We start from the raw sequence: 288358 nt of genomic DNA, 5'->3' as shown, positions 1-288358 counted from the left end.
TAGTTAATATTGTTAACAAGTTAAAGGTGTTTAAAGATAATACAAGCATGTTTAACACATATAGTTAATATTGTTAACAAGTTAAAGGTGTTTCAAGATAATACAAGCATCTTTAACACATATAGTTAATATTTTTAATAAGTTAAAGGTGTTTAAAGATGATACAAGCATGTTTAACACATATAGATTCCTTTCTTTCATGAAGACAAGAATAAAAGTTGGTGTGTTACCTGATTCTGATGACTTGCATTTATTGGAATCAGACAGTGGTGATGATAATATCCGCATTTTCGAATGGAGGAGAAAAAAAGTCCTCCTTTCTGTCCAATACCACATGAAAGTGGTTGGTTTTTGGCATCTTATTTGTCCAGCTTCCGTACTCCTTTGTATACACTTTACAAGAAATACATTGTCGGCAAACTCCGTAGCTTGCTAGCTTGTGCACGCCAGCTTTCTGAGACTCTTATTTTGGTAGCGCAGCTGTGCAACTGTGCAGTCGGTCTTTGGAGTTTTGACGACAGGTACGGCGCCAGAGTCTGTTGAAATAAAGTGTTTCTCGCCTTCCAGTCGGTAATTTTAATGAGCTGGCAGCAGCCAGCGTCATCTCAGAAGACCCTCGGGTTCCGTGAATGTCAATCAAGTGACGAAAGTGACGTCATAGTGAAGATTTATGATCGCTCATTTTTAGGACTATTTTTTTAATGCCTGGCTGGTGATCGACTGACACACCCTCCGAGATCGACCGGTAGCTCGCGATCGACGTAATGAGCACCCCTGCTCTAGACAAATTCAAGTGTTTGTTTCAAAAAAGTCCTATACGTCCTGTACTATATACTCTTCTAAAGATTCACAAAAGTATTGTTGAGCCTGTACCTGGACGTCCTATTGTTGCTGGCACACACTCTCTTACTGAACCCATCTCTAAATACATTGACTTGCATATAAAAGAGTCGGTTTTCCTCCTTCCATCATTTGTTAAAGATACTACTGATTTTCTTAACAAAATTGATTCTTTAAAAGACGTACATGATGGGGTGTTTTTATGTACAATGGATGTCACGAGTTTGTACACAAATGTACCACATACTGAGGGTTTAGAAGCGTTGAAGCATTTTTTGGATCGCAGAGAATCCCTTAATCCTCCAACTGATTTTTTGGTTAAAATGACTGAACTAATCCTTAGGAGAGACTATTTTAGATTTAAAGACTCTTACTATTTACAAACTCAGGGAGTTCCTATGGGCTCAGCTAGTTCACCTAACCTAAGCAATTTAATTATGGGTAAATTTGAGGAGGATTTTGTCTATATTAATAATCAGTTTCTCCTTTTTCTTCTGTGTTGGTTTTGTTATATTGATGATATGTTTTAAATTGTTTCGGGTACTTCAGCTCAACTTGAATAATTTAATATATATATATCAACTCGAGAATGCCATCTATTAAGTTTTCACTTGATATAAGCCAGGACAAGATTTATTTTCTTAATGCGAATGTAGTTAAAAATGAACACTTGAACACAAGCGTGTACAGAAAGAAGACTGACACTGACAGTTTTTTAGACTATTCTAGTTTTCACCCACCTGCTCTGAAGAAAGGTCTCCCTTATAGTCAGTTATTAACAGTGTTGGGCTAGTTACTGAAAACAAGTAACTAGTTACAGTTACTAGTTACTTTATTGCAAAAGTAACTCAGTTACTAACTCAGTTACTTACACCAAAACATAATGCATTACTGTGAAAAGTAACTATTTAGTTACTTTAAAAAAAAAATTGTTTTAAGGCTCCCATTAATGCCCTTGTAGCCTTCATTTCAGTACTGTTATTGCATTGGAGAATAATACAATCTGTTGATCAACTTGACATGCATTTGCATCACTGAACTCTGCTAAGCAATGTGGTCTACATACAACACACAAAGACAAAGATATGTTTCAAAGGGCCAATTTATTTTGGGCCAGAACAAATTTACAAAACTATTTTAAATAGCTGCAACATAACATTCATAAGTAACAAACCGCATAATGACAACATGTCACAACAAAGCTATAAATCTGGCTTCACCCAAGGAAGGCACACATGACATGATTATATGTCACGTCACTATATACAGCACACATACTGCTATACACAAAGCCTAACCAGGCTTTTTTTCTCGCTCAAGGAATTGTGAAATAAAATCATGTCTTCAGGAGATCAACACTGTCCTGAAGCCCAGAACACACTATACGCATTTCCCCAGTTTTAGTTTAGAGATAAGGAAAGATTGGCCTGGCCCACTAAGATCCCTCTTTATGTTTGTGAACGTTATAGTCTATACATTTAGAGTGATGTGATAATCAAACACTCTAAAAGTCTAGAATGAAAGAGTATATAAGAGAATTCACAGTGTGTGTACCTTAAGTGATGAATGATGAGCAGAGGCAGAGTTTGGAGTGTCTTCTTTGGCTCGCTTTCCATTTTTATGTGCTCACTGTCCACTGTGTCCAGGAACTTGGAAAATGTTTTCGTGCCATTTGCCGTTTGACGCCCGCTATCATGCTAATTAGCTGCCTGAAAGCGGGTGACCCCACTGTAGAAATCTATAATGGTGTTCTATGAAGTTGTCTATATGCATATCTTGTACGTTGTCATTGATTTTTTGTGGCTTGATGTACGGCTTCAGGTTGGTGCTTCATTTTGATACTTTATAAGTAATATATTATATATAGAGGGAGCTATAGCTATTCTAGCGCTTTTATTTTTTTTTTTCACTGTGCTGATGTCTCCTTTTATTATAATGGTTGTCCACACATTTTTTAAACGTGTTATGACTTTATTTACTTATGATACTGTACTGAGTCTTTGATTTATTTTGTACAATTTTCTATTTTGTCTATTTGTACACTTTAATTTTTGAAGTTTTTCTTGATTTATTATATCAATAGATTAACCACAGGTGTGACTATTTAAGTGCATCACTTCCTGTTAGAAAATTGCACACTGTCGAAGACTTTGTCGAAACCAGTTCGTGTTTGGTAGCACCTGTGCAGTTTATGTTAAAATTATAAGGACACAAGTGTTGCTGGCTTTGCTTTTTCTTTTTTTTAAAGTACATTTTGGGAAATAACTTGTTTAAAGGTGTTGAAAAGTGCTTGAAGTCATTCTCATTTGACAAATTACATTTGGAAAAACTGTATTGTAAAACCTTAATTGGCACTGCCACATTTTAATTGAATGCATAACAAAACACAATAATGCAAAAATACACGTTCATCAAGTTACCATTGCAGTGGACATGCTGTATGTTGTCATGATCTGACATGGCAGTTATCTATAGTCATTTATTTTGTATTATTTCCTGTCCTGTCTTATTTTTCTTTCCACTTCTGGCTTTCTTTCCTCGGGTCTGAGCGCTGGCTCCTTTCACTGTCCCTGATTGGCAGTCAGGACATACCTGTTCGTAGTTGCTAAAAAGGATTGCTTCTTCGGTTGCTTCTACACTAAGACGGCTAAGGTTATACAGGATATAACCCGCCTAACCTTATCCCTGTCCACAATGTTTAAGCTTTGGTTTAAGACCCGCTGCCTCCCCCGCCCACCGGCACAACGCGACCTAGTAGGAATGTGCGGAAAATGGCAGACGCGCATATATTACGTCATAGTCACCATAGAAGTGTATCCTTACCCGGCCTATAAACATTAAAGCTGTTAGACTACCCCTATTGTAGTGAATCACACCTGAGCCATCATAAATGAATCAAATCTTTAATGGACGTGTGAAAGTAAACAATGTGATAAAGAACATTTTACAACAATCAATCTAGGGATCTAGATAAACTATATAGCCAAAAGTATTTGGCCACCTGCCTTTACTCACATATGAACTTGAAGTACCATCTCATGGAATTGTCCAAAATGTTTTGGTATCCTGGAACATTCAAAGTTCCTTTCACTGGAACTAAGGGGCCTAGCCCAACTCCTGAAAAACAACCCCACACCATAATTCCTCCTCCACCAAATTTCACACTCGGCACAATGCAGTCCGAAATGTAGCGTTCTCCTGGCAACCTCCAAACCCACACTCGTCCATCAGATTGCCAGATGGAAAAGCGTGATTAATCAGTCCAGAGAAGGCGTCGCCACTGGACTCTAGAGCAGTGGAGACTGCTTTACACCACTGCATCCGACGCTTTGCATTGGACTTGGTGATGTATGGCTTAGATGCAGCTGCTTGGCCAAGGAAACCCATTCCATGAGGCTCTCTGCGTACTGTACGTAGGCTAATTGGAAGGTCACATGACGTTTGGAGCTCTGTAGCAACTGACTGTGCAGAAAATCTTTGCACTATGCGCTTTAGCATCGGCTGACCCCTCTCTGTCAGTTTACGTGGCCTACCACTTGGTGGCTGAGTTGCTGTTGTTCCCAAACTCTTCACTTTTCTTATAATAAAGTTGACTTTGGAATATTTAGGAGCGATGACAAATCACAACTGGATTTGTTGCACAGATGGCATCCTATAACAGTTCTACGCTGGAAATCACAGAGCGGCCCATTCTTTCACAAATGTTTGTTATGGTTGGACAAAGGGGAGGTGACGGCTCAGACACCAGGGGGAAGTATGTACAATGATTTATTATATATATATATGTATATATATATATATATATATATATGTATATATATATATATATATATATATATATATATATATATATATATATATATATATATATATATATATACATATATATATATATATATATATATATATATATATATATATATATATATACAGGTAAAAGCCAGTAAATTAGAATATTTTGAAAAACTTGATTTATTTCAGTAATTGCATTCAAAAGGTGTAACTTGTACATTATATTTATTCATTGCACACAGACTGATGCATTCAAATGTTTATTTCATTTAATTTTGATGATTTGAAGTGGCAACAAATGAAAATCCAAAATTCCGTGTGTCACAAAATTAGAATATTACTTAAGGCTAATACAAAAAAGGGATTTTTAGAAATGTTGGCCAACTGAAAAGTATGAAAATGAAAAAATATGAGCATGTACAATACTCAATACTTGGTTGGAGCTCCTTTTGCCTCAATTACTGCGTTAATGCGGCGTGGCATGGAGTCGATGAGTTTCTGGCACTGCTCAGGTGTTATGAGAGCCCAGGTTGCTCTGATAGTGGCCTTCAACTCTTCTGCGTTTTTGGGTCTGGCATTCTGCATCTTCCTTTTCACAATACCCCACAGATTTTCTATGGGGCTAAGGTCAGGGGAGTTGGCGGGCCAATTTAGAACAGAAATACCATGGTCCGTAAACCAGGCACGGGTAGATTTTGCGCTGTGTGCAGGCGCCAAGTCCTGTTGGAACTTGAAATCTCCATCTCCATAGAGCAGGTCAGCAGCAGGAAGCATGAAGTGCTATAAAACTTGCTGGTAGACGGCTGCGTTGACCCTGGATCTCAGGAAACAGAGTGGACCGACACCAGCAGATGACATGGCACCCCAAACCATCACTGATGGTGGAAACTTTACACTAGACTTCAGGCAACGTGGATCCTGTGCCTCTCCTGTCTTCCTCCAGACTCTGGGACCTCGGTTTCCAAAGGAAATGCAAAATTTGCATGGTTGGGTGATGGTTTGGGGTGCCATGTCATCTGCTGGTGTCGGTCCACTCTGTTTCCTGCGATCCAGGGTCAACGCAGCCGTCTACCAGCAAGTTTTAGAGCACTTCATGCTTCCTGCTGCTGACCTGCTCTATGGAGATGGAGATTTCAAGTTCCAACAGGACTTGGCGCCTGCACACAGCGCAAAATCTACCCGTGCCTGGTTTACGGACCATGGTATTTCTGTTCTAAATTGGCCCGCCAACTCCCCTGACCTTAGCCCCATAGAAAATCTGTGGGGTATTGTGAAAAGGAAGATGCAGAATGCCAGACCCAAAAACGCAGAAGAGTTGAAGGCCACTATCAGAGCAACCTGGGCTCTCATAACACCTGAGCAGTGCCAGAAACTCATCGACTCCATGCCACGCCGCATTAACGCAGTAATTGAGGCAAAAGGAGCTCCAACCAAGTATTGAGTATTGTACATGCTCATATTTTTCATTTTCATACTTTTCAGTTGGCCAACATTTCTAAAAATCCCTTTTTTGTATTAGCCTTAAGTAATATTCTAATTTTGTGACACACGGAATTTTGGATTTTCATTTGTTGCCACTTCAAATCATCAAAATTAAATGAAATAAACATTTGAATGCATCAGTCTGTGTGCAATGAATAAATATAATGTACAAGTTACACCTTTTGAATGCAATTACTGAAATAAATCAAGTTTTTCAAAATATTCTAATTTACTGGCTTTTACCTGTATATATATATGTATATATATATATATATATATATATATATATATATAATAATCAAACAATACAAATAAACAATAGAATGGAGTGTGAACTAGATCCAAAAGTGTATGTGGTGTAAGGCTATGTGTGTAGTTAGCTGAAGTGTGTGTTACCAAGTGTTGAACGAGAGATGAGGAAGTCCAGGGGAAGAGGGGAATCCGTGTCCTAGGGAGGGAAGTCAAGGATCGAGGGAGGCAGTCAGAGTCCAGAGGGAGATCCAGGGAAAAGTGAGACGCACAGCTCACTTTCAAGGTGACGGAGGGTATGAACGCCAACAGAAGACTATATTCCAGTGCCTGATGGCAGGTTCAGCAGGCTTATGAAGGCAGCTTCCTCATTACCGACAGGTGCGCCGATTGCCAGTGAATGATTGCAGCTGGCGGTTGCTGCAGAGCGGAGACGGGCCGCGGCGCACATCCAGGGACGCGCCGTGGGCGTGTCCCGAGGTGCGCTCGTCAGGACGAACATATGAGGGCGCATTGGAATGCGCCCTGGCCGTGACAATGTTTGTAGAAACAGTCTCCATGCCTAAGTGCTTGATTTTATACACCGGGCCAAGTGATTAGGACACCTGATTCTCATCATTTGGATGAGTGGCCAAATACTTTTGGCAATATAGTGTATCTGGTCAGGACACTCCTCACTCTTTTGCCTTCACCTTCATTGTCCATTCTTGCAATTCTGCCTGTGCCTGGAGGCTGAAATCGGTGGTCGTACTCGACGGCCAAAACCACTGACTTTGTTTAGCGGCTCCTTCATGGCTTCACAGTAGTTATTGAGTACAAAACAAGCATACGCAAGTCTCGTCGGCCAAGTCATACAAAGCACACGCTACCTTTTTTATCACATCCACGGGAGCCCGCATTCTCGTTGTCTCCCCTTCGACAAATGGATGAAGTTTTTCGCTAAGTATTATCGCAGCTGACCTAGACATTCAAAAGTTCTCTTGCCATTCCTCTGGCACAACACACTCGTTGACAAACATATCCCACCAGGCTGCCATTCTTCCAGGCCTTATCGAAAACCATCGCTCAAAATTGCTATGTTGCCGTCTGAGATGTGTTGTATCCAAAATAGCTGCAATCGCATGTTACCTTCTCTTAAGGTTTTCATGTGTGATTTCCACAAGCACCTGTACATGTAGAAGAAGGAGAAACACAGGCATGTCTGGATGACTCGCCTCCATCTTTCTAGTGGTTACCTACGAGCGGAAACCGGTTGTTATGAAGCTCGCTGTGGCGCGTTCTTTCTGACGTCACTTCCTCTCCGAACTACTGTTTATAAACGATCAATGAGTCCACACAGAGTTAAGAGCCGAAGATTTACCCGTGTAAAAAAATATCAAAGGAGGGGAACCTTAAACAATGTGTAGTGTGGCTGACACTGGGTCTGGGTTAATAGTTATTCGTTTAAGGAGTTATCCGGCGTAATATAGACAGGGCCTTATACCAGCATTGTCCTCTCAATGGGGCTGGATCATTTGATTTGTGCTTCATACGCCTATTTTTACTCTTTGTGCACTTCCCAGCTGCACATACTTGTGTTATCTGCATTTGACCTAATACAGAGAGCTTTTTCATGCATTTGCCTGCAGTCTCTGCATCCTGGGGTCCAGACAAACACCATTGGACAATTGTACAGTTCAGTAGAAAAGTAGAGTGAGATAAAGTAAAAAAAAACACGTTTTATCATACCCTCCACTGGAAGTATTTTGCAAGATGAGGGGGACAATGTGAACTTCTTCAAATTCTCTTTTTCTCTGGGATGAGACATCCCTTTGAATAGCTTATTTTTTTGTCCGAAGACATGCTTTGTCTTTTTACCACAAATTTGAATAACATGAGAAACAGAAAATGGTTTCCCTATTCTCTTTTTACCTGTTCCAGGAAAAGTCCCAGTGTCTTTCTGTCATATTCAAGAAATTACACAATGTGACTGTTTGACACTGGCCGAGACGTTTGTGTCCAACATGTATTTTTGGAAGCTACAGCAGACTTGCTAATTTGACACTGTGCACACATGGTGTCCTAATGTTGAAAAGACTGTGTACCATTAGAGGTAGTCAGACAGTGAGAGTGACAATGTGGATGAGAGGACAGAAAAACTCCAGAACTATATACAGTGCATGATAGTTGAAGCAAGGCACATTGACATGTTATTAATTTTGGACAAACTTCAAATTTGCCATTGCAATGAAGTGAAAATAATCCCTTCCTGACATTATTGACCAATGCGTATAATGACAGTAGCTATTTGCACATGGAAACAGTTTTTCGAATTAAAAGCCTAATTAGAATAAAAATGCCATTCGGAATATTCTGACTTGATCGCACACGTTCTGATCAAAATTTAATTCCGATTGAGACGGGTTGTTTAGATTTTAGATTTAGTTTTATTGGTCCCCTTGGGGACATTCATTTTCACTGCCGTACATTTAAACAATAGACATTACACATCACAAAACAAAAATAACAAAAAGACATCCTACCATACTTGCCAACCCTCCCGGATTTTCCGGGAGACTCCCGAAATTCAGCGCCTCTCCCGAAAACCTCCCGGGACAAATTATCTCCCGAAAATCTCCCGAAATTCAGGCGGACTCAGGTCCGCCCACAATATAAACGGTGTGCCTGCCCAATGACGTTATAACTGTAGAATGATCGAGGGCGAGTTCATAGTTCCTTATGTGGGTTTATTGTTAGGCAGTTTCATTAAGGTCCTCCCAGCGCGGTAACAACACACAACAACAGCAGTCATGTTTTGGTCTGCCGTAAAGCAGTTCGTCTGCCGTAAACAGCAATGTTGTGACACTCTTAAACAGGACAATACTGCCATCTAGTGCATTTGATGAAAGCACTTTTGTGCGTGCCACACAGCAATGCATAATCAGAGAGGGTGTTCAGCATGGTTAGAAAAATAGTGACAGAGAATAGAACAAGGATGGACAATTCAACCCTTAACTCAACAAGTATATGTGTGAATAAATGAACACTGAAATTCAAGTATTTCTTTTATATATATATATATATATATATATATATATATATATATATATATATATATATATATATATATATATATATATATATATATACAATAAAATAAATATATATTTATAGCCAGAATTCACTGAAAGTCAAGTATTTCTTTTATATATATATATATATATATATATATATATATATATATATATATATATATATATATATATATATATATATATATATATATATTTATGTATAAGTCAAGCATTTCATATATATATATATATATATATATATATATATATATATATATATATATATGGTATATTTCATATATATATATATATATATATATATATATATATATATATATATATATATATATATATATATATATATATATATGAAATACTTGACTTGGTGAATTCTAGCTGTAAATATACTCCTCCCCTCTTAGCCACGCCCCCAACCACGCCCCCCCCACCTCCCGAAATCGGAGGTCTCAAGGTTGGCAAGTATGCATCCTACATGACCAACACCCATTTACAGGCTTGTCAGACAGGTCGGCCGGGCTTTGTTAAGGGCGGCAATAGCTGCAGGGATAAGGCTTTTCCTGAGGCGGGCCATCCGGAATTTGATAGTTCTGTACCTGCGCCCTGATGGTAGTGGGATGATGTATTAGTGTAGTGGGTGAGTGATATCCTGGACTATTGTTTATGCCAATACTCATTGGGATTGTAGCACATCTTCCGAAATTCGGGTTGAAATTATCCTCACTGCACATGTCTGTGACGTCAGCTATACTTTGGTGGTGGAGCGGGGACTAAATGTAATAGTCTTGGAATGAAGCGATTGCCTTGCTGCTGTCTCCCTCCATTCCAACATGTACACAAGTAGCGTTATCTACTGTTGAGTCTGTTGCTCTAAAACCGAGACTAGCACAAACAAAAGTGTGTTCTTGAGTGTCATGTGTCGATGTAACAATAAAAGAATGATCCAGTTGTCGTCTTAATGAGCTGTTTTATTCACGACCCTGTAGCTACTCCAAGTGCTGACTGCTCGCACAAACACAGAATGTTGTAACATGAAGACGCGTGGCAACCTGTACATTAGGGCTGGACCATTATGGCAAAAATAATAATCACTATTATTTTGATTGATATTGTAATCACGATTAATTACATGATTATTCATTAATTTGAAAACAAGTATTTATTGTACTACCAAAATTCAACTTTAGATATAGTTTAGAAAAAAAACCCAGATATAATTTAGTAATGAATAAACCACAAGTTAAATAATAATAATAATAGCAATAACTGTCACGGCTGTTTACGCCAAGCTGTGCCCTTTTGTTGGTATTCTGCGGTGTTTTGGGTTAGTTCCTGTCCTGCGCTTTTAGTTTGGTGACTTTTCCTGTTGTGTTGGTGTTTTTTTGTGACCGCTTCACACATCTTTGTCTGATTTGATTTTTGATTTTTTGATTTTGATTTTTATTAAGGATCCCTATTAGCTGGTTGCCTCAACAACCCACTAGTCTTCCTGGGGTCCACAATTCAATACACTTACAAGTAAAAGTATATAATTATAACTACACAATACAGAAAAAAATAAAATAAAAAAATAAAAGCATCAATAAGAAAACAAGCAAACCATTTACAGTCACAGAATAATAATTACCATATAAATATAACTACACAATATAAAACCAAACAAATCATCAACGAGCAGACTAATTTAAGCACTGTTTACCCTCACCTGCGGCTGATTGGCAGCCAGGCCACACCTGGTGTCAATCAGCCGGCTACTATTTATGCCTGCCTCGTCCTCAAGTCACTGCTTGAGTATTGTTAGATGTTAGCTGTCTCGAGTTCTCCTGTATCCTGTTTGCCTGTTTCCTGGTTTCTGTTTGCTGTCTCCTGTGTTCCTGTTATCCTGGTTCCTAATTCCTGTTTTTCTGCCTGATTGCTTTGGACATTAATGTCATGTTTTCCTCCATCTCGCCTGCCATTTCTGCATCTTGGGGTTCGTCACCTGCAAATCCTGACAAATAACAATACATTAAAGTAACAAAACGAATATAAAAAAACAATACGATTAAGTTTTTGCGTTTTATTATTTGTTTTATTCTTTTTTTTTTTTTTTTACTTCTTTCACTTATTTTACATCACACAGTGTGTGCTTTTTGTGTCAAATAAAATGTAAAAACATGTTTGTTAATTAAATGCAAAAATCTTCACATTGTTGGGTGCAATACATCTTTAAACAATTTTGACCGAATTTTAGGTCAAAGCATAGTAACTTTGTAAAAGTATCAAAAACGGCTTTAAGCGCTTTATGAAGTGAATTGTGAAGTGAATGATATTTACATAGCGCTTTTCTCTAGTGACTCAAAGCGCTTTACATAGTGAAACCCAATATCTAAGTTACATTTAAACCAGTGTGGGTGGCACTGGGAGCAGGTAGGTAAAGGGTCTTGCCCAAGGACACAACGCAAGTGACTGGGACCTGGAACCAGGCCCGGCCCTAACAAATCTGGCGCCCTAGGCAAGATTTTAGGTGGCGCCCCCCCCACATCGGCAGTGAAGTGTATATACTCACAAGAAACCGAATAGCTTTGTCTTTGACCTTTTTTTTTTACTTAAAGAAAGCAAATTAACAATCAGAATAGTTAACAAGATAAAAAAATATGAATAAATAAATGAATACAAAAAATAAATACAATATTGTATATTATTATTATTATACAATAAATACAATATTTTTTACATACATAAACACACAATAAAATGTGTCAACAATATAAATAAGGCACTGCACAAAACAAGATATCAAACCAGTATGACTTTAACAACTATATTACAAAAAAAGGGGATCCTACAGAGTTCTCTATTTGTGCTTTTTAATATTGCATTAACTAGAATGACTTACAAATTACTGTACACCACCCCCTCATCAACCTCACATCACCTGCTACAGCCTTACTCTCCTAGTCTTTCTTGCAGCAAAGTCATCTAGAACATCATCATATGACAACTGATTTGAGACCACATGATTTATGCTTATGATGGAAAGTCCACTGAGACGTTCTTGCATCATAGTAGATCTCAGGTAGGTTTTAATGAGTTTAAGCTTAGAGAAGATTCTTTCAGCAGCAGCCACAGTAACAGGAAGAGTGGCAGAGATTCTCAGAGCAACCCACATGTTGGGGTAAATTTCTGCCAGCTTCTTCTCATGCAGGAAGGTCAAGAGTTCCATGTTTGTCATGTTCTTTGATGGCAATGGTGGGAAATTCTGCATTTCCATTGCAAGTTCTGTGCCATTAATGTCCAGCTGGCTGTCATGGGTCAGAGTAGTACTCAGGGTTTGGCACTGCTGTAGCAGCTCTTCTTTTTGTAAGTTTTGGAAATTGAGGAGTACTCCAAACTTGTCATTCACCTCTCCAAGGCTCTGAAATCTCTCATCAAGTGAAGAGATGGCTGTATCCACTACCACATTAAAAAATGTGGTTTCCATTTTTTTAAGTGCATCTTGTATGGGCTCATCTGGAGACTCATAACCGAAGTGACTTTTGGTGGTTCTCAATCGCTTTTGTTTGAGTTCAGCCTCCATATTCATTTCTTCACACATCTCCTTTGCCGTTGTCTGTGCATCAGAAAATCCAGTGTTTCTGTAGCTGGTGAGGGAATCTTTGGTTTTCTTCAGCAAGTCGACAGCCACATCGAGCTGCATGGAGGGCGACTGCATGAGTTTACTCACATACTGGATCTTGCTGAGAATGTCATACCAGATGGCTGTACAAATGCAAAAACGATAGGATCCAATCTCCTCAGCCAAAGACTGGGCTTCAACTCTCACCACAGGGTCTGTAGTTGTTTCCCTCGCCTCCAGAAGAGCCTCTCTGACTTGCCGAGCCTGATATCTGACTGCCTCAATGCTTTTTATCCTGCTTTCCCATCTGGTCTCAGCCCATGATTTCAAAGTGGTTTTAACATGTTTCAGTAGAACACCCCACCTATGGGTGGAGGCTGAGAAGAACTTGAATAACTTTGCTAAATGCCCAAAGTAGCCAAGGGCATCTGGTGAGCTTTTTGCAGCATCAGCTACTACCAAATTTAAAGTGTGGGCACCACATGGGACAAAAAAAGCTCTTGAGTTTAGCTGAAGCAACCTTGCCTGAACACCTTTAATTTTTCCCTTCATGTTGGCCCCATTGTCATAAGACTGTCCTCTGCAGTCTTCAAAAGGAATGTTAAACTCCTCTAACCGTTTTAGGATGAGAGTTGACAAATGATCTCCTGTTGATTCCTCTGCAACAAGAAAGCCCAGGAAATGCTCTTTAACTTGTGGTGTGTCTTCTTGTGACACTATCCTGACTATGACAGAGAGCTGTTCCTTATGACTCAGATCAGGTGTGCAATCTAAAATGATGGAGAAATACTTTGATGTTTTGATCTCTTCCACAATGCGTTTTATTATTCTTGAACTGATGGAGTCAATCAGTTCATTTTGGATTGTTTTTCCCAGATAATGTACGTGACTGCCAGCTCCACTTTCTACTCTACTGACATGCTGCTTCATCACTGGATCAAATTTGGCCATAAGCTCCACTTCTTTCAGAAAATTGCCATTGTCTGGTTTATGTAATGTGTCTGTGGACCCCCTGAAAGCCATGTTTCTTTCAGCTAAGGACTGAATTATTGCCACCAAACGATGTAGAACTTCACGCCATCTTTTTCTCTCAGCCTCAGCAAGTGCCATCTCTTGTTTATCTATTGTGAGTCCTTTCGCAAAACGGACCTCCAAGTTCTTCCATGTTGCCATGTGAGCATTATGCTCCTGGCTATTCTCATGGACCTTGAGCAAGTGGCTTGCATTTTTCCAGTCCTTCAGACCTTCCCTACTCAGTTTGTAATCTCTCTTTGAAAATATTTTGCAGCAGAAGCAGTGCAAGATATCCTCTTTTTTCGAGTATATAAGCCAGGTTCTTCTCACCTTTTCCCCATTGATTAAGAGTCTGTTAAAATAATCATGCTGACACCTTCGTCCGTCTTTCTGTTTCGGGAATGTGAAGTCACTATCAATTACAAATGGACCTCTGTGAACTAACTCTGTTCGTACCTTTTCAGTTAAAACAGAAGGTCAGTCAGCAGGGTCTATTGGTGCAGCAGGAGGACCGCTTGATGCGGCTGCATCACTGCTGAGTTGTGCTGTCGAGGTAGAGGAAACAGGAGGAGCGCTTGATGCTGCTGCAAAACTGGTGGGTTGTGCTGCTAATGCTGCATCACTGGTGGGTTGTGCTGCTGAGGTGGAGGCAACAGGAAGACCGCTTGATGCTGCTGCATCACTGCTGGGTTGTGCTGCTAATGCTGCATCACTGGTGGGTTGTGCTGCTGAGGTGGAGGCAACAGGAAGACCGCTTGATGCTGCTGCATCATGGCTGGGTTGTGCTGCTGAAGTGGAGGCAGCAGCGGTAGATGTGGTAGATGGCCCAGGGATGGGATTTAGAAACTTCAACAGTGCATCTGAAGAGAGGAGTATGTGACACCATTGAGTATTACAGTCTAATAATAAAAACATATGATTCCAGGAATAAAATGAAATGATATAATATAGATGAAAAACCAAAGAGGTATGTGTATGATGTTAACTGATATGCAAATTAGATTAGATTCAATTTATTGTCATTATTACAGTTAAATGCTGAATAGCAGAATGCAAAGTAACAGTATAATATATTATATGAGAATGTTATGCTATGATTATCTTTAACCAAATCACAGCAGTGCTCAAATTAAAAAAACAACATTCCCTCTCATGTGATATTGCTTAATTAACATTAATGATGTGCACTTTAACAACTAGGCTTACAACTATACCTAATGTATAAAGGGGTGGACAAGTGACTATTACCTGCAGGGCAAACATTAGCTAACCAGAAGGCAATAACAATGTAAACAAAAAACACCTGCTTAAAAGATCTAATACAAATGTCCCTGAGGAATGTAAGGTGGGAGTACTGTAATTACCTAACGTTACATTATTATTTTCAATAACAATTTAGCCCCCTCCACAATATTAACCCAACGTTAAAACAGAACTAGCTATTTATTGATTAGCAATTGCCAAATCATGTAACATTAGCTTAATGCTAAAAAGCCAGGTTACTATCACATTCTGTAACAGACAAATAATTTCATGTAGGCTACCTCTGTCTTTTTCTCGTTTCCCCTCCTCTTCTTTTTTCTTTTTTCTTCCCTGGGCACCTGACAGTTTTGGCCGTTTTGACATCTTGTGTTGATTTTTTGATGTGGTGACGTCCAAAAAGAGTCATGATACGGGAAGAGAGGGGGCGCACCTTGCGGGGGGGGGGGCGTAATGTTGTAACAAATAATATTTCTATTAAATAGGCTGTACTTTGTATTTTAATGAACGTGGGATTATTTTTTTGTATTTAGAAATAATGGCACCAACTTTTTTTTATTTTTTTTATTTTTTTCTCCAACATTTGTGGCACTGGCGTGGCGCCCCCTGATGGACGGCGCCCTTAGCATTTGTCTATATGGCCTATGCCACGGGCCGGCCCTGCCTGGAACCCTCAAGTTGCTGGCACGGCCACTCTACCAACCGAGCTATGCCGCCCCGTAAGGTCTGTAAAGTACTTTTTGAAACCTTTATTTTTTTTTGTTATTTCGTCAGACTGGATGTGGTGCACTAGGCTATTATTGTGAAGGGCTGTTTAAAGAAAAGAAAGCCTCTCAAGATGCAACTGCTGTTTTGTTTGCACATCAATGGTACATTGATGGTGTTGTTCACAAAAACACAAGCAGATGAGATGTGTTGTAGGTGTATGAATTGTTCGTGTTCGCTTTAGCTTTGTAGTTTAGTCACTGATTCAAGCATAGGCGCCGATCTACATTTCTGCCAGTGGGTGCTCGGACGGGCGGTAAATCTGACGCTACTTTTCTGAGCATGCGCAGTTTTTGCTTGGTGGTGACTGGTGAGAAATGATTTGCCATCAATCCCACATCGGTGCTCTGCATTGTTGGATCGGCGCCTATGGTTTCAAGTGACCGTCTCCACATTGTTTAGTTTAGGGCAGGGCGACTGAGTGTATCAGGGATAAATGAGCGCTACGAGACGCATTATTTTCCCAAACAAATGTTCCTTCTCCCCACAATAATTTCCCTCCCATTTATACCAATGTCCCTGATATTCTTAACAGCGGTTCCTGTTTTATTGTCCAATTATGTAACTCCGTTCGCAGTTAAATAAATGCGGAAATCAAATGGCCTTGTTGAGTTTAGTGATTATTGATTAGGCATACTAGCGCTGTGTCAAATAAAAAATAGCAACCATGGTGACATCCCAATCTTCTAGTAGAGGTGCACTTTTTTTCACTCATTCGCTCCTCATACGTTTCACCGTTACAAGCTCAGGACTTTGCGTGCACGTTGCGCGGCCCATTAATAATTTTCGTTCGATTATTATATTTTCATATACGTCAGAAGTCATAATCAAAATCTAAACAAAAATGTGATTAATTGTCCAGCCCTACTGTACTTATCGCAACGTAAATGGAACAGAACAGATCCATTTCAAAAAGAAGTAAAACAAAAGTACCGAACAGAAGCAAAAATGTATAAATAAATACTGTTACGTCGGACAAGCAGAAATGCACAAAGCCAAGTTTGTTTACAGTGGAGGTCGCTGCTTTTTCAGCACCTACAGTGAGCAAACTCATCAAAAAGATGGCGCAATAGCACAATAACACACCTTTCCCATTGCGGAATATGTTGCGCATGTCAAAGTTCCAATTTAAAGTGTGATGCATGAAAATTCACGTCATAATCGGATCATTTTTTTCAGGGTCCATGTACACAGGAACATTGTAATCCAAATTATGATCAGATTAAATACATTTTGCCCATTTACACGTGGCTACAGTGGGAGGACGATGCAATTCAAATTCAGCCATCAGTGTGTAGTAAGGTAAAATAAGTCTTCTTCTTCTGTCGTGTGTCTTTAGACTTGCAGCTTCGTTGAGGCAAGCCAGGTCAACGCGTCATCGTCCAGGTCAATCAGACCTTGTTCGCCATTCGGTGGCCGGTGTTTGGGGCAACTAGTGACTATGTGCTCTACCGTCTGGACTGGGTCCCCACACTCGCAGGAGGCAATATCCGCAAGTCCCCACCTCTTCATCGCTGGAGGATGCCGGTCCTCAAGCGGTTGAGGGTTGTCCACTGCTTCCGGGGCAGTTCCTGGCCAGAGACGTCTGTTGGGTCATCGATGTAGTGGTGCAGCCTAGATGGTTCTGCTAACTTCCACTGTTCTCTCCATCTCGTCTTGACCCAGGTGGCCTTGGAAGTATCAGCTGATGTTGTGCTGAGCAGCTTGTGGGCTTGCATGGCAAAGAGGCGCCGTGACTTAAGGTGCACGCGTCGTGGTGTTTCTGTGACGATCTTATGGAGGAGGTGGGATTCGCTGGTCTGTACCTTTTGGGAGAGGGCCAGTGTGGCTGCTTCTCGTCTGATGTTTGCCGGGGCGATGCCAGCGAGGACGGGCAGTTGGTTTACTGGGGTCCCTCACAGGCACCCGGAAAAGATCCGCAGGGCGCTGTTGAGGGCGACATCCAACTTCTTTACATGGGGGCTACGGCATCAAGCCGGGTCACGTACTCGACGGCTGAGAACACCAGGGCCAGCGTGGACATGTGCAGTGTCTTCGTCGTGGCTCCCCATGTGGTGCCGGCTAGGCGGCGTAATAGGGCGGCACGGGCACTTTTCTTTGCCTTGGAACTGTCCAGGTGTTTGAATGTCAGTGTTCTGTCAAGCTTCACACCGAGGTACGTGGGAACGGGCTGGGACTGTAACCGGGCATTATCCACCATGATGTTCATCTCACGGGCTGCTTCCATGTTGTTGAGGTGGAACATTGAAGATGTTGTCTTACCCATGCTGAGCTTGAGACGCCAGTTCCTCAGGTAGGAGGACAGGGTGTTCATGTCCTCAGAGAGGCCCTGTTCTGCTGCTTCCCAGGATGTCTTACTAAGTAGGATTGCCAGATCATCTGCATAGCCATACTTCGTTGACTGAGTTGCAGGCAGGTCATGGATATAGATGTTGAACAGCATTGGTGCCAGCACTGAGCCCTGTGGGACGCCATTCTTAAGTTTCCTCATCCTGCTACATTGGCCATTGCTGGTGTGCAGCCGAAAGCTGCGGTTGCTCATCATCTCCATGATGAAGCTCACCATATGTTTGTCTGGGATGGTTTCCAGAAGTTTCATATGTAGCCCACGCATCCAGACAGTATCGTATGCAGCTGTGAGGTCCAAGAAGACAGCGCCAGCCTTCTCTCTTGCCTGGAAGCTGTCCTTCATGTCTTCACACAGAAGGGTCACCTGGTCCGCCGTGGACCTACCACTTCAGAAGCCAACCTGTTCTTTAGGCAGCATGGAGGTCGATCACCTGGTTGAGACGTGCATCGAGGAGGCATTCCAAGATCTTATTTGGAACATACAGCAGTGAGATGGGTCTGTATCCCTTGGGGTCATTACTAGGCTTGTTTGGCTTCGGCAGAGCGATCACCTTGGCAGCTTCAAACATCGGAGACAAATGGAGAGGAAGGAGCACAGCCAGACGTTTGGCTTCTTGCTTTGATGTTTTATGTATTCCGGATGGATGCTGTTGATGCCTGGTGCCTTACCTGTTTTCAGCCATTGAATGGCCTGCCCGATTTCTTGTGTTGTGAAATCGTAGGATAGGTTGAGATCACAGCCCAGTGCCCTGTGCAGCTCATGGACTTTTGCTGATGTTCTTCTGGTGAAGTCCTTGTCTGCATTGGGGAAACGGCCGTTGATCAGCAATACTGACGCAATGGAATTTGCAGTGATGGGACACCGTGCTGGGGTTGTCGACCTGCCCATCAGCTTGCTCATGGTATGCCATGCCCGACGGCTAGAGTGTGTGAAGTCGATTGATTCCACTGTCTCCGTCCATCTTTGCCTGCGTTTCTCATTTAGTCTGCAGATTAAGTTGTTCGCTGCTATATCCCTGTTGTCGCTAGTTTGTGATTCTGTGTGGGCGCAAAGTAAATCGTCACATTCGTCATCCCAGCAGGGTACATAGGCTTTGCCTACTCCGCGGGGGATGTTCTTTTTGGCGAAAGCCAGCATCATCTTGTAGTATGAGTCATAGGCGATGTCCAAGTTGGTGGGGCGCGGGTGTGAGAGACCAGCAACTGCCTTGTTCACTTGCTGTGTGAAGTCTACCCAGTTTGCTTTCCGGAAGTTCCACCTCCTCACATCCTTACCTTCCACAGGCTGGACCAAAGATGCAATGGTTATGAGTGATGGTCGGTGGTGTGATCGAGGGAATCTGTCCAGAATGCGTCTTACTGGTAGAGGTTCGTTGTCGCGACATTTTGCAAAGACCAGGTCTGGGTTGGTGGTGCTGTTCCAACGTGCAGAATAGAAAGTGCGTGGCTCCTTTGGGTCGTATAGGAGTGTTGCATCGGCGGCCGAGGCCTATTCTGCCAGGAATTCACCATCAGCTTTGGATTTGCTGTAGCCCCAGTCAGTGTGCTGGCTGTTGAAATCACCAGCACACATGGCGGGGGCTAGGACATCTGGCAGAGATGTTGGGACAAACCGACTCGGAGGTGGCTTGTAGATGTTGACGATGGCAGTGTCTTGCACTTTAGTTGTAATCCATTCTACCTCTGCATCGTTTGCAGACTGTGGTATGGCTGACCAAGCCATGTCGTTACAAACAAATGTAGCTACGCCGTGATGTTTGTCGGCGGTGTGACCAGCCGGGGTGTACCCAGGGATCTTCAGGAAGTTCTTGTTTTCAATGTGAATCTCCTGCAATAGAACTATAGTCGCCTTGTTTTTAATGGCGATCTGTTCGATGACGTTGAGTTTAGCGGTGGTAAGGCCTTCAACGTTGAGCTGCAGTAACGCTAAACCAACTAGGCTTTTTGCGATCTGCAGATGTGGTAAAGACATTAGTTTCGCTTTTGTAGGCTTTTTGAACCTGTAAGCTACTTGTGGGGGAGGCCGTGTAGAGGCTGTCTTTTTTCCCCCGTAAAAGAAGTGCAAGTGATTAATGTGTGAAGTTATCTTACTGTAAAAGAAGTGCAAGTGATTAATGTGTGAAGTTATCTTACTGTAAATGAAGTGCAAGTGATCAATGTGTGAAATTATCTTACTGCAGTTCTACCACATGAAAATAAAAGGACGCGTGGGAGGGTTAATTAAGTAAAAAAGATACAAAACTGATTAATTCATTTTAGCACACTTTGAAGAATTATAAAATCTTTGACAAGGTCCATGCATTAGTTCAGCAGTGCCCAAACTTTTTGACTTGGGGGCTGTTGGCCAAAAACGACTGCATGTAAAGTAACTATACATACATACATACATACATAAATTGAAGAGGGAAGTTTGCCAAACATCTAAGAATACAGTACAACTTGCGGTTAAGCCCTATTTTTAGCGTAATAACAATCATTTATACAAAAATAATGAAAGTAGGATTTACAATATTTGGAAATGATCAGAGACACTTTAGTTTGCTTTAATTCAAGCAAGCTAGACTGAACTAAAACACATTACTAACTGTTAACAACCCCTGTCCCTATACATCAGACCCTGAAAACACTGCAATATGAAGTATAAACGATAAAACATTAAATATTAGGAGTACATGAAAGTTTAACTCCTACCTTGTTTACTTTAGTGATCCTTAAAGTTTTGTAATCAATTAGAAATACAAAGCAACTAAAATGTGTAAAACATGGCAAACTATGGAGCATACTTGCCAACCCTCCCGGATTTTCCGGGAGACTCCCGAAATTCAGGGCCTCTCCCGAAAACCTCCCGGGACAAATTTTCTCCCGAAAATCTCCTGAAATTCAGACCTGTTTTCACGTCCGCTTTCCCACAATATAAACAGCGTGCCTGCCCAATCATGTTATAACTATAGAATGATCGAGGGCGAGTTCTTGGTTTCTTATGTGGGTTTATTGTTAGGCAGTTTCATTAACGTCCTCCCAGCGCGGCAACAACACACAACAACAGCAGTCACGTTTTCGTCTACCGTAAAGCAGTTTGTCTGCCGTAAACAGCAATGTTGTGACACTCTTAAACAGGACAATACTGCCATCTACCGTACATGCATATGTGACAATAACATCTACGGCTTTTGGAGAGTGCAGTGCACAACTGCACACACAACAAGGAGACAAAACAGAAGAAGGAGGAAGATACAGCCATGGCGACGCCGATGACGAGTAAGATGAAGAAATACGCTTGTAAGTTCCAAGCCGCAGCTGCGATTGGACCTGGATAGCCTCCGGGAAGAAGTAGTGGACTACCAAGTGCTTGGCAGTGAAGATCTTCCTCAGGAAGCAAAGATTGACCGGTTTTGGGCCATGCTAGGGAGAGATGGAAGATTCCAGACTCTAGCGCATTTGATGAAAGTACTTTTGTGCGTGCCACACAGCAATGCATCATCAGAGAGGGTGTTCAGCATGGTTAGAAAAATAGTGACAGAGAATAGAACAATGATGGACAATTCAACCCTTAACTCAACAATGAGTAGATGAGTGTTATGTGTGTGTATATGTGTTTATGTATATATATATATACATATATATATATATATATATATATATATATATATATATATATATATATATATATATATATATATATAAAATAAAATAAATATATATATAGCTAGAATTCACTGAAAGTCAAGTATTTCATATATATATATATATATATATATATATACATATATGTATGTGTGGGAAAAAAATCACAAGACTACTTCATCTCTACAGGCCTGTTTCATGAGGGGGTTCCCTCAATCATCAGGAGATGGAAAAAAAAAATCTCCTGATGATTGAGGGAACCCCCTCATGAAACAGGCCTGTAGAGATGAAGTAGTCTTGTGATTTTTTTTCCCACACATACATATATTGCGCTCTACTACGGTATCGAGCACTATTTTTTGGATAACCTTATTAAGACATATATATATATATATATATATATATATATATATATATATATATATATGAAATACTTCACTGTAAATATACTACTCCCCTCTTAACCACTCCCCGCCCACAACCACGCCCCCCACCCCCCACATCCCAAAATCAGAGGTCTCAAGGTTGGCAAGTATGGTATGGAGAGGAATTGTTTTGTAAGTTACCCATTATGCCTTGAAATTGATTTATCTGGGTGTAATTCTAAATTGTGTATGGTGCCTAGACACTTTTTATAATGACCACAAAGTTTAGTGAAAATGTTGTATGTTATGTGCGATCATGTGTGTTGACTTTCTGTGTTGGTTGTAGCGGGAAAAGGTTGTTTGAAATGGGTCATAAAAATTGATTCTATGCTCATGGTTCTTCAATATAAAACTCATGGTCGTTGACCAAAATTACCAACAATATCGAGAAAATGGTAGCATTTTTGCAACATCAGACAGTAAATTAATCAAAATTTAATTTGAGATATGGCCCCCGGCTAGACTTGATAACAAATTTTGGGACGTCTCGCAAGCCAGACTGAAGATGCCAGCGGGCCGCATTTGTCCAAAGGGCCATAGTTTGGATACCACCGCATTAGTCATTCGGAAGGACTTTTGTAGGACTTCCATAGCCAACCAATTGTGATCTAAATAAGAATATAGAATGGACGGCAGTGGCAATTGTCCAAATATATTTCTTCATAACCAGATTTGAAAATCAAATATAATTCTATTGTAATTAGTTGCTGATACATACAATACTTGGAACAACTCTTGGAATGCACCAGTAACTTTTGGAGACTGTATTGATATTTGTCGTACGTGTTCTGGAGTTAACTCCAAAGACGCAAAGATAACCCCAACAAAGACTTTCCCCTTTTCAGAGATGAGTGGGTTATTAATCATACTCCATGGACACATTGGTGATTGCTTTACAGAAAAAGTGTCCCTGCAAGTGGCCCATCCCTCTCCTACATGCTTTTAGAAGTACACACATGCACATACACACACACTCACACCCAAGGCTCTTTGCAATGACAATGAAATGTACAGTATTTGCATTTGGCATATTCATTCAGTGTTTCCTTGAACTTCGAGAATGAACCTTTTATATTATGTTTCTCACAAATTTCAAGGCTTTTAGCGACAGTATATTTAAACCATAGATGACTACATCCAGGTGTCTTACAAGAATTACCTGAAACTGAAAACACATTTCTGTGCTCAGCCTTTATGTTATTTTTGATTTTTCTGCTGTATTTAATAAAAGGGTGTTCTTGGCTCATGGTGCCCAGATGCATCCATTTTGATGACACTTGTATGGGAAAAGGCCATTTGTTTTCTTCTCACAATAACACACTGTTAAAAAAGTGGCCTCATTGCAGACAATTACAATACAGAACAAAAAGACCCCAAATGCAAACAAAGCAGGCTGTGGAAATTCTGGTAGATCATTCAAATGTAGCTGCAATCCATTACTCAATGTGAAACCACTGGTTCATTGCGCCTAGATTCTTTAATCCAGGTTTGAGTCAATAGTGTTTTGTCCGCTGTTTTTTTCCCTACGATCACATGCCATTCAAGTTATTTATTTTGTTTATTTGCTCATTTCTCTGTGGATGCTTGTCCCAGCAGGGCTTTAGTCGAAGGAGACTGGGAGTGTATCCATCACACAACTTGTACAGATAAACAATCACTCACATTTATGACATTGTGTCAATATGGAAACGCTTGTCATATAAATCCTCCGTCACCATAAACTGTATTTATACACTAGACTAAGTTGTATGACTAGTATTATAAATGCATTTGTACACTAGCCTAAATTGAACCACAGTAAACAATTGAACAATATCTGCTGTTTAAAGCATACTTTCCAACCCTCCCGAATTTTCCGGGAGACTCCCAAATTTCAGTGCCTCTCCCAAAAATCTCCCGGGACAACCATTCTCCCGAATTTCTCCCGATTTCCAGCCGGACCTGAGTGAGAACAGCCTGTCGTCACGTCCACTTTTCCTCCATATAAACAGCGTGCCGTCCCAGTCAGGTTGTAACATCTATGGCTTTTGGAGCTCAGTGCGCAACTGCACACACAACAAGAAGGAGACTATTATATATGTCTCCGTTATCCATAGGTTTTTCTATAACACATAAAGTAGGCAGGCAGGGAGCTATTGCTCAGCGTGTGTTTATTCCAGCCGGCACGTTAATACACTGACACAAAACATCCGGATTCCCATCATGCATTGCTTCAAAAATATGGCAAGTAGTAGAGAGGAGTGTTATGTGTGTGTATATGTGTAAATAAATGAACACTGAAATTGAAGTATTTATTTTATATATATATATATATATATATATATATATATATATATATATATATATATATATATATATATATATATATATATATATACATACACGTATATATATGTATATATATATACGTATATATATATATATATATATATATACACGTATATATATATATATGTATCTATATATATATATATATATATATATATATATATATATATATATATATATATATATATATATATATATATATATATATATATATATATCCATTCATCCATCTTCTTCCGCTTATCCGAGGTCGGGTCGCGGGGGCAGCAGCCTAAGCAGGGAAGCCCAGACTTCCCTCTCCCCAGCCACTTCGTCCAGCTCTTCCTGTGGGACCCCGAGGCGTTCCCAGGCCAGCCGGGAGACATAGTCTTCCCAACGTGTCCTGGGTCTTCCCCGCGGCCTCCTACCGGTCGGACGTGCCCTAAACACCTCCCTAGGGAGGCGTTCGGGTGGCATCCTGACCAGATGCCCGAACCACCTCATCTGGCTCCTCTCGATGTGGAGGAGCAGCGGCTTTACTTTGAGCTCCTCCCGGATGGCAGAGCTTCTCACCCTATCTCTAAGGGAGAGCCCCGCCACCCGGCGGAGGAAACTCATTTCGGCCGCTTGTACCTGTGATCTTGTCCTTTCGGTCATAACCCAAAGCTCATGACCATTGGTGAGGATGGGAACGTAGCTCGACCGGTAAATTGAGAGCTTTGCCTTCCGGCTCAGCTCCTTCTTCACCACAACGGATCGATACAGCGTCCGCATTACTGAAGACGCCGCACCGATCCGCCTGTCGATCTCACGATCCACTCTTCCCTCACTCGTGAACAAGACTCCGAGGTACTTGAACTCCTCCACTTGGGGCAAGATCTCCTCCCCAACCCGGAGATGGCACTCCACCCTTTTCCGGGCGAGAACCATGGACTCGGACTTGGAGGTGCTGATTCTCATCCCAGTCGCTTCACACTCAGCTGCGAACCGATCCAATGAGAGCTGAAGATCCAGGCCAGATGAAGCCATCAGGACCACATCATCTGCAAAAAGCAGAGACCTAATCCTGCAGCCACCAACCAGATCCCCTCAACGCCTTGACTGCGCCTAGAAATTCTGTCCATAAAAGTTATGAACAGAATCGGTGACAAAGGGCAGCCTTGGCGGGGTCCAACCCTCACTGGAAACGTGTCCGACTTACTACCGGCAATGCGGACCAAGCTCTGGCACTGATCATACAGGGAGCGGACTGCCACAATCAGACAGTCCGATACCCCATACTCTCTGAGCACTCCCCACAGGACTTCCCGAGGGACACGGTCGAATGCCTTCTCCAAGTCCACAAAACACATGTAGACTGGTTGGGCAAACTCCCATGCACCCTCAAGGACCCTGCCGAGAGTATAGAGCTGGTCCACAGTTCCACTACCAGGACGAAAACCACACTGTTCCTCCTGAATCCGAGGTTCGACTATCCGGCGTAGCCTCCTCTCCAGTACACCTGAATAGACCTTACCGGGAAGGCTGAGGAGTGTGATCCCACGATAGTTAGAACACACCCTCCAGTTCCCCTTCTTAAAGAGAGGAACCACCACCCTGGTCTGCCAATCCAGTGGTACCGCCCCCGATGTCCACGCGATGCTGCAGAGTCTTGTCAACCAAGACAGCCCCACAGCATCCAGAGCCTTAAGGAACTCCGGACGGATCTCATCTATCCCCGGGTCCTTGCCACCGAGGAGCTTTTTAACTACCTCAGCAACCTCAGCCCCAGAAATAGGAGAGCCCACCACAGACTCCCCAGGCACTGCTTCCTCATAGGAAGACGTGTTGGTGGGATTGAGGAGGTCTTCGAAGTATTCCCTCCACCGATCCACAACATCCGCAGTCGAGGTCAGCAGAACACCATCCTCGCCATACACGGTGTTGATAGTGCACTGCTTCCCCTTCCTGAGGCGGCGGATGGTGGTCCAGAATTGCTTCGAAGCCGTCCGGAAGTCGTTTTCCATGGCCTCACCAAACTCCTCCCATGTCCGTGTTTTTGCCTCTGCGACCGCTGAAGCCGTACACCGCTTGGCCTGTCGGTACCTGTCCGCTGCCTCAGTAGTCCTATGAGCCAAAATAACCCGATAGGACTCCCTCTTCAGCTTGACGGCATCCCTCACCGCCGGTGTCTACCAACGGGTTCTAGGATTACCGCCACGACAGGCACCAACTACCTTGCGGCCACAGCTCCAATCAGCCGCCTCGACAATAGAGGCGCGGAACATGGTCCATTCGGACTCAATGTCCAGCACCTCCCTCGTGACATGTTCAAAGTTCTTCCGGAGGTGGGAATTGAAACTCTCTCTGACAGGAGACTCTGCCAGACGCTCCCAGCAAATATATATATATATATATATATATATATAAATAAAACAAATACTTGAATTTCAGTGAATTCTAGCTATAAATATACTCCTCCCCCCTTAACCCCGCCCCCCGTTCCCCCCATCTCCCGAATTCGGAGGTCTCAAGGTTGGCAAGTATGGTTTAAAGTGCTGAATACGCCAACCCATACTTGCAAACCCTCCCGAATTTTCCGGGAGACTCCCGAATTTCAGTGCCTCTCCCGAAAACCTCCAGGGACAACCATTCTCCCGAATTTCTCCCGATTTCCAGCCGGACTTAAGGCACGCCCCCTCTAGGTCCGTGCGGACCTGAGTGAGGACAGCCTGTCGTCACATCCGCTTTTCCTTCATATAAATAGGTGCCGGCCCAGTCACGTTATAACATCTACGGCTTTTGGAGAGTGCACAACTGCACACACAACAAGAAGGAGACAAAGAAGAGAGTCAGGGCGACGACGAGTGACAGAGAATACAACGAGGATGGACAATTCAACACAAGTCAAGTATTTATTTTATATGTATATGTATATATATATATATATATATATATATATAAATATATATATATATATATAAGAAATACTTAAATTTCAGTGAATTCTAGCTATAAATATACTCCTTCCCCCCTTAACCCCTCCCCTCGGCCCCGCCCACCTCAACACCCCCCCAAAATATCCCGAATTCGGAGGTCTCAAGGTTGGCAAGTATGTGCCAACCTGGAAAAATGCACTTAATACATAAGACAACTGAAGCAGTTAAAAGTCATTACTTTTAATCACAAGTTAATGTCTCCCAAACCCAGATTGGCTGGTTGACCCTTATTTGATGCGAAAGGTAATATCAGTGTCACAATGCTATTAAATGCAGCAGAGAGGAACCCAAGGATGCAGACAGACATTGAGTAAAACAGTTATTTTGCTTATGGAAAAGTACTCACAACAATGATCCAAACAGGAGATAACAAAAGGCGACGGTGCAAAAAAGAGAAAACAAAATGAGCACCGTAGAAAAAAGAACAAAAGCTAATATACAAAAATAACTAGACTTGGGTTGGAGTTGCAAGACGTGCAAACTACCACTCAACACTAAGATGTATGGCACTGGGAAAAACCAAAAAGGTAAGCATCAAAAAACTCGGGAATCATAGGAAACTTCTGACGTGGAGAGTCGAGGAGTGGAATCGCCGAGTGCCTTTCAGCTGTCAAGACGCTGCTTGAGAGGTATCGGGTAGTTTGGAAACAGCTGTGCATGTCTCACAACTCCGCCCACATGGGGAACGCAGGATCTCTAGGGGGAAGGAGAAATGTAAGAACCAGGTCTACTGCACCAACAAAGAAAAACTGATAATACAAACCACAAAGTGGCAGCAGACAGTAACAATCAGGGGTATCAGATGGGTTGTGGATGTTGTTGGCGGATTTGTGCAAACACTATTATGAAATGCACAAGGACAAAGGAAGACAAAAATGTCAGAGTTAACACATTTAGGGATGCAAATAATCACACAAGATGATTGCATTAATCATGTATTTGTGCCTTAAAGCCGTCCCTGCGACCCCAACAGGGACAATCAGTAGAAAATGGATGAATAGATGGACATGCTCCTATAGTTAGCTGAAAGGTGTTGCAAGTTGTTATACAGGTGATCAGGTCAATGTACAAAACCCAAAACCAGTGAAGTTGGCTCGTTGTGTAAATCGTAAATAAAAAAAAAGAATACAATGATTTGCAAATCCCTTTCAACTTATATATTAAACTGAATACACTGCATTGACAAGATATTCAATGTTCGAACTGAGAAACGTACATTTGTTTTGCAAATAATGATTAACTTAGAATTTAATAGCAGCAACACATTGCAAAAACGTTGGCACAGGGTTTTAACAGCACTCAAACGTTTGGGAACTGAGGAGACCAATGTTTGAAGCTTTTCAGGTGCAATTCTTTCCCATTCTTGCTTGATGTACAGCTTAAGTCTCCGTTGTCGTATTTTACTCTTAATAATGCGCCACACGTTTTCAATGGGAGACAGGTCTGGACTATTGGCTGGCCAGTCTAGTACCCGCACTCTTTTACTACGAAGCCACGCTGTTGTAACACGTGCAGAATGAGGCTTGACATTGTCTTGCTGAAATAAACAGGGGCGTCCATGAAAAAGACTTTGCTTGGATGGCAAGATATGTTGCTCCAAAACCTGTATGTATCTTTCAGCATTAATGGTGCCTTCACTAATGTGTAAGTTACCAATGCCTTGGGCACTAATACACCCCCATACCATCACAGATGCTAGCTTTTGAACTTTGCGCCTTTAACAGTCCAGATGGTTCTTTTCCTCTTTGGTCCAGAGGAAACAACGTCCACAGTTTCCAAAAACAATTTGAACAACAATGTGGACTCGTAAGACCACAGAACACTTTTCCACTTTGCATCAGTCCATCCTGGATGATCTCGGGCCCAGCGAAGCCGGCGGTGTTTCTGGGTGTTGTTGATAAATGGCTTTCGCTTTGCATAGTAGAGTTTTAACTTGCACTTACAGATATAGCGACAAACTGTAGTAACTGACAGTGTTTTTCTGAAATTTTCCTGAGCCCATGTGGTGGTTTCCTTTACACACTGAAGTCAGTTTTTGATGCAGTATCGCCTGAGGGATCGAACGTCACGGGCATTTAATGTTGGTTTTCGGCCTTGCCGCTTATGTGCAGTGATTTGTCCAGATTCTCTGAACCTTTTGATGATATTACAGACCGTAGATGGTGAAATCCTCAAATTCCTTGTAATTGCTTGTTGATGATAAATGTTATTCTTAAACTGTTCGACAATTTGGTCACGCATTTGTTCACAAAGTGGTGACCCTCGCCCCATCCTTGTAACTAACCATTTCAGGGAAGCAGCTTTTATACCAAATCATCGCACCCACCTGTTCCCAATTAGCCTGTTCACCTGTGGGATGTTCCAAATATGTTTTTGATAAGCATTCCTCAACATTCTCAGTCTTTTTCGCCACTTGTGCCAGCTTTTTTGAAACATGTTGCAGGCATCAAATTCCAAATGTGTCAAGGCGGGGACTATGGTTTGTTTGTTTTCCCGAGATGCAAGTAAAGCTGGACTGGACATGGCGTGAAGGTAAATACATATTCATTTAAACACTATACAAAAAAAAGAAGCAAAAAAAGGCGCACACAATGGCAGAGAACAAACTTGACTAATGAAACCAAAAGACTAGCACAAAGGCAATTAACTATGAACACGAAACAAGAACACTTACTGTGGCAGCATGAAGCATGAACTATAGTACCAGGAATATCATGGGTAGCAGAGGTAGTATGGATGATGTCACCAGGCCGACTGCCTGGCAACAACAAGCTTAAATACTGGTGACATGATTAGTGAAAACAGGTGTGTGACTCAAAATGTGAAAACGTGAGACAGGTGCATGACATGAGGATGTGAACCAGGTGAAACTAATGGTTACTATGGCGACAAAGCAAGGGAGTGAAGACAAGAACTAAAAAGTGTCCAAAAACCAAGCAAAACATAACTAAACAAAACATGATCACAGACATGACAAAATGATCAAATGTTTTCAAAAAATAACAAAGTTTACCAGTTTGAATGTTAAGTATCTTGTCTTTGCAGTCGATTCAATTGAATATAGGTAGAAAAGGATTTGCAAATTATTGTATTCTGTTTTTATTTACGATTTACACAACGTGCCAACTTCACTGGTTTTGAGTTTTGTATACATCTGTGCAAAGATGAGTTAGGAGTCTCATACTAATGCACGTACTTGCTGGAAAATTCCACTCAAGCAGTCTTAAATAAGACTTCCTGGGGTCTGCCGAGGTACTGCAAAGGGGTTGTAAAATGTTTGGTTGATTAGATAATAAAATAATAATTAAAAAAAAAAATATATATAAATAAAAAAAAAATTATATATATATATATATATATATATATATATATATATATATATATATATATATATATATATATATATATATGCATATAAATAAATATATATATATATATATATATATATATATATATATATATGCATATAAATAAATATATATATATATATATATATATACATCAAATCAAATCAAATCAAATCAACTTTATTTATAGATATATATATATATACTCCTTAGGTCAGGGAAAAAATCATGGAGGCTATTTTATCCCTACAGGCCTGTTTCGCGGGCAGCACGGTGGAGGAGGGGTTAGTGCGTCTGCCTCACAATACGAAGGTCCTGAGTAGTCGTGAGTTCAATCCCGACCTCGGGATCTTTCTGTGTGGAGTTTGCATGTTCTCCCCGTGACTGCGTGGGTTCCCTCCGGATACTCCGGCTTCCTCCCACCTCCAAAAACATGCACCTGGGGATAAGTTGATTGGCAACACTAAATTGGCCCTAGTGTGTGACTGTGAGTGTGATTGTTGTCTGTCTATCTGTGTTGGCCCTGTGATGAGGTTGCGACTTGTCCAGGGTGTACCCCGCCTTCCGCCCGATTGTAGCTGAGATAGGCTCCAGCGCCCCCCGTGACCCCGAAGGGAATAAGCGGTAGCAAATGGATGGATGGAGGCCTGTTTCGCAGGTTTCCCTGCTCCTCAGGGGTGTTTATTGATGTGTCTGTGGCTGAATTGAATGAATTGATTAACGTGGATCCCGACTTAAACAACTTGAAAAACTTATTCGGGTGTTACCATTTAGTGGTCAATTGTACGGAATATGTACTGTACTGTGCAATCTACTAATAAAAGTTTCAATCAACCAATCAAAAGTCACATATATATAGGGTAAATTACATGGAGGCGTGGCAATTATTACACAGTAGTGCCTTGCCTCTTTGCCGGCATGATGAGACCAGTTCGTTGCGTTTGTTTAATGTGGACATGCTGGGGTGATATATAGTAAACATTTTTTTCTTTCAAGCAAAAGTTACATCTTTTAGTTGAACTGTTGTATGGTAAGCAAGATGCGACAATTCGCCAAGTAATAGAGTAATATATTTTTATTGTCTTTAAGAGTCCATATGCATTTACTCAGCTTTGTGGAGTTCCTGAGTTGGGGCCTATGGAATAATGCTGTGTGATTGTTATAACGGGTTTTGAAGGTATTTTCTTTGAGCCCGATATATGTCTCTGTGTTTGAGGTGTCCTTGCGGATGACAGTAGCTTGATAGACAACTGATGCTTTCAAACAGTCTACGTTAAGTGGGCAGTTAAGCCTTTGTCTGCAAATGCATTTACCTGTGGAGTTGGGGTCGTTCGTGGTGCCGGCTGTCTGTCTGAGTGTGCTCAGTGTCTTTTTGTTGTGTCAATGGGTTGTTTGATATTCATCATGCAGCTGTAACCAAGGCCCCGTTTACACTAAGGTTACATTAAGGTTATCCAGGGTAAATCACACTCAAACTCATCCGTGTCCACACACAACACTGCCACCGTTTAAGACCCCCGCCCCCGTTACATCCTCCCCGAACTCACTTTGTAAACAATCAATGAGTCCATACAAAGCTAAGAGCCAGAGATTCAAGAATTACACAGCTGACTTACCCGTGTAAAAAATTGTCCGAGGAGGGGGACCTTATACGATAGTTTAACGTGGCTGAAACAGGGCTTTGGCTAAATAATTATTTGTTTAAGGGGTTAAATGACTTAGAGTAGACATAGCCAGATAAAACTGTTCCTGTTGAATGTCTTCCTGAGTACATGTTTTTTGGGAAAGTGCCTGTCAATGAGTATCAGAAATGTATGTCCAATATTCGTGCTGAAATTTTTGTTGAATGAGGGATGTACCAAAGTATGTTGTCCCGTTTCCTAGTTTTTCTTGTTTTAGTTGCTGGTGGGTCGTACTGGAGAGTGTATTGGTATCCACTTTCGTTGAGTGCTTTTTGGTATGGAGGTGTTGCTTGGTTGAATGATTCCCTGTCTGATGACAGGGCTGACAGCTTCTTGTTGATGCCGACTGGGATGTTCCTGGTTGTGACAGGCGGGTGCGTTGCTGTCAAAGTGTACATATTGTAATGTGGTGTCGGGTTTTGTGAATGGCCGGTATGTGTTATTGCTCAGGCTGAGTGTTACATTCAGGAAGTTTACAGTGTGTTTGTTTGCCTGAGTTGTGATCCTTAGTTTGTTATTTTTGAAAATGCGGCATATTTATTTTTTGATGTTTTCCAAAGCTCTCGGTCTGGCATTGGAAAAGGCCAGTCTGTCGTCTCTTTAGAGCCCAATGTTTATTCATAATTTTGTGAGCTGAGAGTAGGAAGCTTCCTACTAGTTTGCATGTTTCGCCCCGTCATAACTTCCCATTGTCACCTCGAATTGTCCAGTGATCTTTTGCCAAGGTTGCTTTTGGTGTTTGAGTATTGAGTTCTTTGCGTGGATTATGATATTCCTTTCGTCCATGGTGATGCTGTCGTATTTAGAGGCAACGTCCAGGGCTTTATTCAGTAGTTCCATGCTGATTGAGGGATAAAATTCCTTAATTTCGAAGAGATGAATCTGTGTTGCTCCTTGTCGTTTATCAATTTGTGCACAATTTACATCAATTAATTCTAAATACAATAGTAACATTTCTCTTCATAAACAGTTAAGTCAGTTATGATTCACTAAATGAGATTAATGATGTATCATTTTCAATAAATTCAAGATATGTATCATAATTATTCTTCTTTGTATTTTGTAAACACTTGTAGTCTGATCAGTTTCTGGATTATATTAGTACATTGTTCGATTTATTTGCTTAATCCATTCCATAATTTGATTCCGCATACTGATTTGCTAAAGGTTTAAAGTGCTGTATGCACATACAACTGTTTTGAGTTAGACTTTTCTCAAAGGTTATATTTCTCCTCTTTTGTTGAGAACAATTGTGGTACATTTTTGAGTAGCAGGTTATAGTTTGCTTTGTACATAATTTTAGCTGTTTGCAAATGCACTAAGCCCTTGAATTTCAATATTTTTGATTTAATAAATAAAGGGTTTGTATGTTCTCTATATCCAACATTATGTATTATTCTTATTGATCTTTTTTGTAACACTGTTAGTGAACAAAGTGTGCTTTTGTAATTGTTTCCCCATATTTCTTCACAATAATATGGTAACACTAGTGAGCAGTAGAGAATATGGAGTGATTTTTGGTCCAGAACATATTTGGTTTGATTCATTGTAGAAATATTTCTTGCCATCTTATTTTGTATATATGTATACAGTTCATTTTATCATATATTATTACACCCAAACATTTGATGTATTTTACTCATTCAATGTCTACTCTATTTGTATTTGTGTTTGACTTTCTCGAATAGCATTATTTTAGTTTTACTAAGATTCAAAATAGTCTGTTTTTGTCAAACCATCTTTTTAATATATTAATTTCTTCTGTATGGGCAGCGCAGTAGACAGGGGTTAGTGTGTTGCACCACGAAAAATCATCTTTAAATAGAGTTAAAAAACAGGATATAAATTAGTGCTAAATAAACCACAGCAAGTAAAATGGCAATAATAATAGGAGTAACAATACATTTAAATAGCAATAGTAATATAAAATAAAATAAAAATCAGTTATTCCATTTTAATTTTTTTTTTCCCCAATTTTTTTTTTTTTTTTTTACCATTTTACCACCATATAGTGTGTGTTATTTGTGTAAAATAATATTAATATAATGTTGGTTAATTAAATGCAAACACCCTCATATTTATTGGTGCAATACATCTTTGGACAATTTTGACTAGTATTTTAGGTCAAAGCATAATAATTTTGTAAATGTTTTAATATGTGCTGTAAGTGCATCATGTTTGTGCCAAGTAATAACAATAATAATAATAATAATGGAATAGATTTTATATAGCACTTTTCTATTATTAGATACTTAAAGCGCTCACAGAGAAGTGAGAACCTATCATTCATTCACACCTGGTGGTGGTAAGCTACATTTGTTGCCACAGCTGCCCTGACTTTATGCATTTATTTAATAAGAAAATTGAACTCATTAGAAAGGAGATTAAAGACAACGCATCCCAGCTACAACTGGGTTCTATTAACACAGATATGACTGTATATACGATGGATACTGCCCTCTCTTTTTGATGAAATAACATTAGAGGAACTATTACGGTGTGTAAATGTGATAAAACAAACAATATGTTTACTTGACCCACTTCCTGGGAAACTTATCAAGGAGCTTTTTGTATTATTAGGTCCATCAGTGCTAAATATCACAAACTTATCACTTTCCCCTGGCACTGTTCCCCAGCATTAAAAAAAGCGGGTATTCATCCTCTGCTCAAAAGACCTAAACTCAATCCTGACCTCATGGTAAACTACCGGCCGGTGTCCCACCTTTCGTTTATTTAAAAATCCTCGAAAAGATTTTTGCACAGCAGCTAAATGAACACTTAGCGTTTAACAATCTCTGTGAACCCTTTCAATCCAGTTTTAGGGCAAATCACTCAACGGAGACAGCCCTCGCAAAAATGACTAATGATCTATTGCTAACGATGGATTCTGATGCGTCATCTATGTTGCTGCTTCTTGATCTTAGCGCTGCTTTCGATACCGTCGATCATAACATTTTATTAGAGCGTATCAAAACACGTATTGGTATGTCAGACTTAGCCTTGTCTTGGTTTAACTCCTATTTTACTGACAGGATGCAGTACGTCTCCCATAACAATGTGACATTGGACTATGTTAAGGTAACGTGTGGAGTTCCCCAGGGTTCGGTTCTTGGCCCTGCACTCTCCAGGATTTACATGCTGCCGCTAGGCGACATCATACGCAAATACGGTGTTAGCTTTCACGGTTATGCTGATGACACCCAACTCTAGATGCCCCATTTTGTCCACTAGCGACGCTAAGATCATTATTCATGCGTTCGTTACGTCTCGTCTCGATTACTATAACGTATTATTTTCGGGTCTCCTTATGTCTAGCAATAAAAGATTACAGTTGGTACAAAATTCCTCTGCTAGACTTTTGACAAGAACAAGAAAGTTTGATCATATTACGCCTATACTGGCTCACCTGCACTGGCTTCCTGTGCACTTAAGATGTGACTTTAAGGTTTTACTACTTACGTATAAAATACTACACGGTCTAGCTCCATCCTATCTTGCCGATTGTAGTGTACCATATGTCCCGGCAAGAAATCTACGTTCAAAGAACTCCGGCTTTTTAGTGATTCCCAGAGCCCAAAAAAAGTCTGCGGGCTATAGAGCATTTTCTATTCGGACTCCAGTACTATGGAATGCCCTCCCGGTAACAGTTAGAGATGCTACCTCAGTAGAAGCATTTAATCCCATTTTAAAACTAATTTGTATACTCTAGCCTGTAAATAAACCCCCTTTTTAGACCAGTTGATCTGCCGTTTCTTTTATTTTCTCCTCTGCCCCCCTCTCCCTTGTGGAGGGGGGGGGACACAGGTCCGGTTGCCATGGATGAAGTGCTGGCTGTCCAGAGTCGGGACCCGGGGTGGACCGACCGCCTGTGCATCAGTTGGGGACATCTCTGCGCTGCTGACCCGTCTCCGCTTGAGATGGTCTCCTGCTGGCCCCACTATGGACTGGACTCTCACTATTATGTTAGATCCACTATGGACTGGACTTTCACAATATTATGTCAGACCCACTCGACATCCATTGCATCTGGTCACCCATAGAGGGGGGGGTGGGGGGTGGTCACCCACATATGCGGTTCTCTCCAAGGTTTCTCATAGTCATTCACATCGACGTCCCACTGTATTGTGAGTTTTTCCTTGCCCTTTTGTGGGCTTTGTACCGCGGATGTCGTTGTGGCTTGCGCAGCCCTTTGAGACACTTGTGATTTAGGGCTATATAAATAAACATTGATTGATGATTGATGATTTTTATCGTGTTCTGTTTGTGTTGTGTTGTGTTTGCTCGGTACTCGTTTTATCTTTTAACCTGCTCATTGTACAGCACTTTGGCTACCCCTGTGGTAAATTTTAAATGTGCTCTATAAATAAAGTTGATTTGATTTGATTTGATTTGATGATTGATACCCTGGGGTAGACTGACGGAAGCGAGGATACCAGTTTGCGCCTACGGCCCATCCGACCACCACCTATCATTCATTCATCATTCATTCACCAGTGTGAGCGGCACCAGGGGCAAGGGTGAAGTGTCCTGCCCAAGGACACAACGGCAGAGATTTGGCTGTCAAGAGGCGGGGAGCGAACCTGCAACCCTCAGGTTTCTGGCACGGCAGCTCTACCCACTACGCCATGCTGCCTCTTACTTACTTACTTACAAACCCTGTTTCCATATGAGCAAGGAAATTGTGTTAGATGTAAATATAAACGGAATACAATGATTTGCAAATCATTATCACCCCATATTCAATTGAATGCACTACAAAGACAAGATATTTGATGTTCAAACTCATAAACTTTATTTATTTTTTGCAAATAATAATTAACTTAGAATTTCATGGCTGCAACACGTGCCAAAGTAGTTGGGAAAGGGCATGTTCACCACTGTGTTACATCACCTTTTCTTTTAACAACACTCAATAAACGATTGGAAACTGAGGAAACTAACAGTTGAAGCTTTGAAAGTGGAATTATTTCCCATTCTTGTTTTATGTAGAGCTTCAGTCGTTCAACAGTCCGGAGTCTCCGCTGTCGTATTTTACGCTTCATAATGTGCCACACGTTTTTGATGGAAGACAGGTCTGGACTGCCAGCGAGCCAGGAAAGTACCCGCACTCTTTTTTTAAGAAGACACGCTGTTGTAACACGTGCTGAATGTGGCTTGGCATTGTCTTGCTTAAATAAGCAGGGGCGTCCATGAAAAAGACGGTGCTTGGATGGCAGCATATGTTGTTCTAAAACCTGTATGTACCTTTCAGCATTAATGGTGCCTTCACAGATGTGTAAGTTACCCATGCCTTGGGCACTAATGCACCTCCATACCATCACAGATGCTGGCTTTTCAACTTTGCGTCGATAACAGTCTGGATAGTTCGCTTCCCCTTTGGTCCGGATGACACGATGTCGAATATTTCCAAAAACAATTTGAAATGTGGACTCGTCATACCACAGAACACTTTTCCACTTTGCATCAGTCCATCTTAGATGATCTCGGGCCCAGAAAAGCCGGCACCGTTTCTGGATGTTGTTGATAAATGGCTTTCGCTTTGCATAGTAGAGCTTTAACTTGCACTTACAGATTTAGCGACAAACTGTATTTAGTGATATTGGTTTTCTGAAGTGTTCCTGAGCCCATGTGGTGATATTCTTTAGAGATTGATGTCGGTTTTTGATACAGTGTCGTCTGAGGGATCGAAGGTCACGGTCATTCAATGTTGGTTTCCGGCCATGCCGCTTACGTGGAGTGATTTCTCCAGATTCTCTGAACCTTTTGATGATATTATGGACCGTAGATGTTGAAATCCCTAAATTTCTTGCAATTGCACTTTGAGAAACGTTGTTCTTAAACTGTTTGACTATTTGCTCACGCAGTTGTGGACAAAGGGGTGTACCTCGCCCCATCCTTTCTTGTGAAAGACTGAGCATTCGAGAGGCTTTGCTCTATCGTGACTCCAAGGACTCTAAAGTGGCATCAGCGGGTATCGTGGTGCGAACTGGCAGGAAGTGGAGGGTTCAGGAAAGCCTGGAGGTTGCTGAGTCTCGGCTGAGACATAGGGCCCTGGTGGGCACGGTGGCAACAGGCCGTGCTGGGCTGGGAGCATTCCCCCAACCTCACTATGAGAAGGCACGTAGTAAAGACAAACGCCAGCTAGTCGTGAAGGAGGTGCGTGTAGAGGTTGAGGAGGAACGAACCAGCAGGATGGTGGGTATGCAGCAGCAGGGAGCATGGACAAGGTGGGAGGGTGCACTAAAGAGGAGGGTGACCTGGTCTGAGATCAGGCTGGCTGAACCCCAGCGCATTAAGTTCATGGTTCAAGTTGTCTACGACGTCCTACCCAGCCCGGCCAATCTCCATCTCTGGGGCATGATTGACTCTCCAGCCTGTGTGCTGTGCTCCAGGAAAGGCTCGCTGGAGCACATCTTAAGCAGCTGCTCTAAAGCTCTGGGGGAGAGCAGCTACCGCTGGTGGCACGACCAAGTGCTGAAAACCGTTGCTTAAGCCATTGCTAAAGCCGTGGCCAAAAACAACAGCAGCAAGCAACAACTTGGCAAGAGGAGAATTGCCTATGCCAGGGCTGGAGAGCAGCCACAGTCACAGCCCAAACCAGCAGCCGGGCTCCTCACCTCAGCATTGGACTGGGATCTTCGAGTGGACTTGGGCAAGCAGCTCAAGTTTCCAGACTACGTTACAACAACTTCGTTAAGGCCAGACATCTTGCTTACATCAGGATCTTCACGGCAGGTGCTACTGATAGAGCTGACAGTTCCTTGGGAAGATCGCATAGAGGAGGCAAACGAGCGGAAGCGGTCAAAGTACCAGGAGCTAGTTGAGCAATGCCGCAGAGGAAGCTGGAAGGCACGCTGTGAGCCCATTGAAGTGGGGTGTAGAGGCTTTGCTGGCCGCTCACTGTGCAAGGTGTTCACACTACTTGGCATCACAGGTGATGCGAAAAGGAAGGCCATCAAGACCACAATGGAGGCAGCAGAGAGAGCCTCTAGATGGCTTTGGATCAGGAGGAGCGAACTGTGGGCCAATGCTACTGGGACACAAGCTGGGGTCTGATCAACCCTGGCTGGGTCACCTGAGGGAGGGGGTATGATGTTGAAAGACCCAAAACCCCCGGTGATCTCAGGCACATCACTGAGGATGTGTCCCAGTGCATCTGAGGATGTATCTTACAATCGACTATAGATGTTGAAATCCCTAATTTTCTTGCAATTATACTTTGAGAAATCTTGTTCTTAAACTGTTTGACTATTTGCTCACGCAGTTGTGGACAAAGGGGTGTACCTCGCCCCATCCTTTCTTGTGAAAGACTGAGCATTTTTTGGGAAGCTGTTTTTATACCCAATCATGGCACCCACCTGTTCCCAATTAGTCTGCACACCTGTGGGGTGTTCCAAATAAGTGTTTGATGAGCATTCCTCAACTTTATCAGTATTTATTTCCACCTTTCCCAACTTCTTTGTCACGTGTTGCTGGCATCAAATTCTAAAGTTAATGATTATTTGCAAAAAAAAAAAATGTTTATCAGTTTGAACATCAAATATGTTGTCTTTGTAGCATATTCAACTGAATATGGGTTGAAAATGATTTGCAAATCATTGTATTCCGTTTATATTTACATCTAACACAATTTCCCAACTCATATGAAAACGGGGTTTGTACGTAACACCGCCCAGCTGCTCATCTTCTTACGTGGAATAACTGCATACTTTCAAATCACGGAGGAGCTGTTAGCCATGCGGTCAATTAAAGAGACAACCACAGGTAATGACTTGTTCACATAGGTAAATGCATGTTTGGACATGTTAGGACTGAAATGGGACAAGCTGGCAGGTGTGACAACAGATGTCCAAATCTGACGGGAAAAAATGTTGGACTTTTAAAGAGGATGCAGGATAAAGTGACAGAAATTGACATTTTTGCATTGAATTATACATCAGGAAGTGTTGTGTAAGACAGTGTTAAAAATAAAACCATCAAAAGCAATCTGCTTTTGTATAATGTTAAGTTAGGTTAAATTAAATTATTATTATTATTATTACTTATCTTACTGTGTATCAAAAATAATTTGAGCACAATTTAATTGAAATATTGTCGGTGTGGCCCTCCAGCAGTACTCAGGTTGCTCATGCGGCCCCCGGTAAAAATTAATTGCCCACCCCTGTCTTAGATGAAGAGAGCAGTTATGATTTTGGTTGACAGAGTAAACAACTAAAAACTAATGTTTGGGGCATTGTTTTCTCTAAACGTGTAATGGTTGGACTAAGGGGAGGTGACGGCGACAGACACTAGATGGCAGTATGTACAATGATTTATTATATTTATATATATATATAATAATCAAACAATACAAATATAAACTAAGGAAAATGGAGTGTGAACTAGATCCAAAAGTATATGTGGTGTGTGGCTATGTGTGTGATTAGCTGTAGTGTGTGTTACCAAGTGTTGTGTTGGGCGAGAGGAGGAACAAGACAGGAAGACAGTCCGTTGGGCAGGCAGATGATCCAGGGCAGGAGAGAAGAGGCAAGATCCGTGTCCAAGCGGGAGGTCGTGAATCCAAAAGGGCAGTCCGGGAGGTAAGGGAAACAACAGGGGATCACGGAAGAACACGGGAAGCGCTGCAGGAAGACAACAGGAACATCAGAACACAACGGAAACACGGAAGTCACAGTGGAGGCTCGAGTTCGCGGGATGAAAGCCAGACACGGGATGCTTACAAGGGTAAGAAGACTATACTCCGGCGAGCGACGGCAGGTTGTCCAGGCTTAAGAAGACGGCTTGATCATCACAGGCAGGTGTGCCGATTGTCTGTAAATGATTGCAGCTGGCGGCTTCTGCTGGGCGGAGACGCGCGCGGCGCGTCCCTGGCTGGGCGCGGCCATGGGCGTGTCCCGAGGTGCACTCACTGGAGCGCACAGATGAATGAACGGCGTTGGCAGGAGTCTGAGCCGTAACAGTACCCCCCTCCTTATGGACAGCTCCCAGATGTCCTACAGGTGGAACCACAAAAAGCACAGGAACAAACATCAAGGGTGGGCGGAGGGGCGAACTGGTGGTGGGTCGCCGGCCCAAATGTCTCCGAATCCACCGGGGACGAGTCTGGTGGCGGCGGCGAGTAGAACTCCGCTGAAGATGGCGAGGCGGGCGACCAAGGAATGACCACCATCTTGGCCGTCGGAAAGGCGAACGCGAGTGGCACCATGGTGCGTCTCGCCGGAAACGAGAAGGAGACGTCGGAGGTGAAGAGGATGACGTCGTAGGCGTGGAAGCAGCAGACGTCAAAGCCAGAGACGAGGAGGGCAGCTGAGGAGCTGGCCGAGGTGCTGAAACCAGTGCTGCTGGACAAGGTGCAGAGGTCGGCGGAGCAGGCCGAGGTGCTGAAGTCGGCGCTGCTGGCCGAGGTGCTGAAGTCGGCGCTGCTGGCCGAGGTGCAGAGGTCGGCGCTGCTGGCCGAGGTGCAGAGGACAGGGCCAGCCTGGGAGCTGGTGGGGACGCGGGGGCCAGCCTGGGAGCTGGTGGGGACGCGGGGGCCAGCCTGGGAGCTGGTGGAGACGCGGGGGCCAGCCTGGGAGCTGGTGGAGACGCGGGGGCCAGCCTGGGAGCTGGTGGAGACGCGAGGGCCAGCCTGGGGACTTCTGCTAGCTCAGACGCTAGCCTGGGGACTTCTGCTAGCTCGGACGCTAGCCTGGGTACTTCTGCTTGCTCGGACGCTAGCCTGGGGACTTCTGCTAGCTCGGACGCTAGCCTGGGGACTTCTGCTAGCTCGGACGCTAGCCTGGGGACTTCTGCTAGCTCGGACGCTAGCCTGGGGACTTCTGCTAGCTCGGACGCTAGCCTGGGGACTTCTGCTAGCTCGGACGCTAGCCTGGGGACTTCTGCTAGCTCGGACGCTAGCGTGGGGACTTCTGCTAGCTCGGACGCTAGCCTGGGGACTTCTGCTAGCTCGGACGCTAGCAAGTGACTGGTGGCTGCGGCTGGGAAAAGCAGAAGACAGGGGGTATTTGTCTGGCAGGTGGTAGCCTGCCTGGGTGCAGCTGTGCTACCACATCAGCACAGCCACCAGTGCTAAAATGGAAAAGACTTGTACTATCCCCCCCCCTCCGATGCCAGACGCTTCCAGCTGACTGAGGGACAGTCACCAAGGGTGGGAGGTGGGTGGCCAGGCGGCGGGTAAATTCTTCCATCCCTACATCACTGCTAAACAGTCCAAGATTTTGCTGAGGTGGGCTAGAAAAATTGTCCAGGGTGGATTGAAAAGAAAAAGCCATCATGAGAGGGGGGAAAAAAAATAAATAATATATATATATATATATATATATATATATATATATTTTTTTCTTTTTAAATAAATTGTCACTGGGGGCGGAGCTAAAGTCACTGGGGGCGAGGCTAAGGCACTGTGCCGTCAGGTCCCTAATCAATTGGCCGGAGTATACTGTAATGGTTGGACTAAGGGGAGGTGACGGCGACAGACACTAGATGGCAGTATGTACAATGATTTATTATATATATATATATATATATATATATATATATAATAATCAAACAATACAAATATAAACTAAGGAAAATGGAGTGTGAACTAGATAGTATATGTGGTGTGTGGCTATGTGTGTGATTAGCTGTAGTGTGTGTTACCAAGTGTTGTGTTGGGCGAGAGGAGGAACAAGACAGGAAGACAGTCCGTTGGGCAGGCAGATGATCCAGGGCAGGAGAGAAGAGGCAAGATCCGTTTCCAAGAGGGAGGTCGTGAATCCAAAAGGGCAGTCCGGGAGGTAAGGGAAACAACAGGGGATCACGGAAGAACACGGGAAGCGCTGCAGGAAGACAACAGGAACATCAGAACACAACGGAAACACGGAAGTCACAGTGGAGGCTCGAGTTCGCGGGATGAAAGCCAGACACGGGATGCTTACAAGGGTAAGAAGACTATACTCCGGCGAGCGACGGCAGGTTGTCCAGGCTTAAGAAGACCGCTTGATCATCACAGGCAGGTGTGCCGATTGTCTCTAAATGATTGCAGCTGGCGGCTTCTGCTGGGCGGAGACGCGCGCGGCGCATCCCTGGCTGGGCGCGGCCGTGGGCTTGTCCCGAGGTGCACTCACTGGAGCGCACAGATGAATGAACGGCGTTGGCAGGAGTCTGAGCCGTAACAAAACGCATATATTTGTTTAAATATGGCCAAGCACCCACATTATTGTGTGATTCCTGCACGTCATCTTTATCAGGAGAGGAACAGTCTAATCTGTGAGAGAGAATTCCTCTGACATTTTCAAGTATGTTTCTTTTTTTTTTGAGTGGTCAGCTTGAAGCGTTCCTCTGTCTCCGACTTCCTTGTCGTCATGTGACATGAGTGCGTGACTGTTATGAGTTTGCTTCCTGGTTTCGATGACCCGCCTTATCTTGCCTGTGATTTTCCAGTCCATAATGTTTCGCCCGAACCTTAGACTCGCCATACAAACACCAACCAATCAGCATGGATTTTCACCGTATGTATGGATGTTGTCATTCATCCAGGTCATTGTATTTTCTCCATATTTGTTTTTGGGCTGGATTCCCGGTCCATTTTCTCTCTTTGTAGCTTGTAACGTTGATGTAAGCTACCTCGCTGCATGGGTCTAAAACAATGACGTGCGGTGATGTTCATGGCTGGTGAGGCACTGACTTCATCACAGTCAGATTTACAAACATATGAACCTTAAAGAGTATCTTATTCACCATTTGATTGGCAGCAGTTAACGGGTTATGTTTAAAAGCTCATACCAGCATTCTTCCATGCTTGGCACTCAGCATCAAGGGTTAGAATTGGGGGTTAAATCACCAAAAATGATTCCCGGGCGCGGCACCGCTGCTGCCCACTGCTCCCTCATCTCCCAGGGGGTGAGCAAGGGGATGGGTCAAATGCAGAGGACAAATTTCACCACACCTAGTGTGTGTGACAATCATTGGTACTTTAACTTAACTTTAACTTTACACATACAAACTGTAACACACAAAAAAGCACATTTAATTAAAAAAAACATTATTATGGTCTTACCTTTACTTATAAATGAAGTCCAGGCGCCGCTCCTTCTAAACAAAAGCATCGATAACTTGTTTATAGAAGTCTTCCTTATCTTTCTTCAATTTTAAAAGTCTCTCTGTCTAGATGGAGATCTTCCTTTAAGTATTACCTCCTGCTTCGATTGAAAGTCCAGTTTAGAAAACTGTGTTATTTTAGATATGTAATCCTCCATGTTAATAGTCCAGGCGAGAGGAAAAAATAAACGATCGCTGCTAACTGTTGCTGCTTGTTGTCACTTCTTCTGCAGCCGAGTAGTCGCAGAAATGCTCCCTGGGATCACTACCGCCCTCTACCACCATGAGGCGGGATTATTGCGAGCCTCACACAGTGTGTCTTCGCAGCAGTTTTATGACTGCTCAGCACAAGAATTATGTTACACACATGCAGTTGTTGACAAAATACACTGTACTTTATATACCTCAGCTAACTAAACTATGGAAATGTATAATATAATTCATATAGCAATACGGTCTCACTGCACAGCAGGCAAGCAGTTAGCCGAGTCATTGCGCAATCCATGGTGAGGCTCAACTCAGTGACGTGCCTCAACTGACTCACCGCAAGTCTCTTCTCAGTATTTGACCGACAAATGTGAAAATTCTGCGATTTTGAATAAAAAATAATCTAAAACTAGTGGAGTTAAATGGAAAATATTTTTATAGTATAATCACTGCATACATAAAACAATATAATTTTTTTTTTTTCTTTTTTTCTTTTTTTTCTTTCCATGATGGCACGTGAGGCCCTGCCTCACCTGCCTCCCCTGACTCCACGTCACTGGTCTAAAAGTATCTAAGTTACAGGATAAGCTACTGACAAATGTATTTAAGCTATGTATCTTAGCTACATGCAGCTTGTTACTCCCCATCACTGCACGTTGCGCGATCCATAATCGTCTATTTTTATTACTGTATTTTCATAATCATGAGAAACCATAATCAAAATCGAAATTAACATTTGATTGTTTAGCTCTTGTCCTTTGTAATTTTACAAATGCCGTTTATACAAAGATTAGGGCTGTCAAGTGACTTTAAAAAAAAAAATCAAATTAATCACACTCTTGAGCTGTAATTAATCACAGATTATTACTCGCTGGCATATTTAATTAAAATTTGCTTCAGAAAGTACCCCAATATTTGGACACAAATGCAATTTTGTTGTCAGAATGTACAAAATGCAGGAATGCTTTTAAACGTTTTACAACTGCAAGTTAGTACAGTAGATAGCAAGTTATGTATAAAGTGTCAGGCAGTGTAGAATTTTGCTATTGCCTTTTTCCTCCCTATGGAGTGATTTTCCGTTTATTGCTTTATGCCCTATGCTATAAATCTTTTGTTACACTTTTGTAGCCATTTTGTTTAAATCACTCTGTCCAAAGAGATTTCAAAGGAACTGCTGAAATAAAGCCTGTGTCAATCGTCCCCCTTCTGCACCTGAGTCCTCATTCTCGCCAAGGCATAACAAAAGTGGGTTTGGAGGGGGGACCGTGTTGTTCTGGCAGCTCTGCTGCTGCTTGTCTTTTGGTTGGGGCGTAGCCACCTATGTGCACACCTGATACTCATTTCTCCTTAACTACTTAAGCTCTCCAGTACATTCACTCGGCAACAGTTGATTCCTGATGATTCACCCTCCCAGTTGTATTAATCTCTCCTGCTTTGGCTCCACTCACGCTACTTGTTTCATGTGGTTTTGCCCGTGTCGTGTTAACTGTTACCTCTCCACACCTTTTATGTGCAATTTCTCTTTCTCCACACCTTTTGTGTACATGCTTTGTTATTTTCCCTCACTATTTTTTGAGTGCACTTTTTGTTATTGTTGGTATTTCTTTTTTGCGCTGCGTTGGGGTCATACTCAGGCTAAGCAATTCTAGATTTCCTAGATAACAAAAAGAGTCAAATGTCAACTTTGGATATTGAAAACAAATACAGGAGACAAGTAGCAACATAAAAAAATCAAAAGTGTTTTTTTTTTACGTAAAAGTGATTGTTTTTGAAAAAGGGTCAGTTGGCAGGCATCTAGATTATTCCTCCACCTACATCAAATACTGTTGCTTCTCTTAGTTAGCATTCAATATACCCAATATATGGTATCAATAAGTTTTCTAACGATAGTCAAAAAAACAACAGTGACAAATACAGTATATGCATGATGTATCATGGTTGTTCTTAATTAAACTAACATGTTGGGCCTTTAATTAGTTCCTGCAAAGTGAAACACCTTAAACACATTATTAATCAGTAATGAAAATATTGATCATGATTTGATCTGGTTTAGCAAATAAACAGCTACATTTATAACCAAAGAGACAGGCAACATTATAGACATACAGTTTGTATTTTTGTTTTAAATCACCACGTCTACAGTAGATGCATGTATTGGTTCCAAATTATGCCAGTAAATACCTAGATTTTCTATCTTCTCAATAATCCAAGCTATTCCTGGGTTTGCGTGGGCATATGAGGCTAAAACAAAAAGTATAAGAACATAAGCAAGAACGGGAACGACTGAAAGGCATGTCTGGATAAGCCAGCAATCGGATGACAACATGTTTAGAGGAAATATGGAAGATGAGGATGCAGACTGAGGAACAAGGAATGTGCTGAATAATCAAATTATACGTAGCTTATACAGTATATGGTGCATTGTTACTCTTATACTGGTTGAGCTGTGGTATTTTAGTACAGTAGCTCTTGATTTGCATCTCATCACATGCAGTACTTGTTATGAAACTTGAGAGGCTTTATGTCAGTGGTTCTCAATTAGTTTTCCTTGTCATGCCGCCCACACAGGCAACAGAAATGTTTTAACCCCTCCCCCCAATTGAAATTCTATTGAGAACCTGGTAATATGTTTGTATTTCTCTGTACAAACTACAGCACGAGTGCAACAATAGCTGCTCTTCCTGTTGCTGCCATTTGGCCAAACAATTACCGGATTATCAAGAGAGTAATAAAACGAAGAAAGAGCTACAACAACTTCAAAACATTTCCAAGTTAATTGCATTCAATATTGTAACACGACTGCTATAGTCTGATTCTAAAAAAAGGGAAAAAGAGCAAACATGTGCATGATTATGCTGATACTAACACTATACGAACCTCTGGTAACCTCCCAATGGACTGGACTCTGACATTATGAATAGTTCAATAACTGCACCCACTTGGCGTCCATTGGGAGGTTCACCTAGGAAGACCCAGGAGGGGGTCCCCACATATGCGGCCTCTTCCCAGAGTTTCTGCTTTTTCCTATTTTGGGTTATGAGTTTTTTCTTGCCTGGATGTAGGTTCAGATCAGGGGATGTCATTGTGGCTTATGCAGCCCTTTGAGGATACTTGTAATTAAGGGCAGTATAAATAAACTTTGATTGATGCTTTGATTGATAGTACGGAAATGCCTGTCTCTGGTGCTTTTTCGAATGACACTTTTGAATTTTGAAAATCATCCACAATCCTTATGTGAGGCAAGACCAAATATGTCTTTCTATTCTCTGTGCATTCTAAATAGTAAAAAACTGCTAGTCTGAGGTGGCTAAAAATGCAGGTAATGGTGATACGATCTATTACACTTTTAAAGCGCTCTAAATACACATTTATAAGACTCCAACAACGCTCCAGCTACATGCTTTGACCTGCATATTAACCAAGCTGCAGCGACATTGTTATGGATGGATCTTTATTGTCAGTGCACAAGTACAACAGAATGATGTTATTATTATGTTATTGTAGGAGGAACCAAGGAACTAGACATAACTAGACAGTTACTAGCTAATTGCTAGCTTGAGCTGCTAATAACATTGATTGTGACCCGCCATATGTTAAAGAAGGAGCCTGAACTGCTTCTGCTTTATTACTTTTGTGTTCGCAAAAGTGAATCATGCATCTCACCTGTATAGTCGAAGTGTTACGTACGGTGGGGGAAGGAGACGGCACAGAGGCAGAAAGACAAGTATAGCACAAGGAGTATTTGTTGACCTTGATGATGGGGTGGAGTGTGTATGCTACCATGTGTGTTTGCAGGACAATGTGAAGCATTTACAAAGAATATTACCAGGGGTTGAGTTGATTTTGAAGTGTAACTGTTAATATTGTCCGACTGGAAACGGCGCCCAGTGAAGGATGGTGTAGCGATATCGTTTTCCTGGTAGAAATTGGTAGAAATTTGTGAGAATAATGTCCCTGGGAGATTTTCAGCAGGAGAACTGAAATTCGGGAGTCTCACAGAAAAATCGGGAGTTTTGGCAAGTATGGCTGTGGCTATGACCTCAAAATTTTGGGAGTGGAATGAAAGTGTTCCTATTTATTTTTGTTTATCTCAATAGACTTTAGTTTTGTCTCATGTGTGTCAAATGTCGCCACTCACCATATGTTGACAATTTCTAACATCACTGCTTTGGCTATGAAAGATGATTTTTATAATCTCCACTTCACCCAAAAGCACCTTAATTTCTGTGTTTGTCTTTTGGTCTTTTGTTGCTTGCTGTTTTTTCATGGTGAAGTGTCATGTATCAGTCAGCTGTTCTTCATTCATTAGGTGCGTTGCGTTGACCCTTCGTGGTTAAAAGTGGGTGTGTAGAGGGTGGGGATGTAAGAGAAACCCTGTGGTGTGTTTTTCCAGGTAACGAATGTGATTTTTTTTTTTAAATTAACATAGCGAAAAAGATGCATGCAGCGAGTCTGAGTATGTTTGTGTGTGCATTTTTTGTGTGACAAAAGACAACCAACCAATAAAAAATGGTGATCTTCTAAGATAAATCATACGTTGTCTTGATGTGATTGACTTGTATATGTGTCTTGACATGTTAATTCAATTTTATAAAGCCATACTTGCCTTTTCCAAACAGTTTATGTACAGTATGCACAAGTATTTTGTGAAACACTACACACTGTGAGAATGTAACGTTGTGAAAATGTAACAATTAAAAAATAAAATAAACTGTAATTAAATAAAATATCATTAAAGACAAACTTGCAGCTCCTGCACAGTACACAGTTCGCAATGCAATGTAGTTGCATACAAAATATTTTTGAAATGACAATACTCAAATTACCCAGATATATCGTAGATATTGATCTTCTGGTTCCCAATTCAAGGACAGTTCAAGCCATTTGATTGGTATGTCCCATTAAACCTGCTCGGCAAAGCCTTTTGCAATAAATTGTGGATAAGTGATTTTTGAGGCTTTGCAAAGAAATCCATCACCCAGATGAAGAAGTAAGGCAAGGTCACCCTTCGAAGGAATTGAACCTTTTTTAAACAGGTGAATTGTTTTACTGTGGAGATTTGTAGCAAATGAAGTGTTGCATAATGCATGGGCGTGCAAATATGCTTGCAAGCCCTTCTTGCTCTGTGGTTACATGTCAAATTGTTGGAGAAGACAGAGGAAGTATTCAATGGTTGGGTGATGATTCTGTCTCATGCAGACTCTCGGGAAAAAATAAATAAAAATACTTTCATGTTCATCTCCTTGGAACTCAGCAGGCATGAATAACATTTCACACACTTTGCTGGGGCGCCAAAACATCACCGGACAAAAGGTTTGGTTTTGAAGCTGCACCTTTAACTCAAATTTAAATGACATGTAAAACGTGCACAAAATATGCACATACTGTGATTACTTTGGGTGAAATTTGTTGAAAAAAGATTTGAGGGTTCAGGTGCATGTGGTGACATTTTGAAATATAATAGCAGGAGGGTAGAGGGGTGCATCTACAAGTCAGCTTACTAAAGAGGTTGCGGGCTTTATGGCCTTCAAAGTGCTGACCTTGTTCGGTCACCTGTCAAAAGATCCTATGCATTAACAATTGGAGCTGTTGGAACTTCAAGGATGTCATACGATATTAGACATATTTCATGCATACATGCATAGACAGCTCCTTGGAAGACAATAATCTTATGGAGAAGAGGTTCATTTGCCCTACTGATAATAGATGTATGTAAACAAGCCTGAATAGTACAATTGTTTGTACCTGACAAGTTTTGGCTACCTTGCCTCTGCAGCCTTAATATTGTGTGATGTTGTTGTGATGTCGTCTGTGATGAGTTATGTGGGTTGTGCCCCCACTACCTTGGGGTGGGATGACCCTGGGGAACTATGTCCCAGGTGTGGGAAGGCTAGGAAACTCCTCCATCCCGGTTTACAGTCTTTCTGGCCAGCTTCCAGATTTCAACCACCTCGTTGACCATGGTTAGTCCTAAGACCTTAGTCTTCGTGGACTAATGTTTTCCTGCGTTGCTTTCTTTCTCGTTGCAAGCGTAAGCATTTTGGAAAAAAAGTGTGATGTGACATATGAGAACCCGTAACTAACCTGCAATAAAACATAGATAGGAGAGGCAGCCACGTTCAGCACATGAGAAAAAAGGGAACCAGAAAGAATGTGACAAGGAAACAGCTGGAATGCTCATGCATGCAACTAATAAGGAGATAATGCAGGAAAACATGAAATCAGTCATTTTAGACCACCACAAGAGAGAGAACCACCTTATGGACTGGAACGTGGCCAAATTCGTCAGAAGAGAAAGCAACAAGTTCCACCGATAGATCAAAGAGGCGGTTGAAATCAGGAAGTGGGACCCAAAGACTGTAAACCGTGATAAAGGAGCCAACAACTTTCCCACACCTGGGACGCTGTCTGACAAACCGACACGGGCCATCACACGACCTTGTGTGGGATGGTACAACCCATATAACTCATCACAGACGACATCACTACAACATCGCGTGCCATCTTTGATCAAGACTGCATAGACAATGTAGTCAAAACTGGTCAGGTACAAACAATTGTACTATTCAAGCTTTTGTAGACGAACCTTGTTTATTGACACTATCGTATTTTTCGGACTATAAGGCGCACTTAAAATCCTTTTTTTTCTCAAAAATCGACTGTGCGTCTTATAACCGGTGCGCCTAAAATACGTAATTATTCTGGTTGTGCTTACCAACTTCGAAGCTATTTTATTTGGTACATGGTCTAATCATAAGTGTAGTTGGCAGTGAGAGATTGAGAAGTTTATTGACATCTGAAATAATTTAATCCATGTAATGTTTTATAAAAAGACAAATGGATAGCACAGAAAGCCAAAAGGCTTGTTTCCATTGTGGTCCATTAGAAACAAGCCAGTCACACATTAGAGATATGTGTAGACTGCAAGATGACACCAGTAAACAACACCAAAACTTTAAATGTTCTATTGAGAATATAGAACATTACACACGACGCTTTAAAATCTGTCAATATGTTTTAGTACCAATTTGGTAAGCTATGAAGCCGTACCGCTTGATGGATTGTTGGTGCATTATGGCTACCGTAGTCAGACGTACTCTAATTCAACATACGGGTATTACTATGGTGTGTGTATAAGAAAAGTAAAATGGCACCTATTAGCAGACATATTATGTGGCGTTTTGTTTCGCAATATAATGCGAAACCAACTTTTCTTACCGTCTTGTACCTGCTGATGTGTATTTGGGATCTGCATAAGTCCTAAAAATGTGCACGCATCCTCCATTGTAGTCTGCCGTATAACATAAAGAATGGCTTGTGAACAGCTTTAAAATCAGTGCTGACTTACATGGAGCTTAGGAGACATTGTGGATACTTTATTTATCGTCCATGTGCATTATTAGTTGCACAAAATGAAACCAGAAACCATAAGTCAAAAACTACAACTCAATTAGTCGTGTTCTGTTGTTAATTAAGATTTAAAGCATGTCATGGTGTAGCACACTTCTCATGACACACACCTAAAATGTAACTTTTACCCCTCCATGAGTGTAAAGGAGGCCATAGTGTGGTTGTGGATGTAAGATGTGTAACCTATACATTCCACTGAGAGTGTGTTTGGTGCGGCTGCTGAGTCGCTACCCTGAGAGTTTCTACTCCATACTTAGACTTAGACTTAGACTTCCTTTTTATTGTCATTCAAATTTGAACTTTACAGCACAGATAAGAACGAAATTTCGTTACATAAGCTCATGGTAGTGCAGGATAAAAAAGCAATAAGGTGAATAATATAAATAAATAAATATATATAAATAATGTATAAATATATGTATAAAATAAATAATATATATAAATAATTGCGAGCTTAAACGCTCCATTCGCAAGGCTTTTATTTTTAACAAATGTCGACGCAAAGCCAGACCAATTTCGCATAGACAATGGTAGAGCAGGACAGGAAGTACAACAAATAAATCTGGTTGTTTTTCAGAATAAAACACCCAATGTCTAAAAATAGGTTACTTTCCCATGTTAAAAGCACAAAAATCAGGACAAAAATACAAATCTAATGAAGTCCACACCTCTTCTCGTTTTCCAGTTGGAGAAGGGGTTTGTTGTGGAATTTACCCCACATACCAATTGTCACATGCAATTTCATTGCAAGAATGAAGCAGAGCTGTGCCTCTCTCTTCAGGCAGCTCAGGAGTGTTGTCGGACCATTGTAGCATGCAGCAAACTTGCAGCACAGCCACAATGCAATGCAAATGTACCCAGCAAAATCCTGGGGCACACTTCACTCTCTGACATCTTAAGAGCTGCGCTGGACAATGAGCTGACAGCCAGGGGTCTTATAAAGCTTGCATATGCATTCTAATGTATTCATTGGAATGAATGGCGATTGATTTGTTTTATTTGTATACTGTTAGTCAGATATCCACGCTCAGTTTTATTAACGAGTCTCAAGGCTTTCAGTTCATTTGCTCGCGCTGCTCGACTTAACTCTCAATCAGTGTGAATTATTTGGATGCCGATTGGAGCCCAACATTTGCAGGGTTGCACTGTTTCACACATACACAAGCTGAAGTAGGAGTTTTTGAAAATATTTTTCCATACATCTTCCAAAAGCTTTGTTTATAAGGACTAAAATATTTGTGTGTGGACTAACACAGAACAATAAAATTTTTTATGAATATCTGTGTTCTTGCGAAGTCATGAGAATGAATTCATATATTACAGGGGTGTGAAACTCATTTTCATTGAGGGTCAGCCACATTGCAGTTATGGAGGCCTTCAACGAGTCGTTTGTACCTGTGAATATATGAATATAAATGTATAATCGCCTCATGACATTATTGCTCAATCACCTATGCATTTGGTTATTAGATTTTAGTTTTTTTACAATTTGATGAATAACGTGCTTCCGAACGCCTCCCTAGGGAGGTGTTTAGGGCACGTCCGACCGGTAGGAGGCCGCGGGGAAGACCCAGGACACGTTGGGAAGACTATGTCTCCCGGCTGGCCTGGGAACGCCTCTGGGTCCCACAGGAAGAGCTGGACGAAGTGGCTGGGGAGAGGGAAGTCTGGGCTTCCCTGCTTAAGCTGCTGCCCCCGCGACCCGACCTCGGATAAGCGGAAGAAGATGGATGGATGGATGGATGAACGTGCTTCGCAATCATAAGTCAAGGAGACAAGCATATATTTGTCATGATCTGTTGCCGGGAACATGTTTTGTTTAGTTTTGTTCTATTAGTTCCACTACCTCTGTTCTGTTTTCAGCACCCGTGGGTTTGTGTTTTGGTTACCATGGGTGCTGATTAGTTTCACCTGCCTTTGATTAGTGTTTGGCACGCTCACCTGCTGCCGGGCACTAATCAGAGAGCTACTTATTCACGTTGTGTTCCGCACTCGGTCTGGCTTCCTTATTTGCTATAAGCAACAGTTATGTTGGATGAATTGTCGTTTCTATGCTTTTGATTCTTGTGCTAAGTTTTGCCTTTGGCACGCGTCTCTTTGTTTTTTTCCTGTACGTTTGTACTTTGTATGATTTATGGACATTAAATTATATTCTTAGCTGCACGCTTTGTCCGGAGTTCTGTCCCACGCAGTAACATGTGACCCAATCGTGACATATATTAAAGTATTTGTTTTTATATCAACATGGATTTAATTTATACAGTATACAATATTATAGTATTTGTTGCATGGTCAGGTGATATTAAAGGGGAACATTTTCACCAGACCTATGTAAGCGTCAATATATATCTTGATGTTGCAGAAAAAAGACTATATATTTTTTTAACCGATTTCCGAACTCTAAATGGGTGAATTTTGGCGAATTAAACGCCTTTCTATTATTCGCTCTCGGAGCGATGACGTCACAACGTGACGTCACATCGGGAAGCAAGCCGCCATTTTCTCAAACACATTACAAACACCGAGTCAAATCAGCTCTGTTATTTTCCGTTTTTTTGACTGTTTTCCGTACCTTGGAGACATCATGCCTCGTCGGTGTGTTGTCGGAGGGTGTAACAACACGAACAGGGACGGATTCAAGTTGCACCAGTGGCCCAAAGATGCGAAAGTGCCAAGAAATTGGACGTTTGTTCCGCACACTTTACCGACGAAAGCTATGCTACGACAGAGATGGCAAGAATGTGTGGATATCCTGCGACACTCAAAGCAGATGCATTTCCAACTGGACTGGACAGATCAGCTTTCAGGAAAAGAGAGCGGATGAGGGTATGTCTACAGAATATATCAATTGATGAAAACTGGGCTGTCTGCACTCTCAAAGTGCATGTTGTTGCCAAATGTATTTCATATGCTGTAAACCTAGTTCATAGTTGTTAGTTTCCTTTAATGCCAAACAAACACATACCAATCGTTGGTTAGAAGGCGATCGCCGAATTTGTCCTCGCTTTCTCCCGTGTCGCTGGCTGTCGTGTCGTTTTCGTCGGTTTCGCTTGCATACGGTTCAAACCGATATGGCTCAATAGCTTCAGTTTCTTCTTCAATTTCGTTTTCGCTACCTGCCTCCACACTACAACCATCCGTTTCAATACATGCGTAATCTGTTGAATCGCTTAAACCGCTGAAATCCGAGTCTGAATCCGAGCTAATGTCGCTATACCTTGCTGTTCTATGCGCCATGTTTGTTTGTATTGGAATCACTGTGTGACGTCACAGGAAAATGGACGGGTGTATATAACGATGGTTAAAATCAGGCACTTTGAAGCTTTTTTTAGGGATATTGCGTGATGGGTAAAATTTTGAAAAAAACTTCGAAAAATAAAATAAGCCACTGGGAACTGATTTTGAATGGTTTTAACCCTTCTGAAATTGTGATAATGTTCCCCTTTAACGTTTCAAAAATTGCAGTGGATACAGTTTCTTCTGTCAAAATGGAAAGAACAAATATCTTTAGTAAGAAAGATGAAGTACTTCATTGACGCATATTATTTCCAACTTTTACGGGTCACATAAAATTATGTGGCAGGCCTGATCTGGCCCCTGGGCCTTCAATTTGACACAGTGATCTATAAAGACTGTTGACCCGTGAGTTTAAAAATGTTAAGTAACTATTTGGCAACATAATAATGCCATATGCTAATGCACTAGTGTACGTGCAAGACCAAGAAGGGAACATAATCACATTATGTCATTATTCTAAAATGCCATGTTCATTCCAATGGTCACGAAGCATCAAGCAAATTTCTGACAAAATGTAAAGAGGAAATTACATTTATTTTCAAGAGTGACAATGGTGTGTAAAAGTGTTGCCAAATTACTAGTCCAAAATACAAGTAAGGATGTTATTATATATTCATGTTATGTGCGACCAGTGTGCGCACATTTGACCTTTCACAGTTTTGTGTTCCTAAAGGCAACTTAGAATGCTAATGAACAGAAGAGGCGAAGGGTTAAATTAACCTTATTACCTCGGCCATGTAATCATTGCCTTTGGCACGTCAGTTAGTTAGTTAGCAACATACCTCAAAAAGTTATGAGCGGATTTTCATGAAACTTTCAGACAATGTCCAGAATGGGATAAGGAACAATTCATTACATTTTAGTGCTGATATGGATAATTTCTACAATGTTACCATATGTTTACATTTGTGTGTGTGTGGCCCTGCAATGAGGTGGAGACTTGTCCAGGGTGTACCCCGTCTTCCGCCCAAATGCAGCTAAGATAGGCTCCAGCACCCCCCGCGATCCCGAACGGGACAAGCAGTAGAAAATGGATGGATGGATGGATTGTGTGTGTGTGTGTGTGTGTGTGTGTGTGTGTGTGTGTGTGTGTGTGTGTGTGTGTGTGTGTGTGTTCTTGTATTTCTACCCTTCTTGAGACATCAGCAAGGAAAAGTACCTTCCATATGAGTTAGGACCGAAATCATGGTCCCAATACGGAAAACCATTGCATCAAATAGAGAATGTCTCATTTGCACCCCTGGTGGTGAAATCTATCAAAATTAGGGTGGTCCCAAAAAGGAGGGATTTTTCAAATTGACTGTGTGTCGGTTTTAAAAGTGCTCCCCCTATGATGAGTGTGTGGGAGGTGTATGCTACTCTATGTGTTTGGTGCAAAACGATGTGTAGAATTAACAATGTTTATGTTACCAGGGTTTGTTGTAAGTGTGTGTTGGATGAATCTTTCGTCAGACCAGAGGTGCAAAGCAAGAAGGCAGTCCGTGGGCAAGCAAGCGGTTGGGGTATAGAGAGAAGCAACGAGGTCCGTGTCCAAGCATGGGGTCGAGGATCAAAAGAGGCACTCCAAAATCCAGAGAGGAGTCGAGGCACACAGCTCCATCACGGGGAACAGGAAAAACACTGCCAGGAACACAAAGGACATAAGACACGGGAACTGGGAAGTCACAGAGAGAGAGCAAGTACGCAGGAGGGAAGCCAGATGCATACTACGAGGAGTGAACTACGTTCTGGCACTGGATCTACGGGTCTGCTGGTCTTTATGCTGCCTGCCCTCATTAGTTCCAGGTGCGCAGATTCCTGATCGCCTGCAGCTTTGCCGGCTCGTGGCTGCACTGCGTGCTTCAAGCGGAGGTGTCAGCGGAGCTTGCAGGAGAAAGCATGAAGGATTGCGCAAGCGCTGTGACAAATTATCAAATAATATTTACTTGTGCAAAAAAACTAATTAAACATTACCAATAAGTTTACATATCTTCCTGACATATCATCGGCCAGGATTACATTTCAGTAAAAATGTTCACCATGCACAATGCTGCGCACCACCGGACGCAATCAAAAATGATAGTGGACATTTGTATTCTTATCGGTAACGAAGTGAGGGGCGCTCGACGTATGTATGTGGTAACATTTCCTATGAAACACCTTTGTCGTATATAATTTGTCATTTTACAGGGTTTTTCATTTCCAGCATTGCCCTTTGTCAAGCGCTACCCTGCTTTGATTATCTTCCCTCTTCCCCGCTTTCCCCATTTGGGTCAAAGGTCAGGGGTCACCTAGAAAGCAGCATCCCTGGAGGAGTACGTTGTACATGCTGCTTGTGAACACGCTTGCACTGTGGGCCAACAAAGGAGCATGCCCCCTCTCCTGAATGAATGGTGGCAGTTGCACTTTCGCTGCCTTGTCAACCAACAGCTAAAGCACAGGGGAGCTAACAAAGGAGCAGTGGATGACCCCGACCGCGGGCATTTTGTTCTCTACACACGCAAAACAGTGAGGTTATGAGAGGGTTTGGCACACCCTTACTCCTACATTTAATTCAGTTGCTTTTTTATTAAAGCAGACCGTGCTTAATGTGGTCGATTAGAAAGCATAATAGCTGCAGGTGCTGCTTCCAAGCGTTAAATTTGAGCTGACAGGATTATTGTCACTTGATTTCTTCAAAGCGCCTAAAAAGACACAGTGTGCATGTTGTGTGCCGAGATACCCATTCCATTTAGGCTACAATCATTTTCATGTTGCTGATGGGAATCCCTGCAGAGTGGATGCAACTCATATTTGTATTGTTCATATGTGTCACACTGAGTAGAAGCATATAAATATTTGCATACATTTTCATTGTTATAGGAATGGTTTTAACCACGCACCATGAGGTGACACAGCTGTCACTTTATGTCATATGTCCAAGACATTCATCATTTTGTGACGGATTCTACATCAGCTGCAAGCCCACGCGCGCGTCATTGCGCAGGAGCGCGCCCATCCCACAGCGGTTCGTGGAAATCTGCTGACTGAGCACAATCGTTTCTGTTGACGTTCTTATGCGAGCGCAAATTCAGCAAGTGTTGTCTTTACAAGAACCTTTGCAGCAGGACGGACGCGCACAAGAGGAGCGGTCTTCTCTTACGGATTGCGCACATTTGGTCTCGAGGATGCGCTGATATGTGAGACCTTTAACGTCGGCAGCTTCAGGTAAAATGTCGTTTTTGAACCTCACTTTGAATTGCAGCATATTTTTCATTTTCCACCGTTCTTTTTTATCCTTTTTTTTTTGACAAAAATTTTATTTTTATTTTGTAGTGTTCTGTCTTTATGTGCAACGTTTCTCTTCAGCGTGCCGCGTGCATGCAAAGGCACGTTTGAAGTCTGCAAAAGGGGTTCGAACTTTGAAGGATGCGAGTTCTAACCCATGCAGAAATATGTCAAAAAGCCAGTGTGGAATCACCATCACACTCTATTGTTTTGAAATATTCCTGCATGTGTTTTTTTTTTAACAAGTTTTGGCTGAGCCATGCATCCTTCTTGATTGATTTTCCCCTCAAGGTCATATTTAAAGACAATACAGTAGTACCTTGGTTGTCTGTATTATTATTCCGTTCCAAAGGGTCTGTTGAAAACTGAATCGTATGAAAAACCAAAATATGTTTCCCATAACAAGATGAATCTGTTTAAGAAAACAAAAACTATTAACAGAAACAACTTTTTATGGAGAATAATAATGCATAAAACAATGTGAAATACATATATATATATATATATATATATATATATATATATATATATATATATATATATATATATATATATATATATATATATATATATATATATATACACGAAGAATGAAATAAATGCATTTACATTTACATCAATAGTCCCTTGATTGAAGAGAGCAGTGAAGGAGAGGAGACGGTAGAGCCCCAAGAACGTCACCTTCATACTTTGCTACGACCTCTTTCTTGAACTCAATAGTGTTTCTCACCTTCTTTATCAAAGTGCAGGGACTCTTGTTTTATCCAAGAGCAGCTGCATAATCAACGTATGCAATCACACAACTAGGGATGGTGCCTTTAACATTTGAATCGATACAGTACAGTACAGGTACTCAACTGTACCAATTTCTGATACTACTGTGCTATTCAATGTGTAAATAAATGTTAATTTGTTTAATGAGAAAATTGATTATTTTAAGAGTTAACAGAGAGCTGATAATAAGTGAACTGTACTGTCCAGTTGTTGCAGTATACCTTGTTTTATGATTACATTTCCTAATTTATTTCGGGACGACATATATATATATATATATATATATATTGTCCCTGTGTAATTAATTTCTGCAAAGTAAAAATCATTAATTATAAATTGACTATTTTCATAGCTAGATCATTATAAAAACTGTTGATGGTCTTTTAAATAAATTATTCCACATTATGAACGCCCTCTAATGACACCGTTCAGTCACATTAATCTTCTCTTTTAATCCAATATATCCATTATGTCTGAGGCTGAGCCAATAATCAGCCTCAGCTGTGATTGGTTTCATCCCATCTAGTGGCCAATGCTATTGTAGAATAGGTAATTTTAGTTTATTTCTGCCATTGTTATGCTTAAAAATGCTTAATTTAGGGCAAACATTGTGTAGAATATGCCCAACTCCATAACACAAAAAAAACAAACAGAAAACCAATCTGCGATGTGATAAAGCCGCAATATTTGAAGTGCAATGTGTTAAGGGTTTACTAGTTGTAGACTTTGCATGCAGTTGCAATTCCAAGACATTAGATGGCAGTAGTGTATAGACTACAGTGAGGTACTTACTATTTTGCTGTGTCCTACAAAGTGTTTATACTTTATGTATTGTACTTGTTACAAACCAGCTGTTTGATGCATGCATCTTAGTTTTAGATTTGATTACCAAATTTGGAAGTGTTTAAATTGCTATGGAAAATCGCTAATGCAAATCAGTAGCATGCATCTGGCAAATCCACTGTAAGTTAGCATCGAGTGAGTGCATTTTAAAAAGTGGAGCCTTACTGTCCGTCTTTGTGTTTTCTATCAGGCATACTTACTTTGTTGGCATTGAACATTGTCTGAGTTTGCCAGGAATGCTTCTTTGCCCGCCAAATGTTTGGGTTGACCGAGTTTGCAACCAGACATGACTTTACGTGCAACAAAGTTATCGAAATATGGCTTCATTTGATTTTATGTGAATTGATAATCGGAATTCAATCGGTGCCTATAAAAGTACCAAATTCGGTACCCATCTTTATGCGCGACACAGCTTTACTCTCTATTAAAACATAAAAGATAGCCAATAAACGCCTCATTACCCTTGATTGTTTGGCTGGACTTACCATAGCAATGTGTTGCGGTCAGTAACACTCTGTAAACGGGGAGTCAAGGCTCTTGTTTCTTTTGATTAATTATGTGGTACAACTTTATTTGGCTATATGGTGTCTGTGTTGTCTGGTTCAATAAAAAAAACACACAGAGACTGGGTCACCAACGTGTGTTTGATCTTAGTAAAACCAACATATTTTTCGTAAACATTTTTCCTCAAACCGAATCATACTAAATCTGTTTCCTGTCCAGCGCTCTTATATTTGTTCACTTCCTGTCTGTCTTCACCACTCTGGCCTGGGCGTTTCCCTCACCTGTCCCCGATTGGCAACCTGAGCACACCTGTTCATGGTTGACAATCAGGCTTCCTTACAAGCCAGCCTGCCCTGCAGTCAGTGCTGGAAGTTAACCTTTGTCTTTGTTACTGCCTTTAAGTGCTCTTCCTACGTTGTGATATTGAAACACTTATCTGACCTGCAAGTGGTCCTCCGGTCTCTTGCATCTCGGGGTCACAGCAACTGCAGCCATGCATGTTCGCTTGTGACAACCGTGGTGTAGGAAAACGGAGGCAGCACTGTATTTGGAAGAGCAAAAAAGTGTTCCAGCTGGGTTTGACTTAAAGTGGGACTGCACATTTTTTTTAAATTTTGCCTATCGTTCACAATCATTATGAGAGACAAGAACACACATGTCTTTCGTTTTTACGATTTTAAAGATGATAAAACACGCTAGATAGATGCGGCTAATGGGAGTCACCGTTGTAACCTTCAAAGCCCTCTAAAAAAACTTCAAAACCCTCCAACGTTTTATATACACACTGCAAGTCTATATATAATGTAGTAACAGACACGTTCATAACAATATGTAATATGTTCAATATTTACTGTATTTTAATCATTTCCGGGACTGATTTCTTCCGTGTATTGATTTCTGTTTGCAATGCAGTGCACGTCTGACTTCTGGCAACATGTGTGTTCCTACTTCCGGTATGAAACATGCGTGTGTGTTGTAATCATGACAGGCTTGGTAACAGACAACAAAAACGACTATTTTTGGACAAATTATTTACAACCAAGTTATACTTTAAAGCTAAATATACTGCTGCTTATAGAAGCCAGCACAAGGGAAAAGTGAGATGTTGGAGCAGACAGAAGCTGGGAAAGGGAGATGAAAGCAATTTTAACGCTATAAATATGGAACTTGGAGACAAGCTATTTTGACATAAATGGATTGATTACCCAAAATCAACCGGAAATGTCCCTAGCCAGCTGGACCAGACAAACTGTGTATCGAGTGAGTGACTTTAATATCGAAAATGATACACGCAGCACGCCATGCATGTTAGTACAACCACAGTACATACGCTGTCTGGCTAGCTGTGTACAAACAAAACATGAAATGTGGGCTAATACTTTACAGATACTGTAATGTGATTGTTAATGTTTTTCAGTCAATACGAATTGTTGTCGTATAGCAGTGTTGTGCATTACAAACTCAAACGCGATTTGTGTTGTAGAAACTAGCTTATCTCTTGCCGTAGTTAGCTTTTAAGGCTGATACCGAAGCACGCCAATGTGTTACTACCATAGAAAAAGAGTCCCTCAGTGTTCGCTCTTACAATAACAATGTGGTTACAGGTTTGTTATTATACAGGTTACGGAACGTAAATGAAGTATTGTTGATGTTTTTTGAATGCATTTTTAAAGTGATTTTGCGGTAGAACTGATTGTTCCCATTAGCTGCATTGCTAGCTACCTAGAATGAGACAATATTTATATGTTAGAAAGCGAAAAAAACAAAGCCGTTTTGTCTCATCACGATTGTGAACGATAGGCAAAATTCCCCAAAAAGTGCAGTAGCCCTTTAAAGACAGAAGTATAACCTTTAAGTGGTCAAAGTGACCTTTCACTTATCAAAGTGACACAGAGGTGATGGTTGGTGACAAATTAAATAGAGAGCTTTAGGATGCACTGTAAGGGTGGGCAACTCTGCTAGTGTTGGTATCGGTTTGATACCAATTAATTGCAGGGCAAGTATTTCCGATACTGATACCGAGACCATTACTTTTTATTTGGAAATCTTCAAGATCAGTGTATGATTTTTTTGTTTTTGTGTTCATCATGATCATAATCTGACACAGGTTTAAACAACCCAAAATGTTTGTATTACTATTTTTTACATGCACCTGGGGATAGGCTGATTGGCAAAACAAAATTGGCCCTAGTGTGTGAATGTGAGTGTGAATGTTGTCTGTCTATCTGTGTTGGGCTTGCATTGAGGGTGGGACTTGTCCAGGGTGTACCCTGCCCTCCGGCCAAGAGCAGCTGGGATAGGCTACAGCCCCTGCTTGATTGGATGGATCATCACACACATTGGCAGTGCTTTACACAGGACTGCGATCTATCTGTAGTCCGGGTTTGTGGTCTGGGGGTTTGGGGTGTTTGTTGCCGTTATCATTATCTAATCTGCATAAATGGCGCAACTTACGATTCTTATCCCACCCTACTTTAATAAATGAAATTAGTTAATTTCGGTTATATAATCAACCATTTTGTGCGATCAATTTAACAGTACAGATTATACATATTTAACAATCATACACTTTTACACCCAAAAAGAAAAGAAAAATAATGACCGAAAAGGAATAGGCTGAAGCCAAGGCTTATATTTGCCTATCCTATACATTCACTGAAAATAAGATTACCTGGAACATCAACATTCAAAAAATCAATGGGATGAAAGTAATTGTTACTGTATTTTATCATTTTCTATTATTTCACCTTTTAAGGCTTTCTTAAACCTTAACAAAGAAGTAAATTTGTTTTCTGAATTATATTTATATAGCGCTTTTCTCTAGTGACTCAAAGCACTTTTACATAGTGAAACCCAATATCTAAGTTACATTTAAACCAGTGTGGGTGGCACTGGGAGCAGGTGGGTAAAGTGTCTTGCCCAAGTACACAATAGCAGTGACTAGGATGGCGGAAGCAGGGATCGAACTTGGAACCCTCAAGTTGCTGGCACGGCCACTCTACCAACCGATCGTTGGTAGAGTCGCCCAACTTAAGCTCAGTGATGAGTCTTCAACTCATCACTGAGCTTGTTCCACCGTTTAACTCCTAAAACGTAAATTATTTTGTATTTTATATTTGTTCTTACTTTACATATTTCAAAAATCAATATCCCCCGTATATTATAGTTGTATCCTCTTAATTTAAATAACCTAAGAATACATGCTGGAAGGCTGTTGTTCTTTACTTCACCTACAGTACAGTAAAATGTTTATGAGTGAGTGTGCACAGATAGTGTTGAGGTTTAAAATGTAGAATGTATAGAAATATTAACACATTCTGGGGTTCTGGTCTGAAAACACAAAGTCATCAGATGGATTCATCAACATCATTTGTCCATGTTGAAGTACACACATTGTATTACTTTAGTATGTAAAATACACAAGCACAAGACCATGTTTTTATTCTGCCCTTAAATGAAATAAACTCAATGTCCGCATTTTATTGTGCTTATACAGAAGATATTAATATAAACAATGGCAGCGGAAACACTTGCCTATAATAAGTGTCAATTAAACTGTCGTCTTAAATCATTTGTTTAGCAACCAGATGTTATTTACTAAATAAACACAGCTGTTATTCCGACAATAGTGTAGTACAGTGACTCTAGTACTATGACTAGCCATTAATCTTGCTCGTCCAAGGAGACAAGAATGCTTCCACACCTGTCGCTGTGTAATAACAGTGGGGCACATTTGCTCTATGACACACGCCCAGCGAGGTTCCACACAGTCCGCGGAAGTCGGGGCAGTAAAAGGCGGCGACCGACTGCAGCAGGGTAAACTATTTCTCTTGGGGATACAAATTCTGACACGACACCGACAAGGTAGTCACGACGTCCCGCTGTTTCTCTTTGCGCCGTGGGCTCTGCTGGGTTTCACTCCTTCGCAATGAAACTATAGTCAAATCGCAGCCTTAAATTAGCAATAAAAAATGTCATTAACGCGATTAAAAAAAAACATACAGTATGGAAGGGATTCATATGGTCTGAATCCAGGGGGGATCTCTTGTGAGAGGAAGAGAGGGTAGTCACTCATTTTGCAATGCAGTCTGCTGAAAAGGATGTAAAGCGCCATTCTACACTATATATCAACTGACGCTGTGGTCAAAGTTGGAGTTGCCACAAAACACATTTTATAATATTGAACACTTCGCAGCCATCTGGCGGCTAAAGTGGATAACTAGTTCCTCATTCTCTTTTGTAACATTCGATCGTTTGTACATTTAAATAGTATACAATAACTAAACAAAAGCAAACAATAGAATCTACTACTTATTTAAATAATTTTGTTTTTGCCCTCATAGGCCTCATGTGTCCAGGGAATTATTATGAATTTGTAAAGATTGACAAAAACTGAAAAAATGCCTAATCACTCTAACATCGATCACATACTGATACTATCCTTGGTATCGACACCACCAATTTATGGATTGATCGGTCTTCCTCTTAAATATTGTGTACTGACTGTGATAATGCTGACACATCAACAGTTGTTGTTGTTATATTATCCTTTCTCTGGATTTATTAATCTACCTTATTTTTCAGACCATAAAGTACACCGGATTATAAGGCGCATTAAAATGGTCATAATGTATTTTTTTTCTACATTAAAACACTTCCTTTGTATTCTACATAACCTGCAATGTGTCAAGACGTGGATCTTGGGGTGTTGTGTTTTCCCGGAATGCAAAGGAAAGTTGGCGCGGGCAAGGCGTGAAGGTGAGTACATATCTATTTTTACACTAACAAAAAGAACCAAAGGCGCCCACAAGGCGGAAGTACAAAAACTTGGCTAATGAAACAAAACTTGCTCAAAGGCAGAAACTATGAACAATAAACAAAAACTTACTTGCATGGAACTATGGTAGCATGGAGTCAAACAGTTAGCAGGGGTGTCAAAAGTAGCATGGTATGATAGGATTATGTCACCAGGACGATCAACAGAAACAGACAGGCTTAAATAGCAGTTACATGATTAGTGACAGGTGTGCAAGTGCAAAGCGTGAGACAGGTGCGTGACATGAGGACAGGTGAAAACTAATGGGTTGCTATGGTGACAAAACAAACAAGAGTGCACAAAGAGTCCAAAAACAAAACCGAACATAACTAAAACAAAACATGATCACACAGACATGACAGAGCCCCTCCCTTAAGGACAGATACTAGATGTCCAAACAAAAAAAAATGAACAAGAGTCATGGGAGGGCGGGAGGGGGAAATGGCGGTGGGTCGCCAGACCACGTGTCCCCGTATCCACCGGGGCAAAGTTAGGTGGCCGCGACGCGTAGAATACCGCTGCATCTTACGAGGTGGGCGACCCGGGAATGGCCACATCCTTGGCCGACGAGGAGGTGGGGGCGTTGTCGTCATCGTGGCAGGCGGCGAAGCTTGGCGTGGCGCGTCAGGCGGCAAAGCTTGGCATGGCGGGTCTTGGCATGGAGGGTCTTGGCATGGAGGGTCTTGGTCTTGGCTTGGGTCTTGGTTTTGGCTACGATCAACAGAAACAGACAGGCTTAAATAGCAGTGACATGATTAGTGACAGGTGTGCGAGTGCAAAGCGTGAGACAGGTGCGTGACATGAGGACAGGTGAAAATTAATGGGTTGCTATGGTGACAAAACAAACAAGAGTACACAAAGAGTCCAAAAGCAAAACCGAACATAACTAAAACAAAACATGATCACACAGACATGACACAATGGTGGTTCTTTGGTCAAAATTATGCGTAGATTATGTTTTACAGACCATTTTTAAGCAGCTTTGTGACCATCTCCTCAGGATGCGCCTTTTTTTTGGCAGTCTTAATTAATAATAATAATAATAATACCTGGGATTTATATAGCGCTTTTCTAAGTACCCAAAGTCGCTTTACATGTAGAACCCATCATTCATTCACACCTGGTGGTGGTAAGCTACGTTCATAGCTACAGCTGCCCTGGTGTAGACTGACGGAAGCGTGGCTGCAATTTGCGCCAACGGCCCCTCCGACCACCACCTATCATTCATCATTCAATTCACCGGTGTGAGTGGCACCGGGGGCAAAGGGTGAAGTGTCCCGCCCATTTTTGGATGGTAAGAGGCGGGGAGCGAACCTGCAACCCTCAGGTATCTGGCACGGTTGCTCTACCCACTACGCCATGCCGTGGCTCCACTTTGACTGCGTCTTCTCCCCGTCATCTTTGTTTTAGCGATAGTTTTTAGTGCTTCTATAGCAAGTCTACTGACAGATATAAGTTAGGACTGTACACTACTTTGTATTAGGAATGGCAACAACAGAGGATGAATGCCGCACAACAAGAGGATAGAGAGAAAGAAGGAGCTTATTGACTACGGCGCGGACTACAATGGCGAACGCGTGCACATTTTCAGGACTTAAGCAGATCTTAAATACACACCCGCAGGAACCAATAAGTAAGAAAAGTTGGTTTTGAATATTATTGTGAAACAAAACGCCAGATAATGTCTCCTAAAATAAGTGCCATTTTGGGCTCCTTATACACACACCATGATAATACCCGTATGTTGAAGCACAGTACGTCTGACTACGTTAGCCGTAATGCGCCGACAAGCCATCAAGCAGAGAGGCTCTGCAGTTTACCAAAGTGGTACTAAAACATTTTGACAGATTTGTGTGCGCCGTGTGTAATGTTCTGTATTCATACATCAAAGTTTTGGGCTTGCTTGCTTACCTGTACTTACTAGCTTCATTTATTGAACAGAGGGCGTCAACCCGCAGTCCTCACGTATCTCTTATGTCTGACTGCCATCTACTGGTCACACTTATCATTACACCATGTAATAAATAAAATTGCTTTGAGGTCGGTAAGCAAAACTAGAATTATTAAGTGAATGGAAAGGAAAGGATTTTAAGCACGCCTCATAGTCTGAAAAATACGGTAATCCACTTGTGAATTTGCTGTTAATAACTGCTTATTTTCTGCTGCAATGCAGTTCCATTTACGTTTCTTTAAAGTTTGCTCAGCACTCATTTTTTTGGTGTTCAAAGCTAACTTAGTGAATAGTTAAGCTATAAGCATGCCTGCTACTGCCTTGCTCTCGGTGTGTACCATGTTTAACCTCATCCTCCGGTGATAATGGAACTTGATTTAAGACACTAGGAAAGGCAGTTTATTTTTCTGTAATGTAGGTGATTATTATTAGCTTCCACACAGTGTATGGAGACACATAATCAGCTGCTAGCCGCTTGTCAACCGGGGAACTGGCCATTGGAAGTGTCCCCTAAGTACACTGCACACTTGTGCAGTGGATTAGTATTCAAAATGGCTCTTGTACTAGATGATAATTTACCAGCAAGACGAGCAACTGCAACCTTTTATGATGTCAGATCTGTTGCTTTTAGAAATGTTGTTTATTTTCTCTTCAATGACGGCTCAATTTCTGAACTGATTAATGAAGATATAGCACTAATGCTGTGGTTCCACAACACTTAGCCTGTAAAGCTTCATCTTGTGTTTCCCCACGGCCGTCTCTAATTTCACAAACTATTTGAAACACTCCATCCATCCATCTATTTTCTACCGCTTGTCCCGTTCGCGGTCGCGGGGGGTGCTGGACCCTAAGACTCATAATGCCTTTTTGTCTATGGAACAAACCCAGATTGCAAGGCATACTTAATTGGTGCAGATTTTGTTCACTCATCAGTTCCAACGTGCCAGCTGCCATGCATGCTCTCAGATCTGACAATGCAGGCCAACCATCACAAACAGCGACTGGAGGGGAGAGGAATGTAATTTACATAAACAGTTGAGGAGCGATAATGGGAAGGCTGAGTGTTATCATCAGAACTCCAGCGCTGCAAGTGTTTCGTGCCTCCTCCTCCGATGGCTTGCGAGATCCAGACTTAGCTGCCTTAAACTAGGGATGTCCGATAATGGCTTTTTGCCGATATCAAATATTCCGATATTGTCCAACTCTTTAATTACCAATACCGATATCAACCGATACCGATATCAATCGATATATACAGTCGTGGAATTAACACATTATTATGCCTAATTTGGACAACCAGGTATGGTGAAGATAAGGTACTTTTAAAAAAAAATTAATAAAATAAAATAAGATAAATAAATTAAAAACATTTTCTTGAATAAAAAAGAAAGTAAAACAATATACAAACAGTTACATAGAAACTAGTAATTAATGAACATTAGTAAAATTAACTGTTAAAGGTTAGTACTATTAGTGGACCAGCAGCACGTACAATCATGTGTGCTTACTGATTGTATCCCTTGCAGACTATATTGATATATATTGATGTATAATGTAGGAACCAGAATATTAAAAACAGAAAGAAACAACCCTTTTGTGTGAATGAGTGTGAATGAGTGTAAATGGGGGAGGAAGGTTTTTCGGGTTGGTGCACTAATTGTAAGTGTATCTTGTGTTTTTTATGTTGATTTAATAAAAAAAAGTAAATAAAAAAAACAAAAAACAAAAAAACGATACCGATAATAAAAAGACCGATACAGATAATTTCCGATATTACATTTTACTGCATGTATCGGCCGATAATATAACATCTCTACCTTAAACCGATTTTTTTCCCCCATATTGAATTAGTCCATCAGGTTTATTGCTTTATGTGCTTATTGACTATTCCCTGTACTTGCAAGCTGAACGTGAGCATTACTAAGTGTCACTGGGATTCACACCGAGCACATCAGTGCTCTCAGGTGGAGACCATATGACGCCACTTTCCGGCACTTGCACACGGCAAAAGCGGAATTTCAGACTCATCAGGTTTGTTTCCAGCACAGGTGCATCAAAACATTGTGGTCCATTTGGCAAGTTGTGCCACTTTGTGTTTATGGTCATGCAGGACCTTTCCTTGACTCTGTGTTACACTGTCATCCGTCATAGATAATATCAAATGACGGCGTAAATCCTTCTGGTATTGTCCATTTCTAAAATGTCACAGTGTGCAGAAGCTTCTTCAGATAAATCGCTCTCCCTCAGGCTTTACCTTTCAGCGATTACATTTTTTTAAAATGTGGCCAAGCTTAGATAAGAGCTGCTGAATGGCTTTCAGAAAAGTCCCTTTTGATTAGGGCTAAATACTTACATGATGCTAATTTGTCAGTGTTTCTATGTGTCATGTCTGTGTAATCATGTTTTGTTTTAAGTCATGTTTTGTTTAGTTATAGGACTCTTTAGTTTCTGTCTTTTCACTCCCTTGTCTTGTTTCCATGATTACCCCATTAGTTTCACCTGTTCCACGTTGGGACTCATTGTGCACTCTTGTTTGTCACCATAGCAACCATTAGTTTTCACCTGTCACGTCACGCACCTGTTTCACGTTTTGAGTCACGCACCTGCTTTCACTAATCATGTCCATAGTATTTAAGTTCATTCATTTTCTGTTGTTCGTCCTGACGACCTCACCACATTTATGCTCTGTCCATTTTTTCATGTCCATCGTTCACGCTGCTCCTTTTTTGTCCATGCCAAGTAAGTTTTCTTTATTCAAGCCATAGTTTGCAAGTTTTGTTTAATTGTTCATAGTTTATTCTCCGCCACTGTGCGCGCTTTTGGTTTGATCCTTTTTTTTGTATTTATAGTTAATAAATAAATCATGTACCTTCATTCCCGTCTCGCCCGTGCCAACTTTCCGTTGCATCCCGGAAAAGCAAACACCCAGGACCAAGTCTTGACAGTAGGTCATCAGCAGACTCGCTTTTCCGCACGAGAGTTGGACATTTTCGACGAGGCTTCTTGGGCGGTCCTGTGCGCGATGGAGGAGGAAACTCGGCGCTACTCTTCCGTAGAGTACAGAAACTCCATTTGGTCCCAGGAATGGGAGGACGCAGCGCAGCAGTGCCGGAAGCGCCGCTCCCGACGAAGGACGTCAGGTAGAACTTCCGCGAGCCTGCAGGACACGCTGCTCCCACATGCCCCTCCCCCTCCGGGCGGAAGCAAGCAGCAGCCAGCCCGGCTTCGCCCTAATGACGTCAAAAACCATGATTTTTTTTTTCTGAATTCTTTTTCTTTTGATTCACCGCTCCCCAGGACTCAAGCCACATTTAAGACACAAAACAATTTTTTTTCACCCACTCAATCCCAGGTACAAAAAAGACAATTTGGACAATTTAATGGGGAAGTTTCTGCCCTCCTCCGCCCACCCCTACAGAGAGTTCCAGACCGAAGGGAGCGCGTCTGGTATCCGCCCCTTGAGGGGGGAGGGGCTAGGGCTGGGAATTGTTCAGGTGGGGTGGCTCAGCATCACGATGTCAAGCCACAACCTCCAGCACGGCCGCCACCACCAGTCTTCCGCCATGCCAAGCCGCAACCCCCAGCTAGGCCACCTCTACCTGCACCAGTAGCAGCACCACAGCTAGAACCACGGCTAGCTGCTCCAAGGCTAGCACCACGGCTAGCTGCTCCAAGGCTAGCACCACGGCTAGCTGCTCCAAGGCTAGCACCTGTCGCTGCTCCAAGGCTAGCACCTGTCGCTGCTCCAAGGCTAGCACCTGTCGCTGCTCCAAGGCTAGCACCTGTCGCTGCTCCAAGGCTAGCACCTGTCGCTGCTCCAAGGCTAGCACCTGTCGCCGCTCCACGGCTAGCACCAGACCCTCCACGCCAAGACCAAGACCCTCCACGCCAAGACCAAGACCAAGACCCTCCACGCCAAGTCCAAGACCAAGACCCTCCACGCCAAGTCCAAGACCAAGACCCTCCACGCCAAGTCCAAGACTAAGACCCTCCACGCCAAGTCCAAGACCAAGACCCTCCACGCCAAGTCCAAGACCAAGACCCACCACGCCAAGTGCCGCCAGTCGCAGCTCCACGACGCCAAGTGCCGCCAGTCGCAGCTCCAAGACGCCAAGTGCCGCCAGTCGCAGCTCCAAGACGCCAAGTGCCGCCAGTCGCAGCTCCAAGACGCCAAGTGCCACCAGTCGCAGCTCCAAGACGCCAAGTGCCGCCAGTCACAGCTCCAAGACGCCAAGTGCCGCCAGTCGCAGCTCCAAGACGCCAAGTGCCGCCAGTCGCAGCTCCAAGACGCCAAGTGCCGCCAGTCGCAGCTCCGCCATGCCAAGACCAAGACCCGCCATGCCAAGACCAAGACCCGCCATGCCAAGACCAAGACCCACGCCAAGACCAAGACCCGCCATGCCAAGACCAAGACCCGCCATGCCAAGACCCACGCCAAGACCCACGCCGAGCTTCGCCGCCTGACTTGCCACGCCGAGCTTCCACGCCTGCAAAGATGACAACGCGCCTGTGTCCTCGTCGTCCACGGATATGGCCGCTACCTGGTCGCCCGCCACGCCAAGTGCGCCCACCTCCCACTCGGCCACGGATGTGGCCCGTCCCGGGTCGCACACCTTGCCTGCTGCAGCGGCGTTCCACTCGCCGCCGCCACATGACTATGCCTCGATGGATTCGGGGCCACTTGGGCTGGCGACCCACCGCCATGTCCCCCTCCCGCCCTCCCATGACTCTTGTTAAGTTTTTTCTTGGACATCTGGTATCTGTCCTTAAGGGAGGGGCTCTGTCATGTCTGTGTAATCATGTTTTGTTTTAAGTCATGTTTTGTTTAGTTATAGGACTCTTTAGTTTCTGTCTTTTCACTCCCTTGTCTTGTTTCCATGATTACCCCATTAGTTTCACCTGTTCCACGTTGGGACTCATTGTGCACTCTTGTTTGTCACCATAGCAACCATTAGTTTTCACCTGTCACGTCACGCACCTGTTTCACGTTTTGAGTCACGCACCTGCTTTCACTAATCATGTCCATAGTATTTAAGTTCATTCATTTTCTGTTGTTCGTCCTGACGACCTCACCACATTTATGCTCTGTCCATTTTTTCATGTCCATCGTTCACGCTGCTCCTTTTTTGTCCATGCCAAGTAAGTTTTCTTTATTCAAGCCATAGTTTGCAAGTTTTGTTTAATTGTTCATAGTTTATTCTCCGCCACTGTGCGCGCTTTTTGTTTGATCCTTTTTTTTGTATTTATAGTTAATAAATAAATCATGTACCTTCATTCCCGTCTCGCCCGTGCCAACTTTCCGTTGCATCCCGGAAAAGCAAACACCCAGGACCAAGTCTTGACACTATGTAGCAAATTAAAACACAGTTATGAAAAGATACTGTATGATGTGAAGCCTGCTAGAAGATTTAGGCCCACCAAAAAAGGGGGGCCAGCGGGGGCTGTGGGGGATTGTTTTATGACCAGAAGTGAGGGGGCTTTTATGACCTCCCAGGAAGGAGGTGTGGCTACCACGGACCCTCTAAAAAGGGGGGCCAGCATCGGACTGATTTATGACCCCAGGAAGTGGCCGTGGCCTAAACCGGAAACAGGAAGTATACGTCATATCCAGCCGCCATTTTAATTTTGTAGTTTTTTTTTTTTGGCTTGCCTCAAAGAATAAAGGACAGACTCATACCTGCTTGCAGCTCCTGCTTGTCTTTCCGCATTGGAGGGAACACAACCATCGCAGCCATGCGTTCCAAACGTAACATAAACAAAATACAATTAATAGAAAAATAGAATTGACTCTTCCTCTCTGAGCTGCCACCTTACCGTGGTAGAGGAGTTTGCGTGTCCCAATGATCCTAGGAGCTATGTTGTCCGGGGGCTTTAATGCCCCCTGGTAGGGTCTCCCAAGACAAACAGGTCCTAGGTGAGGGATCAGACAAAGAGCAGCTCGAAGACTTCTATGGGAATGAAACAACAAAGACTCAGATTTCCCTCGCCCGGACGCGGGTCACCGGGGCCCCCCTCTGGAGCCAGGCCCGGAGTTGGGGCACGATGGCGAGCGCCTGGTGGTCGGGCCTGTCCCCATGGGGCCCGGCCGGGCACAGCCCGAAGAGGCAACGTGGGTCACTCCTCCAATGGGCTCACCACTCATGGGAGGGGCCATAGAGGTCGGGTGCATTGTGAGCTGGGCGGAAGCCGAAGGCAGGGCACTTGGCGGTCCGATCCTCGGCTACATAAGCTAGCTCTTGGGACGTGGAACGTCACCTCGCTGGGGGAGAAGGAGCCTGAGCTAGTGCGCGAGGTACAGAAGTTCCGGCTAGATATAGTCGGACTCACCTCGACGCACAGCAAGGGCTCTGGAACCAGTTCTCTCGAGAGGGGTTGGACTCTCTTCCACACTGGCGTTGCACGCAGTGAGAGGCGATGAGCTGGGGTAGCAATTCTTGTTGCCCCCCGGCTCAAAGCCTGCACGTTGGAGTTCAACCCTGTGGACGAGAGGGTAGCCTCCCTCCGCCTTCGGGTGGGGGGACGGGTCCTGACTGTTGTTTGTGCTTACGCACCAAACAGCAGTTCAGAGTACCCACCCTTTTTGGAAGCACTCGAGGGAGTACTGGAAAGTGCTCCCCCGGGTGATTCCCTCATCCTACTGGGTGACTTCAACGCTCATGTTGGCAACGACAGTGAAACCTGGAGAGGCGTGATTGGGAAGAATGGCCGCCCGGATCTGAACCCGAGTGGTGTTTTGTTATTGGACTTTTGTGCTCGTCACAGATTGTCCATAACAAACACCATGTTCAAACATAAGGGTGTCCATATGTGCACTTGGCACCAGGACACACTAGGCCGCAGTTCCATGATCGACTTTGTAGTTGTGTCATCGGATTTGCGGCCTCATGTTTTGGACACTCGGGTGAAGAGAGGGGCGTAGCTTTCTACCGATCACCACCTGGTGGTGAGTTGGCTGCGATGGTAGGGGAGGATGCCGGACAGACCTGGCAGGCCCAAACGCATTGTGAGGGTCTGCTGGGAACGTCTGGCAGAGTCTCCTGTCAGAGAGAGTTTCAATTCCCACCTCCGGAAGAACTTTGAACATGTCACGAGGGAGGTGCTGGACATTGAGTCCGAATGGACCATGTTCCGCACCTCTATTGTCGAGGCGGCTGATTGGAGCTGTGGCCGCAAGGTAGTTGGTGCTTGTCGTGGCGGTAATCCTAGAACCCGTTGGTGGACACCGGCGGTGAGGGATGCCGTCAAGCTGAAGAAGGAGTCCTATCGGGTTCTTTTGGCTCATGGGACTCCGGAGGCAGCGGACAGGTACCGACAGGCCAAGCGGTGTGCGGCTTCAGCGGTCGCAAAGGCAAAAATTCGGACATGGGAGGAGTTCGGGGAAGCCATGGAAAACGACTTCCGGACGGCTTCGAAGCGATTCTGGACCACCATCCGCCGTCTCAGGAAGGGGAAGCAGTGCACTGTCAACACCGTGTATAGTGCGGATGGTGTTCTGCTGACCTCGACTGTGGATGTTGTGGATCGGTGGAGGGAATACTTCGAAGACCTCCTCAATCCCACCAACACGTCTTCCTATGAGGAAGCAGTTCATGGGGAATCTGTGGTGGGCTCTCCTATTTCTGGGGCTGAGGTTGCTGAGGTAGTTAAAAAGCTCCTCGGTGGCAAGGCCCCGGGGGTGGATGAGATCCGCCCGGAGTTCCTTAAGGCTCTGGATGCTTTGGGGCTGTCTTGGTTGACAAGACTTTGCAGCATCGCGTGGACATTTGGGGCGGTACCTCTGGATTGGCAGACCGGGGTGGTGGTTCCTCTCTTTAAGAAGGGGCACCGGAGGGTGTGTTCTAACTACCGTGGGATCACACTCCTCAGCCTTCCCGGTAAGGTCTATTCAGGTGTACTGGAGAGGAGGCTACACCGGATAGTCGAACCTCGGATTCAGGAGGAACAGTGTGGTTTTCGTCTTGGTCGTGGAACTGTGGACCAGCTCTATACTCTCGGCAGGGTCCTTGAGGGTGCATGGGAGTTTGCCCAACCAGTCTACATGTGCTTTGTGGACTTGGAGAAGGCATTCGACCGTGTCCCTCGGGAGGTCCTGTGGGGAGTGCTCAGAGAGTATGGGGTATCGGACTGTCTGATTGTGGCTGTCCGCTCCCTGTACGATCAGTGTCAGAGCTTGGTCCGCATTGCCGGCAGTAGGTCGGACACGTTTCCAGTGAGGGTTGGACTCCGCCAAGGCTGCCCTTTGTCACCGATTCTGTTCATAACTTTTATGGACAGAATTTCTAGGCGCAGTCAAGGCGTTGAGGGGATCTGGTTTGGTGGCTGCAGGATTAGGTCTCTGCTTTTTGCGGATGATGTGGTCCTGATGGCTTCATCTGGCCAGGATCTTCAGCTCTCACTGGATCAGTTTGCAGCTGAGTGTGAAGCGACTGGGATGAGAATCAGCACCTCCAAGTCCGAGTCCATGGTTCTCGCCCGGAAAAGGGTGGAGTGCCATCTCCGGGTTGGGGAGGAGACCCTGCCCCAAGTGGAGAAGTACTTAGGAGTCTTGTTCACGAGTGGGGGAAGAGTGGACCGTGAGATCAACAGGCGGATCGGTGCGGCATCTTCAGTAATGCGGACGCTGTATCGATCCGTTGTGGTGAAGAAGGAGCTGAGCCGGAAGGCAAAGCTCTCAATTTACCGGTCGATCTACGTTCCCATCCTCACCTATGGTCATGAGCTTTGGGTTATGACCGAAAGGACAAGATCACGGGTACACGCGGCCGAAATGAGTTTCCTCCGCCGGGTGGCGGGGCTCTCCCTTAGAGATAGGGTGAGAAGCTCTGTCATCCGGGGGGAGCTCAAAGTAAAGCCGCTGCTCCTCCACATCGAGAGGAGCCAGATGAGGTGGTTCGGGCATCTGGTCAGGATGCCACCCGAACGCCTCCCTAGGGAGGTGTTTAGGGCACGTCCAACCGGTAGGAGGCCACGGGGAAGACCCAGGACACGTTGGGAAGACTATGTCTCCCGGCTGGCCTGGGAACGCCTCGGGATCCCCCGGGAAGAGCTGGACGAAGTGGCTGGGGAGAGGAAAGTCTGGGCTTCCCTGCTTAGGCTGCCGCCCCCGTGACCCGACCTCGGATAAGCGGAAGAAGATGGATGGATGGATGGATAGAATTGACTGTGATGCAGTAGTGCAAATAGAATGTAAAAACAATTACAGCAAACCAATCCAAATAAAAACTCAGTTCAGTACTGTATGTTCCTTCTTGCCTTGTGATGAGGTGGCGACTTGTCCAGGGTGTACCCCGCCTTCCGCCCGATTGTAGCTGAGATAAGCTCCAGCGCCACCCGCAACCCCGAAGGGAATAAGCGGTAGAAAATGGATGGATGGGATGTTCCTTCTTCTAGATCAGACGTTCTTAACCTTTTTGACCTCGGGGCCCAACTTTTCCACTACAGAGGGGCCATACTTGCCAACCTTGAGACTTCCGATTTCGGGAGGTGGAGGGTGGGGGGTGTCGTGGTCGGGGGTGGGGCGGGGGTGTGGTGGGGGGCGTGGTTGGGGCAGGGGCCCAACCACTTGACTTTCAGTGAATTCTAGCTATATATATATATATATATTTTTATTTTTATTTTTATTTTTATTTTATATATATATAAAAGAAATACTTGAAAGTTCAATTATTTACACATATCCACACACATAACACTCATCTACTCATTGTTGAGTTAAGGGTGGAATTGTCCATCCTTGTTCTATTCTCTGTCACTATTTTTCTAACCATGCTGAACACCCTCTCTCATGATGCATTGCTGTGTGGCACGCACAAAAGTGCTTTCATCAAATGCGCTAGAGTCTGGAATCTTCCATCTCTCCCTAGCATGGCCCAAAACCGGTCAATATTTGCTTCCTGAGGAAGATCTTCACTGCCATGCACTTGGTAGTCCACTACTTCTTCCCGGAGGCTATCCAGGTCCAATCGCAGCTGCGGCTTGGAACTTACAAGCGTATTTCTTCATCTTACTCGTCGTCGGCGTCGCCACGGCTGTATCTTCCTCGTTCTTCTGCTTCGTCTCCTTGTTGTGTGTGCAGTTGTGCACTGCACTCTCTAAAAGCCGTAGATGTTATTGTCAAATATGCATGCACAGTAGATGGCAGTATTGTCCTGTTTAAGAGTGTCACAACATTGTCGTTGCCGCGCTGGGAGGACGTTAATGAAACTGCCTAACAATAAACCCACATAAGAAACCAAGAACTCGCCCTCGATCATTCTACAGTTATAACGTGATTGGGCAGGCACGCTGTTTATATTGTGGGAAAGCGGACGTGAAAACAGGTCAGGTCCGCATGGAGCTGGAGGGGGCGTGCCCTCCAGCTCGGCCTGAATTTCGGGAGTTTTTCGGGAGAAAATTTGTCCCGGGAGGTTTTCGGGAGAGGCGCTGAATTTCGGGAGTCTCCCGGAAAATCCGGGAGGGTTGGCAAGTATGGGCCCGGCCCACTCAAATTTTTAAATTTAATTAGTCATCTTACTCTTTATTTTAATCATATTCAATAATTATATCTAATGTACTTACAGTTTAACAGGTTAACAACCTTATCAAATGATATTAAACCATGTGTTAATCATAATTGTTATCATAAAGGCTTAGTTTAAGCTGTTTACAAAAATAAATACGAATCAAAAATACTGCAAACGAAAGGGAGTTATTACAACTGATTAAAATAATTGTCCATACTAAATTACGCATTACTAAAATAAATACAGTACATTTGAACTACATTGATAATAAATATATGTTTCTTAAATAAACTGTCAATATAATTCAAGTGCAAATGAATATATAGCTTGACCACTTGAGTCATGCTTTTTGTGCTTAAGAAACTGCTATATGATTTTAACTCCAGACTTCTTCTGTTTTGTTTGATATAACAAGTTATTTTTCGGTGGCCCTTCAGGGGGTGCTCGCGGCCCAATAATGGCAATGCCAGAGCAAGTATGGCCAACTCTGTTTCAAAGTTGGTAGCAAACATGGCACCCTGTAATTATGTGAGGCGCTTTTGACCAATCATTTAGGAGATCCTCTGGCAATACTCTGTCTGATGGGTCAAAGTCACGTGACTACAGGGTGCCATGTTTGCTACCAACTTTGAAAGAGAGTTTGCCATACTCTCTCTATACACAGCTTTGAACAATGAGTCCCCGGTCCTATGGTTTAGAAGCACTGCACTAAATCAGCGGTGTCCAAACCATTTCCACTGAGGGCCGCATACTGAAAAATACAATAATTCGGAGGGGAATTTTAATACATTTTGTACATTAAAAATGCTAAAAACTATTCAAAGTACATCAAAACAGGTGAACTTTAATTTTCACATGTCGAAGGCCAACAAAAAAAAAAAAACTGGCTGCGTGCAGAAAATGGCCCGTAGGCCGCATGTTTAACTTCCATACTCTAAGTTTGAACTGATTTTTAGCACTCCACCAGAGCCAAAGCCGCTATTAACTTGGGCAACACGTTATACAACACATAGTACGAATAGTTCAGTTCAAAACCTCAGAAATTCAATGGTTCAAAAATTCACCTGTTCTCTGCCGCGACTCGTTCAGACAGTCCATCTTAATGAACGTATTTTCCTGTGGTTTATAAGTAAAACGTCCATTCAAAGTAAACTGATAATATTGAATGATTAGTTCCAGCGTTAACAAAGACGTTGGTGTTGTGGTTGTAATCACTCTCAAGTTGGTAAATATCTTGTCAGCGACATATAGGAATATATCAACATCCTAGCAGTTGGAATCCTAGTGACAGCAGACATTGTACAGTAAGTGATGTTTTATTATGTTTGTTGGCTCTCTTGTAGTCTGCAGTGAATAGTAATCAGTGATGTTGTCAAAGGAAAAAGGAAACATTATGATGCGTTTTTTAAATAATGTTTTGTTGTGTGCTTACAGTAAGCAATATACGTAAATATGACATGTTATTATGAATGTGCCCGTTGCTACATTACATGCATACCTACAGTGTGTATATAAAACTTTGATGGAGGAGTTTAGATGCTTTTGAGAGTGCTTTTTTAGGCAGAATAGAATGACTCCCATAAGCTCCATTGTAAGCGGACTTTTGATCGCATTTATTTAATATTTAGAATGGATTTAAAAGAAAGAAAAACATGCATTCTTGTCTTACATAAAGATTATAAATAATGGACACAATTCCAAAAAAAGTTCCCTTCTGAAAGCAGCTAGCGGGGCATTGAGGGCTTCTTTCATGGGGGGGTTAGAGTGGATGACATCAAACGCCATCTTTTCAGGGGGGCCTTTGGGGAATCACGTCACATGCAGTGGGTGTGGTCTAAACCGGAATTTAAAAAATTATATCCGGCCGCCACAACGTTTTTATATATTAAATTGTCCACCATCTTTTTTGTAGTCCAGATTCATCACACTGTAATTGTTTTATAGTAGGTTTGTCTAAGACAGTGGTGTCAAAGTGAGTTATCTATGGCCCCCGGGATATTTGATTAGTATTAGAACCGGCCCGCAGGCCACAGCCTCCTGCTGCTGTTTTGCACGCACCAATACTCCATCAGTGTTGGCACAAGGAATTTTCAAAATGGGGTCCCAGGGACCCCATCAAGTCATAAAAATGGGGTCCCACAGTAAATTTTTGGGGTCCCACTTTTTCGTAAAACAAATAATAAATGTATGCATTATCCTGTTGTATCTCACATTCTATACAGTATTGTGTTTTGGAAAAAGGTTGTTTTAAACGCTACTTAAGTCATTAAAAAAAAGAATACAAAAGAAATCACATTTTTATGCATGTAAATGTATTAAATTATAAACATTCATTCACTTTTTTCTTTCCTTCATGGATCTAAACTTTCCCGCTGTCTGTATTTTTTGTCTATATTTTTATTGTAATATTTTTAGAATGTCTGTGTTCTATTTTTGGCCAAAGTAAGACAAAGAAAACAATCTGAAGTTGTCTTTATTTTTTATTTTTAATACCATGATTTTAATAGTCCGGACCGCGTGTGCAGAAGATTTTCCTCCATACGGCCCCTGAGCTAAAATGAGTTTGACACCCCTGGTCTACAAACCCTGGTTCCATATGAGTTGGGAAATTGTGTTAGTAAATATGAACGGAATACAATGATTTGCAAATCATTTTCAATCCATATTCAGTTGAATATGCTACAAAGACAACATATTTGATGTTCAAACTGATAAACATTTCTTTTTTTGCAAAGAATCATTAACTTTAGAATTTGATGCCAGCAACACATGACAAAGAAGTTGGGAAAGATGGCAATAAATACTGATAAAGGTGAGGAATGCTCATCAAACACTTATTTGGAACATCCCACAGGTGTGTAAGTTAATTGGGAACAGGTGGGTGCCATGATTGGGTATAAAAACAGCTTCCCAAAAAATGCTCAGTCTTTCACAAGAAAGGATGGGGCGATGTACACCCCTTTGTCCACAACTGCGTGAGCAAATAGTCAAACAGTTGAAGAACAACGTTTCTCAAAGTGCAATTGCAAGAAATTTAGGGATTTCAACATCTACGGTCCATAATATTATCAAAAGGTTCAGAGAATCTGGAGAAATCACTCCACGTAAGCGGCATGGCCGGAAACCAACATTGAATGACCATGACCTTCGATCCCTCAGACGGCACTGTATCAAAAACCGACATCAATCTCTAAAGGATATCACCACATGGGCTCAGGAACACTTCAGAAAACCACTGTCACTAAATACAGTTTGTCGCTACATCTGTAAGTGCAAGTTAAAGCTCTAATATGCAAAGCGAAAGCCATTTATCAACAACATCCAGAAACGCCGCCGGCTTCTCTGGGCCCGAGATCATCTAAGATGGACTGATGCAAAGTGGAAAAGTGTTCTGTGGTACGACGAGTTCACATTTCAAATTGATTTTGGAAATATTTGACATCGTGTCATCCGGACCAAAGGGGAAGCGAACCATCCAGACTGTTATCGACGCAAAGTTCAAAAGCCAGTATCTGTGATGGTATGGGGGTGCATTAGTGCCCAAGGCATGGGTAACTTACACATCTGTGAAGGCACCATTAATGCTGAAAGGTACATACAGGTTTTGGAACAACATATGCTGCCATCTAAGCGCCGTCTTTTTCATGGACGCCCCTGCTTATTTCAGCAAGACAATGTCAAGCCACATTCAGCACGTGTTACAACAGCGTGGCTTCGTAAAAAAAGAGTGCGGGTACTTTCCTGGCCTGCCTGCAGTCCAGACCTGTCTCCCATCGAAAATGTGTGCCGCATTATGAAGCGTAAAATACGACAACGGAGACCCCGGACTGTTGAACGACTGAAGTTCTACATAAAACAAGAATGGGAAAGAATTCCACTTTCAAAGCTTCACCAATTAGTTTCCTCAGTTCCCAATCATTTATTGAGTTTTGTTAAAAGAAAAGGTGATGTAACACAGTGGTGAACATGCCATTTCCCAACTACTTTGGCACGTGTTTCAGCCATGAAATTTTAAGTTAATTATTATTTGCAAAAAAATATAAAGTTTATGAGTTTGAACATCAAATATCTTGTCTTTGTAGTGTATTCAATTGAATATGGGTTGAAAAGGATTTGCAAATCATTGTATTCCGTTTATATTTACATCTAACACAATGTCCCAACTCATATGGAAACAGGGTTTGAAAGTTTTTTGTTTTCAAACAAACATGAAATGTTGTTCGAGCTTTCTGCACTTTAGGAGTACATTTGGATTGCCATCGGGGTCATTCACAACCAGAGGTGGGTAGTAACGCGCTACATTTACTCCGTTACATCTACTTGAGTAACTTTTGGGATAAATTGTACTTCTAAGAGTAGTTTTAATGCAACATACTTTTACTTTTACTTGAGTATATTTATAGAGAAGAAACGCTACTTTTACTCCGCTACTTTTATCTACATACAGCTCGCTACTCGCTACTATTTTTTATCGATCTGTTAATGCACGCTTTGTTTGTTTTGGTCCGTCAGACAGACCTTCATAGTGCCTGCGTTTCAACAAATACAGTCACTGGTGACGTTCACTCCGTTCCACCAATCAGATGCAGTCACTGGTGACGTTGGACCAATCAAACAGAGCCAGGCGGTCACATGACCTGACTTAAACAAATTGAAAAAATTATTGGGGTGTTACCATTTAGTGGTCAATTGTACGGAATATATACTGTACTGTGCAATCTACTAATAAAAGTTTCAATCAATCAATCAAAAGTGTGAAGGAAAAAAGACCCTTTTATTTCAACCGTACATCCCGTCAAAAGCCTAAAGACTGACTGCACAGTTCCTGTCTTCACAATAAAAATGCCGCTCCATCGCGCCTGCGCTTTCAAAACAAGCGTCTCCGAAAGCCAGCGCAAACAAGCTAGCAAGCTACGGAGTTTTCCGCCAATGTATTTCTTGTAAAGTGTATAAAAACGAATATGGAAGCTGGACAAATAAGATGCCAAAAATCAACCACTTTCATGTGGTATTAGACAGAAAGGAGGAACTTTTTTCTCCTCCATTTGAAAACGTGGACGCTATCAGCACTACTGTCTGATTCCAATCAATGCAAGTCATCAGAAGCAGGTAATACACCAACTTATATTCTTGTCTTCATGAAAGAAAGGAATCTATATGTGTTAAACATGCATGTATATTCATTAAAACACCTTTAACATGTAAACAAAAACGGCAAAATAAATAAATATAAATTATATACTGTATACATACATATATATATATATATATATATATATATATATATATATATATATATATATATATATATATATATATATATATATATATATATATAAATGTGTTTGTGTGTGTGTGTATATATATATATATATATATATATATATATATATATAAATGTGTTTGTGTGTGTGTGTATATATATATATATATATATATATATATATATATATATATATATATATATATATATATATATATATATATATATATACATATATATATATATATATATGATATGTGTGTGTATGTTACTCATCAGTTACTCAGTACTTGAGTAGTTTTTTCACAACATACTTTTTACTTTTACTCAAGTAAATATTTGGGTGACTACTCCTTACTTTTACTTGAGTAATAAATCTCTAAAGTAACAGTACTCTTACTTGAGTACAATTTCTGGCTACTCTACCCACCTCACAACTCAATATGGAATCCATTTAATATGTTCTCTAAGATAGTAGTTTTTGTTTTTTGTTTAGTTTGTATGTACTTTTGACTTTGTTTTGCTTAAACATGTATTGAACAAAAGAAAATTAGGAACTAGTGTGTTGTTATTGTTACACTGTCAATAGCAGTCATCATAAATACGTACATCCAATTTTGATCTTTTTATGAACAGTTAACAAAACATACAGTATGTACCAGCTGGTTATGTTTTATATACACTTTTACACCTCCAAAGTCAATGACTTCCAGTTCAATTTTCAGAAAATCACAGCTTATGTTGAGTAGAAATGTGATTAACTGAGCAATGGCCAGCAGCTTTGAGGCCATATGTGACTCACTTATGCTTATAATAAAAGCTGAAGCACAATAAAAGTGACTCAGTTTTGCCTGACATATATTGTTATGTTTGTTTATGCCCTTTTCAAGTCGTTTTAAATCAAAATGCCCACGGTTAGTGACATGCGACGCTTTGGAAGACTCCCACCCTTGAAACATGACAGTGTCCTTCGAAGTGGTTTCTAGAGTCAAGCAGATGTGGGACTTGAATGGAGCTGGTCAAGGCACTCATGGAATTGCCACAGGGACATTTTTCCACATATGGCCCATATTCCCGGGTGAGCAAACTGATCATGATTATTTAACTATTTTACAGCTACGGTATTTAGGTCACATATGGAACCGGGTGAAATATGTAGGATTGGTATTGTGTCCTAGCTCTTACTGCCAGTGCCAGCTGTAGCAAAATTAGAATACATAAATTATATATTTTTCTGGAATTTGTTTCCATAACTCTATGGGGTAAATTCAATTGCATGTATAGTCCGTATTTTTTTTATTCTAAAAAGGCGTTCAGACAAGTGGGTCTCTTTCATGGTATCATTCTTTTTGGGGCCTTCCATCTGGTAGCAATGAAAATCACTGTAATGTGACACTACCCCATCTGGAGATGTATGTACGTAATGGGAGTATCGATCCCAATGTATCAATACTAGTAAGTATTTATACATAAACTAGCAAAACACTCGGAGAGCACAGACCTCCGCCAGGCCCTACCTACCTGTATGTGCACATAGCTTTTTGAGCTATTTATAGAGGAATGAAAGACACAGAGTAAAGCTTCCTGTCAGTTATTCACTATCTTTGTCTCTGTGGGTGGAGGTGGGGCCACAAGCATACACAAAAATAAGTTGAAGCTCCTCACATAAACGTAAGGTAATTCCCCGGATCAGCCCTAAAATATGTATTTGATACTTTTCCCATTTCCTGAGAGGTAGATGAAAATCTGCCCATAACATTTCGAGCTATTTTTGTGAGGAACTCGCATGGCTGCCGTTTGTGTGACCCCAAGATGCAAGAACCAGGAGGAGGATGAGCAGGTAAGATGATTTTAATTATAAAACAACAGAGAAATGTAGCAGTCTTGCATACAACAGTTCCTAACATAGTCTATCGTCGAGCACTGAGGAGTGCTCGAGAGAAAACATAAATAGACATATGCTGATTGGCAGCAGGTGTGGACAGGCTGCCAATCAACGGCAGGTGAGGAGAAAACAGTGCTCAGCGGAACAAACAGGAAGTATAACAAAATAAGAGCACTGACAGGAAGTAAATACAAAAACCTAGAAACAAACCGAAATGAAGTGACAGATCGTCACAATTTTGCTAACCATCTTACTGACAGACAGACAAACTATGGACAACGGTTACAAAAACTTCTCTCGAAAGTATTAAAAGCGTCAGTTTTTTGGTTTTAATCCCTTTCAAAGGGTTCAGATGAAGACCGCCTTGTATGAACATGGTACAATCTTTCACACAAGAAATATTGTAGATCCAAATATTCTGTTCCAGAAACCCAGAAAACGTGAATACAAATTGTATTTTATCAAAATAAGTATAGATACCCACACAGAAAACAATGACAAGTGACTCGTGAAATGGATACATCAACATTTGACAACACTATTTAAGAACACCTTTTATTGAAGGCTTTTGACAGTGATTGTTTGGCTACTTTACTGTTGCTGTGTGGTGTGTTCAGTGACACCTTGGAAGCATGCATACTAACACCTGATTTCCACAGGATGCAAAACGGCTTCGAAACGTCATCCCCACAGCGGCGGAATTTTTCCGTTTTTATTCAAGTCAATGTGGCCTTTTCCACCGCCTGCGGAACGGCACCGAGATGGCGTTGACGTTTCGCATTCATGCAATAATTATACGCAGGGCTTCTGCTTTTGCCCGTCGCCGCAACACGGCGGTTCATCCATCCATCCATCCATCTTCTTCCGCTTATCCGAGGTCGGGTCACGGGGGCAGCAGCCTAAGCAGGGAAGCCCAGACTCTCCTCTTCCCAGTCACTTCGTCCAGCTCTTCCCGGGGGATCCCGAAACGTTCCCAGGCCAGCCGGGAGACATAGTCTTCCCAACGTGTCCTGGGTCTTCCCCGTGGCCTTCTACCGGTTGGACGTGCCCTAAACACCTCCCTCGGGAGGCGTTCGGGTGGCATCCTGACCAGATGCCCGAACCACCTCATCTGGCTCCTCTCGATGTGGAGGAGCAGCGGCTTTACTTTGAGCTCCCCCCGGATGGCAGAGCTTCTCACCCTATCTCTAAGGGAGAGCCCCGCCACCCGGGGGAGGAAACTAATTTCGGCCGCCTGTACCCGTGATCTTGTCCTTTCGGTCATAACCCAAAGCTCATGACTATAGGTGAGGATGGGAACGTAGATCGACCGGTAAATTGAGAGCTTTGCCTTCCGGCTCAGCTCCTTCTTCACCACAACGGATCGATACAGCGTCCGCATTACTGAAGACGCCGCACCGATCCGCCTGTCGATCTCACGATCCACTCTTCCCCCACTCGTGAACAAGACTCCGAGGTACTTGAACTCCTACACTTGGGGCAGGGTCTCCTCCCCAACCCGGAGATGGCACTCCACCCTTTTCCGGGCGAGAACCATGGACTCGGACTTGGAGGTGCTGATTCTCATCCCAGTTGCTTCACACTCGGCTGCGAACCGATCCAGTGAGAGCTGAAGAACCTGGCCAGATGAAGCCATCAGGACCACATCATCTGCAAAAAGCAGAGACCTAATCCTGCAGCCACCAAACCGGATCCCCTCAACGCCTTGACTGCGCCTAGAAATTCTGTCCATAAAAGTTATGAACAGACTCGGTGACAAAGGGCAGCCTTGGCGGAGTCCAACCCTCACTGGAAACGTGTCCGACCTACTGCCGGCTATGCGGGCCAAGCTCTGACACTGATCGTACAGGGAGCGGACAGCCACAATCAGACAGTCCGATACCCCATACTCTCTGAGCACTCCCCACAGGACCTCCCGAGGGACACGGTCGAATGCCTTCTCCAAGTCCACAAAGCACATGTAGACTGGTTGGGCAAACTCCCATGCACCCTCAAGGACCCTGCCGAGAGTATAGAGCTGGTCCACAGTTCCACGACCAAGACGAAAACCACACTGTTCCTCCTGAATCCGAGGTTCGACTATCCGGCGTAGCCTCCTCTCCAGTACACCTGAATAGACCTTACCGGGAAGGCTGAGGAGTGTGATCCCACGATAGTTAGAACACACCCTCCGGTTCCCCTTCTTAAAGAGAGGAACCACCACCCCGGTCTGCCAATCCAGAGGTACCGCCCCCGATGTCCACGCGATGCTGCAGAGTCTTGTCAACCAAGACAGCCCCAAAGCATCCAGAGCCTTAAGGAACTCCGGGCGGATCTCATCCACCCCCGGGGCCTTGCCACCGAGGAGCTTTTTAACTACCTCAGCAACCTCAGCCCCGTGGTTTGGGTCGGGGGCGTGGTTGGGGGCGTGGTTAAGAGGGGAGGAGTATATTTACAGCTAGAATTCACCAAGTCAAGTATTTCATATATATATATATATATATATATATATATATATATATATATATATATATATATATATATATATATATATATATATATAAGAAATACTCAAGTATTTCATATATATATATATATATATATATATATATATATATATATATATATATATATATATATATATATGAAAAACTTGACTTTCAGTGAATTCTAGCTATATGTATATATATATATGTATTTTATTATATATATATATATATATATATATATATATATATATATATATATATATATATATATATATATATAAATAAATCAATACTTGAATTTCAGTGTTCATTTATTTACACATATACACACACATAACACTCATCTACTCATTGTTGAGTTAAGGGTTGAATTGTCCATCCTTGTTCTATTCTCTGTCACTATTTTTCTAACCATGCTGAACACCCTCTCTGATGATGCATTGCTGTGTGGCACGCACAAAAGTGCTTTCATCAAAACATTTCATGGCCCAAAACCGGTCAATCCTTGCCTCCTGAGGAAGATATTCACTGCCAAGCACTTGGTAGTCCACTACTTCTTCCCGGAGGCTATCCAGGTCCAATTGCAGCTGCGGCTTGGAACTTACAAGCGTATTTCTTATTCTTACTCGTCGTCGGCGTCACCATGGCTGTATCTTCCTCATTCTTCTGCTTCGTCTCCTTGTTGTGTGCGCAGTTGTGCACTGCACTCTCTAAAAGCCCTAGATGTTATTGTCACATATGCATGTACAGTAGATGGCAGTTTTGTCCTGTTTAAGAGTGTCACAACATTGCTGTTTACGGCAGACAAACTGCTTTACGGTAGACGAAAATGTGACTGCTGTTGTTGTGTGTTGTTGCCGCGCTGTGAGGACGTTAATGAAACTGCCTAACAACAGTGTTGGGACTAACGCGTTACAAAGTAACGCGTTACTGTAACGCCGTTAGTTTCGGCGGTAACTAGTAATCTAACGCGTTATTTTTTATATTCAGTAACTCAGTTACCGTTACTACATGATGCGTTACTACATAAAAAAATAACGTAAAATAACGCAGTATCGGCTAGAAACTGAGGATTTGAGTGTGTTTTATCGCAGCGAAGCAGAGACGTGCTTCTGATTCTTCCTCTGCGCTCTCTGTGTGTGGGTGTGTGTGGGTGTGGGAAGGGGAGGGGAGGGGGGTGCGCAATACAACGTAAACCGTTGGCCAACCAAAAAGTAACCACAGAACACTATACGACTATACGGTATAGTGTTCTGTGGTTACTTTTTGCGGACGTGACGACAGGCTGTCCCCACTCAGATCCGCACGGATCGGGAGGGGGCGTGCCTTAAGTCCGGCTGGAAATCGGGAGAAATTTGGAGAATGGTTGTCCCAGGGAGAGGCACTGAAATTCGGGAGGGTTGGCAAGTATGAGATATTCTCACTTCTTTTCTTTTGTCGAGCACAAAGAAAAGAACATTTTAGTTAAATGTAAGTTGTGTCTTGGATCAAAGATCCCGTCTCCTGCCCAAAACAACAATTCAAATCTGCCTGGTTACGCTCTGTGTATGTCACGTGTGCCTTCCTTAGGTGAAGCCAGGTTTACAGCTATGTTGTTGATTGATCGATTGATTGAAACTTTTATTAGTACATTCCGTACAATTGACCACTAAATGGTAACACCCAAATACGTTTTTTAACTTGTTTAAGTCGGGGTCCACTTAAATTGATTCATGATACAGATATATACTATCAAATATATACTAACATCATAATACAGTCATCACACAAGATAATCATCAGGGTATATACATTGAATTATTTACATTATTTACAATCCGGGGTGTGGGATATGGAGGGCGGGTGGGTGGGAGGGGGTTAGGTTTGGTTGGTATCAACACTTCTGTCATCAACAATTGCATCATCAGAGAAATGGACATTGGAACAGTGTAGGTCTGACTTGGTAGGATATGTACAGCAAGTAGTGGACACAGACAGAGAGATCAGAAAGTATAAGAAAAAGTGTCTACATTTGATTATTTACAATCCGAAGAGGTATTATGTGGAAGGGAGGGTGTTAGTTTAGGGTTGTAGTTGCCTGGAGGTGTTGTTTTAGTGCGGTTTTGAAGGAGGATAGAGATGCCCTTTCTTTTACACCTGTTGGGAGTGCATTCCATATTGATGTGGCATAGAAAGAGAATGAGTTAAGACCTTTGTTAGTTCGGAATCTGGGTTTAACGTGGTTAGTGTTAGTGTTATTATGCTGTTTGTTACTTATGTATGTTATGTTGCAGCTATTTAAAATAGTTTTGTCAATTTGTTCTGGCCTGAAATAAATTGGCCCTTTGAAACATATCTTTGTCTTTGTGTGTTGTATGTAGACCACATTGCTTAGCAGAATTCAGTGATGCAAATGTATGTCAAGTTGATCAACAGATTGTATTATTCTCCACTACAATAACAGTACTGAAATGAAGGCTAAAAGGGCATTAATGGGAGCTTTAAAAAAAAAAGTAGAATTAGTAACTAGTTACTTTTCACAGTAACGCATTACTTTTTGGTGTAAGTAACTGAGTTAGTAACTGAGTTACTTTTGAAATAAAGTAACTAGTAACTGTAACTAGTTACTGGTTTTCAGTAACTAACCCAACACTGCCTAACAATAAACCCACATAAGAAACCAAGAACTCGCCCCCGATCATTCTACAGTTATAACGGGATTGGGCAGGCACGCTGTTTATATTGTGATAAAGCGGACGTGAAAACACGTCACTCAGGTCCGCATGGAGCTGGAGGGGGCGTGGCCTCTAGCTCCGCCTGAATTTCGGGAGATTTTTTGGGAGAAAATTTGTCCCGGGAGGTTTTCGGGAGAGGCGCTGAATTTCGGGAGTCTCCCGGAAAATCCGGGAGGGTTGGCAAGTATGGAGAAAATGCAAATTCCACAAAGAAAGACCCCGAGCCCGGGGATTGAACCCAGGACCTTCGTATCATGAGGCACACACACTAACACCCTGTTCCACCATGCTGAACAAGGGCTTTTAAAAACTGAAAATAATGTATTTAGGTTAAGTTGAGTAAAAATAAGGTTGCGTCTATCGATTATTTTAGTAATCGAGTTGTCTATTGAATATTTTAGTAGTCGAGTGATAAATTGATTAGTTTGTTCGATTAATCAAGTAAAACACACTTTATAGCCTCAATGTGTTCCCTAAAATGTATTTTAGGGAGAATAGTTGATTTATTTATGTTTTTGCTTGGAATAACCTTCATTCTCTTTTTCTAATAAATGCACATCATCAACAATAAAATTGCACTTTTAAATGAGTGCATAAAAAACTGGTGTAGTAAAACGCTTTTGTAGTAAAAATTAGGTAATGTATTTTTTTTAAGGTTGTAAATTTCCTCTTACCCTGTGATAGTATCCAGCTTACCCATGACCCTAATGAAGGTAAGCGATATTAACAATCAATGCATGTTATGAAAAATACACAGAAGTCGCTAAATGAGTAGAATTAGTTTTATTATAGTGAAATATACCACACAAAGTATTGATATCAGAAAAAAAAAAGAGTAATCAGTATCATATTAAATCATAAAATCTGGTATTGCCCATCACTGCTGTATGTCTGTCTGAGCTTATGTGTTGGACGGACTGAACAAGTGGGTCATTTTCTGGTGCTGCATGTCCAGGAGCAGCATGTTAACATGAACAGTGTCCAAGGTCTCATGCCTTGTCGTTTGTGGGAGGAGACGCACCTGTTTCAACACCCTAGGTCAGTCCGATGTGTCAAATATTTTGGTGGAAACATGGCAAAAATACTTCTGATTCTATATAAGTGGTTCACGAGCAACCTCTCATTGCTCGCTCATACTAACATCTATTTCTTTGTTTCCTTTAAAGTTTAAAATTGCAGCTAAATGCTGCACATTGTGGGGTTGTTGGGATACTCACAGATAGTGCACTTAAATAACAACTTGGCTTATCTGTCAGTGCAACGACGACGTAATTGCAGTTCAACATGATTGAGCCCCAGGATCGAGATATTTCTTTAAATATACAAAAATAAACAATACAAAAATCGATTAGAACATAGACCAGGATTACACCAAAAAATAAAAGGAACTGCTACTAATGATTAAAAACATGTATGCCCAAAAACTAGCTTTAAGTTTAAAGAGCTTTAAAGATTTTTCTGCAGGGGAAAGTTCCTCTCGCCTGCTCTTTATTTGACTATTTACAGTATGTGCTATTGAACTGCCTCCACCACATTGATTTTTCAGCTTTGCTGATACAACTCAGGGGACGCTCAGTGTCAGTGGGTCATGCATCTCGTTCCCAGCTGAAATAGCAGCACTCATTGGATTGATTGCAATGAAACAGAGCTTTAATTATCAATAAACTGCTACATTATAAACAAAACAAGACAATTCGTTTTTTTACTCAGAACAACAAAATTAGTTGGCTATAGATTTGTCATAGATCTCCTTTTCTATGCCCAGTGCCCCTAAAAAAACCCAAAGAAAACCATTTTATTTAGATTTAAAGTTAAACACGGCACAAGTGTTTACGCCATTGCTTCTAAACTGTTAAAATAAAGATAAATAATGTCTTTATTTTATGAGTGAAGACAATAATATATCCTGCAACCACTTTTACAGTATCATTATTTAAAAAAAAAATGTATTCTGATTTCTGACAAAGTAATAGTGAAATGATGGAAGATTATTTTACATACTGTGTTTACATTTGTAATCATCAACACCACAATTATAATTATCTTGGCTGCTAAACATACCAGGATAACGTTTTCAGTCATCTACCATTTGTCATATATGACTGTCAAACACGTTTTAAATATAATTAATCACACTTTTGAACTTTGATTAATTATGATTAATTGCAGTGAATTATTTGCGTGCACATTTTTAATTAACTTTAAATACGTTTTTTTTTTTTACACAAATGCATTTATATTGTCATATATAGATAGGGCTGCAACGATTACATTGACGAGAAAAAGCTTTTATTTATATTATGTTGCTTTTATTAATTGTTTATTGAATGTAATTAATAAGACTTGACAAAGTCCAGAACACATGGCATTCTCGAAACTCTAAATACACGTAGTTTCCGCACAGCCGACACAAAAGAGCACAAAAAAGCGCACATGAGAATGGTGTATGCGTGCCCTGATATGTGTGGCAGCACACATAGAGAGTTGTGTTTAACTTCAATGTTGATGATATGCGTTTATATATAAAAATAATTAAGGTTATGTTTAATTTCCCCTAAAATACGCATTGAGGCTAAACAATTTAATTTATTTGATTACTCGATTATTCAAACAAATTAATCAATAGATTTCTTGATTACTAAAATAATTGCAGCCCTAATGTCATACAGTACACAAACATGTTTTTAATAGACTGTAATTGACTGTAATTCTTTTGATCAAATTATGCGATAATGTTGCAAATAACAAGGTACACTAAAAGAAAATATCCATCCATTTTCTACCGCTTCTCCCGTTCGGGGTTGTGGGGGTGCTGGAGCCTATCCCAGCTGCATTCGGGCGGAAGGCATAATATACTAAACACAACTCAAGTGTGCACTTAAATCTGCGTTTACTAGTTGCTTAGGCAAACAAGCTTCCGCTGTTAAAAGGTAACTGGACTTTCTTTTGGAAATGTTGCCTATTATGACACAGGGGTTAGTGCATGTGCTTCACAATACAAAGGTCCTGGGTTCGATCCTGGTCTCAGGATCTTTCTATGTGGAGTTTGCATGTTCTCCCTGTGACTGCGTGGGTTCCCTCCGGGTACTCCGGCTTCCTCCCACCTCCAAAAACATGCACCTGGGGATAGGATGATTGATAACACTAAATTGGCCCTAGTGTGTGAATGTTGTCTGTCTATCTGTGTTGGCCCTGCGATGAGGTGGCGACTTGTCCATGGTGAACACCGCCTTCCTCCCGAATGCAGCTGAGATAGGCTTCAGTACCCCCCGCGACCCTTAAAGGGACAAGCGGTAGAAAATGGATAGATGGATGGATCCACAATCCCTATGTGAGACAAGAACACATGTCTTTTCCTTTACAGTGAAAACATTCTAGTTCGAGGTGGCTAACAATGCGGGTAATTGGGATTAATTGATTCTGTTCCATTGTTACCATAAGAACTAATACAGAGGAACTACTATTCTGGCTTAATGACTCACTTGCTCACACTGCTCCTGCGGCGGCTCATAGCCAGCGACCAGTGTCGTGTATAAGGATAGAATCGCCAACTCGGTTTCAGGCTATCTCCTTTATGTTTAATCAATACTACAGGGGGCCATGACTGATACTAACTTTGAGCTGATGATACGTGTTTGCGGCGCTTCCTCGTCGGTTTTTGACGTGTAAAAATGCCCTGTTGTGTGGCATGGGGGTTCTCCACCCACATCGTATTCCCCACAACCCAGAAAAAAGACAAGTATGAGAAGTTAAGGTTCGCCATCAGCACTGGCGTCTTGTGCGAGGTAAACACACCACACAACGTCTGCGTTTTGTTCAGGAGAGAACACCCAGAAGCTAATACAAATAATAACAAAATAAATGAATACATTGAAGAGATGGTCTGCCTTCAGCCCAGATGCAGCTGGGATAGGCTGCAGCTGTCCCCCGACCCCGAAAGAGACAAGCGGTAGAAAATGAATGGATAGATGGGTTTGATATATGGCTGGGTGATACATCGAATATACTCGATGTATCGCAGGTTCTGTCTCTGTGCGATGTAGAAAATGAATAATTTGTGAGTATTCGAGTATACGTTCTCATGCAGTTGCTTTTAGCTGTGGGCATTACACACGTGTGTGACAGTCCATTACATCGTCGACTGGGAATTAAAAAGTGCCTGCCTGCAAATTTATTTTTTATCTAAGTTTGATACATGTTGTATTATTTGCCCAGCTACATTATTTATTTTACGTAGAAATAATATTTTTCCATTTTATAAATGTTATGTAATTCTGTGCTACTTTAACAGTTTATTTTCTGTGCTGTTAATATCCATCTTGACTAACTGGGTTAATAAAAGTGCCACTGACTGTTTACAGTACAGTTGTCATTCACTTCAATATCAGTGAATTTCACTCAAAAATAAATATCTTCATATAAATATTTTCAGAGGAAAATATATTGAGATATATATATCGAATATCAAGTTTAAGTAAAAATATATCAAAATGTACTTTTTTCGCCCATATCGCCCATGTAACACGGGGGTCGCATCTTTATGCGTGGTCGTTCTCCCAAGATGCAGACGGACGACTCGGGACGAAAGCGTGAGGTAGGAGATGATTTATTTATCGTGAATCATAGATGAGATACAAAGTACAGGGAACAAACAAAAGGAATGCGTGCCGATCGCACGCGGAAGCTAAGACAAAAACTTAGCGCAGGATTCTTCAGCCAGGAAACAAGAAATCAACCTACGTGACTGTTGCAAACAGCAAATGATGAAGCCAGACAGAGTGTGGCGAGCAACGAGAATAAATAGCTTTCTGATTAGTGGTCGACAGCAGGTGAGCGTGCCGACCACTAACCAGAGGCAGGTGAACCCAATTAATCCCCATGGAAACTAAAACAAACCCAGAGGTGCACAAAACAGGAACTAAGGGAGTCCAAAACCCATACTTGCCAACCCTCCCGAATTTTCCGGGAGACTCCCGAATTTCCATACTTGCCAACCTTGAGACCTCCGATTTCGGGAGGTGGGGTGGGGGGCGTGGTTGGGGTCGGGGGCGTGGGCGTGGTTGGCGGCGTAGTTAAGAGGGGAGGAGTATATTTACAGCTAGAATTCACCAAGTCAAGTATTTCAAATATATATATACAGGTAAAAGCCAGTAAATTAGAATATTTTGAAAAACTTGATTTATTTCAGTAATTGCATTCAAAAGGTGTAACTTGTACATTATATTTATTCATTGCACACAGACTGATGCATTCAAATGTTTATTTCATTTAATTTTGATGATTTGAAGTGGCAACAAATGAAAATCCAAAATTTCGTGTGTCACAAAATTAGAATATTACTTAAGGCTAATACAAAAAAGGGATTTTTAGAAATGTTGGCCAACTGAAAAGTATGAAAATGAAAAATATGAGCATGTACAATACTCAATACTTGGTTGGAGCTCCTTTTGCCTCAATTACTGCGTTAATGCGGCGTGACATGGAGTCGATGAGTTTCTGGCACTGCTCAGGTGTTATGAGAGCCCAGGTTGCTCTGATAGTGGCCTTCAACTCTTCTGCGTTTTTGGGTCTGGCATTCTGCATCTTCCTTTTCACAATACCCCACAGATTTTCTATGGGGCTAAGGTCAGGGGAGTTGGCGGGCCAATTTAGAACAGAAATACCATAGTCCGTAAACCAGGCACGGGTAGATTTTGCGCTGTGTGCAGGCGCCAAGTCCTGTTGGAACTTGAAATCTCCATCTCCATAGAGCAGGTCAGCAGCAGGAAGCATGAAGTGCTCTAAAACTTGCTGGTAGACGGCTGCGTTGACCCTGGATCTCAGGAAACAGAGTGGACCGACACCAGCTGGACTGCTGCTGAGTGGTCCAAAGTCATGTTTTCTGACGAAAGCAAATTTTGCATTTCCTTTGGAAATCGAGGTCCCAGAGTCTGGAGGAAGACAGGAGAGGCACAGGATCCACGTTGCCTGAAGTCTAGTGTAAAGTTTCCACCATCAGTGATGGTTTGGGGTGCCATGTCATCTGCTGGTGTCGGTCCAATCTGTTTCCTGAGATCCAGGGTCAACGCAGCCGTCTACCAGCAAGTTTTAGAGCACTTCAGTTCGGTGCCTCTCCCGAAAACTTCCCGGGACAATCATTCTCCCGAATTTCTCCCGATTTCCAGCCAGACTTAAGGCACGCCCCCTCCAGGTCCGTGCGGACCTGAGTGAGGACAGCCTGTCGTCACGTCCGCTTTTCCTTCATATAAATAGCGTGCCGGCACAGTCACGTTATAACATCTATGGCTTTTGGAGAGTGCACAACTGCATACACAACAAGAAGGAGACAAAGAAGAGACAGTCATGGCGACGACGAGTGACAAAGAATAGAACGAGGACGGAAAATTCAACCCTAAACTCACTCCTTTCCTGCAAGTTAAATTTCACAGATGCTGCCTGTAATAGAGTGATCTAAGTTGTGTGTTGCTATCTCCTGGTGAATATTGGGTATAGTGTTCTGTGGTTACTTTTTGGTTGGCCAACAGTTTACGTTGTATTGCGCACCCTGACGGGAAGTGTGGGAGTCGGTTCTGAAGCATTGCACTTTCAAATACTACAATGAGTAGAGGAGTGTGTGTGTATATGTGTAAATAAATGAACACTGAAATTCAAGTATTTCTTTTATTAATATGTATATATATATATATATATATATATATATATATATATATATATATATATATATATATATATATATATATATATATATATATGTATAATAAAATACATATATATATATATAGCTAGAATTCACTGAAAGTCAAGTATTTCTTATATATATATATATATATATATATATATATATATATATATCTTATATATATATATATATATATATATATATACTTATATATATCTTATATATATATATATATATATATATATACTTATATATATATATATATATGTATATATATATATATATATATATATATATATATATATATATATATATAAATAAAATAAATACTTGACTTTCAGTGAATTTTAGCTATATATATATATATATATATATATATATATATATACATATATATATATATATATATATATATACTTTTATATATACATATATATATAAAATAAATACTTGACTTTCAGTGAATTTTAGCTATATATATATATATATATATATATATATATATATATATATATATATATATATATATGTCTTAATAAGGTTATCCAAAAAATAGTGCTCAATACCGTAGTAGAGCGCAATATATGTATGTGTGGGAAAAAAATCACAAGACTACTTCATCTCTACAGGCCTGTTTCATGAGGGGTTCCCTCAATCATCAGGAGATCTCCTGATGATTTCCCACACATACATATATATATATATATATATATATATATATATATATATATATATATATATATATATATATAAATAAAATAAATACTTGAATTTCAGTGTTCATTTATTTACACATATACACACACACTCCTCTACTCATTGTTGTATTTGAAAGTGATCAAAAGTCAAGTATATATATATATATATATATGTATATATATATATATATATAAATAAAATAAGTACTTGACTTTCAGTGAATTCTAGCTATATATATATATATATATATATATATATATGTATTTTATTATATACATACAGTATATATAAACATATAAATAAATTAAATACTCGAATTCCAGTGTGCATTTATATATATATATATATATATATATATATATACAGTATATATACATACATATATATATATATATATATATATATATATATATATATATATATATATATATATATATATATATATATATATATATATATATATAAATAAAATAAATACTTGACTTTCAGTGAATTTTAGCTATACATATACTCCTCACCCCTTCACCCCCACCCACCAAATCTCCCGAATTCGGAGGTCTCAAGGTTGGCAAGTATGCCAAAACTAACAGAACATAACTAAACAAAACATGATCCGGCCACAGATCATGACAGCCCAGCCCTAGTTTTATAAAAACAGAATATCCTTGAATCTTAGTAAAATTAAGATAATACTATTTGGTAACAGCAGAAGAGTAAGTCAAACACAAATACAATTAGACGGAGTAGACATTGAAAGAGTAAAGTAAACCACATTTTGGGTGTAATAATAGATTATATTGGATCAATAAAGTCTAGAAGCACAGGCATAGCACAGTGATTACAATCAGAACGTTGACATACTTCATATTAGTCATCATTTCTCCATGATTGTTAATCCAAAACTAATGAAGATTTTGGCAAAATGAGGGTAATAAGTTAATTTTTTTTGTCGTTCTGTGTATTATTTTTTCGTTTCGTGCGCCGTCGGTTGGGTGTTATAGATCCTGCTGGTCACGAAACACAGCAGGAATGTAGCAGCAGAGTGCGTCAAATACGGCCGCATGTTTTATTGTAGGTTTATTAGCCGGTGTATGTTTATTACTATATTTACACTCATTATTTTGTTTGATTTTGTTAGGAAAACTCACGTCAGAACGACTGCAATTGCATGAATCCAGGCACAGCCGCACACGTTCTTGGTAGCAGTCATGGCGCCTGTTGTTTCGTTGGCCATACTCTTTATTCACGACTGACTCTGCCAGCAGTGAGCTACTATTGAGCTGCTAATACCGTCGGTTGCGACCCGCTATAAAATCAAGAAGAAGCTTGAGCTGCTGTTGCTGCATTGCTTTTGAGTTAGGAAAATATATATTCGATGATAAATCATGCATTTCACTTGTTTAGTAGAAGGTTGTGGCAACAAGCCAAGAAGTTGGTCAGCTTTGAAATTCTACCAGCTACCAATTTGACAGTTGACACTATATACAGTAGATCAACACAACACAGCAGACCATCGCAACAAGCATTTTTTTAATCTGAGGAGTGAGGATTTTTTTTAATTCAGCAGCTCAAGAAAGAAACAATTTACCGTCAGTCAGCATGCCAGTGAGCGCGGAAATTGTAACTCACTCTTTTATGTTCTTATTTGAAATGATTAGCTCTGTGAAATGAATGCGTCCAGGAAAAGAGTTCCGGTAATGCTTGAAATGAGATAAATACTGTTGTGATGACCGGGTCGCATGGTGATGCGGGGGTTCGTTTTTCCAGGATGCAGACGGATTTCGGACAAAGCGTGCATGTAGGAAATGATTTATTTTCGAAAATAAATCAGACGGGAACAAAAAAAAACGTGCTCATAGCACGGAAGGCAAAAACCAAAGGGGCTAGCGTGGGAGCTAGCAAGCAAAAGAGCCTAGCGTGGAAGCAAGCAGGAATCAAAACTGTCGTCAACTGTTGCATAAAGCAAATTAGGAAACCAGACTGATTTACCGGAAAAAGTTGGATTAAATAGTGCTCTGATTAGTGCTCGGGAAACTGGTGGGCGTCCCGAACACCAATCAGAGACAGGTGAAGACGATAAGCACCCATGGAAACAGAAAACAAACCCAGGGGTGCACAAAAACAGGAACTGAGGGAGTCCAAAAACCAAATAGAACATGATCATAACAACTGTTAATACTACATGACTGTGCCTGCTATATTACATACATACATAAAGATTGTGTAGAATGGGCAAAATCCTAAGTAAAAAATGCAGTTCCCCATTAAGGGAAAGAGTCATGTGTGATCAAAGTAACTTTCACGATTAATCCGCATTTACATGAACTTAATATTTGTTGTGATTAATTGCATGCTATAACACATTAATTCTGTCGCAGTAACTAATGTCTTTTAAATAAAATCCTACCAGAAAAGTGGTTGTCTGTAGCTTGAAATTAAATTGTTTTTTTTTTATAACTTGTGCTTATAAATATTTTAACCACTAAGAGAATAGAATCTTTAGCAGTTTGGGTTTTGAGGGCCGTAATGGAAAATAATATTCTCACCTCAGGGAACTGTCATGGCAGTGTCTCTTTGGAAACATACTCAAAACTTTGCTGCTCTTAACTTTAACATGTCATCCCTTTTATCAGGAATGGACCATTCATTACAGATGTTGCGTCTCTGCAAGAAAAACACATATTTATCAGTTTAACATTCAAAACGGCAACAAAGCTGGATGCAATTTAATTAGTTATGTATAAAAAAAACCATTATATTAATTAAATAACATTTATATGCCATATTTTTTTCATGTGTTGGTTTTCTGGAGTGCATTGCCACAGATGTTTGTGTATGGTGCACAGAGCCTACAGTCCTGGTCAAAAGTTTACATACACTTGTAAATAACATAATGTCATGGCTGTCTTGAGTTTCCAATAATTTCTACAACTGTTATTTGTTGTGATAGAGTGATTGGAGCACATAATTGTTTGTCACAAAAAACATTCATGAAGTTTGGTTCTTTTATGAATTTATTATGGGTCTACTGAAAATGTGACCAAATGTGCTGGGTCAAAAGTATACATACAGCAATGTTAATATTTGGTTACATGTCCCTTGGCAAGTTTCACTGCAATAAGGCGCTTCTGGTAGCCATCCACAAGCTTCTGACAAGCTTCTGGTTGAATTTTTGACCACTCCTTTTGACAAAATTGGTGCAGTTCAGCTACATTTGTTGGTTTTCTGACATGGACTTGTTTCTTCAGCATTGTCCACAGGTTTAAGTCAGGACCTTGGGAAGGCCATTCTAAAACCTTAATTCTAGCATGTTTTAGCCATTCCTTTACCACTTTTGACGTGTGTTTGGGGTCATTGTCCAGTTGGAACACCCAACTTTGCCCAAGACCAAACCTCCGGGCTGATGATTTTAGGTTGTCCTGAAGAATTTGGAGGTAATCCTCCTTTTTCATTGTCCCATTTACTCTCTGTAAAGCACCAGTTCCATTGGCAGCAAAACAGGCCCGGAGCATAATACTACCACCACCATACTTGACGGTAGATAGATATGGTGTTCCTGGGATTAAAGGCCTCACCTTTTCTCCTCCAAATATATTGCTGGGTATTGTGGCCAAACAGCTCAATTTTTGTTTCATCCGAACTTTCCTCAAGAAGATCTTATCTTTGCCAGAAGCTTGTGGATGGCTACCAAAAGCGCCTTATTGCAGTGAAACTTGCCAAGGGACATGTAAGCAAATATTAACATTGCTGTATGTATACTATTGACCCAGCAGATTTGGTCACATTTTCAGTAGACCCATAATATGTATGTCCAGTCTCATTGTGATGCAGTAGAATGTTTCATAGTGTTTCAAAAATACATAATACTGGAACTTCTGTTATAGGTCAAATGTGAAACAATGCATTTCCTCAGAGGTGTTTGACTTTAGAGCTTGAAGGTGCTCAACTTTTTGCATCTAGAGCACATTGACTGACCTTAGAGGCTTATTTATTATTTGATTGTTCTTATTTATACACACACCCACACACATGCATTATCTAACGAAAACTAAAGCCACTGAGGCAGCACTACCAAGAGAAATGCTTTCACCGCTTCTTATTTATGTACTTATTTATTCTTAAGTAAGATGATTAATATTTCCTTAGCTTAGTTTGCCTTCCGCAGGATTCCCAATGGTGAAGGTGCTCATCTCAGAAGAGTTTCTGTCTCCTTTCATCTTCAAGTGCAGAGAGAGGGAAACAAAGGGACCCTCACTGACGGAAACCGCAATGTCCCTTATTGCTTTACAACCAAATCTGCAGCTTGGAGCCATGCGGTCTTCGCAGTGGGAAGTCAGTAACAAGCTGTCATTATGCTGTATAGAGAATATCCCAAAGGCACGTCCCCATGATGCAGCCAGAAAGATAGAGGGGCCTTTGAGGTGATCAGATAGCAAGAACCATTACTTGGTTACCTCCACACTAAACTATATTTGAAGCACAAGATTGCAAAGATTGAAAATGGACAATTTTGTCTGTCATGCATGCCATTAGATTTAAAAATGATTTTGTTTTGAAATATTTGTTGCAATACAGATCCCAAAGAAAAAGGTTGATTTTTCAAGGCAACATAAGCCACGATTCGCCACGTCTTGCATCACGCTAAACATCATGTTACTCTTTGTTGTGTTTTTCTTTTTCCAGTTAAAATCTACCAAGCCTCTCCACTTCCTCTGCAGCCATGGGTCCATTTGCATCTGCAGGGACCCTCTTGTCCGTCCTCCTCATTAGCAGGTAAGATCGCTTACAGAAGGAGAAATACTACCGCTGGGATTTGCACACACAAAGCTATCTTAACTGGCAGGAAACATAATTAGTTCATGTCGGATTGTAATTTGTAACACCACCAAAAGCTTCGTGCAAGGCTGCATCATTTTGTGTCAACGATGCACTCTGACAGTCGGCACCATTCCTCAGACAAAGCACATTAAAATTCCATTAATGCATTATCCATGTTGCTGAGCACATCTGATTAGGCCTCAACAGATCAGAAAGCCAGACACACCAGTCGAGGTCACATGGTCAAATTGTCTGTTACCACTAAAAAAGCCTCAGATAGAGCTTCTATTGGCACGATGTCTCACCCAGAATGTACAGTATTTTTTGCACCATAAGGCGCATTAAAGGAGTTTGTTGACTTCACCTCCTTGTGGTCTACATAACATGTAATGGTGGTTCTTTGGTCAAAATGGTGCATAGATGTTGTTTTACAGACCATTTTCAAGTTGCTTTCTGATCATCGTTTGGTGGGCGGGTCTTATTTACATGGCTCCCCTTCGACACAGTCTTCTTCTTGTCATCTTTTTTGTACCAGTAGTTTTTAGCGCTTCCATAGCAGGTCTACTGACAGACATTAGTCAGAACTATATGCTACTTTATATTAGAAATGGTAACAGTGGAGGATGATTGCCTCACAACAAAAGGATCGACAAATAAAAGGAGCTAATTGACTACGGCACGCACACAATTTGGGACGAAATCAGATTCCAAATACACAACAGCAGGTACCAATTGGTAAAAGTTGGTTTTGCATAATAGGACGAAAACAAAACGCCAGATAATATGTCCCCTAATAGGTGCCAATTTGGGGTCCTGATACACACACCATGATAATACCCGTACGTTGAAGCACAGTACGTCTGACTACGGTAGCCGTAATGCGCCAACAATCCATCAAGCAGTGCGACTATGTAGCTGACCAAAGTCGTTCTAAAACATTTTGACGGATTTTTGAGCGCCGTATTCAATGTTCTAAAGTTTTCAATGAAACATCACAGTTTTGGGCTTGCTTGCTAACCTGTAATTCTAGCATCATTTATTGAACAAGGAGCGTCAATCTGCAGTCCACACGTATCTCTTAAGTGTGACTTCCATCTACTGGTCACACTTATCATTACACCCTGTATCAAATAAAATTACTTCGATGTCTGTAAGCACAACCAGAATTAATATGTACATTAGGCACACCGGGTTATAAGGCGCACTGTCAATTTTTGAGAAATTGAAAGGATTGTAAGTGCCCTTTAGAGTCCAAAAAATTCGGTATGTGATGAATCTGTGAAATATTCCAAAGATTTAATGCAGAATAATATGGTTACAGTGCAACTGTAGTAAGACATCTTACTTAAAAAAAACTGTATTGCCCCCTTTTCCATTCAATTAATTTAAAAAATAATTGCTGCTTTGCAAATTAAACTTTTATATATATATATATATATATATATATATATATATATATATATATATATATATATGTATATATATATATATATATATATATACATATATATATATATATATATATATATATATATATATATATATATATATATATATATATATATATACATATATATATATATATATATATAATTTATTTAGTTTTCTTACTTACATACGAGCAGTTTTCCTCAGTAAACTATCACATGGAATGTTAATGTGTGGGTGGTTGTTGTACAGTGTGTATGCTGCAATATTTCGCATCAATAAAACATCGCTAAATAGTATTGTAACACCCTAAATGTGGTAATTGCAGGGTAATAGAGCAATACAGGGATTATTGGACCAGTAGAAGTTGAGCAAGGGTTCGACTACTAAGGAAATGTTTTGCTTTAAAGGGGGACTGCACTTTTTTCTGAATTATGTCTTTCGTTCACAATTATGAAAGACAAGACAAAAGATGCATTTTTTTTAATGCATTCTAACTAGTAAATAAACGTGTGAAAGTTCGCTTACAGTGGAGCCAATAGGAGGTCCTCTATTCCGCCCATTATGACCTCTATATCCATCCATCCATCCATCTTCTTCCGCTTATCCGAGGTCGGGTCGCGGGGGCAGCAGCTTAAGCAGGGAAGCCCAGACTTCCCTCTCCCCAGCCACTTCGTCCAGCTCCTCCCGGGGGATCCCGAGGCGTTCCCAGGCCAGCCGGGAGAGATAGTCTTCCCAGCGTGTCCTGGGTCTTCCCCGTGGCCTCCTACCGGTCGGACGTGCCCGAAACACCTTCCTAGGGAGGCGTTCGGGTGGCATCCTGACCAGATGCCCGAACCACCTCATCTGGCTTCTCTCGATGTGGAGGAGCAGCGGCTTTACTTTGAGCTCCCCCCGAATGACAGAGCTTCTCACCCTATCTCTAAGGGAGAGCCCCGCCACTCGGCGGAGGAAACTCATTTCGGCCGCTTGTACCCATGATCTTGTCCTTTCGGTCATGACCCAAAGCTCATGACCATATTACCATTCAAAAAGCGCCAACAATACTCCATTTACATTTCGTGACTTGAATATTAACCAACTATTAATAATATTGTTACTATAAGCGCTAACACAGCCAAACTATTTTTAGCGGCGCCGTGATCAGAGAGAGTTAAGTAACACGTGTTATATTGATGTCATCGGCTGGTGAGCTGATTTGTCGCCTCGGTGCTCGTGAAAGTTTATCCTCAATCATAAATAATTCCTCTCACCTTGATAGTAGAAGGATGAGGACATAAGTCACCCAATTTGTCAACTTCGGCATCCAATGTAGATACGGAAATGGCCAGAAAGACGCGGAAAGTAGCTTGGTCTGCGCTTGGTTCCACCCCTCTTTTTTCTTCACAAGAATTATGAGTCAGTTTTCACCAGTCAGCATCCTAGTGACATCAGACATTGTACAGTAAGTGATGTTATATTATGTGTTTGGCTCTTATAAAGTGCCCCGTATTTGACGCGTTGCGCTGCTACATTCATGCCGTGTTCAGTGACCAGCAGGCACTCTAACACACTTCGGACGGCGCAATAAACGTACAAATACACAGAACGACCAAAGAAATTACTTAATACCCTCATTTTGCCAAAATCTTTATTAGTTTTGGACCAACAGTCGCAGAGAAATTGTCACTTTTGTGTGAAATATGTCAACTGTGGTGACTGCCTCAAATGTATTTGTAATCACTGTATACTGTATATCACTGTATGTATGTATTATTCTAGTCTTTCTTTTTTGGAACATGTTAAGTGAAGAAGTATACTTTTGTAGTTATGTTCCCATATTTTCCATATAACTCAGATATGGTAACACTGGCGAGCAGTAGAGAATATGGAGTGCATTTTGGTCCAGAACATATTTTGCGTTATTCATTATTGACATATTTCTTGCCACTTTGTAGTTTATTTTTTATGAGATTTCCAGTTCATTTTCTCATCTGTTATTTTGTATAAATTCGGTTTATTTTACTCTTTCGATGTCTGTCTATTTGTACTTGTGTTTGACTTTCTCTTCGAAGGATGCCTCACCCGTTGTTACATGGGTCAGTCTATCCTGCGGAGGATACTTACATTTGAAAGTGTATTTGCTGCCGCTGGCGGTGCCGCTGCTTTTATTTTCCGCAATGGTCAAAAAGATCCGTGTTGAACAAAGGTGCGCAAAGCATCTTGGGATATGGGAGGGCACGAAGGATAGTCGCGGTGCATCCTCCGAATACAGGGAAAAGAAGGGCGCATTTGTCGGCTGCATTTGGAGGAGCCCTCGAATTTGAATTAATTTGGACAGCCTTCGCGCAGCGTTGTGACGTAAGCGGCCTTCAAATTCGCCCTTCGAAGGATGCAGACCCTGAATTGGGACACAGCTATAGTCTTCCCAACGTGTCTTGGATCTTTCCCGTGGCCTCCTACCGGTTGGACGTGCCCTTAACATCTCCCCAAGGAGGCGTCCGGGTGGCATCCTGACCAGATGCCCAAACCACCTCATCAGGCTCCTCTTGATGTGGAGGAGCAGGGGCTTTACTTTGAGCTCTTCCTGAACGATAGAGCTTCTCACCCTATCTCTAAGGGAGAGCCTTGCCACCCAACGGAGGAAACTCATTTCGACAGCTTGTACCCGTGATCGTGTCCTTTCGGTCATAACCCAAAGCTCATGACCATAGGTGAGGATGGGAACGTAGATCGACCGGTAAATTGAGAGCTTTGCTTTCCGGCTCAGCTCCTTCTTTACCACAATGGATCGATAGAGTGTCCGTATTACTGAAGACACTGCACTGATCCGTCTGTTGATCTCACAATCCACTCTTCCCTCACTAGTGAACAAGACTCTGAGGTACTTGAACTCCTCCACTTGGGGCAAGATCTCTTCCCCAACCCAGAGATGGAACTCCACCCTTTTTCAGGCGAGAACCATGGACTCGGACTTGGAGGTGCTGATTCTCATCCCAGTCGCTTCACACTCAACTGCAAACTAAAGAAAGCTGAAGATCCACGCGAGATGAAGTGTTCAGGACCACATCATCTGCAAAAAGGAAAACAAACCTAATCCTGCAGCCACCAAACCAGATCCCCTCAACACCTTGGCGGAGTCCAATCCTCACTGAAAACGGGTCCGGCTTACTGCCGGAAATGTGGACCAAGCGCTGACACGATCATACAGGGAGCGGACCACCACAATCAGGCGGCCCGATACCACATACTTTCTGAGCACTCCCAAACGACTTCCTGAGGGACACGATCAAATGCTTTGTCCAAGTACACAAAACACCTGTTAACTGGTTGGGCGAACTCCATTGCACCCTCAAGAACCCTGCTGAGATTATAGAGCTGGTCCACTGTTCCACGGCCAGGACAAAAACCACACTGCTCCTCCTGAATCCGAGGTTTGACTACCCCGCGTAGCCTCCACTCCAGTACACCTGAAAATACCTTATTGGGAATACTGAGGAGTGTGATCCCTCGATAGTTGGAACACACCCTCCGGTTTCCCTTCTTAAAGAGAGGAATCACCACCCTGCCAATCCAGAGGTACCGCCCCCGATGTCCACGCAATGTTGCAGAGTCTTGTTAACCAAGATAGCCCCACAGCATCCAAAGCCTTAAGGAACTCCGAGCGGATTTCATCCACCCACGGGGCTTTGCCACCGAGGAGCTTTTTAACTACCTCGGCAACCTCAGCCCCAGAAATAGGAGAGCCCACCACAGATTCCCCAGGCACTATTTCCTCATAGGAAGACGTGTTGGTGGAATTGAGGAGGTCTTCGAAGTATTCCTTCCACCGTTCCACAACATCCGCAGTCGAGGTCACCATCCTCACCACACAGGGTGTTTTCTCTCCGGGTGGTGGGGGAAGCGATGTAAACAATTTGCCCAAATCCACAATACTCAAGGTTGAATAGCTCCATGCTGCACAACAGGGCATTTTTACACATCGAAAGAGTAACAAGAAAGCGCCACAAACACATAGCATCAGCTCAAAGTTAGTAGCAGTCATGGCACCCTGTAGTCACATGGGTGCCTTTTGACCATTCATTGAGGAGATCGACTTGGCCATACTCTCTTTATACAAAACTCTGGCTCAGAGCTTGTGCAGTTCAGATGTCTGTGGGAAGCTCGCCCTCTTATGGTTCCAGGACATGTTCTTTTACGTCGGTTTAGCTCATTATGTCTTAGACCCAATCAAATCGGCCAAAATTTGTAAGTAGTTTCAGTTACAGTAACAATCAAAACATTTAAACTTTTTTTTCAGCATTTGAGCAATATTAATATACAAAAGTAAATGGTTTTGAAAATGTATTTAACTATATCAACCTTATTTATTGGTTTTACAGTATATTCAAAGTAATTGTTGCTGTTTTTAATGTTGGAGTTTAAACATTGCGGGTGAAAAGGGAAGTATTTTAAACATTTAGCAAAACACTGAGACAGAACAATGTCACACCATCAAAACAACTAAAGATGCTGAATTATGGACAACAGCAAAATATTTGACTAACAGCAGGATATCCGCTGCAACAACTAATGTTTGCTTGACAATACCGATAAACACATCGACATCCATCAATTGCGTATTTACCTATAAAGGATGGTTACCTTTCACATTTAAACCAATACAGTATCAATTCAGTATCGATACTCAACGGAACCAGTTTTTGGTGATTATAATAAAATGTATTTGTTTATTTAATATTAATATGTATCTAAAATGTATTTGATTTATATATGATTTATAACAGATTGTAATTGTTATGTATTGTTTTCTTACACTTCTGAATCTCATTTGCATTTATTATACCTTAGACTTTGCATGCAGTTGCAATTCCAAGACGTTAAATGGCAGTAGTTTATTGACTACTGTGTGTTGCCATAGTCAGGAAGTAGTCTAATAGCATTATGTTGAATGTGCCAGTCTCACCTTTTGTTAAGTGTTTATACTTTAAGTATTGTACGTATTATTACCAGCGGTTTGATTGTAATGTGCATCTTAGTTTTAGTTTTCATTACCAGATTTGGAGGTGCTGAAATCCCCATGTAAAATTGCCAATGCTCATCAGTAGCGTTAATGAGTATATGTCTGTTTGCCTACCAAGTGCTTGATCCGGTGAGAAGTCTGAAACCGGATGTACAACCCAGGTATCCTGAATTGTTCCATTTGATTTTACGAGAACAACGAAATTTGGTTAGCACCTTTTAAAATTTGACATTTTCGGCACCGATTCCTCTTAACCATGCATTGATAAGTCCAACATTGTCTTTCATTGCTCAATGCCTAATTCGTAGACCCAGATGTAAAGAAATGATATGCCTCCTTACGTTTGTACGTCTACACCTTGCAATGGGTAAAAGGAATGTTGTCAACCACATTGTTTAAAAAGTCCAATTCAAATGAACCTTTTAAATCTTGTGAAAAGTATTTCTATGATCCACTCCATTACATTCTGTTTTGTTTGGGGGGGCTTTTACATTCGACTCCCTTTTATATTACGCAGCTGGTGCAAAGTGGACAACTGCTATATTGAATGCTTGCGTCCCCAAGCGAAAACTGGACGTGGGTGGAACCCAGCATTAGCTTTGATGAAGACACTGGAGACACTGCAATGCTTATACGCTGATCAGCAAACCTTCAGAGCTCTGATCATAAGCTTTGAGAGCTTTAAAGTGATTAAGAATGATTAGTTGCCCTCCATCAGTGGAATACAAATGTTGTATAACCATTTTACCAACACACGTGGCCACCAATGTGACGTTGAAAAAACAACAAAGACCTTAACCTCAGGGCAGGAGTTTCTTATTTTCTTTTTAAAGATTACAGGAACATAAAGGGTCATGGATGTCACTCATTTGTCTACTGGAATAAGTCTGCACAGACATGAATGGAATATCTGAATGTCGGATGTAGTGAGTATTCAGTATACAGTACCAGCATTTATAGAACATACAATAGAAAATGCTTGCATAAGGCTTTTAATGTCCGCCTTCTATGTTCTTTGGGTTTTCATTGATAGCACAAATGGAATTTGAACAGGGTTACTCCTCCTTGTTCCAACTGTATATTGTTGCTTTCATGTTGGATTAAGAATGTCAACCAACCAAAAATTGCAAGTTAACCCTTGTGTGGTGTTCGGGTCTGTGGGACACGTTTTAGTTTTTTATTAAAAGAAAAATGATACAATTAATTAATTTTTCAAACTGAGACTCACTGACTTTGGCTCATTTTCTGTGAAGAACATATATCAGAATACATATTTAATGAACACACACCATACACCCCTCCTACACATTTCTATTACATATAAGATGTCCGGGTCCACTGGCTAATAGAAGTGTGGAAATTGATGTTGTGTGTACCACACACACACACACACACACACACACACACACACACACACACACACACACACACACACACACACACACACACACACACACACACACACACACACACACAGCAGGCCTAGACAGGAGGATAGAGTGTAGGTACACAGAACATCAGAGGGTCAAATGTGCGAGAAAATGAGAGCAGACAGTGTTGACAAACAATGTTGCAACCTTGTGTGGGAACCGCAGGTGCAGAAACACAAAAGAAGAATCCCTGTGGGATGCAGAAACCGGCAGATAAATTTTTTGTGCAACGTTCATATTGTTGTTACTCAGCCAGCGTTTGTGGGTCTGATGGACCCGTTGCATTTTGTGGCTTTTATTGCCTCACAATCGAATACTTTTATGTTAAAATACTGAACAGATGTTTATTGGGATAAGGTAAACATCTGTTCAGTATTTTAACATAAAAGTGTTTGATTGTGAGGCATTAAAAGCCACAAAATGCAACGGGTCCATCAGACCCACAAACGCTGGCTGAGTAACAACAATATGAACATTACACAAGGGTTAAACAATATTCTGTATTATGGGTTTCATAGCTCACTTTATATGGATATAATGTTCTGAAAAATATTTGGCGGTTTTGAGACATTGGTGTTTTAAAAAAGAGAACATATGAATGACATAAATTGTTAAGTTCCTTCTCCTTAAAGTACACAGTATAATGTAGGAAAAAAACATTTATTTGGAAAATTGAAAAAGCTCATCGTTTTACAAGGTGAGTCACCACTAATCTCCCAAAGAGAAAGTTGAGTTATTTATATTCAATGTAAGCAATGTTCCTTTTAATTTTTCATGTGTGTGAGCAAATGCAAAAACTCCCTGAGCATTCAGTGAAGCACATGTGAGCAACATTAGACGTGCACAATGTGGCCATACCAGCAGCACACCTGTCCCAAACCTGACATCATAATAATTTAAATGTCGTATTATTATAATCAAATGACAGCAGCCATTTCCATGAGATACGTTTTCTTATATAGGTGATTTGGCCCACTTTCAATGAAAATAACAAGGACATTTTCGTTTTCACGAACTTTGTACTACTATTGTATGTCTGGGTGGGGGTCTTGCTTTGGAAATAATTTGTACCTTTTCAAGAGTTCACATTTAGTTCCCCTTAAAACATTAACATGTTGCACAACTAGGTGTAAGCATGGGATACAATGTACATTCCTGTAACTTTCTGTCTGTAAAATATATTTTTATAAACATTTCTGTAATCTAGTAACGACATTTCATAAATTAATATTTATAAATTAACATTCTTAAAGGGGAACATTATCACCAGACCTATGTAAGCGACAATATATACCTTGATGTTGCAGAAAAAAGACCATATTTTTTTTTTAACCGATTTCCGAACTCTAAATGGATGAATTTTGGCAAATTAAACGCCTTTCTATTATTCGCTCTCGGAGCGATGACGTCACAACGTGACGTTACATCGGGAAGCAATCCGCCATTTTCTCACTTTTGTCGGTGTGTTGTCGGAGGGTGTAACAACACGAACAGGGACGGATTCAAGTTGCACCAGTGGCCCAAAGATGCGAAAGTGGCAAGAAATTGGACGAAATTTGTTCAAAATACGAGGCTGTGGGGAAAGCCGACGAAATGGTCAGTCGTTTGTTCCGCACACTTTACCGACGAAGCTATGCTACGACAGAGATGGCAAGAATGTGTGGATATCCTGCGACACTCAAAGCAGATGCTGACATCAACTCCAAAACTGGACAGATCAGCTTTCAGGAAAAGAGAGCGGATGAGGGTATGTCTACAGAATATATTAATTGATGAAAACTTTATTCATTACTCGCGGTTTTACGTAAATTATTATACATAAACTGTGTTTACCAATAATTTAGCTTAAAAACATTTTTTTTTTCAATCATTCCAGTACTTTCGGGTAGTCTTGTGTAATGCAGTATTTTGTGGATATTTAGGTATGGTTAACCTGAGTGCTGAAATCGTGGAAAGATATATGTTCTTAGCGCGCCTGAAATGGGCTGTCTGCACTCTCAAAGTGCATGTTGTTGCCAAATGTATTTCACATGCTGTAAACCTAGTTCATAGTTTTTAGTTTCCTTTAATGCCAAACAAACACATACCAATCGTTGGTTAGAAGGCGATTGCCGAATTCGTCCTCGCTTTCTCCCGTGTCGCTGGCTGTCGTGTCGTTTTTGTCGGTTTCGCTTGCATACAGTTCAAACCGATATGGCTCAATAGCTTCGGTTTCTTCTTCAATTTCGTTTTCGCTACCTGCCTCCACACTACAACCATCCTTTTCAATACATGCGTAATCTGTTGAATCGCTTAAGCCGCTGAAATCCGAGTGAATCCGAGTCTGAATCCGAGCTAATGTCGCTATACCTTGCTGTTCTATCCGCCATGTTTGTTTGTATTGGCATCACTGTGTGACGTCACAGGAAAATGGACGGGTGTATATAACGATGGTTAAAATCAGGCACTTTGAAGCTTTTTTTAGGGATATTGCATGATGGTTAAAATTTTGAAAAAAACTTCGAAAAATAAAATAAGCCACTGGGAACTGATTTTTAATGGTTTTAACCCTTCTGAAATGGTGGTAATGTTCCCCTTTAATAGATGACGGTAGAATAAGACGACATCTGATTCGGGAGTCATAGTCCTTGTTCACACTGCATGTCAATTCCAATTTTTTTGCCCAAATGCGACCTCTATTTGATTTGTTCATGTCAGTGTGAACAGTGCAATTCCGTATTTTTATTATCTTTCGCAGGCCTCTTTCATATGTGGATGTATCAGATAGATGCGTCCTCAATGTGAACGCTCTCGTGCTCAGGTCACATTCATCCGTCATAATATTTCACCAAAATGGACAGTTACAAAATTAATCATTGACAACGAAGCAGAAAACAGGTGAAAATAATGTTTAGGAACTCACCTGAAAGTTCCACCACTCCTGTTTGTGACTGCTCACCCACATATACGCTGTTCCAGCAGACATCAAAGCAAAATATCCTGTAAAACTGCGATAGCCAAAATATTTTCCCTCTTCCTTCTCAATCTTCCACGCTCAATAATTTTGTTCAGAAAATGTTGACTTTGATTGCACAAAATCCTTAAAATTGCCACAAATGCGCCAGTACTGAGACCGACTAGAGTGGAAGCCATGTTTACTTCCGTAATCGCTGCAGTTCGTGTGACGTCATGACGTCATGTCCACATGCGGGTCAGGTTGCATTCACATTACAAATATTTGTTTTTGTTTTTGTAATGTGAACAGCCACTACAAAGGTCGGATTTCACAAAAAAATCTGAATTGGACATCTGACCCTGCAGTGTGAATGTGGTCTTAGTGTAACAAACTGGAATTTACCATTCATGCATGGTATTGGAGTTGTCTGACTTTTTGTGTGGCTATAAACACATCACTGGCTAAGTTCCATGAGTGTGTGTATTGGCACAAGTGAGAAAGAGTGGGTGGCTGCTGTTGATATGATAGATGACAAAGAGTTGGTTATGGCAGACAATGACCCGTTTTGCGAGATATAAGTTTTTTACTAATGTTTTTAGTGTGGTTACGGCCGACAACAAACAGTTTTGCTCAATAAAGTGACAGATGGAAATCCTTTTAACAGACCCAGCTGCAGAAAAATATTTAATGGGGGTTATCAAATTGTTTCAGGGGGGCTCCTGCAAAAAATTAATTCCCGCCACGGTAGCGCGCACACTTGTTAAAGCTTTATTGCTGGCATTTGTCTGTCCACAAATAATTTCTGCATGTAAGACAACCACTTTATGTTTGTGGTTATCATAATGATATGTGTTTAAAATTATTAAGGCCTTTATAGTGTGTGTAAAATTAAAGAGTTGACCATTTCTATGGTATTTATTGTAAAGGACTTTTGTAGATCCAATGTTGATGTGCTAAAAACCTTTTTCTTCTTTAGAAGCTACATACAATACTAACTGTTATTTTTTCAAGCACATCACAAATATTAATAAAAGTGTTTGGATGTATTCATTAAATCAATGTATTCTTGGTTGCCAAAAAGTGAGGCAAAGTAATATTTTGATATTGATGCATCTCATCTGTGCATACGTTACTAGAATACCCTTAGGAGATGTGTCAATATCAAAATATTATTTAAAGAATTACTAAGATGTTGTTAAGGTTGATTTAAACTTTGTAAAGGGTATTTCAACACGTAAACAGTACAGTACTGTAGTTACTTTATCATATATTTAATTATTTTTACGGGTATAAAACACGTAAACAGTACTTTATTATCAAATATGTAACTCTCTTGAATGAATACATCCAAAAACTTGATTGATATTTATTATGTGCATGAACAAAGAGCAGTTATTATTGTATGTAGCTTCTAATCAAGAAATATGTTTCAGCACATTAACATCAGATCAATAACAGTCCTTTACAATCTCATTATTGCCATAGAAATGGCAAACTCTGTAATTTTTCGGACACTATGAAGGCTTAAATAATTTCAAACACATCCTTACGATATCCACAAATATAAGTGCTTGTCCTACATGTAGATAGTAATCAGTTGTGGACAGAAAAAGCCCTAAAGCAGTATGTGCTTTTGCGGCGCAGTGGCAAGAATCAGTTTTTGGCGGAACACTGATAGCAGCAAATAATAGATTAGATTTACAGTTGTGTTAATATCAGGACTCTTCTGCTGATGGCTTAGTAGCAGTTCAAATTAAATGTGTCCTCTTCACTATCTCCCGGGTGTACAAATATTAGATGTTAAAGCCACACATATTGGTTTTGGCGGTGACTTCCTTATCCCGCAAGGAAAAGCATCTGACTGGCCATTTAAGAGCTGTGATTGGATATATTCCGAATTTGCCCCACCCATCGACAAAACAAAATTTAAATATGATTGGATTTTTGTTAGACATCGGGGGCGGTACCTCTGGATTGGCAGACCGGGGTGGTGGTTCCTCTCTTTAAGAAGGGGAACCGGAGGGTGTGTTCTAACTATCGTGGGATCACACTCCTCAGCCTTCCCGGTAAGGTCTATTCAGGTGTACTGGAGAGGAGGCTACGCCGGATAGTCGAACCTCGGATTCAGGAGGAGCAGTGTGGTTTTCGTCTTGGTCGTGGAATTGTGGACCAGCTCTATACTCTCGGCAGGGTCCTTGAGGGTGCATGGGAGTTTGCCCAACCAGTCTACATGTGCTTTGTGGACTTGGAGAAGGCATTCGACCGTGTCCCTCGGGAAGTCCTGTGGGGAGTGCTCAGAGAGTATGGGGTATCGGACTGTCTGATTTTGGCGGTCCGCTCCCTGTATGATCAGTGTCAGAGCTTGGTCCGCACGTTTCCAATGAGGGTTGGACTCCGCCAAGGCTGCCCTTTGTCACCGATTTTGTTCATAACTTTTATGGACAGAATTTCTAGGCGCAGTCAAGGCGTTGAGGGGATCCGGTTTGGTGGCTGCAGGATTAGGTCTCTGCTTTTTGCAGATGATGTGGTCCTGATGGCTTCATCTGGCCAGGTTCTTCAGCTCTCGCTGGATCGGTTCGCAGCCGAGTGTCAAGCGACTGGGATGAGAATCAGCACCTCCAAGTCCGAGTCCATGGTTCTCGCCCGGAAAAGGGTGTAATGCCATCTTCGGGTTGGGGAGGAGACCCTGCCCCAAAAGGAGGAGTTCAAGTACCTCGGAGTCTTGTTCACGAGTGAGGGAAGAGTGGATCGTGAGATCGACAGGCGGATCGGTGCGGCATCTTCAGTAATGCGGACGCTGTATCGATCCGTTGTGGTGAAGAAGGAGCTGAGCCGGAAGGCAAAGCTCTCAATTTACCGGTCGATCTACGTTCCCATCCTCATCTATGGTCATGAGCTTTGGGTTATGACCGAAAGGACAAGATCACGGGTACAAGCGGCCGAAATGAGTTTCCTCCGCCGGGTGGCAGGGCTCTCCCTTAGAGATAGGGTGAGAAGCTCTGTCATCCGGGGGGAGCTCAAAGTAAAGCCGCTGCTCCTCCACATCGAGAGGAGCCAGATGAGGTGGTTCGGGCATCTGGTCAGGATGCCACCCGATCGCATCCCTCGGGAGGTGTTTAGGGCATGTCCGACCGGTAGGAGGCCACGGGGAAGACCCAGGACACGTTGGGAAGACTATGTCTCCCGGCTGGCCTGGGAACGCCTCGGGATCCCCCGGGAAGAGCTGGACGAAGTGGCTGGGGAGAGGGAAGTCTGGGCTTCCCTGCTTAGGCTGCTGCCTCCGCGACCCGACCTCTGATAAGCAAAAGAAGATGGATGGATGGATGGGATGGATGGATTTTGTTATTGTCAACTTCTTTGTCTTGTATTTATACTTCTACAAACATGCCAGTTACTTGGTTTATCGTCTTAGTCAACGTGCCTTTGTTACTGATAATCTTTTTTTTATAAATAAATACAAATAAAATAAACTGCTTCCAGCCCAGAGCGGGCACAGCTTACTTTGTGGGCGGGCCTAGCCCACCCAGGCCCGCTCATGACACCGACACTGCTATTAAACCGTCTCAACAGATGTTAATAATAAAAAAATAAAAAAATAATTAATGTTATGGCCGCTTGTCCTCACCTGTCACTCACAGTTAAATTGTGAAATCATACAGAATACATTTGTGTGTGTTTATTTTGTTTAGAGTTCAGATGGGATATGATTTTGTGTGTGGCATAGATTTGCTGCGCGCAGAGGACGCGTGAGTAGTGCGCAACTGCGCAGGCGTGCACCTTAGAGAGAACATTGCACCTAACTCGTTAAACGAACGTCCCACTTTTCGTATGATTTGGTTTTCAACCTTAAATTTTTTCTGAAGTTCTGCCCATATAGTTAAACATTGCACGTAACAAACTACAAGTAGTCCCTTTGCCTGCGTATCATTCAGCGTAATCCGGGAAGGGTGATGAAACAGCCTCCAGGGAAGAAATACCAACGCTGGCAGGGTGGTGCGCCAAGAACAACATCACAAAGACCAAGGAGATGGTCATTGGTTTTAGGAGACCTAAAGGATAACATGCTCCACTTGTAGTAAATGGAGAATGTGTGGAGACTGTGGCCTCCTTTAAGTTTCTGGAAACTTGCATCTCAGAGGACCTCATATGGACTGTCAACACTCTAGCACAGATCAAAAAGGCACAGCAGAGACCCCACTTCCTTGCTGTGCTGCAGAGGAACCAACTTGAGGAGAAACTGCAGGTATCTTCAAAGAGCCAGTGCTGATGCGCTGCATAACTGAGTGGTTTTCCGCCCGCTCTGCTGCAGACATGAAAGCCCCGCAGAGGGTGACCAGGACAGCGGAGAAGATTATCGGCCAACCCTCCCTAGAGGACATTGCTTGGTCTCGCTGCAGGACAGAGTTAAAATCATTTTTACCCATTGGCCGTTTGGATAATCTGTGGTCCCTCCCAAGGTTTCTCATTGTCCCATTGGGTTGATTTTTTTCTTTCCCAGATGTGGGTGCAGATCTAGGGATGCCGTTGTGGTTTGTGAAACCCTTGAGGCACTTGAGGGCTGTATAAATAAACTTTGATTGATTGATTGAAATAGCTTGCACTATTTTTCACTGTTGCACTGCTGTTCGCAATGGTATTTGTGTATTTAATTTTAGCATGTTATTTATTGTTTTAATATATTTCAACTGCACCTAACAGAGTAGCCATTTGTATTTCCGTCATGCTGTCAAGTTTTATAATACATTTTATATTCTATTCTATTCCATTCCATTTTTTCTATTCTATTCTACACTAAATATTAAACGATACATGACTGCACACAACATTAGCTATAAAAAAATTATATAGAATGTTTAAATAAATAAAGTGTGAGCGTTATTAGATTATTTATCTGCCAAACAGAATCAATATTTTCCTCTTTAAAATTTACCCGTGATACATTTCAGATGTTCTTCAACTGCAACGGCTCTAATTAAATTGCCTTGTGCTAACAATTTGAAGCCATGGTTAAACTTTTCTTTTAATTTCTGCTGACTTAAGACCCCTTTTTTCATATTAATTAGCGTTAATTGCAGGTCCCCTATCTCGAACAATATCTTTCTCTCTGTTGGGATTTTTTTGCCATCAAAATTTCCACAGCAATTAGTCACGGTATCACTAACACCAATATGTGACTCAGTGAGGAATTTTCTTATTGCCGAACCATTATTCTGTGATATCAAAATTACAAACTACAGGGTACCTTGTAGAACCATTGGCCTTTTTATTGCTTGTCATCACCTCTAAAAACATCACAAAGGCACATTAACAACACAGAGGGCCTGAAGGTTTGCATGTATTGAAACATGTACTGTCAGGCTTGGTAAAAAGGATAGGACTCAGATGCAGAGTAGGGAACTTCGACAGGCGTTTATTTTGACAGCTTCCTTTCACCTCCAAAGTCAAGGAAATACAATATCTATTTTAACAAAAAACTAGTCGGCGAAAAAGGTTCCAAAAAATAGGAACAACCGAAAATCACTCAGAACGGAGGACAACAAAAAAGCAAAGACAAACTATAATTGGCGCCGTATATGCTATAAAATGTATTAACACAAAAACGCTCCAACAGGAGGAAGAAACAACGGCTATGAAAAATTCTACACTTATCTAATCTAATAAAATTTAACAAAAAATGTCACTTAAAAATTTGAGGAATGAATGAAAAAAAACTGATAACTCACCACTTCGGCTGAATAAACTAAATAACAAAAAATCACTCTGATGAGGAGGAAGAAAGGAAAACTCAAAATAGCAACGAAGGGATTCAGGATCAAGGAATATAAGCACAAGACGAGGCAAGGCAAGGCAAGGTACGAGAGAGGCACAAATACACGAGACAATCTGGCACAGAACAAAGGGAAGAGTGGGCTTATAAGACACATGAGGATAATAGGGAACAGGTGGAAACAATCAGGGAACAGGGATGACGTCAGACTGATGACACAAAAGGGAAGGGCAAGCGACCTGAAACGAGAGGAGAGTTACTTTTCAAACTAAAACATGCAAATCACAATACAGAAAAAAACAAGACAAGACATCCCTCACCGCGGTGTGACATGTACAAACTAAGATGATCTATTAAGCTTGCACGCAGAGGGCTACGCCTTCTGAGAGAGCAAAAAAGGAGTGCAGTCTATCTATATGTGTATACATATATATATATATATATATATATATATATATATATATATATATATATATATATATATATATATATATATATATATAAACGCACACACGTCCTTTTTGAACCTCGGGCTGTGCCGTAGCAGGGGAAACTTGGCTGCAGTTCACTAGTTAGTGATGAGCGACAAGTGAGCAGAAATGGACAAAGAAAAGGCTACCTTATGGCAGTGTTTTTCAACCTTTTTTGAGCCAAGGCACATTTTTGTCATTGAAAAAATGCGGAGGCACACCACCAGTAGAAAACATAAAAACATTAAACTCAGCAGCTGATATTGACAATAAAAAGTTGTTCTCGCAAGTGTTGGATAAGAATTTAAACCATAACCAACTATGCACGACTATAGCTCTTGTCTCAAAGTACTGTCACATCACGCCGTGACTTATTCGGGGGTTTTTGGTGTCTTCCTGTGTGTAGTGTTTTAGTTCTTGTCTTGCGCTCCTATTTTGTCTTGCGCTCTTATTATGGTGGCTTTTCCTGTTTTGTTGGTATTTCCTGTAGAAGTTTCATGTTTTCCTTGAGCGCTATTTCCCGCACCTGTTTTTGTTTGTTTTTGTTTACTTTGCAACCAGTTCAGTTTTGGTTTAGTTGTGCATAGCCATCCCTAGGCTTTAACGTCTTTTCTTAGGGGCATTTGCCTTTTGTTTATTGTTGGTTTAACCATTAGATACCTTTTTACCTGCACGCTGTCGTCTGCATATTGTGATCACAACAAACCATGTTCCCCACATCTACGAAGCAATTAGCTACCGGCTGCCAACCACTGATATGGAAGAGTACAACATGGTTACTCTTCCGCGTTCTAGACAGCACCGACACTCAACAACGGCACATTTGCAGATTATTATTACTGGTTTGCCAAAAATATTTTTAACCCAAATAGGCAAAATTACATATTCTCCCACAGCACACCAGACTCCATCTCACGGCACAAAAGGGTGCCGCGGCACAGTGGTTGAAAAACACTGCCTTATGGAAATATCAGGTTCAAAGCCATAGCAAGTTGTTCTCCCGACAAGAAAGGATTTTTTTTCGCTGAGAGGACATCACTGCAGCAAATGCCTGCTGCGTGCGTGGGTGCTGCTTCACTTTTGTGTTTAGATTACAGTTAAGGTGGAGCGATAATAAAATGTACATTGTTACTATGACTGCTTTAGTAAGTAAGATGACATAAAAGCTCAACAGAAATGAAAGTCGAGAGACAGGAAGTCGAAAGGGGACTTTTTTTTTATTGCAAATAGTCGATCCGACATCAAAACATGTCAAGACAATTTCTCAAACTAACTACATACTTTTTCGGTTTCAAAATAAAAGCGCTACGCCATACATCCGTTGTAACTACATTAACAATATAAAAATGTCTTACATTACGATCATGCTTTGTCAGAGATGTTTTGTAATGTTATTCTGTGATACTTGCACCTAAAGAAAGGGTTGTACATTAGTTAAAAAATATTGGGGTTGGGGGCGCAGGTTTGGGGACTTTGTGGCTGGCTGAAATATTGTGTACATTTTTTCCTTGAATCCTTATTATCCTTATCCACTTGTCCATTTTCTGGTCGAGTGCTCAATAACAGAATGATTAGAAGACTGAATATTACATTTTATTAATAAATAAAGAAGGTTAAAACATTACCATGCAGCAATATGAAGACCATTAACAGAACATCAGAAGCATTTGTTCAGGTAGAAATATCACAGATTATATTAGCAAACATCCTTAACAATCAAAGCATGATCATAACAATCAACATTTTGTGTAATTGGTATCTATAGACGATGTAGCTCCTTTTCTGAATGCAAATGCTCCTGAAGCAGGAATACAAAATCTGTATTTCTACAAAATAAAAAATCTGACAAGACACTAACACACAGCAGGCATTTGTTGTATTGTCATTAAAAGCATGTTTGTCATTTTTGTGTTGTGCTGTTTAAAAAAGTACAATAATTAAAACACATTTCATTAAAGCAAATTAATTGTCCATTCATGGTGTTAAAACGTGAAAATGATCCTTCTAGGGTCCGTACACTTACTAATGATACAAAAATTATATCTATTTGCCATTAATCGAGAGTTAACTATAAACAAAATGTGATTAATCATAAATATTTAAATCGTTAGTATATATATCTCTAAATTGTATAAATTAAAAAAAAAAAAATATATATATATATATATATATATATATATATATATATATATATATATATATATATATGTGTGTGTGTGTGTGTGTGTCTTTGTGTAATAATCCATCCATCCATCCTTTTTATACCGCTTGCTTGTCCCTATAATATATTTTATTTGTATTGCACTTAATATTTGAATAACATGTCTCAAAGTGTTACATCATCACAAACATCATAAAAGCATTAAAACAAGACAGTAAAAAAAAACTATTAAAATTAGCTATATGCTTTTTTTTTTTAAAAGGTAGGTTTTTAGCTCTTTTTTAAAAGCATCCACTGTCTGTGGGGCCCTGAGTGGGTCAGGAAGGGTGTTCAACAGACGGGGAGCGGCAGCTTCAAAAGCTCTGTCCCCCATGGTCTTGAGCCGTGTCCTGGGCACGAGCAGACGGTGCTGTTGGCCTGACTGGGTCTTAGGTGAGGTGTGTGGTGTGAGGAGGTCGGTGAGGTAAGTGGGGGCATCACCTTGCAGACAGTGGTGGGTGTGTAGGAGGACCTTGTACTCAATGCGGGGGGTGACCGGGAGCCAATGAAGGGTGATATATGTGTGTATATACTGTATATAGGGGCGGCGTGGCGAAGTTGGTAGAGTGGCCGTGCCAGCAACCGGAGGGTTGCTGGTTACTGGGGTTCAATCCCTACCTTCTACCATCCTAGTCACGTCCGTTGTGTCCTTGGGCAAGACACTTCACCCCTTGCTCCTGATGGCTGCTGGTTAGCGCCTTGCATGGCAGCTCCCGCCATCAGTGTGTGAATGTGTGTGTGAATGGGTGAATGTGGAAATACTGTCAAAGCGCTTGGAGTACCTTGAAGGTAGAAAAGCGCTATACAAGTATAACCCATTTATCATTTATTTATTTATATGGTATATATACAGTACAGGCCAAAAGTTTGGACACACGTTCTCATTCAATGCGTTTTCTTTATTTTCACGACTATTTACATTGTAGATTGTCACTGAAGGCATCAAAACTATGAATGAACACATGTGGAGTTATGTACTTAACAAAAAAAGGTGAAAAACTGAAAACATGTTTTATATTCTAGTTTCTTCAAAATAGCCACCCTTTACCCTGATTACTTTTTTGCACACTCTTGGCATTCTATCGATGAGCTTCAAGAGGTAGTCACCTGAAATGGTTTTCACTTCACAGGTGTGCTTGAAGCTGTGTAAACTTCAACCACACCTTGAAGGAATACCACCACACAGATGAAGAAGAAACTAGAATATAAAACACTTTTTCAGTTATTTCAAATGTTTTTGTTAAGTACATAACTCCACAGGTGTGCATTCATAGTAATAATGCCTTCAGTGGAAATCTACAATGTAAATAGTCATGAAAATAAAGAAAACGCATTGAATGAGGAGAAGGTGTGTCCGAACATTCGGCCTGTATTGTATGTATATATGTGTGTATATATATATATATATATATATATATATATTTATATATATATATATATATATATATATATATATATATATATATACACACACATACATATACACACCCATATATATACACACATATATACTGTATGTAATATAACTAAATAAAGCATCTAAATAAGTTTGATATCGAAATCAATACACTAAATTCCATTGTCGTTACAATTTTAAGGCAAAACGTCTGTTTTTTATATAATCTGTATTATATTATATTATCTGTTTCAAGTTCACACAGCTGTTTTTACACGTAATCGGGGATCGCAAGGATTTAAGTCGGCATATTAATTTCACACCAAACTGAAGAGGGAAGTTTGCCAAACATTTAAAAATACAGTACAGCCTTCAGTAAAGCCCAATTTTTTAGGGTAATCGCCGATACCCTGTCAATATGGCAATTGTCACTACAACAAATGGATAAATCAACACAGAAAATCCCAGGTTGAGAACATCCTAAAATAATTCTGGAAATGATTGTTACAAGATTGAAGTGTTTAAGAAACCTATCAAAAAGACATCCTATTTAACTACTGTACTGTAAATATAAATAATAAATAAATGGGTTGTACTTGTATAGCGCTTTTCTACCTTCAAGGTACTCAAAGCGCTTTGACACTACTTCCACAGTTACCCATTCACACACACATTCACACACTGATGGAGGGAGCTGCCATGCAAGGCGCTAACCAGCACCCATCAGGAGCAAGGGTGAAGTGTCTTGCTCAGGACACAACGGACATGACGAGGTTGGTACTAGGTGGGGATTGAACCAGGGACCCTCGGGTTGCGCACGGCCACTCACCCACTGCGCCACGCCGTCCCTAAATGAGCTATTGGTTATAACAGAATCAATTTAAGGCTTGCCTGCTCTTGTTAAATCACATTCTCCACATAATTGAGGTATTACAATCTCAAAGGAAGGCACACATAAGATCTTTGGTTTGTGTAAAAAAATGAAAACGAAACCAGCAAGTATGTTCATGGTATTAAGAGTCTTGGCCCATGCACCCGATTTTTGCTTGCACTTTTAATTGGACCCTGGAGCTTTGGAGGAGTTTGTTCAATGATATTGTGCACATAGGCTTCGTTAGTTTGGTCAATTAGAAACACAATCAGCAAATTAATTTTCCAGCACACATTGGAGGAGTTGCTAAAGTAGCTGTTTGTGTTACCTTGTTGGTAACTGTTAACAGTAATTATATGTGGCATGTCAAATGTAGTACTGCTGCATATTATATATCTATAGATAAAGTTTATACATTATTATATGAAAAGTCCAGATAAAAAAAAAAACAATATCTCCATTTTTCTTGTTTCCAATGATTTTTGTGGAGCTTTTCATGAAACAGCCATCCTGCTGATGTGGGTTGCAAATGAGTTGTTTCTATTAAACAAAATGACAGTCTCAAATTCACATTAATAGAATGCTAAATGTTGATAATTGTGTATACATTTTGCAGCAAGAGCAGATAACTCCAAACTTTTCTTTGCAAAAACGGACCAATCCTATATGGTGCCTGACTGGCACTAAACATCTGTGAAAACAAATATATTTTTATTGTTGTTATTTTTTGTTTTTACAGAGGAATGATTTTTCCATTAGTATAATGAAATGATTTTATTCAAACAAACACCTTGTTTGAGTGATCCTTGGACAAAGGGGTCAGGGGTTTACATTGACATAATTACATTGACTGCTGCATCATGACATCGTTACATTGACAGCTGCATCATGACATCGTTACATTGACAGCTGCAACACAAGACAACAACAGCAGAATAAACGTTTGAGAGAGTATAGGCTACACACGTATTGTGTTCATTATGTACACAGGCTCATGCATAGACCGCTCAGATGTATCTTTTTGCGCCCAGTAGGCAAAGGCATCAACACCTACTGATTTCATTAAAGTTACTCATTATCGATGCTTTAAGTGAGTTACAATCATGCAAAACAGACACAAAGCGAGCAGACATGAGCGCTGATGTTGAGTTGAGTTGAGTTTGAGTTCATTTGGAACATGCATGCATACAACATGATACATCGCAATTTCCAGTTTCTCTATTCAACATGTTGGAAAAGGAGTAGGAAGAAGCAGAGCTTATTTAATCATACCCCCTTTTCCTTTACATAGCGGTTGCTAAAACTTTTGTTCACTTCCTGTTCTCAATTTGTTCACAATATACTCCATAAGTAATCACAATAAAAATAAATAAATAATACTTGGTGAAGTAAGTTATATTTCATATGGTGAGATGAGTAAGATTATCTTGAAAATTAATGAATGGATGAGATAAATTGAGAATGTTTGTCATGGTTCTTCTTCTTTGTACTTTGTCAACACTTCAAGTTTGAAGAGTTTCTTGAAGTGGATCATATTAGTACATTGTTTGATTTATTTGCTTAATCCATTCCATAATTTAATTCCACATACTGATATACTGAAGGTCTTAAGTGTTGTACGTGCGTACAAATGTTTTAAATTACATTTTTCTCTAAGATTATATGTCTCCTCTTTTGTTGAGAAGAATTGTTGTATATTCTTGGGTAGCAGGTTATAGTTTGCTTTGTGTATAATTTTAGCTGTGTGCAAATTCACTACGTCATGGAATTTCAGTATTTTTGATTCAATAAATAAAGGGATTGTATGTTCTATACATCAAACATTATGTATTATTCTAACTGATCTTTTTTGTAACACCGTTAATGAATGAAGTGTACTTTTATAGTTATTGGATGTTGGATGAAGTCCTCAATTTTCGATGCGCTGATTGGTCTGTTGGATTTGTCTCTTTGTGCTAGAACAGGGGTCGGGAACCTTTTTGGCTGAGAGAGCCATGGAAGCCAAATATTTTAAAATGTATTTCAGTGAGAGCCATATAATATTTTTTAACACTGAATACAACTAAATGCGTGCATTTTTGAGTAAGACCAACATTAGAGTATAACATGTCTGTTATTCTTCCCTGTGCTAGAAAGACAGCAAAGTGTTTGTCGCTTTCTGAAGTAAAACGGAATGTTCAACAGTTAAATAGGAAAGATACGTCGCTTTTGCGGAAATTTTGATTTCACCTCCTGGTAGAGAACGGTGTAAACTATTCAGTGGTATCCCGAGCTTAAAGTCGGCAGAATGGCATTGATCGTTTTTTGCGCCTGAACTCTTCTTATTGTGGCATCCCCAGAGGATGTGTGGTGTAGGGACGCTACATTCCTTTCATAGTGGGGAACTAGTTCCAAAATGTCTGCCAGGAAATGGACTACAGCTCCCAGAATGAAACACAGCAAAGCAACTGACGCCTTTGGCTGCTTTGGGCTAATTAGAGAGTGATAAAGGAATCCTGAAGAGGGCAGAAAGAAATCGAGAGCATGGGGCTGGAAGGACCAGGAGCAGCAGCATTATCGGACTTTTGGAAAGAGCAAATGAGACCTTTGAAGAAAAATAATATAAAACCCTGTTTATTTGGAAGATGCCAATGAACTGCATGAATTGAATTATAAGTAGCATTTTATATTCTCACTCTTGATTGAAACGCCATGTAACAAGCTCGCGTATGCACAAAACCCAGCTCTATGCCGTCTTTCACGGCAAAGATAAAACGTATCAAAACTGACGTTGACGCACAAATGTGCGCTGCAACTCCACAGGGTGGGGGGGTTCCAAAGGAAACTCTTCTAAAGCTTCACTTTTATCATTTTAGCGACTATCTTTTCAAACAGAGTGCAGCACTAATTTCCCACAGTGAGTTTTGGCCACACTTCTTCTTCACATTCTTCCTGACACAACCATTTCTTTTTTATTTCCACCTGTATTCAGTTCTCAGAGACACAGCAATGTCAGGCTCACATTTGCTCTGCGGATTACTCGAAACATGAGAAAGAAGCACCTCATGCTGACTTGTCATTGACTTGAGAGAAAAAAATGCCTGGTTAGGCTTTGTGTATGTCATGTGTGCCTTCCTTGGGTGAAGCCAGGTTTACAGCTATGTTGTTATTATGCTGTTTGTTATTTATGTATGTTATGTTGCAGCAATTTAAAATAGTTTTGTCAATTTGTTCTGGCCTGAAATAAATTGGCCCTTTGAAACATATCTTTGTCTTTGTATGTAGAACACATTGCTTAGCAGAGTTCAGTGATGCAAATGCATGTCAAGTTGATCAACAGATTGTATTATTCTCCAGTGCAATAACAGTACTGAAATGAAGGCTAAAGGGGCATTAATGGGAGCTTTAAAAAATAAAAAAATAAAAATAAGTAACTAAATAGTTACTTTTCACAGTAGCGCATTACTTTTTGGTGTAAGCAACTGAGTTAGTAACTGAGTTACTTTTGAAATAAAGTAACTAGTAACTGTAACTAGTTACTGGTTTTCAGTAACTAACCCAACACTGTCTGTGACTGAGGTACACCCCTAAAGACGCTACAATATATGTACGTAGCAAATAGGAGCTTTAAATAAAATGTCACTATACAGCATGTGCAGAGCTAAGGAAAAAGAAAGAATGAAAAGTAAAAACAGTAAACAAAATATGGTCGAAGAGTTGAAATATTTCTTAATAAATACAAATAAATAGGTTTATTTTATATTTCAAAAATAAGTGGAGACGTTAAATGAAGCACAAACATTGAGAATAAGTATTTGCTGCTGCTCCTGCTCAGTGGCCTTGTGGTTAGAGTGTCCGCCCTCAGACTGGAAGGTCGTAAGTTGAAACCCCGGCTGAGTCATACCAAAGACTATAAAAATGGGACCATTGCCTCCCTGCTTGGCACTGAGCATTAAGGGTTGGAATTGGGGGTTAAATCACCAAAATGATTCCCGAGCGCAGCCACCGCTGCTGCTCACTGCTCCCCTCACCTCCCAGGGGGTAAACATGGGGATGGGTCAAATGCAGAGGATAATTTCACCACACCTAGTGTGTGTGTGACTATCGTTGGGACTTTTAACTTTAAATTGAGTGTAGTTTGGATTAAATGACCCACTTCAAGTATTTTTGGGATATCAATTATGCAATAGCTTATTGGTGATTGTCAGTGACTGGAATATTTTACTTGTTGAATTTTGCATTATTGTTATTGTAGATTATTAATGATTACAGCTGATTTGACGTCTCTGATTCAGCAATGCCACCTTGTCCTTTGGTTTTTTTTACTGGTGAACTTTATGATATTGATCTGTGTGGTGGTATTCCTGCCAGACATTGGAACACATGTTTTGATGTTATTAACAACCAATTGCAGAAAAATGCCCACGTGTTGCTCATCATTTTGTTGTTCTCCTCTTTTCTTAGCTGGCCATGCATAAGGCCTGCATGTGATCTGGAGCCCAGTCACAATCACATTGTTCATGTGTGCATAAATTCATCTATAATGGCCATTTTTAAAAAGGGTGCATCCTCCTCTGGCTTTCACGCAATTAATAGAGAGCTGAAGACAAAAATCTCAAAGGCCAAACATAAATAAAAATCTCAGCTAGAGGATAAACTACGAATACCATTGGCTTTGCTTGGTTTAGTATAAAAACATAGCAAGCCTCCAAAACTCAAAGAGTAGGCAGATTAGTACAGATGGCTTCGACTTAGACATTGAGCTTGCAAATGCTCTAAATGGGTTTTACAACCGTTTTGACAATAAGCATGATTTTAATAGAGAGATCCAGGAGCTGAGACATGAACTGATAGATGACCAGCATTTTATTACAGACCTCAGAAATGTGGAAAAATCATTTTTCTTAGTTAAAGTAACAAAGAGTTATGGTCCAGATGCTTACTTACATTTTGTGCCAGGAAACTGAGCCCTCGCTTTCATTTTATTTTCAACACGTCTTTAAAACTACCTTTACAGTCTCAACATGTCTCTGCCATCTGAAAGGATACGGTAGTTGTCCAATAGTTATGAAATCCTTTGAGAGACTTGTCAAGACCAATATCCTGATAGTAGCGGAGCAAGTTTGGTCAAACGTTTGACTTTTATTCATTGATTTTTCATTATTTTTCCTTTTGCACTTTATGCCATGCACTTTCGGGGTAGCCACTGTACATACTAAATGCACTTTATGAGGCAGCATAAAATTATGACAGGATGATGACGACTTTTGTATCTATTTTAATGTTTTTATTTATTCATTATAATGTTTTGTATGAATGTTTCTCACTGTGTGCCAAAAGTACCTGTGGGTACAAATAAAGAATTCTAATCTATAATGTCAATATAATATAAGGCAATTTAATGTCATCATTTTCATTGTTTTGTTTCTTTGAAGCATCCACTTATTTATTCCAGCTCGTCTATGCTGTATTGCTCGGTTGGTAGAGTGGCCGTGCCAGCAACTTGAGGGTTCCAGGTTCGATTCCCGCTTCCACCATTCTAGTCATTGCCGTCGTGTCCTTGGGCAAGACACTTTACCCACCTGCTCCGAGTGTCACTCACACTGGTTTAAATGTAACTTAGATATTGGGTTTCACTATGTAAAGCGTTTTGAGTCGCTAGAGAAAAGCGCTATATAAAATATAATTCACTTCACTTCACTTCACTATTTGTTTACAAAATGATGCATTATCATTCTTCAATATCTTCACGTATTCACTTAAACATTCATGTCCATCCTTATATTTTTCAACATCACCAGAATCAAAATCAGAATCAGACAATCTTAAATTGCCAAATATTTTTAACATCCATCCATTTTGTACCGCGTGTGGGGCCAATATAAGGAATTTTAATTGATAGACTGTGCTCAATGCAAGAAACCCTCTCTAGTGTACTTGAGTTCCAAACTCTCTGCAACAATTTCGTCTGCATTTTGTGCGACAGCCATTTTCTGCCCATTATGACTGCTGGCAGTCAACACCTTTGAAGTTTGAAGCTTTTTATGTTTTATTTCCCAAGGAATGTCCCATTAAAATTAAGAATCTCATTTGCAAGGGAGTACTGCCACTCACATTCATACACCAGTGTGAGTGGCACAGGGAGAAAGGTGGGTGAAGTATCTTGCCCAAGAACACAATGACCATGACGAGGATAGAGTAGGATTCATACCAGGAACTCTCAGGTTTCTGAATGACAGCTCTACCATCCGAGCTACGCCACCACACATTAGTTACAGTTAGCTTTTCTTGCAAGTGATTATTAATCGTAACAAGTTAGTTCCTCGTGCGAGGCGGTGTTCAAACCAATGGTGTCAACAAACAGATCGGCAATTATAGTTGAGATCAGCGGTCTAGATAAGTGCCAAAATACTTCAAATCTTCAAAATCAGTATTATTTATTTTCTGTTTGTCACAGAAAAAACCCTTTCACACCCCAAATCGTATCTCTTTTATAAATGATATTAAAACACAGCATTTACATCATCGTAATACAGCATACATTGCATGTTTGTGATGTACTGTATACATAGTGTACGTTACTTATAAAATGAGCCTGCTAAAACAGCATAAAAGACAAACTTTGATGTTTTATTTATTGATGAAATACTGTAGAACCTTTTTGGACAATTAAAAACAAAAATAATATGTTACGGCCAGCCCTTCTTTTTGACAACGTATACTAGCTTCATGTCTACACATGTGAATTCAGAGATTCAGAGATGGAATCTGTAATTTCTTGGTGCCTTTGGACAACGTCATTGTCAGGTTCATTTATTGTGTTTTTCCTTTCATCAGTTTGTGTCATGTACTCGCATCTTTGCGGAAATCGTGACCCCAAGTTGCGGATAACAGCCGATGATGTTCAAGTATGTCAGGTTCAAACACGGAACTATCTATTAAACGAGACAAGAAGCAAGGAATCAGGCAGAGTCAGAGTTCAATTTAGCTCATGGGGAGAACGCATGGAGCTGCACACTCAGTCACAGTCTCACCCTACGCTCTAAGGTACAGCTCCCACGCTCCTCTATTTATTCAGGAGTTCCTTAGTTAACATCACTGAGGCTGCCTCCAAAGAGAGTGGTCACACATATCATGCAAAGCAGCTCCATTACGCACAATACGTGACGGAATGTGCTGTGTTCTTGTGATTTCGCCTTGTCTCTGCTTTGTCTGAGTGCTGTCGTCTTATCTTCGTTGAGGTACTTGAAGTCCTTGGCTGTTAGCGGGCTAAAACAAAGATAACATCTGCGGCGAGGCCACCCCTCATAAGTTGTGTGCCCTTGCACAGATAGAAAAGTACAACTTGAGCACAATAGATAATAACAATAGCAACGGCCTTTAAGCATAAGAGTTGTGTGATTACTTATACATAATTATTCTAACGAAGTAAGAATGTCTGTAATATACAAACGAAAGGAGAGTCCGAGAGAAGTGCACAGGAGGCAAAGGGAAAGCTGTGTTAGTCTAGAATTGACAAATTCAATCAACAATTACAATGTTGACAACGAACAATAACACTTAGTAACGACTGAGAGGCGAGGCTGGCATACAGTAGGTACCACTGTAATTTTGTCACATTCCTGTGATAATCTTGCATGTGACTGAAGCATTAAAGAGTGGGACTACCCAGGACTAACTGCAGTGTGCTCAAACCACCACCAGGTACCATCTGTGAGCAGATAATACTGTATGATCTCTTTTTCTTTCGGACTTGTCATGTCTTATCAGGTCGGTAGTGCATTCCTAACACATTATTCACTCAAATTGAAAAGTGAGGCAAAATTAAACGTATAACATCTGTATGAAGATGCCTTTTTGGCAACCCATGAAAGGTGTGCCCAGATTGCCAATCAGAGACAGATGAGGGAGGCAGCGCTCAGAAATAGGGCAGTGCAACCAAAACATTAAGTGTCGTGAAAATTAGAGCACTAAACAAGAAATACTCAAATGTAAACTCTGGAAAACAACAAAATAGAGTAAGGCCTGACATAACAGATCCTGACACAACTCTGTTCTCCATGCCGTGTCTTCAAGGGTTAGAAAATATTACACGTGTTCAAGTCGCTCGTGACGACTTGTTCGCGGCATGTTCTGCAGATTACAGTTGTTTGGTGGTTGATTGACTTTCAATCCAAACCAAAAAAACCCACTAATGATTTCCTCTTTACTCTGACAACAATTAATTTTCAGGTTTTGTTGGTTCAGCTTCCATTTTGCTTGCTGTCTCTGCTAGTACACATTGTTGATATCTATGCTCCGCCGGTTCTCTCCTTAAAGTTTTTTCAAGTGATATAAAAATGTTACCGCAAAGCAGCATCCCAGACGTTACAGTTACGATATAAACAACAGTGATAGGCTCCAGCAACCCACTGCAGCCCCGTAAGGGACGAGTGGTAGAAATGGATGGATGGATAGAGTTATATGGTGCGATAGACATTTTTATTTTGTACTACGATTAATATTGTTCACATTGCACAGCACTACTTCAGAGTATCAAAAATAGGTATATGAGGGCTTTTTATGGATGTGTCCATAATTTGCTGTATTTTGCTAAAACTTACAGTGTATATATTGTATATAACATTATTATGTTTTTAAAATCTGGTTTATAAATCAGCTGTAACCAAAATCATGGCACATCTGTTTTACATACTATATGCTATACAGCAGTGTTTTTCAACCACTGTGTCGCGGGACACTAGTGTGCCGTGAGATAGAGTCTGGTGTGCCGTGGGAGAATATGTAATTTCGCCTATTTGGGTTAAAAATATTTTTTGCAAACCAGTAATAATAATCTGCAAATGTGCCGTTGAGTGTCGGTGCTGTCTAGAGCGCGGCAGAGTACCCATGTTGTACTCTTCCATATCAGTAGGTGGCAGCCGGTAGCTAATTGCTTTGTAGATGTCGGAAACATGGTTTGTTGTGATCACAATATGCAGACGACAGTGTGCAGGTAAAAAGGTATCTAATGCTTAAACCAAATATAAACAAAAGGCGAGTGCCGCTAAGAAAAGGCATTGACGCTAGGGAAGGCTATGCAGAACGAAACTAAAACTAAACTGGTCGCAAAGTAAACAAAAACAGAATGCTGGACGACAGCAAAGACTTACGGCGTGTGGAGGAGACGGCGTCCACAAATTACATCCGAACATGACATGACAATCAACAACGTACAAGACATGAAACTTCTACAGGAAAATACCAACAAAACAGGAAAAGCCACCAAAATAAGAGAGTAAGACAAGAACTAAAACACTACATACAGGAAGACACCAAAAAACCCAAATAAGTCACAGCGTGATGTGACAGTACTTTGAGACAAGAGCTATAGTTGTGCATGGTTGGTTATGGTTTGAATTCTTATCCAAAACTTGCGAGAAAAACTTTTTATTGTCAATATCAACTGCTGAGTTTCATGTTTTTATGTTTTCTGCTGGTGGTGTGCCTCCACATTTTTTCAATGATCAAAATGTGCCTTGGCTCAAAAAAGGTTGAAAAACACTGCTGTACAGTATCATAAACAATTGGACGATTTGGTGCTTTACAGTGTAGTCTGACCATGAATTTCTAGTTATATTTTGGGCAGCGGTGAGGTATAATCAAGAAGGCACCACAGTGGAGCCCACTCAGGAGACTATGCCTGCAACAATTTATCATAGAGTGGCTTATTCTCAGATCAGTGTCTTTCAATAACTACATTAGGAGGTGAGTTGGAGTTTGGATCCATAAACATCTGACAGAGCACCCAGGTCAATTTTGTCTCCAGCACTCCTTACGGGATGTTGGACTTGGGCCACAACGAGGACTATCAGAGGCTTAGTCGCTGAAAAATAACAAAGCTGAATTCTAGTCATCAAAGCATGAACTGCTTATTTCTTGGACAGGCGTTCGGCCTGTCGAATTTCTTTTGTCAAGGTGCATTTTCCCACTATGACACTCTATTTTTTTCCACTCACACACATAGAGATGCATTTTCACACTTCATGTTATTTAACGTCAAATTGACCAATGGCTTTTTAGAGCAGTGCTACATAAATGCAACATTAGATGCATATTGGTGAATAATCACAGGTATGCTGTCAGTGCTACATAAATGCCACATTAGATGCATATTAGTGAATAATCACAGGTATGCTGTGTAAAAAAATGCATGAATAATATCAATAGTTTTCTGTACAATTTAAAGCTGTATGTTTAGTTGTAGTTTGTGTGATTCAAAACCCCTCTAAAAGAACACCTCCAGGCAACTACAACCCTAGACTAACACCCTCCCCCCACCACATCCCACCTCCCCAGATTGTAATTAATCAAATGTAAATAATCAAATGTATATACTTGTTCTCATGCTTTCTGAGCTCACTATGTTCAGTGCTCGCTGTACATATCCTACGAAGTCAGACCTACACTGTTTCAATGTCCATTTCTCAGATGATATAATTGTTGATGACTGAAGTGCTGATATCAACCAAACTAACCCCCCTGGCCCCAATCCCCTCCAGACCTCACCCCCTGATTGTAAATAATGTAAATAATTCAATGTATATACTCTGATGATCAGGGCCGGCCCGTGGCATAGGCCGTATAGGCAAATGCTAAGGGCGCCGTCCATCAGGGGGCGCCACGCCAGTGCCACAAATGTTGGAGAAAAAAAAAAAAAAAAAGTTGGTACTATTATTTCTAAATACAAAAAATAATCCCACGTTAATTAAAATGCAAATTAAAGCCTATTTAATAGAAATATTATTTGTTACAACATTACGCCCCCCCCCTTCCCCCCTTCCCGTATCATGACTCTTTTTGGACGTCACCACATCAAAAAATCAACACAAGATGTCAAAACGGCCAAAACTGTCAGGAGCCCAGGGAAGAAAAAAGAGAAAAGAAGAGGAGGAGAAACGAGAAAAGACAGAGGTAGCAGGTAGGTAGCCTACATGAAATTATTTGTCTGTTACAGAATGTGATAGTAACCTGGCTTTTTAGCATTAAGCTAATGTTACATGATTCGGCAATTGCTAATCAATAAATAGCTAGTTCTGTTTTAACGTCGGGTTAATATTGTGGAGGGGGCTAAATTGTTATGGAAAATAATAATGTAACGTTAGGTAATTACAGTACTCCCACCTTACATTCCTCAGGGACATTTGTATTAGATCTTTTAAGCAGGTGTTTTTGTTTACATTGTTATTGCCATCTGTTTAGCTAATGTTTGCCCTGCAGGTAATAGTCACTTTTCCACCCCTTTATATACAGGTATTAGGTATAGTTGTAAGCAGAGGTGGGTAGAGTAGCCAGAAATTGTACTCAAGTAAGAGTACTGTTACTTTAGAGATGTATTACTCAAGTAAAAGTAAGGAGTAGTCACCCAAATATTTACTTGAGTAAAAGTAAAAAGTATGTTGTGAAAAAACTACTCAAGTACTGAGTAACTGATGAGTAACATACACACACACACACATATATATATATATATATATATATATATATATATATATATATATATATATATATATATATATATATATAAATATATATATATATATATATATATATATACATACATATACATTGATATTTACAGTATATAATTTATATGTATTTATTTTGCTGTTTTTGTTTACATGTTAAAGATGTTTTAATGAATATACATGCATGTTTAACATATAGATTCCTTTCTTTCATGCAGACTACAATATAAGTTGGTGTATTACCTGATTCTGATGACTTGCGTTGATTGTAATCAGACAGTAGTGATGATAACGTCCACGTTTTCAAATGGAGGAGAAGAAAAGTTCCTCCTTTCTGTCTAATACCACATGAAAGTGGTTGGTTTTTGGCACCTTATTTGTCCAGCTTCCATATTCGTTTTTATACACTTTACAAGAAATATATTGGCGTCAAACTCCGTAGCTTGCTAGCTTGTTTGCGCTGGCTTTCGGAGACTCTTGTTTTGAAAGCGCAGGCGCGATGGAGCGGCACTTTTATTGTGAAGACAGGAACGTCCGCATGTGCGGTCAGTCTTGAGGCTTTTGACGGGATGTACGGTTGAAATAAAAAAAGTATATTTTTTCCTTCACACTTTTGATTGATTGATTGGAACTTTTATGATTAGATTGCACAGTACAGTACATATTCCGTACAATTGACCACTAAATGGTAACACCCCAATAAGTTTTTCAATTTGTTTAAGTCAGGTCATGTGACCACCTGGCTCTGTTTGATTGGTCCAACGTCACCAGTGACTGCATCTGATTGGTGGAACGAAGTGAAACGTCACCAGTAACGCAGGCACTTTGAAGGTCTGTCTGACAGACCAAAACAAACAAAGCGTGCATTAACAGATCGATAAAAATTAGTAGCGAGTAGCGAGCTGAATGTAGATAAAAGTAGCGGAGTAAAAGTAGCGTTTTTTCTCTATAAATATACTTAAGTAAAAGTAAAAGTATGTTGCATTAAAACAATCTTAGAAGTACAATTTATCCCAAAAGTTACTCAAGTAGATGTAACGGAGTAAATGTAGCGCGTTACTACCCACCTCTGGTTGTAAGTAAAAAAAAAAAGGTCAAAGACAAAGCTATTCGGTTTCTTGTGAGTATATACACTTCACTGCCGATGTGGGGGGGCGCCACCTAAAATCTTGCCTAGGGCGCCATATTGGTTAGGGCCGGGCCTGCTGATGATTAACTTATGTGATGACTGTATTATGCTGATAGTATATATTTATATCATGAATTAATTAACGTGGACCCCGGCTTAAACAAGTTGAAAAACTTATTCGGGTGTTACCATTTAGTGGTCAATTGTACGGAATATGTACTGTACTGTGCAATCTAATAATAAAAGTCTCAATCAATCAATACTGCAAAACATGCACAACTGTAATGTTAGGCTGCCATGAGCTGTAGCTTTTCATTGGCATAGCTCAAACGTTGTAATGTTACAGTGGGAAAAAATATTAAATATATTTTTTAAACAAAACCTCTGTCTTGTTTTTAATGAATAGTTAGGCCTACACTGCTACTGTATTTTGATGTTGTTCGTAATGGTCATACTTGGGGAGCCAAGTTTTTTCTGAGGTAATACTTGGTGAAAAAAGTTAGAGAATTACTGTTATAGAGTAAAATCAAATCGCACCATATTTCGATATTTTATTTTTTAAGCTCCTACAAAGTCAAAGGTCCTATTCTGGACACTTAATACCTCATGCACATCAAAGAATATATCACGCAAGTTAGAAGCCTCCAACTATCAGGCCATGCATGGTTCAGTACAAGTCTGTACTGGTGGGGCTGAATACGCAATTGTAAAAAAAAAAAAGCAATGTTTTTTTTAAGAGTAAGAGGAATGACTTTAGAACCCTGCCAGTCAGAGTTCAGGGTTAGCTGCACCGATAAAAGACAGCGTGGCGACGCAATGTCTCTCTGACAACTTCCGTTTTAAATTACGGTTAGACTGCAGTACTAAGACGCCAAAACCTCTGAGCTTCGACGCACATTCAGCTATCTTTGACGCAAATGTAAATTGGCACTTGCAATTTAAAGTGATCTACTTTAGACTAACCTCATCTTGTGTCACTTTTTAGTTATGATGATTTTGGTTCAAAAAGGTTCAGTATGTTTTCTTATTACTTACTTTACAAATGTTCTTGTAGTCAGACAATATTTTGGTATAGTAAATTGAATTTTTACCTGACATGTTTTGACTGTCATCTGCAGTTTTCTTCATGCAAATCATGCAGAAAATCATATATCGGAGAAACAGGAAGGACATTCAACACAAGAAAGAAAGAACATCAGAAAGAATGTGAAAAAGGGACAACTAGAAGGTTCACTAGAAGCTTTAAACAAAATTCTAAACAGGAGATCTTAAAATCAGCCATATCAGATCATTGCAAAATAAATAACCACATCATGGACTGGGACAACAGGCAAAATCATTGGGACATAAAGTAACAAATTCAAACGATGGATTAAGGAGGCGATCAAATTAAGGAAACCATCAATCGAGAAGAGGGAGGATTCATGCTCTCACATACCTAGGACTCCCTCCTCTATTGACCATCAAGTGGCGGTGAGTTGTGCAACCAGGTAGACTTGAAAGGTCTGTCTGGTTGGCCACGCCTATAAGAACACGTCACAGTGGTCAGGTGACCTTTCTGAAGAAAACTGCAGATGACAGTCAAAACATGTCAGGTAAAAATTCCATCTACTATACCGAAAATATCGTCTGACTACAAGAAATGTTGAAAAGTAACTAACGGATATTGTGGTCGACAAGAGTAAAGGTCAATTAACAATTGACACTGGCCATGGTATTTGTCATTTTAAATTTTGCATTCACTAGTTTTAGGTTACGGGCAGCACGGTGGAACAAGGTGCATGTGCCTCACAATACGAAGGTCCTGAGTAGTCCTGAGTTCAATCCCGGGCTCGGGATCTTTCTGTGTGGAGTTTGCATGTCCTCCCCGTGACTCCATGGGTTCCCTCCGGGTACTCCGGCTTCCGCCCACCGCCAAAGACATGCACCTGGGGATAGGTTGATTGGCAATACTAAATTGGCCGTAGTGTGTGAATGTGAGTGTGAATGTTGTCTGTCTATCTGTGTTGACCCTGTGATGAGGTGGCGACTTGACCAGGGTGTACCCCGCCTTCCGCCCGAATGCAGCTGAGATAAGCTCCAGCGACCCCAAAAAAGGAACAAGCGGTAGAAAATGGATGGATGGATGGATAGTTTTAGGTTGGTTTATTTCCTAATTTATGATGTTTGCTTTCATAGGATTGTTTTACTGTGCACCATTTTGACCTGTCACTCTCTTTTATCCCACTATTTTACCAGTTGCATTTATTAAACATCAAATGTTTTATTAACCCTTTTTAACTTTGTAACTTGGCACTTTCACAAAATTACTGGGTGTGTGCTATTTAATTCATTTATAAGGACAAGCTGTAGAAAATGGATGGATGGATAGTAATGGTTTTCATTCAGAGCTGCTATTAAGCCATTGCCTTTTACCCACTGAGTGCCTTGTGTTTTAAATGTGTAAAAAATATACCAATCTTCAGTGTGCTACAGTCCTGTTTTAGCTGTACTATAGTTGTAGCTGCTTTTAGTACCTTTTACTACTTATGAATAGTTTTGTAAATAACTGCATCGAATAAATGCACAGACATTTTTGAAATCAGGACAAATTATTTTTTGGGGAAAAAAATATACAATGCCATTAGTTTTATTCAGACATTAATTTGGGATCAAAACTCTTCCGATCAAACGTCAATCGTATACTTTATTAGTCTCCAAGGGCAAATTCAGATTTTCAGCACAATCCCAATCAAGAGCAGGCATGCATCACAGGGAGACCGAACATGAACGCTGCTCATTACAGGAAGCTGCCAAACTGAAACTAAATGAACTAGCTTTCTCAGTAGAGATGATCAAAAAAACAGTTAATAGTTCCACTCAGGTGTTTGTTGTTTTTCGTCATTTTTAAATTAAAGTTATAAGAAATAATTCAGAATTTTCCACAATGACATTTAAGACAATGTTGGATACCTCTGGACCAGTGACGTGCGGTGAGGTTCATGACTGGTGAGGCACTGACTTCATCACAGTCAGATTTACAAACATATGAACCCAAAAGAGTATCTTATTCATCATTTGATTGGCAGCAGTTCACGGGTTATGTTTAAAAGCTCATACCAGCATTCTTCCCTGCTTGGCACATCAAGGGTTGGAATTGGGGGTTAAATCACCAAAAATTATTCCCGGGCGCGGCGCCGCTGCTGCCCACTGCTCCCCTCACATCCCAGGTGGTGAGTATGGGGATGGGTCAAATGCAGATGACAAATTTCACCACACCTAGTGTGTGTGTGACAATCATTGGTACTTTAACTTAACTTTAACTTTACACATACAAACTGTAGCACACAAAAAAGCATATTTAATAAAAAAAAAACGTTATTATGGTCTTACCTTTACTTATAAGTGCGGGAACAGTGGTGTTCGTGTTGGAGGAGTTGTGAATGAATGAAATATGAAATCCGTGCCGCAGTCTGCAGGTGTACCTAATGTTGTGTCCCTGCAGTTGTTCACCGCTCCTCCGGCGCGAGCATTGATGGTTTTGCACTTTTTGGCTTCTTGTTAAGTGACTTTTTTTGGGTGGATTCGGTCTTGCACGTGGAGGGTTTGGGTGTGGGCTTTGGTTGGTGTGGCGCTCCCGTCGGGGGGTGCAGTCTGCGGCGCAGGTGCATTAACCGGCACCAGGAGGTGGGATTACTGCGAGCCTCACACAGTGCGTCTTCGCAGCAGTTTTATGATTGCTCAGCACAAGAAATACGTTACACACATACAGTTGTTGACAAAATACACTGTACATTATATACCTCAGCTAACTAAACTATGGAAATGTATAATATAATTAATATAGCAATACGGTCTCACTGCACAGCAGGCCAGCACTTAGCCAAGTCCGCAATCCATGTTGAGGCACAACTGAGTGACGTGCCTCAACTGGCTGCTGATCACCGCACGGTCTCTTCTCAGTATTTGAACGGCAAATGTGAAAATTGAGCGATTTTGAATAAAAATAATCTAAAACAGGTGAAGTTAAATGGAAAATAACTTTATAGTATAATCACTGGATACATACAACAATTTAATTATTTTTTTTCTTTTTACATTTTTTTTCTTTCCATGATGGCAGGTGAGGCCCTGCCTCACCTGCCTCCAGTGACCGCACGTCACTGCTCTGGACAATATGTGAATAATCATATTTTTAAAGACAAAAACCAGTGGAAAGTAGGCAGTAAATATGTTTTGGTATGTGAAGTGATTGCATGAAATGGAAAAAGATCAGCTTTTATCCGTGAAGTCCTCTTCATGAACTCAGGCTTTTATTTATTAGTTTTTTTTAATACCTGATTTCTGCCTTTGCATCTTAAAGTCGCAGTGGCTGAAATAGGTAAACCTCAAAAGTAGAGTACAGCAGCTTGTCAAATCATATTTCGTGGGCAAACATAAGTATTCTTTACAAAGTAATATAATACAACTTGACAATTGGGGCATCTAATCTGCAAGCTCAAACTAGATGTAATGAAGAATGTTTTACCCAGACTGTCAAAAATAACAAATATGTTAAAATACAACTGCAGGAGAGAAGTATGCACAATACTTAGGTTTTTAAAGCATATCATTTGTACATATAGGGCCTGAAATAGGGATAGGTTCCTTTTCACATTCAAACTGATAGGGTACCAATTCCCAGTACCTGGGAATCAAAATCGGTACTCCACGGTACCAATTTTTGGTACTTTTTTGTGTTAATAAATATTATTTGTTTTTAATAATAAAATCGATATTTTTATTGGAACATTAAAAAAAAAGGTGATTGTGAGTATGATACAGTTGTTATAGCTTTTTAACAAGATATAACGCCACAAAGGGGAGGGAACAGCAATAAAAAATGCCATTGAAAAATGCATCATTACCTGGAGCCTGGAGGCAGTTTGGCTGAGTCTGCTCTCAGTGCTGCTGGGGTGATGGCCAAGTGTTAGGAATGAAACTGCTTTCCGCCCGAATGCAGCTGAGATAGGCTCCATGGATGGATGGACGATATGTTATATCATGGGTATTTTGTCAAAATAAGCAATGGTATTATCATTGTAATATTGTTGAATGTGCTCAAAAAACACTTCTATACACACTGAAGTCTTTAGATGTTTTTTAAATAACTAAAATAATAAATAGACAAACAGGTTTTGTGTTTCTTATGCTTCATTGATAGTGTTTTGGTCTTAGTGCATAATCAGTTTTAATGGTTAAACTTTTATTGTTTTAAATATGTATTTGCACTTTAACACTTAAAGATTTTTTTAATTGAAAAGTGCATTACAAATAATAATATATTGTTATTTATTTTTTCTGGTAGGCGTTCTGCTCTTTGGTTGTCCTACTCTTTTCAGAGGTCCTTGAATGCACCGTAAAACAACTTCAATCTCTTATTTCTTGGATCAATCATTCTGTGCTATGACAGCCCAGCTTGTAGGTTCAATGTGCACACTTGATTAGCTTAGTTGTTCAAACAGTAATGTGTTTATATAAGTTTAAGTTGAAGTATGTCATTTCTTAATCGTGAAAGATGTTAATGACTCTTGTTTTCATGTCAGCATTTAAGCTAGTGCGCTAGCGCCATTCAATCCGTGAGTTTATCAATGTGAAATGATCAATCACGGTTTTTCCATAATTTTAATATAAAACCGCAATACTAACCGTTGGGGGTTTTATAGCGGTTGTCCTCGAAATGTGTTTATCGATAGATACCTATCTGCACCTGGTGGTGACGTCACGCAAACCCCGGTACCGTAACATGGCACGATTTTACAAGATTTTACGTGAATCAGTGCTTGGTAGGACCGGCGGGATTTGGTCGGTGCCAAAAACTACCAGATTCGATACCCATCCCTAGCCTAATATACTAAGATCCAAATACTACGCACTAAACAGCGAGTGAATTGCGCGTACTATTGCTGGGCGTGTTGCGTGTGACTGGTGTACAATTGATAACTGGTGCAGGGCGACTTATTTAAATTAGGTTTTTGCATACACTATGTGGTTTTCAACATGGAGACACTCATTTACTGCATATTCATGTTATCATGCACCTACGTGTGCCGTTTTGCTCTGTTTTGAAAAATGCAGCAGACATGCACCACTTTTTCTGGGCATTTTAGAAGCAATGGAACCCAATATATTACTGCGCTGAAGGTGCGCTTATGGAAGATGCTGACACTAACTGCGAGCGTGCCCTGAATCTTTCAAATGCAAGAATATGCATTTTTTTCCACATAAGGGATATGTTCATAATATATATTCTAAATGAAAAAACAAATGTCAGTAAAAAAAAGCTCTTATTTCCAAAAGTGTGTACACTACTGAATTAGGATCGTATGGCCCTTATGTGGACATTTATACTGTCATCTGGTGGTGTCAGAAGAGTATAACATACAATGGCATTTGGGAAAAAAAGTGTAAAAATAAGAATTAGCATGTCACTAAACATGAAGTACACGTTTGTTGCTTACGGACTAAGTACAGCATATCAAAATATGATTCTTAGTTTTTATTGTAATTAGGCTCCAATAAGCCCAAATAGCAAAACCATTAAAAAAAGCATGTAAACAAACAGCTTGGGCCTTAAGAGATTAAGAATTTTAATTAATTAATTAATTAATTGAATTTGTGTTAATAAGCCAGTCATTAAGCAAATACAAGATAGACGATATGTCTATCATTTTTTAAATTTTTGACAGACGGATATACATTGACGAGCATACGTAAGACGGAGATGCAGAGCAATTGCCTCCTTTCTCACGGCCATTTCTGCGCACGTCCTTTCGAAACGCACTGAATAGAGATGCAAAATGGTGGCTGCAGAATAATTTCAGTCTTTATAAATCACACTGCGTGTGCTAAATAGTTGTGTTTGAATGTTCTGCTCCTACAATTGCTGTCAAAACGTGGACTTTGTGGTGTTTTGTTTTCCCGGAATGCAAAGGAAAGTTGGCGCGGGCAAGGCGTGAATGTAAGTATATATTTTTATTTTAACACTAACAGACTATCACAAAGGAAGCAAACAAAAGGCGCGCACAATGGCGGAGAACAAACTTGACTAATGAAACAAAACTTGCACAAAGGCAGAAACTATGAACAATAAACAAAAACTTACTTGGCATGGAACTATGGTAGCATGAAGACAAAACGAGGTAGCAGGGGTGTCAGAAGAAGCATGGTATGAAAGGATAATGTCACCAGGCCGATCAGCAGAAAAAGACAGTCTTAAATAGCAGTGACATGATTAGTGACAGGTGTGCGAGTGCAAAGCGTGAGACAGGTGCGTGACATGACAGGTGAAAACTAATGGGTTGCTATGGTGACAAAACAAACAAGAGTGCACAAAGAGTCCAAAAACAAAACTGAACATGACCAAAACAAAAACATGATCAACAGACATGACACTTATAAGTGTTGTGATAATTAACATGTATTCTGCATATTCACAAAGACAGAAAGACTGAATTGATTGTGCTTAAGAGACACATCTTCTGCGCACCTGTTTAGTAGATCAGCTTTGCATGTGCTATTGAGCTTGCACGTAGATCCAGCCTGTATCGGTGCAAAAGTAAATATAATTCATTGTTTTTTGATATTATAACTGAAATTATTTAATATTTTAAATTTGTGTCCTTCAATGCAAATTATATGGACGTTCTCTTCTTTTTATAGTCCCTGATAGAAAAAAATGTGTTTGTAATTTTGTTGCTAGTATGATAGTATGAGTTGCAGTTTTAATGAATGTGGTTGAAAATAATCTCATGGAAATGTATGAAAGTAAAAATATGAATAATCCCAGTGAGTCACAGGTTTAAGCACATCAAGAAACTTAGTCGGAAGTGTATCCTTGCAAGCACCCCAGAATGCTGAAAAAAACAATCAAATAGCTCCCTGTGCAAATACAATCACAAACACATGAGATTTGAGCACCACAGAAAAAGCACACTTTGGATTCTAGAAGATGATAACGATATGAATCAGTGAAAGAACAGCGAGACGTGGATGGGAGCATATTGCTGAGTGGGAGGAAGAAAAGTGAAGGAAGCCCTTGGAGAGTGTTACTCGGCTCTCTGCGGGGGGTTATGTTCATCCAAATTAATCTGTTATGAAATCTGCTGGAGCCGGCTGGACTGATGCTTGGTGTGAATTGAATAAAGGTTGGGAAGAAGAGTTTGGTGGAGGTTTGGAGGTCTTTGGGGATGTTATGTCATGAAACAGGATTTGAAAAGCCATATTCTGCCACAGGGTTTGACTCTTGTTCCAAGGCACCTCTATAGAACGACGTCTGAACGGATTCCTCCAACATGAAGCCACCAGACATTAGCATAGCCTTCAGGCCACAGAAAGCATAGGGCGGTGGATGCCATCCAGTGGTTGTTAAAGCTGCCCAGCTACAGCCTCAAATGTCACATACTGTGTTTCACTCATGTGCTGTAGAAGTAAGGACCCCTTAAGGAGGAAATACATATATTTTTAAAGTCACAAAGAAGTTTACCGTCATTTTATGCAGTAATCAAATGCAATACAATATTGTTGATTTGTTGTTGTCTAAGAACGAGTGTGCATCAGCTAATTAGTTCTGTTTTCCTTGCCTGGTTTCACTCATTGATTGGTAGCTTCTTGACACACAATGCTGCCGTTATTTTATATTTCCTTCCGATAGATCAGCATGGCCGAGCCCCTGAATTGAAACAATCAATATTCTATATGGTTTTCACAGTGCAGAGTCACAGGGTTGCTGCTTTACTACTGAGCTCCAAATGTCATCAATTACAGTTGACTGTACACAGTTGACTGTACACAGTTGAAACCAACATAATTTGTAGTGTAATTGTCATTAATCCACCCTATTTTAAACAGCAGGTACTGACAAAAATATACCTTTATTGTTAAATAGCTGTTCAAACCTTCTTAATTCAAGATTGTTAACGTTTAGTTCATTAAAACAACATGGCAGCTTTCCTCTGTAATGTGTTGTTAGTTCCATCCATCCATCCATCCATTTTCTACCGCTTAATCCCTTCGGGGTCGCGGGGGGCGCTGGAGCCTATCTCAGCTACAATCGGGCGGAAGGCGGGGTATATCCTGGACAAGTCGCTACCTCATCACAGGGCCAACACAGATAGACAGACAATATTCACACTCACATTCAGACACTAGGGCCAATTTAGTGTTGCCAATCAACCTATCCCCAGGTGCATGTTTTTGGAAGTGGGAGGAAGCCGGAGTACCCGGAGGGAACCCACGGAGTCACGGGGAGAACATGCAAACTTCACACAGAAAGATCCGGAGCCCGGGATTGAACCCAGGACTGCTCAGGACCTTCGTATTGTGAGGCAGACGCACTAACCCCTCAGCCACCGTGTTGTTAGTTGCTGTGCAATTTCCTTAAAAGGGGAATGGATATGCTGTGGTCAAAAGGGGAAATATGTATTTAGGCAAATATACTGTTCAATATTTTTACAGTATAGTGGTACCTTAACTTTCAAGTACCTCAACATACAAGTATTTTGAGATACAACTTTCTGCGATTTTGTCATGCTTTAAGTTGCGAGTATAATTTGACTTACAACTTGCATAGAAAATGCCAGAGTGAACGCAGGAAGACTCTCCCAAAAAAATTTGCTCTGACTTGCTGGCAATAGCTTATAGCGAGAGATGAATATATCTTTGTTTTCTCATCATTGGAAACCAAACCTTTGGCAGCCGTCCATCTTCTACAGCCTTCCAACCGACTTCCCGTTCCTGCCGAGGCTTGCTCCTCCAACCACTGCTTGCCTTCTGGCGCATGCCTGAGGCTGATCCGGGTTGCCAGAGCGGTCTGTCACTCCGCCGCAAAATGACCCATCTACAGTATGTCTCTGCTTCCCAGCTTCGTGTGACAGTAACCCTCCCAGCACATCGCCTAAAAAACATCCAGTCTTTTCCACCATTACTCTGACTGTGGAAGACAGCATAACTAGGAATATCTGCTTTTTCAATGTCATTACTCACTGCTATCTCAGCCTTATTGACCGTGACTCATTGTACATGTATATTGTATGTTCACATTGTGTTGCTTTAGGGGCACCAAGCATGGGTTAAAATGATTTCAATGTCTTTCAATGGGCAGCACTGATTTGAGATACAAATGTTTTGAATTAAGAGCTCAGCTCAGCTCAAATGTATATTTTCTTTGGTACAAGCGGTACAAAATGGATGGATGAATGAATTCTATAGATGATTTAAAAAAACCTTGCAAAATGGGACTAATGGGAATCAAGGTTGTAGCCTTCAGAGCCCTCTAAAAACAACTTCAAAACCCTCCATCAACGTTTTATATATCCATCCATCGATTTTCTACCACCCTTACGGGCTCGCGGGGAGCGCTGGAGCCTATCTCAGGTGCACTTGGGCGGAAGGCGGGGTATATCCTGGACAAGTCGCCACCTCATCGCAGGGCCAACACAGATAGACAGACAACATTCACACTCACATTCACACAGTAGGGCCAATTTAGTGTTGCCAATCAACCTATCCCCAGGTGCATGTCTTAGGAGGTGGGAGGAAGCCGGAGTACGCGGAGGGAACCCAGGCAGTCATGGGGAGAACATGCAAACTCCACACAGAAAGATCCCGAGCCCAGGATCGAACCCGAGACCTTCGTATTGTGAGGCACATTTACTAACCCTGTTCACAGTGCTGCCCAACGTTTTATATAGACACTGCAAATATATATATATATATATATATATATATATATTTACACATAACTATTGTCAGAGTCTGTAGGACGCGAACCCCAAGATGCAGAGAAGGCGGAAGGCGTTATACGGGAAAACATGATTTAATGTTCGAAATAAAGTAAAAACACAAACTAGGAACAGGCAAAATGGGAACAGGAACCAGAAAACAGAAAAACTGGAAATAGCAAACGGCTAACAGGATCTGGCTAACAGGAAAACAAGAAGCTAGGAGAAACCAACCGTAAATAGCTATAAGGAACAGCTTACCGCTATGACGACAGCGACAAGGACAGGTAGACACTACAATGACATCGGCAATGACAATCAGGTAGTGATGACAATCATCCAGCAATGACTGGAGGAGAAGGCAGGTTTAAATAGTAGCTGGCTGATTGACACCAGGTGTGGCCAGGTGCCAATCAGCCACAGCTGAGGGGAAGCAGCATTCAGGGAGACACTCAGGAAATGAAGACAAAATATAAGCGCTGACAGGAAACTAAGACAAACACAGAGAAAAAACTAAAACACAGTCAAACTGTCAGGGACAAGCCTGACAACTATATTTACCATATTTTTGTCATTTTATGCATTACCGGAACTTCTTTTCTCAGCGCATTTATTTCTGTTTCCATAGTAAGCAATTATATTACCCACAGTGAGACACTACAAACCATTGAATCTTTGAACCATGCCATTTACACATTCTGCAAACATGGAGGAGGTGCTACACTGAAAGCATTTTCAAGTACTGTAGTTTTATTTTTTTCACTTTTTGATATTGAAAACTGTGAGAACATTACATTTTTAAAGTTAAAGTACCACTGATAGTCACACACACACTAGGTGTGGTGAAATTACCCTCTGTATTTGACCCATCCCCTTGTTCCACCCCCTGGGAGGTGAGTGGAGCAGTGAGCAGCAGCGGTGGCCGCCCTCGGGAATCATTTTGGTGATTTAACCCCCAACACAGGCCTATACAAAATATTTGGTATCAAAGTACAACAACAATATGTACATAAGCATTGTCAGCTTACTTTGTTATAATGAATATGGGACAATTCTGTTTTCATGGGACACTTGGCAACCCTATCTTAAAGTCTTGGTTTACTGAAAACATATATTTGGTATAAATTGGTAATTCCATGTAAGTACTGTCCCATATTCCGTTAGCTTTTTGTAACTATCTCAAAATAAACTTAAAATGTATGCCAAAACCTTTCGAAGACTCAAAATGTGTATTAGCCTATCTTGGACAACTATATTTAATCTTTAAGCAGAAGATGACTCACTTGAGTAACAAGACTGAAAGTAACAGGAGTGAGTTTTTAGCATCGAATTAGCAAACGCATTGACTATAACCATGTGACATTTATGCGAATAGCATGTTGACATGAAGCATATTACAGTTGTCTCTCTCTTTCGGCTTATAACTGTCAGGGGTCGCCACAGGGATTCAATCGCATGAATGGTTTTAGCTTAGTTTTTAAACCAATTTGGCCTTCCTGACGCCAGACTGGCTGTGAATCGAAGATTTGTCGTTAGACCACCAGTGGTTACTAAACACATTAAAGTGACTTACCAAAAACGTTTTTTTTCATATAAAAAAAGAACTAACATAAAACAGTAATTTGGGCAACTCAAGAGACAAATAAGGTATATTTTAGTGTTTGTGCGTACAACTTTAAAATGTAAATATTAAAAATACAATCAAGTCAATGTGCAGGACACTTTGCTTGAAATCATATATTTTACACATGATTTTATCATACATTTATGCAGAAAAATATATGTGAAGAGTTCATGTGCAAAAATAGATATCTTCATTTTACTTGTTTTAGGTAAATCAATGTTTGTTTGTGAAGCTTTTCACGAAACAGCCATCCTGCACATGTGGGTTGCAATTAAAGTGTTTCCAACAACCAAAATGAAACTCCCAATTTAAAAAATGCACATGTATTACAAAATTGAAATTGTGATAATTTTGTACAAATTTTGCAGCAAAAACAGATAACTCCAAAATAGGTTTTTTTCGCAAAAACATACTAATCCTATATGGTGCCAGCCTCGCCCTAAAAATGAGTGAAAACAGATAATTATTTCAGAGGAATGCTTATTCCATCGCTGTAATTACATTGGGGTGGTATAGCTCGGTTGGTAGAGCAGCTGTGCCAGCAACTTGAGGGTTGCGGGTTCGATCCCCGCTTCCGCCATCCTAGTCACTGCCGTTGTGTCCTTGGGCAAGACACTTTACCCACCTACTCCCAGTGCCACCCACACTGGTTTAAATGTAACTTAGATATTGGGTTTCACAATGAAAAGCGCTTTAAATCACTTGAGAAAAAGTGCTATATAAATGTAATTCACTTCACTTCACATTTCATCCAAATAAACACCTTTTTGAGTGATCCCTGTGTAGGACAATCCGGGGTTTACATTGACTGCTGCATCTTGACACCATTACGTTGACAGCTGTATAACAAGACAACAACAGCAGAGTAAACACACAATTCAGTTTGTCATTCATCCTGTACAATATGTAAACAGACAATAGACGACATTTTTCTGACCGCACTGTGTCGACCTGTCTTGCCTACGGACTGCTCAGATTTATCGGGACAATGTCTTTTCATGCACCCAGTAGACAAGAGCACCACACACTCAATGGTTTATTCAAAACAATCATTCTTGGTGCTTTAATTAATTACGATGACAGCAAAACAGACATGAAGCGAGCGATCATGGACGCCGACGTTGGATGACGTCATCAAATTTTGATGGGTCTAATGGATTTGTTTGTACCACAAAGAGAGCAGAGCACTTTCTGAAGGAAAACAGAATATTCAACAGGGAAATGCAATATGTTGCTTTTGCAGGAAATTAGATTTCAGCTGGTGTAGTACACACAACTCAAAATCCGCAAAATGGCGTTTATCATTTTTTGCGCCTGAACTCTTCATACATACCATAATTTTTAGGGGGACAGGATTACACAAAGTCTTAAATCAAGCTCCCTGTCTGCAAGGTATCTCAGCTCAGTTGTGGGCCCTCAATGTGTCATCTTAATATTCTTGATAGGCAGCCCAGTGGGCAGGTGTGTCAAGTCTGTCAGCTTGCACCCTGGGAAAATGTGCTCTCTGTGGACCACACTCTCAACTGTGGGAGAGAGCTACTCGCATTCAAGAATAGAAAGGATTCTTGTGTATGCATGAGTAGTTTAATTACTCAAGTTCATGTTCCACTTAAACCGCAGCGCATAACCTTGATATCCTCCTATAAGCTTCTTATGCTGCTTGCCCATCATCAAAAGGCAGAGCTGGTATTGACGTTGTACCGTTTGTGACTACTGCATGATTAGTATTTGAATGGTAATCATAACTACAGTATAGCTTGCTTGTTATTTCTAAGTATTTGATTCAATATTAACTTTTAAATTGTTGTCCAAGTTTGCAACAGTAAGTAAATGTAATGACTAATTCAAAGTCAAATTCTTAAATGGGTCATGTTATGATTTTTTTGTTTACACTTAAAGGGGAACATTATCACAATTTCAGAATGGTTAAAACCATTAAAAATCAGTTCCCAGTGGCTTATTATATTTTTTGAAGTTTTTTTCAAAATTTTACCCATCACGCAATATCCCTAAAAAAAGCTTCAAAGTGCCTGATTTTAACCATCGTTATATACACCCGTCCATTTTCCTGTGACGTCACATAGTGATGCCAACACAAACAAACATGGCGGAAAGAACAGCAAGCTATAGCGACATTAGCTCGGATTCAGACTCGGATTTCAGCGGCTTAAGCGTTGGAAATGCATCTGCTTTGAGTGTCGCAGGATATCCACACATTCTTGCCATCTCTGTCGTAGCATAGCTTTCGTCGGTAAAGTGTGCGGAACAAACGTCCAATTTCTTGCCACTTTCGCATCTTTGGGCCACTGGTGCAACTTAAATCCGTCCCTGTTAGTGTTGTTACACCCTCCGACAACACACCGACGAGGCATGATGTCTCCAAGGTATGGAAAACAGTCGAAAAAACGGAAAATAACAGAGCTGATTTGACTCGGTGTTTGAGAAAATGGCGGATTGCTTCCCGATGTGACGTCACGTTGTGACATCATCGCTCCGAAAGCGAATATTAGAAAGGCATTTAATTCGCCAAAATTCACCCATTTAGAGTTCGGAAATCGGTTAAAAAAATATATGGTCTTTTTTCTGCAACATCAAGGTATATATTGACGCTTACATAGGTCTGGTGATAATGTTGCCCTTTAAGACACTTCCTTGTGGTCTACATAAGATGCAAATGTGGTTTGTTGCAAAGTGTTGCCTTGATTCTTTTTTACAGACCATCTTCAAGCCACTTTCTGACCGTCTCTTTAGGATGCGCCTTTAGAACTATAAGCTACTTTTCCGTAGACATGCCAACAGGATGCATGTGCATGTACGAGCCAGTCTGCTCCACAACAAGAGGATAGAGAAAAAGAAGGAACATTTTGACCACAGCGTCAGACTACAATGGTTGACTTGGACAAAGCTCTTCGGGTAAAATGTTTACCATATGGATATAACCGCTGACATCACCAATTGGGCAGATTCCAAACGGCTCGTTCGGAGGAACTATGGAGGAAGGAAAGATTGTTTTATGAATATCTGTTTGATTTCAAATTTTCAGGACTCTTGCAGTACAGAAAAACAGGTACCAATAGTTAGTTTGTTTTGCATAATAGGTCCCCTTTAAAACATTATTTAACTGCTATATAGTTTTACAATTGTTTGGGAATCATTACGTTTTCTACCGCTATTCTGTTCAATTTCACAATAGTTGGAGCCTATTGTGCCTGGCGAGAGGTGTGGTACATATTTTGGAACGGTCCATAATACCTCTTAACCTCCTTTTCATTTTTTCACATTCAGCTCTGGATAAGCATTTTTGAAGCAGTTAGAATAACAAAACAAACAAATGTAAGCATGCAATGATTTTGCAAGATTATTTGAGAATGTAACTAAGGTCACACTGGGAGCACCATATGCTAATGCAGTGTGCCAGAGGCAAAGCATCGTCACTGCTGTCAACAACTCGGTTTTCTTATCCTGAAACAAGAGGCTTCAAGCCAAGTGAGTGAGACTTGATGCAGCATAGCAACAAGGTGCTGGGAGCGACTTATCCAGCTGTCTTAGCTGATTTGACACAGTCAGGTGGATCGAGACCTGAGCCTCGCTAAGAAGACATTTTGTTTGACTTTCGTATGTAAAGAGACTTGTCACTTCCAGCAGTTCCACTCGGAGGCCTCAAGGGGTTTTTACAGATAGGACAGGCAAAACATGAGTTGGGGTATTCTCTTTAATGGCATTATTATTAGGGATGTCCCGATCGATCGGCCACTGATCGGTATCCGCCGATTTTCTTGAAAAAGTATGTGATCGCCATCCTTGATCGATTGATGCCTTTCAAACACAGATCCCTTCTATCTAAGATAGTATTTATTTTTAGACCTCCAGCAAATTGTGTATGTCCATACCCAGTGTGGAGCTACTTCCCTAAGTTAGTAATAATCACTTTAATTACCGCAAATAAACTGCATTTCTTCAATATCAAGTTAAATTATCGCTGAAGGATGATGCTGAACATGTTACACACCGAGAGCAAGCCAGGAGCTGGCATGCTAATAGCTAAGTTAGCAACTTAGCTAGTTTGAAAAAGGAAAATAAATAAATGCTGTAGTGAAGTTTAGACGCTTAGAGGGAACCACGTTAAAGCAGAAAGTAAGCAGTTATTAACAGGAAATTAACAAATAGATTAATACTCAGTGGCCTTGTGGTTAGAGTGTCCGCCCTGAGATCGGTAGGTTGTGAGTTCAAACCCCGGCCGAGTCATACCAAAGACTATAAAAATGTGACCCATTACCTCCCTGCTTGGCACTCAGCATCAAGGGTTGGAATTAGGGGTTAAATCACCAAAAATGATTCACGGGCGCGGCACCGCTGCTGCCCACCCCTCCCCTCACCTCAAGGGTGATGGGTCAAATGCAGAGAATAATTTTGCCACACCTCGTGTGTGTGTGACAATCATTGGTACTTAAACTTAAGAGTCTAGAAATAGGATTATATAACCACAACTGTTGGTGTGTCAGCAATATCACTGTCAGCACACGGCACGTAGGAAGGTGGATTGATCCATAAATTAGTGCTTTCAACACCAATAATATATAATCAATACTAGAATGATTGGATTGGTTTTTTTTCTCGGTTTTTTTTAGTTTTTGTTCATGTTTACAAATTAAAATAATGAGTCCCTAGACACAAGAAGACAAACACGATTTAAATGAGTTGTAGACATTACTTTTTTATATTATTTAGTTGATGTGACTGACATTGTTTGGCTCAATAAATTGTATGTAATATAATAAAATAAAGAACTAGCATAAATGTGCTGATATTGTTAAATTGTCACTAGCACTCACGATAAAGACATCTGAAAAATGTACAGTTAAAAAGCGTGATCAGTATTGGTATCAGTCTGTCACACCGCGGTGAGGGATGTCTTGTCTTGGTTTTTTTGTGTCTTGTGAATTTCAAGTTTTAGTTTGAAAAGTCACTCTCCTCTCGTTTCAGGTCACTTGCTCTTCCTTATGTGTCATCAGTCTGGCATCATCCCTGATCCCTGATTGTTTCCACCTGTTCCCCATTACTCCCATGTGTCTTATAAGCCCACACTTTGTTCTGTGCCAGAATGTCTCGTGCATCTCCAGCATCATGCTCAAGCCTTGTCTCGTTGTGTTATCCAAAACTTGAATTTCCAAGTTGGTGTTTTGAGTTTTCCTTTTCTCCTCTTAAGCAGAGTGAATTTTTGTTTGTAAAGTTTTCAAGTCGCAGTGGTGAGTTCAGTTTACTTTTACAGTCTCTTCTTTTCCTCATTTTTGAGTGACCTTTTTTTAATTATTTCTCTAGATAAGAATCAGTGTAGAAGCTTTATAGCCCATTGTTTTTCCCTCCTTTTCGGAGCATCTTTTGTTGTTTAAATGTCATAGTTATATTCCTCGCTAGTGTAGTTAGAGATAGATATTTTTGTTTCCTCCTTTTGGAGTGATTTTCGGTTTGTTCACATTTTGTGAAACCTTTTCGCCTAGTTGTTAAAGTTTATAGCCGTTGTTGTATTGCCCTGACTCAAGAGGTGAAAAGTGAACTTTTCAAAATAAAAGCCTGCCGGATTATTCCCCACCTCTGCATCTGAGTCCTATTTCTGACCCAGGCCTGACACAATCGATCTCACTCATGGATGCTCGATATCGGAATAGGCAGGATAAATCCCCGATCGGAACATCCATAATTGATATTACATACAGAAACATAATGTTTGTAACTTGTATTGATTTAGATAGAAAATAACTTGGTTACAAATTGTTGAACAATATTTAATGTGGGTCAAATTATGTTATTAGAATTGAGTATCATTTAAATTGAACTCAGCAGTACCAATTTTAGGTGCTTTAGTTTGTGTTAGTAAATGTTTTATTAAGTCATTATTTAAAAATGATACATTTGATAATAATGATAATAATATAATGATAACTGCTTTCGAGCTGGAAGGTCGTGTTTTCCTATTACATTTCTAAATTTACATTACATTCTGCAGTTGCAATTAAAATACATTAGATGGCAGTAGTGTATAGACTAGTCTGTGTTACATAGCGAGGAAGTAGCATTTGCTTTTAAGATGAATATGCCAGTCTAGTGTTTTGTAGCACACCACAAAGGATGATTTACTATAATCCAAATACTCCATGCTAAACAGCGTGTGCAAACTATAAAATAGTGTCTACTTTTAGTGGGCGTGTTGATTGTGATCTACTAACAATGCATGTGCAATTGAACAGTGGTGCAGACTGCCTTATTTAAATGAGATTTTTTTGTGGGTACTATACGGAGGCATCACCACAAAGACACTCAATTATTTACTGCACATTTCTGTTATTATGCTATTACCTGTCGCGTGTTGGTATGTTTGTAAACATGCAGCAGACACATATCACATTTTATGGGCCTTTCAGAAGCAGTCCTGCAGTGCATCTACATTGAAACCATTTTTTTTTTTTTCAGTGCGCCCCTTGGGGAAGCGGCGGCACTGACTGCAAATGTGAAAAAGAATATGCAAGAAAATGCATATTGTAACACATTTTTTTCCACATAGGAGATATGTTAATCTTATAGCTGAAAAAGTCAAACATCACAAAAAGAAAAACAAAATGCCAGCAGACATTAAGACATCAATTGAAAATGTTTAAATCAGCCCCTTAAAGGGGAACTGCACTGTTTTTGGAATTTTACCTATCGTTCACAATCATTATGAACATGACGACGGATGGATTTTTAAAAATGCATTCTAAATATTAAATACATTTGATCAAAAGTCTGCTTACAATGGAGCCGGTGGGAGCCGCTCTATTCTGCCTATAAAGCCCTCAAAAATCATCCAAACATCTTCATTAAGGTTGTATATACATGGTGTAAGTATATATGTAATGTATTAACAGGTACATTTATAATAACATTTAACATTGACCTATTTTGCTCATTTTTGGCATTAATTTCAAAAACTCATCACAGCGTTCGCTTTTTTTTTTTTTAACATCACTGATTACTACTCACTGCAGACTATATGAGAGACAACAACCATAATTTAACATCACTTACTGTACAGGGTCTGCTGTCATTAGGATGCCGACTGCTGGGATGTTCATATATTCCCATTTAGATGAAGGATTACTCTTAATCCTCGCAAAGAAAAGGGAGGTGAAGACAAGCAGCTCTGTGTGTCATTATCGCCATTTCCGAGTCTAATTTGGCTGTCAAAGTGTACCAACTTGTCAGAAAACATCCTCAGCCTAGAGGCATTATTTATAATCTACAATAAACTTCCAAGGAGCAGGGAAGCGAGGAAACAGCAGACCACTCGATGATGTAAACATAGGCACACAAGCTCATGATCACAAGCTCATGATCACAGCGCCGCTAAAAATAGGTTGTCTGTGTTAGCGCTTGATTATAACAATATCACTAATACTTGGTTAATATTCAAGTCAGGAAATGCACATGAGTATTGTTGGCACTTGGCATTGTTGGTTTTTTATTGGGTTTTACGGGCCGAATTGAGGAACTCCCATTCACTCCGCTGTAAGCTGATATGTCTTTTTTTTGCTAGAGTAAGTAATTATATTTGCACTTTCTCCTTCCAGTAGTGTGGTAGTTCTGATGATGAGCATTTATTCCACATATTCATGAAGACAGAAACGCTAAATGGATTGCGCTCCTTATTCTGCTCACTAAAGAGATGCAATTCTCAGTGCACATGTTGAGTAAAATGGCTTTGCGTTTGCTATGAAGTTTGCACATGTTTTAGTACACACAAAGGCCTTATACCTTGTATGCCTACACCCAAAAGTCCTTATACTATAAATAGTGTACTTATTACACACTTGCTTAGTTATAGTTTTAACTACCAAATGTGGAGGTGTTGAAAATGCCACGTACAATCGCTAATGCTAATCAGTCATATGTATGTGAAAAAGCCAATGTAAATTAGCATCATGATAGCACATTGTGGAAAACTGGAGCCTTACTTTATGTTTAGGGCATTTTTATTATCAGGCATAGTTTCTTTTTGTTACATTACATAGAGACAGTTTGAGTCTACTCGGAGTGCGCCTTGAGTGATTGTTTCCTCGTCAAGTGTTTGAGCCTGTGTTTAGTCTGCAACCAGGCATGACATCACACACGACAAAAATGGCACTGTTTGATTTTACTTGAATCAATACCCAGAATTCAGTTTGTGCCAATAAAAGTACCGAATTACTACCCATCACCAGCTGCAACACATTGAATTAAAATGACATCAATTAAAAATACATTCAACGTTTACTGCATCAACATTGTGAGTGTGGTGCCTCAGATGTTGAATGCCTAGATCCAGAAAAAAAGAGACTGTCTTTGCTCTCCCTGTAGTTATTTAATTTCAAATTACTGCTGTTGTTTCATTTGATTCAAAGTGCAAGCCTTTTTTTAAATCAAGATCTATAGCTTGGTCAGACATTTCCAGCGGTCAGTAAGTGGAAGTGTTGCATTCTACTGCAGACCTGGGCAATTATTTTGACTCGGGTGCCACGTTGAGAGAAAAAATGTGACTGGGGGCCGGTGTGTCTATGTTCTCCCTGTGACTGCGTGGGCTCCCTCGGTGTACTCTGGCTTCCTCCCACCTCCAAAGACATGCACCTGGGGATAGGTTGATTGGCAACACTAAATTGGCCTTAGTGTGTGAATGTGAGTGTGAATGTTGTCTGTCTATCTATGTTGGCCCTGCGATGAGGTGGGTGACTTGTCCAGGGTGTACTCCGCCTTCCACCCGAGTGCAGCTGAGATAGGCTCCAGCTTTTTTTTTTTTAATTTATTTTATTTATTTATTTATTTTTTTTTAATGTTAAACATGTGAGCAGGAAATGTTTCCTCTTGTTAATAGAATAGAAAAGAATAGAATAGAATAGAATGCCTTTTATTGTCACTATACACAGGTACAATGTGATTAAAAGCAACTGTCATGTCTGTGTGATCATGTTTTGTTTTAGTAATGTTCGGTTTAAATTTTGGACTTTTTGTGCACTTTTGTTTTGTTTTGTCACCATAGCAACCATTAGTTTCACCTGTCACGTCACGCACCTGTTTCACGTTCGGACTCACACACACCTGTCACCAATCATGTCACTATTATTTAAGCCTACCTTTGTTCATCACTCGTTCTGCCTGCGTTGTTTTGATGTCACACCGGTTTATGTCTTGCTCTGTCCAAGTAAGTTTCCATGTCCATGCCATAGCTTCTGTTTAAGGTTAGCCTCACTTGCATTTTAGGCACACTTGCCTCTTTTTTGTTGTAGTTGTTGTTGTATTGTTTATGTTCGCGGTAGTGCGTGATTTATATTAATAAATCCTAGCCTACCTTCACGCTGTTGTCCGGAGCCGTCTATTTTGCATTGGAAGAACAACCCCGCAGCTAGCTGCGAACCCCACGTGACAGAAACTCCAGTATCAGTGCGACAGTCTATAAATATGCAAAACATAGGAAGGAAAGAAAAGAAAAATAGTGCAAAAGGAGGTAAGGTGCACAGTCCAGTCCTGAGAACGAATGTTCTGAATGTATTGTTTAAATATTAAATATTATACTATATCCATATATACAGAAGCATTCAGACAGTGGGTGGAAAGTAAAAAATGCACACAGAGAGGTGCCTAACTATTATTATAAACTATAAACTATTACTATACTAATTCAACCTAAAGTGTTGCACTTTACTCAAATAAAATGCAAATGCATTAGCCGAATGGCTTCAGGGCCACACTTTCCATCCTTGAGTGGCACAGCCAGAGCCCAGATTTCAGTACAATAGAACATCTTTGGAGAAATCTGAAAATGGTTGTGCACAAACGCTTTCCATCCAACCTGATAGAGCTAAAAAGGTGCTGCAAAGAGGAATGGGCGAACCTGCCTAAAGATAGGTGTGCCAAGCTTATGGCATCATATTCAAAAAGACTTGAGGCTGTAATTGCTGCTAAAGGTGCATCAACAAAGTATTGAGCAAAGGCTGTGAAAACGTTTTAACATTGTTACTATGGGGTATTGTGTGTGCTATTTTGAGGACAAAAACGGATTTATTCCGTTTTGCAATATGACTGTAACATAACATGTGGAAAAAAATAAAGCGCTGTAAATACCTTCCCGAAGAACTATATCATACATAGAAGTACTGCATATCATATTTCTAAGTAAATTGTCCAAGTCAGCCATTTTTTCTTGAACAGGTCTTCAAATGTATTATATGAGCCATTTTCTCCATTTTCCATACATCGTTTATTGTGTCCAGCCACATATTCCTAATAGGAGTTTCGAGTTTATCCCAGTGTCTTGGAATAGTTTTTGTACAAGCAGTAAAAAACACCTTAGCCAAAGTCGTTGAATTGTTTTTTTATTTTCATTTTCACAACATAGTATTACAGAGTTCCTCACTAAGTTTCCGGAAATTTACCACGGGAAGTTAAGCTCGGGAAGTTTGGAAATATTGACCATTTTTTGATAATTCAAAGTTGGACACCGTCCATGGGAATTAATGGGAATATATGGGAATTAATGGGGAATTACAATAATTAAATATTATTGGGCACTTGTCTATATGCTGCTGCTTCTTTGTGGCATTTTTGGCGTAGGTCTTTGCACAGTATTTGCAAATGTACACAGCCTTTCTGCCTACATTGGTTGGGGTGAAATGTCTGCACACATCAGATCAAATATATTTACCCCAGTAATATCATCAAAACTTACCTGACTGGATGAAGTCCTTACCCTCAAATACTAGTGTGGCCTCAATAGCCCTGCTGTAGTGTGTAGCATGCTGGGAATTACCTGTGCACGTGATGGAAGAATGCACTGCACATGTGATGGAGGAATGCACAGTGAAGGATTGAAATTCTACTGAATTTATATTAAATCAGGTTGTTTTAGCTAGTAGTCATGCTGCAAGATCGAGCATGTTGCATGCAATGTTTTTTCCCATTAATTCCCGCTAACTCCTGTTAATTCCCATATATTCCCGTTAATTCCCATGGAAAGTTTCCAACTTTGAATATTCCCAGAATTTTGCAACCCTACTAAGAACCCTTTTTTGAGACATGCAAACTGTTAAGCGTTTGCGTCATAGCTAATGACATAATTGTTAGCGCTGGATTTGACTACTGTCTTTTAAACCGTGAATTGTGTTGGGTTTTTTTTTACTTAATTTGTTATTAATTTAAACAGCGATTTGTCATAAAATTGAAAATCCCATATTTCCCCCCATTTTTAAATCTCTCATTCTGAAATGCAAATGTTGATGTATGCTTTAGAACATTTCTACAGTTATTAAAGGTTTCATGAATGGATTTAAACTGTATATTATAGTTGAGCTCAATGACAACAATGTTTTGCAATTATCACAAATTGCAATGTGACCGGTAAATCAATTGTGCTTCGCTTTTGAATATGCAATTTTGTGTTTCCAACAAGGCATTTTGACTATGGTTTTAGAGGGTGTTGTGTCACCATCATTTTGCATTTTGCTTTCCAATTTCACAAGTCTTTGTTGAATAGAAATGACAGAACCTGATGCTGACAGCATGTATAGGCAAAATGACTCTTTTCTCCACACATGGCTTAATCTTTACTCCTTCATTCCCTTCTTACATCAGAGCATGTGCCCAGGAGCTGCATTTTCTGCACAAGAAAGTCGTCTGCCTTTCGTTCCCGTCGTCTCTACAAACACATACAGCTGAGAATGAGAACCTTTTTTTCTTGTGCATGCCGCAATTGCTGGCAACATCTTCCCACACTCCATTGAGCCTTTAAGGATAGCACTCATATAATAAAAGACTAATCATTTCTTGAAAGCCACCAATTAAAACACATGAGCATGGGAGATGGATGGTTTGGATCAAAAATTCTGAAACCAAGTGAGTCAGACTCAAAACAATTGAAATGAGCCTTTCATGTGTGTGCTTCCTTTTTACCGTTTCTTTAAAAAAAATCCAATTTACCAATTTGTATCCTGCTGTGTCTTCTCTCAGCATGTGTTTGCAAGATTTGCAGTGGCACTAAACGAATACGCTATAGATACAGTACACAGTGAGTTTGCAGGGGAGACAAAATGTACGTTTGCAATGTTTGCAATGCAAAAGCGTGACGAATTGAAAAATAATGAGGACAATCTTACTCATTTTCTTTGTTTCTGTCCACCTCTAGGTTGTTAGAGAACACCATGCTCAATGCAGAAGTGAAGGAAGGAGAAATTTTGCCTCCAACCATTCAGAAGTTGATGAAAGGATACAACAAGTACCTGAGGCCTTTTTTTGAGAGTAAGATAAAGGCAACAACATGTCCCTGTACAAATGGCTTGGGAAACTGTTCTTCCAAAGAAAAGATTGCTGTGATACTCAATCGGTTTATCCTATAATAATTCACAACTACTGTATTAAAGGGGAACTGCAATTTTTGGGGAATTTTTCCCATCATCCATAATCTTAATGTAAGACAAAAACACACCTTTTTTCCTTTTCTGTGCATTCCAGATAATGAAAAAAAATGCTCATAAGAGGCAGCTAACAATGATGTGGATACGATCTATTCCACCTATAAAAAACCTTCAACCCTGTTTTATATACAGTTGTGGTCAAAAGTGTACATACACTTGTAAAGAACATAATGTCATGGCTGTCTTGAGTTTCCAATAATTTCTACAATTCTTATTTTTTTTGTGATAGAGTGATTGGAGCACATACTTGTTGGTCACAACAAATTCAATGTATGTTTCATCTGACATCACATGGACAAAGATAAGACCTTCTGGAGGAAAGTTCTGTGGTCAGATGAGACAAAAATTGAGCTGTTTAGCCACAATACCCAGCAATATGTTTGGAGGAGAAAATGTGAGACCTTTAATCCCAGGATTACCTCCAAATTATTCAGGACAACCTAAAATCATCAGCCCGGAGGTTGGGTCTTGGGCGCAGTTGGGTGTTCCAACAGGACAATGACGCCAAACACACGTCAAAAGTGGTAAAGGAATGGCTAAATCAGTCTAGAATGAAGGTTTTAGAATGGCCTTCCCAAAGTCCTGACTTAAACATGTGGACAATGCTGAAGAAACAAGTCCATGTCAGAAAACCAACAAATGTAGCTGAACTGCACCAATTTTGTCAAGAGGAGTGGTCAAAAGTTCAACCAGAAGCTTGTCAGAAGCTTGAGGATGGCTACCAAAAGCGCCTTATTGCAGTGAAACTTGCCAAGGGACATGTAACCAAATATTAACATTGCTGTATGTATACTTGCACTGAGCCTCGTCTATCAAATTCGCTACACCTTCCTGATACCGAAGTACATGTCAAACCACTTCCATAACGTAAATGACTGCCATAACCACAACACCCGGGGGAGTTCCACAAACCACGTTAAACCCAGATTCCGATCTAACAAAGGTCTTAACTCATTCTCTTTCTATGCCACATCAATATGGAATGCACTCCCAACAGGTGTAAAAGAAAGTGCATCTCTACCCTCCTTCAAAACCGCACTAAAAGAACACCTCCAGGCAACTTCAACCCTAGACTAACACCCTCCCCCCTCCACATCCCACCTCCCCGGATCGTAAATAATCAAATGCAAATAATCAAATGTATATACTTGTTTTTATGCTTTCTGAACTCACTATGTTCACTGCTGGCTGTACATATCCTACGAAGTCAGACCTACACTGTTTCAATGTCCATTTCTCAGGTGATACAATTGTTGATGACTGAAGTGCTGATATCAACCAAACTAACCCCCCTGGCCCCAATCCCCTCCAGACCCCACCCCCTGATTGTAAATAATGTAAATAATTAAATGTATATACTCTGATGATTAACTTATGTGATGACTGTATTATGCTGATAGTATATATTTATACCATGAATTAATTAACGTGGACCCCGGCTTAAACAAGTTGAAAAACTTATTCGGGTGTTACCATTTAGTGGTCAATTGTACGGAATATGTACTGTACTGTGCAATCTACTAATAAAAGTTTCAATAAATCAATCAAAAAGCAGACAGTAGACCCATAATACATTTATAAAAGAACCAAACTTTATGAATGTTTTTTGTGACCAACAAGTATGTGCTCTAATCACTCTATCACAAAAAAATAAGAGTTGTAGAAATTATTGGAAACTCAAGACAGCCATGTCATTATGTTCTTTACAAGTATGTATGTAATGTAGGGTCCATAAGCACAGTCATGATAACATTTAATACTTATACTTGGTCATTTTAAGCATTACCAACATGTATTTCCTGGGCGCATTGATTTCACTTATCCTTGCTATGCGCTAAACGTTTCAAATATGTTTTTATTTGAAACGTTTAGCGCACAGTGATTTACAATGTCCGCTCTCACTGGGATCCCTACTGATGGGATGTTGTATCTTTCATCACATGTTCTTTCCTTGAGCTGGTAAATTCAGAATATTATTCACACCTCAGATAAAATGTGCTGTCTAGCGATTTTTCCATTTAATGAAAGCCAAGTTGACAGCCATATTGTGGATTTTCAAAGTTAAAAAACTTCTCAGTTTGGTTCCACAACTTCATTATACTATTTAGGTGAGATGCATTATTTATATTTTAAATGTAACTTTCCCTAATTCAAAGGCAATACAGCAGCAGTAGAAGTATCTCAAGCTCCTCCTTCTTCTTTATTTAATGGTGGGTTGCAACCAACGTTATTAGCAGTTCAAGGTAAAGTAACTAAAGTAGCTAGTAGCTGGCTACTCACTCGTGGTCAGAGAGAGAGTCTAAGCAAGGCCATGTGTCACGACTAACAATTTTGCTAGAGCTTGTTTAAAATGCAGGTCACGGCATGTAAGTGGAACGTTTTTGGCGTTTTTTTAAATAGGTCTTCAAGAGGGTTTCATAGGTTGAGTAGATGAATCTCATTGCTAGCTGCCTTGTATTAGCAGTTTTTTTTTTAATATTTAGAATGCACAGAAAAGGGAAAGACGTGCTCTTGTCTCAAAAGGATTGTTGATTATGGGCAAAATTAACCAAAATAGTACAGTTTCCCTTTAATAAGCCCAATTAAGTAATATGTTATCACTTATGTCCGGTGGAACCTCCAAAGTCAAACACAATCCATTGTTCCATTTTTCTACAATTGTTCGGGATTAATGTGAGTTAATAAATCGCTTATGTAGAGCTCTGAGACATGATGTCACACATCCTGTTACACACCACGCAAAATCAAAACAAAGTTATATTCGCAGTAAAAAACGTCACAGCAGAAAACAACTATGAAATGTAAATGTTATTTTAAATGGAGAAAGGGTGTAATAACAGCTGATTGATTAAAGATAGTAGGACTGAGGTACAGTGTTACCTCACTTATGAGAGATAGGAGCTGTCTCTCGGCTTTTTGTTATGCTTTAGGTCGTGGACATAAATTTGACTTAAGAACTTCCCCACCGTTAGCCCCTAAACTGCCGGTCTTACTTGCTAGCATTAGCTTATAGCTAGAGAATGACATAACGTTGTATTCTAACCATTGGAAAGGAGATAGTGAATGTTAAAGAGAGTGCTGAGAAGAACAAGCGGATGATATTCATTAAATTAAAGAAATAATAAAAAACACGGCCAACCGTGTGGCCAATTTAGTGAGGCAGTTTGAGCGCAACAATGCTTGTCGGCAGACTCTGCACAGTACTGAAGCAGGGGCCAGCTTTTGTGCAAGCAAGAATGTTCAAATAAAATATAAATTGCAGACATTTATTCAAGAAAATATGGAGAAGCTGCTGATAGTGTGTTTGGAGGCGAAGCAGCTTGAAAGACATACATTTTAGAAGTCCACTAGGCGGTTCATGGCGGTTTGGCTATTTGCCGTGCTTCGCCAAAGACCGTGTTAACACTGAACACAAAACCTCATTCGTCACTCATCTACTGTACCATAAACCCTGAGAACCGGGGGAGACCCAACAAAATAATTATATGTGCAGTCCAGAGCTTTATTGAATCGAGCACCCAGACTTGAGTCCTGCAATCCCTGCATACTTAACCCGATAGTCCAACCAAACAAATATTGAGTCTCAAACTAAGTGACGTGTGACACACGTACGATCATTGTTTTTAAACTCCCAGTTTTAGTTGATTTTTTGAGTCAATTTTGGTTGAACTGGATGACATTTTGCTTGGTCGACTTTGGAGGTTTCACTATTAGTCATCTGATTGATATGCTGGTGATATTGTGTGCAGAAAAATATTGTAGTGTGTTTGACTCCATTCAGAATAAACGGCGACAAGATAAAATGTATTCCTGTATCCACAATATTATTTTGATCCATCCATCCATTTCTTATCGCTTGTCCCTCTCGAAGTCGCGGGGGTGAAGGTGACTAACCCAGCTTAATTCGGGCAGAAGGCAGCGTACACCCTGGACAAGTCGCCACCTCATCGCAGGGCCAACACAGACAGACAGACAACATTCACACTCATATTGACACACGATGGCCAATTTAGTATCACCATCTCACGAGGGTTCAGTTCAGAGGAGATCACAGGCTGGAAAAGGCAGACATGAAATACTGGATGAATTCCGAGGGAGTTTGGAAGATGGAGTTTGAACTGAGGTAAGACAGATGATGCGCTCCAGGGAAATGGACCAATACATGTCTGTTGCAATTTCTGGGAAAATGTTTAAAGAGGTAAGTCCCGAGATGATAGCCATACCTTTTGTCCTGGTGTGTACTCTGGTGCAGGACGACGAGAGCGGTTGGCTAATTGCTTGTTTCGGTCAGAAGTGTGTTACGCGATGGGAACGCTGGGGGTTTAAAACCAAATGCAGCATGGAAAGGTGAAATCCGAGTGGCTGAACTGACCAGTGTGTTATGGGAATACTCCATCTAGGGGAGGTTGTAAGACCATGAAGCAGGTTGTTGATAACAGACACAGTGGATAGTGGCCTCCAAATCCTGGTTTGTTTGCTCTGTCTGGCCATTAGTCTGCGGGTGATACCCTGAGGACAAACAGACTAAGGCTCCCACTGCCTTGCAAAACACCTTCCAGTTGGCGGATGTGAATTGGGGAACCTGTCGGAGACCACGTGCGTAGGGATACCATGGAGCCGGAACACATGTTGATCTAGTAGGTCGGCAGTCTCTAAAGCGGATGGGAGCTTGGGTAGGGCTGTGAAATGAGCCATTTTAGAAAAATGATTGACCATTGTTAAGTTAAAGTACCAATGATTGTCACACGCACACTAGGTGTGGCGAAATTATGCTCTGCATTTGACCCATCATCCTTGATCACCCCCTGGGAGGTGAGGACGACATTGTTGCCGTTAGACGGAGGAAGTCCTGTGAGACCAGGCCAATGTCAGACCATGGTCGAAAAGGGATGGGGGGAAGTCTTGGATGTCCAGCGGGAGCCTGGTGAGAGGGTTTTTTTGCGGGAAGAGACAGAACAAGCTCTGACAAACTCCTTAACATCTGCCCTCTTGGAAGGCCACCAAAACAGCTGCGCCAACAGACAAAATGTTTGCCTAATACCTGCGTCACATGCCAGTCTGGAATTGTGGATACAGAATAACGTATTGGAGCGGAGCTCGGGACCAACGAACGGCCGACCAACAGAACATTCAGCCAGAGCAGCTGAGTCCTTGAGCGCGGCCACCACCTCTTGTTCCACATCCTATTGAAGCCCCTGAAGATCTGAGATGGACGAAAAATTGCTTCCGGGGGAGTGTTATCCTCCGCCACCAGGGAGCGTAACCTGGAAAGTGCATCAGGCTTGCCATACAAGAAACCTGGACGAAAAGTCAGAGTGTAACTGAACCTGGATAAAAATAATGCCCAACCGTGCCTGTCTGGGATTTAGTTTTTGGGTGGCATGAATGTAGGCCAGGTTTTTATGATCAGTGAATGTAGTGAATGGTTGTTGAGAGCCTTCCAAGAGATCGTGCCACTCCTGCAAGACTAATACTACGGCCAAAATTTCCTTGTTGCCAATGTCATCATTTCTTTCCGCCGAAGTCAGGCGACGAGAGAAGAAGGCGCAGGGGTGCAATTTACCACTGGAGGAGTCGCGCTGAGAGAAGATGGCCCCCACATAGGGGTGCCCGATAATCCATACAGGGTCTCAGTGAGTCTTCCTGCTTCTCTACAAAGAAAAATTCTGCAGCTAATGGTGAGGAGGACGGACGCAAGAGAATTAAAAATATATAACTCAAAAGCCTCGCGTTCTGGATTGGATATATTAAAAAGGCAAGATGTAGGGAGGGAGGCACCCAGAAGGTTGATGCGGGGTTAATGACGTGGCTTGTTCCTCGCTGAACACCTCACGCAAGTCATGGTACATAGGTGGAACAATAAACATTAACAATCAGATGGAGACACAGACGTGCAAATCTAAGACAGTGTGAATGGCAAAAAACCCTCCATTTAGAAATATTTAGTTTGTTCCAGTCAATATTTAGATTGTGCATGATGAGCCATATGAGACCAAGCACTACAAGTGACAATTGTGAGGGTAGGACAAAAAATTGGTGCTCCTCTTTATGATTCCCTGACAACCGAAGGGTAAGAGAAGCAGTCTGAAATGCTCTTTGGCCAGCAGACGCCCGACTAGTGAGTGTACAACTTTGGTTATCTCAAGCGGCAACACAGGTATATTATTTGTATCCTGACTTACTCCTCATCTAAAAAACAGTCATTAGGTCCAGAATCAATTAAAGTTTCAATGTCTAGTTTCTTGGTAGACCAGGACAGCATACCTGGGAGATACAGACACTGGCAATGAGGACGGTGGAGGAAGATCCAGCATCAGCGTCACCCCGATGGGAGCGTTGGACTATACCTGGTCACGTGGCCGCTGAATCGCAGGTCGTACAGGACACCGGGTGATGTTGTGGCCGGCTTGTCGACATTACAGGCAGAGGTGTAGTCACAAATGCTGACTTCTTTCAACTGATGCAACTCTTCCAAGCTGCATCGGTTCCTCCAAGAGCTGCATGGAAGGGGGCCCGGATGTGCAGAAAGACGGGAATATGGGTGTGGGATTCCCCTTCGTAGGATACTGCTCGGCCCGGTTGTCAGTGTCGATCCTCTCGTTGTTTGTTGAGTCTCCTCTTGATACGGATAGCAAGGGCAATGAGCTTATTGATGTCCTCGGGAATGTCAATAGACACCATGTGGCTCCTTATGCAATCGTACAAGCCCTGAGTAAAGGCGTCCAACAAGGAAGCTGAATTCCAGTCACTCTTAGCGGCGAGGGTGCGAAACTGGATAGCACAGTCAGATACAGTCTGGTGGAGTCTTTTGAAAAGTAGATTCCAAGGCTTTGGAAAATGCTGCGAATGAGTTGCAGATCGGGGACTGTCAAGTACACTCTGCAGTGGCCCAATCCGCCGCTTCGCCCATCAGATGGGAGATGGAAAACGCGACCTGAGCTTGCTCTGTTTGGAAAGTGGCTGGCTGAAGCTCAAAATGGTCAGAGCACTGGACTGAAAAGGCTCTGACATCACCTGAGTCACAAGAAAAAAGCTCCGGGTAAAAGAGGATGGTGCAAGAGGCTGGCATGCTATCAGCAGGAGTCGGAGCGAGAGGAACGGGTGCCCCAAGCTGGAGCAAAGCGGCAATGGTGGTAAGTTGGACTTCGATGTTTTCCATACAAATCTCTTGGCATGCAGCAAGACCGCTCACACCAGCGCCCAATTCGGTGAGATGTCTCTCCTGGTGGCGTGTACATTGGTCATGCTCATGGAGAAGCTTCTTTAAGGGGGTCCGTCTCTGCGGTGTCCATGTCAATGGTGGGATCTTTTGTTAGTATCTGACCAGAGGGACCAAAAGGAAGACTGCAGAGAAGATCAGTGAAGGGATCAAGTGGGAAATGTAATTATAAGTGTGACAAAAAACTAGTGACACTAGCGGGAGAAGCTAGTGACACGACAGAACTAGGAAAAAGAGAAAGACAAAAATATGTATATAAGGATAGAGTAACACGAATATCGGGAAGGCTGGGGTAACAAGTACCGAGTAATCATCCATCCATCCATTTTCTACCGCTTGTCCCTTTCGGGGTCACAAGGGGTGCTGGAGCCTATCTCAGCTGCATTCGGGCGGAAGGCGGGGAACACCCTGGACAAGTCACCATCTCACACAAAACAAAAAACAACAAGCTGGAATGACATATAGCACAGAGGCAAAAATGGTGTGGAAGGTACGTATTGGGGCACGAGTCAAAGATCCAACAGCCCAAGGTGAATCAGGTTGGCTTAAATGCCATCACGGTGATTGTGGACAGGTGTGCGCAGGTACCCCTCCCTCCCTTGGTCGTCATGGTAACGAAACAGAAAGAAAAATGATCAGAAAACAGGAAACAACTACTTGGGAGAAACACAAAGAGGAAATGAGAAACATATACCTGTATATAACAGCATCTCCTGCAATACACATTTTTAGGTGTATGCTTCATTTTAAAGTAAGGAAACTTACTTAAATCTGGGCAAGATGCAAACTGTGTTTTACTAGAAAACTACTACATGGGGGCGGGGGGAGTTGCAGTAGGGAAAATCTTACTTTATTTGATTAATGTAAATTTACTGGCCTATTTGTGTTCCTTCTATAATTAGTGGAGTCTGTATTGCACTGTTTATTTAATGATAGATAATGAAGAAGGTGTTTCGGGCCGAAACAAATTGCATTGTTCAGCTAAACAGAGGGTTCTAAAACATCTTATGAACTTTGATACAATTGGGATTGTTCTGACTTAATACAAGTTGTTTTTTGCTATTTCTTTTTTTAGCTGCCAGGAATTTTCAAAGATGGCAGAGCTTTATTATGTATCCACACTATCAGACTTGACTACACAACATCCTAACCCATTACTGCAGAGAAACAGAGGGCACCATAGACAACCGCTCTCTTTTTGAAATGTTAGAAGCGATAAAGTAAGTAGTAATTTTTAATTGTGATAGAGGGAAAACAACTGTAATTCCTGGAGGATTTCACAACGAATAATAGTTATTAATTTAACCAAAATGTAAGGTCATTGGTATTTACGAGGATAAGGTTTTGGATTACCCATAATATTGTATAATTCAGTGGCATTGAAATAAATATGCAATTAATATATGAGACACATGCAAAAGAAAACTGTTTATTATTTTTTTCTAGATGGTCCTGTTACCGTTGGTATGAGCTTGGACATTGCCAGCATTGATACCATTTCAGAGATCAACATGGTAAGACAATATTGGTTCTTTAATCTATGCAAAAACAATGCTTGTGTTTTATTGTTTTAGGACTACTTTCAATATCTGCCAGTTAGTTTGCATAACTGCATGATTTAAGTGTTATATAACTGACCTCTGTTTTCTAAATTGGTTGAAGCGTTTTTGGTCCCTATTTTTGCTTCGGTTGTGAGAAATTGCCTCTATAGTACTCCTGCACACACTTCACGATTAAATACCCTCCTAACAATGAAGTATCACATACAATTCAACAACAGCCGTAGAATGAGCATTAACAATACAGTAGCATTAAACGCAAGGCTACTTCAGTATAAAAGAAATTAATAGGTAAGCAAGTACCCACTTTGCTTTGTATCCAAGCCTGATCTTCGCGTAACTGCTGTGACGCTGTCCCTCGGATTACCGTAACAACACTTACTGTCACTGATTATCTGACTGTAGGAATGGGCTAAAACACTCAGTACTTTTCTATGCACTAAATTAGTCCTCAAATAATTTGGCTCAAAATGATACAGAAACAACTTAATCTGATCGTGTTTAGCTTTGGGAAAATCAGATTAACACACCAAGATTATGCGATTAGAAAACAGTTCTTCTCTACAATATCCACAAGCGAAGAAGAACAAGCCGGTGGGCATTTCAGAACTGATAACACCAGGGGTCCCCAAACTGTTTGACTCGGGGAGCCACATTGGGTTCAAATAATTTGGCTGCTGGCCAGGCTTTGTATATATATATATATATATATATATATATATATACATATATATATATATATATATATATATATATATATATATATATATATATATATATATATATATATATATATATATATATATATATATATATATATATATATTTATTTATTTATTTATTTAAAAAAGAAAATGTTGTCTTCTTTTTTTTCTTTCTGTTCTCTCCTGTTCCGGTTCGGCTGCGCCAAACACTAAATATTTCCATTTGATAAAGTCAAATACACATAAGGAAACACGAGAAGTATCCCATGCTTCTCTTTTGTAAAGTTAATTTGTACAGCATAGAGCAGATTGGAGTGCCTACATCAACAATATGATTTGCCTGAGTGGCTGGACAGAAACAAAGAAAAATATTTGGAACGTGCTGCAGGCCAGATTGTGGATGCTGGCGGGCCGAATCCGGCTCGCAGTGTCTAGTTTGGGGTCCCCTAACTAGTTTACACCCAAAACTACAAAGTAAATACACAAAAGCTGAAATAAATCTATATTTTTTAAAATATGTTATAAAAACCTACCCGTCTAGTAAGTGTCAGGATATTCTGAAAGAAGACACTTTAGATACGTGACATGACGCTAGCACATCCCGGCCAGAGAAGAAAAAACCTTTTAACAGGCATATTTTGACACTAACACATATTTGTATAGAAAATGAAATTAATACAGAGTTAGACAATTACATGTATGTTTTGTCAGTCAGTAGACAACAATAATAATAGCAATAGCTGTCCTTTGAGGCATTTGTGATTAAGGACTATATAATAAACTTTGATTGATGGCTTACATGACTTTAAAACAGCATCAAGCTCATTCATTCAGTTCATCTTCAATATCATTATTCATACTTTATTTAGTGATGTAAGAATTAAACTTCCATGTACAACAATTCAGACAATGTCATTGACATGTAAGTCAGCAGTTAAAACACTGCATAGTTTGCATTAAAATTAAATAGTCCAAGCAGTTCACCAAAAAGAGTGATCTTGTTCTATGTCTGTGTTGATCATAATAACCACATTAAAACATTACCAACAACACGATAGCAGTGGAAAGCTGTAGGTATCTGTTGGATTCGGAGCTTGAGAGCTCCTATAGCACCCTAGTAGTCGAAAGGCAAATAGCATTTGGCAAACAGTTGTGTTAGAGATAGATTATGAAAACTGGGACTTCACATGTAGGGGTAAAAATTGAAGAAACTGAATTATTTAAAAATTAAGACAAATTTAGTACTGACTGACGAACAGGAAGAGCTTTTTACCTCAAGAAATAGAGCATTAGTCCTCCTCCAATAATCACCTCTTGATTGCTGCCCATCCATTGCAGAGCTCATCAGAAGCCATGAAATGATGACATATCACCCCAGAATGTAAACAAATTATATGGACAATTGCTATCACTCACTCGCAAACAGCAGTCATGCACAGAAAACTGATGAGCAATGAAGACTACTAACTACAATTAAGATGCGTGTTCCAAAAAAATAATCATGTGTAACTAGAAAATTTTGATGGGCCTGCTATCTCTGCCCTGGACCTCTGGTCGGGGGTTGCCGGGAGCCGCCGTATTTTCTAGATGGTGCCGAGTGTCTGAAATCCGTGAGTTTTAGGTGTAACTGGACAAGACGAGCCACAGAGCGAGCCTAAAACAGTAGCATGTTTACATAAAAATGCTTACATTTAGCATGCGTGCTAACGATAGCATGATAACAGTCAGCATGTTTCATATACCAAGTTTTACGACGCAAAAGGTGTATGGCTGCGGAAATAGAAAACCTTCAAGGTTTCTCATTGTCATCCCATTGGGTTGAGTTTTTTCTTGCCCTGATGTGGGATCTGAGCCGAGGATGTCGTTGTGGCTTGTGCAGCCCTTTGAGACACTTGTGATTTAGGGCTATATAAGTAAACATTGATTGATTGATTGAATGATATATAACAACTGGACATCTCAGTTATCATTATCAGCTGAAATGTTAAAGTTAACACAAATGATTTTATTATTTGAGTTTCTGAATCAATTCCTAGCTATGTTCAGGGAATTGGTACCATATTGATTCAAATGTGAAGTGTACTCACCTCTACTTGCCACACTGAGCAGCACACAGCAAGCTGTGCTCTCTGACATGGAAGCTAAGTTGCTGACTTAAGGTAATGTTCTGGATCCAATTGCTTTAGGCACACAGGGGCTCAGGGACCTGACACCATCAATATCCAGCAATAGAAAACAGCTCAAAAAGTACACAGGAAAGTCATGATTTGTGAAAATATTGCTTGTTGGTCAGCATATTTGGACATGCCTAGCAAATAAGTCCATTAGCATTGTTATAACCTTTGGGCCACAATCTTTCAGGACTACACAGCCACTATATTCCTCCGGCAGCGCTGGACAGATGAGCGTTTGGTTTTTGAAGGCAACAAGAGTCTGAGCCTCGACGGACGGCTCGTGGAGCTCCTCTGGGTCCCCGACACCTTCATCGTGGACTCCAAGAAGTCTTTTCTTCATGACATCACCGTGGAAAATAGACTGATCCGCATCTTCCCAAATGGAACCGTCCTTTACGCACTGAGGTCAGATCACGAACATAATTGCTGGTTTATCGGGTTGTTGGCTGTTTTTTGTTCTGGTACAATAGAAATGCAGGCTGGGGAATGGAGACAAATTTGGCTAAGGGTGATGAAGAAGCGTGGGTAGAAGCTGAGACAGAATTGCAGATCAGGGAATTTTGTCAACGCTGCTATCAATGGGCTGTAGGAGAGGAGCAGCATGTGATCTTTTAACACAAAGAGCTTGGTGCTGTGTATATTGCTTTGTGAGCACAAGCCTAAATCCTGCACTCATTCAGAGCATGGATTAGATTTTGGGTGAGGTAGACTGACCAAAATTGAGTTTGTTGATGCTCAGGTGAGTGACGACTGTGATTATGTTGTTTTTTTATACAGTATATGGTATGCTTTACTATCCTTTAATCTTATCAGTGGGTTATGTAGGAGCCACTGTTCAATCTTGAAATATGTTGACTCACCATGTCGGTTAATATACTGCTCTGCCCTCAATGATTGTCACAGCAAAATCGAGTAAAAGAAAGAACATTTCACATGGGAGACATCCTCACTGCTGTAAATGGCAGCTATGCAATCAACCGAGGGTGAAGACATTTATGTGGACAAAATTGAGTTGGGTATTCCCACTTAGTTCCGTCGAGTTTTACAGATGCTGGAAGGAGGACATATCTGTTCTACCCAATTCTGTTTTGGTCCATCTTCCTAACTTTCTTCCTGATGTGGTACCACTTTTTTTTTTATTTGTTCCTGTGTGCGGTTCTCTGACTACACAGCATTGACAAGCCCAAAATCTCAACCCTCTTTCCTTCGCTGGAAACACAAGAAAGAAGCACCTCCTCCCGACTCCTACTGAATTCTGATTGGGCAGAGAGTGCGGATGTCAGGCACATGGCTAATTTCAACACAATTTGCGTTTTGATAAGAGGCGTGGCCATACTTGCCAACCTTGAGACCTCCGATTTCGGGAGGTGGAGGGTGGGGGGCGTGGTCGGGGGTGGGGCGGGGCGTGGTTGGGGCGGGGGACGTGGTTGGGGGCGTGGTTAAGAGGGGAGGAGTATGTTTACAGCTAGAATTCACCAACTCGAGTATTTCATATGTATATATATATATATATATATATATATATATATATATATATATATGTATGTGTGGGAAAAAAATCACAAGACTATTTCATCTCTACAGGCCTGTTTCATGAGGGGGTTCCCTCAATCATCAGGAGATTTTAATGGGAGCATTCACATACCATGGTTTATATAGGGCACAGAGTGGGTGGGTACAGGCTGGCGTAGGGGCGTGGTGATTGGCTCATGTGTTACCTAGGAGGTGTTTCCGTCTGTGGCGGCATGCTGTTACAATTTCGCTGCGCTTGTTGAGGGATGACAGGTCTGGACGATAAATAATAAACAGTTTCTCTTTCAAGCATAGGTTGCATCTTTTATTACCACTATTGTAAGGTGTGCTGGATGCAAGAATTTGCCATGTTATTGAATATTCAACATTATTGTCTTTGAGGTCCCAAATGTGTTTGCTGAGTTCTGTGGTATTCCGCAGGTTTTGGTTCCTGAAAGAAGCCTTGTGATTGTTCCATCTGGTTTTGAATTCTCCCTCGGTTAATCCTACATATGTGTCGGATGTGTTAATGTCCTTGCGTATTACCTTAGATTGGTAGACAACTGATGTTTGTAAGCACCCCCCGTTGAGAGGGCAATCAGGTTTCTTTCGACAGTTACAGCCTTTGTTGGTTTTGGAGTCGCTCTGTCCGGGGGCCGACGGCTCATTTGCAATTGTTTTGTTGTGGTTTGAGATGATTTGTCGTATATTGTTCATACAGCTGTAGCTCAATTTAATGTTGTTCTTGTTGAATACTTTTCTTAGGGTGTTGTCTTTGGGAAAGTGTTTGTCAATCAGATTGAGGAATTTGTGTCCAATGTTAGTTGAGACGTTTTTGCTGTATTGGGGGTTGTACCAGATGATGTTGTTTCGTTTTCTATTCTTTTTTGGCTGGTTTCCTGGCGTGGGTTCATAGGTGAGGGTGAAATTGTATTCGCTTTCATCAAGGGCTTTTTGGTACGGGGGGGTTGCTTGGTCAAATTCAGCTTTGCTAGATGACAGCATCGATAGCCTTTTATTAATTCCGGTAGGTATTCTTTTCGTGGTGGTGGGTGGGTGGTTGCTGTCATGGTGCACGTATTGGAGTGTTGTGTTGGGTTTCGTGAATGGTTGGTAGCTGTTATTTCTCAGGTTCAAAGTGACGTCAAGGAAGTTGACGGTTTTCTTGTTGGCTTCAATCGTGATCCGTAGGCCGTTCTCTTTGAAAATTTGGCATATGCGCTTCTTGGTATTCTCGCTGCTCCTTGGCGAGGCGCGACACACTGCCAGTCCGTCATCACGGTAAATAACAAGGTTCAGATTGAGGCTGGCGAGCTGGGAGAGGAGGAAACTCCCAACGAGTTCACACGTTTCTGCTCCGTCAAAACTTCCCATAGTGACGTCAAATGTTGCATTGTTCTTTTTTTGCCATGGTGTACTGTTGTGGATGAGAATGGAGTTTTTTGCGTGGATGATGATGTTTCTTTCGTTGCCTGTGATTGAGTCGTAGTCTGAGGCGAAGTCTAGTGCTTGAGTCAGTAGGTCTTGCGTGATGGAAGGGTAAAATTCTTCGATATCAAAGGAGATAAAGTTGTGCTGTTGTTTGTCTTGGATGTTGTTGAACCATTTGATTACTGCTGCTGTATTTCTCCATTGGTAGAATGGTGTTTTGTCCTTGATTTTTGTGTTGACTCTGTCCAGGATTATTTTGCTGATTTTTCCTATTTCAGATTTAGTTGGGTTTATTAGTCGGCATGTTGGGTTATTTGCGAAGTTGGGTTTGTGGTCCTTCAATGTGATGAAGGCTTCCTTGTTGGCTGTGGCGTCCACCCTGTCCTCAATGTCCAGTTCAGCCGCGATCCTTTTATTTTCCAGGTGGATGTTCTGTAAGGTGTTGGGTTGCGCTTTTTTGTATGATTTGGTGATGCTTCTGTCCAGTAAGGTGTGATGTTCTGGTATGTCCATTCTGTAGAAGTTTGTGGTTTTATCGGCAGCTATGATGAGGTTGTTTACTTTCTTGTATATATATATATATATATATATATATATATATATATATATGAAATACTTGACTTTAAGTGAATTCTAGCTGTATATATATTTATTTATTTTAATATATATATATATGAATAAAATAAATACTTGAATTTCAGTGTTCATTTATTTACACATATACACACACATAACACTCATCTACTCATTGTTGTACTTGAAAGTACAATGCAATACAATTCCGGGGCAATGGCACCTATCAAATACACAGTAATGAAAACACAGTTGTTCTACTAACTGTACTGTGTGTTATGAGAGTAGAGTATGTGTGTGTGTGGCCCTTTAATAGGTGACAGCATGTGAGGTGAGTGACGTCAGTGAGTGTGTGGGCGAGAGAAGAGAGGGAGCGGTAGCGTGAGTGTGGGGAGGGACTAGTTGGTTTTGTGTTAGATTGGCTGTGTGCAAGCAATCAAGAAAGCAAGATTTGCAACTAATCGCTGGACTCATCATTCACACTAAAGTCGTCCGCTGTGGAGACCCACTGCCGGGTAAGGTGAAGGGTGTTGCCCCGAGCATACATCGGCCCTGGAGAAGTGTCTCCCCTGCGCTCTTCGACTATGGTCTCGTTCTTCTGCTTCGTCTCCTTGTGTGCGCACACTGGACTCAGGTCCGCATGGAGCAGGAGGGGGCGTGGCCTCCAGCTCCGGCTGATTTCCGGGAGATTTTCGGGAGAAAATTTCTTCCGGGAGGTTTTCGGGAGAGGCGCTGAATTTCAGGAGTCTCCCGGTAAATCCGGGAGGGTTGGCAAGTATGGGCGTGGCGTGCCTGGCCGAACAAACATCTGCGATCAATTCCACGTTGATTGGGATGTAACAAATAATTTTGCTGGGTTTAGTGCGTGTGCATACTTTAATACACCTGAATGTTTTCTACATTTGAACGTACGCCAATTTTTTGTAGGAAATCCACGCAACTCTTAATACATGAGGCCCATGGTCATTTTCTGCCGCACAAACCACGCCCAACTCTTGCGCCAATAGACACACTCATTAGACTCAGCCACTGATGCATTTATGGCCACACAAAAAGTTGGTTGCAGGTGTGGCGCTGTTTTTTCTAGCGAGCATATAGCTAACAGTGCAGCAGAATTAAGACAGGTAAATGCTTATAACTCTTATTATGTTGAAACAAACACAAACTGTACACTCACACTCCCCAATCAGATGTGTGCTTATTCTATTGTCATTTATTGAGAAAGTTGATTTATGGATATTCATCATAAAAGGCTAATACTAGATAACAGAAATGCTAATAAAAAATTGTAATGATTTTACAGACATAAAGTTACAGAAATGCACACTGTATCCCCCATGTGCTACAGCATATATCTTATTGTGCAACATGTGAATGTTTTAAGGGGAAATAAATGTGATCGCTGAAATTATTTCCAAAGTAGGACACCCACCCAGACATACACAACCCAAAACCAGTGAAGTTGGCACGTTGTGTAAATCGTAAATAAAAACGGAATACAATGATTTGCAAATCCTTTTCAACCTATATTCAATTAAATGGCCTGCTAAAACAAGATACTTAATCTTCGAACTGGAAAACTTTGTTATTTATTACCTCATTTGGAATTTGATGCCTGAAAAAAGACTTAGAAAGTTGAGAAATGCTCATCAAACACTTATTTGGAACATCCCACAGCTGAACAGACTAATTGGGAACAGGTGAGTGCCATGATTGGGTATAAAAGCAGCTTCCATGAAACGCTCAGTCATTCTCAAACAAGGATGGGGTGAGGGTCACTACTTTGTGAACAAATCTGTGATGGTATGGGGGTGTATTAGTGCCCAAGGCATGGGTAACTTGCACATCTGGCAAGGCACCATTAATGCAGAAAGGTACATACAGGTTTTGGAGCAACATATGTTGCCATCCAAGCAACGTCTTATTTCAGCAAGACAATGCCAAAGCCACATTCTGCTCGTGTTACAACAGTGTGGCTTGGTAGTAAAAGTGTGCGGGTACTAGACTGGCCTGCCTGTAGTCCAGATCTGTCTCCCATTGAAAATGTATGGCGCATTATAAAGCCTAAAATACCACAACGGAGACCCCGGACTGTTGAACAACTTAAGCTGTACATCAAGCAAGAATGAGAAAGAATTCCACTTCAAAAATGTGTCTCCTCAGTTCCCAAACGTTAACTGAGTGTTGTTAAAAGGAAAGGCCATGTAGCACAGTGGTAAAAATGCCCTTGTGCTAACTTTTTTGCAATGTGTTGCTGCCATTAAATTCTAAGTTAATGATTATTTCGCAAAAAAAAATAAAAATTCTCAGTTCGAACAATAAAATATATTGTCTTTGAAGTCTATTCAATTGAACATAAGTTGAAAAGGATTTGCAAATCATCGGATTTTGTTTTTATTTACTATTTACACAACGTGCCAACTTCACTGGTTTTGGGTTTTGTATAATACCAGTACAATACTCATGAAAAACAGAAAAAGACAACCTTAACGGTTTGAGCACACAGGACGAGAAGAAGGACGAAAGCCACACTCAGTGACCTCTCCAGCAGTTATTTTATAAATGAACACTTTTATGTTTCAGTGTCTACAACTGGGGCTTTTAAACTCTATAGCCCGGAAATGTTGATACACACACTTAAATCAATTGACCGAGTTGTATTTTATTTTAATTTACAGACATAATATACTTTCCTTGGCAAATTAAACTTTAAACATTGTTCTGGCTTTTTAAGAGCCATATTATTATTTGAATTGTATGCTATTCTTATTCTTTTTAAATGTAAACGAGGGTTGAACGCTTCAATTTTGGTTTGTAAGACGCCTTTCGGGTTCACTTTATGTCCCTCTGTGTATGGCAATCCATGTTTACCTCTCTCATGGAGCACAGTCATAGGTTCAATATGTACAGTTGAAGAGCTTAGTTGCTCAGACAGCAAATATTTTAATATAAGTTTTGAATGAGGAATGAAGTGTGTACTTGGTAAGACGTTAATGTGTCTAATATTCATGTTAGCATTTAGTCTAGATAGTGATTGGCACGCCAGCTTGCTTCTCCAGAAAAGAGCAACAGCATCAGTCCAAGTATCAAAATGCGGTTCAATCATGGTTTTACGATATTTGTAATTTGAAATGTTAATACTAACCGTCAGGAGTTTTACCACTGTTTATCAATAATATCAGTAATGGTTAAATCCCAAATTGGCAGAAAACCCATGCAAGCACAGTGAGAGAGAACATGCAAGTCTGCAAAGCAAACGTACTAACAACTACACACCGAGCTAACATTGTATATTTCATTTTGGGAAATGTTTTCCAAACCATCCATTTTCTATTCCTGAATGTATGTTATAGAGTGTGGGGGTGGAGGGGTTCTACCATGGGGAATGTAAAAAGAGTGAGCTGAGGAATGAAGTGTTGACGCGTTGGTAAATGTTTCAGTGCTTTGCCTAAGGGAATACATGAGAAAGCACTGAGATAAATGTACGGGAGAGTGATTCAGAGGAGGGATTTCATTAAGGAATATGTCTAGGGCATTCATTCACAATAACACACTTGTGATAAAATCAAGATCAGTAAAGCGAGAGATCATTTGGGGACATCGGAGAAACAGACAGGGGTGCTGATCAGAATCTGGGGTTACATGAACAAATATATCAAAACTGTGCTCCATCACTGACTGTGTTACCTGTCTAATACATACTGCACGACATACTTACCACCTCCAAATGTCCTATACAGTCTTAGCATTGGCTGTACAAAAAAGGATGTCAACCATCTGGTTCTGGCAGAGTATATAACAGAAGTAAGACAAATTAATCTTTCTTATCCAGTGCATCAGTTGGTATTGAAGTATATATATATATATATGTAAATAATTGACTTTTCTCAGAGAGTACAGGATAGTACAAACTTCAAAGGTTAATTAATCAGTACATTATTTTATAATCAACATGTTGGATGCACAACTGGCTTATACAAAACTTGTAATTTCTATTTTTGTGAATAATAGCAGGCCTCAAATTTTAACTTTTTAAGGTCAAGGCAAGTGTTGCCTTAAAGGAGGGCTCATATTTTAGGACACCAAGGCAAACATTATTTTCTTTTGAGGCAGGGGCTCCAAAGCATGCATGCATACATTTTGTATATATATATATATATATATGAATTATTGGTTACGCCTAACAGAGGTTTTGGTTTAAATACTAAGAATAATTTACAATCACTAAACTTTAACAAAAATATGCCTCCATTTATACTTGGCTGAATAAAGCATATTAGGAAATTGCACATTGTTCCACCATGATCTATAATTTCATAATTTTAATAATCAAGTCAAATTGTAGACGTTTTTTTTTTTTTTTTTTTCAAAATGTCGAACTATTTACTCTAAATAAAATATGTCTATATGAGGTTCATAGTAATAATGTATTTTATGGAATATGTACAAATAAAAGCAATATATAGACATATTGTTAAGCATGATTCCGGAAAAAAACAAAATGATAAATGGGAATTCATACCACAAGCAAGTGTATTAAATGTAGATTAGAATCATCATAGGTCCCCCTTTAATTGTTTATTCCAAGACGTGTAAAATCTAAATTATAATTGTAGTACCAAATATGTCATCAATATTCTGTGCACCGTTGAACTCTTGGATTGTTTAACAACTTCTACATTCATGTTCTTTAGGATTACCACCACTGTGGCCTGTAACATGGATCTGACAAAGTACCCGATGGACAAGCAGACCTGCACACTCCAACTGGAGAGCTGTAAGTCCTGTATCTAAGTTCACGTTGGATTGTTTTAGTACGACATAAGCTTGGTTAAGCTACTTTAGCTTTGCTTTATGCAATCTTTGGGATCTAATATAACAACTGTATCAGTAATTCTGCCTCGACACAAAAGGGTTTTGTATTGACAGACACTGTAAAAGACAACATTTTAGGTTTTATTTCATTGGTATCAGCAGAACTCTATTGCTTTATCCTGAGGGTTGTCTTGACCATTTTAGGGTTATTCCACTAAATTGGTGCCGATTGTTTGTTGAAACGTGAATAATACATTTCGGGGTTTTTTTTTTACTCTAAATCTGCTAATTTTATTGTGTTGTGCAACACATTGGATCCCAAGGTGTGGTGTCACAGGTGTTGAGGTAAACAGTCTTTAAAATGTCCTCCACAGAAACTTGGAATAACAAGTACTGTACTGCCATTGACAGTGGCAAGAAAAAGATAAACTGGCAAGGTGCATTTAAAATTATTTAATTTTCTTAAAAATCGACAGGGCTCCTTATAACCCAGTGGGTCCAATGTACAGATTAATCCTGGTTGTGCTTACCACCTTCAAAGTAACTTTATTTGGTACATGGCATAATGATAAGTGTGACCAAGAGATGGCAGTCACACATAAAAGATACATGTGGACTAAATGTGTAGAAGTAAGCAACACCAAAACATTGACGTTTCATTGAGACTAAAGAACATTTACACACAGCACTCAAAAATCTGTTATAATGTGTAAATCCGACTTTGGTAAGCTATGAAGCCGCACCGCTTGGATTGTCAGACGTACTGTGCTTCAACATACGGGTATTATTATGGTGTGTGTGTATAAGGACCCCAAAATGGCACTTATTAGGAGACTTTCGAATTTTTGTGCAAAAACAACTTTTCTTACCGTATAGTTCCTGCTGTTGTGTATTCGGAATCTGCATAAGTACCGGAAATGTGCGCACGTCCAACATTGTAGTTCACGCTAAAACTGCTGTAAATATCCATCCATTATCTACTGCTTGTCCCTTTTGGGGTGGCGGGGGGTGCTGGAGCCTATCTCAGCTGTATTCGGGCTGTAGGTAAACTCCTTTTATTCTCTATCCTCTTGTTGTGGTGCATGCATCCTCCACTGTTGCCATTTCTAATACAAATCAGCGTACAGTTCTAACTTAAATCCTTCAGTACACTCGCTATGGAAGTGCTAAAAACTACTAGTACAACAAAGATGGCGTGGAGAAGATGCGGTCGAAGTAAAGCTACTTAAATAAGGCCGCCCACAAAACGGTGCATCTTGAAGAGATGGTCAGCAAAATATAATCTGTGAAACATTTTGCCCAAAGAACCACCATTACATGTTATGTAAACTACAAGGAAGTGTTTTAAACGTAGAACAAAAATCACAATATGACCCCTATAATGCTCTTTAAAATGAAAATAGACCTGAATAGACCTGCTCATCGGCTGTGTACCTTATAATCCGGTGTGCCCATCCATCCATCCATTCATCTTCTTCCGCTTATCCGAGGTCGGGTCGCGGGGGCAGCAGCCTAAGCAGGGAAGCCCAGACTTCCCTCTCCCCAGCCACTTCGTCCAGCTCTTCCCGAGGGATCCCGAGGCGTTCCCAGGCCAGCCGGGAGACATAGTCTTCCCAACGTGTCCTGGGTCTTTCCCGTGGCCTCCTACCGGTCGGACGTGCCCTAAACACCTCCCTAGGGAGGCGTTCGGGTGGCATCCTGACCAGATGCCCGAACCAACTCATCTGGCCCCTCTCGATGTGGAGGAGCAGCGGCTTTACTTTGAGCTCCTCCCGGATGGCAGAGCTTCTCACCCTATCTCTAAGGGAGAGCCCCGCCACCCGGCGGAGGAAACTCATTTCGGCCGCTTGTACCTGTGATCTTGTCCTTTCGGTCATAACCCAAAGCTCATGACCATAAGTGAGGATGGGAACGTAGATCGACCGGTAAATTAAGAGCTTTGCCTTCCGGCTCAGCTCCTTCTTCACCACAACGGATCGATACAACGTCCGCATTACTGAAGACGCCGCACCGATCCGCCTGTCGATCTCACGATCCACTCTTACTTCACTCGTGAACAAGACTCCGAGGTACTTGAACTCCTCCACTTGGGGTAGGGCCTCCTCCGCAACCCGGAGATGACACTCCACCCTTTTCCGGGCGAGAACCATGGACTCGGACTTGGAGGTGCTCATTCCCATTCCAGTCGCTTCACACTCAGCTGCGAACCGATCCAGTGAGAGCTGAAGATCCTGACCAGATCATCTGCAAAAAGCAGAAACCTAATCCTGCAGCCACCAAACCGGATCCCCCCATAAAAGTTATGAACAGAATCGGTGACAAAGGGCAGCCTTGGCGGAGTCCAACCCTCACTGGAAACGTGTCCGACTTACTGCCGGCAATGCGGACCAAGCTCTGACACTGATCATACAGGGAGCGGACCGCCACAATCAGACAGTCCGATACCCCATACTCTCTGAGCACTCCCCACAGGACTTCCCGAGGGACACGGTCGAATGCCTTCTCCAAGTCCACAAAGCACATGTAGACTGGTTGGGCAAACTCCCATGCACCCTCAAGGACCTTGCCGAGAGTATAGAGCTGGTCCACAGTTCCACGACCAGGATGAAAACCACACTGTTCCTCCTGAATCCGAGGTCCGACTATCCGGCGTAGCCTCCTCTCCAGTACACCTGAATAGACCTTACCGGGAAGGCTGAGGAGTGTGATCCCATGATAGTTAGAACACACCCTCCGGTTCCCCTTCTTAAAGAGAGGAACCACCACCCCGGTCTGCCAATCCAGAGGTACCGCCCCCGATGTCCACGTGATGCTGCAGAGTCTTGTCGGTGTGCCCTGTGGTACAAAAAATAAGTTATCTAATTTAATTTTATCAGGAATACAGCTGAGGCATCTCAGGCTTAGCCTATTCCGGTCCCTTCCAAAAGCCCACCAAGACCTCAGTGCCAAACGAAACAGTACAGGAGCCACAATCCTCCTTAACAGAAAAAAAGACATCTGGAGGTTGAAGTTAAGTAACTGAGAGGATGACAGCTCCTTCCTCCACTGCCTCAATAAATCCCGGCTAAATATCTGCACCTCTCGTCTCTCACTCAGTTTCTTCAAGTTTGTCTTTCCTTCTTTATCTTGCCTTTTTTCCCTTTATTCTCCCTCCTCGCTCACATGTGTTAATGTTGTCAAAGATTTATTTATTTTGATGTTATGCAAAAAGTCAGTTTTATACAGATCCACTGTGGGGAGAACATTGAGTTTTAATATCAGGAATGTGGTCAAATATTTAGTATCTTCTGACAGCACACGGTGTCAAAGATATATCTGCTGTAACGTACATTTGGTGACCATTTGAACCTGTGAGCCGATGTATTTTCAAGGAACCAAGAAGTGTGCTGTGTTAGTTCCTCCTCGTATACTGTAATGCGCTTGTGCCCATAGTTGTCAAGGCGAGATGGGGAAAACAAATAGCTCTGAACCATTGCTCTTTATAAGGCACACTTCTGGTTAATTATTCAGAGAGTCCATAACACATCAAGTAATACAAGGCTTTATGTCAGGTAATCAATGTACAGTACAGTCAGTAAACAACACTTCATTGGCACTTGTGTATCTCTTGCTCCCTCTAGTGAACAATGTGGGAAACACACCAAAGAAGTGAGGTACAAATACTGGCCACAGCATTAGGGACACTTGCACTGCTATGATAAATGGTAAATGGGTTATACTTGTATGGCGCTTTTGTACCTTCAAGGTACTCAAAGCACTTTGATACTACTTCCACATTCACCCATTCACACACACATTCACACACTGATGACGGGAGCTTCCATGCAAGGCACTAACCACAACCCATCAGGAGCAAGGGTGAAGTGCCTTGCTCAAGGACACAACGGACGTGACTAGGTTGGTAGAAGCTGGGGATCGAACCAGGAACCCTCAGGTTGCTGGCACGGCCACTCTCCCAACGGCGCCACACCGTCCCCAATATGATATGATATTATAACGGTGCTCGGTTTAAACTACCGAACATGGATCTTTAATAAACACATACTTTTCTATGCATTTAGGCCTTTTGGCCTTAAAAACGCACATCTTTGTAAACACTGGCCAGAGGAAAGAGTTCCAAAACTCTCTCCTCAACATATGCGTGTCCACGGCTTGAACTTGAACTCTTCTGATGGCGTAATGGTTGTGCACTGACACGAAAGTTCAGTTTATAGAAAACAACACGGCCTTTCTGGCTTTACACACACGAAGATTAATGTGTTTAAAGGTAAACACACCTCTATTTTCACTCTACATTGATGAAAATGACGCTGCTGCTGCTACCCATAAGTTCCAGGGACACAGAGGCAGCACGGTGGAACAGGGTTTAGTGCACGTGCTTCACAATACGAAGGTCCTGGGTTCGATCCTGTGCTCGGGATCTCTCTGTGTGGCGTTTGCAGGTTCTCCCCGTGACTGCGTGGGTTCCCTTTCTCCCACCTCCAAACACATGCACCTGGGGATAGGTTGATTGGCAACACTAAATTGGTGTGTGAATGTGAGTGTGAATGTTGTCTGTGTATCTGTGTTGGCCCTTCGATGAGGTGGCGACTTGTCCAGGGTGTACCCCGCCTTCTACCCGAATGCAGCTGAGATAGCTTCCAGCACCCCCCGCGACCCCGAACGGGACAAGCGGTAGAAAATGGATTGATAGACTCCCAGCGACACTAATGACAGTCAGCTGTTTGGATGCAATCCCTGTCAGTCCTCCAGCTGATGGGACAATATTGTAATATCCCAGGAATGTAGGCTCATACAACTTCTTTGTCTTGTCTTTATTGCACAAGATGCGATTCAACCACACAACAACCCCAATGTGCGTCTCCCCTCTTTTCCCGGCAATCCTCGAACCTCTACTTCCTATCCTCAACATCACTTCCCTATCTCTCCCCGGAAGTCTCTCCTCCCAGCCTAAGTCATTGGCTAACACCCTGTAGCCCGCCACTACAATATTGACAAGCAAGACTTTTTGCTTTGTGTCATAAGAGTGGTGCGACATTATCTAATGTTTTCAACAGATATTGAAGTTATTTAAAGGCCTACTGAAATGCGATTTTCTTATTTAAACGGGGATAGCAGGTCCATTCTATGTGTCACACTTGATCATTTCGCGATATTGCCATATTTTTGCTGAAAGGATTTAGTAGAGAACATCGACGATAAAGTTCGCAACTTTTGGTTGCTGATAAAAAAGCCTTGCCTGTACCGGAAGTAGCAGACGATATGCGCGAGACGTCACAGGTTGTGGAGCTCCTCACATCTGCACATTGTTTACAATCATGGCCACCAGCAGCAAGAGCGATTCGGACCGAGAAAGCGACGATTTCCCCATTAATTTGAGCGAGGATGAAAGATTTGTGGATGAGGAAAGTGAGAGTGAAGGACTAGAGGGCAGTGGGAGCGATTCAGATAGGGAAGATGCTGTGAGAGGCGGGTGGGACCTGATATTCAGCTGGGAATGACTAAAACAGTAAATAAACACAAGACATATATATACTCTATTAGCCACAACACAACCAGGCTTATATTTAATATGCCACAAATTAATACCGCATAACAAACACCTCCCCCCTCCCGTCCATATAACCCGCCAATACAACTCAAAAACCTGCACAACACACTCAATCCCACAGCCCAAAGTACCGTTCACCTTCCCAAAGTTCATACAGCACATATATTTCCCCAAAGTCCCCAAAGTTACGTACGTGACATGAACATAGCGGCACGCACGTACGGGCAAGCGATCAAATGTTTGGAAGCCGCAGCTGCATGCGTACTCACGGTACCGCGTCTGCGCATCCAACTCAAAGTCCTCCTGGTAAGAGTCTCTGTTGTCCCAGTTCTCCACAGGCCAATGGTAAAGCTTGACTGTCATCTTCCGGGAATGTAAACAATGAAACACCAGCTGTGTTATCCGGCACAACAGTCAGGGGGTGCATTCTACGGCGAGGGTGCGTTATTCGGCACAACACCTGCCGCAATACACCACTTCCCACCTACAGCTTTCTTCTTTGCTGTCTCCATTGTTCATTGAACAAATTGCAAAAGATTCACCAACACAGATGTCCAGAATACTGTGGAATTTTGCGATGAAAACAGACGACTTAATAGCTGGCCACCATGCTGTCCCAAAATGTCCTCTACAATCCGTGACGTCACGCGCTGACGTCATCATACCGAGACGTTTTCAGCAGGATAATTCGGGCGAAATTTAAAATTGCACTTTAGTGAGCTAACCTGGCCGTATTGGCATGTGTTGCAATGCTAAGATTTCATCATTGATATATAAACTATCAGACTGTGTGGTCGGTAGTAGTGGGTTTCAGTAGGCCTTTAAGCGCCTGGGCAACTAACAATAAAAAATAAAAAAAATAAATAACTACCCTGCACTCCTTGTTAGTGTGCACTGATGTTAAAGACAATGGGTGCTTCATTGCACATGTGATATATTGATGATTAAATACCTTATCATTAATTACACAAGAGGTTTGCAGCAGCATATGCACATACGTGCACTTTGGGCACTTAAACATTCAAGATATTACCTTGGCTCCTTGTTAGTATTCTCTATGCTTTAGGCCAGAGGCCGCCAACCCAAAACGTTGGACCAAAAATACAAAAAACTAATATGTCTGGAGCCACATAAAATGAAATGCCATATATAAGTGTTATAATGAAGGCAACACATGACGTGTCTATATTAGCTATAATAGCCTACTATCAAAATGACTATGTGTCGCAGGCTGAAGCAAATCTTCAATGACAAAAATGTTGAAATGTAATATTTATTCTACATATTTTTACAACATTAGAAACCATTAGTAAATCAGAGGCTACTCTGAAGGTGAGATAACTCATGGAAATGACTGGCTTTTAATGGCCAAAGGTATAGATGTGTGTGTCCAAGTTTAAGGAAAGGCAGGCTGTCTTCTTTTAATAGATTTATTACAATCTTTGGCAAGCTAGGTAATGTTTGCTGTGGTCTGGAACAACATGGCAGACAAACAACTATCAGAAATGCAGCCAATATTACATACAGATAATGTATCCTGAGACATGCAAAACTAGCATTGATTAGCTTGCAGTCATGCACTGACCAAATATGCCTGATTAGAACTCCAACAAGTCAATAACACCAACAAAGCTCACCTTTGTGCATTCACGCACAGCATACAACTTTTGGTGGACAAAATGAGACAAAGAAGGAGTGAACGATTTTACATGTAAGCAAACTGTTGCATCACAGTCCACACTATGATGAGTTCAAGAACCGCCGAAATTAGTAGGACAAAACGATATTCACCAAATAATCTCATCGGTGAAGCATACACACAAACATATTAAACAGTGGGCTTTTTAACAATTGGGAAGGTTTGTGTCATGTTTGTCCTCAAACAAAAAACTCACTAAAACAAACAAAAAATATTTCGCCCATCTTTTTCCATTTTCAATCATTTTTTAAAAGTGCTCCAGGGAGCCACTATAGTGGCACTAAAGAGCCGCATGTGGTTCGAGAGCCGCGGGTTGCTGACCCCGCTTTAGGCACTTGAAGGGGAACTGCACTTTTTTAAAATGTGGGCTATCGTTCACACTCATTACGAGACAGGAAGATGGATGCATTTTAAACCATTAATCATCACCGAAGTTGACTGTTCTAGTCCAAGTAAAATGTTAAAACATTCTAATTCGTAAGTAAACGCAAAAAAAATTCCATTTACAATGGAGTCAATTGGAGGTCCTCTATTCCGCCCATAAAGCCGTCTAAAAAAACATCTAAACACTCGCAACAATACTCCATTTACATTTTGTGCCCTGAATATTAACCAAGTATTAGTGATATTGTTATTATAAGCGCTAACGCAGACAGACTATTTATAGTGGCACCGTAATCACAGAGAGTAGTAGCTTGTGCTGCTATATTGACATCATCAGATGGAGAGCTGCTTTCTCTATCACCTCGCACTTGTGGACGTTTATTTTATATCATAAAAAATGCCTCTCACCCTGATAGTGGAAGGATGAGGACATAATCCGACAAGTCGGTTAACTTTAGCATTCAATGTAGACCCGGAAATGGCAAGAAAGGCCTGAAAAGAAACTTGGTTCGATCTCTCTTTTTTATCTGCGAGGGTTATGAGTCATTCTTCATCTACATGGGAATATATCAACATCCCAACAGTCGGTATCCCAGTCACAGCAGACATTGTACAGTAAGTGATGTTTTATTATGTTTGTTGAATGTCATGAAGTCTGCAGTGAGTAATAATCAGTGATGTTGTCGAAGGGAAAAGTTAACGTTGCGATGTGTTTGCAAAATTAATATGCTTGAAATTCTCAAAATACGTAAATATTACGTTATTATAAATGTGCACATTACTACATTACATATATACTTACATAATGTATATAAAACATTGATGGAGGTGTTTGGATGTTTTTTAAACACTTCATAGGCAGAAAAGAGCAACTCCCATAGGCTCCATTGTAAGATGATTTTTGCTCACATTTAATTAGTAGTAAGAATGTATAAAACAAGAAAAACGTATGTGTTCTTGTCTTACATAAGGACTGTTAAAGGGGAACTGCACTTTTTTTGGAATTTTGCCAATGGTTCACAACCATTATGAAAGACATGACAACAGATGTTTTTTTAATGTATTTTAACTCGTAAATAAACAAAAATTTAAGTCCGCTTAAAGTGGAGCCAATGGGAGATCCTCCATTCTGCCCATTGAACCCAATAAAAAAACATCCAAAAAATGCCAACAATACTCTATTGTGGAAGTTTATTGTAGATCAAAAATAATGCCTCTCACCTGGGTAGTAGAAGGACGAGGATTTAATCCAACAAGTTGGGACACTTTGACACCCAATTTAGTACCAGAAATGCCAAGAATGACACAAAAAGACATGTGGTTCATTCTTTATCTAAATGGGAATATATAAACATCCTAGCAGTCAGCATCCTAATGACAGCAGAGCGTGCACAGAAAGTGATGTTTTATTATGTTTGTCGGCTCTCTATAGAGTAATAATCAGTGATAATGTTAAAAAAAAAAAAGAATGTTGTTTTGTATTTTTGAAATCAATGTGGCGGTTATGCTTTTGCTTAAAATGATCAAAATACATAAATATTAAAAGTTATTATAAATATTCCCGTTACTAAATGTCATGACTTGGACTGTGGCGTGGTTTGTTCTCCCGAGGTGCAAAAGATTTGGACCAGATATGACTTGCAGGTGAATACATATTTAATTTTACTATAACAAAAGGAACAAACTAAAGGTGCGCACAAGGCGGAAGTACAAACTTGACAAATGAAACAGATACTTGCACGTGGGCAAAAAACTAAGGACATAAACAAAAGTCGCTAACTGTGGCATGAATCAAAAAAACTTACTTGGACATGGCATGAAGTGCGCAGAGGTAAACAGAGTGTGACAGGGGTATGATGTCGCCATGAAGACAAACTGAAAACAATGAACTTAAATACTACAGACATGATTAGCGAAAACAGGTGCGGGACTCAAAATGTGAAACAGGTGCGTGACGTGACAGGTGAAAAGTAATGGTTGCTATGGTGACAAAACAAGAGTGCACAATGAGTCCAAATGTGGAACAGGTGAAACTAATGGGTAACCATGGAAACAAGACAAGGGAGTGAAAAGCAGGAACTAAAAAGAGTCCAAAACCAAACAGCACATGGCCAAACAAAAACATGATCAACACAGACATGACACTAAATAACATACTATATACTTACATCATGTATATAGAACGTCAATGGAGGTGTTTGAATGTTTTTTAAGGGCTTTGTAGGTCGAATTGTGTGGCTCCCGTAGGCTCCATTGTAAGCAAACTTTTGGTCGCATTTATTTAATATATAGAATGCAAAAAAATTATAAAAATACATCCATCGTCATGTCTCTCATAATGATTGTGAACGATAGGCAAAACTCCCCCAAAAAGTGGAGTTCCCCTTTAAAGACGGACTATTTTATTTTGAAAGTAAGCCGGATACTTTTGATCGCATTCATTTACTATTTAGACTATTAAACTATGGAATGGATTAGGTAAAGGAGTTAAACAATGTACAGATATGAGGTTGTTCAAATTAAAAGTGCTCACCAAGTACAAAGATGAAGAATTATGAGAAATACCTTCAACCTTATTGAAAATGGGATATTCTTCATCTCAGTATGTTTATCATGACTGACTTAATTATCTATTACAATAACTGCTGTATTAATCATTCACTGATGTAATTGTGTTACAAAAATAATTCAGTAAATTAACGTATTTATTTGTAAACGCTCTGAAGGGGGAAAGGGGTAGGATTAAATAAGCTTTACTTCTTCCTACTCCTTTTCGGACATGATGTAAAGAGAAATTATATGAAATTGTGTGATGTATTATACTGTAAGTGGGTTCATGTTGGAAATAAAAGAAAGACAGAAAGAAAGAAAGATTTTATAAAACAAGAAAAACATATGTGTTCTTATCTAACATAAGGATTGTGAATGATAGGCAAAATTATATTAAAAAAAAAGTATAACGTTCCCCTGCGATGAGGTGGCGACTTGTCCAGGGTGTACCCCGCCTTCCGCCCGATTGTAGCTGAGATAGGCTCCAGCGCCCCCCGTGACCCCAAAGGGAATAAGCGGTAGAAAATGGATGGATGGATATAACGTTCCCTGGGCTCCATGTAAATTTGGGTTGATTATAAAGATAAAGTACATGTCATTGTACATGTAGTATATCACAGAAAAAATCATATTGATGGAGGCGTAATGCTGCTTTTGGCTTCTGAATGCACAAAATGTGTATGACAGCTGGTGTATGCGTTTGTGTGTAGACATAGATTGTTTTGAAACTACTCTTGTGTAGATGAAGATCATTTCAAACCTGGATATGTGGTTTTGAAAGTATCTGTGTTCATGTGGACATGGCCTTAATACTTTTATTATTGCGGTTTGCAGTAGATCTGAATCGGATTTGAACCTGTTCATGCTCAATAAAGCTTACAAACTACTACATGAACAAGTAGAAATACATCACATTACACTGTAAAAAGAAATCTGTAGATTTTGCGGTAAAAAAAAAACTGGCAGCCAGACATTGACCGTAAACCTTTACAGTGCATTACTGTAAATTAAAAAACGGTGCTTCTGTTATTTTTACGGTAAAATTCTGGTCACAGCTTTTTACCGTACCAAGCATACTGTACAAGGCATAATGTATTATTCCTTTGTTTCATACAAGGCAAGAGTTATGCCTTTCATCAGGACTTTTACATGACGGCTGCATATCCCTGAACAACTCCTATTGGACCTTTTGTGTCAAGCTGTTTTAGCTTGATCACAACAAAAACATTTTGTTTTTTCTTTCCACGGTGACTCGAACACATTGAACAAAACAATGTTTTGAAAGCTTCTTGGAGGTTTTCCTAGTTTGTCAGTTTCAGGTGTTTTGAAATGTTGAGAGGAACACATCCTCTTTAAAGGAGCTTTTCTGGATAGTTTTATAAATTGCTGTGCACTTGTCGCGCTCCAAAAGGGACTTTGCCGCCAACTGAAGCTTGTAATCCCATAATAACTTAACCGTGGGAGGTGCAGAAACTTAGTATGGCAGTTAACTCACTTTACAAGGTGTCCTCCCTCACCAGTGCTTTGTTTTGCTTTACTGACAATCTATGCTACATAATCTTCTACGAGCCGTCATAATAGTAGCTTTGCTGTGTCATACGAGGACACGAGCTTAATTCACCAAGCGTATTCTATTTGACCAAGAGTGCACTACACTGAGTGTAATCAAAAAAATGCATAATTGCTGTTAATATTCCATCACGCTTATGTAATGGATTTTTTTTTGGTAGAATCTAAATGATGTATTTCCTCTGACAAATCTTTTCTAAAACTAATTTGGTTCAACGTTCTAGCATTTGTATGTCACTTTCCATCTGTTACTCCTTCTATAGGGGGTTACAATATCAACGATGTCATGTTCTACTGGACCAGAGGAAATGAGTCTGTCAGCGGCCTAGACACTCTGCAGCTGGCTCAGTACACAGTGGAGGACCACTACACCTCTGTGTCAGAGGCCATCTATGAAACTGGTAACTGAATACTCCTAATACTTTTACCCTTTCAGTGTATCCGATAGAAGTATGTGGCTTTGTCACATGGGTGGAGCTCTGGTTGCCCGCAAACATGCGCTGAGCACTTTTGTCATCAGAGAGCATCGTCAGCATGACCAAACAACCCTAAAGCTAATCGTATGCCTTTATTTTTTGCCTTCTTGATCTCATTACATAAATAACTGTTTTTTGTCCTCGGAGCAAGTTCTCATGCGGAAAAAAAAGTGTCTGTTTTCTCTGGTTGAACATACATACAGAACGGTAGATCTCTGCTATTAGTGTCGGTTACACATTGAGAACACTCATGGGGAGACGTACTTATAAAACAGCCACTTGTTTACGCTTTAAGCTTTAATGATATGTTCCACACACTTATTTACTAACAGGTACTCACCACTCAGGAGTGATAATAATAAATGGTTGATAGGAGAAGAGCCTCGAAACTGATCATCCAGGCTACAGAGACAACAACGCTCCATGGCCCAGTAAAACAGCAAGAACTGGTACAGGCCGCTATGTCCTCCTAGCTCGCAGTCTGATATAATGCAGGCGTTCCACCAATGCCACATCTAAATAATCCATACTGCTTGCTCGTTGTGACTTATGATCATATATTAACTTGTACTAACTAGAGATGTCCGATAACGGCTTTTTTTGCCGATATCCGATATTCCGATAATGTCCAACTCTTAATTACCGATTCCGATATCAACCGATACCGATATATACAGTCGTGGAATTAACACATTATTATGCCCAATTTTGTTGTGATGCCCCGCTGGATGCATTAAACAATGTAACAAGGTTTTCCAAAATAAATCAACTCAAGTTATGGAAAAAATGCCAACATTGCACTGCCATATTTATTATTGAAGTCACAAAGTGCATTATTTTTTTTAACATGCCTCAAAACAGCAGCTTGGAATTTAGGACATGCTCTCCCTGAGAGAGCATGAGGAGGTTGAGGTGGGTGGGGTTTGGGGGAGGGGGGGGGGGGGGGGGGGGGGTTGAGGTGGGGGGTTGTTAGGGGGTGGCGGGGGTGTATATTGTAGCGTCCCGGAAGAGTTAGTGCTGCAAGGGGTTCTGGGTATTTGTGCTGTTGTGTTTATGTTGTGTTACGGTGCGGATGTTCTCCCGAAATGTGTTTGTCATTCTTGTTAGGTGTGGGTTCACAGTGTGGCGCATATTTGTAACAGTGTTAAAGTTGTTTATACGGCCACCCTCAGTGTGACCTATGTTGCATTCACTTGTGTGTGTGAAAAGTCGTAGATATTATGTGACTGGGCCAGCACGCAAAGGAAGTGCCTTTAAGGTTTATTGGCGCTCTGTACTTCTCCCTACGTACATGTACACTGCGGCGTTTTAAAAAGTCATAAATGTTACTTTTTGAAAGCGATACCGATAATTTTGAAAGCGATACCGATAATTTTCGATATTACATTTTAAAGTATTTATCGGCAGTCCGATATTATCGGACATCCCGAGTATTAACCCATTGCTTCTTAATTATATTTTGTTTGCCCCCTTTGGGGACATGATTTTTTCCACGCCCCCCCAGATTGAAATACGATTGAGAACCTAATAATATGTATTCATTTATTTATTTTTTAATCCTTTTTATACCAAAGCCTACATGCTACCTCACTGAAGACATGTGTATTGTTTCTCACGCCCCCCTGATAACTTATAATACCCTCCCCGATAAGAAGTACTGGTCTAATGATTATAAAATGTTCAATGATTTCTGTATTTCATGTATGCAAGCATATTTTAGCACAACCAACAGGGGGCGCCACACATACATTTTACAGTCAAGAAAAAAATAAAGCCTCCCCCACCCAACACAGAACACACTTACACTTAAAATAAAGCTGTGTAATGTTACCATCACACAGGAACCTCTTTGGAACAAAAATGCTTATCCATCTTTTTGGCAGCTGCATCCTCTAGGCCAGTGGTCACCAACCTTTTAGAGCCCAAGATCGCTGGTTTCAGCCAAAAACCAAAGCAAAGTGTATGGTTCAAGAATAAAAAAAAGATGCTAGTACTGGAAGTCCCTTGTCTTTCAGACAACTCCAGGAATATCACAGCAACCTTTGCCCCACTATTTGAAAATTATTACATTAACCTCACTGCCAGTTTTTAGACCAAATTATAACTAAACTAGAGCTAGAACTACAGTTCAGCCAACGCTAGTGCTAGTGCTGCTTTACCACAGGGCTGCCGACACTTGGTGTTAGAGTCACGCAATTGACGCATTTTACGTGGACTTGCGTCTAGTGATGTGTACCGAGTGCCGGTATTTTTTGGTATTAGTTCCCATCTGGGTCGGTCAAAGAGTTAAAATTCTAGGCTAATGATACTGCTATCTGTACTTTTTTAGTTGTTTACTTATTGTTGTAATTATGACATGCACGTGCTGTCACATTCATTCAGGTGCCGCTGCAAAGCATAATAAAAAACACAACAGAACAGCCAATCGGAGGCGATTCAAACACGCTTCAGCACTTAGCACAGGGAAAAGTTTTTGTGTCTCAGTCTGTGGGGTGAAAATATGGAACAGCCTGAGTGATGAGCTTAAACACTGTTCAAACATTGAGCAATTTAAGAAATTGTACAAATCTAATATTTTGGTTCGGTATATTGAGGTCTAGGCTTATTTTGAATATGAGTATGAATGACTTATATGACTGATATATGATCTGATGATATATTGAGAATTGTAAGCACATTGTTCTGGGAAAATGGAGTTATGCGGATTCAGATGATTGTGATAAAATGTGGTTCAGGGGAAACTGGATATTAGTTAAAGTAATTATGTATAAAAGGGGGATTCAAAAAGGTTATACCTCTTCCCATTACCTTTATATGTATGTTTAATTTAATTTTATTTTATTTTATTAATTAAATGTTCTCTTCTTTTTTGTGAAATAATAATATTGCCATTGAGCAAAAGACTGTTCACTGGAGATATGTATGTATATTATGTACTACATGTATGATGTGGAGCTGACTATGACATACTCAATAAACAACTTGAACTTGAATTTTTTTAACTTCCGGTTACGAGGTACGCGGAGGTAAACAGAATCCTAGATTTACCCGTCAATGGAATCGCAAACTGAATCAATGGTTGCTAAAAACAGAATCGAAATGCGGAAAGTCGCGGAAATTGGCATAATGTGACTGGACTTTGTCATTGAGAGGAAAAGGGGAAATCATGTTTACGGGGATTGTGTACTTGACACTTACCTCCATGGAGCTTGGCCAGCGGGGGCCAGCACTCTAGACGGCAGCAACACATCCTTCAGGGTCATCTCTGTGCTTGCTTCCAAACTAACTCCAAAATACAGAGCCGAACAGTTCTCAAATTAATTCTATATGTCAGGTGATATGTTCCTTTTACAAATTTGATGACTACTTGTCGTCCAAAAGCTGTGTGAAAAAGCTTTGCTACTACTGCCAATGCTCGGAGATTGTGGACGCGATCACCGTTCATGATAACTTGACAGTTTCTAATACTGTAGTTGGACCACCCATGTTAAAATAATAACTGATGCATATTTGTGCTTTCTTTTACTTGAAAACATGTAAACTTGAATTTATTGGTGCATTGTAATGTGTTACTTTTTTTATGTATTTAGAATGTAAAACAAAGTTGAACTAATCCCAAGTTTATTTGGTTTTAGTACAAATGCTTTTTAACTGGCAGGATGAAAGCTATATAAAAAAAAGTGATATTTGTGATATGATTTTTTTTCTTTTTTGCCATAATCGCCCAACTCTATGATCTGATAATCAGCTTGGAATAATCACAAATAAAGTAGCAATAATAATGAAAATAATGAAGCTAATAAAATGTGGAATGACAAATGTACACCAATTACATAGAGTACCGATGAATACAGATATACGATATATATCCCCACCCACAACACACCTCCCACTCCTGACACATTTCTAGAAAGTGTGAAGATGTTTTTTCTGCCTTATCAATATGACAGTATTAAAACCATGTCATAAATGTTCAATTATAAGGTTGCTTGACTAAAATTAGGAATGTCCAACACTACTCACATCCCCCTATCAAAAATGCAAAATGATTTGTTCCACCTGGATAGCAGCAAACCTAGCATCGAACATTTCACTCATCATAACGTCATCAAAGCTCACCTTTAAGCATTCACACACAGCAACACCAGCATTTTGGAACAATGATGAAGTAATAAATTAAAGGTATAAATAGAATGTATCTATTTGCGGCAACGTAGGAAAAAGTTATGCACAAGTTTCACTTTTGCATCTCATTGCACATGCACTCTTACACGCTTGAGTATAGGGAAAACATGACGTTTTCAATCATATTTTGGTAAGTAATCTGGCCACATTATATTCAATCAATCAATCAACCTTTCATGCCGACTCCAACGTCCAAGTAGACGTACAATCACATACAGTACATAAAACAAAAAATACAGTATAAAAGGCATTATCACATAAAATTAAAACGCGCATATTCGTGTGCATATTCAGTAAAAAGAAATCTAATAAATAATAAAAGCAGCAATGAAAAATATATAATAATAATGTTTTAAAAAATGCATCTACACATTCTATAAAAGGCACAAATACCAGTGCTTTCATATATAGAATTGGTACCTAACAGAACTATTCTTAGGATTGGTTATCTGTATAATAAGATCATTCTCGGACTCCTGCAGTCTACATATAAACTTAAACATCAGTTTTTTCAGGGTGGCGTGGAAGGTGTTTATCCCTAAATCACAAAAAAGTTTGTTGTCATTACTACCCCTGGGCTTTCCGAGCAGGATTCTGAGACAGTCATTATATGCAACCTGGAGTTAGTGCAAGCTCTCTTTCTTGAACCTCACCCAGAGGGGTGCTGTGTACATAGGGGTACAGTAAGCTCCAAACAAGTACACCTTTGCTTCATCAGAGCAGTAGTGAAATTTTCTCACCAACATATTGGCTTGGACACACAGCATTATTTTCTGTCTAAGCATGTCAGCATCATCCGTCATCTTGTCAATGATGATGTGGCCTAATTATTGTATATCGTTGCACACAGACAAGGCTTGCCCAGACACGTAGAAACCTTGGAAATTAAGATATTGATCCTCCTTGGTCAGTACCAATATATTGAATTTGTTTGCACTTTTTGTAGATTTGAAAGTGTTACTTACATTAGTATTATTACATTATTATTATTATTATTATATTATTATTATTACATTTGTGCTTAAATTGCTTTCGAAACATTGCTGACGATTATATTGTTTATAGGCAAAATTTATATTTTTGACGTAAACGAAGGTCGCAAGACCGGAAGTATATTACCCGAAGGGGCGTGGCTACAGGTTAGACTTTCCAAATGGGAAACGTGCTTTGCATGCATGTTACACAATTTTACATTACATTTTCAATGATAATAATGTTCGAAATGTATCTACTAAAAAAAAAATTCTGTGGTACATTACATGGGACATGTAAGTGACTAAAAGAGGTTGGTAGATGAGAATAAATCTAAAGGTAAAAAATAGTGTACAAATGCAATTGCAGTAAATGTAGTCTTGATTTTCAAAATGTTCTTTCGGGGCTTGCGTGGCAGGTTTCATTTCATTGCCCCTCCCGAGAATTGTAACGTCCCCTTTTCGTCCAGTCCAACGAGTGCTGGCTCAGTTACATAATATGTGCGGCTGTGGCACGCACACAGAAGTGAATGCAACGCATACTTGATCTTCAGCGATACAGGCTACACTGAGGGTGCTAGTATAAAAACCTTTAACATTGTTAGAAATATACGCCACACTGTGAATCCACACCAAACAAGAATGACAAACACATTTCGGGAGAACATCCGCACAGTAACACAACATAAACACAACAGAACAAATACCCAGAACCCTTTGCAGTAGTGATGGGTCCGGCAACACCGATGCATCGGCGCATGCGTCGAGCTCATAGAGCGAAACCCTGTGTCGGTGCGCGTATCGCTTTTAGAAAGTCACGTGACCGATCATGAGCTGTTTTGGTCACGTGAACGATACGCGAACTGTGTCGCACTGACGCCTCCTCTGTGCCCTGTGAGCGGGTCTTTTCTACAGCCGGAGAAATAATAACTAAGAAAAGAAAGCGTCTAAAATTGAATACGTTAGAAAAACTGTTTTTTTTTTTTAATAAAAATGTGTAAAAAAAATAATAATAATAATTTCCAGGTCCACAAGCAGCCTCATTCACAACACGTTCTCTTAGATTTCCATGTTATGATACATGTTCATATTATTTATTGACTGTATCTAAAAAAGACAAATAATATATTTTTATTTAAATGAAGTTATTAAATTATCCTAAATGAAATACAATGACTTGGTTTATATTATTGTATATACTAGGTCAGTGGTTCTCAACCTTTTTTCAGCAATGTACCCCCTGTGAATTTTTTTGGAGGTAGCGGGGGTGTATATTGTAGCGTCCCGGAAGAGATAGTGCTGTATAGTGCTAAATATTAGTGATAAGACAAATAGTATCATCATTATGATTATGTAACAATATATGTTTTCAAGTAACTATATGAAAATACAAGGAAAGCACTGTCTTGTTTTAGCAAATAGTTGTAACTGTTAGTAGAATGTCAACTTACCCACTTTGTATCTGTTGTGTAAAAGGTCACTACCCAAAGCTGGTATTCCACTTTGAACTAAAGAGGAGCATCCTGTACTTTATCCTGGAGACATATGTCCCTTCAAGCCTGCTGGTGGTCCTTTCATGGGTCTCCTTCTGGATATCCCTGTCCTCTGTTCCAGCCCGGATTTGTATAGGTATGTAGAAGTCAGAAGCAATGACGCCATCAATATGTGAAATAAACCTGCAATTACAGTACTAATACATGTAAATAGGGATGTCAAAATAACCATGTACTCATTTTAACTAATCAATCACAATTTTTTTTGCATTAATCATGTATATACGCAGATTAATTACACCATTTATTTTGACTGTACATGCTTCTTTACCGTAACCTCGAATGGTTACAGTCAGTGATCAGGTCAACCGTCAATGCATATGGCAGTCCAAATATGAATGAGGAGACTCCAACTGGACTTTAGATAAAACTGTTACCAAGGTTTGAGCAAATAAATGACATTCAAGTAAAACATTTAAAAATGTTCCTGGATGACATTTTGACACTAACATTTGATATGTGTACATATTTGGGGGTCTTTTTAAAGTTAACTTCAATCCTTCAAGTTTGTAACAACCTATGATTAATCATGATTAATCCATATTTAGAATTGTGATTCATCTGATTTTCAAAAACTGTATCATTGCTAGCGCTAGTATAAACATATGAAGTAGAAAGTATACTCTCTTTTAGCTCTAATTCTTTACACAAATAAATCTTATAATTTTGCAAATACGTAACGCATAACTCTATGCCAGAATTAATATTAATTTATTTTTCTAAAGACTGCATTTAAGTTCTTTGTTATTATTGTATACATTGCAACACAAATGTTGTGTTATTGATTTTAAAACACTTTACCTTTACTGACTTTTCATGTACAGGTAAAAGCCAGTAAATTAGAATATTTTGAAAAACTTGATTTATTTCAGTAATTGCATTCAAAAGGTGTAACTTGTACATTATATTTATTCATTGCACACAGACTGATGCATTCAAATGTTTATTTCATTTAATTTTGATGATTTGAAGTGGCAACAAATGAAAATCCAAAATTCCGTGTGTCACAAAATTAGAATATTACTTAAGGCTAATACAAAAAAGGGATTTTTAGAAATGTTGGCCAACTGAAAAGTATGAAAATGAAAAATATGAGCATGTACAATACTCAATACTTGGTTGGAGCTCCTTTTGCCTCAATTACTGCGTTAATGCGGCGTGGCATGGAGTCGATGAGTTTCTGGCACTGCTCAGGTGTTATGAGAGCCCAGGTTGCTCTGATAGTGGCCTTCAACTCTTCTGCGTTTTTGGGTCTGGCATTCTGCATCTTCCTTTTCACAATACCCCACAGATTTTCTATGGGACTAAGGTCAGGGGAGTTGGCGGGCCAATTTAGAACAGAAATACCATGGTCCGTAAACCAGGCACGGGTAGATTTTGCGCTGTGTGCAGGCGCCAAGTCCTGTTGGAACTTGAAATCTCCATCTCCATAGAGCAGGTCAGCAGCAGGAAGCATGAAGTGCTCTAAAACTTGCTGGTAGACGGCTGCGTTGACCCTGGATCTCAGGAAACAGAGTGGACCGACACCAGCAGATGACATGGCACCCCAAACCATCACTGATGGTGGAAACTTTACACTAGACTTCAGGCAACGTGGATCCTGTGCCTCTCCTGTCTTCCTCCAGACTCTGGGACCTCGATTTCCAAAGGAAATGCAAAATTTGCATGGTTGGGTGATGGTTTGGGGTGCCATGTCATCTGCAGGTGTCGGTCCACTCTGTTTCCTGAGATCCAGGGTCAACGCAGCCGTCTACCAGCAAGTTTTAGAGCACTTCATGCTTCCTGCTGCTGACCTGCTCTATGGAGATGGAGATTTCAAGTTCCAACAGGACTTGGCGCCTGCACACAGCGCAAAATCTACCCGTGCCTGGTTTACGGACCATGGTATTTCTGTTCTAAATTGGCCCGCCAACTCCCCTGACCTTAGCCCCATAGAAAATCTGTGGGGTATTGTGAAAAGGAAGATGCAGAATGCCAGACCCAAAAACGCAGAAGAGTTGAAGGCCACTATCAGAGCAACCTGGGCTCTCATAACACCTGAGCAGTGCCAGAAACTCATCGACTCCATGCCACGCCGCATTAACGCAGTAATTGAGGCAAAAGGAGCTCCAACCAAGTATTGAGTATTGAGTATTGTACATGCTCATATTTTTCATTTTCATATTTTTCAGTTGGCCAACATTTCTAAAAATCCCTTTTTTGTATTAGCCTTACACAATATTCTAATTTTGTGACACACGGAATTTTGGATTTTCATTTGTTGCCACTTCAAATCATCAAAATTAAATGAAATAAACATTTGAATGCATCAGTCTGTGTGCAATGAATAAATATAATGTACAAGTTACACCTTTTGAATGCAATTACTGAAATAAATCAAGTTTTTCAAAACATTCTAATTTACTGGCTTTTACCTGTATGTCACTATTTTCATAGTTACATGTTTCACACCAATGACGACTGCATTATCACACCAAAAATAAACTCACATTAATGCAGAATCAGTGGGACCCCTGTCCTTATTTACCATTAACTTATTTTGCTCGCTTACCGTAACCACGAGGGTCAATCAAGTGTGATAGTGTGAGGTATGGACATAAGTGGAGATCCTTTCAAAATAGGATAAGCAGAAGACAATAAAATAAAAACATGACATTTCAAACAAACGTTTTTTGCAACCAGGTTCTGGGGATCACTGCTTTAAAGTACAGTGAAATTGCCAGGAACGGCAACCAGACATCAGGCACAAAGGTTCTAAGCATAGGGACCCCCCAAGGCTGTGTGCTGAGCACCCTATTGTACACCCTCTTCACACACGACTGTGTGGCCTCCCAGAACAACACCAGTATCATCAAGTTTGCAGATGATACTGCGGTCGTCGGACTGATCACCGGGGGAGCTGAGGCAGCATACAGAAGGGAGGTAGCGGAACTGGTGGCCTGGTCTCAGGATAATAATCTCTCCCTGAACACAGACAAGACCAAGGAGATGATTTTTGACCCACGGAGAAGGAGCGCACAGTACACACCTCTGTACATAGGGGGGACAAAGGTGGACAGGGTGAAAACCTTTAAATTCTTCGGGACCCACATTAGCGAGGACCTCACCTGGGATCACAACACCCAACAAACAATAAAGAAAGCCCAGCAGGGACTGCACTTCCTAAGAAGGCTGAGAAAATTTGGCATGCCACCCAAAATTCTCAGCAACTTCTATAAAAGTACGGTTGAGAGTGTCCTTACCAGCTCAATCACGGTCTGGTATGGAAACTGCACTGCTAAAGACAGGAAGGCACTCCAGCGAGTGATTAAAACTGCTCAGTAGATATCAGGAGCAGCCTTCCCCTCACTACAGGACATGTACTCTACCAGGGCCACCAGGAGAGCACACAACATCATAAAGGACAGTACACACCCCCAGCACAGTCTCTTCAGCCTCCTACCATCAGGCAGACGATACAGGAGCCTGAAATCCAGGACTACGAGACTGACAAACAGTTTCTACCCACAGGCCATCAGGCTTGTGAACGCTAACTTGTGAATGCTAGCGCTCCCCCCTTCCCCCCGTTTTACTTTTGTCTTTTTGAACAAAAGACAGCTACCATGACCACCCCCGAACTGTGAACCATCACTGTAGACACTTTTCACCTTTGATCACTAAAGACACTTTAACTGCTGCTGTGACCAAATGTCACCTCCATATTTATACTGTTGACTGTCAATCAGAATGTGCAATAATGTTATGTTACTTACTGTGCCTTGTATATACATTTTTATTTTAATTTTTAATTTTTAGCTAAGTACCGTGTGACTTGTTGAAGGGTGGACTAGCAAAGTAAGATTTTCATTGTCCGGCAATCTGTCTGTTTAACTGTGCATATGACAATAAACAATCTTGAATCTTGAACTCTGCCACTACATTTACCAATAATTATATTTATTTCTCAATAAGAACAGAGACAATATAAATATTATTGAGTTTTTACAATTGTTGATTGGCAACACTAAATTGGCACTAGTGTGTGAATGTGAGTGTGAATGTTGTTTGTCTATCTGTGTTGGCCCTGCGTTGAGGTAGCGATTTGTCCAGGGTGTAACCCGCCTTCCGCCCGAATGCAGCTGAGATAGGCTCCAGCACCCCCCGCAACCCCAAAAGGGACAAGCGGTAGAAAATGGATGGATGGATGGAATTTACTGAGTGAGCTTTAATGCACACATCTCCCAGCCTGTCGTTGTTAATGTTTGTTACTTAAGAACATGATGCTTCTTCAGGTGTGTCAGCCATCACGATTCAGATAGGAAACTTCACGATTTAAGTTGCTGACTTCATGGCGAGCCTGAGTTATTGTTGCGTATTTAATACGTTTATTTTTAAGTGCAGCATTCGGTTTCATGCCAAACAATTTTTCACGGCCCATAAGGCATAATTAAGTGGTTAAACAAATCAGTTTTAAGACTGCTTCATCTGGATGGATTGTGTGCTAAAAAGCAGTTACGATGACATCTACTTGTAACTAACATCTACTTTCACAGATATTATAATGTCTTTATAAACATTTAGCGTCTAGTAGTATATGACTACTATATGTGTGTCAGGAAACACTGCAGCATGTTTATAATAATTGATTATTGTAATGTGTGACTGTGTTGTTATAGTGTGTTTGTGTTCCTTGCCAGGAGTGACCACAGTGTTGACCATGACCACTCTGATGATGGGGGCCCGCACTTCACTGCCCAACGCCAACTGCTTCATCAAAGCTATCGATGTGTACTTGGGAATCTGCTTCAGTTTTATCTTTGGGGCCCTCATAGAGTACGCTGTAGCCCACTTCTGCACCCTCACTTACAGTGACACGCACATGCTCATGGTGAGACACTCCTATTACTATCGGCAGTTATTAACGTCCTCAGCTGCAGTTTCTTGTAAATTGGCTTCATTCTAATTAGAATGTTTGTATTGTCATTGCTAATAGTATACAACAAAGCTTGGTTGGGTGATCAATTTAAACAGCCAGCAACGTTCAGACCGGTTATAGAATATTTACAGTAACATTTGCAAAGTATCAACACTTAAAATAGAAAAATAAAATAATATAGACAATACAGTCGCGATCAAGATACACTTGTAAAGAATATAATGTCATGGCTGTCTTGAGTTTCCAATCATTTCTACAACTCTCAACAAAAATTTAGCTGTTTGGCCACAATACCCAGCAATATGTTTGGAGGAGAAAAGGTGAGGCCTTTAATCACAGGAACACCACACCTACCGTCAAGCATGGTGGTGGTAGTGTTATGCTCCGGGCCTGTTTTGCTGACAATGGAACTGGTGCTTTAAATGGGACAATGAAAAAGGAGGATTACCTCCAAATTCTTCAGGACTACCTAAAATCATCAGCTCGGAGGTTGGGCCCAGTTGGGTGTTTCAACAGGACAATGACCCCAATCACACGTAAAAAGTGGTAAAGGAATGGCTAAATCAGGCTACAATTAAGGTTTTAAAATGGCCTTCCCAAAGTCCTGACTTAAACATGTGGACAATGCTGAGGAAACAAGTCCATGTCAGAAAACCAACAAATTTAGCTGAACTGCACCAATTTTGTCAAGAGGAGTGGTCAAAAGTTCAACCAGAAGCTTGCCAGAAGCTTGTGGATGGCTACCAAAAGTGCCTTATTGCAGTGAAACTTGCCAAGGGACATGTAACCAAATATTAACATTGCTGTATGTATACTTTTGACCCAGCAGATTTGGTCACATTTTCAGTAGACCCATTATAAATTCGTAAAATAACCAAAATTCATGAATGTATTTTGTGACCAACAAGTATGTGCTCCAATCACTCTATCACAAAAAAATAAGAGTTGTAGAAAGTATTGGAAACTCAAGACAGCCATGACATTATGTTCTTTACAAGTGAATGTAAACTTTTGATCGCGACTGTATATACATTGTTAAGAAGGTCTGTGTATTACCAGCACTGAAATATTAACAAGTTTAAATTGAAAAGGAAATATTTCCATTGGCTTTAAAATCCAAGATCATAACCACTCGGACATCTGAAAATAATTAAATTGTTTTGGTTTGTCGAATCAGAAGAGAGCGACGTCGAGGGAGTGAAGGTCACGGATGCCATCTAGTGGCTGTCTGATTCTACATTGTGTAAACCTCACTCCCCGATACCTTAAGAGCTGCACTAAACGATGATTCGACAGTACAAAACTTTTGGCCTATTGGCTAGCAGTGCTCAACAAAACTCTCAATGGATGGGAATTTGCACTGGACTTTGCAGGATGACCACTGTTTCACTTGTTTGTTGTTGGTTCCTGTTGAATTTCATGAATACAGTACTGTACTGTCTGGTTGTAATGTCTACGTCCTTCTCCATTCATCAGGAAGTACAGAAAATATTCATCATGATGGAACCTCGATGTATGAACTTAATCAGTTTTTAAACATGGTTTGTAAAAAGAAAAGTTTGTATGTTGAAACACATTTCTCTATAAAAATCAATGTAAATATGAATAATGTGTTACAGATTTGACAAAAGACCATATTTTATAAATGTTTGTACACTTTTTAACACAATATAAAGATGTATCAAAAAGCTGTCTATCAAACAAACATAACACAGGGGGTGATGGATCAACTTTTTTATTTATTTACAAACCCCGTTTCCATATGAGTTGGGAAATTGTGTTAGATGTAGATATAAACGGAATACAATGATTTGCAAATCCTTTTCAACCCTTATTCAATTGGATACACTACAAAGACAACATATTTGATGTTCAAACTCATAAACTTTATTTTTTTTTGCAAATAATAATTAACATAGAATTTCATGGCTGCAACACGTGCCAAAGTAGTTGGGAAAGGGCATGTTCACCACTGTGTTACATGGTCTTTCCTTTTAACAACACTCAGTAAACGTTTGGGAACTAAGGAGACACATTTTTTAAGCTTCTCAGGTGGAATTCTTTCCCATTCTTGCTTGATGTACAGCTTAAGTTGTTCAACAGTCCGGGGGTCTCCGTTGTGGTATTTTAGGCTTCATAATGCGCCACACATTTTCAAGGGGAGACAGGTCTGGACTACAGGCTAGCCAGTCTAGTACCCGTACTCTTTTACTATGAAGCCACGTTGATGTAACACGTGGCTTGGCATTGTCTTGCTGAAATAAGCAGGGGCGTCTATGGTAACGTTGCTTGGATGGCAACGTATGTTGCTCCAAAACCTGTATGAACCTTTCAGCTGTACCTTCACAGATGTGTAAGTTACCCATGTCTTGGGCACTCATACACCCCTATACCATCACAGATGCTTGCTTTTCAACCTTGCGCCTATAACAATCTGGATGGTTCTTTTCCTCTTTGGTCCGGAGGACACGACGTCCACAGTTTCCAAAAACAATTTGAAATGTGGACACGTCAGACCACAGAACACTTTTCCACTTTGTATCAGTCCATCTTAGATGAGCTCAGGCTCAGCGAAGCCGACGGCGTTTCTGGGTGTCGTTGATAAACGGTTGTCGCCTTGCATAGGAGAGTTTTAACTTGCACTTACAGATGTAGCGATCATCTGTAGTTCCTGACAGTGGGTTTCTGAAGTGTTCATATGGTGATATCCTTTACACACTGATGTCGCTTGTTGATGCAGTACAGCCTGAGGGATCGAAGGTCACAGGCTTAGCTGCTTACGTGCAGTGATTTCTCCAGATTCTCTGACCCCTTTGATGATATTACGGACCGTAGATGGTGAAATCCCTAAATTCCTTACAATATCTGGTTGAGAACGTTTTTTCTTAAACTGTTCAACAATTTGCTCACGCATTTGTTGACAAAGTGGTGACCCTCGTCCCATCTTTGTTTGTTAATGACTGAGCATTTCATGGCATCTACTTTATACCCAATCATGGCACCCACCTGTTCCCAATTTGCCTGTTAACCTGTGGGATGTTCCAAATAAGTGTTTGATGAGCATTCCTCAACTTTATCAGTATGTATTGCCACCTTTCCCAACTTCTTTGTCACGTGTTGCTGGCATCAAATTCTAAAGTTATAGATTATTTGCAAAAAAAAAAAATGTTTATCAGTTTGAACATCAAATATGTTGTCTTTGTAGCATATTCAACTGAATATGGGTTGAGAATTATTTGCAAATCATTGTATTCCGTTAATATTTACATCTAACACAATTTCCCAACTCATATGGAAACGTTGTTTGTACTACATGAACTGTCCTCATTTGCAGCCGCCCTGTCGACACGCGTACACATTGTCACTAGCCAGGTGGTGCACTCACAGTCTGAAATCACAAAACTCCTTAACTTTAGCAGTCAGGTCACTAAAATGATTAGTAATAAAAAAAATAAATCCAATTTACCTTGTCGGTTAACTTTTTTGGTGTAGCCGAAGAGGGGGAGGTGAGGAAGGCAGTGTCAACAAAACGGTGGTTACTTCCTGAATGTTTCAAACCACACATTGCTTGTTCGTTGTTTCCTTTGGACTCAAATTGAGATAGCAAAACAAGAAACAAATGTAACTAGGCTACAAAAAAACACTTACAAAGCACATGAAGTAGCGCAGTCGCTAAGAGCAGCACTCGTACACAAAGCATATTTTTATTCGATCTGTGGTTCATATATTGAAAGGTTCGTACAATGAGGGGTTCATAAATTGACGTTCCACTGCGTACTTGTTAACAGTGAACAGGTGGAGGTCTCCCCGCCGCTGAGAGCCATTTTAGTTATGTTTCATTTCACAGTTAACGCTGTCTTTTAATTTTCTTTAGTACGGCCATCAAATGCACAGCCTGGATGATGACATGAACGGCATCGTCACCACCATCTCCACCCACCGCACCAACAGACGCAAGGAGCCCGACACAAGTCCTGCCCCTGCTCCCGCCTCCACCGAATTGGCCGTCAGCCCGTCGAGCCCGACAGGCAGCGAGCCCAAGCCTGAAGTGTCGCCCCCAGAACCCACCCACTGGTGCTTCACAGTTTTGGCCACCCTTCGAAAAGTCCTTAGTTTCATAAGCTGCTGTCATATAAAGAACCCACATCACATAGACAACTATTCCAGAGTCACCTTTCCATTGTCTTTTGTTATGGTTAACCTTCTTTACTGGACATATTATCTGTACTTTTAGTATCTATACCAGTATTTATTTGACCTTAAATATTTCTGTGTTTATGTTTGGGTTTATGAGAAGGAAAGAGTTAATGCCTTCATAGCCTAAACTACTGTTTTAATATGTGAGCACATACTTGAAGTTTGGATTCGTAGCTGTTTCAGCCTCCTCAGTGCAAACTGGTGAGGTTTCATAAACTCAGCAATGCTTCCAAGGATATGCATATTTATCACCGTAGCACAATTATTGCAACTATGTCTCTGCTCAGGTTAGCGGATAACACGGAGAAGATAGTAATTTATGACTTGATGGCCAAAATGTCCAGGGGCGCTGAGTGAGGACAAATGGTCGTTTCTCTTTTAGTCTCGCTTGTGATGGATTGATACGGTATTAGTTTTCTCTCTCTGCCTGGAGGAAAAAGTTTGGAGTGAAATAGGAACACATGCCGAGTCAGTGAGTGGAAAAAGAGGAGAAATGGTGGATGTCAGTGATGATGGAAGCGTTTGGAAAAACTATAAAACCTTGTTTGTTTTCTTCTATGACAGCCAATAGCATACAATATTTTATAAAAAATCCCTGATATTATTCATAACATATATCAAGTACATTATTTCATAATATTATTGTTGAAATGAAATTATGGTATATAATTGAGACAATGGTGAAAGCATTGATCATCTCCTCTGCATGGATTGATAATGAATAGTACCGTCATATGTAACACCTTTTAGCTGCTGTGAAAATTCCAAGCAGTTCATTATCAGATGTATGCATACAAGATACACAAATGTAATGCTTCTTACACTTACATATTCTTCTGATCTATGGCTGCTTTTTTTCTTGGAATATTTTCATTGGAGTCACATTGGTAATGTACTCACTTGTAAATGCTATTTCGTAAGTAACAGTTTTATGTATCTCAAAGTGATCGCTAGTATTGTTTTTAAAGAAACTATATTGCTGCTTGACTTCTTTTTAAATATGTAAATTATTTCATGTGATGTAGTTGAGGAAGTTATTTTTGTAACGAACATTTTGGTCATTTTATGTTCTGTGTAAATTGTATGAACAAATCATTTCCAGTATTACATTGTTTTTATTATTTGCAAGGATGTTTCCCTCAAACTCCTAAATTACTATTTTTGGGGGATTTTGGTTCACATTAAGTCCCTTTCAAACCAAATAGTCTCTTAAAAGAAAGCATCTAAGAACGAAAACAGATGCAGTGTAGCAATATATTAATTTGAAGGACATACAAAGAAATGTTTACAGTGATACATGAACCAAACATAGCTGAGTATTGAATGAGAACTGCCACTTTAAGGGGGAACTGCTCTTTTTATTTTTTATGTTTGTCCTTATTCACAATCCTTGTGTGAGGCAAGAACACACACGCGCTTTTCTGTGAATTATACCAGTGACGTGCGGTGAGTTTCATGACTGGTGAGGCACTGACTTCATCACAGTCAGATTTACAAACATATGAACCCTAAAGAGTATCTTTTTCACCATTTGATTGGCAGCAGTTAACGGGTTATATTTAAAAGCTCATACCAGCATTCTTCCCTGCTTGGCACTCAGCATCAAGGGTTGGAATTGGGGGTTAAATCACCAACAAGTATTCCCGGGCGCGGCGCCGCTGCTGCCCACTGCTCCCCTCACATCCCAGGGGGTGAGCAAGAAGATGGGTCAAATGCAGAGGACAAATTTCACCACACCTAGTGTGTGTGTGACACTCATTGGTACTTTAACTTAACTTTAACTTTACACATACAAACTGTAGCACACAAAAAAGCACATTTACCTGCCTCTAGTGACCGCACGTCACTGAATTATACATAGTGAAAAACTGCTAGTAAGAGGCAGCTAACAATGCAGGTAATGTGGATGTGATCTATTCCATCTATAAAGCCCTCTAAAACCATCCAACACAGTTTTATATACATGCTATGAGCATGTATGTAATATAATAGCGAGCACATTCATGATAACATGTAACATTTACAGCACTTTGGTTTGCAACTTCTTTCCTGGGCGCATAGTTAGGAACACTTCCGTTGCTCTGTGACACCGCAACATAGAAAGCACTTTGAGTGTTTGCTACCGCTTTGGGAGAGCCATCCTGCATTATCATGTAGCCCTATTGTTAAGTAGTTCAAATAAAAAGTTAAAACAGTGATTTACTGCTTTACAGGGAGGCGGACTGATAGGATATTGTATTGTTCAGCACTTTTTCTCTTCTTGAAATGCTAAATTCAGAATAATCCTCAAATAAAACTAATTCCTACACTGCAAAAAGTCAGTGTTCAAAAACAAGAAAAAAAAATACAAAAATTATGGGTATTTTATTTGAACTAAGCAAAATCTGCCAATAGAACAAGAAAATTTGGCTTGTCAAGATTTTACAAAACAAGTAAAATTAGCTAACCTCAATGAACCCAAAAATACCTTAAAATAAGTATATTCTCACTAATAACAACTGTACTACTATATGAGTACGTATTTTCTATTGTTTCATTGAAAATAAAACAGCAAAGTCCATTTGGCTGTCATCTGTTTTAATTATGAGACACAATTGTGTCAAAGTCATGATTTTTTTTTTCAGCTTGAAGTAAGAAATTAGTACTTTAAAAAAGTAGTTTTATATTTGTGAGTGTTGATGACACAGCTTTGCAACAGTTGATATTCTAGTTTCAAGCATGTTTTACTCAATATAGGTCATCAAATCTCAGCAACAAGCTGTAATATCTTACTGAGATGATTTAGGACCAAAACACTTAAAACAAGTAAAACACTAACATAAAATCTGCTTAATGAGAAGAAGTATCTTATCAGACAGAACATAAGCAAATATCACCCTTATTTGAGATATTTAATCTTACTTAGATTTCAGTTTTTGCAGTGTAGCGATGTTGCGATGGTCTTATGCTGTGTTCCATTTGTTGGGAGAAAATAGCTAGAGCATCAAGTTGGTAGCGTGTGGATTTCCCATGTTGACCAACTTCTCAGCTTGGTGCCGCAACCTTCTACTATACAGGTGATAGAGTCATGATTTATAACCTAGCATAACTTTTACTAAGGCAGCAACAGCTCAAGCTCCTTATTTTTCTTCTTTCTTTCATGGCGGGTCACTACCAATGTTATTAGCAGCTCAAGCTAGCTAGTAGCTGGCTACTCGCTAGTGGTCGGAGGAGCATGTGTGAGCAACGTAATGTGTCAATACGGCAGAAAAGTAGTTAGCGCTTACTATAAAAATGTTGCTATAGCTTGGTTAATTTGCAGGTCACGGCATGTAACTCAAACGTTGTTGGCGGTTTTTGGAGCGGAGTAGATGAATCCCATTACCTCCATTGTTGGCAGCCTCGTACAAGCATTTTTTTAGTATTTTAAATGCACGAAAAGAGAAAGATGTGTCTTGTCCCACATAAGGATTGTGGATGATGGCCAAGATCCCCCAAAAAAACAGTTTTCCTTAAACGGGATGTAGTCTGTTTGCTATCTTCCAGTGAAGCAGCAACACTGGCAACTAATGATGTGTACCAAAGATTAGAAGAGTTGTGCATTTTCTGATGATCGCATGTTGTCAGTGAACATTTCATATTTCAGACAACAGGACGAAGCTGCTTGTTGATTTATTGTTGCCTCATTCAGTCTTTTTTAACATTTACTCACAGTGAAATTACTGAGGTGATTACTGAGAACATAATTCATTGCCTTTTGTAACTATTTCATCTGCGTCGTTTCACTGTTTTCAAACTACTTTTGTATTGATGGCGTCAAAACTGACAAACTATTTCCTTGATGGCTTCTTCCTGCATGCTTCTCGATGTATAACTTTTGTTTGTGGTTTGTTTGGGTTTTACTGCGAATGAAAATAACTAACCCGATGCTTTGATTGTCAATTATGCCTCTCCTTAGACCAGTGGTTCTTAACCTGGGTTCGATCGAACCCTAGGGGTTCGGTGAGTCGGGATCAGGGGTTCGGCGGAGGTCAAAACACACCCGACTCATCGTGTAAATAAAAACTTCTCCCTATCAGCGTATTACAGATACGACAACAGCAGAAGTAAGACTGATTTGCAGGTGTGTAATTTGTTATGAGTTTATGCACTGTGTTGGTTTTGTTCTTTGAACAAGGTGATGTTCATGCACGGTTCATTTTGTGCACCAGTAAAAAAAACATGGTAACGCTTTAGTTTGGGGAACATATTCACCATTAATTAGTTGCTTATTAGCATGCAAATGAGTAACATATTGGCTCTTAACTAATCATTATTAAGTACTTATTAATGCCTTATTCGGCATGGCCTTATTATAACCCTACCCCTCTAACCCTGGGCCTGACCCTCTAACCCAGTGGTTCTCAAATGGGGTACGCGTACCCCTGGTGGTACTTGAAGGTATGGCGAAAAATACGGTACGTTAGATTTTTTTTAAATATTCTAAAAAATAGCAACAATTCAAAAATCCTTTATAAATATATTTATTGAATAATACTTCAACAAAATATGAATGTAAGTTCATAAACTCAGTGAAGCACAAGCTCAGGTTTCTCACTAAAATGCCTGTCAAAATGAACTGTGAAAAGAAATGCAACAATGCAATATTCAGTGTTGACAGTTAGATTTTTTTGTGGACATGTTCCATAAATATTGATGTTAAAGATTTCTTTTTTTGTGAATAAATGTTTAGAAATAAGTTCATGAATCCAGATGGATCTCTATTACAATCCTCAAAGAGGGCACTTTAAGTTGATGATTACTTCTATGTGTAGAAATCTTTATTTATAATTGAATCACTTGTTTATTTTTCAACAAGTTTTTATTTATTTTTCTATCTTTTTTTCCAAATAGTTCAAGAAAGACCACTACAAATGAGCAATATTTTGCACTGTTATACAATTTAATAAATTGTATAACAAATGCTTTGCTCTGATTAGGGGGTACTTGAATTAAAAAAATGATCACAGGGGGTACATCACTGAAAAAAGGTTGAGAACCACTGCTCTAACCCTAACCCTAACCAAATAACTCTAAATTAAGTCTTTGTTACTTAGAATATGTTCCCCTAGTGTCCAACAAACTCTAAATTAAGTCTGTGTTGCTTAGAATATGTTCCCCATATTAAAGTGTTACCAAAAACATATAACTTTGTCTTGAATTTGAATAAAACCCACATTTTATTTTTCACTAAAGAAGGGTTCGGTGAATGCGCATATGAAACTGGTGGGCTTCGGTACCTCCAACAAGGTTAAGAACCACTGCCTTAGATCAAAAGGCCGGGCTCTTCAAGGTTCTGTTGTAACGTATCAATAGGAAGCACTGACAGATTGAAGATTTTACATAAACCATTTGAGAGATAATCTTCCAGTTAAGTAACGGTTGCAAAAGTAATTAATGTTGTAAAAAATATGCAAAATAAACCTGGCTTCTAAAGACAAAACTTTGAAAAGTGCATGATGAAAAGTCACGGACAAATGATTCTTCCGACCATGTCTTTATAGTTTTGACTTTCATCAAAATTGCCAGAAAAAAAAAAAAAAATCATCAAATGTGGACAATAGATAATGTTGGACATTTTTTTTAGAGATGGACTGAACCATTTTCCCTATCATGTTGTAGGACGTGTGAAAAAATACCTCATGTTATGTTGGCGACCACCTGGGACGTCTTCGTGTGACTTGTATTAATATTGTAGCACAATAATGATTTAGATATTGTTCTGCTCAACCTGTACTTGTAAATAAATCCTGCTGATATGCATGTTGATTGTAAATAAATGACAGCAATAAAATCATTCAAGTCAGTGGCGTGCGGTCAGGTACTGGTGAGGCACTGACATTTTTGACTCTTGTCTACTAATAAATATTAATACAGATTGCACATTAGAAGGATAACAAAATTGAAGAAAATAATCTGCCATTTCCGATGATCCACCTGTGAGATTGGACTATTCCAAACACATGTATTAACTGTAAATTGTTCACTTTGTTTATGTTGAGTGCTATTGACAGGTTTAACAACATCAACACAATATGTAAACTAGTTCCAGTTTCTCTTTTATGGCATACAATTGAGCAAAAAAAAGGCAATAAGGGAAGTATATCTATATCACGCTTTGTCTCTTGAGACTTAAAGCGCTTCTCATTGTGAAACCCATCTTTTAAGCTACTTTTAAACCAATGTGTTTGGCACCGGGAGCAAGGTGAGTAACGTTGCGTAAGGACACAACAACAGTAACTAGGATGGCGAAGGCTGGAATCGAACCTGTAACCCTCTATATGCTAACGCAGCCGCTCTATCATCTGAGCTACGCTGCGATATTACGCAATAACCGAACAAAAGCAAACACTACTACGTACTACTCGTTTAAATCCTTTGGTTTTTGCCCTCAAATTCCTCCTGTTTCCAGGGAATTATTCCGTGAATTTGTAAACATTAACAAAAACAACAAAAAATTATTTTGAGAGAATAAAAATATCGATGTAATCACTCTGGTATAGATCATATACTGATACTACACCATCAATCAATCAATCAATGTTTATTTATATAGCCCTAAATCACAAGTGTCTCAAAGGGCTGCACAAGCCACAACGACATCCTCGGTTCAGATCCCACATCAGGGCAAGGAAAAACTCAATCCAGTGGGATGACAATGAGAAACCTTGGAGAGGACCGCAGATTTATGATCCACCCTACTCTTTTGTGTTGTGTACTGACTATGACAATTAGATTAGATTAGTTTATTTCAAATGGGACAATGCAATGTCGTAAAAACACATGACTACACATGGTTAAAAAAGCCAGAATTAGCCAGAAGGCTAGTTTTCATCTGTAGCCATGATGTAAAAAAGCAGTAAAATTACAATTTAAAAGAAAAAGAAAAGAAAGAGAGAGAGAGAGAAAGAAAAAAAGCACACAATACATATAATATATGATAAAAAATAAAAAACAACATAACATTTATCTTAGTATTAAAACAGGCTCATCTTTTAGTGCTGGCAGCTGTAGGCCTTGATAAGCCACATTTAAATTTTTTTTGTGAAGGCCTTGTAAATTGTGACCAGTTTAACCTCCTCAGGTACTGAGTTCCACAGATGTGCCCTCCTTACTGACCAGGCCGACTTACTGAAAGTGCTCCTGCGCAGAGGAATATAACAGTCACCTCTGACAGAGCCTCGAGTGACACTCTCACAATGCTGACACATCAATAGATGATGTGAATATATCCTCTCTTTAGACCAGGCCTGGGCAATTATTTTGACTCGGGGGCTAAATTTAGAGGGAAAAATGTGTCTGGGGGCCGGTATATCTGATTTTTAGGAACACTAATTCAAAACCTCACAATAATGTCTGAATGCTAAAAACATTATGACAGACCACCTTAAAAAACGGAATGGCATTTAACATTTTTTGACTGAATGAGACACCCAGAAAGTACATGAAAATATTGAATGAATTTACAATATTAACTATGAAGGATAAAACACTGAATATTGACAACATATGAACGTCACACCCCCTCTCCATCCACATATTCTACAACCAAGCGAAACGCAACAAAAATATAGATGCAAAGGGTAAAAGACAAAACTGAAAAAATTTGCTCCTGGCTTGCTGTATGTGTACTTCATACTGATACTTAAAGGGGAACTGCACTTTTGTTTGTAATTTTGCCGACCCGTCAATCATTATGAGAAACAAGAAAGCAGGAAGATGCGGCTAATGGGAGTCACCGTTGTAGCCTTCAAAGCCTTCTAAAACAACTTCAAAACCCTCCATTAACGTTTTGTTTACACACTGCATGTCTATATATAATTTAGTAACAATCAAGTTCATAACAATATGTTATATGTTCAATATTTAACGTATTTTGGTAATTTTAAGAATTCCCAGAACTGATTTCCTCAGCTCATTTATTTCTGTTTCCATAGCAGCACACTTCCGGCAACAACTTGTGTTCCTACTTCTGGATTCAAACACAAGTGTTTAATTTGACCTGCTGTTGTACTCTGTCTCAAAGTGTTAACATGTGCTCAATGTTTCCTTACCATTATTGCTATGTTGTCTATTACCATTGTTGGAATATTCATTCTTCCGACATTGTTGATACAAATTATTGTTACAATGTAATAATTCTTACCTGTGGTAATTGTCACGTTCGGGGCGCATGATGATGCGGGGTTTTGTTCTCCCAAGATGCAAGGGACGAATCCGGACAGAACTTGCAGGTAATAACTTGATTTAATAATAAAACAACACAAAACAGGTACAAAACAGAAAACAAACCGACTGAGAAAGGTGCCGAGCGCACCGAAAGCTAAGGCTACAACTTAGCAACGACTATGACATTCAGCAGGGGCTAGGAGACAAGCAAAAACTTACTTAGCAGTCGCGTGACACAAATAAAGAAACCAGGCTGACTGACTGGAAAAGGCAGGCTTAAATAATGTCAGTGATTACAACAGGTGCGCGTCAGAAACACAAGCGGCAGGTGGAATTAATATGTAACTATGGTAACCAACTCAAAGGTGCACAGACAGGAACAAAATGAGTCCAAGACTAACAGAAAACACACGTGACCCGAAAACCCAAACAGAAATATGATCCGGGCAGCAGATCATAACAGTAATGCCACTATGATACAACATTTGTATTATAATCCTTAAACAAAGTAAGAGTGAAACTCATGTGAATAATCACTGAATGGAGAACTGGGGGTGGGATTAAATAAATTATCTTCTTCCGTCTCCCTTTCAGGCAAAACTGGATAATCATGCTTTACATACTATACTTTACCTTACGCACTATATTAATTTAGATTATTATTGTTGTTGTCAACTTTGTACTTTAAAAAAAAATTATTATTATTATGTTTGTATGTAATTGCCTGAAATAAATAAATAAATGAATGAATGAATGAAATGAATCATGGCAGACTCGGTAAAAACAACGAAGAGGACTATTTTTTGCCAAATGAGGATTCACAACCTTATCTTTTGAATCTGAATTTATGGAGGCTAAACTACTGCTTCTCGAAGTGAGTATGAAGGCAAAACTGGACAATCATGCTTTACATACTATACATTACCTTTTGTACTAAATTAATTTATATTATTATGTGTTGTCTACTTTGCACTTTTTTTTTTTTTATTATTATTATTATTTTTGTATGTCAATGCCTGAAATAAATAAATAAATGAATGAATGAATTAAATGAATCATGGCAGACTCGGTAACAAACAACAAAGACGATTATTTTTTGGCAAATGAGGATTCACAAACTTATCTTTTGAATCTGAATTTATGGAGGCTAAACTACTGCTTCTAGAAGTGAGTATGAAGGAAGAGTGAGACGTTGGAGCAGAGGTAAGCCGAGAGAGTGAGGTGAAAGTGAATCAAAGCTGCAAAATGTGTTCTATCCCGTCCTGCTCTGATCCGGCTGCGCCAAACAATAATATAAATCAATTTAATAAAGTCAAATACAAATGAGGCAACAAGAGAAGTATCCCACACTTCTCTTTTCTAAAGTGAATCTGTACAGCAAATATGAACATCGACATCAACAATATGATGTGCCTGAGTAGCTGGACAGGACAAACACACACAAAAATGAAGGTTCCAAAATGTGGAACTTGAAGCCAAGCTATTTCCACATAAATGGATTGCTTATCCATAATTAACCGGAAGAAATGTCCCTGGCCAACTGGACCAAATAGACATGGAGTGAGTCACACTTTACATTGATCATGATACATGCAGCACACGCCATGTGTGTATCATGACAAACAGCATATGCTGTCTGGCTAGCTGTGTACAAACAAAACATAAAATGTGGGCTAACACTTTACAGATACTGTAATATGTTTGTACATGTTTTTCAGTCAGTACAGATTGGTGTTTGTCAGGTTCAAACACTGATGACATCTATTAAACAGACAAGAAGCAGGGAATCATGCAGAGACAGAGTTCAATTTTGCTCAATTGAGGAGACATGTTATTTGGGCTGTATTCTAGTTACAGATCCAAACTACGTTCTAAAAGTCCAGCCCGCGTGCTTCCTCTATTTATTTGGTAGGTCCCTGTTTACATCACTGAAGCTGTCGCTGAGGGAAGGGGGTAATCTCGACAACTCCAGTTAGACACAATATATGATTATACAAAAATGCAAATGTGTTGACGCTGGTGATATCGCCTTGTCTCTGCTCTGTCTGAGTCACTGCGGTGTTCGGCCTTGGCAGTCAGCAGGCCGTTCCTGGACACAAACACTGATACCAGACTGGCTTGCAATCTTTTGGATTGCCAGCTTTGCACAGACAAAGAAAAATACCACTTCCACACAATTGACAATAATTATAGCAACGGCCATTAAGCATAAAAGTTGTGTGATAATATATACATAATTATTCTAACAGTGTTGTATCACAGTGTTGTGCATTACAAACTCAAACGTGTTTCGTGTTGACGAAGAAGCTAGCTTATCTCTTGCCATAAATACCTTTTAGAGCTAATACCCTAGCACGCCGACGTATTACTACGCTAGGAAAATAGTTCCTCAATGTTCGCTCTTACGATATTAATGTCGCTACAGCTTGGTTTTAATACAGGTTATGGAACGTAAATGAGGTATTGGTGACGGTTTTTGAATGCATTTTTAAAGTGATTCAGTGGTAGAATTGATTGCTCCCGTTAGCTGCATTGCTAGCCAACATGAACGAGCCGATCGATTGGCATAGCGCTAAAACGAATCCTTTAAATTGCCCAAAAAGATGCCATGTTTATTTTCTTAAACCCACTGCATGATGTCATCTTTTGAGCGCATGCAGGTCACTCAACGAACCCATTCGGTTTATTTCTGTACCTGACGGTTTGTCATGTGACAACCTCTGAGGAAGGCCACACAAGATTGATGTGATTTTTTTTTCCGGAATAAAAGATGCACATTGTGTGGTTGTTACTATGAACGTGACATATTTTGGTATCATATTTAATCCAATATGCAAAATTAAAGCATACTATATATATATATATATATATATATATATATATATATATATATATATATATATATATATACAGTATATATATATATATATATTTAAGGTCCACTGAAACTTGTTAGGGTAATCAGCACAATACAAGTGGTTGACTTGATAACACTTAAAGCAGCACCCCTATTGCTGACAACATTGGCACTTATTTCATATTTCTGGACCTAAAACATACTTGACAACCCTCCCGAATTTTCCGGGAGACTACCGAATTTCAGTGCCTCTCCCGAAAATCTCCCGGGACAACCATTTCCAGAATTTCTCCCGATTTCCAGCCGGACCTGAGTGAGGACAGCCTGTCGTCACGTCCGCTTTTCCTCCTTATAAACAGCGCGCCGGCCCAGTCACGTTATAACATCTACGGCTTTTGGAGCTCAGTGCGCAACTGCACACACAACAAGAAGGAGACTGTTATATATGTCTCCATTATCCATAGGTTTATCTATAACCCATAAAGTAGGCAGGCACGGAGCTATTTCTCAGCGTGGGTTTATTTCAGCCGGCACGTTAATACACTGACACACAATATCCGGATTCCCATCACGCATTGCTTCAAAACTACGACAAGTAGTAATGTCCAAAAACATAACAGAGACGAAGCAGAAGAACGAAGAAGAGTCATGGCAACGATGAGTAAGAAAAAGAAGTACGCGTGCAAGTTCCAAAATGATTGGAAACAAGAATTTCAGTTCACCCAGGACCAACGTTCCCTCTAAGGTGCGCGCCTGCGCAATTGCGCACTGCTCAAGCGTCCTCTGCGCACAGCAAATATATGCCGCGCACCAAATCAAATCCCATCTGAATTCTAAACAAAAATAAAAACATTTATTCTGTGTAATTTTGCAATGCAACTCTGAGTGACAGTGACAACAAGCGGCCCTAACGGTGTTCGTCAACACCGTTCAATTGAACACTGTTCAAGTATTGTAACGTCTTCGAGGACAGGAATTATATCGATCACTTTATTGAGTAAAACTGTTTACATTCGGCCATAACCACACCAAAAACATGAGTAAAAAACTTCTATCTCGAAAAACTAGTAATTTTCTGCCGTACAAACCAGGCCAAAAGAAACTTGTCATCTGTCACCAACACTCATACCACTAAGCCCCTGGTGCATTTATGGCCACACAAAAAGTCGGACAACTCAAACACCACACAAAGTTACACTATGACTCCTCAGTCATACGTGTAATTATTCTACTGTCATTTATTATTAATGTTAATTTATTTATATTAATCGTGGAATGCTGTTACTAGAGAAAGTTACAGAAATGCACACTTCATCCTATGCTTACATTTCATTGTGCAACATGAGGATGTTTAAGGGCAACTAAATGTGATCTCTGAAAGGGGTACAAATGATTTCCGAAGCAGGACCCCCACCCAGACATATTGTACAATACTAATCAATAGCTTATGAAAAACAAGATTTCTTTTATTTTCATTACAAGTGTGCCAAATCACTAATATTACTAAATAATCTCATGAAAATGACTCCTCTCATTTGAGTGTTGTAATAAAAGATTGGTTTGAGACAGGTGTACTGCTGGTATTGCCACGTGTGATTTTGCTCACATGTGCTCCACTGAATGCTCAGGGAGTTTTTGTGTTTGCTCAGACACATGAACAATTAGAGGGAACATTGCCCAGGACAGCTCGAAGGGGATGCGGTATGCTAGGGAGAGATGGAAGATTCCAGACTCTGTTGCATTGGATGAAGGCACTTTTGTGCGTGCCACACAGCAATGCATCATCAGAGAGGGTGTTCAGCAAGGTTAGAAAGATAGTGACAGAGAATAGAACGAGGATGGACAATTCAACCCTAAACTCACTCCTTTCCTGCAAATTAAATTTCACAGATGCTGCCCATACCTATGCTTCTTCAAAGGCTGTGCTACTGGCTGCAAAGCATTGCACTTTCGAATACAACAATGAGTAGAGGAGTGTTATGTGTGTGTATATGTGTAAATAAATGAACACTGAAATTCAAATTTTTCTTTTATTTATATATATATACTTGAATTTCAGTGAATTCTAGCCATAAATATACTCCCCCCTTAGCCCCCGCCCCGCTCACCACGACCCCGCCCAAATCAAACCCCCCCAATCTCCCGAATTCGGAGGTCTCAAGGTTGGCAAGTATGCCTACAAATCATGTCTACATGTACAATTCCCTTAATCATTAACACAGGAGTGGGTTTTAGGCTTATTTTCTAATGAGTTTCAGGACATATCGTAACGTCCACTTGTTTCGCTTCAAAAGATGGGCGGGCCTGCATCAGCCTGCTGACGTCAACTACAGAGGTTTGGAGTCAATTTCATGCTGTGTAGTATGTGTTTTGTAGCAACTTCATCCCGAATCATGTTTTTTTGTACATAATGTACATAATTTGAAGGAATGATCAGAAATGTCTGCCAGATTCATTGTTTTAGGTTATAGCAAAACAAATAAAAAAAAGGGGTCAGCCAGCATACAGTTCCCAATGATAGGAAATAGAGGAAAGTATGGACCAAAATGGGAAGGGCAGAGTGTGAGGTGCGAGGAGTATAATGTGCATCGAGAATATTAATGATTCTGACTGAAGAAAGCGTTGGTTATAGTTTGGATTTTTTTTTTTAAATCAAGGACTCAAGCCAATTGCAATCCCAAAAATCAGGAGCATCCTCTAAGGGAGGAAAACTGAGTCAGAATAAAAACACAAACCAAAGGAGCACCCAACTCTTCAAAAACGAGAGAAAAAGAAGGTGAGCTGCCACCGGAACCCCTCCCTAGGGAGGTGTTTAGGGCACGTCCGACCGGTAGGATGCCACGGGGAAGACCCAGGACACGTTGGGAAGACTATCTCTTCTGGCTGGCCTGGGAACGCCTCGGAATCCCCCGGGAGGAATAAAAGACGAAGTGGCTGGGGAGAGGGAAGTCTGGGCTTCCTTACTTAGACTGCTGCCCCCGCGACCCGACCTCGGATAAGCGGAAGAAGATGGATGGATGGATGGATGGATACTGTCTATGACTCTATGCAAGGAAATTGGCACCAAGAGTGGGCGGCATCCAAGTACAGTTAGTTATTCACTGATTACTCAAAATCTAAATGATATTATGGGAATTGACTGGCAGATTTAATTTCAGGTGCAAAAAATACATTAAGAAATGATAAATAAAATGTATGTCAAATACAAACACAATGGGTCTTTTGCTGCATTTAAAATACCAGAAGTACTGTATATGTTGAGTTTGACTTAAAGGGACTGATTATACTGCAGTTAGTTACTTGTCTGCAAACTGTTCTGCACAGCAACGCTGTTTAAACCAGTGTTTTTCAACCTTTTTTGAGCCAAGACACATTTTTTGCTTAGAAAACATCCGGAGGCACATCAACAGCAGAAATCATTAAAAAAACGAAACTCAGTTGACAGTAAAAAGTCGTTGTCGCAATTGTTGGATATGACTTTAAACCATAACCAACCATGCATCAATATAGCTCGTCTCAAAGGTGTACTGTCACGACCTGTCACATCATGCCGAGACTTATTTTGGGTTTTTTGCTGTTTTCCTGTGTGTAGTGTTTTAGTTCTTGTCTTGCGTTCCTATTTTGGTGGCTTTTTCTCTGTTTTTGGTATTTTCAGTTTCATGTCTTCCTTTGAGCGATATTTCCCGCATCTACTTTGTTTTAGCAATCAAGAATATTTCAGTTGTTTTTATCCTTCTTTGTGGGGACATTGTTGATTGTCATGTCATGTTCGGATGTACATTGTGGACGCCGTCTTTGCTCCACAGTAAGTCTTTGCTGTTGTCCAGCATTCTGTTTTTGTTTACTTTGTAGCCAGTTCAGTTTTAGTTTCGTTTTACACAGCCTTCTCTAAGCTTCAATGTATTTTCTTAGGGGCACTCACCTTTTGTTTATTTTTGGTTTAAGAATTAGACACCTTTTTACCTGCACACTGCCTTCCGCTGTTTCCGACATCTACAAAGCAATTAGCTACCGGCTGCCACCTACTGATATGGAAGAGTATTACACGGTTACTCTGCCGAGCTCTAGACAGCACCGACACTCAACAACAAGACATAATAAGATTCCACGCCCCGATGCAAGATGGCGCCAGTATGTGCTTTGGCCTGCCGTCTCTCGCTGTCAGCTCTGTTCGTTTTTGTGTTTTTTGCGTCTATTTTCGTCTCTGTCAGCTCACTGCTTGTGTATGACCGCCAAACACTGTTGGATCTTTGCCCCTCTCCCACTGATATGATCAACTTCGACGTTGGTTTTTCGACGTCCCAGTCAGCTTTTTCACCTGGCCGGATTCCTGCCTTCCTTTCCCGCCCCCTGGCTCCTCTCCCCCGGCGGAAGCGTCTCCGGCGCCGCGGTAAACGTGGCGGCCAGCTGGTGAAAGTTAGGGCACTCCTGGCCCGGCTTCCCGTGGCTCCCCGAAGGAGGAATGGTGCGGTATCCGGTCTCCTCCTGCACCCACGCTCGCTCGATCCGATCGGCTCCTGGCTGGTTCCTATCGTTGGTTTGGAGGAAGAAGCTTGCCGTCGTCGCTCCTGCTGTCCCCGCCCCCGGAGGCGCGGGGTGGATCACCGCCACCTGCGGGCTGTGTGTCGGGCCCCACCCGGATTAATTGCGGCCTTGGACGTGCTGGCCCCCGCCAGGTTCGGTCTTGTGAACGCAAGATCTTTGACAAACAAAACTTTTATCCTGAAGGATTTCTTCACTTCCCGCGGACTGGACTTCCTCTGTGTGACGGAGACATGGCTGAGAGCCGGTGAGTCCGCCCCTCTTAATGAACTTCTGCCTCCGGAGTGTTCCTACTTTAATTCCCCACGGCCGTCCGGTCGAAAAGGAGGAGGATTAGCAGTCGTTTTTAAAAATGACTTTAAATGCCGTCAGATCCGCCTACAATCCTCCTTTTCAAGCTTCGAACTGTGCATGTTTGAACTGGGTCTTTCTGATGTCGTCCTGTGTGCCGTCATCTATCGACCACCCAAGTACCACAAAGACTTTATAACTGACTTTTCTGAATTTCTGGCTGAAATCCTGCCCAAATATGATCGTGTCCTTATTGTGGGTGATTTTAATATTCACACCTGCTGTCCAGATGAGCCGCTTTCCAGGAGCTTCCTGAATATAATCGACTCATTTAACTTTGTACAGTCTGTATGTGGTTCTACACATGAACGCGGGCATACACTCGATTTAGTGCTCTCGTATGGTTTGTGTGTTTTTAATTTGGACATTTGCGACGCTGTGTTCTCTGATCACATGCCGATCTTGTTTGATATTCCCACGCAGTGTCCAGTTAAATTGTGCGCACCGCCCCAACGCTCTCGCATGTTTAATTCTTCGTCTCCTGCTCGGTTCTCCTCTATTTTTTCGACTCTTTGTGATGATAATTCTGCAGCATCTGTGTGTCTGAATACTGAAGAGTTGGTTTCTGGGTTCAACTCTATCTGTTTACAAACACTGGACACGATCGCGCCTTTCAAATGTCGCCGCGCTAAAGCCACGCCCCTGCCCTGGTTGAATGACGTCACTCGGGCTGCCAGGCGCGTATGTAGAAGAGCAGAGAGAAAATGGAAAAAAGACAGGCTGCATGTGTCCTTTGCCATTTTTAAAGAAAGCCTGTTTTCCTTTCAGATGACTGTAAAAGCAGAAATGAATATATATCTATCTCAGATTATATCTTCTAACTGTAACAACCCCAGAGTTCTGTTTAAAACTATTAACACTGTCATTGATGCTCCCAAATCTGCTGGTTTTGATGCTTCTTTTGAATTCTGTGAAAATTGTCTCCATTTTTTCACTGACAAAATTGTGTCAACTAGAGCCAGTCTACCTCAGCCTTCATATAACCCTTCTGTTCCCCTGCATTTCTCTTCTGTTTTCCATCAGTTTGAGCCGGTGTCCTTTTCTTTTTTAAGTGACACAGTTAGTCATATGAAGCCCTCTGGTTCTCCTGCAGATGCCCTCCCACCTCGCCTGTTTAAGGAGGTACTTGCTACTATTGGATCAAGTGTCCTTAACATTATCAATAGTAGCCTCTCTTCTGGAATAGTTCCAGTAGAGTTTAAACATGCAGTGGTACGACCTCTACTTAAAAAACCCAGCCTCGACCCCTCTCTCCTCTCTAACTTCAGACCTATCTCTAATCTTCCATACATTTCCAAAATATTAGAGAAGGTTGTCTACAGTCAGTTGTTGCCCTTCTTAGAGGATAATGGTATCACTGAGCTGTTCCAGTCCGGTTTTAAAGCCCTCCACAGCACAGAGTCAGCGCTTCTAAAAGTTTTTAACGATATCCTCCTGTCCACTGATTCTGGTAAATATGTTGTCCTGGTGCTTTTAGATCTGTCTGCTGCGTTCGACACCGTCGACCACGCCACCTTAATCACTCGTCTTGAGAACTGTGTGGGCATTAAGGGCGCCGCCCTCAACTGGTTCCGGTCATACCTAACCGACAGGAGTTTTTGTGTAAAAGTAGACAGTTTTATGTCGTCCACAGCTCCTTTACCACATGGGGTCCCCCAGGGCTCAATCCTTGCCCCAATTTTATTTGCGCTTTACCTTCTCCCCCTTGGTTCTATTTTTAGGAAGTACAGTATTGCATTTCATTTTTATGCCGATGATTGCCAGATTTATTTTCCCATGGCACAAAATAACACGGTTCAACGTCTTATTGACTGCCTGCACGACATCAAAGTCTGGCTTTCAGCTAACTTCCTGAGCCTAAATGAAGATAAAACAGAAGTTATGTTGTTCGGTCCAAGTCGCTCTCCCTCCCCCAACGTTGACCTCGGCACTCTGACCCCGTATCTCAGCGACTCTGTCACAAACCTGGGGGTAAAGTTTGACTCAGATTTTAAATTCGAAAAACAAATCAGCAGCGTCATTCAAAAAAGCTTTTATCAATTACGCCAAATAGCGAAAGTAAAACCGCTTCTATCAAGACATGATCTTGAGAAATTAATCCACGCTTTTATCTCGACTCGTCTTGATTATTGTAATGCCCTGTATGTAGGCATTAGCCAGGCCTCCCTCGCCCGCCTGCAGCTCGTGCAGAACTCTGCTGCTCGTCTGCTAACACAGACCCGCAGACGTGAGCACATCACCCCTATTTTAGCGTCCCTTCACTGGCTCCCTGTGCGTTACCGAATACATTTTAAACTCCTTTTATTTGTTTTTAAATGTCTAAACAACCTCGCGCCAACCTATCTCTCCGACCTCCTTCAGCCTTACTGCCCCACCCGATCCTTAAGATCAGCCGATCAGCTGCTGTTGACGGTCCCCGACACAAGGCTGAAGCTTAGAGGTGACAGAGCTTTCGCCGTTGCTGCTCCCAAGCTCTGGAACGACCTACCCCTGAGTGTTAGACAAGCCTCCTCTCTTCCTGTTTTTAAATCTCTCTTAAAAACATACTTTTATTCCATGGCTTTTAACACTGAGTGATATCCATCCTGCAATGGCGCCCCATAATACACCTGCTGTGATCCTGTTTTTATGTTTTTATGTTTTTATTAATTCTATTTTAATTATTTATTTTTTATCGTGTTCTGTTTGTGTTGTGTTGTGTTTGCTCGGTACTCGTTTTATCTTTTAACCTGCTCATTGTACAGCACTTTGGCTACCCCTGTGGTAAATTTTAAATGTGCTCTATAAATAAAGTTGATTTGATTTGATTTGATAATTTGCAGACTATAATTACTGGTTACAATTTTTTTTTTAACCCAATTATGTGAAATTAGATTATCTCCCACGGCACACCAGCCTGTTTCTCACGGCACACTAGTGTGCCGCGGCACAGTGGTTGAAAAACACTGGTTTAAACACTGACATACCACAACAGTATACAGACTGCATCATCTAATAAGATTCAAAGGTGCATTTGCAAATACAATAATGCTCTCTTTGACACTGTATGGTTGTATTTTTCGTCATCATTTTAAGTGGCGATATTGTTGTAAGGGTGTTGGCAGAAGAATCTGAAGCTGACTGATGGAGCGCGGCAGCAGAATTAGCACACAAACACATTTAGCATGAGTTATATCAATACAATATCTCATTTGTCTTGGCAGACAAGCTGCCAAAGAATGTAAAGAAGACAAATGATAACTTAAACCATGGAGAATATTGATGCGAGCTTGATGAGCCTTTTGAAACCTGTGGGATAAAGGCATCGAAGTTGTCATCAATGCATGTGTGTTTGTGTGGTATCATACCACAAAGACTCCTGAGTTAAAAAAACATATTAGATTTGTTTTTAATAAAAACATATATAGAAAAAATTCACCGGTCAGCTGGTTTACTATCGATATCACTTTTCTGGACTTATTTTTTTATCAAATTATGTTTAAGATTACATGTATTGAACCAAGATACAGGACATCAACAACCTGAAGATCACTGATGCCGGTGTCACCTGCCAGTGTAATAGTACATGACTACAATATCCACTCCTATTTGTTTACTCATAAGTTTTTGTAATACACTTGTCATATTGTAAAGTGACTTGGTCATCCGTATTGTTATTGCAGTTGTGCACATAAAGTGCTCACAACCAACTAATGCTGTGAATTTGAATCAATAAACCATATCATTGTGTAAATTGCATAGACACTGCAAGGTGTGTGATGCTCTGTATGACCACAAGAGGGCGCTGTGGAATAACAGTTCACTTGCTGAACCCTGCTGCATGAGACAACATCAATAATTATTTCACAAGGATGCAAGGAGGGATGAGTACATTTATTGACAGCATTCCTGTTTTAAATGGATTATTATTCTTATACTTATTATGATTGCTATTCAAATTGTGTACACAAGTTAACAGTTGCAGTCCTAATGCAATGACAGCGCTGCAGGTGGAGCCACAAGTGTATGCGTGTGTGGAAAAGAGCTGGCTAATATATTGTAAGTTAAATATAGATTACATCTTTAAAATCATGACTTGGTGTTCTGGACAATTGTGTTATATTTGCATGTCTGTCCTGAAAGGCCCCTTAGATATAGATTTCATACATATCAAAATACACTTTTTAAATATGGGGTTTTGGGTTAAACTGAAGTCATGGTATAGAACACCGGTGTCAGAGTCAAACCCTGTGGCCCTCTTCTGGTCAAACCCAAAATGCTCAATAGACTCACGGTATTGCATATATTTACTTGTAACATGGGGCATTGCACATCAATGGGCATTAAAAAAAAAAGTGCAAGATTGTTTGGAAAGGCTAATTTCCATCTACAGTGTCAGGTTCAAACTCTGATGACATCTAATAATCAGACGGGAAGCAAGGAATCATGCAGAGACAGAGTTTAATTTAGCTGGAGGAGACTCGTGTTTTCGGCTGTATTCTCATTACAGATCCAAACTACGTTCTAAAAGTCAAGCCCGCGTGCCTCCTCTATTTATTTGGAATGTTACGTCACTGAAGCTGTCGCTGAGGGAAGGGGGTAATCTCGACAACTCCAGTTAGACACAATATATGATTATAGAATAAATAAAAATTAGGTGACTCAGGTCATATCGCGTTGTCTCTGCTCTTTTTTCATCACGGCGGTGTTTGGCCTTGTCTCTGCACTGTCTGCGTCATGGCAGTGTTCGGCCTTGGCCGTCAGCAGGCCAAGTCTGGACATAACACTAAAAAAGTCGACTGGCAGTCTTTTGGACTGCCAGCTTTGCACAGATACAAAAATACCACTTCAGCACAATTGACAATAATTGATATCAACGGCCCTTAAGCATAGAGTTATGATGATAATATATACATAATTATTCTAACAACAGTCCCTGGCAGGTTGATGGTACATACAACAAAGTCAGTTAAAAATGTACATACAAGTTAGACAACACTAACATTAGACATCATCGACAGTACAATAAAATAAACAGACTCAGATATTATAATGGAATAGACACCTACATACACACGCACGCACGCACGCATATATAAATACCGATGAGCGATGAGTCTATTTTCATACTTTATACTTTTTTTTTTTTTTCTGAATGGAAACTCTTCCTTGTGGTCTAGATAACATGTAATGATGGTTCTTTGGTCAAAATGTTGCATAGATTATATTTACAGATCATCTTCAAGCCGCTTTCTGACAGTCGCTTCAGGATGCGCCGTTTTGTGGGCGGTCTTATTTACGTGGCTCACCTTCGGCAGCGTCTTTTCTCCGTCATCTTTGTTGTAGCGGTGTAGCGTGCAAGGACGGGGTTGAAAGAAGTGTCAAAAGATGGAGCTAACTGTTTTAATGACATTCAGACTTTACTTAAATCCATAATGGAGCAGCATCTCCTCATCTGTAGTTCACTAGTGCAACGACAACGCCGAAAATGTGTCCGTGAAAATCCGTGCAACCGGAACTTTCTAATAATAAAGTTCCTTGGGTGATTTATGTAAACTCACTACACCGGTAGTTTTTAGCGCTTTCATAGCCAGTTTAATGACAGATATAAATAAGAACTTTACACTACTTTATGTTAGAAAAGGCAACAGCGGAGGATGAATGTCACATAACAAGAAGACAGAGAAAAAGAAGAAGCTTATCGACTACGGGGTTGGCACACACACCATAAAGGCGGATGCACGCAGATTTTCAGGACTTGCAAATCCCAAATGCAGATCAGCAGGTACCAGAAGGTAAGAAAAGTTTATTTTTCAAAATATTGCGAAAAAAAAACACCAGATGATATGTCTTACCTTATACACACACCATAATAATACTTGTATCTTGAAGCACAGTACAATCCTTCAAGCGGTGCGGCTTCATAGTTTACCAAAGTCGTACTAAAACATGTTGTTTACTTGTGTCATATTGCAGTCTACAAATCTTACCAAAGTCATACAAAAACATTTTGATAGATTTTTGAGCGCTGTGTGTAATGTTCTATATTTTCAATGGAACATACAACTTTTTTGTGTTGTTTACTTGAGTCAGATTGCAGTCTACAAATCTTACCAAAGTCATACAAAAACATTTTGATAGATTTTTGAGCGCCGTGTGTAATGTTCTATATTTTCAATGGAAAATATAAAATGTTTGTGTCGTTTACCTGAGTCATATTGCAGTCTACACATGTCTCTTATGGTGACACTTATCATTTCACCACGTACCAAATAAAATAGCTTCGAGGTCGGTAAGCACAACCAACAATTATTCCGTGCATTCGGCGCACCAGGTTATAAGGCGCACTGTCAAGTTTTGAGAAAATGAAAGAATTTTAAGTTCACCTTATTGTCCCAAAAATACGGTGCATGAATATACGTATATATATACATACATAATATATATGTATATATATATATATATATATATATATATATATATATATATAAATATATATACATATAAATATACATGTACATATATATATATATATATATATATATATATATATATATATATATATATATATATACAGTATATATATATATATATATATATATATATATATATATATATATATATATATATATATATAGGGATACCCCTTTTAGCTCCGCCCATGGCTGTAGTGAATATATCTATATATTTTTTGACAGAGACAAATAACCTTGTGCAGTGAGGATGCATTGGAAAGACTGTGACACCCCTCATATAAAAGATCATATTTTATATGAGGCGGTGTGGCTCGGTTGGTAGAGCGGCCGTGCCAGCAACTTGAGGGTTCCAGGTTCAATCCTCGCTTCCACCATCCTAGTCACTGCCGTTGTGTCCTTGGGCAAGATACTTCACCCACCTGCTCCCAGTGCCACCCACACTGTTTTAAATGTAACTTAGATAATGGCTTTCACAATGTAAAGCGCTTTGAGTCGCTAGAGAAAAGCGCTATATAAATATAATTCAATTCACTTCTGTGATGACATCTATACATAAGAATATACCTTATGAGCTTAATTAGGTCTTTGACTGAGTTCTTTACTCAAAACGCATGTATTTCAAATCAAAGAAGCTTAGTTTGGGAGTTTGTTTTTTTGCTCCTACTCCCCTTCCCACCTCTTTACGGTGTCCCGCCAGGTGGCCACCCATCCGTCTTCCCGTTCTGTATACTTTATAACTGTATATTGTGGGTTGTGTTGAAAACTAATTTGTTGAACTTTTTAAGTGCATTACAATGAAATTATAGTGTGGTTTATTCTATTAAATTAAATAATCTACAACATTTCCCTTGGAGAGTGGACTTCTACAGTATCTCCCTCTCTGTCAAACACCATTAGGCAGCTTCTCCATATTTTCATGGATATATGTCCGCTCTTTAGATATTATTTTCACATCCTTGGCTGGCATTGTACTCATTCTGCTTCAGTATGGTGCAAACTAGCACTCCAACTGCTCCACCAAGTGGATTTGTTTCTTTAACTCAATAAATATAATCCACTTTTTTCTTTCAGCACTGTCCTTCTCACTCACTTTCTGTGTTCTAATTCTCTCTACAAGCCATAACTAAAAATTGCTGATTCGGAACATTGCCTTTTCCAAGACCTGATGAGGTTAGAGTTATTTAACTCTTAATAGAAAACCTTTATTTTCAGTAGGACGATAATGTTGGTATTCGACCCACAATGCATTGGAGCCCCCCCCAAAAAAAAACGTTAGTAAAAGCTAAATGAGAATAAATAATGGCTGATGGTGTGACAGCTTCATAATTAGCTGTTAAATGACTTGACACACATTTAGCTTTCGCTTTGTGAACTTTAATTGGCCGTTCCCTCTTAAAGTAATTTGTCTGATTGCCATGACCCATGAGCTGCACTATCACTTCCATGCATGCATGTGATAATACAGCAATACATTGGCTTACCCATTTTACACATTTTTGAGGGATACAACCAATATCTCAGTTTTTGTTGTTTTTTTTGCTTTAAGTTGCTATTTCAAATGTGTGTCACGTGCTAGGCTCATTGAATTAAAGAAAAAAAGTATGCAACAAAGGAAAAACATAACTTGGCGAAGCAGTACAACAAGCAAAGCAGTCTGCACTATAATGAAGCATCAGTCTTCAATAAAGATTGTATGAACGCCAGCCAAGGACATATAAATCATAAATAAATAATAAATAATACAACTGCAGACATTTATCCATGGAAATATGGAGAAGCTGCTGATAGTGTGTTCAACAAAGAAGCAGCTAGCAAGCCATACCATAGAAATCAGCTCTCAAAAGTAAATGCTGTACATTATTATTATTAGATCTTAAAACTACTATAGTTGTTTGTAGTTTGGGATTGGTACGTTTCACATTTGAACCAATATGGTATCACCTTCCATACTGGTCCTTAAGAATAACAATTTTGTGTGCTTTTAGTGTTTGTTCATGTGGTCATGAATGTTAATTTGTTTAAATATAAAATATATGTTCTTATATGATAATTAACACTGATAGTAATAAGGGTGCTGTCCAGCTTTTACACTTCTGATCTCATTGCAAGTATGATATAGTAGACTTTGGATGTAGTTGCAATTCCAAGACGTTAGGTGGAAGTATTGCATAGACTACAGTGTGTTGCCAAAGAGTCTTTAATTTTACAGACCTACTATTTGATTGTATCGTGCGTCTTAGTTTCATTTCCAAATTGTGAGGTGTTAAAATCGCCATGTAAAACTGCTAATGCTTATCAGTAGCGTGTGTATGGCATAGGGTTGTTCAATATACCAGTACTAATAAAGTACCGCTATACTAATTGACTCCTCTCTGAACTGCCACCTTTCCGTGGTAGAGGAGTTTGCCTGTCCCAATGATCCTAGGAGCTATGTTGTCCGGGGGCTTTATGCCCCCTGGTAGGGTCTCCCAAGACAAACTGGTCCTAGGTGAGGGATCAGACAAAAAGCAGCTCGAAAACCTCCATGAAGAATAAAAACAAAGTACCCAGATTTCCCTCGCCCGGACGCGGGTCACCGGGACCCCCCTCTGGAGCCAGAGGGGGGCCCCTCTGGGGCATGATGGCGAACGCCTGGTGTCCGGGCCTGCCCCCATGGTGCCCGGCCGGGCACAGCCCGAAGAGGCAACGTGGGTCTCCCCTCCAATGTGCTCACCACCCTTAGCAGGGGCCATAGAGGTCGGGTGCAATGTGAGCTGGGCAGCAGCCAAAGGCAGGGCACTTGGCGGTCCGATCCTCGGCGACAGAAGCTAGCTCTTGGGACGTGGAACGTCACCTCGCTGGGGGGGAAGGAGCCTGAGCTAGTGCGCGAGGCGGAGAAGTTCCGGCTAGATATAGTCGGACTCACTTCAACGCACAGCAAGGGCTCTGGAACCAGTTCTCTCGAGAGGGGCTGGACTCTCTTCCACTCTGGCGTTGCCAGCAGTGAGAGGCGATGGGCTTGGGTGGCACGTCTTGTTGCTCCCCGGCTCAGAGCCTGCACGTTGGAGCTCAACCCAGTGGACGAGAGGGTAGCTTCCCTCCGCCTTCGGGTGGGGGGACGGGTCCTGACTGTGGTTTGCGCTTACGCGCCAAACGGCATCTCAGAGTACCCACCCTTTTTGGATTCACTCGAGGGAGTACTTGAGAGTGCTCCCCCGGGTGATTCCCTCGTTCTACTGGGGGACTTTAACGCTCATGTTGGCAACGACAGTGAAACCTGGAGAGGCGGGATTGGGAGGCATGGCCGCCCGGATCTGAACCTGTGTGGTGTTTTGTTATTGGACTTTTGTGCCCATCACAGATTGTCCATAACGAACACCATGTTCAAACATAAGGGTGTCCATATGACCACTTGGCACCAGGACACCCTAGGCCGCAGTTCCATGATCGATTTTGTAGTTGTGTCATCAGATTTGCGGCCTCATGTTTTGGACACTCGGGTGAAGAGAGGGGCGGAGCTTTCTACCGATCACCACCTGGTGGTGAGTTGGCTGCGATGGTGGGGGAGGATGCCGGACAGACCTGGCAGGCCCAAACGCATTGTGAGGGTTTGCTGGGAACGCCTGTTAGAGTCTCCTGTCAGAGAGAGTTTCAATTCCCACCTCCGGAAGAACTTTGAACATGTCACGAGGGAGGTGCTGGACATTGAGTCCGAGTGGACCATGTTCCACACCTCTATTGTCGAGGCGGCTGATTGGAGCTGTGGCCGCAAGGTAGTTGGTGCCTGTCGTGGCAGTAATCCTAGAACCCGTTGGTGGACACCGGCGGTGAGGGATGCCGTCAAGCTGAAGAAGGAGTCCTATCGGGTTCTTTTGGCACATAGGACTCCGGAGGCAGCGGACGGGTACCGACAGGCTAAGCGGTGTGCGGCTTCAGCGGTCGCGAAGGCAAAAACTCGGACATGGGAAGAGTACGGGAAAGCCATGGAAAACGACTTCCGGACAGCTTCGAAGCGATTCTGGACCACCATCCGCCGCCTCAGGAAGGGGAAGCAGTGCACTATCAACACCGTGTATGGTGAGGATGGTGTTCTGCTGACCTCGACTGCGGATGTTGTGGATCGGTGGAAGGAATACTTCGAAGACCTCTTCAATCCCACCAACACGTCTTCCTATGAGGAAGCAGTGCCTGGGGAATCTGTGGTGGGCTCTCCTATTTCTGGGGCTGAGGTTGCTGAGGTAGTAATAAGCTCCTCGGTGGCAAGGCCCCAGGGGTAGATGAGATCCGCCTGGAGTTCCTTCAGCGTCTTCAGTAATGCGGACGCTGTATCGATCTGTTGTGGTGAAGAAGGAGCTGAGCCAGAAGGCAAAGCTCTCAATTTACCGGTCGATCTACGTTCCCATCCTCACCTATGGTCATGAGTTTTGGGTTATGACCGAAAGGACAAGATCACGGGTACAAGTGGCCGAAATGAGTTTCCTCCACCGGGTGGCGTGGCTCTCCCTTAGAGATAGGGTGAGAAGCTCTGCCATCCGGGAGGAGCTCAAAGTAAAGCCGCTGCTCCTCCACATCGAGAGGAGCCAGATGAGGTGGTTCGGGCATCTGGTCAGGATGCCACCCGAACACCTCCCTCGGGAGGTGTTTAGGGCACTTCCGACCGGTAGGAGGCCACGGGGAAGACCCAGGACACGTTGGGAAGACTATGTCTCCCGGCTGGCCTAGGAACGCCTCGGGATCCCCCGGGAAGAGCTGGAAGTAGTGGCTGGGGAGAGGAAAGTCTGGGTTTCCCTGCTTAGGCTGCTGCTTTCACGACCTGACCTCGGATGAGCGGAAGAGGATGGATGGATGGATGGATGGATATACTAATTGATTGAAATCAGTACTATACTGCCTTTGAAAAGTACCGAAGTACCAAATTAGTACCCATCCCTACTTCCAGTATATTTTATTGTGTTGTTTTATTAAACAACTTTCGTCATCTATAAGTTTTTTGTTTTCTTATGAAACGTCCATCCATCCATCCATCCATCCATTTCCAAAGACTACAAAATGGGACCCATTGCTCCCCCGCTTGGCACTCAGCATCAAGGGTTGGAATTGGGGGTTAAATCACCAAATGATTCCCGAGCGTGGCCACGGCTGCTGCTCACTGCTCCCCTCACCTCCCAGGAGACGAACAAGGGGATGGGTCAAATGCAGAGGACAAATTTCACCACACCTAGTGTGTGTGTGACTATCATTGGGACTTTAACTCTAACTTTAACTTAAATTTGTATTTTTTTTATTTTTTTTTAGTTCCATTAGATCAATAATGATGACTAAAAAAAAACATGTGGTGTGCCACTCCTCCGACTTTGTTGAGAGCTGTTACTAATGAGCGAAAGAAGTGCTTCCCGATGAAGTGTTTCCTGTTTTGCTGTCAAAGGACAAAGCAAATGTACCGGTCACATGTTTTTTTCTTAAAGTGACACACACATTGATGCTTTGAAGGACACAGCAGTGCTTGTGTTTCATAAAGCATTGAAGCTTCAGTATCGTTCGACCCATCACTAGTTAAAAAACCACAGAGGAATATAGTGCAAATGTATGTCGACATTCCATAATAAATATTGAACAATCAGCATCAAAGTGTATATGAATACAGACAATGAGGGTGTATGTCATTGTTCTAATGGGAGAAATGTTGAATAGCATTACCTGAGAGAAGCTGTAAGAGATGACTGCTCCTTCTGGCACTGCGGGGGCTGCCACCTGTTGCTGCAGGTGCTGCACAAAGTTGTCAACATGTGCTGTATGGGGCACGATGTGTTGGTCATGAGAGATCAGAGCTTCTGGCATTCTTCTAACACACCAAACCCCACGAGAACCAGATCCGACCCAAGACTGAACTATCCTGTGCCAACTTTGTCCACATCTGACATGCTTCAGGGGACATTGCCATTAAAGATTGAAGAAAAAAACCAAGACATTACGACACACTTACTTGTATTTTAAACTGAATGTAGTAAACTGGTGGTTCTTTGACGGAGCTCATAGCTCATAATAATTGTATCTCAAATCATTCTTCCAAATTTAGAGTGATTAAAAATCAATTATTCCGTTCTGAGCCCCCCCAAAACAGCCCAATTTTAGCATACTGTTTCATAAGAAGGGCAGGACAGGGGTTAGTGCATGTGCCTCACAATACGAAGGTCCTGAGTAGTCCTGGGTTCAATCCCGGGCTCGGGATCTTTCTGTGTGGAGTTTGCATCTCCAAAGACATGCACCTGGGGATAGGTTGATTGGCAACACTAAATTGGCCCTAGTGTGTGAATGTGAGTGTGAATGTTGTCTGTCTATCTGTGTTGGCCCTGTGATGAGGTGGCGACTTGTCCAGGGTGTGCCCCGCCTTCCGCCTGATTGTAGCTCAGATAGGCTTCAGCACCCCCCGCGACCCTGAAAGGGATAAGCGGTTGAAAATGGATGGATGGATTTTTCTGATACAGTACAGAATGCAACAAAAAAAGACGTGCAGTGTGCATGTGTAACAGATGGCAGCTGGTCTGGCTGTGCTGCAGTATCCATTAGTTCCATCAGTTTTCACATTTTTAAATTCTTTCAACATCAAAATGTTCAGTACTGTAAATTCAGGACATGCTTTTAGTATTTTTTCTATTTTAGTCAAATCTAATTAACAAATATATGCATGCCATGGCGTAGGAACATGAAAGAATTGGCTTGGCACTTTTGGTATTTCGTCCTATCTGGTCAAGTGCTAGCATGCTAGCATTACCATGCTAACATTTTATGCTAGTATTTAGCTAATTATATAAGTTGAAGTCTAAACATCATGGATTTGAAATACTTGGTGCCATGTTAAAAGTATGCTAACTGTTCCCATATTACCATGCTAATGTTACTATGCTAATGTTTTATGCTAGCATTTTAGCTACTTTTACAGTATTCGTTAAACCGACATGTCATGGATTTCATTACTTGGCACTAGGGGTGTGGGAAAAAATCGATTCGAATTCAAATCGCGATTCTCACGTTGTGCGATTCAGAATCGATTCTCATTTTTTAAAAATCGATTGTTATTTTTTTTATTTAAAAATGTTTTTTTTATTATTATTATTATTATTTTTTTTTTTTTTATTAATCAGTCCAACAAAACAATACACAGCAATACCATAACAATGCAATCCAATTCCAAAACCAAACTCGACCCAGCAACACTCAGAACTGCAATAAACAGAGCAATTGAGAGGAGACACAAACACGACACAGAACAAACCAAAAGTAGTGAAACAAAAATGAATATTATCAACAACAGTATCAATATTAGTTACAATTTCAACATAGCAGTGATTAAAAAACCCTCATTGACATTATCATTAGACATTTATTAAAAAAAAAAAAAAGAACAATAGTGTCACAGTGGCTTACACTTGCATCGCATTTCATAAGCTTGACAACACACGGTGTCCAATATTCTCACAAAGATAAAATAAGTCATATTTTTGGTTCATTTAATAGTTAAAACAAATTTACATTATTGCAATCAGTTGATAAAACATTGTCCTTTACAATTATAAAAGCTTTTTACAAAAATCTACTACTCTGCTTGCATGTCAGCAGACTGGGGTAGATCCTGCTGAAATCCTATGTATTGAATGAATAGAGAATCGTTTTGAATCGGGAAAAAAATGGTTTTTGAATCGAGAATTGTGTTGATGAAAAAAAAATGTTTTTTTAATCGAGAATTGTGTTAAATTGAAAAAAAAATCGAGTTTGAATCGAATCGTGACCCCAAGAATCGATATTTAATCGAATCATGGGACACCCAAAGATTCGCAGCCCTACTTGGCACCATCTCATAAGTATAATAACTGGCCCTATGTAAGCAAGTTAACGTTAGCCTGCTACCATTTTACTTTACCATCCATCCATACATTCTCTACCACTTGTTTTTACAGGGTCGCGGGGGGTGCTGGAGCTTACGCTACCATTTTAGCTAATCTAAGGGGTTAGTGCGTCTGCCTCACAATACAAAGGTCCTGAGTAGTCCTAGGTTCAATCCCGGGCTCGGGATCTTTCTGTGTGGAGTTTGCATGTTCTCCCCGTGACTGCGTGGGTTCCTTCCGGGTACTCAGGTTTCCTCCCACCTCCAAAGACATGCACCTGGGGATAGGGCAACACTAAATTGGCCCTAGTGTGTGAATGTGAGTGTGAATGTTGTCTGTCTATCTGTGTTGGCCCTGCGATGAGGTGGCGACTTGTCCAGGGTGTACACCGCCTTCCGCCCGATTGTAGCTGAGATAGGCTCCAGCGCCCCCCGCGACCCAGAAGGGAATAAGCGGTAGAAAATGGATGGATGGATGGATGGATAAAAGATTTAAACCTAAAAATATGGATTTACTTTCTTGGCGACATCAGGTAAGCATGCTAACTGTTTCATTTGTTAGCATACTAACATTATAATAATGTTATACTAATATTAGCATGTAAACTCTTTTGCAAATTTTTCATTTGTCTTGTAAAGACAGCAAGTCGGTCTGCAAATGACCCCGGAACGGAGGTTTACAACTCTAAAAGCAGGCCCATTCAAAATCTCAGTGGGAATTTTCTAGGTTATATCATAATTTGATTTATTTATACCATATTTTTCGGACTATAAAATGCACTAAAAATACTTCCATTTTCGAAAAAATAGACGGTGTGCCCTATAACCCAGTGCGCCTAATGTACAGATTATTTTGGGTTCTGCTTACCGACCTCAAAGCAATTGTATTTGGTACATGGTGTAATGATAAGTGTGACTGATAAAGAGATACATGTGGACTCCAGGTTGACGCATTTTCAATAAATGACTTGAGTAAGCAAGCCCATAACTTTTAAATTTCATTGAGAATATAGAACCTTACTGATCGGTCAAAATGTTTTAGTATGACTTTGGTAAGCTACGAAACTGCACTGCTTGGTGGAACGCAGAGCATTACGGCTACCGTAATAAGATACATTGTGCTTCAATATACAGGTATTATTATGGTGTGTGTATAAGTACCCTACAATGACACCTATTAAGAGACATATTATCTGGTATTATGTTTTGACCTATTATACAAAACTAACATGTCTTACCTATCGGTGGTTCCTGCTGTTGTGTATTTAGGATCTGAATACTTCCCGAAAATTTGCGTGTGTCCGCCATTGTAGCCCGCGCTGTTATGAGTGCCTTCTTTTTCTCTATGCTCTTTTTATCCTCTGCTGTTGCCATTTCTAATATAAAGTAGCGTATAGTTCTAACTTATATCTGTCAGTAGTCTTGTAATGGAAGCGCTAAAAACAACTGCTACAACAAAGATGACGGGGAGAAGACGCTGTTGAAGTGGAGCCACGTAAATAAGAGCGCCCACAAAATGGCAGTCAGAAAGCGACTGGAAGGCGGTCTGTAAAACATCATCTATGCAACATTTTGACCAAAGAACCACAATTACATGTTATGTAGACCACAAGAAAGTGTTTTAAATGTAGAAAAAAAAAATCTTATTATGATCCTTTTATAATTCCGTGCTCCCAAGTGTCCGAAACATATGGTAATATATTGATTCCTGTTTGGAAAGACAAATTGATTTCTTTCAATCCAACATAAGTACGAGTGATGTTGGACTCCATTTTACCAAATCACATGATACTCATACAACACACTGTAAAAAGTGACATGACATCAGTCGAGTCTGCACAACTCTTCAATGTTTACCTACAAACTGTCAGGCTTCTCACTGATAGTTTGGTTATGTTTTGGTTTTTCCTCTGTGTTTGGGTTTTATTTCCTGTCAGCGCTCCTATTTTGGTTACTTTTCCTGCACGTCTCCCTGAGCTTGTTTCCCTCACCTTTACCTGATTTGCAGTCTGGCACACCTGGTGGTAATTGCCAATCAGGCTACTATTCATACCTGTCTCACTCTCCAGTCAGTGCTGGAGTATTGTTTGCTGTGGACTGTTTGCTGTCTCCAGTTCTCCCTGGTTCCTTGTCACTTGATAGCTATTTCTTGTATGCTGGTTCCTGTTAGCTGTTTACAGTTTGCCTGTTTCCTGGTTCCATTTTATTGTTGACATTAAAAGTCATGTTTTCCTGCATGCAACAAGCCTGCCATCTCTGCATCTTGTGGTTCGTCACCAACACTTCCTAACACAAACTAGGAACAAAACATTTATATCGTGTGCTGTCATCTGTATCAGTAGAAATATTCACATTTCAGCCTATAAGAATGATTTTTTCTAACTAGAGAAAAAGTTAAAGTTAAAGTACCAATGATTGTCACACACACATTAGGTGTGGTGAAATTATTCTCTGCATTTGACCCATCACCCTTGATCACCCCCTGGGAGGTGAGGGGAGCAGTGGGCAGCAGCGGTGGCCACGCCCGGGAATCATTTTTGGTGATTCAACCCCCAATTCCAACCCTTGATGCTGAGTGCCAAGCAGGGAGGTAATGGGTCCCATTTTTATAGTCTTTGGTATGACTCGGCCACCAAGTTGTGGTAAGTTGTAGATGTTTTTTTGTTTTTTTTCGCTGTGCATATGCTAACATTATGCCTGTTATAACATCATAAGTGAGAGTAAGATGTACATATTTTGTAATACATGCTGTAATACTGGATATCTCTTTTTCTCTCTCTCTCTCACACACACCATTAAAAATACTCAACTGTTACTCAGTGCTTAAGTAGTTTTTTTATTTGCACGACCACATTGTACATTGACTTGAGTCATATTACTCGAAAGAAGGGATGTCCAACATTTTCCAGCAAGGGCCAAAAATACAGAAAAATTTAACGATCCAGAGTCCACTTTGATACATTTTGTACATTAAAGATACTAAAACAGATACAATGTATGTCAATCAATTCATTCTGAACTATCGGAACAGAACATCCACAACTTAACTTATTGTTATAGTCAGCAAAGCAAATTAGTGTAATATCTGATCCCTTCAGATATTTAATTTCCAAATATTATTATTTTCAACTAATATCATTCTGCCATTGGCCCTGCGATGAGGTGGCGACTTGTCCAGGGTGTACCCCGCCTTCCGCCCGATTGTAGCTGAGATAGGCTCCAGCGCCCCCCGCGACCCCAAAGGGAATAAGCGGTAGAAAATGGATGGATGGATCATTCTGCCAACTAAAACCATTTGTAGGTCTTTAGAAAATTCTAAAATGTGTACACATGTTCATCATGACGCATGGCTCGTCGGCCATTTAGTTTTTTTTAGGTCCCATATTTAGGGGCATTTGGGCCAGTTCCATTTTTCATAGTTTTTTTCTGTAATGTTCTAATCCGGGAAATGTTTAATTTGTCTTTAGGATATATTGTGAGCCGATAAAAAAAAAGCAATTTGAACACCTCGGTGTTAAGTACAATTTTTGGCTCCTCTACCCACCTCTGTTAGATAGTCAACTCTATGGGAAGTGTAGAATACAATTGTGATGCACCTTCAAATCCAAAGGATTCAAACCATATTTTGCAACAAATCTCCGTGCAAGTGTTTTTTCCCCTCTTCAATTTTCCATAAGTAGAAACATTGAGTTGTTTTGAGATTCCTTTTGCTTGTGCATCACAAAGTTAGCAATAGTTTATCATGCTATGGTATTGGGACAAGGGCTTTTGTTCCTTCATTGAGCAGTTGAGCTTGCATGATTAAATGCGAAGGTGGTAATTGTGGAATAAATAAGTCAATCACAGGGTTGTGATTGATGGTTGTGTTGCAAGCTGAGTGCCTCTAAGTTGTTGCACATAAATTGAGTAAGAGGTCTCTGCTGTGGCTGTCGCTTGTTCAGCTCTACACAATCAGCCAGAACACTCTTATCAGATGTGCTACCAACTCTCATCCGGTGTGCCTTTCACCCACGCACACCTTACCCTATGTGCTTTGCACTCTGCCCGTCTGTGAGATTGCAGTTGAATGGCAGCGTTTAGCCTATGTTAAGAACCATCTGTTCAGTGGTGTGATGACTGATTCCTGCAATTAAAAAAATGGGCTAAAATTTAGAAGCAAGAAGACTTGTTGTCTAGCAACAACACAATCCAGCCTACTTGCTCATATGTGACATGTATCAACTTTTATTTTCTGACATTCCCACACTAAATGAGTAAAAGTTCCTTCAGCTGCATGACACTTTATACATAACTTGTTATCCACTGTACCCATTTTAAACAACATTTCAAGATGTTTAATGGACTGATCTTATTTTTAATGCGTCTAAAGCATACAAATATCATTCTATGACGTCTTTTTGTAAAATATTTAAATCAGTCATCCATTTATTGAACTCATGCATCATTTGCATTCCTAGTATGATGTTCATTTAGTATTCCTTAAAACCGTGCAACTATTTTTTTTTAAATGGTATCCTTGTTTAAAATGTATCCTCCGGTTTGTGGCTATTATAAATCATATATTCTGGACCACCATCCGCCGCCTCAGGAAGGGGAAGCAGTGCACTGTCAACACCGTGTATGGTGAGGATGGTGTTCTGCTGACCTCGACTGGGGATGTTTTGGATTCGTGAGGGGAATACTTCGAAGACCTCCTCAATCCCACCAACACGTATTCCTATGAGGAAGCAGTGCCTGGGGAATCTGTGGTGGGCTCTCCTATTTCTGGGGCTGAGGTTGCTGAGGTAGTTAAAAAGCTCCTCGCCCGGAGATTCTAAAGGCTCTGGATGCTGTGGGGCTGTTTTGGTTGACAAGACTCTGCAGCATCGCGTGGACATCGGGGGCGGTACCTCTGGATTGGCAGACCAGGGTGGTGGTTCCTCTCTTTAAGAAGGGGAACCGGATGGTGTGTTCCAACTATTGTTGGATCACACTCCTCAGCCTTCCCGGTAAGGTTTATTCAGGTGTACTGGAGAGGAGGCTACGCAGTATAGTCGAACCTCGGATTCAGGAGGAACAGTGTGGTTTTATTCCTGGTCGTGGAACTATGGACCAGCTCTATATGTTCAGTGCTAGACTGCTTCATCCCAAGTGCAGGACTAATAGACTAAAAAACTCCTTTGTCCCACATGCCATTAGACTGTACAACTCCTGTCTGGGGGGCAGGGGGGTACTAGGATGACAGGGGATGCAAAATAATAACAGTGCAATACTTTTTCATAACATGGTCACTACTGCCTAGTTTCTCTTGTTATATTCTTATTTTGCTATTATATTTGTATTTTCATTGTTGCTTTTTATTTTTATTCTTATTGTAATATTTTTCTATTTTGTTTCCATTTATACCCCCATTATTTACTTTTTACTTTTTAAATTCGCTTTCAATTCTGTACACTGCTGCTGGAATTTTCATTTTCCTGAGGGAACTCTCCTGAAAGAATCAATAAAGTACTATCTATCTATCCATCTATCTATCTATCTATCTATCCATCTATCTATCTATCTATCTATCTATCTATCTATCTATCTATCTATCTATCTATCTATCTATCTATCTACTCTTTGCAGGGTCCTTGAGTGTGCATGGGAGTTTGCCCAACCAGTCTACATGTGCTTTGTGGACTTGGAGAAGGCATTCGACCGTGTCCCTCGGGAGGTCCTGTGGAGAGTGCTCAGAAAGTATGGGGTATCGGACTGTCTGATTGTGGCGGTCCGCTCGCTGTACGATCAGTGTCAGAGCTTGGTCCGCATTGCCGGCGGTAAGTCGAACACGTTTCCAGTGAGGGTTGGACTCCGCCAAGGTTGCCCTTTGTCACCGATTTTGTTCATAACTTTTATGGACAGAATTTCTAGGCGCAGTCAAGGCGTTGAGGGGATCCGGTTTGGTGGCTGCAGGATTAGGCCTCTGCTATTTGCAGATGATGTGGTTCTGATGGCTTCATCTGGTCAAGATCTTCAGCTCTCACTGGATTGGTTCACAGCCGAGTGTGAAGCGACTGGGATGAGAATCAGCACTTCCAAGTCAGAGTCCATGGTTCTCGCCCGGAAAAGGGTGGAGTGCCATCTCCAGGTTGGGGAGGAGACCCTGCCCCAAGTGGAGGAGTTCAAGTACCTGGGAGTCTTGTTCACGAGTGAGGGAAGAGTGTATCGTGAGATCGACAGGCGGATTGGTGCTGCGTCTTCAGTATTGCGGACACTGTATCGATCCGTTGTGGTGAAGAAGGAGCTGAGCTGGAAGGCAACGTTTTGTGAGCACTATTTTGCGTTTAACTGACAGTTATACACACAGCTGCCGGATCAGTGCTCGCAATGCACAGACAGACGATAGACGGAAGTTAAACCACCGTCCTACATGTGTGTGTCAACACTTTGGACGGTCAGAAATAAAAAATATTGTTGATTCAGCAACTTCATTTTATAATTTCATAGCTGCTAGAGGACTTAAGGGGCTGATTAAAACAAATTAAATGTATGTCTTTTAGTGTTCTTTAGTATTTGTGTAATGACGTTTATTTTTTTCCATATAGAATATACAATCAAAATATATCTTATATGAAAAAAAAATCCTTAAGTATGCATTTTTTTGCGTACTTTCAAAGAGCGCACCTTTGGCAGTTAAAAAACCCAAACAACTGTTTTCAATGTAGATGCACTGCACGACTGCTTCTAAAATGCCCATAAAAAGTGGTACATGTCTGCTGCTTGTTTGAAAACATAGCAAAACGCCACAGGTAGGCGCATGACAACGCGGCCTATGCAGTAAATGACAGTGTCTCTGTGGTGATTCCCCCTTATAGTACACGCAAAATACTCAAATTAGGCAGTCTGCACCTTTTTACAATTGTACACACAGTAAACACTCTTTTATGGATCGCACACAGTGTTCAGCGCCTGCTATTTGGATTTCAGTGAATCAGGCCCTTTGTGTGCTATTTGCACCAAAAAAACATTGATTAACACATCAAACTTTATCAGCCACCTGAAACATCAGCATCGCTAAGATGGTGTGTTGACAACCTATGCAGACGCCTGCTGCTAAAGAAGCTGTCCCAAAGCCAGCCACAAAGAAAGGAGAAAGAACAAACTACAGTTACATCAACATTGTAAAAATAATAGATGTGGGAGGTTATCTGTATCAGTATCGGCTTGAAAAATGTATATTGTGAATCCCTATTAGAATATAATTGGAATTCACTTCAGAATCTTGCACAAGCCTGGAGCCAACATATCCCTTATCAGGTCAAATATCAGTGAACTATGACCTCACAAATGGACAAAAATATGAATGGATACATTCCAAAAACGTATATTGAAGTTTTCCTCAAAAGAGTGGAGCTGTTACTTTTAATTGGCAATTTGGTCTACTGGACTGCTATTGTCATATGTGTAGTCCTAATCATATAGTAGCAGATGCAGGTTACATTCATATTTGGCAGTTTTCCCTGCCTTATTTTTTTTATTTCCTGAATCAGGGTGCTATACAGAGGTTATTTTTAGTTGAATGGCTCTAACCTGGCAGATTCCACTCAGTACATCCCTCTGCCACTTTGCCTGCCTGCACTCTTTTGTGCCTGACCTCAGAGATCTCGCCGAGCGTCCGTGATGAGTCATAGCTCAGTCTGAAGCCTCTGCAACATAGTGGGGAGTCAGGAATACTAAGCACTATTTACCAGCATGTACACCTTCGGAAGGTTGTGGGGAAAAAGCATTAGAAGAGAGCACATATGTCCACACAGTATGTTGAAAGAAGCACCAGCATGCACAAATCCAGAGTTTATGTTGTCTTCACTGCAGCACAGGAAGTATGAATACTGTTAACAAGGTGTTAACACGCTTTTGAGTAATACCTTCCTCTTAGCCAAGAGAATATTCATGGGCACACACTCATTCACGTACATTGTTATGCATAATTATGGCTCATTTCAGTGGCAGATTATCTCATTGTCTAACCCTGATCCTGTAATATGCTGCAGTGTGACGTCCATGTTATCACATTCACTTTTTCTTTTTTTTCTTTTTTTGCTGGAAACATCGAGAGCCTTCCGCATCCCTGATTAATTTCCGTCTGATTCCGATTGATATTCACACGACATAACACCCAGCAACATTCGGGAGGTTTTGCACCGCATCCTGTTTCAGGTAAAGCTCTCAGTGTCTAAAGAGCAGGCAAGCACCTCCAGAGACTGCAGAAAGATTTCCAAAGAGAAGCATGCTGTGATGTATATTTCAGTTTTTCACTCACTCGCTTTCTTGCTGTGCTGCAGTGATGACTGCATAGATTTGACATCCGCCCAGGAAAAGTGCTCAGCCTGGAAACTTCTGTGAGGGTGCAGTAACGCAAACAAGTGGCCCAAATCAGGGACATGGAAATGGATAGGACTGACATCTAAAGTGAAAATAGCAGTTTTTTCCCATGCACTCAGATCAAATCAAATCAAATCAACTTATTTATATGAGCGTAATACATTTGGGGCCTGATCTACTAAAGCAGGGGTCCCCAAACTTTTTGACTCGGGGGCCGCATTGGGTTAAAAAAATTTGGCCGGGGGCCAGGCTGTATATATATATATATATATATATATATATATATATATATATATATATATATATATATATATATATATATATATATATTTGTGTGCATATATACATATTTACATTGTCTTTATAATCTGTTTTGTCATTTAACATCAATTAACATTGATGTTCATCAACATTTAACATTGTCACGTTATCGATGGGAAAATTAATTTTTAGACAATATGATTTGCCTGAGTGGCTAGGAGACACAGAGAGTAACAAGCGGTAGAAAATGGATTGGAAAAGAAAGATAAAAAAAAATCAAATAAAAATAAAAGATTACTTGGGACTTCCCGTGGGCCGGATTTTGGATGCTGGGGGGCCGGATCTGGCCCGCGGGCAACTTGATTGCACACTCAAAGCTAATAGACTAAAATTATTAGGATTATGTCTCTTAAATAAGTAAAATAAAGAGCAAATTCCATTTAGCTTGTCTTTTTGATTTGATTTTTGATTTTTATTAAGGATCCCCATTAGCTGGTTGCCTCAACAACCCACTACTCTTCCTGGGGTCCACAATTCAATACAATTACAAGTAAAAGCATATAATTATAACTACACAATACAGAAAAAAAAAAATAAATAAAAGCATCAATAAGAAAACAAGCAAACAACTTACAGTCACAGAATAATAATTACCATATAAATATAACTACACAATATAAAACCAAACAAATCATCAACGAGCAGACTAATTTAAAAACTCAGATAAAATATTACTCTCTTTTTAAAAACCTGTTTACTTTCAATGCCGGTGAGAATTCGAGGCAGGTTATTCCAGAGCGATAAAGATCTATAAATAAAAGATTTCCGCAAAGCATTCTTCCTGGGACGAGGGAGTACAAAATGCCCCTCACTGGACGCCCTGGTATTGTGATTATGTATAGTGCTACTGTGAACTATTTGGGCCATGAGAAAACCAGGAGTTTTACTACTGGACGGCGTGGCGCAGTGGGAGAGTGGCCGTGCGCAACCCGAGGGTCCCTGGTTCAATCCCCACCTAGTACCAACCTCGTCATGTCCGTTGTGTCCTGAGCAAGACACTTCACCCTTGCTCCTGATGGGTGCTGGTTAGCGCCTTGCATGGCAGCTCCCTCCATCAGTGTGTGAATGTGTGTGTGTGTCAAGTCAAAGAACAGAGCAGCACAAACACCACTGATTTGTAGAGCACACTCCAGGCCTGAAGGGGCAACAGTGAGAGCTGAGGGCTGAAAATCTCCACCTGCTTCCAACAGATTGGTTTGATTGAGTTCACCTGCTCAGAGCACATGCTCAAAATGTTTGAGCTTCAGTCAGTCACCTTTTTGACATGCTGCTAAGAGTAAGGAAAACAGCTCCTGTTTGGACTCAGAAGACGCAACTGGCTACCACTATTCAACCCCCACTATACTGCTATTCACCTATTCACCTATTCAACCCCCACTATTCGACTATTCATTTTGTTCATCCATTCATCTACACCAATAACCCACTTTATTTTATTGCTTCAAATCAAACATCAATAAATCACAAGGAAAAAGGATTGAGTTGTCCCTTTGAGTCCTTCCTGAGTCCAACTGGCCCTTTCAAGTTCGGGCAAGGCTGTGAAAAAACCTGGAGAACTTGACAGTTGATAACCACCAGCGTGGCAGTGAAGACGAGGATTAAAGGCCTGAAGTCAAAGAAGCTGCTGTCGCAAAGGGAGGTACTTAAAACTGCACCATGGCAAGCGAAGTTCTTGGAAAAACAGTCAAGCAACTGAAGCAAGAGAGGACCGTAGCCAAAAGTGTCTTCACCAAACAAGCCAACTACCTCAGCAGGGCTGCAGATACCATGATAAAGCAGGAACTACAAGAGGAGTTCTGCAAACTTTCCAGTCTGGCGAGGGATGTCGGTGAAGCAAACGATGACTACGAGACCGGGCTACTGGTGGACATGGAGGCCAAGTCTGAGGAAGGTGATGAAGTGGAACTAAAAATACAGCAGCAAAAAGACATAGAAAAAACCACAGATGAGTGTGAAGCAAGACTGGATGAAGTCCGGAAAAAAGTTCAGCACAACCTTTGGTCCAGATATGGTGAGGACGAAGTCAACTCTGCAATAAATGAGGCAGGGATCGCCAGTGAAGATGTCCGGAGAATGCCTGTGACTGCAATCAACAGAGACGGATATGAGCTGCAGTGGATTGGAGTGAAATCATTGGTCAAAGATGTAATCACAAGCATGACTGAGTGGGAAAGGTGGATTCCAGATGACCAAAGGCCAAGGCTGGAAGGCAGAGTTAAGGACCTGAGGGCACTCAGCAATGTCCTCGAGGCCAGAAGGGCCGAATTCCTAACGGCACAAAGAAGTGCAGAGGAAGGAAGAAGAGGAAGAGAACCCCAGCTCCAACCAACTCCACAGCCGGTGCTGAGAATCAAACCCACCAGTCTACCCAGGTTCTATGGATTCAAAAGGAACTTCCATCGATGGCGTAGTGACTGGGAGAAACTGCAAAGACAGGGAGAGCCGACCGGCTCCATTGAAGTGAAGAAGTTTCAGCTCCTGGACAGTGTTGATGAGCGGATAAGCAGAGAACTACGCCTGTCAACATACAATGATGCGGAAGACATGTTCAGAGTGCTTGAAAACAGGTATGGCAATAAAACCACAATTGCCTTAGAAATAGTTGAAGAACTGGAGAAGATTCCTGCTTTAAAGTCAAACCAGCCAAGGAAAGTGATTGACTTAATCCAAAAGGTGGAAAAGGCCCTGGATGACCTGACAGCGCTGGGAAACATCGGCGCCATCAACAACCCCCTTGTGATCAGGTCAATAGAGAGTAAGCTGCCGGACGACATAAAGAGGGACTGGCTCACATTAATGGTCAACCCAGGAAGCAAAGTGACGGCAGACAATCACTTCGACAGCCTCCTCAAATTCCTGAAGACCCAAGAAGAAATCCTGGAGAAGCTAGAGCAGCTTGGTGTAAGTGAAAGGTCTGAGAAGAAACCTACTTACATGGAAAAGAAGTTTGCCTCTACCAGATTCACAGGCAAAGGCGGATGCGTTGTCTGTGGAGATGAAAAGCACCAGGAGAAGCTCTTCTTTTGCAAGCGGTTCAAAGAACTGAAGCCTGGCGACAGAGTGAAAGCTGTGGAAAAGCTAGGAGCATGCAAAAGGTGCCTAAATTGTCATGAAGAGGAGGAGGAGTGTACGGATACTTACCTGTGCAGGAACAGGGACTGCAGGAATTCTTCAGGCCACCACTTCTTTCTTTGCCTAAAGGAAGACCCCAAAAGAAGAGAACCTAGGAAAGGAGGAAGACCCAACATCAGACGACAAGCCCTCACTGAGGAGCAAGAAAAGCTGATTTCTGAGCTCACCCCAGAGATGGCTGAAAATTTCAGGAAGGCATTCACCAATGTGGCTGTGAAGACCTACTGTGCTGGAAGGATCCAACCTGGAGTGATGGAGAAGAGCTACTGTGCTGGAAAGATCCAACCTGGAGTGATGGATGCAAATACACGTGAGTTACCAGTAATTCTGATGCTGTTGGAAGTAACTAGCAATGCAGGACAGAAAATTGGAACTCTCATTGACCTGGCATCGGACACCAACTACATCACTCACAGAGCTGCCAAAAGACTCGACCTGCGAAATGAAAACGTCACCCTTGTTGTCCAAGGAGTTGGAGGAATGACCATGACGGTAAAGACCAGAAGATATTTACTCAAGGTGAGAGTGAAGACGCCCACAGGCACAGAGAGAGCTCATGAGCTTGTATGCTATGGCTTGGATGAAATTGCCAAAGTGCACAGTGAAATCAAACCTCACCAAATCAGGAAGTTCTTCCCAGACATCAACCTTGAAAATCTGAAAAGACCAAAGCATATTGAGCTTCTCATCAGCCACCGTGAAGGAAGACTCGCTCCACAAAGAGTAAAGGTAATTGGGGACCTGGTGCTTTGGGAAAGCCCATTAGGAATGACTGTTGGGGGAGCACATCCAAACCTCTTTGAAGAAGTGGATGTGGCTATGCATCGATCCAAAACACACTTTGCCCGGTCTATGAGAACTACAGCAGTGAAATATCAGGAAATTGCTGAAACCAAGATGACGACAGCTGGCAGAGAGTTCTTAAACTGGTGGAAATGGGAAAGCATTGGAGCCGCCTGCGAACCCAAGTGCGGGGGATGCCGGTGCGGCAACTGTCAACCAGGAGGAAAAGAAATGACTATAAAAGAGGAAAAAGAGCTGGAAATCATAAGGAAAGGCCTAACCTATGTCAAAGCAGATGCACATAGTGACGAACCACACTGGGACACGAAATATCCCTGGATTGAAGATCCAACCTCGCTGCCCAACAACAGGAGTGCAGTTCAGGCCACTTTCCTGCGAACAGAGAAGCAGCTCAAGAAAGAACCAGAGTGGCGAGTGGCATACACAGCTCAAGTCCATGAGATGGTAGCAAGGAAAGCGGCAAAGAAACTCACCAAAGAGACCATTGCTGGCTGGCAAGGACCAGTGTGGTACGTCAGCCACTTGGTGGCGCCAAACCCGCATTCAGTTACAACACCTGTGCGATTGGTATGGAACAGCAGCCAGAGGTTCCAAGGACGCAGCATGAATGATCTCCTGCTGAAAGGGCCTGATGTCCTCAATCCCATCCGAGCAGTTCTACTCAGGTTCAGAAGAGGAGTCCATGCTGCTCTTGGTGACATTAAAAAAATGTACAATTCTGTGTGGCTAGAAGACCTGGAGATGCACCTCCACAGATTCCTCTGGAGAGACACTGAGGATGGAGAAATTGAGGAATATGCCATCACCAGAGTCAACATCGGTGATCGACCAGCAGGGTGCATCGCACAACTCGCCATGAGAGAGACAGCCAAGCTGCCCAAGTTCGCTCACCTGAAAGAGGAATGTAGGATCGTGGAAGAGGACACGTATGTTGATGATTTGTTGACATCCCATAATGACCTGGAACAGCTGGAGGAAAACACAAGAAGAGTGGAGGAAATCCTAAAGTCAGGCGGGTTCTTTCTCAAGCCTTGGGTCCGATCAGGCCAAAGTGGGAGGCGGGAGTCTGTACCAATAGAGCTGAAATCCTCATCGGACAGGATCCTCATTCTCCCAAATCAGATGAGTGAAGATAAAAACAAAGCCCTTGGTGTTGGATACCTCGTTGGAAAAGACAGACTCTACCCCATGACCTCCATCAATTTCTCAAGAAGAAAGAAGAAGATGAGAATGGGCCAAAATCTCCTGGTGGGAGAGGTGAGACAAGAAACTCCAGATCCACTGACAAGAAGACAACTGCTTAGCCAGGTCGCTAGCCTGTACGACCCAATAGGTCTTGTCACACCTGCTAAGCAGAAAGGTGCCATTCTTGTCAGGAAAGCTTTTCAAGAAGCAGCTGGAAGCAAAACTCTGACCAGAGACACATGGGACAAACCTTTGTCTGGAAAGTTGAGAGAAGAAGCCATCTCACTGTTTGAGGAATACACGCGCCTCAGCCAAATCACCTTCCACAGAAGCCTCACACCAGCCAATCGGATTGGAAAACCCTGGGGAATAACCTTCTCTGATGGAAGTGACAGAAGCTATGGAGCTGTGGTGTACCTCAGATGGGAGACTGAAGAAGGTATTCAAGTCAGACTGACAGAGTCCAAAGCCAAGCTCACACCCATCGACCAGAAAGGAGAGGCAGTGAAAGCTGAAATCTGTGGTGCTGTCTTTGCTACACGGCTCAGAAGGTATATTGAAAAACACAGTCGGATGGAAATTGAATGTTGGCTCCATCTGCTGGACAGTCAAACTGTTCTGGGATCAATCCAAAGAGAGAGCTACGGATATCAGACCTTCTTCGCAAACAGAGTTGGAGAGATCCAGAAGTCCACGTCTATTGAAGATTGGAGATGGATTCCAGGAGACCTGAATATTGCTGATCTCATAACAAGAGGAGCATCACCAGAGGACCTTAGAAAGGATTCTGTGTGGCAGGAGGGACCAGAGTTTCTAAAACATCCTGTGGATGAGTGGCCGACAAAGTCAGCCAAAGAGGTTGCTGCGAATGCCAAAGCGAGCATTGACAAGTTTCAAAGGAAGTCTTTCACAGCAGTGGTAACCAGAGCACAGGCAAAAAGAAACCAGGATGATGTGCCATCTAGTATAGAAAAAACTCCGAAACCTACTCATGTCAGAAATGACCACAATTCTTGTGAACAAGAGTCCAAGATCCAAGTCCGAAGACCACCTGCCGGTTCTGCTGTACAAAGAATCCTGGACATAAAGAAATTCAGCAGCCTGACCAAGCTGATCCATGTCATTGCCTGGGTATGGAGAGCAGTCAGGAAGTGGCAAACTCTGATCAAACGCTCAGCCTCAAGTAAGCTAAAATATCAGGAAAAATCACCACAAATGTGCAAGCAAGCAGTACTCACTGCCATCGAGTGTGAAGATGTGCTCAGGGATCTTTTTCTTGCAGCCCAAGAAGGCATAATCTTTCAGGACACCACACTGAATAGACTTGCTGTGTTCAGAGAGGAACAGACTGGACTTTTGCTCTGTGGAGGAAGATGTCAGATTTTTAATGAAGAAAAATCAGCAGTGCCAATCATACCTTATGATGCATGGGTATCCACTCTCCTTGCCCAAGAAGCACACAATGCCAACCATGAAGAGATTGCAGGAACACTCCTTCGGATGAGGAAGAAGGCATGGGTGGTAAAAGGTCGTAAAGTGGCTCAAAAGATTGTGAACAATTGTGTTGCATGCAGAAAAGCCAGAGCTAAAAGATGCCAGCAAATCATGAGTGACCTTCCACCTGAGCGTATAACACCAGCTAATCCCTTTGAGTACACAACAGTGGACCTATTTGGACCTTATGAAGTGAAGGATGAGGTGAGAAAGAAAGTGAAACTCAAAGTATGGGGAATAGTCTTCTGCTGCATGGCATCCAGAGCCATACACACAGATGTTGTCAGTGACCAGTCAGCTGAAGGCTTCCTGCTGGCCTACCAACGATTCACAGCACTGAGAGGGCACCCAAAAAAGCTGTGGTCAGATCCTGGGAAAAACTTTGTGGGTGCAAAACCTGCCCTTAAAGAGCTCTATTTGTTCCTTGACCGGCTGGAAAAGTCAAATATTGAGAGTGAAGCCGCCAAGAATGGCACAGGATGGAGCTGGAAAATCCACCCTGCGGACTCACCTCACAGGAACGGAGCTGCAGAGGCGGCGGTGCGCACTGTGAAGCGGGCCCTTCACAGTCTGGGAGGTGAAGGTGTCTTTACATGGAGTGAGTTTCAAACTTTTTTGTATTTAGCCTCCAACCTCGCAAATGAGAGACCCATTGACGCCAGGACCCAGAGTCGGGAGGACTGTGTGGAATACATCAGTCCAAATTCACTTCTACTTGGACGGGCTGGACCCAAAGGAGATCCAGCTAGCTTTGAGTTTGAAGGCTACCCTTACAAGAGACTAAAGGCCATACAAACAGAAGTTGACAGATTCTGGAAGAAATGGAGTCAGCTTGCTGGACCGAACCTCTTTGTGAGATCCAAATGGCACTCTGCCCACAGAAATGTGGCTATTGGAGATGTTGTCTGGATGGCTGACCAGAACGCCCTAAGGGGACAATACCGGCTCGCCAGAGTGACCAAAGTAAACGCTGACAGCAAGGGCATTGTGAGAGATGTGCACATCAGGACTTTTCCTAGCTATCCATTCTCCTCTGCAAAATCTGCTGAAAAGAAGGGAAAGCAGCACTCAAGTAAAATTCCGGCCACCATTCTTCACAGAGACGTCAGACGGATCATTGTTTTAATACCAGTTGAAGAACAAGAACAACATCATGCAAACTTAAGGTAAACTTGCCGGAACAGATGATGATGTGACCTCCTTGGGTTTAAAAAACCAAGAGGTCAAGTGGGAGGTGTCAAGTCAAAGAACAGAGCAGCACAAACACCACTGATTTGTAGAGCACACTCCAGGCCTGAAGGGGCAACAGTGAGAGCTGAGGGCTGAAAATCTCCACCTGCTTCCAACAGATTGGTTTGATTGAGTTCACCTGCTCAGAGCACATGCTCAAAATGTTTGAGCTTCAGTCAGTCACCTTTTTGACATGCTGCTAAGAGTAAGGAAAACAGCTCCTGTTTGGACTCAGAAGACGCAACTGGCTACCACTATTCAACCCCCACTATACTGCTATTCACCTATTCACCTATTCAACCCCCACTATTCGACTATTCATTTTGTTCATCCATTCATCTACACCAATAACCCACTTTATTTTATTGCTTCAAATCAAACATCAATAAATCACAAGGAAAAAGGATTGAGTTGTCCCTTTGAGTCCTTCCTGAGTCCAACTGGCCCTTTCAAGTTCGGGCAAGGCTGTGAAAAAACCTGGAGAACTTGACAGTGTGAATGGGTAAATGTGGAAGTAGTGTCAAAGCGCTTTGAGTACCTTGAAGGTAGAAAAGCGCTATACAAGTACAACCCATTTATCATTTAATTTACTGGTCACTGATTTGAACAATATTAGAGTATTAGCTGACTACCTGTTCTGCACTGTTAGCCAGGAAAGAGAAGCATGCATTTGGTTCACATTGGTTCTTAGTGAACAACCAAGAACCAGCCTTGCTGCCCTATTCTGGACAATCTGGAGCTTACTGATCTCAACACTTGCAGCAGACGCCCAGACTGTAGAACAATAGTCCAGATGACACAAAACTAAACTCTTAACAATTTGACAAAGAAGAGGTGGATCAACAAAAGCAGCACATTTCCTGGAAATACCAACAGCCCTTCCCATCTTTGTAACTATATCACTGATATGATTTGACCAGGATAGAGTGCAGTCCAGCATCACACCAAGGAGCTTAGCACTTCTGACCTGTTGAACTGTTGAGATACCTAGCCTCAGATCCAACTTTGGGTCACAAGATAACCCTTGCCTAGTCCCCAATACAATACTTTTTGTTTTTGAGATGTTAAGGACAAGTCTGTTACATACTGTCCAGTTATGCACAGCTTTTAGTCCCTCACTCAATACTACATTAAGTACACTGCATGATGGTGTAGCATAATATAAGGTTGCATCATCAGCATAAAGAACCAATCTTGCACGCCCGGTAGCCCAAGGTAAATCATTGGTGAATATAGAAAAAATTAAAGGTCCTAGGCAACTTCCCTGTGGAACACCACAATCCAAACTTCTGCTATTATACAAGCTGCCATTAAGATACACCTGTTGTGATCTTGAGGACAAATAACTCTGTATCCACATTAAAGCCGAAGTATTAAAACCATAACATTTAAGTTTCTCAATTAAAAGAGAGTGGTCTATTACGTCAAATACAGCACTAAAATCTAACAGCACAGCTCCAACCAACATAGAATTATCTATAGCATTAAGCCAATCGTCCGTCATTTGTATAAGAGCAGTGGATGTAGAGTGGCCCGTTCTATATGCATGTTGAGAATCAGTTGCTAGCCCATTTGATTGAAAGTAAGCTTGAATTTGTGCATACACACATTTCTCCAGTATTTTACATAACCCAGGTAGGATGCTTATTGGTCCAGAATTGCCCTCATTGAAAGCCAATTTGGTATCCTTATGTAGAGGAGTAGCCTTAGCCACCTTCCATATCTTTGGACACAGGCCCACTTGTAAACATTTATTAAAAATATGACAGACAGGCACTGATATGATACCAGCAGTCATTTTCAGTAATTTACTATCCAGGTTGTCTACACCAGCTACTTTGTTGTCCGGAAGAGAGTGTAGTAACCTCTCAACCTCACTGACTTCAACCTGATGAAAATTGAATTCACATTCTTTATTATCCATTATAATATTCCTAATGAGGTCAGCTGATTTGTTGTTATTGGATATATGCATGCCATGCCTTAATTGAGATACCTTGTCAACATAATAGTTATTAAAATGATTGGCAATGTCACTTGGCTTAGTGAGTACCAACCCATTTGATTCCACAAAAGTTGTACAGACATTGTTCTTTCTACCCATGATTTCATTCAAAACATTCCATAAGTTTTTGCTATCCAGGGTGTACTCCGCCTTCCGCCCGATTGTAGCTGAGATAGGCTCCAGCGCCCCCCGCGACCCCAAAGGGAATAAGCGGTAGAAAATGGATGGATGGATCTCACATCATATAACCTCTGTTTGTAATATTCCCTTTTTTTCAGTTTGTTTAACTTTGTGACCTGGTTTCTTAAGGAACAGTACCGTATTTTCCGCACTATAAGGCGCACCTAAAAACCACAAATTTTCTCAAAAGCTAACAGTGCGCCTTATAACCCGGTGCGCTTTATTACGATTCATTTTCATAAAGTTTCGATCTCGCAACTTCGGTAAACAGCCGCCATCTTTTTTCCCGGTAGAACAGGAAGCGCTTCTTCTTCTACGCAAGCAACCGCCAAGGTAAGCACCCGCCCCCATAGAACAGGAAGCGCTTCTTCTTCTACTGTAAGCTACCGCCCGCCCCCGGAAGAAGAAGAAAAAACGCGCGGATATCACCGTACGTTTCATTTCCTGTTTACATCTGTAAAGACCACAAAATGGCTCCTACTAAGCGAAAAGGATCCGGTTCATAAAAAGACGCAATCTCTCCATCCGCACACGGATTACTACCGTATTTCACAGCAACTGATATTCCTGTGAACCGCACTGTGGAACGGGAGCACGTACGGTGAATATTCGCACCACAGGGAATGAGAAGTCATCCTTCACTGTGGTTCTAGCTTGCCATGCTAACTTCCACCCATGGTGATATTCAAAAGGAAGACCTTGCCAAAAGAGACCTTTCCAGCCGGCGTCATCATAAAAGCTAACTCGAAGGGATGGATGGATGAAGAAAAGATGAGCGAGTGGTTAAGGGAAGTTTACGCGAAGAGGCCGGGTGGCTTTTTTCACACAGCTCCGAAGGCGAACACACCTTCACTAAGACGGGCAGACAGCGCCGGACGACATACGCCAACATTTGCCAGTGGATCGTAAATGCCTGGGCAGATATTTCGGTCACAACTGTGGTCCGAGCTTTCCGGAAGGCAGGATTCACAGAACTACTGGACAACAACAGCGACACTGACTTCGACGAGACGGAACAGGCCATTTTGCATCCCACGCTTGCGCAACTTTTCAATTCGGACACCGAAGACGAAGAATTCGAAGGATTTACGAATGAAGAATAACTTCAGAAGGTGAGCGCTATGTTTATTTTGTGTGTTGTGACATTAACGTTCGAGCAACATTATGTTGCTATTGCTCTACACCATTTTGAATTTTACTATGTTTGTGATTGCACATTTGCGTACATTTTGGGACAGAGTTGTTAGAACGCTGGTTTTCAATATATTATTAAAGTTTGACTGAACTATCTGACTGTTTTTTTGACATTCCCTTTAGCGCAGCGTAGGCGCGGCTTATAATCCGGGGCGGCTTATTGGTGGACAAAGTTATGAAATATGTAATTCATTGAAGGTGCGGCTAATAATCCGGTGCGCCTTATAGTGCGGAAAATACGGTACTTATGCCTGTCATCAATTAAACCTGAGTTGACGGAGGCTTTTTTAGCCATGTCTCTTTCTGTCATTAAACTTCTAAGTCCATTATCAATCCATGGGGCAGACTTAGTTTTGACTGAAAACTTTTTCAAAGGGGCATGCTTGTCCACAACACTCATGTACATTAACATAAACAAGTCCAGTGCAGCCTCAGGGTCTTCCTCACTGCACACCTCGTTCCAATTTAAACAGGATATATCATCAATAAAACATTCTTCATCAAATCTCTTGTAAGACCTTGTAAAAATAATGTTCGCTTTAGGTTTAGGAACCCTTGTCTTTCTAGTGACAGCTATTATATTGTGGTCAGTAAAACCTACAAGAACCGAGACTTCTTTGGAGCATTGGTCCGGAACATTTGTATAAATATGATAAATGCATGTAGCTAAAATAATACCATCACTATTACTACCTATTCTCGTGGGAGGGGCAACAATTTGGGACAGATTGCAAGCATTTAAAATGGATAGTAACTTATTTTTGTTTGTACACCCCTGTCCCAACCAGTCAACATTCATATCACCCAGTAAATAGATTTCTCTATTCTCATCTGATATCCTGTCAAACACCTCACATAACTCCTTCAGATACAGAGCATCAGCACTAGGAGGCCTATAGAAACAGCATCCTATATTTGGTTTCAAATAAGGCAGATGGACCTGCACACAAATAGCTTCAATGCTCTCCCGCATCAAATCATTACGCACTTTGATAGATAAATGATTCTGAACATAAATAGCCACCCCACCCCCAAACCTGTTCCTATCTTTCCTAAAAATTGAGAACCCCTCAATGGCTACAACTGAATCAGAAAAGGAATAATCAAGGTGGGTCTCAGAAATGGCAAAGATATTAATAAAAGTATCTCTGATAATACACTCTACTTCCTGATACTTATTACGCAGGCTGCATACATTCACGTGAGCTAACACCAGTCCCCTATGAAGGCCCAGCTTAGTGCAGGACATAACAGTACTGGAAGTAGTCATGACACAGGCCAAACCAAGATACTAAAAACACCCACGAATGCCCATTCTAAAAAAGCCAGGGGGTAACCTTTGGGTCCCGATACAGCTGTCCATTTATGTACAGCCTATCCACTGTTAGTGCCACTCTCTTGTTCTGGGCTCGGTTCTCTCTCATGATCGGTGACAGTTTCTTTCTCCTATCGTTGATCTCAGCCGGAAAGTGGTCATTTAACCAGAGAGAGGTCCCTTTCAGCTCTTTTCCTCTGCTTTTCACCAACTCTTTGTGCTTAAAATGCTCGAAACGAGCTGTTATGGGACGGACTTTATTGTCCACAGGTCTACCCATTCTGTGCACTCTGGAGAAAGTTATGTCTCTTACCACCTCCGGGGAGAGTTTGAGCTTCTCCGACATGAACTCTCTTACAGTTGTTTCCGGATTGGCGTTGCCCTCTCGGATCCCCGAGAATATGAGATTGTCTCTCATGTCCCTGCACTGTACATCCAACAGCGTGTCTTTAATGCGCCTCTAGTCCGCGGTAAGAAAGTCAGTAGATCTCTGCATGTCAGTCAGAAAGGCATTATCCTTTCTTAGATCCTCAATCTCCTTCTGACTGAATTCCAGGCTACTTCTCAAGTCACGGATGTCCTGCTGTAGTGCATCCAGAATATCCAGCTTGCTCAGTCTCGCGTTGATCGATTCCAATACCGATGCGTCCACCTCCATGCTACCGCCCGGCTCGGTGTCTATCTTCATACTAATGCGGAATATATGGTGATTATTTGAACATCATCAATACTGTATCTATGACTAAAGATATGTATGTTTCTGTATCCGTATCTGTCCCTATTTCAAATAAACAGCACTCGGTTGTGCTGTTTATTTGAACAGCACAACATTCACACATTCACATCAATGTGTGAATGGGTGAATGTGGAAATAGTGTCAAAGTGTTTTGAGTTCCTTAAAAAAGGTAGAAGAGCACTATACAAGTACAAACCATTTACCATAACATAAAAAAATAAAAATAAAAAACTGAGAGAAGAGTCAAGTATAAATATTTTGCACTCACCATGTAAATTATCAAGACAAATTGTTCTGCGACCACTGTTTTGCTTCTTTAGGCCCTTTTCTACCAAAAGTTCAGGAACTTATAGAACTAAAGGTTCCTGTAGAACTTCCACGACATTTCACAGTTCATGGTAGTTTAGTGGCCTAGTGGTTAGAGTGTCCGCCCGCAGATCGGTAGGTTGTGAGTTCAACCCCCGGCCGAGTCATACCAAAGACTATAAAAATGGGACCCATTACCTCCCTGCTTGGCACTCAGCATCAAGGGTTGGAATTGGGGGTTGAATCACCAAAAATTATTCCAGGGCGCGGCCACCGCTGCTGCTCACTGTTCCCCTCGCCTCCCAGGGGGTGATCAAGGGTGATGGGTCAAATGCAGAGAAAAATATGGCACACCTAGTGTGTGTGTGTGACAATCATTGGTACTTTAACTTTATACAAAATCAAGCTAATTGAGATATGAGTGAGTGGTACAGTATATTTCTACATTGATATCATGTAAACAAACATAAATAAGTCATATTAATTTTATTAAAGTGTAAGTACACTGAACAAAAATATAAACAGAACAGTTTTTTGCTCCCATTTTTCATGAGTTGAACTCAAATATCTAAAACTTTTACAATATACACACACAATATTGTTCACAAATCTGTCTAAATCTGTGTTAGTAAGCATTTCTTCTTTACCAAGATAATCCATCCCGCCTCACAGGTGTGGCATGTCAAGATGCTGATTAAACCGTATGATTATTGCACAGGTGTGCCTTAGGCTGCCCACAATAAAAGGCCACTCTGAAATGTAAAGTGTTGCTTTGTTTTGGTCGGAAAAGCAGTCCGTATCTGGTGTGATTACCATTTGCCTGACGCAGTGCAACACATCTCCTTCGCATAGAGTAGATCAGGTTGTTGATTGTGGCCTGTGGAATGTTGGTCCACTCCTCTTCAATGGCTGTGCCAAGTTGCTGGATATTGGCAGGAACTGGAACACGCTGTCGTATACGCCGATCCACAGCATCCCAAACATGCTCAATGGGTGACATGGGGCCGTGCATTGTCATGCAGCAACATGAGGTGATGGTTTCGGGTGGATGGCACAACAATGGGCCTCGGGATCTTGTCACGATATCTCTGTGCATTCAGAATGCCATTAATAAAATGCACTTGCATAACCCCACCCCAACCATGGACCACTCCATTCTCAATGTTGACATCAGCAAACCACTTCTCCACACGACGCCACACATACCATCTGCCCTGAACAGTCAAAACCGGGAGTCGTCCGTGAAGAGAACACCTCTCCAACTTGCCAGACGACATCGATTGTGAGCATTTGCCCACTCAAGTCAGTTACGACGACGATTGGCAGCCAGATCGAGACCCCAGTGAGGGCGGCAAGCATGCAGATGAGCTTACCAGATATGGTTTCTCACACTTTGTGCAGAAATGATTTGGTTATGCAAAACAATTGATGCAGTAGCTGTGCGGGTGGCTGGTCTCAGACGATTCTGGAGGTGTGCCTGCTGTCCTGGGCTGGTGTGGTTACATGTGGTCTGCGGTTGTGAGGCCGGTTGGATATACTGCTAAATTATCTTTCTTTTTTTCTTTCTTTAGTTTATTTCGAACATGAACACACTTACAGCATAATACATCACACAATTTCATATAATTTCACTTTACATCATGTCCGAAAAGGAGTAAGAAGAAGCAAAGCTGTTTTAATCCTACCCCTTTCCCACTTCAGAGCGTTTACAAATATATACATTCATTTACTGACTTCTTTTTGTTGCACAATGACATCCGTGAATGATTAATACAGCATTTTTGTAATATATAATTCAGTCAGTCATGATACACATACTTAGATGAAGAATATCTTATTTTCAATAAGGTTGAACGTTTTTCTCATAATTCTTCTTCTTTGTACTTTGTAAGCACTATTAATTTGAACAACCTCTTAAACTGGATCATATCAGTACATTGTTTAACTTCTTTACTTAATCCATTCCATAATTTAATTCCACATACTGATATGCTAAAGGTTCTAAGTCAGTGGTTCTTAACCTTGTTGGAGGTACCGAACCCCACCAGTTTCATATGCGCATTCACCGAACCCTTCTTTAGGTTTTTTTTCAAATTCAAGACAAAGTTATATGTTTTTGGTAACACGTTAGTATGGGGGACATATTCTAAGTAACAAAGACTTTAATTTAGAGTTATTTGGTGAGGGTTAGGGTTATGGTTAGAGGGTTAGGGCCAGGGTTAGAGGGTTAGGGTTATAATAAGGCCATGCCGAATAAGGCATTAATAAGTACTTAATAATGACTCGTTAAGAGCCAATATGTTACTAATTTGCATGTTAATAAGCAACTAATTAATGGTGAATATGTTCCCCATACTAAAGTGTTACCATGGTTTTTTTACTGGTGCACAAAATGAACCGTGCATGAACATCAAAACCAACACAGTGCATAAACTCACAACAAATTACACACCTGCAAATCAGTCTTACTTTTGCTGTTGCCGTATCCGTAATACGCCGATAGGGAGAAGTTTTTATATACACGATGAGTCGGGTGTGTCTTGACCTCCGCCGAACCCCTGAGCCCGACTCACCGAACCCCTAGGGTTCGACCGAACCCAGGTTAAGAACCACTGTTCTATGTGTTGTACGTGCATACAAATGTACAACGTTTCAGCCTTTGGAGACGGTTTATGGTCGAGAAATGAACATTCAATTCAAGGGTAACAGCTCCGGTGGACAATCCTGAAGTCAGTATGCCAAATGCATGCTCCCTCAAAACTTGCGACATCTGCGGCACTGTGTGATAAAACTGCACATTTCGGAGTGGCCTTTTGTTGTGGGCAGCCTAAGGCAAACCGGTGCAATAATGGTGCTGTTTAATCAGCATCTTGATATGCCACGTCTGTGAGGTGGAATGGATCATCTTGGCAAAGAAAAAATCTTCACTAAAACAGATGTAGACAGATTTGTGAACAATATTTGAGACGAAAATTTATTTTGTGGATATAGTAAAAGTCTTTGCGTTTAACTCATGAAAAATGGGAGCAAAAAAAAAGTATGGTGTTTATATTTAATAAATAAAGCAGTACGATACGAAAAGGATCTGATTTAAAAACAAAGTGCACCAGATTTAACATTAAAAAGTCTAGCCCCTGTGATCTATTTCAGCTGTAAAAAAACAATGTATACAGAATAGATGTCAGTATGTATCTCACAGCGACAACACTAACACTTCAAATTTAGCGTTAACCTGTTAGCATTAGCGTTCAGTCTTTCGGGTTGAGTCTTACAATAACACAAATGGCGTGTAACTGACTACTGTTCCAGCATGGGACAAAAATAATAGTGAACATTTGATGTGCTTTAGCTTCATTCCACTTGTTTATTGCCTCCTTTATATCACAAATATCCTCAAATAACAAGATTGCAGCTGGAGTTGCCCTTCAAAGTTCAGCTGAATACATTTTATTCCTTTGTAAATATAAGTTTCAAATAGTCTGTCCACTTCTCATAGCTTTGTGTATTGAAATTATGTTTGCAAAAATTATCAATCAACATTTAACTGCATAACAGTTTAAAGACTAGACTAAGATTGTGCCACAAATTAGAGCTTGTCAGCACACAGATGCAGCACAAAAGTTCCTTTTGTTCTTCTTTCTCTCCGTTATAAAGTATCTTGTTAGAAAGACAATTTATTTACCGCTATGGCGCTACATTGCAATGAGGTCATGTTTGCAGCTTGTCACTGTCAATGTCCTAGGACACAGCTGGAGTGTGTAACCAATATGCATTATCATAACTATCTATCGTCGGCCAAATGTACATATACCAAATTGTCCAGGCTATAGCACTGGTATTTAGGCTGCAGCCACCAAATTTTAGAACAAAAAAATGTGTTAACATAAATTAGCCACCCTGGACTATAAGCCACAGATGTAGTACACATAATATTTGTAAATGTTTATTTACATACCTTAATTGTTTCCAAATGGTGCCTGTAAAATGGCAGTGAAATGGCTGATCATACAAAGTTATCGTCATGGACCCATTAGCTGCGAGGGCTAGCTCTTCAAGCAGCTGGACAGACTCAATAACTCTCACGGCAATTTGGTGAATTTACGAAATACAATATAATACAAAAATAATGTTATTGTAAGTTAATAATACTAAGACATACACTTCTAATTTATACCAATATATTCATTAATATTCGCTAATACTAACATGTGTTTGATTACCTTACAGTAGCATGTACAAGTCAGCATGACAACACTCCTACATACATCAGACATGGGACGATTTAGTAAGTATGAATTGTTTTAGTTGTATTGTAAAACTTACAAACGTTGCTTTGTGTAATGAATGTAGAATCCTTTCGAGCAAAAACCGCTATGGACGTTTATACTTAGTTCAAAGCATGAAACTGGAAGTACAATTACAACCCGCAGCACTTGCAATGAGGGAACTCCTCCAAAAGAGGTCGCAATAGCACAAGCAATAAGACAACTTTTCAGTGTAACTGTCGATGTTATATGAAAACCATTTGTTGAATATAAAACATAATGGGTGTTAGCTAATACAAATCCATAAATTAGAGCATCGTTTTATAAGCCGCAGGATTCAAAGCATTGGAAAAAAGTATTGGCTTAGAGTCTGGAAAATACCTTCATCTTTTTTGTATACATCACTACTTTTGCGCTTTTTTTTAATCAGAAAAACTGCAATATTCCTGGATCAGCTGATACCTGTAACAGATAAAAGCAGTAACTCAAACATCGTGAATGAGTTGCACATCTCTTTCTTGTTTTGAGTGTTAATACATTGAGCAAGAAAATTAAAACGTGCACACACACCCACACACACACACACACACACACACACACACACACACACACACACACACACGCACACACACACACACACGCACACACACACAATAGCATCTATGATTATGAATGCGTCACACTTATACATAATTGAATATTTTCCAATATATTATTGCTCACAGTGGTAATAACACTGTGTAATATGGTAATTGAGGAACTGTACTGCTTTATACTGGGAGGTATTTCTAATATTTCTAACAGCCCAACTATGGACCTGAGGAGGGGTGTATGTCCAGGCAAGAATGATTTCTCTCTATTGTGGTGTTAAAAAAAATATTAGTAAAAAAATAAACAGCTGTTAAGATGCAAAGGAGGGACAACACTTACAGCAGTCATTAGACTGGAATCCCCTTCCTCTGCATTGAAGTAGGGCTGCACAATTTATTTGATTTTCTTCACAATCCCGATTTTGGCTGTCACAATTTAATGAAGGTGAAAAAAAACCCATCATAAATGGATAAATAGAGCTAAATGAATCAAGGAAAAATACGAATTGTTAATCTAATGAACAAAAACCAAAAATACATGTTTTACCTCACATAAAAATAATTTCAATATTGATGAAACTAATTATGATTTTTATTTTAGCCATAATCGTGCAGCACAGCATTCAAGTATTGTGTGGCAAAAAAAACACTTTAAAGTAGAACTGCACTTCTTTTGAAATTTTGGAATCGTTTATGTTAAAGACGAGCACATACGTTTTTTTCTTTTTTATGCATTCTAACTAATAAATAAATGTTATCAAAAGTCCACTTCCAATGGAGACTATGGGAATCGCTCTATAAAGAGCTTCAAATAACATCCAAATACATCCATCAACATTTTATATACACTGTAAGAATATATGTAATGTAGTAACTAGCACATTCATAATAACATGTAATATTTACATATTTTAATCGTTTTAAGCAGACGGCGGCGCATTCATTTAAAAACCGCATCACAACATTCGCTTTTTCCTTCGACAACATCACTAATTACTGCTCACTGCAGACTTTGTGAGAGCCAACACACACAATAAAACATCATTCACTGTACAATGTCTGCTGTCACTATGATGTCTGCTGTTTTAGGATGTTGTTATATTGCCGGTTAGATGACAAATTAATCATCGTCTTCACGAAAGGGTTTAAAAAACAGTGTCTTTTGCGTGTCTTTCTCGCCATCTCCGGGTCTTAAATTGGCTGTCAAAGTTTACCAACTTCTAAATTTATGTCCACATCATTTTACTATTTAGGTGAGAGGCCATATTTATGATTTACAATGAACTTTCAGGAGCTCCAAGGCGAGAAAGCAGTTCACAGATGATGTCAACATAGCAGCACACATTTGTTAGCTCTCTTTGACAATGTGCCCCTAAAAATAGTTTGTCTGCGTTAGTGTTTATAATAACAATATCACTATTTCTTGGTTAAAATTCATGTCACAAAATGAAAATGATGTATTGTTGCCGCTTTTTGGATGTATTTTTTTAAAGGCTTTATGGGCCGAAAAGAGGACCTTCCATTAGCTCCATTAGCAGACTTTTATTTACTTTTGTTTATGATTTAGAATGCATTAAAAATACATCCATCTTCTTGTCTCTCATAATGATTGAGAAGAACAAACAACATTCCAAAAAACTGCAGTTTCCCTTTATAGCTACCTCTACCAGCACAATATCAGTCATAAGGATGGAATCCTTCTTGTTAGAATTAGCATTATTGGTGGAAAATACTGTAGGTGGTGCCACAGACCACCTTCTATGTATAGGCATGTTTTTCAACTTTGACGTGGATACTGACTTCCCTCCCTCACACTGAAGATAGATACGCTAAATAGATTGCACTCAGTATTTGGATCATCTAAGAGGCACAATCCTCGGTACACGAGTTTAGTAGGTCAGCTTTGTATGCACTTTTAAGTTTGCACATTTTTTAAATAAATGCAAACCTTGTGTAGATCAGACCCTCTGGTCCATACAACATATATATTTCAATATCGACAGAAATCAAAGGGTAAAATAATGGAAAACATGCCACACCTGTACAATTCACCACAGCCATTAAGGTAGAAGGAGCAAAAAAGTGCCAACAGTAGAATAAAAATGAGAGCTCTGATCAGGAGTTTGGAGACATCATATGTGACCATCAGTCATGGACAAACTATGTGTTCATTGCGTTCCCCTGTAGAGTCATCAGACACTGCTGTGGTAAGTACAAGTGGCAGCAGCACTTTTGGATTAGGGTCAGTAGCTCGCTGCTGAAGAGAAAGAGATGGGTGTTTGTGTGGAGCTGTGTGTGTGAGAGAGAGTGCGTGCATGTGTGTGTGTGTGTGCATGCCTGCGTGTGTCTGTTCGTGCGTGTGCATGTGCGTTTGTGTGCTAGTGGACCAGGACGAGTTGGTGCAGGGATAGCCTGAAGTCTTGGATATACTTTCAATCTTATCACAATAAAGTTAAAGTTAAAGTACCAATGATGACAATGATGATGACACACACTAGGTGGGGCAAAAATTAATCTCTGCATTTGACCCATCATCCTTGATCACCCCTTGGGAGGTGAGGGGAGCAGTGAGCAGCAGCGGTGGCCACACCCGGGAATCATTTTTGGTGATTTAACCCCCAATTCCAACCCTTGATGCTGAGTGTCAAGCAGGGAGGTAATGGGTCCCATTGTTATAGTCTTTGGTATGACTCAGCCAGGGTTTGAACTCACAACCTACCGATCTCAGGGCGGACACTCTAACCACTAGGCATGCATTTTAACAGACATGAAAACCAAAATTTGATTACCGACACTCGGCCACCTCTGCAATTTAGATACTTAAATGTAGGGCTACAACTCCTATATCTCCTGTGGCTACTATAGCTGCTAAGTATTATGTTGCTTAGCCATTTAGCAGTTTATGTTTTTACCTTGTGCTCAGTCATCCTGACTTCCCCTGAAGACACCCTTTTGTTGTGTTTCTTTGTTTCTGCTCATTTCTTCGTGCCACTGTCTGCCTCCCACAAGTGACATTGTTTTTGTTGCATCTCCTTACCAGCGTCATTGCTAGCTTGATGATACAGTTTGCTATTTTTCCTGAATCAGCCCTTTTTGTTGTCATCACCTGTTTTGTCTGATTAAAGACTCTTGTTTTGCTCGCTACTCTCTGTGTTGTTTATCTGGGATCACCCGGAAAGTAAATCATGAGAAAAAATCCCGCCAAAACAGTATATAGATCCCACAGAATTGGACCCTTTCAAGACCTGTCAGGTTCAAACACTGATGACATCTATTAAACAAGACAAGAAGCAAATAATTAAACAGAGACTGAATTAAATTTGGCTCAATTTGAGGAGAAACATCTGCGCTTTACTCTTGTACAGTCTCCAGCACGCTCTGGCGAAAGATTGTACGCCACCTCTTTTGTTTGGACTTTCCCTGACTACATGGCAATAGCTGTTTCTAAGGGACGTTGGTCGTAAACAGCCATCACCTTTGGTTACAGAACAGTTCAAAGAAAAGGTCGTAAAAGAGTTCACAGAAAAGGTCGTAAAACAGTTCACAGAAAAGGTTGTCTTGAGGGGAGTCAGGCCCTGCTTCCTCTCCGCTTTGTAGTTCTTGGGTCACGACAATATATTTCTGTTGATTACAATACATGAGAGAAACAGAACACTTTCATGTTGCTCCCCATCCTACACAGTGGAGTTTTACAAGCCTTCTTCTTGGTAGGTTCAAAGACAGCTTTTTTCTTCTCGCCGGGAACTCAATGTAACACAAAGTTTTGTGATAACTTAGATACAATTATACTAACAAGACCCAACTCCACAAGCACGCCCTGCTGAAAACAAAGTTTTGTTGTTATTGTGCAATGACAATAAAGACCTACCTACCTAGGAGAAGCTCCTTGCTGAACTGCCACAGGTGTCAACAGTCTGGCGGATGGATGACACTTAGACCCAACTCAACTGATCGAGCCTAGTCCTAGGGGGCCATGTCCCAGGGCGCCTGCCAGCGTGGGGCCGGTGATTCCCTATTGCTCGGGCGCCAAGCCTGCTGTTTGGGGTGGGGCTTTCTGAGTGGCTCGGGACTGTGCCTTGGCTTCCGCACATACTGGGTGACAAACATACGTACATACATACAACCCCTGGAAAATCGGACTTTTAGGATGTTCATTCAGTTAACAGACATGACACAACACTGTAATCATTTCAAATGGAAACTTTCTGGCTTTAAGAAAAACTCAAAGAAATCAAGAACATATATTGCGGTTGTAAGTAACAGTTACATTTTTACAGTTTCTGGTTTCAATTCTGAGTGAAAAAAATATGGAATCATGAAACAAAAAACACTGATATACACCGCGAGTACTGTGTTGCACCACCTCTGGCTTATGTAACAGCTTACAGTCTCTGAGGCATGGACTTAATGAGTGACAAACAGCACTTTTCATCAATGTTGCTCCAACTTGGCTATTGACCAGATTTGAAGGTTGGAGTCTTGGACCATTTTTTTCAATTTCCACCACCGATTTTCAATTGGATTCAGATGAGGACAACTTGCAAGACCATGATATTGACCTGAAGCAGCATCTTTGTTCAAGGAACATTTTTACCATTTTTGCTTGATAGTAGGATGCGTTATCCTCTTGAAACAGTTTTTTTTTTATCATCCCCAAACATAATTTCCATGAATGGAATAAGAAAAATTTCCAAAATATCAAAGTCAATTTGTACATTTATTGAAGATGTAATGACAGCTATCTCCCCAGTGCCATTACTTGACATGTAGCCCCATATTATAAATGACTGTGGAAATTTGCATGTTTTCTTTAGGCAGTCGTCTTCTTAAATCTCATTGGAACGGCACAACAACAAAAGTTACAGCATCACCACCTTGCCAATGCAGATTTGTTATCCATCACTGAATATGACTTTCATCCAGCTTTGGAAATGACAATTTACAAGGTAAATGTTATTGTAAAATGTTGTCTGTCTATCTGTTTTGACCATGTGATTAGGTGGCGACTTGTCCAGGGTGTACCCTGCTTTCCGCCCGAGTGCAGCTGGGATAAGCTCCAGCTGCCCCGCGACTCCGAAAGGATGGATGGATGGATTCCATATGTTTCATTCTACTTGATCTAAAACTGAAACTGTTACTGACTACACAATGTATGTTCTTGCGTTAGTTTAGTGTTTCTTAAAGCCAGCAAGTTACCATTTAGAATGATTATACAGTAGTTTTGTGTCATGTATGTTATGTTTTTTACTACAGAATTAAACAACTTAATGAACATCCTTCAAATCAGGTGATTATATCATTTTTGCCAGGGGTTGTACAAACATGCATACAGAACATACACACATGCATACATAAACTATACATACACGCTGCAGCAAACAAAGATGTGGGCATACTTATAACAAATACACATCCACTCACCTAAAAAATGGCACATCGCTAAGCTTGACCTATTATTACTATAACACTGTATAAATTAATGCATTCCTCTCCTTCCATCTCCTTTTTTAAATGTCTTCTTATAAACAAATTATTCATTGAATTCATGTATCGAGGTAAATAGTATTATTCCTTGTCAATTGTGTTACTATTAGTGTTATTATTGTTGTTGTTTCAATACTAGTGTAAACATGTCCATTGTTAATGTTGTGTTTTTACTTTATACTTCACTAATATGCTTGTTCCTTTCTACAAATACTGGTATCGTATCCCTAAAGATTGTCTTGTCCCCCTCTTGTTACCCCCCTCTGTCCTGCTTTTTTCTTCATTTTATTCCGTCCTGCTACAGTATATACATCCAAATATTTAATAAAAATCCCTCACCTCTCTTTTGTAAAGTAAATCTGTACAGTAGATACGGGCTTCTAGATCAACAATATTGTTTGCGCATGTGGCTGGACAGTACATAAAAAAAAAAAGAATATTTTTATTAAGAAATTTTAAATAAATACATATGTACATCCATCCATCCATTTTCTTTCGCTTATCCGAGGTCGGGTCGTGGGGGCAGCAGCCTAAGCAGAGAAGCCCAGACTTCCCTCTCCCTAGCCACTTCGCCCAGCTCCTCCCGGGGGATCCCGAGGCGTTCCCAGGCCAGCCGGGAGACATAGTCTTCCCAACATGTCCTGGGTCTTCCCCGTGGCCTCCTGCATGAATATATATATATATATATATATATATATATATATATATATATATATATATATATATATATATATATATATATATATATATATATATATACACATGGGCAAACAATATTGTTGAAATAATGAAAAAAATCATAATATTTTTTTAAATAAAAATAATAAAAAAATAAATATATATATTATATATTATATATATATATATATATATATATATATATATATATATGTATGTATATGTATTTTTTTCTTCAATGCAAGATTATACAATGTATTTGAATCATGTTCCAGCAAAAGAAAACAATAAAACTTGGATAGTTCAACCATTTACTATATTATGCCTAATAATTGGTTTCTGACTTAATCCTCAAATTCTTCCGGTATTAAAATAAATCCTCCTTCACAGTACTTCAAGCCATTCTTCCAGACCGACTAATGAAACACCTTCTAAAATACTGTTCAGAGGAAGCCCCGTATGATTGAAGTTGATTCGCAATGTAAACAAAACATATTTTTTCAGTTTATTTGATATGTAAACAATACTTGCATTTTGGTTAAAAAATATGTTTTCTTTGCAGGTCAATTTATTTGATTAATTGCATAAAAAGACATGTTTATTTCCATACAAAAATTACTTATCTTAAGATTGAATAGTTCATTGAGAAGACAACATCTTGGAAAAAACTAAGTCAAAAAGGTAAAACTTTAAGTACTTACCGATGACATAAGCTTAAGCCGATGATGTATGCAGTCATTTCCTTTCAAAGGACAACATACAGGGCAGCACGGTGGAAGTGGGGTTAGTGCATCTGCCTCACAATACGAAGGTTCAATCCCGGGCTCAGGATCTTTCTGTGTGGAGTTTGCATATTCTCCCCGTGACTGCGTGGGTTCCCTCCGGGTACTCCGGCTTCCTCCCACTTCCAAAGACATGCACCTGGGGATAGGTCTATTGGCAACACTAAATCGACCCTAGTGTGTGAATGTGAGTGTGAATGTTGTCTGTCTATCTGTGTTGGCCCTGCGATGAGGTGGCGACTTGTCCAGGGTGTACCCCGCCTTCCGCCCGATTGTAGCTGAGATAGGCTCCAGCGCCCCCGCGACCCCAAAGGGAATAAGCGGTAGAAAATGGATGGATGGATGGACAACATACATGTGCTGGCATTGTCACTTTGTTCTGCTTGGCTCAAAGTTTGACTAGCATTTTTACATCGCAACCCACAACCCATTTGACATAAACTGAATAAAAAGATATTTCCCACTTTTATGACAATATTTGACAACTTTGACCTAGTAAGTAATTTAAGCCTGGACCAATACATTTTGCCAGATGAAATATTGTCCCACCAAATATTGCTGATAATGAATGTTATTGTCAGCATTTTTAGAGACCAAATTGAGTACTTATGTATCATAATACTTTATATGATAATAATGAAAGTCTTGTTTTCAAACGTATTCCTTTTGACTTTTTCATTAGTTTTTTTACCTGATGCAAATGGAAAGTCAAGAACTTTTATTTATTTTAAATAAGGAAACAAAAATTGAAAATCTTGAAGTGTAGTTTTCCTCCAGTTGGAGAAACTGCGATGGGTGGTTTGTTTTGTTGTCTTTTTTGTTGCATAGCCTTTCTAACAAATGTGTTACACTTGCTCATTTGTACGTGTTGATGGGCTCATCTTGCTCATTCTTTTAAAGCCTAAATATTCCCACACTCTGCCCGTGCATCCTGTGTGTGTAAGCTGGGACAAAGATTGTGGATGACTGACAAAAAGATTCACTCTGTTTATTTAGTTCTGCTGTTGAATAAACACTCTCAGGTGCTGAGAGCGATTTACAGAGACAGACATGGCAATTTATCGATGACATTAAAGTTATTGTGTTCATTTTAATTTATCTTCTAATTTATTGATCGGCCCAGGCCTAAGTAATACCATTTCATTGAATGGCACAATGAAAACCAGGACATATTTATCACTTTCTAAAAAAATGAACCAACTCTGAACAGTATGTGAAAAAAAGATATATCTTAGGAAAACAGGGCCTTTAGTCACCCTCATGAATACCAACATATGTTAACACAACTTTTTCACCAAATGCAAGACTTTGTTTTTTAACTCTGAACTTTACTTGAACTCCTCGCTAACGGGGTGCTGCAATCAAATTCTAATACTCCTTTGAGGTTTTGGGATAATTTTCGGTCTATAATTACTTCATGAAATACAGTTTTCTAAAAAGCTTCATGATAGCTTTCAAACCCTTGAGCAGTTTATTTTGGGATGTAAAACACGCAATTTCATGCAAGCATGGAGAGAACTGACCAGACTGAGATGAGAGGCTGCATTAAGTGTGGTTGGTTGCACCCTGTTATAGACCACAAATACTATCAGTCTGTATTTTATGCTGAGTTGCTAAAGCAGTGCAGTAATGTCTTCAAACATTAGAACAGATAAGATCAAATGAGGAAGCAAAAGAAAGAACGCATTAGACAGTTATGAATCAGTCTAATGAAAGACTTCCTTTTTCAATACGTACACTTCACACAAACCTGAGTACTTCTCTATATTAAATATTGTATCATTGATGATATACAGCTTGCTACTGTGAGTAACACAACCACAGCAAACACCATTGACAATAACTAATAGATTGACAACTTGAGGTTGTAGTGTGGGGTTGGGCTGCACAATTATGGCCAAAATAATAATAATTATTTGATATCAATGATTATTTATTGTACATAGTGTTTCCCACAAGTTGGTATACTTTGACAGCAATTTAAGGCCCGGAAATGGCAAGAACGACACAAAAAGATGCTTGATTTTAATAAAATGTTTGTCAACATCGGCCTTTCTTTGGCTAAACAAATACCAAAAGTTAAACTTGATAAAATAATGGGGAAAACAATAACAGACAATATTCATAGTATTTTTCTTGATAAAGAGGACAAGATTGAAATATTACAAATTGTGAAGACCTGAAACGAATATGTAGACATGAACATGCCGTTTGTAAAGAGCATTATAGATCCAGTTATTTGTAATTTGTGATTAATGAAGAAGTATTCCGGCAGCACGGTGGACCAAGGGTTAGTGCATGTGCCTCACAATAAGAAGGTCATGTGTTCAATCCCGGGCTTGTGATCTTTCTGTGTGGAGTTTGCATGTTCTCCCTGTAACTGTGTGGATTCCCTCTGTGTACTCCGGCTTCCTCCCACCTCCAAAGACATGCACCTGGGGATAGGTTGATTGGCAACACTAAACTGGTCGTAGTGTGTGAATGTGAGTGTGAATGTTGTCTGTCTATCTGTGTTGGCCCTGCGATGAGGTGGCGACTTGTCCAGGGTGTACCCCGCCTACCGCCCGAATGCAGCTGAGATAGGCTCCAGCAGTCCCCGTGACCCTGAAATGGACAAGCGGTAGAAAATAGATGGATGGAAATGGAAGAAGTATTCTCAGATCATATGAAAACCATGAAAATAATGCCACTTTATAAAAGGTGGAAACAGGCAGAAGTACTCTGAATACAGACCAATATCACTGGTTCCCCAGTTCTCAAAGATCTTAGACCTTATTAATTGTTATAATATTTAAAGCAAAAGTCAATATGGGTTCTGTCTTTATCACATAACTGCAACACTAATAATTGATTTTGCAAATACATTTAAATTGCAATACATAAAAAAACAATGGTAAGTATTTTTGTAGAACTTCAAAAAGTGTTTGATACTCTCGATCATGAAATATTATTGGACAAATTGTACAAATATGGAAGAAGAGGAGTGGAAGGGAGCAGAGGAGTCTGGCCATGTGGCCATCAAGCAAAATAGATTGTCCAAAATGTTGGTCTGCCCTGCAGAACGAGCCTTTTCCTGAGTGACCAGCTCTTTCACTAACTGGTAAACTGAAGTCCCTGTGGGGTCACTCACTCGCTGGATCATTCTGTAAGAATTGGAAAGCAAAGCTTGCAGCGTTACCTTAAGGATGCAGAGAACGGCAGGCAGAATGTAAGTAAAATAATATTTAGTTAACAAAAGAAGGTGAGTGCAGTTAGAAGGTGCACATGAAACAAAATTTCTTTAGAAATAAACATACACTTTCAGTATAGCAGCATAGACTGGTGATGTGATGAACTGTGCTAAAGCTTGGAAGCATGTGTCGAGTAATAGAGGTATGTTTCCACGAAGCGTGTATTGACACTTGCTTCTCCATTGAAAATGTTGGCTTTTGAGGGTTGGGTCAGTTTGGAATATGGATTGAGAATAGAACACGTTTTTAAATTACAATAGAATAAACAAATAACGGCAGAATAAAGGCACACTTAATCCAAGCAATATTAAGTGTTGGTTAAAAGACGAGCAGCAGAATTCAACAAGAGCTGCAGCCGCTGGAGAGAGCCCTGATCCAGGCCTACGTACAAAGATTTACAGTAAACCAGGAGTGACGTCACAAAGTCAAGTTTCAAAGTCAGCCTGTGGAAGATACTGTTTTATTTTTGCAAGGAGTCGTAGCTGAAAGAAGCTAGATTTAATGACAGAGCTGATTTGTCTGTCCAGCTTAAGCAAGCTGTCAAAAATAACTTCGAGGCTCCTTGCTGATTTGTGGCAATATGAGGACAGAGGACCAATAGCACTTCGTGTCCTTGCAGCGGGTTTGTTTGACCAAATATGACGATTTATGTTTTTGTTTTTTTTAAGTATAAAAAATTGGCCCCTAACCATTCCTGTATGTCATGCAAACAGTTCTGCAGAGTAGTCATAGCAACCTGGTTATTGCTTACCATTAAAGGCAGATATATTTGAATATCATCTGCAAAACAGTGACAAGAGACATTGTGCTTTTAAGAACTGAGCCCAGGTGAAGCATGTATAAGAAAGAAAGACAGGTGCCAAAATGTAATCTTGGGGTACATCATACTTAAGGCAGACTCAGAGGAGGAGTACTGGCCTAGGTTTACAGAAAAGCTCCTGCTGGTCAAAAAAGACTGAAACCATTTTAGAGCTGTACCCTTAATATCCACACAAAACTCAAGGAGAGTTAAAAGAATGCTGTGGTCTGCCATATCAAAAACAGCAGTCAAAACTAGAAGCACAAGAACTGCAGATTGACCTGAGTCCACAGCTGAAAGCAGGTCATTAAAAACTCTTAAAAGGGCAGTTTCTGTGCTATGTTGTGATTTAAAACCAGACTGAAATTTTTCCCCAATATGATTTGAGTTAAGATAAGAAAGAAGTTGATCATAAACAACCTTCTCCCAACAGGTGTAAAAGAAAGGGCATCTCTATCCTCCTTCAAAACCACACTAAAAGAACACCTCCAGGCAACTTCAACCCTAACTAACATCCTCCCTTCCTCATCATACCTCCTCGGATTGTAAATAATCAAATGTAAACAATCAAATGTAGTCACTTTTTCTTATAATTTCTGATCTCTCTCTCTGTGTCCAATACTTGCTGTACATATGTACCAAATCAGACCTACACTGTTCCAATGTCATTTTCTCTGATGATGCAATTGTTGATGACTTAAGTGTTGATTCCCCCCCCCCACCCCCCACCCCCCCCCCCCGCCCCCCCTCCATATCCCACACCCCGGATTGTAAATAATGTAAATAATTAAATGTATATACTGTGATAATTATCCTGTGTGATGACTGTATTATGAAAATAGTATATATCTGTATCATGAATCAATTGTTACCATTTAGTGGTCAATTGTACGGAATATGTACTTCATTGTGCAATCTACTAATAAAAGTTTCAATCAATCAATCAATCAAGGACCTTGGATAAAAACATTTTTTTAAAAGCCGATATAGCATAATAAGTTAAGTTAAAGTTAAAGTGCCAATGATTGTCACACACACACACGAGGTGTGGCAAAATTATTCTCTGCATTTGACCCATCACCCTTGATCACACCCTGGGTTTCATCTGTTCAACTAGTTTTGTTAATTCAGGGAGGGACACCGGCTCAAAACGCTCAATGGCAGAAAGACATGTTTCCACTGAGACTACAGCAGCAGGAAGGAACAGTCTAATCATGGATATTTTCTTTGTAAAAAATTTAAAAAAAAATGTTTGCAAAGAGTAGAAGAAAGCACCACAGTGTTGGAGTGCAGTGGATTAATAGGCAAGTTCAAAGTGTTAAATAGCACCTGTGGTTTATGGCTATTGTTAGACACAAGATTAGAAGGATAGGTGCTGGGAAATCCAAAACACAACAGCCGACATATTGGATAACGACAGAGCGAAAAGTTGGAGAAATTTTACTGAAACAACGCAGCAATGTCAGTAGACGATCGATGTCGCAAAACAGTTGCAATAGCAGAATCAAAGTCAGCACACGTCTCCTCGCTGCGTGCCGCCGTTGTTGTTTGAATCAAACAGTCGCTTTGGCGCTACGTCACATCTATGAAATCCCGCCCGGCGATCCTGATTGGTTCATTATTTTTTGCTATCTTGAAGGAGTTTGCAATGCCCTCGAGCCCAGATCCTTGTGTGGAGTTCAGCGAACTAAAAGGATCTGGCGAGAGTCAGGTTAGACACCCACTGCGTCATATTAAAAGAGTCTATTAGGCTTAAAAAGTATTTGGCCAAGGGTCGCCATTCACAGCAAAAATGGATATTAAAATCCCCAGCTATTAAAAATTGATTGTAGCTAAAAGCTATACCGGTTACGGAGTCTGTGAAATCTTTTATGTTATTGTTATTGTTACGGTACAGCGGGTGAAGAAGACAGCACAGAGGCAAGGACGTCGTTTAGCTTTATTTATTATAACAAAGGAATGAGGCGTGTAACTTAATCTAAATATGTGTGGTGAGACAATGTGAAGATATTATATGATGAGTGTTACCAGGAGTTGTTTAAGGTGCGTGTGGAGCGAGGTGCGGAAGTCCAGGGACAGGCAGGAAGTCAGTGGCAGGAGCGCGGCGTCAAGGTCTGTGTCCAGGCGAGATGTCGAGAGCCAGGAAGGCAGCCAGGGAACCAGAGGGAATTCAGGGAGCTGAGACACACAGCTCGAAAACCAGGAAATGGAGGAACGCTGCTGGATGGCGACACAGGACACACAAGACGATAAGCACAGAGGAGGGGAAACACAGAGAGTGAGTACACATAGAGCTAGTTACGTGTCGGCTTGCTGTACAGAAACAGGTAGTAACGTTCTGGCCCTGGAACGCAGGTTGTGCTGGCTTAAGAAGCGCTGGGGACTCATCAGCATCAGGTGTGTTGATTACAGATTTGGAACTGCTCTGGTGAGCGCACACACGGGAGCGTGCCGCGGAGAGCAGTGCGACTGAAAGCGTGCTGAGGAGCGGAGCGCGCAGGAGAGCGTGCCGAGGAATGCGCCCACGCCGTGACATTTATCATATTTTGTTGGGCGGTACATCAGTGCGCACAAAATCGGATTATCGAGTTAATAAATGTCTGAAGCTGGAAGCTTGAAAAATAATCTGTCAGTACCTGCCGGTAGATGAAGCTGGATTTGTGCACTGTTGGTAGCCCGCCATCTCTACCAGTGGTACATGTCATACTCAAAAATGCGCAATCAAGAGGTAAATGTTCTAAAAAGGCAGTAAACTCATCGGCTTGGAGCCACATCTCTGTGAGCAACATATGATCCAGTTGATGTGTAGTAAAAAAATAATTTAGGAGAAACGTCTTGTTCGCTCGCGATCTAGCGTTCAGTAGGCTGAGACGGCGTCAGATCCTCATCATCCCTAATCATCCACAACGCGGCGTCTGCTCTGACGTCTTCAGAGTGGCGTCTCCGGCGGCAAGTGACCAAGGCCGGGGTACAGTCATACTGGCACAATGGGCTGAATCCACCATAATCCAACTCCAGAAGTAGACCTGCGGTAAGCCTTGACTTTCACAAGGAATCCTTCACGTTTATCGTGCTTCCTAGGCCGTTTTTTTGGTATGACAGCAGGTACGCACAATAGATAGGCTGGGACGCCAGAAGTGGTGGGTGTTTTGATGTCTGGTCCCCAACATTGATAGTTAAAAAACACTATTGTGTTTTGCTCAGATCAAATCGTGTCTGACGGTCATATACAATTAGACCAGAGATATCTTGGTATAAAGCACCATCTAAAACTATAGTGAGCATTAATCTGAGCAGAGCAGACGGACTGCAGCCGGGCCATGCTGGCAGCATCTTGTCAACAATTATCTTAACGATTATGAATGATGGAGAGGTTGTGTTAAGAAAAATAAATAATCAAGTAAACCCACCGAAAATATAATTAAATCTCCTTTGTTCTGTACATCATTATGCAAGTTACATTATTTTGTCATCTTCCTCTTTAAGCCATTTTGTCATTTTCCCGAGGTGACAGAAAAACATTACACAACCTGCCATATCATATGATACTACCATGTTGGCAAAATACAAACACACAAAACATTAAAATATATAACTTTTATACAATTGAATTTACCATTTGGTTAAACATTTATTGTGATTCTTTGTCATTTTCAATTAACAGCCATAACAGACGCAACAATTAAAAGCATCACAAATTATGTGGTTAAGATACAGCTGCTTGTAATCATACATTTGGCCAGCAGGTGGTTTCCTGTTCCAAAGCTTCGGGAAATTCAACTCGACTCAATTGGCTCCAGTGGTTCAACGCCTCATGAGGCTTCACCTGACCATCATTAGCATAGTCCAGGGGTCGGCAACCCAAAATGTTGAAAGAGCAATGTTGGACCAAAAATACAAATAAACTAATCTGTCAGGAGCCACAAAAAATGAAAACCCGTATATATGTCTTATAATGAAGGCAATGTCTATATTAGCTTTATTAGCCTACTATCAAAGTGGCTTTAAAAGTATGATATAAGTGTTATAATGAAGACAACACATGATGTAAGTGTCTGTATTTTTCATGACGTGGACTGTGGGATGGTTTGTTTTCCCGGAATGCAAAAGAATTGGATCGGACATGGGATGAAGATAAATACATAATTTAATTTTACACTAACAAAAGAACAAACAAAAGTCACGCACAAGGCGGAGAACAAACGTGGCTATGAAAACAATACTGACACATGGACAGAAACTATGGACATAAAACAAAACTCGCTAACTGACATGGAAAAACAAAACTTACGTGCCATGGCATGAAGCATAAACTATGGTAGCAAGCGTACCATGGGTAACAGAGTTGGTAGACGTAACAGAGGTAATGTCGCCAGGCCGACTGCCTGGCAACTGCAAGCTTAAATAATGGTGACATGATTAGTGACAACGGGTGTGTGACTCAAAATGTGAAACAGGTGAAACTAATGGTTGCTATGGTGACAAAACAATGGAGTTAAAACAGGAACCAAAAAGAGTCCAAAAACCAAACAGGACATAACTTAAACAAAACATGATCACAGACATGACAGTATTAGCTATATTAGCCTACTATCAAAATGACTATGTGTCGCTGGCTGAAGCAAATCTGCATTGACAGAAATGATGAAATGTAATATTTATTCTACACATTTTTACAACATTAGAAACCATTAGTAAATCAGAGGCTACTCAGAAGGTGAGATAACGCATGGAAATTACTGTGTTTTAATGGCCAAAGGTACATATGTGTGTGTCCAATTTAAAGGAAACAGCAGGCTGTCTTCTTCTAACGGCTTTATTACAATCTTTGACAAGCTAGGTAACTTTTGCTGTGGTCTGGAACAACATGGCACGCAAACAACTATCAGAAATACAGGCAATATTACATACAGATAACATGTCATGAGACATACAAAACCAAATTACATACAAAGAGGATAAAAGTAAAGGATATTAAATGAACTCAAATATACCTATAAATGAGGCATAATGATGCAATATGTACATACAGCTAGCCTAAATAGCATGTTAGCATTGATTAGCTTGCAGTCACGCACTGGCCAAATGTGCCTGATTAGCACTCCAACAAGTATCAACAAAGCTCACCTTTGTGGATTCATGCACAGCATAAAACTTTTGGTGGACAAAATGAGACAAAGAAGGAGTGGAAGATTTTACATGTAAACTGTTGCGTCACAGTCCACACTTTGGTGAGTTCAAGAACCGCTGAAATTAGTAGGACAAAATGATGTTCACTAAATACTCTCATCAGTGAAGCATACACACAAACATGTTAAACAGTGGGCGTTTGTGTCATGTTTGTCCTCAAACAAAAAACATACTAAAACAAAAAAATATATTTTTCCCCCATCTTTTTCCATTTGTCATCCTTTTTTAAGAGAACCACCAAGTACAAAGTACAATGATCCAGTAGCCCCATCTGATAGACAGGGCTGACATATATACTGTAGGGGCTTGTTTGGCAACCAGGAACAAGTGTGTCCCGGTTGACAATCAGGGACAGGTGTGGGAGCCAGTGCTTAGTGGCAAACAGGCAAAGTGAAATACAAATAAAGAGTACTGAACAGGAACTCATCACTACACACAAGGGAAAAACCAACACAAGCCCACACTGTCACGAGGTCATGACACAATCGATTATAAAGAAATATTATAATATAAATAAATGTAGCAATCAGAATGAAACTCAATGTAACGGAATAAAAGTAGCATTTCCTCTCCACAAAAATACTCTTGTTAAAGTATATTGCCTTAAAACTACTCCGACATGTACAATTTATCCAAAAACATAGGTTACAATGTAACTTGCTACCCACCCATTTAGCAGATGATAATAGCAAGCAACGAAACCTGATGGTAGACCAAGTTATTACAAACAGGGACACTGCATCCTTGATTAGAACATGTTAAGCCAACATACGAGCCATTTGTCCTTTATAGACAGTGTTTCCCTTTATTTTAATAAAATTTGTCTGCGCGGTATTTTTAAATTCCTTATTCATTCATTTTGGTTGTTTCTGTCTCGAATAATACTGCCCAAAGGCAATCACAGTACAATTTGGCACACACCCCACACATGCTGTGAATCATAATGCATGTTTATATAGGCAAATCCCCCATTTAACTGCTGTGCCTACAACTTAGCGCATACAGATATAAACATACTGTGGATGCAACCTCTCACATTAAGAAAAACACACAATCAGATGCACAGATGTATGTGCTGTTCTTCTTGCTCGCAAAGCATGCAAGAGGTTAAAGAAAAACAACACTTTTTTTTGTCCATTTCGTCCATTATTCATAATCCCTTTAAGACAGTGGTTCTTAACCTGGGTTTGATCGAACCCTAGGGGTTCGGTGAGTCGGGCTCAGGGGTTCGGCGGAGGTCAAAACACACCCGACTCATCGTGTAAATACAAACTTCTCCCTATCGGCGTATTACAGATACGGCAACAGCTGACTGATTTGCAGGTGTGTAATTTGTTGTGAGTTTATGCACTGTGTTGGTTTTGTTGTTTGAACCAGGTGATGTTCATGCATGGTTCATTTTGTGCACCAGTAAAAAAAAACATGGTAACACTTTAGTATGGGGAACATATTCACCATTAATTAGTTGCTTATTAACATGCAAATTAGTAACATATTGGCTCTTAACTAGTCATTATTAATGCCTTATTCGGCATGGCCTTATTATAACCCTAACCCTCTAACCCTGACCCTAACCCTAACCCTAACCAAATAACTCTAAATTAAGTCTTTATTACTTAGAATATGTTCCCCTAGTGTCCAAATAACTCTAAATTAAGTCTTTGTTACTTAGAATATGTTCCCCACACTAAAGTGTTACCAAAAACATATAGCTTTGTCTTGAATCTGAAAAAAAACATTTTATTTTTCACTAAAGAAGGGTTCGGTGAATGCGCATATGAAACTGGTGGGGTTCGGTACCTCCAACAAGGTTAAGAACCACTGATCTAAGAGATGAGAACACACATATTCCCCCTTCCTGTGCAATCTAAATAGTAAAAAAAATATTTCTTTTTTTCAAGTTGACCAACTTTTGGCAGAACAACCAACACCTGTGATTTGAGCACACTAACGCCCAGTTACACCTTAGAGCTGGGGTAGGGAACCTGGCCAGATGTGGCTCTTTTGATGACCGCATCTGGCTCTGAGATAAATCTTTGCTTAACAGGATAAGTAATGAATAGTTCCGCTGGTAATCACAGTGTTAAAAATGACGTTCAAAATATAAAACATTCTCATGCATTTTAATCCATCCATCCGTTTTCTACCGCATCTGTTCAAGAAGTCTCATTAATGGTAATAAAAATTATATTTATTATTGGTTAGCTTCAGAATACCAATGTTATTAAAAAGAATAAGAGACTTATTATACTCTAAACATGTTGGTCTTGCTTAAAAATGCACGCATTTAGTTGTATTCAGTGTTAAAACATATTATATAGCTCTCACGGAAATACATTTTAAAATATTTGGTTTCCATGGCTCTCTCAGCCAAAAAGGTTCCCGACCCCTGCCTTAGAGGAATTACCCAGGATGTGTCAATGTTTTTAAGAGCAGGCTTAAGACCCACCTATTTGATTTGGCTTTTACCTGATATTAATTAGTTTATTGAAGTAATTTGTTTTTTTACTATTTATCCTATTAGTTGTGCAAGACGTTATTTAGTTATATTTATGTATTATTTATTTACTGTATATATATATATATATATTTTTTTTTTTTCTATTAATCTTCATATGTCTTACTTGTATTTTATTATTTATCTCTACATATGGTTCTTACTATTTTACAAGTTGTATTATTTTTATTTTCCAACGTTCCTCAGATGAGCCATCTGCCTCAGGGGTTATCGGCCGTGCTTGTGGGGGCGCTTTTGTGTCAGCGTCCTGGTGGCCATGATCTGTTGACCTCCTGATGCAGATGGCTCCTGTGACAGTGTTTACTCACCTGTCACCTCTGTACTCAGACATGCAATCATTGGTCCATATAGTTGCATATGTGTGTATGTTGTGTGTGTGGGTGTTTGTGTTTGTGTTTGGTATCTGTATCCGTGCGTACAAATGTGATAAAGGGGGATATTGGTCACCGGGGTATTGTTTTTAACTTTGTTAAGCACTTTGCGTTGCATTTGTTTTATGTTTGAAAAGCGCTTTCTAAATAAAGTTTGATTTGATTTGATTTGAGAGGATCCTCTGGCAACCGGCAAGTCCAATGCACTTAAGGCTACCATATTGTGTGGAATGAGTAGCTGGTGACTCGAAGGTCGTTTTTTTCAACTTTTTTTTAAATATTTCATTTGTAAATAAGAATCTTACTTTGCAAATATACTGTATATTTACCACGGTCATGTCTAGAACCAATGAGACACCAGAAACAAATTTCAAAGTAAAATTGTCGTAAAACTGTGATTGATAACCGTAATTTGATAAACTCACAAACCTGTGATACTGCTTGTATCCAGGAGAAGCAGCTAGCGCACTAATCGCTAGTGGGTTTAAATGCAAACATGAATAAAATACACATTAACGTCTTTCCCCATTACAAACGTCAGAACTAAAACCTTTAGAAATTAAAACGGGAGAAGAACAGACTCTTATTGTCACAATTCAATTACAAGTAGAACAGAGGAACCCAAGGATGCAGATGAAATGTGAGTAAATAGTTCTTTACTAAACCAAAAAGCACTCACAACAATAATCCAAAATAGAATGTAACAAAAAGCGACGGTGCGAAAAAGAGCACCGTGACAAAAAGAACAAAAGCTAATATACAAAGCTAACTAAACTTGGGTCGGAGTTGCAAGACGTGCAAACTAACAAAGTACATACCAAGCTGGATGACACTGGAAATAGCCAAGAAGGTAAGAAGCATAAATACAAGGAGCATAGGAATCGTCATACAACAGGAGTCTAGGAGTGGAATTGCCGAGTGCCATCCAGCTGAAGAGGTGCTGCTTAAATAGTGTGAGGCTGATTGGACACAGCTGTGCACGTCTCACAACTCCGCCCACAGGAAAAGACAGGAACTCTGGGAAGAAGACAAACAATAAGAACCAGGTCTGCTGCACCAACAAAGGCAAACTGAACACAAACCACAAGATGGCAGCAGGCGGTGACAGTATTCCCCCCCTAATCAACGGACGCCACCTAGCGGACCTCCTGGCTTACCGGGAAATCTATGATAGAAATCAGAAATTAGTGATTTATCAATAATAAGGGAACGTGAAATCCAAGAACGATCCTCTGGCGGGTAACCCTTCCAGTCGATCAGAAATTGCACCCCCCTACCCCGCTTCCTAGCGTCCAAAATGGTGTTGACAGTATAGGCTGGATGACCCTCCACCTGCTGAGGAGCTGGGGGAGACACTGGTGGAGGGCTAAGGTCGCTCGACTCAACGGGCTTTAGGCGGGAGACATGGTAGACCGGATAAGACTTGAAAGACTTGGGTACCTTGAGTCGAGCTGTGACGGGAGTGATCATCTGCTTCACCTCGTATGGTCCTATGAACCTAGGTGCCAGTTTCTTAGACTCTCCTGGCAGTGTAATGTCTTTAGATGATAACCAAACCTTCTGGTTTGTAGTCGGGAGCTGGTCTGCGATGGCGATTTGCCATGATCTGGTTCCGACTGGCCGTACGAGACAAGGAGGCACGGGTATCACGCCACACACGGTGCACACGGCGCAGGAAGGTAGTCACGGAGGGAACTGTGGACTCGACCTCTTGAGAGGAGAAGATGGGAGGTTGGAAACCATGCACCACATGAAAAGGAGACAGGCCAGTAGATGAACAGATGAGGGTGTTACGGGCATACTCCACCCATGGGAGATAGGTGGACCACAGTGATGGATGCTGGTGACAAACACATCTCAGAGCCGCCCCTAAGTCCTGGTTGGCTCTTTCCGACTGTCCATTAGATTGTGGGTGGTACCCTGATGACATGCTGACAGTGGCCCCTAACAAGTTGCAGAAGGATCTCCATGTAGCGGATGAAAACTGAGGACCTCTGTCTGACACCACATCCATGGGGATCCCGTG

At 40.7% G+C, this 288358-nt stretch overlaps 1 protein-coding gene and 1 long non-coding RNA gene across 4 annotated transcripts; one reads left to right on the top strand and one right to left on the bottom strand.

Annotated features, from left to right (window-relative positions):
- Positions 1-28013: 28013 nt before the first annotated feature.
- Positions 28014-30496, bottom strand: LOC133608794 (uncharacterized). The gene is made up of 3 exons (XR_009815632.1): positions 30429-30496; positions 28518-28593; positions 28014-28450 (listed from the first exon to the last, which is right to left on the bottom strand). It is a non-coding gene; the product is annotated as an uncharacterized lncRNA (long non-coding RNA).
- Positions 30497-58822: 28326 nt separating this feature from the next.
- On the top strand, positions 58823-218023 carry LOC133607723 (gamma-aminobutyric acid receptor subunit pi). 3 transcript variants are annotated; one of them, XM_061962624.1, is made up of 10 exons: positions 58823-58964; positions 102806-102895; positions 161602-161714; positions 170556-170623; positions 173734-173951; positions 181757-181839; positions 193894-194031; positions 200739-200891; positions 205492-205682; positions 209605-218023. In XM_061962624.1, the coding sequence occupies exons 2-10, from the start codon at positions 102843-102845 to the stop codon at positions 209962-209964; spliced, it is 1377 nt and encodes a 458-aa protein (XP_061818608.1). In that variant the 5' UTR covers positions 58823-58964; positions 102806-102842; the 3' UTR covers positions 209965-218023. The 3 variants fall into 3 exon arrangements, with proteins under 3 accessions (XP_061818608.1, XP_061818616.1, XP_061818623.1); XM_061962632.1 differs by lacking the exon at positions 58823-58964 and having other exon boundaries at positions 102707-102895; XM_061962639.1 differs by lacking the exons at positions 58823-58964; positions 161602-161714 and having other exon boundaries at positions 102867-102895.
- The last annotated feature ends 70335 nt before the right edge of the window (positions 218024-288358 follow it).

The sequence above is a fragment of the Nerophis lumbriciformis genome, linkage group LG02, assembly GCF_033978685.3.
Source record: "Nerophis lumbriciformis linkage group LG02, RoL_Nlum_v2.1, whole genome shotgun sequence".
Lineage (NCBI taxonomy): Eukaryota > Metazoa > Chordata > Actinopteri > Syngnathiformes > Syngnathidae > Nerophis > Nerophis lumbriciformis.
Note: the sequence above shows the minus strand (reverse complement) of the source record. Positions and strands in the feature narration are given on the sequence as shown.

Bases quoted from the DNA above. Each gene is read 5' to 3' on its own strand.
- LOC133607723 (XM_061962624.1), top strand. From the start codon at position 102,843: ATGGGTCCATTTGCATCTGCAGGGACCCTCTTGTCCGTCCTCCTCATT. The intron at 170,624-173,733 runs GTAAGACAATAT...ACAATCTTTCAG, and splicing joins CCATTTCAGAGATCAACATG to GACTACACAGCCACTATATT. The intron at 173,952-181,756 runs GTCAGATCACGA...CATGTTCTTTAG, and splicing joins ACCGTCCTTTACGCACTGAG to GATTACCACCACTGTGGCCT.